Source organism: Xiphophorus couchianus, chromosome 21, assembly GCF_001444195.1.
Source record: "Xiphophorus couchianus chromosome 21, X_couchianus-1.0, whole genome shotgun sequence".
NCBI classification, from domain to species: Eukaryota; Metazoa; Chordata; class Actinopteri; order Cyprinodontiformes; family Poeciliidae; genus Xiphophorus; species Xiphophorus couchianus.
Window position 1 is genome coordinate 12,805,926 of NC_040248.1, and position 276,952 is coordinate 13,082,877.

At 38.2% G+C, this 276,952-nt stretch overlaps 10 protein-coding genes and 3 non-coding genes across 14 annotated transcripts; 4 read left to right on the forward strand and 9 right to left on the reverse strand.

The window, feature by feature from the left end:
- Positions 1-4,390: 4,390 nt before the first annotated feature.
- Positions 4,391-9,136, reverse strand: c21h8orf89 (chromosome 21 C8orf89 homolog). Its single transcript, XM_028005495.1, has 7 exons — positions 8,826-9,136; positions 8,700-8,745; positions 7,795-7,889; positions 7,393-7,531; positions 6,384-6,545; positions 6,229-6,284; positions 4,391-5,099 (listed from the first exon to the last, which is right to left on the reverse strand). Exons 1-7 carry the CDS (start codon positions 9,013-9,015, stop codon positions 4,945-4,947), a joined length of 843 nt encoding a protein of 280 aa, XP_027861296.1. The 5' UTR covers positions 9,016-9,136; the 3' UTR covers positions 4,391-4,944.
- Positions 9,137-9,964: 828 nt separating this feature from the next.
- rpl7 (ribosomal protein L7) lies at positions 9,965-14,225 on the reverse strand. Its single transcript, XM_028005496.1, has 7 exons — positions 14,131-14,225; positions 13,554-13,653; positions 13,296-13,462; positions 11,836-11,973; positions 10,978-11,087; positions 10,210-10,425; positions 9,965-10,010 (listed from the first exon to the last, which is right to left on the reverse strand). Exons 1-6 carry the CDS (start codon positions 14,142-14,144, stop codon positions 10,217-10,219), a joined length of 738 nt encoding a protein of 245 aa, XP_027861297.1. The 5' UTR covers positions 14,145-14,225; the 3' UTR covers positions 9,965-10,010; positions 10,210-10,216.
- LOC114137251 (small nucleolar SNORD12/SNORD106) lies at positions 10,079-10,171 on the reverse strand. The gene has a single exon (XR_003593966.1). It is a non-coding gene; the product is annotated as a small nucleolar SNORD12/SNORD106 (small nucleolar RNA).
- LOC114137250 (small nucleolar SNORD12/SNORD106) lies at positions 10,776-10,869 on the reverse strand. Its single transcript, XR_003593965.1, has one exon. It is a non-coding gene; the product is annotated as a small nucleolar SNORD12/SNORD106 (small nucleolar RNA).
- On the reverse strand, positions 11,692-11,783 carry LOC114137249 (small nucleolar SNORD12/SNORD106). Its single transcript, XR_003593964.1, has one exon. It is a non-coding gene; the product is annotated as a small nucleolar SNORD12/SNORD106 (small nucleolar RNA).
- A 3,307-nt stretch (positions 14,226-17,532) lies between the features above and the next one.
- On the forward strand, positions 17,533-32,071 carry rdh10a (retinol dehydrogenase 10a). Its single transcript, XM_028005610.1, has 7 exons — positions 17,533-17,862; positions 17,938-18,237; positions 19,064-19,299; positions 27,931-28,029; positions 29,059-29,204; positions 30,229-30,360; positions 30,452-32,071. Exons 2-7 carry the CDS (start codon positions 17,952-17,954, stop codon positions 30,573-30,575), a joined length of 1,023 nt encoding a protein of 340 aa, XP_027861411.1. The 5' UTR covers positions 17,533-17,862; positions 17,938-17,951; the 3' UTR covers positions 30,576-32,071.
- A 7,209-nt stretch (positions 32,072-39,280) lies between these two features.
- On the reverse strand, positions 39,281-125,010 carry stau2 (staufen double-stranded RNA binding protein 2). The gene is made up of 15 exons (XM_028005130.1): positions 124,891-125,010; positions 121,659-121,866; positions 120,905-121,035; positions 120,580-120,739; positions 118,672-118,807; positions 104,480-104,639; positions 100,419-100,526; positions 92,931-93,143; positions 92,088-92,225; positions 88,296-88,424; positions 86,410-86,467; positions 76,924-77,285; positions 66,014-66,127; positions 42,578-42,643; positions 39,281-40,667 (listed from the first exon to the last, which is right to left on the reverse strand). Exons 2-15 carry the CDS (start codon positions 121,855-121,857, stop codon positions 40,632-40,634), a joined length of 2,010 nt encoding a protein of 669 aa, XP_027860931.1. The 5' UTR covers positions 121,858-121,866; positions 124,891-125,010; the 3' UTR covers positions 39,281-40,631.
- A 1,095-nt stretch (positions 125,011-126,105) lies between these two features.
- Positions 126,106-138,369, reverse strand: ube2wb (ubiquitin conjugating enzyme E2 Wb). Its single transcript, XM_028005127.1, has 6 exons — positions 138,208-138,369; positions 135,665-135,756; positions 131,639-131,741; positions 128,568-128,723; positions 128,402-128,477; positions 126,106-128,312 (listed from the first exon to the last, which is right to left on the reverse strand). Exons 1-6 carry the CDS (start codon positions 138,247-138,249, stop codon positions 128,299-128,301), a joined length of 483 nt encoding a protein of 160 aa, XP_027860928.1. The 5' UTR covers positions 138,250-138,369; the 3' UTR covers positions 126,106-128,298.
- Positions 138,370-140,121: 1,752 nt separating this feature from the next.
- eloca (elongin C paralog a) lies at positions 140,122-144,055 on the reverse strand. The gene is made up of 4 exons (XM_028005129.1): positions 143,958-144,055; positions 143,443-143,470; positions 143,108-143,251; positions 140,122-140,604 (listed from the first exon to the last, which is right to left on the reverse strand). The coding sequence occupies exons 2-4, from the start codon at positions 143,444-143,446 to the stop codon at positions 140,414-140,416; spliced, it is 339 nt and encodes a 112-aa protein (XP_027860930.1). The 5' UTR covers positions 143,447-143,470; positions 143,958-144,055; the 3' UTR covers positions 140,122-140,413.
- An 8,690-nt stretch (positions 144,056-152,745) lies between these two features.
- On the reverse strand, positions 152,746-194,102 carry jph1a (junctophilin 1a). 2 transcript variants are annotated; one of them, XM_028005062.1, is made up of 7 exons: positions 193,979-194,102; positions 193,320-193,869; positions 189,434-190,202; positions 167,309-167,427; positions 157,581-158,314; positions 155,365-155,461; positions 152,746-155,194 (listed from the first exon to the last, which is right to left on the reverse strand). In XM_028005062.1, exons 2-6 carry the CDS (start codon positions 193,696-193,698, stop codon positions 155,381-155,383), a joined length of 2,082 nt encoding a protein of 693 aa, XP_027860863.1. In that variant the 5' UTR covers positions 193,699-193,869; positions 193,979-194,102; the 3' UTR covers positions 152,746-155,194; positions 155,365-155,380. The 2 variants fall into 2 exon arrangements, with proteins under 2 accessions (XP_027860863.1, XP_027860864.1); XM_028005063.1 differs by lacking the exons at positions 152,746-155,194; positions 155,365-155,461; positions 157,581-158,314; positions 167,309-167,427 and adding an exon at positions 188,397-189,039.
- A 1,001-nt stretch (positions 194,103-195,103) lies between these two features.
- gdap1 (ganglioside induced differentiation associated protein 1) lies at positions 195,104-200,562 on the forward strand. The gene is made up of 6 exons (XM_028005064.1): positions 195,104-195,641; positions 195,903-196,095; positions 196,819-196,992; positions 198,272-198,366; positions 199,163-199,277; positions 199,373-200,562. The coding sequence occupies exons 1-6, from the start codon at positions 195,483-195,485 to the stop codon at positions 199,723-199,725; spliced, it is 1,089 nt and encodes a 362-aa protein (XP_027860865.1). The 5' UTR covers positions 195,104-195,482; the 3' UTR covers positions 199,726-200,562.
- A 32,262-nt stretch (positions 200,563-232,824) lies between these two features.
- pi15a (peptidase inhibitor 15a) lies at positions 232,825-239,077 on the forward strand. The gene is made up of 6 exons (XM_028005855.1): positions 232,825-233,013; positions 233,106-233,412; positions 233,796-233,914; positions 235,907-236,039; positions 236,132-236,247; positions 237,664-239,077. Exons 2-6 carry the CDS (start codon positions 233,140-233,142, stop codon positions 237,797-237,799), a joined length of 777 nt encoding a protein of 258 aa, XP_027861656.1. The 5' UTR covers positions 232,825-233,013; positions 233,106-233,139; the 3' UTR covers positions 237,800-239,077.
- Positions 239,078-251,389: 12,312 nt separating this feature from the next.
- Positions 251,390-267,291, forward strand: crispld1a (cysteine-rich secretory protein LCCL domain containing 1a). The gene is made up of 15 exons (XM_028004619.1): positions 251,390-251,642; positions 252,117-252,456; positions 259,471-259,589; positions 260,720-260,852; positions 260,925-261,040; positions 261,139-261,239; positions 261,327-261,527; positions 262,225-262,285; positions 262,367-262,433; positions 263,045-263,175; positions 263,310-263,353; positions 263,470-263,542; positions 263,651-263,726; positions 263,816-263,949; positions 266,369-267,291. Exons 2-15 carry the CDS (start codon positions 252,211-252,213, stop codon positions 266,418-266,420), a joined length of 1,554 nt encoding a protein of 517 aa, XP_027860420.1. The 5' UTR covers positions 251,390-251,642; positions 252,117-252,210; the 3' UTR covers positions 266,421-267,291.
- The last annotated feature ends 9,661 nt before the right edge of the window (positions 267,292-276,952 follow it).

A 276,952-nucleotide genomic window follows, 5' to 3' on the forward strand; every position in this document is an offset into this window, starting at 1 on the left:
ATAAGTCATTATAGGACCTGTTCCACCTTTATAGGTACATATCTTGTTTAAAAAGAAATTAGGGGGTTTGTTGTGGCAAATAGAAATATGAACAGTTCACTTTTGCCCTAAAACCTTCAAATGTCTGCTAGAAAGCTGGAGATGAAGAAAGATTTTATTTTTCAGTAAGTCCAAATTAATAGTAACGATAATAATAATACTAATGACTTCATGAGAGAAAAAGTGCCATTTTTACAATGGCTTAACTAAAGAACTACATTTCACATAAAATATGTGTGGATACCTGGAGACGTTTGTGGAGAAGAAATATTCTTACCATTTTGCAGATTCTGAGACCACTTGTTAGACAGTGTGGGCACATATTACCAAATCAAGATACGGAATAACATTTGATAGCCATAGACACGATGATAATAATACAGGATAATTGTTCACCATATGTGGACATATTTTTTTTATTCTTTTCTTCATTAAACCCTGGCTTTTTAACAGTGCTGTTTGTTTTCGAGAACTATACTTCAGCTCTTCTTTACTTGTGTATCTGGCCGATTTTATGTGCACTTCAGTGATTTGCAAAGCTTGTTATTGTCAGTGGGTTTGTCTTTCTGGCATGCTTTTGTTTGGATGAGACAGAAGCAGGTCTTGTGTTTTATGCAAGCTGTTTCCATGAGGTCTGCAGACGTGTCACAGGTGCATGAGTCACTCTTCACGGAGTTGTAAAGTTGGTTGTTTGACTTGGCTTGAAACATCAAAGACTTAGTGATGCAGAGAGAACACTGTTTAAAATGCATTACACTGAACAAACAAACTCACGACGTGACTTTCAGGGAGTCTTGGCCGTTGCGTTTAACTTCCAGCTGTGTCTATTATGTTTTATAGCCACATAATGAACTTCCATTTCTTACAGGACATTATCAGTTATGGATGATAACATGCTTCTCCAGCATCCAAGCAGCAGAGGGGACTGATTACCCTCCAGTTGCTTCTCTCCTGACCTTCGATCAGTGCCACCATGGCGACAACCAAGACAGAGATTTTGATTAAAGGTTTCCCCTCGCCCGAACCTGACATCGTCACTGATAATCATCCAATCATCAGTCACCTCCCTTGGCATACAATTCCATATGTATGTAAATCAATACGGGCAGGTAGATGAGGCGCAGTGTGTGGGCGTGGAGCCCAACTGACCCCCTCCTCTCCGAGAGATAAAAATGCAGGTAATGGTGATGACTGCAGGAAATGGGGTGCATCTATCACAGCTGGTTTCATAAATCTCCTCATGACATGACAAAGAGCAGTCACAAAGGTTAGATCCCTAAAAAGTTGTGTGAACACATGCCTATTGCTGTGCCAAGAGTGGGGTGAATAAATATCACAAATTGCCAAAGCCGAAACCTGCTCTGAAGGGACACGTTTCATGCATATAGTCGCCAAACTACAAAACATACTTCCAAACTTTTATGGAAAATGGAGAGGGAGAATTGCGAGTATCTCTTCCTAGAAGGGTAAAACAATTTGTGCTTTTCTTTTTGATGAAGAAAGCACACAGTCTTCCACCTTGTTCAGTCATGTTCGTCCTAGTAATTCAAACACTTCTCTGATCATTTTTTCTGATCCCCGAACTTACAGTTTCCAACTGAGATCCATTATTTTCTTCTGCAGCAATTCCTTCATCACACTGTAAAATGTGGGTATGGGATCCTTAAAAGCCCTGCTATTTTATTAATAGCAGAGCTATTAATAGCTGTTTGGTAACCAGTTTTTTTAAAAAAATTCTATTTACTTATTTGTTAATTTAAATTATTTTAAGACTGCGAAGAAGTCTTAATGGGGCCCATGGCAGTAGCTTGTTGCAACAAGAGATGACTAGTTTGCAGTTTCAGTGGCCTTTAGCATTGCAAACTAAAAAGGTCCCTTTCCTGACTGGCGTATGAGTCTGAGATCTGAATTAATCTCTTGTGTTTGACAAAGCTTTACCCTGAAAAGATGCAAAACACTTTCATAAATAAATTCATCTTCATAATACTCACGGGGCTGAATGCAAATGCATTTCTATCATCATATTTATAAATTCAAAACTTTTAATTATATTTATGCTACCTGAAATTATGGTGTTGATATCTAGAATTTCTTCTTGTTTCCTGGCAACTTCTCAGAGACTTTACTAGCTGTACCTACCAGGGTTTGTTAGGCTTAGCAACAACAAAAGAAATCCATCAAGATAATTAGGTGGCACCTACTAAGGTTCTAGGAGGGGGATTTGGCAGATTCACAGAGAGAGGCCCCCAGGTTTAGGAGTCTGGGGGCCTCACAGATCTATAACAACAATCCATTCATCCATCCATTTTCTGTACACCCTTTGTCCCTTATAGGGGTCAGAAGGTGCTGGTGCCTATCTCCAGCTAACATTCCGGGCGAGAGGCGGGGTACACCCTGGACAGGTCGCCAATAACAACAATCCATCCCAAGTTATTCAATCAACACATCTTTCATGTCATTTTTAAAAAATAGCAGATTCACTGATCTCTGTCTCAAGACCCATACTGGCACTTTTCCTCTCTTACTGACCCAAGCATATGACCCATAAAGGATGGCTTAATATTACAGTAATTTCTGAATATTGATTGGCTTTTCTTGTATTACTGCCTTAAAGATGATTTATATGAAAAGGTTGCTTTGGGTTAGGGCAGTCAAAGACTTCTATGGAACTACAGCGAAACCATAAACCACTTGTGGGTTTATCCCAGAACAGTTCTTCTTAAAGCCCTCATTGTCGGCTGTTTGTTCCAGGTCATTTTGTTTCACTACCCTTAAAAGGGACGGTAAAAATCCCTGCGAGAGCAGGGAAGCCCGGCCTCTGTTTGAGCCTGAATGCAACCCGTTCACTTAGCATGAATCAGGGGGGGCGGCTCTGTGTTTCTAGGTCACTATGTGTCCCTGAAATGCACACCTCACTACCCAGAGGGAGGGAAGGAGGAAAGGATGCAAGCAGAGCCTGACATCTGACAACGTCGCATTTGTAGTTGAGGAGCTTTGGGACACACTCCCTGAAATTAAGCTCAGCTGATGGTTAAATTTCTGAAAGGCACAATGATCAGAGAGACATACATCTAAGTATCTTCTCTTTGGGAACAGTCCTCTTTTCTGGTTTCCTAAGTAGACACCCATGTCGTTTTTTACATAAAGAGAGACAGGGACCATTTTTAGCTCTCTTTTTTTTCTGACTACTGAGAATTTAAAAAAAATCTATATTATCTTTGAATCCTGACAACACTAAATAATCTCTGTAACAGGTAGAAACCTTTGCCTTTCAAATTACAACAATGTGGCCTTTCTAGCTGCGTTTCGGCCTTTCAGAGCTGTACCAGTAAGACAGCACTAAAGTGAGCTCTAAAAACAACAGCACATTAACAATATCTTCTCAGATGTTCATTTATTTACATTATTATCCAAAAGTTAAGTTATGAATATTGCACCACTTAAATAAAAGCACATAAAAATCATTTGAAGGCAGCTTTAAATTAGATGCTTGTGGCATGGTAGACATTAATATGGAATTAGAATTCGGTCATAATTAAATGTGAGATATTATTGTACTTTACATGCAATACTCCAATCCTCGCGTGTAAATTCAAAAATCCGTGCATGCACAAGCTGGCAGCAGCTCATGCAGTGAAGTCAGTTTCTCTGCGTGTGTTTTCATTTTAAACATTATTTGTATTACGCTTGTAAAGTTGTTTTTTGTTTGATTTTTGTAGATTACTTTAAAAAATACATTTAAAACATCGTCATGAGCTTTAAAAACATATTACCAAAAATGTTTCTGTAATCTTTTTTTAAAACAATCACTTCTCTAATTCCATCTGGCATGTTTCTGAATGAGAGGAAGATTAGTTTCCTAATCTTGTTAGAAACATTATCACTTTTACCTTCTGACATGGCTCTCCATCATGTTAGAAAATATACAGCAGAAATTTTCACCCAGGTGTATCAATATCACCAGCCCCTGAAATTAGCTCCATCATCACCACTAACCAATTATCTTCGTATCAAAATTATGACCTGAGCAAACATTTCTTTAAATAAAAGGAAAGCTTTTATTTTCCTCCAAACAAAAGGATGGCTGCTGTTGGCTTCCATTTTTGACAAATACAATGAACAACGTTATTCAGAGACACAAGCTGCAGTTCATGCAGCAGTAAAACAATGCATTATGTGGGAAAACACCACATTCTGGTATCTGTGGGTATGTCATTTCTGCGGTTGTGAAGTTATGGACCACAGATTATGCTTTAGTGCAGAATTTAGCACGCTCTGACTATTGGAATGGCCAGCTTTTCCTTTTGCTAGCCTATAATAGAGATTAGAAAGACAAATATAACCTCTTTGAAATAACAAAAATAAATTTATTTCATTTCAGGAAGACATTTAACAAGGCACAAGAGTTCAGCTAAACTATGCCATTTATCCACATAAATTTGACTTAGTAAACAAAGCAGAAATGTGTTTGAAACTTTCTGTAACACTGGTGCATTTTTAGACTCAAGCTAAACAACATCCACAGCACACACAGAGAAACATGGTATCACTGCTTCATGGCCACTAAAGCCATTACAGAAATAAATATAACATGTTTCCATGCAGGTGTGGAAGGAAAAACTACTGACAAATGAGAATCTACGCATTTTTTGTGTAAAACACGTCATCATTGCCGTTGGGAATACTGAGTTGAAACTACATTTTATCCCTTAAGGAGAGTCAGGAATCCCAAAAAGTAAGAAGCAGCCACGTTAAGCAGCCAAACAGTATCACTGAGGACAAACACGCCGTCAGAACAAGCCAGTGAAATGAATATGGTACACTAAGTGTTTTATTTTGTTCAGTTGTTGGCACAGACTCAAACGTCTTAATCCTGGGCCGTCGCGACTCAGAAGGGGGTGATTGTCAGGACAGAGAATTTTTAGACTTCCTGATTTTCTTAATCTTCTCATATCTCACCGTCTCACCCTCCAAAGACGAGAGCTCAGAAATCCGGTGGATAAAAGAGCGAGGGGCTCCGATGATTGGGTCTGAATAACTCTGGCCTGCATGAAGACAACCTAGAGAAGGTTTTAGGTTGGAGAGAAACACAAATGAAAAGAATAAAGAGATAAAATTACAAGCAATTTATGCTACAGTGGTTAGCATGCTAACATAAAAAGCAAGCATCACATTTCAGAGACAGAAAACCTTGTTTAGGTAAAATAAATAAAAATTTCAAAATGTTCCACCTTTATATTACCCATGAACAAGAGCAGTGATAAATTATTTAGCGTCTGAGCCAAATAAAAGGTAGATAGTTTAACCTTCCTTCTAACTACATATAATAGCTTGTTTGAAGTAACTTGTTATTGTCAAAAGTTTTTAGAAACCTCACAGTGGATGGATTTACAGAGTTTGAATGCCATGACAACCAGCATCCACAAAATGTAATTTCAATTGGCTGATTTCGACATACTTAAAATATTAAAGAGTGAAACATGGAATGATTACATGAACAGAAATTGGAATTTCAACTGCTTCCATCCACAGCTCACTGAAGTAAAATATTCTCGTTGTTGGAAGAAACAGGACTGCTGGCACACGCTTATGCCCATCAGTGTAGCAATAAAGGTCAGAAACGGAGTGGGCATCCTTCACTATTCTTAGTTCTTTTTTCATTCTACTTTTTGTCTCAAGTGGATATTTCCACAGACAGATGGGGTTCTCCACAGGACTTTTAAATCCCGGAGTGGGGTGCCGATAAGTAAGGTCTCCGCTCAGACTTCCTGTTGCTTTTCTTATGCCTAGATGTTTATAGTTTTGTATGTATGTAAAGTGCTATACAAATAAAACTGAAATTGACATTGACTTTTAGCTGCTTTCTCACCTTGTGTTTGTTTTCTTTCTGTTACTGTTTTTTACAGATATACACAAAGAGATATTTCTCAACCTTGGACATGAAAATGAAGACAACTTATGATCTTAAACTGCCATATCATACAGCTCTAAAAAAAAGGTTGTAAATGTGATAAGTGCCCTTTAAATCAGACAAGCCATGTGCTGGATTTATTCGAGCAGTGACGGTTTCTGATACGGGCGGCATCCTGTGAGGGGCGGCATGAGCCACCCCAAACAACTTTGTAGGGGTTCGCTGGAAACGTGGCTCGCATAGGACCACCTCTGTATTGGTGTCTCATCCAAACTTACTTTTCTGATCGTCTTTAACAGTCACCGGGGTGTGGATTGGATAATGTACCTTGGGCCTGCAGAACAGAAGGACAGTGGAGGTGACTGGGCTGGGAAATAGCTAACACAAATTTAGATCGCTGCGATCAGACTTAGTTTAGAAAGCAGAACAATACCTGCTAAACTTGCAGCTTTCCACTGAAAAATTGTTCTTGCCATTTAACATTAAAGTGGGGGGTGAACTGATGTTCACCCTAGAGTTTCTAGGGTCTGCAACCTGTGTCTCCGGAGCCGCAAGTGGCTCATTGGACCTTCCATAATGGCTCTTAATATTTTGGCTAAAACAGTGAAGAAAAAACACATTTTTAAAAAAACCACAAAAAAAAAAACATACATATAATGAATGCAGATTTTAGAATTTATTTTGTTTTTTATGTTGTTGGGTTTTTTTGCATGGTATAAATACTGCATTAAATTTCTACAACAGAATGACACAAATAGTAACATTTACTATCTCATCACTACATTAGAAACTAAGATTTTCTTCTTTTGTTGCTTAAATAATTTTCCACAAACATCAACATTCTACTGAAGAAACTGTTTACTGTTTGTATATGTTTGATGTTTTTCTCTATTTTAAAATTTAAAAAACAGAAACAAAATGTTTTTCTTTAATGTCCACAAATTTCCTATTGTAGATATTTATTTAAAAAAATTAAGTTGTCTTTTCACAAAGTCTGAAAATGTTCAGCTCTAAGCAAGTTTTATTTGATTTAACAAAATAAATGCAAACATGTATTAAATTGTAATGGCAATTCATTATTAATACATAAAAACTAATTAAAAGGATATATATGTATGAGTTAAAGCAGACTTTTATTTATTCTTCAAATACTGTCTTCTGTAGCAATATCTATCCTCTATAAATGAGTGTTGGATGTTGTGCAAAATACTAAACAAGACGACCAACTGTATAATAAAACCTAAAAAACTAACTTCAATAAATTCTACAGATATGTTACAAGTTTTTAAATAATAAAAATGAACTAGGTAGGCTTTTACAGTTGTCTTATCACTTGTTGCATCCCATAAGAGACGAGAACTACAATTATTGCAATCCGTGCTGCTAAGATTTTAAATCTTTTTGGTGAAGTCAGTAGGCAACAAGCCTCCTGGACTGGTTACCCCAGGGTGAAAAGTCTCCCTGAAGGGATGCTGGGAAGCTCAGCGGAGAGGCTCAAAGGGTGAAGTTTAACATGTCGATGCTCATTGTTGTCTTTTCGCAGTGGAGGAACCATAGATCTAGTCCTTTCCAACTCTGTACCTAATCGGGGTATTAAAAGACGACAGTTCAGTTTATTATAGTTGACAAAAATACAACAAACCAAGAAACAATCAATGATCAATGATCTAAACCATACATCAAAAGTGTACAGAATATTATAAGTGTGATAATAGCTCCACCTATTGGCAATGAGTTTATATTGCAGCTACAAGCTTCAAGTTTTACAATAGCAATGTACAGTATCTGCTCATCCCCTGCAAAGCAGAATAGTGGAAAAATGATTCCTTTCATTCAGTACTTACATGTTTTCTGAGACAGGAAGTGTCTCCCAAAGATATCCTGCTCTTGGTCAACATCCTCTGAAATCACTTTGTCCTCTTTATTTAAGTTTGATTTCCTATATAGATGGAAGACATGCAAATATCCGTTTACAAAAGCATTGACATTATTAAGAATTATGACATACAAATGTATGTCAAATGTACAAATGTGTCAGGAGGTCTTAACCTCTTGACACCCAAGCTTTTGTTTAGTGTGCTTTTTTTATTCTCCAAGTAACATGGGATTCGTGGGACCTAAGACCAATAACAAAATCCTGTTTTTAAACAATAAGTAGTTTTTCTAATGGAGCAATTTAATGTTTCATTAAAAGTAAAGAAATAAAGGTTCTTGTCCCTAAATGCATTCGCAAATTGTAGTTTGGCTTTATATGTTCTTTCTATTTATGACTTCATTTCTGAGTGGCCTTTCAGATCATGTCGTCATAGAGCTTTCAGATTATTTCAAATATCACATTTATACACCATCTCAAGAAACGTTTTACAAGTCTAATGGGTTTCCACCTCGCTTTAGGGAGTAAATATGTCCAAATAGATGTTACTTTTATGAAATGTGTTTTCTGTTCATTCTTAGGAGCCTCAATAAAATTAAGCTACCATGAATATGTGGGATTTTTCAGTTCTTTGTCATAAGACAAAATCAGTCTATACTTCCTTCTCCCACTGGTATGCAGAAGCAGCTAGCAATACGTAATGCTGTACAGGGGGACCAACCGTGACATCACGGTGTAAACAAACAGGCTAGTCAAAAAAAATTTTTTTTTTGACAAATCATACGCCGTAAAGATTTATCTAATCAGTTTCCGAGACACACAATTGCTGATTTTGCTTGTATTTAATTGCACTTTGACGTAAATATGACATCTTACCCTTTAACTATGAAGCTGCTCACTAACGTGTTCTCGTTATGGTTGCCTAAAAAAAAAAAAGAAAAGATGCTCAGGAAAGCTCATTTAGCCTATATTTGGTGCACTTTGTTGAACACGATGACTCACTGTTAAGAGGCAGCATTAAAGGGAACTTCCTTATCTGACTTGGCCTTAACGCGATACGTCCTCCAATCCCGAAGGTACTGTGCGTTGGGTGTCCAGGAGCAAGGCGGCCATAGCTCAAACCTCCTTCTGATATGAATACTTTGGCGGTAGGCATTTGGTAGGTCATTATGTTGGACCCTACCGCGGACATTACCCTACCTACTCCAGCTATCCCTGAGCAGATGCTAAGCTGTAGCCCGCTATAGTAAAAGCTCGCTGCGTCACTATAGAAACACACATCAATCGCTGCGCGGCGGCTTTATTTCTCACACACACGAGGTGGATGGGATATTTATAGCATGGACTTAATTTTACAAAAAATGATTAAATCTGGGCTTTTTAAAAAATAATAATAATAATAATAAAGTCATTAATGCCTGTATTCCTAAGTGAGCTTGGATAAAAAGCTGGGATGTTTTGGAATACATAATTTAAAAACGTAACCGTTTATTTACAAGCAGAATTACTTCAATTCAAAGTCAATTTATTAAATTTGGGATGTTTGACTTTTCGTGACAATTATTTACAATAGTTTAATTAAAAGATACGTAAAACTGTATTTGAAGTCACCTATATTTTTAATATTAAATTTAAGTATCAATTCTAAAACAGGCTTGTTAAATTCTGCATTTTTTTAACCACTTAATACTGGATATTATTTTTTTTAAATAGCAGTACAGCAATTTTTAGTCAGTTTATTGAAATTTCCAAAATGCATCTCAGACCCTTTTTATAGGTTGCTATGCCCAACTGCAAATTTTAGTTGAAAACTACAATTGTTGTGGACCAATCAATTTTATTTTTGAAGAAATTGCATTCATTACTCTGCAATCCTGTGAAATAGATGTTTCAACTGTTGTTTATTTAAATTAGATTAAATCCATCAGCAGTTATAAATCAAATTTGTTCAAATTTTGATTTTTGGGAACTTAAATATGAAACCTCAAAGGATATTTGGTTAATGGAAAACAACATTCCTTAAAAACTAAAACCCATGACAAGCTTAGGAAGACTGGCAATGTGCTTGAACAACAGAACTCCCAAAAATGGTACATCACCATACAGCAAAGCAAGGCAATGACACAGATGTGAACGAGACATTTTTTTAAACATGTTTTTATTGTATATTTTGAGTCCTTTGAAAACCTGAAAAGAGAAAAAAAACTGTTTTAGAAAGCAAACTCCAGGTAATGAACATAAGCAGTAATTGCAAAGACATGGTTTCAGACATGGTTGGCTTACTAACAACTGATTTTCACCATAGTCGATAAGACGGGGAAAAAAGATTATGCATCATTGACCACAGCTGTTTTTTAAATATTTGTACGGCAATCCTAAAACTTACCATAAACTTAGTTCATCCTTCGGATCAGCCTGTTGATCTGGTCCTCCCTGTTTCCAGCATCACCTCCCTCCACAAAGTGTGTGGTCTTCTTGTTCATACCACCACGTGGCGATGACAGCTTGAAAGGCCAAAGGAAGTTGTTGGCCATCTTGAAGTTCTTGCCAACTGTGTAGATCTCGTGAATAAGGTCCTCAATGCAGATGATGCCGTATTTGCCTGTAGGATAAAAGAAATGTTTCACAGCTACTCATTTCACTGACAATACAGTAATTTTAAATACAAACTGTGGGCCCTTTTCAGTTTTATATATTGAAAAGCAACAGATTCTTCAACTACCATTTTTTTGTTGTTGTATGAAACAAAACCAAGATTTCCCAGAAAAGTTTGTACCAGTATTTCAAGATCTCAGATTTGGGACTTTGGCATCAAAATAAGACCAAAGACACAAATATGTACATAAGGTCTAATCTAGTGAGACTGACTCAAGAATTCAGAATAAATTATAGATGGATCATAAAGATTTGTGAAATAAAACCAAAACAAGCTTTCTAAATAAATAAGACTGGCAAGTGGCTTCAGATACAACTGGCTAAATTAGTTTTGTTTTTTTTCACCAAAGTCGATAAGACGGGGAAAAAAGTGTACATCATTAGCCACATTATGCACCAGGACGTGAAAATCGGAAATGAGATTGTGCAGAAATATAGGATAGATAGAAAAGAATAAACTGCAAAAAATGTCAAGTTGTGTGAGGGAAGACATTCTTACCAAGGGGCCTCTCTATCAGAGCGTTGTCTGTGAGGGCAATACGCATCTTCTTCACTTTGCCATGGCCACGTTTGTAGATGAGCTCCCGCACAGACTTCAGGTTGGGGTATCTGAATATTATCAGAAAATAGTTATAAAAGTCATGGACATAATTTCAAACAGCACTGGAAATTTTACACACTTTTAACTATTTAAATATGTTGCTGGTGTTTAACTTAAGCTTAAACCTTTTAACAAGAGCCCAGTTGCCTTCTAAGAACACAAGTTCTTAAAAGTATTTAAAGAAGATGCTTTAATAACCCAATAAACAGTTCCCAACCTGGGTCCTCCAGCTCCTCTGCCCTACATGTTTCAGATGATTTTCAGTTTCAACAGGTGTACAGCAGTCTGCTATGACCTGTTCATTTGAGACGAGGCTGATGCAGAACATTACTAAAAAATTCAAGACAGTGGGCCATGAGACTTAGGGCTGTAGATCACCTAACTAAACAACTCCAAATCTAGTTAAAAGTAGTAGGGCATATATATATATATACATACTTAAGTCTTAACTGCAAACCCCCAAAGATCTTGCATAAGAATTGAAGAATTGATGTTCCCCCCCCCCTTGGACTTTTAAAGTCCAAACCTTGGCTTATTAAACTCAAAATGCTTCACAATGCTAACAAAAAAACAAACCAGTAACTGGGAGTTGAGGCAATCAGAATGGCTTGGAATGTGGTTTCAGACAAAACTGGCTTAGTTTCAACAAGTATTCACCATGGTCGATATGATGGGGAAAAAAGTTCAGCATCATTAACCACATTCCAAAATATATTTTTTTTAAAAATCTATATTTGAACACTTTAATATTCTTACCCCCAAGCAATATAAGGCTCTGCAATCCTAAGCATGTTGATAGAAGCCTTGTTCAGCTTGACAAACACACCGTTGAAGATCTGGCGCAGACGGAGCAGCTGCAGAACCTTGCGGACCTTTGGTGGGACACCGTTGATACTAAAAACACAACAATAATAATTAAGTCTTTGAGCCATGGCAACATTTAACTGTCAAATAGCAGTAGTGATAATGGTTTCAGAAGGATATTGGCTAATGACACTAATCTTTCACCATTGTCGATAAGTCGGGGAAAGAATGTTCATCATTAACCACTTAGTTTTACATGGATTGCTTCTTTAAACAAGCAATTTGTTGCTGCTCAATACATTTTTACCATCTTAGCTTGCTAGTCAAGTTTGCTTAAGATTTGTGAAATAAATTCCTTCCCTAAACATTTAGTAATTCTACCAATAAAATTAATCTAATCATGGTATGATTGGGAGACTATGTACTAAAGTTTTAAAATTTTTACAAAACAACTGTGGAGATGATTTTTTGTTTGACTTTCAAGGAGGCCAACAGCTCCGAAATTGCCATTGGAACACGACTCTAAACCTAAAGCCATAACATTTGACATGAACTAATCATAATAATCACTATATTGCTCTGACTGGCGGTTCTAAACATAATACAAGGGAATGTATCATATTCCCCGTTTTTGACTTCCAGATGACCAGATAAGGATTTTTTAGCCCACATCTAAAGTACAAAAGTTCACTATCAGTTTATACCTGCTTTAGCCAAAGATTTGAATATCAAACTCACAAAACTAGGTGCAGAAAGAGGGAAATGAAAAAGTGGACTGGTAGAAAGCTAGCTAATCTAATGATAGGACAGACTGACAAATATATCACTTTGCACACTTAGCTGATATTAAGAAAAAGTAATAGTGCAGAAAGAAACAAAAGTTCATAGGACTTGTATAAAGCTTCTACCGATGGTTGAACTAATGATTAAATTACTGGAAGGCTCAACTGATCAATGGATGGAGGGAGCAGATGAAGAAATTTTTTTACATTAAAACAAGAAAAGCACCCAATTAGGTTACCTTTAAAGTTACTTTTAGAAATATTTGTGAAAACGTAAGTATGACAGTTCCTGGGATGGAGAATATGATTTTAAAATGCCTATGATTTCCTATATTTTCTACTTCCATACTTATCCAGACAAGAAAAATACATTTAAGACAACAAGAGTCCTATATATCAGTCCTAATCGCATCCCTAAACTTGCACAACTAAGTTGAAACTGATAAAGTACATAGAGTATAAAAATTAAATCAGGAAGGCCACACAGTGGCAAATCATCAATACACAGATACTGGACTGACTTTGAGCAAGAACTGACCATGAACCAAAAACTAACACAGGGAGAACAATTATTGCAACTCCAGCATTCCATGTTAAAGTCATAACACCATAACCATAGGAGCAACTTACCCTCTGATCCTGATAACAAAGGCCAGTTTGGGCTCAGGTGGCACATAGTAGTTCCCCACTTTGCGAGCCATACGAGACATGCGGATCTCACGCCTGTACATCTGCCTGTACTCCTTGTGGTACTTTTCAGCCCTCTTGTAGATCAGTTTCCTGGTCACCTTCCGGGCCTGTAATGAATAGTGATGTGCTTAAAACGGTCCATAAAGCTACTTTCAGTTTAATAAGCAGAGACTACGTAAAGCAGTAGATCAAATTTACCTTCTTCTGCGCCAGTAGCTTCTTGATACGCATGGCCTTCAAGGCGGCGAAGGCCTTTCGCCTTTTTAAAAGGCTCTCAGGGACCGACGGCACCTTTTTTCTGTCAGGGCATATTATTAAAAATATTGTCAATAAAGGGGCACCATGTTCTGACTGTCCAACATAGCAGCAGCTAGTACGTTAAACGAAAGCATATCATTTACAGTGCTGTAGTGCTAGCTAGTTAGCCTAGTTCTTTACCGGCTTCCATCAAAATTTATATACCGACAACAAATGAGTAGAAAAGACGTGTTGCTACATATATGTAGTAAATTTCCAAATTTCCTTCAATATTAAAAAAGAAAAGAACATTTCTTGAGTGTTCAGAGACCAAATAGCAGCCATGTTGAACACTGCTCTGCCAACACTATCTGCATAAAATAGCCATAAAAACAAAGGTTAAAAGTCACATTCTCCAGCAATACTTCAATCGTTTAATTGTATAACACCTAAATTGCACAAATAAGCTATTAAATATGGAGTTATAACCATATGATGACTAGATGTGCTTAGATTTTAAAACAGAGGATTCACTCACTCTGCGTCCGCCATTGCGATCACCGAGAAAGAGAAATCTCCATCTGCGCATGTGCCGGATAAAGGATCGTCAGGGTGCCCACTTGGGTGCCTGACTAAAATAAGTTTAAATTATGTTTTTATTATTATTGTTCTATGTCTAGGGTAGTTTTATTTAAGTCTGATTTTACAGTTGTTTATAGCTATGGTTATAACTCTGATCTTCTGAAAAATTATTTTTGAAAAGATATTTACTGTTTGTTATGACCAGTATTATACACAAACATTTTAATATAATGTAATTTAATAAGGTGAGTAAGGAGATGGATAACTTATTACCCTTTACATCTTCGCAAATTCAGCATCGGTAACATGTCATATCATGAATTACCATATAGTTTTTAAAAAATAGAAAGCTAATTATGACATTTATTTATTTATTTATTCATTTATTTTACAAAAAACAGAATGTAGTTTTGCGCACATATCGTTTTGTAGTTATTTTAGTCATTAAATTAAAATAAAACATTTTCATATTTGGACTATATTTAAGGTACTTTTTGGTTTCTTCCATTTTGAAACAAAATCAACCCATACATCCATAGAGAATGCAATTGCCCCTTACAGAATCACTGTTTTGTCTTTTTTACTTTATTTTTGTTGGGGTTTTCTGTCACACTGATTTATAAAACAAATGAGACCTGTCTGTCAATATGTCTGCTAAAATATATTGTGAAGTAACACATGATTCCTCAAACTAAAGATATTAAACAGCAAATCAGAAGCACAGAGACTAACATTTATCACTTCAAAAAGGGTTATTTAACGAATTCCAAGGTTTTGGGACGCAAAGCAAGCCACAGTAACAGTCACTGTAATCAAATGGATAAAAAATGGAACAGTATTGAACTTTCTTAAGAGAGGCAAGTGGAAATAACTGTGAGATGAATGTATGCCCCATTGCAACTGGCATTTAATTAACAGTATTTTATTAAAATAACCTCATATTGACAGTATAAGTCAAGAAGTATAAGTTCTGGTTTACAAGGAAAAAACAGAAGAAGAAAGCTTGATGATCAGTTTGTGACCTTACATGACTTTTTTTTCAGAACAATGATGCAAACTCTCAAAGAAGTCCACTTGTGAATAGATTTTTTAAAAACCTGAGCTTTGAAATTATATCAAAATATGAACTCAAATACAGTTGAGATATTGTTGCATCATGACCTTCAACATATTCATACATTCAATGTGGCTGAACCAAAAATGTTCTTCAAACAACAATAGGATTGGAATTCATGTGTAAAATGTGATGCTGGTAATACTTGTTTTCAAGTGTAATGTCCCCAATTGCTAGTTTGAGGGTAAAATTATGTTTTGGGGGGCAGTTTTTACCTGAAAATTTTAATATTATATGATGACATTTACTGATATGTATAATCAGTTTATTATTTTTTTTATTTAATCATATAATACCATATTATGTATTACTCTGATGTTTTGGCTCAGGTCTAATTATTTTATTAATGTTCTGGTTTGGTCTGGTAAAGTTAGTACAGCACTGCAAAACCCAAGTTTACTAGTATACAACTCTTTTAAAAGTTTATCAGTGAAAAGAAACACTTTTGACGCAACTCTGTAGTAAGCCCCTAGTTGGACCAGCAGAGGGCGCAAACACCTAATTTCCAAAAGATTAATACACGTCTCCAGATTTTCAACAAGACGAGTTGTCCTGACAGTCACAGCAAAAGGACATTGTGTAATGTATGTAACATAATAATAATAATAATAATAATAATAATAATAATAATAATAATAATAATGTCTATTATTATAGACTTTGCAAGGGATTTGAAATATTCTACTATTGGGTTGAGTGTGCATAAAATGAGGCACATTTCAAATCATTTGTCAAAACAATTGCTCTTTTAAAGTTTAACCATAATTTAATCAGGCATTTCATGTACATTAAGTAAGGTTAGATTTCATTTCCTCTTGCTTCTGTAAAGTCACATAGAAATTGTTTCATTCAAATTCAAATTCAGTCTATTACAGGGATATGAAGTCAGTATAACTTCTCCCATAATATTGTAATATCAGTGGTTGATTAATCAGTAAGCATTCATGTTTCTGTTTTGTTTTGCCTTGTACTCTTCTATAGACGATTGATGAAGGAATTTAATATCCAATTGTTGGCTGTCAGTTACCCTCCCTACAGGGAGACTGGACATCTGATAGGTTGATAGAGGTTGCACAACACCGAAATGATGTAAGCAAGAAAAAAAGGTGTCCTTGTTACACATGAGGAAATGTACCTTAATTACTCCCTCATCCCACCCCACCCCCATCTGAGATATAAGATATTTAGTTCCATTATCTGTATCTATTGAAAGGATTTTAGTGCGTTTGAAGCTGTTATTAAGTTAGGCACATTTCTCACCATTTACACCATAACTAGCCAGTCTGTATATATGATTGGTAAAGATTGATATGAAATGTTTTACATCCTGAGAGCAATCTACAGACCAAGCAGGAGCTAGAGTTGTTTGCCTATGCTGCATTGTGTCACAAACACAGGGGAAAAAAAACTTTTTTCTTTTCTTTTCTTTTTTTGTTTTTACTATTTCAAGTCTTTATGGAGCTTTAAATATTAGGGTCCTCAGAAAGACAGTCTGACCAACCCCAAACACCAAATTCAATACGGCTATCAGCTCACTAGCAATTTGTAGTTTAGCATTAGCGCTCTTGCTAGCTGTATTTAAATTCTTGTTCCACCACAGAAATGATGACAACCACAAGTTTTATGACTATTTTAAACATTTTTCATGTGGACATATTCAGGCCAAGTACAACCAGTATAAACATGTCATTACTGTTTTTGGGGGTTTTTTTGGACACCACATACAGTGAAAAAGCAAAACTAACCTGTGACAGAACCAATTATTTTCACTTTAATATTGGTCAAATAGTTTAGTTGCTAATGTTGTCAAATATAACCATGAATTAACATTAGGTTTACAAGCAAATGTGCTCATTTCAAGTTTATTCAAAAAATAATAATTAATATTTAAGACCAACCCTCCAAAATTCTGTTTGTTAGTGTAGCCCTGGTTGTCAGGGAAAAGGTTTACTCACAACCTTGTAGGGGTAGATTTATAGGTATTATTAACTTTCATTCCTTTTGGAAACGGGGAACAAACCAGGAGAAACATATACATTAATAATTATTTAATATTTTAACTAGCAAATTAACTTGCAATATAGTCTCCAAAATTCTGTAATTTGTCCAACTAAACAGAACAGAAATACTGATTGGGTACCTCGAGATCGTTTATTTATTTATTTATTTTAACTGGTGGGGGATTCACACATATTTTTGTCCAATTATTTCCCTTGCATCATGCTGAGTGTAGTGTAGATAGCTGGCACTTCAGTTTGTCAGGCGCCCACTCCTATTGGGTCTGGCGTTGGATGGGTGGACTGAATAAATAGCGAGTGAGATGCGGATCAGAATGACATGAGATGTGGAGCAGCAGCAGCAGAGAGGGTAGGAGACAATCCATAGTAGCTGCTCGTTAGTCACCCCAGATCAGCGCTCAATAGGCAACCGGATTCTTAACTGAACTCTCTCTTCTTTTTTTTTTTTTTTACCTCTTATAATCTGAGCTCTTGCGTGCGCTCCTACACCACTTTCCTCTGTCAGCGCTCTGATCCACGTTTTCTCGGTGAAACCCTATCCCTCTGCTGCTAACAGGTTGGAACAATACATTTTTTATTTTTTTTTATTTTTTTTTTGCGCGTCTTAATATCGCTTATCTAAAATTCATAGAAAGCACGGCCAAGATGATGATGATCATCGCGGAGTTCTTCGTGGTTATCTTGAAGGTGCTCTGGGCGTTTGTGACAGCCGGGGCCAGATGGGTCGTGCGACCCAAGGAGAAGAGCGTGGCGGGACAGGTGTGCGTGATCACCGGGGCTGGGAGCGGCCTCGGGAGGCTGTTCGCAAAGGAGTTCGCCCGGCGACGAGCGGTCCTGGTCCTGTGGGACATAAACAGCCAGAGCAATGAGGAAACGGCAGAGATGGTACGACAGATATACCACGAAACGGAGACTCCCGTCGCAAAAGATGGTAAGTCAACCCTTTGAAAGACTTTTGAAGGATGTTAAAAATACACAACCCCGCACCCCCACAAAAAACACTTGATTCTTTTTTGCTACAGAGGTTAACGATTTTTTTTACTCTATCTCAGATTTATAGCCAAGTCTTCACTGAGTGTCAGCGTAGACAGGAAATTGACTAATCAATCAACCAGAGATCAGAATCAACCGATTTTTCCCCCTCGATTGCGCTCGAGCAAACTGCAGAGTCAAATACTAGAAAATGTGAATGGAAACATCGCTTTTGCGCCATATTTTAGAGTTTCAGGTTCTATTTGAGCAGCCTTAGGAAAGGAGAGATACACCTGTCAGTCAGCCAGAGATGGAATCAGAGGATTTTTTTTTTCATGATCAGCTAATCAGTTTTCAACAGGTGAAATGCTGAAAATCTTACATTTTTATTTAACTTGTAGAAAAAAGAAACTCTTTACTTTAGTGCAATGAAAATTTGACAATGTTCAGGGACACTTTAAAACGTGGATGGTGATAATCTTTGGTATTCTCTCATTTTTCTGTTGGATTCAAACTACTAATACAACTAGTACTTCTACTATCAAAACAACTGCAGCACTCTTTTCCTTTTTAATGTGTTATAGACCTTAGAGGAAAAAAATTGTATCTTTCAGGGGGAAAAAATCCAAATCAGTAAATCTCTGACTAAAGCATGACTTATTGTGAGTATTTTAATAATATAGTTTGCATGTGGACAATATATTCATTCTTCTACAGTCTCATCATTTACCTTCTGCGCCGTACTTAAACCTCCATTCATCATTTCTCCGTTCTCCATTCTGCAGGACCTGTTGGAGGAGTGGAGGAAGTCCCTGCTTTTCAGCCTCAGGTCTACACATACGTGTGCGATGTGGGCAAGCGCGAGAGTGTGTATTCCACGGCGGAGAAGGTGCGGCGAGAGGTGGGAGAGGTGGACATACTGATCAACAACGCTGGCGTGGTCTCAGGCCACCACCTGCTGGAGTGCCCGGACGAGCTGATCGAGCGCACCATGGTGGTCAACTGTCACGCACACTTCTGGGTGAGCTTCTCCTGATCATGTCGTCATGGTTTGTTTTGTTTGCTTGGGGCCTTGTGCTGTGATGAGCCATATAAAACAGTGTCACGAGCAACGTGGTGCCAGGTTTTTTCCATGCCAGCTCCCATGCTTCCCTCAGAATCTCTTATCCCACCTTTTGGTGTCCAAGTCAAAAATCAAAGATAGTGCCTAAATCCCTCATTGAGTGAGAAAGTGAAAGTATCTGACCATAAATAGTCATATTTTGTTTCACTTTTTAGCTAAAGTTCTGCCACAGGAAAGTCACAAGGTTTCTCTTTGATGAAAATTCCCCTGTATTTGGTGCTGATTCCTGTGGTATGGAAGGTCCTCCTTTATCCTTGTGTGATGGAAAGAGGGATCTGCATAAGCCTCGTATCAGTTCAGCACATTTTGTTGGCAGGTGGTGATTTGATGGGGATCTGTATCAAATTTTCTTTTGGCTCCCCTCCCAGGGGCCTTCCTCTGCCGTTTTATCTCCAATGAAACATTTTGTTCACTTAAATATGTTTCACTTCAAATAAACAAGAGCTGCAGCATAGAACAGAAAAGGAATGGGGGATAGGGAAGGTCAAATGTGCCACGGTGTGATCTAACTAACTAATTATTTCTTAATGTCAGAATTAAAACATATGAATACTTTTTTTCACATAAATGTATCTACAATGTTTAGATTTACGTCACAATCTAATGATTTATTTTATTTATTGAGTTATGGGCACTTTCAAACAATTTGAGGATCTGTCATTGGGTGGGGCAAACATATAGTGAACCCTCCGGTGGTCTTAGCGCGATGCTCAGGAGGAGGCAAATATTATGGTCAAGCAGCCAGGAAGTGGATAGATTTTCCCGTCAGACCGTCAGTTTCTGAAACCACGCAAAAAAAAACACAACCTAAAAGCGCACACAGTGCAACCCCACCGGACCGCGCACAGAGTGAAAAACTCATGCTGAAGTTGATTGGTTTCACAATGACTTACAGCTCAGTTTAACCAATTAGATGTTAGAGTCTGCTTGATGAGTCAGTGCGAAGCTGTGGAATATTTTGTGGCAAATGAACTGAGATAGTAAATAAGTGCAAAAAATGAAAAAAAAAAATTATATCAGAAATTTGTGATTAATAGATTGTTTTTTATCTTAATGTTTATATTTAATTATTTAATAAAGATTACATTAAACAAACAATACATTTATTTGTTTTACAGATTCATTTCCAATTAAATTCTAAAAATAATTGTATGTTTATTAAGCTGCGGCATATTTGAGCCTCCACAGGATACAGCCTCTCTCTGTGATTAGAAAACTCATGTGAGGGGAAGCCTTTCTGAAAAAAATTAGATGGATGGGGCTCTGTAATGAAAATGAATTTTATCACTTAGCTGCAGCAGCCAGCTCTGCTTGGCAGCTGTCGTGCCTGTGCATAATTAGTTGTCTTTTTATTTAATCTTTTTTTTCCCCCAGTTTCACTCCACAGTAATGTCTCTCTCACCCAGAGGTAGAGTTGTCGTAGCACTTCTCACTTTACATAGGAGAAGCAGGGTTTGCACTTTTTTTGCGGCTGCAGGTTGTTTTTATATCGAGACGATTTCTGAGGGATGCAATGACAACGCAACAGTTTTGAAGTTCGCTAGTTGAGCATGAAAATCTCTTGTGTTGTCAAACAGGTTGTGTATTTCCTCCCTAATGGTTTCTCTTTTCATGCTCCTCTCTGCTGGCTCTCCTCGGGTTCTTTTACATCCAGGATTTGGAGTCAGGATCCAGTGGTTGGGTGGCAGATTTGGGGATTCCTAATAGAGAGCTGTGTTTGTGTATCTCCAGTATTCTATGCAGAGCGTGCGTTCTTTAGAGGTGGGGTGGAGATGAGGGAGGGAGTCGGGAGGAGGAGACGGGGCAGATGAAAGAAGGATTTAATGAATGGCGACAGCCAGAATGGAGGATGTGGTTCATTAACGACACAAGCTGGATGAATAGAGCTTAGACTAACAGAGACCTGACCACTATCCTCTCACAAACACTGTTTCTTACTACGTGCAGGTGGTACTTTTTTGTTCCATGTTTTAGATTTCTTTTTTTCTGGTGATGTGTTGTTAGACGGGTTAACTTCTCCCTTTATGACTCAGCAAGCAAACTGTAGCTTACGGTTAATATTTTTTTCATTTAAATGCAGCAAAGTGGTGCAGATATTCGAAATGCAGTTTACAAGACTGCACTAAACTGACAGTCGCTCAAAACAGCATTACAAACAACAAATACATAAGAAAACATAAAGTTCATTAGAAATGCAAACAATGAAATGAGTATAATCAGATGATACTATAGGCAAAGTCCAATCCTCAATTAAATCATCCATCTAAACACTTACATCCAGGTGTTTGAGCATTAGCAATATTTTTAAAAGTTTAACCTAACTCAGATGCATATGGGTTTTTTCAAAGTTGACTGCAAGAGTCAGTGGTTTACAGATAAAGCAAATCATTCAATGCTAAATACAAAATATTGTGATAAGTCAGAGATCTAAAGTTTGTGTTGAAGTTAAATGTAGACTGCCTTAAGAGCAGACGATAACTGTGGAGAGGTATTCATACAAATTACAACAAGGCAAAAATGTGAATGGAGCAGTTTTGTGTCCCTTAAAAGAAAGATGAGACATAGCTCTGAAGAAGATTCCAAGTTTTAAGTGATAATTAATAAGGGCTCTTAATAATATTATTTGTAAACCAATTCATGAAGAGCAGAGATGGAAAATTAAAAGATTTTGGTTCCGAGTCAGCGAAGAACTGCTAATTTTATTTTCTATTTTCAATATTCAAAACAAAAAATGCCAAAAGACTTACAGATGAGAATTCACCTGAGTAAATCACACTATCATCAGCAAATAAATGGAAACAAGCATTGTTGATTTATTAATAAATAACAGCAGTCCCAGAACAATTCCTGTGGAACACCTCTATATACAAAACAAGATGTCCCATGCTAACTGTTTACAAAGAAATAATTTTATTATAATTAAGGAAGTGATCAGACTTGGTCCAAATCAAACAGAATCTTAAAGAAAATCAGAAATGGCCAGAAAAAAATCAAAATGTTGTAACCCAAGTTATCTAAATGTTTGGGAAAGTCTCTTGCTCCTAAAAAAAACATTGTTGCTCTTCAGAAACAGACGAAATTCGTCAAACAAACAAAGCTTTCCTCACACTTGATTAGCATAACTGTATGAGAAAGAAGTCTAGAGAACTCCTGTAGCAACAGTTTCGGATCTGTTCAAGTTCTCATTTGTTGGACACTGTATCAGGAATGAGGCAATGACTGTGATTGGAGCAGGAAACGGATGGTAATCGTAGCGTGGTTGTCTGCCAAAGCAGCCGAACCCAGACCCCATACTCCGTACTCCATCTCTCCTCCTTCCAGGGGCCTCTCTGACTCCTCCCAAGCTGATTTCAAGGCATTGGGTGCAGCTGGAAGGGAGTCACAGAGGCCAGCGCCGTTCTTCCGGCTTTGCCACACGCACAAACTATGATTCAGTCCCTTTCTTCTCTTAAGATTTTTCTGTTTTTATGAGACAAGCATTTCTCTGATGCTTTTATTAGTCCAGCTGACCATTTGTGATGTTGACCACTTACTTCTGAGTCATGATGGCACATGGGATGCACAGTCATTTTGCAAGAGAGACACCAGAGTTGTTCATGTTTGAAGCTTTGCATTTATCTAGTGGAATGACACGAAAGGAAATTAGCATCAGCATCTTGAGCTAGTTATCCAACAGGTGGTCTTGTGGATGATAAACACTCGCTTCCCCTTCCCGCTTGTGGAGATCCCACTTATCTTGTGCAACGGCATGACATGGCGGGAAAAGAACCTGGTGCCATCCCATGCATCGGCTAGGCGAGAGGGTAATGGTAAGCTGCTGCTGACCCACTTTATCTGACAATTGGTTTCTTGTCTGTGGATCAGCTTGACAAGATGCCAGCTGACAAGAGCCAAGTTCTGCAGGCAGCATTCCTTCTGTAGGCAGAGAAAGGAGGCAGCCAGGCAGAAGGGTCCTACTTGACTAGTTTTATAAGGGCCCCTCCTCCGGCCTAGTGCACCTGGATGTCTTCATGCGGCTACTTATCACTCCTCCCTTTTCCATGTACCTGTTCTTGCCTCTACAACTAATGACTCCTTCACCCATCAATCTTTCCTTTTAATTAAATGTCTGATATGATACTAGGAGATTCTCACAGGCCAAAAAGTTATCCTAGAAAGAGCCAAGAGTTTTGCCTAACTTCTTTGCTTTTTTACTATTTCTCAATGATTGAGAAATAGTTCAGGCAAGTTAAAACAAATTAATGATATTATAAAAATACAAACTGGGTTGTATTTTTAAATGTATAAGCTAATGAGGTGTGTCTCATTAAACACTTATTTTGAAAGCACAGTGATGCCCTTTCCGTAAAATACACAATCTTGAAAATCAAATGGAATTCAACATTGAGTTCCATTTGAAAATAAAGCCCTAAAAATAAAGTCCTAGAAATGTCAATCAACATTATTGTTTCCTTTATATTACTCAGTTTGTCCCATTAAAACTGAAGGTTCTCCTTTGCTTGTGGCACCAGTCAAAGATAGCAGCAGTACAGTAAATATAGATTAGTAAATCAAACAAAAACAGACAGTGAAACACTTGCATACATTGAGACCTAACTTAATTTTTAAACAGACCTTTAAATTTATTCATAGAAGTATTGCAGAATAAGTTCAGTTTAAAGATTTTTCCAGGCATGAAATGTTGAAAAACCAAAAGCTTTCTTTCCGAGTTTGGTTATCTCTCTACACTTAAAGCACCATTTTAAGTGTAAGTTGATTTAGACTACTGGTTTTCTTGTTTTCTTCTTTAAACACATAATTTAAAATACATTTTAGGCCACAAACATGCAACGTTGCATAGAGCTGACACTGATAAATGTGAAAATCCTAGTTAGTATTAAATCTCAGTGCCTCATGACATACTGAGAGATAGCCATCGCATTTACATCCAGTTCATCTCTATATTCAGTGACACTCTAAAGGTTCAATCTGCCAGCAAGAAATATTATACTTACCATCAAATAATCCTAACAAGAGCTTCATATTTTTCCCAAGATAATGAGCGTACTCCCTAAATGACAAGTCATCAAGTCAAAAGGTTAAATCAAAAGGTCAAAAAAAAAAGTTAACACCAACTATTTGATAACTATTGTTTCACAAAAACTTTCTCTGTCGGCGCCAAAGTTTCGTTTTCTCTGCATTTAATACAAGTCATAGATTACAGAGCTGTTCTTGTGTACTATCATAGACATGTTGAATATACTTAAACAAGTTTGAAGAAGGTGCAGAGCAGTAAATTACAGTACGATTGAATAATATACAGTATATGAAAAAGTTAGCAAAAAAATCAAAGATGGGCCAAGATTTGAACTTTTTGGGACCCGTTTATTGACTTGCAAAAATTCTGCAGTAGAACCATCAATCTTAATCATTTAGGTTCTACCTGTAATGTAATTTGGAAACCATCCACTGTTTTGCTTACACAAACCATTGTGTGCAAAATATTTGATTAAAGCTAAATGAACAAAGTTTTCTCCTTTGTTATTGATGCTTTTCACAGCAATGTGTCTTTATGACTGAAACCTTTGTAAAAACAAAACAAACAAAAAAAAACAAAGTAAAAAATAAACAAAATCTCCCTGAAAGGTGAGTAAATTTGGTGAGCAAATTGGAAAAAAGAAAATTCAATTTAGCAAGTCTTCTGCTTCAACCTACATTATTATGTAGGTATGTTCTGGAGACACAGAGTACTTAATAACACCAATTCCAACTCGTTAATGTTCCTTCTATGTGAATAAATTGGTTCCTGTTGTGCAACCACTTGGATTAAGATTTAAGTAACAGTCAGCAGATGCTGACTATTTAGCCTGGTCCCTCCAATAAGAACAACCTTCATCAATCATCCCTTATGGTCACTAAATTCAACCCAACCCATTCCATTTTCTCATTCTACGGTGGTATCAGTCAAGCTCTGGTGCTCAGAAAAATTTGTACTCCCTCCCATTCATTCTCTCATCCAGGGAGAAGTCAACCCAATTAAATGGCCATCTGGTCCAATGCAAAGGCCAATATTTTGTTCATATTCCTGTTGGTCAGGCGCTAGCACTAATGCAGCCTGACACCCCAGCTGCAAGAAGCTTTGTGTGGCTTAAATGCTCCAGGGGGCACCCACCAATTAGGAGGGGGTGCAGCGGGCAGGGCACCCCACTTGGGCCAAGGAGGCCCGGCTGTGTCAGCGGGTAATTTAGCGGAACAAGAGAGCGTTGAGACCCAATTACGGCGGCTCTGATGTAAGACACGAGACTCTCGTTGCCTTCACACATTTTGTGTCAGAGAGGTCAGTGGGGGTCATACCCACATGCCAGAGCTGCCATGAGAAGCAGGACACCCCGGCAGGGTGGGAGAGAGATGGGATGGTTGGTCACGCTCAGGCCCGTCCTCAGCTTGGGGGAGCAATCTTTTCTCCACCGGTTCCAGGTAAAAAGACCACTCAGCAAATCTGTCCAGCTGAAATCTGCAAACTGGCTTGAACTGTATAGCATAGTGCCAGGTCAAGTCATTCCCTGCTGTCAAAAAGTTGCTTTGGGAGTGGGAAATTTTGGCTCAACTCAGGTATGGGCATATCTTGAGGTAATTCTTCATTTGCACGCAACTCTCTCCCTCTGCTGCCATTCTGGCTCATAGAGTCCTCTCTCAGCGTTTGCCCGGGTCTTGCATTCTCTGAGTTACCTCTCTTTGGGCCCCATCATTTGATGAGTTGAATATTGCACTGACCTTAAAATTTATGTCCTGGAAAACTGCAGATGTCTGGATCCGTTTCAGATCAGTTATACCTGACTAAAAAAATTAACTCAAACAATGAGGTCATTTTTATTTCTTACAACAGCCTCTCTGTGTTGGTTTCATCTCACTAAACAAGCAGAAAGGCATCTACAACACAGAAGTCTCACTAAGGATTACGTTAAACGTCAGTAGGTCCAATACAGTTAATCTCTAGGTGCAGTTTTAATGAGGCGTTTTCCTCCCTGCTCTGGTGGATCCAGGGCTGTACTACCTGGTACCATGCTCTCACTGGCTCTGCGCTCCCCTTCTGTAAATGTTTATTAAGAAGCATGGATCATTTCTCTGGCAAGGGGTTCAGATCATAAAACTGTTGCCTTTCATTTATTTCATCACAAATTATTTGAATACAAGCAATTTAGGTGTAGTATAATTTTCCAAACATCATATTTTTCTGGAAAATTAGTAAGAGCCTTTCCATAATTTATCCATAATCTATCCTGTCCTTCCTACCTTCTTTTTTTCCTTCCTTCCTTTCTTCTTTCCCTCCTTCCTTCCATTCACATTCTTTCTTAGCTTCCTTTCCTCAATCCCTTTTGCCATTTAGTCCTTTGACCTTTCTTTACTTATTTCCTTTATTTCTTCCTTGTCTTTATATTCTTGACTCACATTCATCCCATAATCATTCTTACCTTTAGGCCTTACTTCAACTTCCTCACATCAGCTTCTCTATTTAAAGCCTGACCTCTGTGAAAAACATTGAACAACAGTGAAACCAAAGTAAACCTTGTATTCTTCTACTAAAAAGGATCCAAAAAATAAACTCAGAATACTGAAGCTGTCTGGAAAATGTTGAATTTTGACATATAAATTGTGCAAGAACTTGTTTCTGTAATGTTACAGTGCAGGCAGTAAATGTCTGTTTCACAGGTGTAGGGAGACGAAAGTGTCTGTTTACATCTCACCTCCATCACACTCTTTAAGCACTGCAGGCTACATGTATTCTTCACTGTGCTAGAACATATTTCACCTATATCATTTGCTCAGTCACCAACAAAAGGGCTCCCAGTTTCTTGCAGATCTCCCAGTTGGAGAGTGATTGGTCAGTTCCTGTCATAGTCATTATGTGTCACACCTGCTGATTGGCTCATGCTGTGTGCAGAGGCGCTCCAAAGCCGGCAGCAGACGGGTAGAGCCCGGTTGAGCTGTAGGCCTCTAACCGTCATTGGACCAGCCGGTGGAACTAGTCCGCCTTCCACATGGCGTAGCGGTTTTTAAACTCTTTCATCCCTGAGCTGGACTCGCTCATCTGAGGAGCTGTTCCACTGAGTGTCGCTCGGGTGGCGGAGGGTGTAGGCAGGAGAGAGGCTGAACTGAGCTGCTACAGGTGGTGAGTGAGCGGAGGCCTGCGACTGGTGTTGTCACCAAGTCTTTAGAGAAAGGCTCAACGAAAGGCACCAGATCTGTGTGGGAAAAGAAGAGACTTTGCTGCAGCACTCACATCCATCTCTTTGACATCCTTCTTCTCTTTTCCATGAGCTTTATAAGGATAAAAGTTTTTAAAATCTTTAAATGTTGTACCTTCCCCCCTCTCTCAGTTATGAATTCTCATTCTGATGCTTCTTTCTGCATCACCATGGAGAAGCAAGAGAAACTGAGTGGGGGGAAGGCAGAGAGGATCAAAGAGTGTTGGCACAGACAAACTGCACAAGTGAACTAACCTCTCTGCTTTTTCTCCTTGCCCTTCTGTCTCCTCTGTCCTTCCTCCAGACCACCAAGGCGTTTCTCCCCAAGATGCTGGAGCTGAATCACGGTCACATTGTGACTGTTGCCAGCTCCCTCGGTTTATTCAGCACAGCTGGAGTTGAGGTTAGTATCATACACAGAAACACATACACATCCCCGTCGTTCCCACCATCTGCGAGCGGGCTTTTCTCTTCGGCCGTCGGCGTGCCAGCTAGCACGCTGAGAGCGGGGAGGTTAGGCCCCATTTCTCTAGTTGTTCCCCCACCCGTTAAATTAAGCAACACAGATGAGCATTCGGGAGTGTCGTATAGATTCCTCTATCTGCAGCAGCGGGGGCGTCGGGGGCCCCCAGTGGGCACTGGCCTCGGGGCCAGAATGAGCTGACAGCTCCCCGTGGGACAGAGACATCTTCATCATCGCTTTGTGGACTACTTGCTCCTCATTAAATATTCAGCTCACAACCTTTTCCCATTGATATGGTTTTTCTTCCTATAGTTTTTTTTAAATTCTAATTCATTCTAAAATATTTCGAGGGGGGTTATTTATCGCCATAACCCGAGAGAGCAAAACAGTATCTTCTTCAAATTTTAAGTTTTTTTTAAATGATAGTTTTCTTATTTATTCCTGCAGCAAAAAACTCTGTAAGGACAGCTACTTTGAATTCTCTCCTCATTTAAGGATGCATTTTTTAAAATATAATAATGCCTTAGATTAACGTTAAAGTGTATTGCACTTTCAGTTTGCTGTTAGAAATGTTCATTTCTTAAATGTGACCTCAGATATGCACATTATTATTTTTTGGGAGTCTATGACTGTACTGTGAGCTTCCTGTGAGCTTCCTGTGTCTATTGTCATGCATATATTTACCTTCCTTTATTTTTTTAGTCTGTTTTTTTTAAAATATTATTTCCACAGTGTACCACATCAAAACCTTCCTGCTCAGCAGAACAGCATACTAATGTGCTCGAGAAGAATGCTAATGAAACCATAGAAAAGCGGTTAGGCTCCCTCAGGTTTTCTTTGTGGCTGTATCATTACCATCTAGGAGAATCCCATGAGCCCACTGAGGCATGTTTGATAATGTTTTATAGTCCCTAGGTGCATTTTTTTTTTGTTAACGGGTCAAATCTGTTTTCTTTTTGTTCTGCTCAGGATTACTGTGCCAGCAAGTTCGGTGCCATTGGGTTTCACGAGTCCCTGAGCCACGAGATTAAAGCCTCAGAGAAGGACGGCATCAACATGACCCTGGTGTGCCCTTACCTGGTCAACACGGGAATGTTCAAAGGTTGCAGGATAAGGTGAGCCACAACACGAACCGGCAAGCGTATCCACTTCGGTGCACTTCTTTTCTTTCTCTTTTTTCTCTTTCCGTCTCGCACCTGGGTTGAGTTTTTATTTTCTGAAAAAGTGTGTTCGGAACAACATTTGAACATCAAAGCAGACGTTGAGGGTTTGTTGGGAGAATTACGGCACAGTGATTTCTGTTTCATAAGTCAACACTGTGTAAACAAGGAGGGGTGCTTTTTGTCTCCCGGGGTAAAAACCTCAAGACCAGGTGCACCTGGTCTCTGTCCCCCACACGCTCCATCCCCCCACAATAACTGCTGCTGTTATGGTCTTCACTTTGTCTGATGGTTATTGTCTGCAGGTGGCTCTACTGTCAACTAACCCACCACCCCCACAACTATTTAGTCCTAATCAGTGTCATTGCATTAATAATAACAATCATGCTCAGAGTTAGTGAAGACCCATCTGACTCCGATTGGGATTTGAAGTTATAAACCAACCTAAAGTAGCACATTATTTTGAATTGGAAGGGAAATTATACTTAATGGATTTTTGATTCCACCCCCATTACTTTTATGCCCCAATAGGAAAGCCATTATTGAAAAAAGTAATAAAATGCCACAAGCCATGTAGTGGGCCAAGTTAAGTTATAAAATAAGGTGCCCTCGTCAGATGAGACCAAAATTGATCGTTATTGGTTTAAATGGACGTTGTTACGAATGGTGTAAAACTCATAACAATTCTCTCTTCATTTAAGGATGCATTTTTAAAAATGCATCCTTAAATGATGGTGATTGTGTGTGTATTTCCTCAGTACACAAATCACCATCTCCAGGAAGAACACGGTGGTGGCAGTATTGTGCTGTGGGGAGCACAATACTGGAGGGACAGAAAAGTTGGTCAGCATAGTTGTGTTTTGTAGTGACCTTTCCAATGTTAAGACCGACGCCACAAAATGGCTGTTCACACACATGATTTAAATCAAAACTTGATTGAACAACGTGGTTAACAATAACTACTCCTTACTCGATCCAGGAAGGAGATAGAGCCTTTTCTGCCGCCCCTGTCGCCGGAGTTCTGTGTGAAGCAAGCCATGAGAGCCATCCTCACAGATCAGCCAATGGTCTGCACACCTCGCATCATCTACATGGTTAACTTTATGAAAAGGTAAGAAACCCTCTCAATGCTCCATTACCCCTAAGTGAAATGTAGTGAGGATCCTTGAGTTTTAATCCTAACTCCATCCCGTTTTCCACAGCATCCTGCCCTTTGAGGCCATCGTGTGTATGTACCGGTTCCTCGGTGCCGACAAATGCATGTACCCTTTCCTAGCTCAGAGGAAGGAGGCGATGAACAACAATGAAGCGAAGAACGGGATCTAAGGAGAAGTGTTTACAACTGGGGCATTCATGCAGTGGAGCGACAAATGGTTTGCCACCTTCCTGATTTTCAGTTTTTTTGTGTATTTTCACACACTTCAGTGTTTCAGAACATCACGGCAATTTAAATATTAGTCCGAGTAAAGTGATATCCCGCTAAACCTAATAACTGGTTGGGCCAACCTTAGCAGCAACAACTGCAATCAAATGTTTGTGATAACTTATGAGTCTTATGATGAATTTTTGGCCTTCTCGTCTTCGCAGAATTGTTGTAATTCAACCAGATTGGAGGGTTTTTGAGCACCATGTTTCACTGTTGATAAGCAGTTACTTTTATGCCAGATGTAATGGGACACACACTGCCCAAAGAGTTAAACTTTTTGTCCTGTCAGTCCACGAAATATTTTTCCAAAAGTCTTAGTCAAGTCAAGATGTGTTCTGGAAAAATCGAGGCAAACTTTCCTCTGCCAAGCAAGCCATTTTTGCCAAGTCTCTTAGGCATAACCTTTGACCTTAACTGAGGCAAGTGAGGCCTGCAATCACTTTTTCTCAAGGCCACAAGCCACGTAGTGGGCCAAATTAAGGCATTCCTTATTTTCTTTTGATAATGAATGCCTTCATTTAAAAACTGCATTTTGTGTTTACTTGTGTAATTTTTAACATTTAAACTGGACTGATGTTCTGAAGCATTTAAGTGTCGAACAAATAGGAAATCAGGAAGGGGGCGAAGACTTTTTCACACCGATGTACCTGCAAGCATATGGAAACAACCACTGAAGACGAAAGATGGGGGAGGGTGAAAAAAAAAAAGAAAAAAGACTGAATCTAGACTGGTGCACTTGCATTGAGCAAATGCAAAGATTTACCATATTGTTCCTCTGGAACAAAAAAGCTGCGTACTACACAAAGGAATCATTTGAGTTTTTGTTTTCATAGAAATCAACATCTATATACCATCACTAGTTTTGAAATCATACAAAAAAAAAGATATCCAGTAATTAACTCTTTACATAATGTAGTCACCAGCCTTATCTAGTGTCATTGTGGAAATATACAGTATGTTACTGTACAAACAGTAATCTTTTTTTTCACTTATTTTATTTTTTGTAGACATGCACTGTAAGTTCTAATTTTTATGTTGTAAATTCCGATTTGCTTTTCCCCACACTGCCAGTGATCTTTGTATAGATTTAACACAATGCTTCAAGCTAGCCAACATTTTCTTATTCAGAGGCTTTTATTCAGTCCAGTTTACACAGCATTGATTCATGCTAGTGTGCTTTTTTTTTTTTTTTTTTGCCACGTACCATCTTTCTTGTTTTGCCTGAATATGTAATTTTTAGAGACATGTAGCATAGTTTGATTTTTTAAATGCATTCCAAATGGGACTCAGTGGCCAAGTTATTGATAACCTTTTTTGGACTTTCCTGTATCATGAGTCTCAGTCATTGCTGTTCTCATAAATCTCTTAAATGGAACGTGAGTAAAAATAAATAAATCATTGTCCTGGGTTGAATTAGCATGTGACTGATAGCAGAATGTATTGTTTAAAGAGAACCCGAGAGAACAGGTCTTTACATATATATATATATATATATATATATATATATATATATATATATTTTTTTTTTTTTTTTTCCATTTGTGTCCATTTTAAGGCATTGTTCATATTGTACGTTTATATTTTTGAACAATATTGCTAAAAAACTAACTCCAGCTGAAGTTACTGTCCTGACACTGAGTGGTTGAGGGAACTGTAATAATGTTTTTTTTTTTTTTTTTTATTCCCCCACATCCACCAAAAAAGAAAATATGTAAAATTGTCTCTGACATTCTTCTGACCAGTTAAAGTGAAATGTATGTTTAAATGTTGTTAACCTTCGCCCAAATGAGTGTTCCCACCACATTTGATGTATGACTATTTTATATACTTTATATATATATATATATATATATATATACAGTACAGACCAAAAGTTTGGACACACCTTTAAATTCAATGAGTTTCCTTTATTTTCATGACTATTGACATTGTAGAATCACACTGAAGGCATCAAAACTATGAATAACACATGTGGAAATATGCACTAAACAAAAAAGTGTAAAACAACTGAAAATACCCCTTATATTCTAGTTTCTTCAAAGTAGCAACCTTTTGCTGTGATTACTGCTTTGCACAAACTCTGCATTTTCTTGATGAGCTTCAAGAGGTCGTCACCTGAAATGGTTTTCACTTCATAGGTCAACCTGCCCTGTCAGGTTAATAAGTGGGATTTCTTGCCTTATAAATAGTCATGAAAATAAAGAAAATCCATTGAATTAGAAGGTGTGTCCAAACATTTGGTCTGTACTGTGTATATATTGTTTTGAATGTTAAATACAATACATTCCAACAGGCATCATTCCCTCAGTCACAGTGATGAGCCTAAATTCTCTACCTCTTAATTTTTGCCTTTTTATTTTGTTTGACAGCATAACATAAGTCTCTTTTTGTAATATTCTAAAAAAAAAAAAAAAATGCTCCATTGTCAAGCAAATGTGGTTCCAATGTTTAGTGTCTCTACCTAACTTAAATTAATAAAGTGATTTAGATTATTATCAGTGTTTTTGTTTTGCTTGTGAAGACATCTCATGGAAATGGCAGTTTGTAGTCAGATTTTTTGTTCTTGCCTTTTGGTGCGATTAGTCATCACAGTGCTGAAACGAAACAGTTACTCAGCAGATAAGATGTCTGTGATGCCACAATTAGCTATCCCGCGATTTGCAGAGAGTGACAAGAAAGGGGATCTTCCAAAGGACTGAAACTGCTTTGGAGCAGTTCTCATTGTCAGGATGACACCCTCCCAGCCCTTTTCTTCTCCCTGCAACAACTCTTTTGATTGGTATCAGTGTCACTGTTCTCCCACATTGTACCACATACTGAGTCAGACAGCATTGATATATGGGTGTTGGCTTGAGTAAGTTATATATGCAGTCATTGTCAAAATTAAATACACCCACTTTTTATTCTAAGCCTTTATGTTTAGCAGCTTTTCTACTTGAAACAGCCATCGTGGTTACTGTATGATCATGAAGGGACATGGGCAGACATAATATTCAGGCTGTTATTTACACAAGGCTCAACACTTGTGTATAAGGGGTGCAAAAATAATTTTGCACCCCTTATATATAATTACACCACTAGGAGCTTGAACTGTGAATGCAAGGCCGGATGGATTGATGCTATCGATTTAACTCAGATGCTACCAGCTGAAATCATGAAATTTTCCAATCTGTTGGATTTTGGTTGGCAAGCCTGTTAGGTATAACTTGGAGATAATACTACTACTGAAAAAAAAATGTAACTGTCGTAAACAATGATCTCCAAATAGTTTGGAAAACCTACTACACATGATCTTAGGTAAAAACAGCTTGTTGTTACTGCTGTCTTTTAGAGTTGGCATTGTTTCGTTAACCACCCAAACGCTCAACTTCTAAAACAGGTGTTAATATGGAGATGCTCACATATGCTGATGAATATTTGATACATTTATGTATCTGATCAAATCACCCAACTTCTTACAATAATAAATAACAACTTAATATTGTCCCTTATAAGAAAGTAAACTGTAGTACAACTCTTTTCAACTCAAACAACTCAAAGAGAGCACTTCTTGTTTTGTTACACTTCAGAAAACTAAAATTTAGTCCTAAAAGCTATTATATTATCTTTTATTATATCTAGATTTTGAACATCCTACAATGGAAGTAAGTAAAAAATTATAAACGCACTTATTTTTGCATGGATAAGAGTTGCGAAATGTGTAAAATCTATCTATCTACAGTATATATACATAAAAAAAAACTAATGTAAAGATATGTGGTGGAAACTGTTAAAAACGTAAGATACAAAACACTGTGACCTTCAGAAAGGTTGGCAAAGGGTCACAGTTATTAATGTAGAATAGAGAACATGAATGAATGTCCTCGTTGCCTAACGGCAAACAAAAACACCAATCCATGCCAATACCTCTGTAAAAACCTGTTTCTGTCTGCTTGATGAGCCATCTGGGAGCAGAACAATGAAATTCCAACTATTTCTATTGCAGCTGTTATGTAGCTGACCTTTTACTTCCCCAGAGAAAAACAAGAAGAAAGAATAATTCCCTAATTGGTGTCAGCAAAGATGTCATGAGCTAGTTTTTAACTCACATGCTCAAACTGCTGAGTTGTTTGTACAGCCCTAGTGTTTTCAGGTCACATATTAGCTAGGAGAAGTAAGGGATTTTTTTTTTAAACAACTCAAAGGAATGCTAATTTGTTCAGCTTGTAAAAATTGCATTGTAAAATTAAAATGCTATCTTTCTGGTTCAAAAAAAGGATTGCAGCTCTTAACAAGCAAAAGAAAAAAGAAAAAGAAATACTGGTGGTTTGAGTGTTGAACATTTAGGCAAACAATTTGTATCTTTATTTTTTTAGTAAGGTTTCATTAAAGAGTGAATTAAGTAGTGAATAACCTGTCAGGATTTAATCTTCCTACCTGCTTCATTTAGTATAAATCCAAAGCAGCAGAAGCTGCCTTGTACAAAAAAGTCATGACCAAAGTTGACTTCTGCCATCGTAAAACAGCTGCAAACTTAAAATTATTTGGAAAAGTATAAACGGGCAATATTTTATGAACCTTTGAATGTTAGTTAAGTTTGGAGAGTCCGACAGAACCCTGTAAAAATGGAAGTAAGATCCTAAATAGATACCTAAATATTGAATTATCCCTTAATTTCTTCTAGGCTGTTTTTGATTTTTTTTATTTTGAACTTGTTTGCCTAAGAAAAAGAGGGAATGAATGTTAAAGCTGCTTTAGCATGTCAGATCGAATTTTCATTGTTTTTTTTGTTTTTTTAAGAAATATGTTTTGTATTTGTATCAGAGCTTGTTATAAGCCCCCCTCCCCGCCCCCCTACAATTTTGGAAAAGGTTTAGAAAACAGCTATGAATTTACAAATATTTTTAGGAACAACAGAATTGTGTGTCCTAGTCCAAAGGTTTGAACTTTTTTCTAAATCACAGTGACACATGGAAGTTTTCAAAATTTTGTGATTCCAATCTGCTGCATGTGACTATTGTTCCTGCACATAAAATTTCCTCAATGTTGATTTGAAAGGAACCACGACAGTATGCAGAAATGGGTGTATTTAGATTCATGTACTGTCCTTCTCTGTTATGGTTACACAGAGTGGTTTTCTGAAACGTGGTGTTCCCTCGTTTTTTGGAGACCTGGCAATGCTACAGACAGAGTTCTAAATGAATTAATACATGTGACTTCTGGGAACACTTACTCTGTTAAAAATTGTCCAGGAATAGCAATTACTTTCATAAATTAATTTCAATAACTTATCTCATATATCTGTGCAGAACAAAAATGACTTCTTGCCAGCTTTGACCCTCGTCTGAGGCATCCTAAAAACCACCGAGATGACAAAAAAGCTTTTTGTGGGACTAAACAGAGCTGGGTAAAGTTACTCAGAGACAAACTAATTTTAAAACGAGGGAGAATTTTAACTCTTTTGTGCACTGAAGCTCTCGGATCTCAGTAAACTCCAGCTAGGAAGCTGCTTTATGAAATTTCTCACAAATAACTGTAGAAAGAAAATTCAAGAGTTTTTGTTTGAGCATTATCATGGACATTTATCTGAATCTGCAGAATTCCTCTTTGGCTTTTTATCCCCCATTTAATTTGGTTGTAATTAAGAGAACCTGAAGGTTGGTCAATGGAACATCATTCACTCGGAAAAATCAATGACACTGGCATTTTGCTTTTTTGGAACTCCAGCGTTCCATTGATTTTCGTGTACTTTGGGCACCGCGGGTCACATTTCACACCGGCTGGCCCAAGACGGGCAATTCATCTTGTGTCAAACACAGGCTCAAGCTGGTCGTCTACAACCTGAACAAGGTTCTGGAATAGAGATCTGCTGCTAATGTACGAGAACGGCTTTGGCACTTCTCAATGGCAAGCAGATGTAGCTGCCAACAGAGTCCATTAGTCAGTGCGGTTGAATTGGACCGCCGCTGTCCCATTCACTCATCCATCTCACTAATGGTGGGGAGGAAGCAGAGCGGCTTTGGTGGGTACACAGGTGGTTAGCGCACCGGTGGACAGCACATGTGGAGGAGTTATGTGGGAACCATGTAAAGGAGGAAGGAGTGGCAGGATGAAAGAATGATAAGGGGAGACTATAGTTAGACATTAAATATACTGTAGCTCGTTTTCACCAGACAAAAAGATCTTCGTTTTTCACAAAAGCTCATTCTCAAAATCACAAGCTGAAGAAAATAAGATGCCAAGAGAAAATGCTTTTTTAAACAAAAACTGATTTTCTCCTTAGTACCATCAGACCAGCTCAGAGGGTTTTGTGGCTCATTAAGTACCTTATTCCCCTTTGCAGGTTTTTGTTCACAAGACTCTTGAATACATTTTACAATCTTAATTTAGAAATGTGATCTTTCTAAGTTTAGATGGCATCTATTCAAAGCATGAGGCCCAAAGATAATCTGAGTGTTTGAGGGACGTTTTAGGAAAAGTTGCAGCGTGGGTTTTCTTAAAATGTATTCTGTTTGAGCCCTTGTGTTTATATGTAAATTGTTAAATTTGCTCAAATATAAAGATATAAAATGCTACCTACATTCTTAGAGATGTAGGTAATTTTTGGGGGGGGGGTGATAAAGAACTCTGCAATAGGGTCGTGTGAGTAGAGCAGTCATCCTATTTACAAAAGTAGTTTTTGACAAAGCTATGTGGAGTTCTGTAGCCATCTCCTCTTTAACTGAGAATAAAGGCCACTAATACTACAAAAAAACTAAAACAGTACTCTGAAGGGACTTCTTTTGTTGGGAGTCCCCAAAAATACTAAAATTTCAAAACGCTAAATCTCCTGGTGCACAGTTTATTGTACCACAGACGTTAGCATACTGAAAAACATGTTAAACATCTCTAAACATGAGAAAATGATGCAGATGTTGTTGAATATCAAGTCCTTTCATGCCTTTTCAGTATGCATTTTGCTTTTGATGGCGTTCCAGTATGAATAGTGTTTTGTATTAAGATGAAAGGAGTAGAATTCAGTGTTCAAGTGTGTCAGAATGGGTTATGTTATGTCACAGTCCTCTTTTATTCATTTTCCATTACTCTTAAGGATCAAGAGACTGGGAATGAATGTTTATTGCTCCCCCAAAGTTTCTCTCTAAGCTGATTTAATCCCCCAAAAAAGCACAACCCAACAGTTTTACTTTTCAAACAGGTGCATGAATCAGTATCAGCACAGAGCACTTGAAGCTTTGCATGAAATTGTGTACTAGTGAGTTACTGACAAAACATTTGGTTTTCAGTTGTGTACATGATGTAGCAGTAATCCATATGAGCTGCAGCCCTCATGTGGAGGAAAAATGTCAACATGTCCAAAACATGTGACAGCAGATGAAAGTTTGCTATCATGTAAATTGAGAAGGAAGGCGATGCTGTAGCATCATTTAAAGGCAGCACATCTCCAGGCACACAAATACAAGACAGATACACAACGCAAGTATGGCCTATTTTGCATATTGCAGAGCAACATCATTGAATCTTAAATGACATGAAGGCAATCAACGCAAAACTGAAGAATCAATGAACCAAACATTTGAGCAATTGTAAAGCCAAAGTCTTGACAGAGTTCTTAACTTTATTTTGTCAGCCTCTTCCTCTTCTTCTGCATTCATCATATGCTTGTTGCAAAAATGAAGCCAATCTCAAGTCCAGTGCTGATTGGATGAGAGCGACTTGCAACTGACCAATCAATACGCATCTTTCGGGAGTTCTATTTTTGTTGCAGCGCACCTGTAGGGAATCTAGAAGGATTTGAGTTGGGGAATTGTGGAGTACATATGTTTGGTGCACTCTATATGTGACCAATTTCTTATCTGCTCTGTTCTTCAGATTACAGGCCAGTTTGGTAGTGTTGTGCTTTATTTTCACTTAATTAGGAAAAATGTTATTCTTTTCTTAGACTTAGACTGACTTTATTGTCATTTTGCATGCACAGGGTGTATACAGAACGAAATTTCGTTGCATACGGCTCAGGACAGTGTTTTGAGGTTCCAATGTTGTGAGGTTACTCCAGAATAAAATAAAATACAGTATAAAATATGAATATAAATGTGAATATAAAATATAAAGTGCAGGACTGACAGTAAAATGGAAGTTACTTAGCTATGTATATGTGCAAGGTATGAAGAGGAGGCCAGTTTTTGAGTGCAGTCCAGTTAAGAGTTCAGCAATCTGATGGCAAGTGGGAAAGGGCTGTTTCGGAACCTGGTGGACCTGCACCATATTACCACACCATACCATTACCATACCTCCTCCATATTTAATGGAAAGTCTGGCTTGTCAACACGAAATTGAATATAGCATTAATTTCAACTCTTTGCCTCTCAGATTTTGTGGTAATATTATTATTCTCTCAGTCATTCATTATCCAAAGAGACTTACCATGTGTAGAAGATAAGCTGTCTGTTTTAGAAGTGTCTGCAGCTCCTCTTGTTGCTGTGTCTGGAAATGTTACAGCATATTCCATTCACCATTTTTTTTAATGTCTTATTAAGCCAAGCAAAAAAAGGTGAAGATGTTGAATAAAAATAAAAAAATAAATCAGTGTTGGAGGTATATTTAGCAAAAACGAGTCAAACAAACAGACCATTTTTCACATAAACTGAGGTGTTTTTACTGCATTTCAAAAACAGCCTTATGACACATTGCACACACAGCGAAGAAGAACACACATGTTCAACGTCAGTGGACAAAGTGACCCAAAGTGTCAATGGAATTGGAGGGGAGCGGCAGTCTGCTGTTCAGACACAGGCTCTCTCTCCCCTCAAATGGTGCACTTCAGAGTAGCAGGCATTAAAATCACCCAGTTGATGCCTTGTTAAGTCAATACAACACACACAATGGGTGTAGATGTGATCGACAAAACTCTTGAGGGAGGGAGAGGAGAGGAAAGGAGGATTCACTGACAAAGAACCACTGGGGATAACTTCTCTCTCGCTGGAGAACCTGCAGTCCCAACAAAGCTCTCTGGAGCGTGACATCTGCATTAAATGCAAGAATGTTAATCATAAGCGGCTTTTCTTCAAGTTAAAAAGTAAAACAGTGCCCCCCCCCCATTGCCTCTGCATTTGTTCCTTCTTTGCTCCAGTGGCGCCGTGCCAGTGTGGGGTCGTGTTAAAACACCTCTAATAATAATAAACTTCTAACACCAGTTTTGTCCTTTTTGTCCACATGAACATTTTTTTGTGGCATTCTTTTTTTTTTTTTGGAATATGATACTCTTGCAAAGTCATACACATCCATATAGATAGATGAACAGTTTCTTTTTTTTTTTGTCAGCATACAAGGTAAGCTGGGTGACTATATATGAAGACAACAACTACAACTTTCACAGCACTGGCATTGGTTAATTTTAAATACAGTACTCAAGCATTGTTAGAATATTAAAATAACAAAAAGAAAAAAAAAAGAGTAACATAATACCTCAGAAAAAATAAGCTACTGTATGCAAGTTGGTTTCTGTTCTAAAATGTTTCTTTTGTAATTCAATGGCATGATGTACATATTTGTTTTTAACCATACCAACATCTATTCCAAAGGGAACAAATTGTCTATGCAGTGTATCGCTTTGGACTTCCCTTGATTTCACACAGTACCATGCAATTATCTCATTACTCTGTATTATATGCTCCAACGTTGTCATCTAAACTCTGACTGAAATCATCGATAAACGGGTTAGGATAGTGTTGTCTTCACATAGACTCGGGTAATGGTGCTTTAGTCGGTCATTTCTTGGTGCACATCCACCCTATTGCATGTTGACAGGTTTTGCAGGATACAGTGGCAATCGTGTTGGTGGTGGGGGAATTGAGCGGGAGAATATTCTGGGTGTAAGGTGGGTGTTGTTGGATGAGGAGGAGGAAGTTGGGGTTGTCAGCTCCTTGACGACGGCCTTTGAATCCTTGCAGACCTGAGTGGTAGTGCCTGAGTTAGTCTGTTTAATGTCCATCCTCCCTCCCGCATGGTTCGGTGGTCTGAAAAGACAAACGAAGCCCGCATTAGGGAGTGGGAAGGGCATTTGTCTGATTACTCTGGAAATGTTGGTAATAATCCCTCCCTCTGTGGCTAATTCTATCAGCGCTTCCTGGGAAAGCAGAGGGATTCACTCAGTCTTCTGTGAATTATTCATTTAAAACTGAGCAATTCTCGTAAAGGAAAAACTGCAAGAGACACGAAAAGTGCTGCAACTGTGACTCAGGCCACTTAACAGGTCCTTGAACTCAATCTGTTCTACACTAACTGATAAAGTCTGCCAGGTGTTCTCTTTACTTGTAGGAAAATGGCCCAGAATAGGGTCTGGTTGAAAAAAAGAAAAGATTGTTTCCTTCTACCTAATTGTCCTTTTATACACATCAGTTATTGTACTTTCAAGAACAGTCGAGTGGAAATAACACAATGTCTTGCAAAGGTATTCACACCTCATTAACTTTGTCATGTTTTAACTAGAACCTTCTGTGTGTTTAATTGGGATTTTATGTGACAGATCAACACTGCATAACTGTGAAGTGGAAGGAAAAACATTTCATGGTTTTCACGTTTTTTCCCCAAAAAATTTTTAAAATTTGGTATGCAATTGCAAAATAACATTGTGCTATAATTGGCTGCAAGTCTTTAGGGTTATGTTTCTACCAACAGTCCACATCTGGAGATGGACAATTATGCCCAATCTTTTTTTTTTTTTTTTTTTTTTTTGCAAAATGGAGATTGGAGAGCTTCTGATAACATCCCATTTCAAGTCTTTCCAAAGATTCTCCCTTGGATTTAGGTGAGCCATTGAGACACATGTGCATGCTTTGGTCTAAACCAGGTGTATCCAACTCTAGTTGTTGAGATCTACTCCACCTGTTGAGCTCCAACACACCTGAACCAAATGATTGAACTACCTCTTCACCATGCCATCAAGCTTGGCTAAAGTCTGGAAAATTTTGGCTACAATCAAAACTTGCACTGCAGGAGATCACAAGGACTATGGTTGGAGACCCCTGATCTCGCCATTCATACATTGTGCTGCTGAAAGGTGAACTTCTACACAAGATAAATGCATTGTGATAACTGTTATTTTCTCTGGATTTGCCTTGTTTTGTAACTTATTCCTTGTTGCCTTATATCTACGAAATGTATCTGTTCTTGCCGGAGAAAATTCTGACCTGTCTGTTGTATTCTTTGGTCTTTATATTACTGTTTGAACCTAACTGTTATCTAGAAACCTTTGAGGCCTTCAAAGACAGCTAGATATTTACTGACATCGGGTGTCCCTGGATTTATTTAGGGATATTAGAGTAAATAAGGTTGAATACAAATGCAAGTCACTTTTGGAAAAAAAATGTAGTGCTTAGGGGTAATTGTTGTCATATTTGCCCACTCATCTCTGCTTGGCTGCCACAACAGTGCTGCAGTTTCTTCTCGCTTTTTGCCTCAGCTCTCCTGGGCCACACCTACAATGGAAATACTCCAGAAACACTTGACAGTGTCTTCCTTCCTAATTTTCAAAAAACCTAACTGCAGCATTCGCACTTTCCTGCAGTTATCCTTCCTACTTCCTTTCCTCATCTCCTTGTCGTGAAGCAGATACAGGAGAGGCTCATGGAGAAAAGCCCCTTGTGTCTAAAATGATTGAGACATAGTGGAGATAGCCATCATGCAAAATATGAACCTCTGACAGAAGCGTGTATGTAAAATACATACGCCTACTGTTGCTTTCCAATTGAAGAAAAATGTTGAACGGAACTGATAGATGTGTGTTTGTGGGGGTGGAAAGGGAGCTCCTGATTGGCCAACCTGAAGTGCCTGAGGATTTGCACGTCACTAAGCTGACGCGCATTCTGATCTCTGGACAAGCACCTTTCCTCCCTTACCCAACCCTGTGGTTCTGGTCCTAACGTACCTTGATGGGGCCGTCCACTGGGTCCAGTCCCTGCTCCGACAGCTGTTTCAAGGCACTTAGAGCAGCCTGAGAAGAGAAGGAGGGGGGGACAACAGATGGTCATGTGAGTTGGGAGGTAGGGAAGGTAGGAAGGGTAGGGGAGTCGAAGACTGGGTGGGAAGAGAGTGAGTGTCAGCTGCTTTTCAAATAACACTTAACTCTGGGAAACCTGATGCCAGCAGGACACTTTCCCTTCATTCTCTGTTGTCTTTGGCTTCACTTCCCTGACTGTTTATCCAGCATTATTGGGCTAACATTTCCACTTTGTGTTTTGGCTGCTCCCCATTTTCCTAAGTCAATCTGAGTGACATCTGTATTTGCGGTGGCCGCAGCGGAACCAGAAGCGGCAGGTCTTAAACACCTATAAATCAAAACCGCAAATTCTCACAACTGTGCCAAACAGACGGGGAGGATAAACACGTCGTGTGCACATAATGTTAGTGCTGTTAATTGTATAATGATGTAATTATGGTCAATTTGTGGTGGAGAAAGGGAACTTTTAGTGTGAAAACTGCATGGCTCAGCCTCACATGTTGGAGATGATGTTTAGATTAAAATGTGACGTGTAAGCATTTGAAAAATAATCACTACCAGTAATCCACTGCCGCAGAATAACAAAAAACCCCACAAACGACAAGGTGTCTATGTTTCTAAGCTTGGATCTTAAACAAAGTGATGTAATTTCCTTCCTTTGACAGCCTGTTTAAGATAGCTGGACTGTTAGTGATGTGAGACGGATTCATTCTGCTTTAGTTGTATGAAGTACTGCACAAAAAGTCAGATTTTAAGGTAGTTACAGAGGATGATGACTAATACAGGAAAGTGGTAAGTTGTTCTGAAGTGTTTTTAACATTTTAATAGTGACAACAAAACTCTCCAGGATCGTACCTACTCTTCTCACTTTCATCAGTCAAAAACTTCAGTTATCAATCAGTTTTGTTCAATCTTAACCAGATTTCTCCTTCAACCTGAAGATTTGTTCCAGATGTGTTCTGCATTGCTGTCAGAAATGTGTGAGCAGATTGTGTAACAGGGGAATACTGTATATGTTCTGCTTTATTTTGCCTTGTAAGTTCGAATTTGGGTCTGGGAATGACATCACATCCAACGTATCAGTGCTTCGGTTGTGACTCAAGAAAACCAGCAGGAGTTGTTCGTTCATTTCAGCCACCATGCATCATCTTAGGAAAAGAAGTCGTATTGAAGAAGTTGTGCCTCTACTGTCGTGCAATACAAACTGAAATACAAAAGTCTATTTTGATGTTTTATGTCAGCATCTAATGCAATTTTATATTAACGGGGGGGGGGGGGGGGGCATATTGGATTTTCAGATCCAAACTGGTTGGAAACCTCAGGTGGTAACTGGAATTTTCAGCTTGTTTGAACCAGACCTGCAACTAATGGGTCGGAAAACAACACAAATCAGCGTGAATACACTGGTGCTGCTGTAGAAAGTCACCCCAAAGTGCGTTATTTTCAGTATCAGTTGAGAGGTTTGATGATCAAGCCAGAGGAAGCAAAGATGTCTCAGAAACTATTCAACAGGAAAATATTTAATGTCTCAGTGGTTCATTCAGTCTAAAAGACCGAGAGCATCGATTTCAGCATATCAATCTATCTATAGCTATATATATATTTAGCTATATATATATATTTATATGATGTGTGTAGCATCAATATGCTCAAATCTGATGGCTGCATGTGTTTTCTTATACCAGAGTCCAGTACCAGCTTACATCCATTACATTACATTCATTTACTGTTAATTAGAGCTTAAATGGACCACAAGTGGTGGTTCTCGGTAGATAAGTGAGAGGTAATGATTGAATAAGTGTATCTCATTATAAAACCAGCCCACATTCATTTGTGAACCAAATCTTATCGTTGCATTTCACTGCGCACTCATTCACCCAGCAGGAATATCTGAAACGTCTCCATGAACACCAATTTGTATTTAAGACATCTGTACTAAAGGAGTAAGTAATCTTTTAGGCTTCAGTCAAATGGAAACATATAATTGTATGCCAAATCAACGTCTCTACGGAATGCAATATGAACGGGAGGATTCAACCAACCATTATCTCTTGGCTTGCGTCAGAAATGATTTTCAAAGTCTTTTTTCTTTGCACAAGAAGGAACATAAAGCAGGAATGGTAAAATATGACTGGCAGGTGCAAGGGTCAAAATCTGCATTGTATCAATCAATAAAAAAACCTAAAAACTTGATACTTTAAGGTACTAAATAATGTAGAACAATAATAGCTGGACTGATTTGAAAAATTTATACTGTCAGGGTTACTTAAGGCTTTTACCCCCTGAGACCCAGAGATCGACTGAAGCCCCACCAAGACTCTTAACAGACAATTTATGGCACAACGTGTGTTTTTTTTCTGTGAAGCTTTGACACCCAGCGAGATTTAGAAGCTGAATATACTTGGAAGAGATTTAAAGCGACAACCACATGGAACATGACAGATGAACGAATGCTTTTACAGTTACATTGTTAATAATCATAAATCAAGGCAAAAAAATGTATGTTGGGGAATTAAAAAGTATGCCAAACCAGGTTAGGACAAATGGCTGCACATGTATATTTAATGGAAAAACCCCTAAAGAAAGAAGTTTAAATTGGGACTTGTGATCGGTATTCCATCTTACAAACAGAGAAAGTTTTCTCCCGTAACCAGTACACTGTGATCACCAACACGTTCCCCATAAACCTCTTGTTTGTTGTATTTATTCAATCAGTTTGAAAGCATTTTGGCCCTGAGTAAACAGCCAGGGACCATCTGTTGAAGTAGGGGGAGAGAGGTAGTGGGTTAGGGGCCGGAGATAAACAGCCATAAATCAGGGTTCTGACAGTGGCAGTGCTGCTGATATACGACAGGCAGGCATAAGGGCCCGGCAGCTCAGCGAAGGACGCACAGCCCAAGACAAATACTGGGCCTATCTGTAAGCAAAGACAGCCAATGAAAAAAAATCATTATTTTTCTAATGTGATGGGTTGGCCTTCGTTAGAGGACGCCACTTCATTGATGCATCAACACTATAGATTGTGTTTAGTCTGAGACCATGATGAGCAAGGTGGAGGTATTCCGTCTCTGTCAGGAAAAGGAAGGTAAGATTAGAGGATGCTCTGTGCTGAGATGTGCACAAATTGGAAAAGAAGTGGAATGGCTTTGAATATGTTGCACAAAATAGAAAAAATGGGTCTGTTGGCTATTAAGGCTACATTCACAGAATGTCTTCATCCTTAATTCCGATTTTTTTTTTGCTTGGTCATTCATTCTACTTTGTATTGTTCATTCCGAAGAATGAGTGACACAAAGTAGACTTCTGTATATCTTTATCCAGCTATTTAAATAAACATTTTGCTGTCAAAGGGAGCAAAAATAATTAGCATTGTGTAATTCAAGCGCAAGGCGTACATAAGCGCGTTGTACATTTTTTGTGTGTGCAGAATAAGTGTTATAATGTTGGTTAGTGAGCCGATGGTAATAAGTTATGAATATCCAAAAGTGAACTTGAATACTTATTAGTGAGTAGTATTTTATTCTAGAAATGCACATCCCAGGTAAGCACGTTATTCCTAGCTATAGAATTAGAGTACAAAGCAGCAAGCAAGAAAATAAATGCTGGAGTAAAAGCTCATTCATAGCTATCAGAAAAACTGTAATGATATCAGCGTAAATATCAATAACATCAATGTCTTGCCCTGGCTCTTTTAGGAACAAGTTTTACGTGGACAAAACTGTCCTTGCTTGAGAGGCACCACTTTAAAATGACTTTGTGCATTACTGCCACCTGGTGGTAGTGGTAGCAGCGCATTGCTATCAAGTATGAGGAGTAAGTGGTTTTCGGTTCTGTGGAACTCTGATCTGTTTCACCTACAGTGGGAATGTAAATGGACTTCTTGGAAAACCAAAAACGTCAAGCGAACCAAACAGAAGACATATATTATACAAACTTTTAAGTGGCTTAAAAACATCTAATTCCTTGCTCTCCATTTATGCATCCACATTAGCAGATTATGATGCCACTTTCCACTGTCATTTTTGGTAATGTCGAGTTTATCTAACGTGTACAAGACAAATCACTAACTTGTGTGCTGCTAATACTTGGCAAATTCTTGTCATACCACCCAAAATTGAGCACCAAGGCTACTCTGTTGGGAGAATGGTCTCAGTTTAGAAGGTATACCAAAAGAAATTAAGATGTGACATTTTTGGGGGGATTTTTCCAAAAAGTCCCCAGACTAACCTGATTTGAAAGATCACTTTAAGACAGTTACCTAGTACATTTGATATTTTAGATACTACTAATATACATATGTTATAGCTAATATAAAGAATGTACAGGGCGTGTTTTCTGTTACTGACTTGAAGGGCTGGTTTACAGTACCTAATCATGTCCTCTTGCCAAGAACTTAGATGTCATTATTACCTTTTCATTTTGGTGGCGCAGACAACAATCTCACACTAGCACAGTGCTAATTGCTGCCTTATTGACTACCTCATTCCTTTGTGCCCACTTTGGATAACAATTCAACACCCATCATTAACCTGAGACTGATAGCCAACTCAAAGACCCTCACATTTACTCACATCTGTGAGCTTTTCCATCTATTTTAAAGTTCCTAGTTCAAAGGATTGGACAAACAGTGGTCAAATGTGTCAGGTTTAAGAATGATCTGCAACCATGGCCAGTCTCCTGATGTGGAGTGACAAGGTCGGCTCATTTTTCTGGGCCTGCTGCGTTCCTAATGGTTTCCTTGACAAAGGCTTGACTTCCATCAGCGGCTAAGCTAAACAAAGGCCTGGTCCCTCAGGAGTCTGCGGCATCAGCTTGACAGACATGATGGATCATTGGATCACATTGACCCTGACAAATCAGACCCCAGTATCAGTTCTCTCTGTTAGAGGACTGTGTTCCATGGAACTAATGAAGGGACTTGGACAATAAAGTAAGACTGGAAGTAGTTTAGTAAAAGCCTTTGTGGGATAAGAGTCTGACCAAAATGTAGTCCTTTGATAAACAGTAAATAATTCTCTGGCCTTTTGTAGCTATGACCATCAGAGAGCAGCCAATAAGATCACCAGCACATCATAACTTAGTAAATAGTTGAAACGGTTCCAATTATGTCAAAAGTTACACCATTTATTTCAGCCTGACACAAAAAAACCTGGTAAGGTTGAATACCAGATGAAAGTTCTTCAAAGTTCATTATGTTGTGTATTCAGAGATGGTTGCAAAGAGTGGTAATTTGTACTAGCTTGCTTATTCACTTCTTCCATTAATTTGTTTTTCTTTGACACTACTATTGCTCAACATAAAAATATAAATAGATTTCAGCAGTTTCTAAAATACTCAGTCTGGGTTGCACAAACTATGCCACATTTAAAATCACTTTAATCTGTTTCTCCTTCATTCACATGCTTAATTTGAACTTCAGCAACTCATCTTCATTATGTCCAGATCCCTAAACAAGTTGCTGCCATGCTATTTTGTGCTATTTGTGTTAATACACAGCTGAACAGCTGATAAAGTGTACCTTGTAAATAGTTCAAAGGCTTTAATTTGGGACCATTTCGCTCTACTATGGCTATAAAGTAGGAACCACATGTTTTATAGACAAAACACCTCTACTAAAGCAGGAAATGGACTATTACTCAAACAAAGCAATCAGTTCAACTAAAACATGTGATGTAAGATCTTAATAATATGAAAAGGAGTTTGACTGACACTGGGTGGCTGCTTTTGAACTGCTGTGAAGCAGGAACATGAAGGGGATGCTGGACAGCTGCTTATGAGGATGATCTAAGGACATTCACTAGACTAAACAATGACCAGAGTGGATTTCAAACAGGGCGTTTTACAGGCTGGACCTGGGAGGATGGAAAAATGAGCACTCTGTTGTTGCAAAAGTTCTGAGGCTGGATATATTATTCTGGAAAGGGCTTGTCTTGTTTTCAAAAGGCCACATAAACCCTTGACAGTACCCTCTCTTTAGCGCTTATGCCTCAAAGCTCCAAAGTAATATGAGCATACAAGGGAGGAGAAAAACCCAGCTATCTTTTTTGTCCAGTCCTAACCCTGATTTTTTCATGGCATCCACATCACATCTTTCTCTGTGGTTTGTTTCCTAGAGGTTGATAGAAGAGTCCCCCTTCTCAGTTTTAACTATCTCCAGTTCAGGGACTTTAGCTTTTTCAGCCACCTTAACTTTTTCCACCACTTGGCTTTCATGTGCTCGAAATTCTTTTCTTCTCCCTCTGCCCACATCAAAACCCTGGACAAGGATCACTGGAACATTCCCGGACAGCTCACGGAGAACACCTGCGTGTGGATGAGTGCTGGCAGTGTACATGTCCATTTGTTAATACGGTGTGATGTGTACATGGGTTCTTGAGTAACTACAGAGAAAATGTATTCAGATCCTCTCTTCAAATCTCTTCCTCACTCTCTCTCCAGATTTCACATCCTCTTCCACATCAGAGGCACGGATAAAGAGGCAGTGTGTGCTTGGCGGTAGCCGAGCTGCAGCTTGACATGACGTTAATTCCTCTGAAGTAGCACTTGATCTTTGGCGGGACATTTCTTGTGCAACAGAGCAACAAGTCCAAAAGCTTCAGTTGCTAAATAAACTAAAAGGAATTCAGCTTGATTCCTGCGCACCTCTTAGTTAAGCTGGCCCAACTACACATTGTAGTGATCATAACTCCTAAGAGTGTAATGTTTTCTTTTGTGTATCTCCCAGGCATAATGTGAGCACCAAAGGCGGCTTGAGTTAGGTTAGGGGGGTAAGGGTTGCGGGGCCCCCCAGGGGAGCAAGTCTTTGCTGACATGGGAAGCCATAAATAAGGGCCCGGGGCGTAATGCCATGTCATGCGTCATTTGGGCCAGTGAGGAGTGCTTTATCCCCCTCCCACCACTGAGCTGCTGAGCATGGCACCTCCTAGGGTGTAATACAAAACACATGGGCAGAGGGCGAGGGGCAGGAGCACCTCAGCGTACTGCGCTGTTGCCTTGTCAGCACCGAAGCCAAGAGAATAAGCAGACACAGGCGGTCTCTATGATAACACCGGTACAGTACTTTGTCACAATATACGTTTGTCAGGAAAGCTGAGAACTCAACTTTCAAGTGATAACATCACATTCCTATCAAATGATATCAAAAAATAAAACATGAAGCAAGCTTAACTGCTAAAACCTGTGAGCAATTATACTGGGTAACTACTAATAAGTATAAATAATGAAGTGTTACTTTAGACTGCCATTGGACAGTATTACTGTGCAGTAGTACATGAAGCTTGTTATTTTCAGGATCAGTGTGGTGTTTTAAGATTGATGTCAAGATATCGGAGCAAAAAGTGTTTAAGTACTGTAGCTAGTCATGGGAAGGCTGTTCATGCAGCGAGCTAGATTTCGGCAGGTGTTGGCCATTTTTCTATTTTGTACTTCTGTAGATTCAGTCGTTTCAACAGCCACAGCCTACACCTTGTGAATTTCCTTTAAATACTTCAATTTGCTTACCCTCACCTTTTTCTTTTAGTTGTAGTTAACCGTCTTTCTTGTAAAATTTATTTTATGGCTCCGTTTCCTTCTGCTTAGCTTTATTTTAATAAACTTTTATACAGCATTAAACAACCAACTTCTTTTGCAATGGCCTTTGGGGCTCACTCTCCTAGTAGAGGGTGTATCTATCTGCTAACCAATTGTTAAATCAAAACTCTGCCCAGGAAAGCTTTGTCATAAACCTTTTGTATGGATCTGAAAACGTTTTTAAAATTTTTTACAGTTTATGAGAAACTGACTTTTGGGTTTTCATCAGCTGTAAGCCATAAACATCAAATATATAATAAATAAAAGATTATGTGTGTGTAATTAATTATTCCACATATCAGTTTCACATTTTAATTTAAATGACTGAAATAAATGTATATTTAGATAAGATGAAGGAGGAAAAAAAAACATTTTTTTAAAAACCCTCCATGAATGAGTTGCATGTTAATAATTACATTATAGTTTTCACAAGTCCAACCTATATTAATTTCAGGGGAAGAAATACAAACTTGAAAAAATAAAAACACTCTACTGGTATTTTTAGAGTAGAGTGTCTTGTAAAAACTAATGAAAGTTTTTACAAGACTTTCAGTAGTCTTGTAAAAACGTATGCACTTCAAGAAAAGCTAGATTGTCTGAGTTTTATCATTTGGCACTTAAATCTGAACTTCGCCCTTAAAACATTAAGCAACTTAGGTCTGCAATGATGAAAAGCACTTTGGATGATCAAGCAGAGAAAGTTGGTCACTTACACTTTCCATCAAAGAGAAAATGACACATTGTACTTGAGAAGAGAGCTTAACAGAGGAAGTTATGGGGAGCAACTGTCTGCCTGTTCATCTATTTTTAGTTTTGCTGATGAATAAGCATCCAAACATCTCTTGGGGTAATGATAAGGGAAATGAGAAAGGCATTATCAATGGACAAAATGCCTAAGAAGATATGGAGAATGAGGAGAAAAACAAACAGGTCAGTGAATCACCAGTATGCATTCACTGAGTAAGCTGAAATATTTCCCAAAAATGACTTCTTGGATCTTCACGTGAAACCACGGATTATACGCGATGCGAATGACTGGGTGAACTATCCTAATATGACTCAAATGACCTGAAGCAATTTCATTACTAACCTGCAAATCTTGTATGGATGATGAGCAGAAAATCACATGCCGTCAAGAAGATTACCCTGCTTGTGAGTCATCAAAAGAGTTCAATATCAAGAAATATTGAGAGGTCGAGGAAGTTATGAAAAGGTTTTCAAGGTTGGGACTTCTGCCAGCCAGAGTCTCCCAGTGCTTCTGAGGCAATGTTACAGCACACCATACCCACCTGAAGAGATCCACTTTTCAATGCCAGAGGGAAAAGCTTCAATAATCCTGAACAATTGGACTCAGATTGCCCTGCGGGAGGTACAGAAAGCTTCAGGAAGAAAGGCCAGCCTTCAGACACTCGTTCTCTTATCAACCCAGAGATATTGATCGGCCCCAGGGGGTGCTCCATTTCTCTTCTCTTCTTGCCAATTTCTGGGCCCCTTTTCTGCTTTTCTTGTTGCGGTACAGATAAAATGGCGCGTGTCATATAATCATTCATTTACTGATCCATTTTTTTCATATTGAATTAAAAAAGGCAAGCTCCACCGTCTGACTGTGGGTCAGTGTGCTGTGGCATTGGACGTGTAGAAGTTTGTGGGGATCTAAATAAGAGAGATGGGAATATTATTTCACAGCCAAGGTAAATATGATTTTTTCTGCAGTATATGCTTTAAGGAAAGTCAACGTCTGAAAGCCCAATTTGTACAGATATGAAATACTGCAGCAGCTCTCAAATGGTATCATCCTGGTGGTCAAATATCAGTGGCACCCAATGCTTTAACAATAAGTTTAAATCATTTTTAGTTCAGTTGCTTAACAGCAAACCGCTCCAGACATACAACTTTTACAACAGTTCAAAGGTTGTGTTAATATGCTGTTTTTAATAAGTGAAATGAAAGAAAAAGGATGAATTATCCACTCTTCTCACACCACATTTGTCAAGGATAAATATATCACCTTTATCAAATTGTGCTGCCATTTTGTATCCATGTGTTATTTTGTACCATGTAACTTTAACTTCACTCTTGTGAAAAATGACTATTATATTTGTCCAAACCAAAAATGGTCTAAAAGACCTCTTTGTGGTAGATATTTCCTATTGGATTCACATAACCACAGTTCCATAAAACAGACTATGAGCAGATATTGGAAAGTTAATAAAAAATTTCTGTTCTGAAAGTGGGTACAAAGCGTCCCTCTTGCATGTATAAAATTATGCAGAAAGCTGCACTTCATATCCCCAGATGTCGGCTATGGAATAATGACTGAAACAAAAGTACAAATGTGGGGAAAAAGGAAAGCACCCTGGTGCTACTATAGGGTTCTATGTCTGTTGTGTATTTTATATCTGCACCAAATATCAATGGAGAGCCCTGGCAGTGGACAGGCAAGAGAAACAGTTTGTAACAGTGGATTTACTGAGGAGCAGATTGGGGAAAATGCAGTAGCCTTTACAGCAATGCTTAATGTGATTCAACCATACAACATTTGACTAACACTTTGGACAAAATTTGTACCAAGTTAGCATTTTCTCCGAGTTTGCATGTCAAGAATAGCACTGTAGCTGCTGACATTTTAAGAAACTTTTGGATTTGCAGGAGAATTTAAGTTTAAACTTTAGGCTAACAAAATACATTTTTGTTAAGCTTTAAAGATAGACTCAAAAGAGTCAGAAAAAACTAAAGAGGCACTCAAGAAGGTCGTATTTGATAGGTTAGTGCCATCAAAGTCGGGCTATGCTTACAGTGACAGCTACCAGCTGCATGCAATAACCTGCAGCTCTCCATCATGACCTTTACATACATTTTTTGAGTTAGACACATCACTGTGCCTTAGACTGGGTGTCTAGTGGACAAAGGTATCTGGTAAGAAGAGAGGACACACAGTCAGACAGCGTTTTACATCCTGTGCTTCTTGTTTCTCTCCCTTTGCTCCTTTTTTTGTGTGTTTTGATCACTTAGCATGCACAAGGGACACGCCTGTAAAACGTGCTGTGTTGTAATTTGCAATGAATCCCCCCAGAACCTATGAGTGGTTTTTATTACCCCGCATGCTCTCCAGGCTCATAATACGTGCAGGGACATTTCATCTTATATAGGAATTTGATGGGAGAGACTGAGACCCACCGTGTCAAGGCCCCTGAAGTGTTATGAAAACTCCAGTGTTTTTCTTTGGTAACTGATAGCGTGAAGTGCAGATACAAATTATGCTTAAAGCATGTTTACTAAAAACAATAAATTCCAGCATGCTTATATCAAGAGGAAAGCTTTGGTGGCTAGAACGTCTTGAGTCGAGTTATTTTCTCATGATCTGGTCAGCTTGGCCTAAAGATGGATAGTAATGAAGAAATGTTTTAAGCCTGCCATTGCTTAGTTATATTAAAGTAGGCAAGGTTGTCACAAAGTGTTCATAAACAATAGGGATAGATCTGCAGGGGGTAAAAAGAACACTGCTAAGTATTCTGCCTGCAAACAACAGCGTGATCCAAGGCCAGACGGAGTCGCTGACATGATAAGGAATCACAGATTGACAGTGACTGGGTGTGCCTTGCGTAGAGAATAACAGCAGCATGACATGATCTCCTTCTGGCTGGCACGGGAAGTGAACTAAATCTCAGAAAATTGCACATAATTTGATTAAAAGGTTAGAAGCTTTGAATGTGCTAGTTAAATTGTTTATGAGAGGCAGGAGTTTCTTCCATGTTAGACACGTCGGGGTGCACTCGAGCTGTCATGCGAATGCGGAGCGCGTCAGCTGAAATTCATTATTTTTCCAATCACACTGTGATTTTATCCACCAAACCAAAGCGAGCGCTTAACAATGAGCAGACAAGTCTTTACGAGCCACCTCACACATTTTTACAGCATAGCAAACAAGATAGTAAACACCGAGACAGCGCTGCGTTTTAACATGCGATTAAGACAGAGGTAATTAGATAACGGTCAGTAAAACAGTGAGGAGGAATTGTAAAAGCAGGAGCAGAGACAGGACTGAGTGTGGGATCCGTTAAGTCCTGGACACAGCATGCAGCTGACAAATGATCGTCTTTGGGTTTCTCATTTCTGCAGCGAAAATGCAAAAAACAGACATTCAAAGGTAAAAAAAAAAAAGCAGACTAACCCTTCATCTCATTTCGCCGCACCTATGTCGTGGTTATTTCCATTAAACAGAGGTCAAGGTACTAATGGAGGACCTTGTGGCCTTGTATGCCTGTAGATCCCACCCTCCAACAAACACTGCAACCACCACCAGTCCCCTGTTCTCTTATAAATCAAATGGACTTCATTCACACAGGCTGAGTCGTTCGATATTCGAGCCATGTCGTGTTTCACGGCCCTCGTGGAGGCTCATGTAGTCCCATGTTTACTCATTAGACAGGAGGAAAAAGCAAATGTGGGAATGGCGGCAAGAATCAAAGAGCTCAGAAAATAAAGAGAAAATAACTAACGACCCCGGAGTTCATTGAAAAGCAAAGGCATAATGAGATGTCATCTATCGGGGAAAGGTCTCCAAAATAAATGTTTATTCAGTAACTATGTTGGATTTGTTACAAATAAAACCATGCTGATAAAGTCATTACCTCATTGTTGAAAATTCACTGGACATTAATTACTTCCCTTTGAACTATATATCTGGTTCTTTTCTTTGGTAAAACAGGCCAATGTCTATGACCAAGTTCACAAATTCACTCTGTTAACATTTCCCTAAGTATTAAATTTGAATTGGCATTATAAACCCTTAAATCTCCGGTTTAAAGTGTTTAACATTACAGTGAACTCCTAGCTATTTTGATTCAATATTCACAAATAGGCAAAAACCTTTATTATCACTTTCTGTTGAAAGTGATAATAAATTATTTGTGGACATGTTTTATAGAGCCTATCTAGAATATTCAAAAGAAAATGCAGCTAGGGAAGCAAAAGTACCAAAACACAATGCTACCTGATGCTATTTTATGACGATATTCGCTTTTGTAAACGTGGGGTAGAACAATTAAACACCAAGGGGTAGAAATATGAGTAAAGCTTTGGCCCTTCAGGCAATGAAAAATTTTACTTTCCAATAAAGTCAGAAAAGTTACGCACAGAATTTAAAACAAATTGTTTAATGGAAGGAAGCTGAAGGCATTTTTTTCTGAATCAATGTCACACAAAAAACCCCTGAAGAAATCGAAAACAGTTTAATAAAAAAAGAAGTGCTCTAAGGATAAAAATCTGACAAAAACAATAAATAATAACCACGACAGTTGGAAATTTAACAGTCCTGAATATACCTTTTTTATTTGCTGCTTGACAATTACATAAATAATAAAATATGTATAAAATTTTTGGTAATTTGGTTTGTGAATAGTTAATAGGGAAAGTGATATAATCAGTAAGTCAGCAGCGTACTGTTTGTTACTCTTATGTTCATGATTATTGGCTGTTCGTGGGACATATGACCTAAACCTAAAATTTCCAGAAAAATATCATGCATTAAACTTGCTGCATCACCAGATCATAATCAGAAAAAGATACTTGCTTCATGTCAAGCCTCACAGTGACTCAGCTGCACTAACCTTTTCACTTCTTCCGGTGCTTCCTTCCTCTAACATTTGTTTAGTTTACTTAATCTTCCCTTATTACCCCTAAATGCTAAGCGGCTGGGATGAATTTGCATGCAAATCAGAGTGCAAGTTGACACTTGTGGCTTTGCAGCAGAGCTTTTATGGGATAATGAAGATACAGTTCGAGGCACGCAGACACAATAGGGTGTTAACACATGACACTTGAGTCGTAAATTGTGTCTACCCCCGATGGGACTGATGTTTTCAGGCCTTCAGAATGTCTGATGTTGAAGGCCCGAGAATGAGTTGAAGTCCAGATGAGACGGAGGTGGTTGTGGGGCAGAGACGGATAGGAAAACATTCCCCAGTCGCTAAGCTCATCTCCATAAATCCAGACACAGGCAGAGGGTACAGACATGGGACAATAAATGACCAGTTAACTACTCCTAAACACGTTGGTATTCTGCCAGATAGCTGCTGATATGGGTTCAGGAGGAACTTAAGAGAGCACAAAACCCGTCCTTGTAATGTTATTTTATGAAGTCAGCAAATCAACCAAGAAGCATATTAAAAACCAACAATAGTGGTCATTGTTTAGCAACTTAGCACATTTGCACATAATACAGCCGCTGTTTTTATGCCTTTGAGCCTAAACATGTTACCTAGCAATTACTGTCATAGAGTAATCTGTTTTTTTGAGTGCCGCTGTGATGAATAACTATTAAGTTTTTAACCACAAGACGGGTATCGCATATCAAGCGTTTTTCTTTCTTTTAATAAAGTAGATCGTCTTGCACAGTTTCAAGTAGGACTGACAGCACTAGATGTTGCTTTATTGAAATCCAATTCATGCATTTTATTGGAATTTAGGGGTGGAACAAGATATTTGACAGATTTATACAAATTGGTGTCATGATTTGGCCCAGCAGTTTGGCATAAGACTGACAGAGTTGTATTAAAATGGATTAGATTTAAAGAACTCAAAGGAATACTCAAGGTTGCAAAGGTCGGTGATTGCAAAGGCTTTGAAGATATACCTGTGACTTTTTTTTTTTTTTTGCGACGTGAGGTCAGTTACAATGAAACGAGAGTCGCATAATGCCGATTAAGAAAAAAAGCCGGATTATAAACCTTTGAGGAGTGAAAACTGAGGCGAGTTTGCAGTAGAAAAGGCGATCTCCCTACAGGTGACAGATCTCACACATTTTCGCTTGGGCGGGTGGGAAAGATAAAGCAGAAGGTTTGAAAAAAAAAAAAAAAAAAACCTTAATATGTAGTCCTTATCTGGGGGACCTTTTCAGCAAAGCGGACTATCACTCAGGATCAAATGACATTAAGGTAATGAGCCAGAGACACTACAAAGAGCGGTTGGTAGCAGCCCGGCTGGCTGATGCCTCCCACGGAGGTGATGAGTTAAGAAAGGTGCAATTGCTTTACGGACCTTTAGCCACACCAAATTTGCGTGTGTGGGAAATCACACGTGCAGCCTAATGGCACTGAGGACAGCAAGGCCACTGCCAAGCATCTTGTTCCTCTTAACAGGAATGTGATAATGAATCTAGCACCTTAGGTTGCCATGAGGAATCACACAGGACTGGCAGGTTTATAAACAACATGGGAAAGAGTGGCACACATTAAATGCACATTTAAAATTCACAATAACATTATAGTTAAAATACAGTTTTACAATTGTTAATCAATGTGGCTTTTTTTTTTTTTTTTACCAACTATGACGAGCCAAGACATGTTTTTTTGTGATATAATTTCTAGAATCCAGTTTTTAGATATGCAACATTACATTGAATTTAATCTGAAGCAGCTGATGGATTTGCTCTACACAGTCAAGAACAGAGGAGTCTGATAATTCTGCACATATTTTAAATAATTCAAGAGATGCCATGTTAAAAACAAAATAAAAAAAATACGTCCAAACAGAAAACCTCAAGCCCAAACTTATTTTTTTTAAATAAAAGGAATAATTCCAAACTTTTGCCATTCATACTCTGAACTTTTCACATACAGTGACAAACTTCAACATATTCCAGGAATTTTGTGCAATAAATCAAATCTACCAAATTTGTTTTGTGCAGAACTAATAATTGGCCTGTCGACAGATTCTTCTACATAAGCTGTAAATCTTTACAGTTATTGTGAAGTTTGTAATACTGTTTTATGTCATGTCCCATCTTTAGTCCATTCTAATTATTATTCTTTTTAAATCTCTGATCCATCTGCAGTGTCTCTTGGTTTTCATGATACTGTTTGTTCTCCAGTGTACACCAACAAACCTCAGCTGGTTTTATACTGAGATTAAATTCAGACAAAGGCTGAGTCTTCTTCCTAATCAGGCGACTTCTGCATCTGATAAGTACAAGGATAAAAAATGGGACCGAAACGTAATGCAAGCCACACATTTCAGATTTTTTTATTTAGAAGCATTTTCATACTGAAGGAAATGGACAAACTGGCGCAACATACTAAACACTAAGCAGTATATGAAAGTTAATATTAGTTAATAAATATAAGCAACTTTATTGTGTCATTTATCATATTGTACAGAAGTAAAAAGAAAAGAAAAGAAATTCGATACTGTGCATGTTTTGTTCCACAGCGTGTCCACACTTTATAGACAAACTGACGTTCCAAGGGACCACTTAAAGCTATCATCACATCCTTTAATGGCCAAGTTCATGTTTATTCTCTCTTCATAGGTCATCTCTTCCTGTAGCGTGCAAAAAAAGGAAGAAGAAGAAAAAAGAAAAACCCACCATGCCTATCCTCTATTTTCTCATTTTTTCTGCTCATCAATCTTCACGGTGCCCACTTAATCAGTTTCTGTCCAGTCTCTCCCTTTCCCGTCATCCCTCTCCAGTCGTTTACCCATTCTTCTTCCTCCTCCATCATTCTTTCACTACTCCTCTCCTCTCCAGTCACCCTCTAATCTCTCGGTCTGAAAGGTGTTTCCTGAGGAGGGCACGCGGGAAGACAGGCGGGAGTGATGGATCACTCGGTGGACGCTTCACTTTGTCCTCACTCCGAGGCGGGAACAGGGTGGTGATGGGACGATAAAGTCCAGGCCTTGTTAAGCATTTATGGAAAGTCGGGTCTTCCAGCTGCAGCTTTAAGTGGCGCTCCGCAGTGACTATTCTCAGTAATGTTTTGAATCTGGGCCTAAAGGAGTTTGCAGACTGGCTCGGCGCATAGAAGCAACAGATGAATGCTCCCGCGAGCCAAATTCTTGGATCACTTCACTCAGCTGCGGTTTGATGTCTAGCAAATGTTTAGTTTTATCTCCAAACTTTTTTGGCTTGTTTTTAATCGTGCTTTTGAACAGGAAGGATGTTCAACAGAATCCAGAGATGAAAACACCTCTTTCTCCTGATTTTTCCACTACAGTCACGCAGCTGTCAGTATCTCCATAAATAATGCACACTGACAGTTGCATAACCTCGTTAATATCCAGACTTTATGTATGGGTTTAAAACTACAACAACAAAAATTAAAGGATTAATTCTAACAAGAATGGTCGCCTACTGAAAAAAAAACAAAAAAAAACGTTCACATTTAAACCGTTCAATGTGGATATTTTCGGCATTTTAATGATTTAGGACACCTCCAGGTGCTGCGCTTGGTTACACAACACTGGTACATAAAGACGAGACAGGCAAGACAGATAAGCAGGGAGGAGAAGCTGTCCGACAGCTGCCGGACTGGTTGGGTAACACTCAAGTGGGACCCCCCGAGAAGAGCCCGGCCTGGGGTAACGTCTGCAGGGCCGTCGGGGAGGAAGACTTCAAACATAAGGCTTGTTCAACCTCTGGCCCTCTGCAGCTTACTCTCCCACTGCTCTGCTCGGCTCCATGGGGGACCTCTGAAGACCTGGCCAGCAGTTGCCTTTTCTACTGGTCTCTGCTAGACTTTGCGAAGTCTTGGTATCACTGCTGGCTTTCTAAAAGAAGTTCAAGCTATGGTGTGGTTTCACTTACAAATGGGTAAATAATAAGCTCATGCTCCTCAGCGAATTTGCCCGAATTGACCTGCGTCACCGAAAAGACAGGAGTAAAAGATGCGCTTCTCTGTTTTTATGATTTTCAACGGATCAAAAATGAAACGTTTAAAAGAGCCCTGCGGTTAAAACAAGCAACAAGACTGAGTTGGAAGACATTAAGCAAAAGCTAAAAGTGTAACACTGCTTACTTAAATGGTGGTCAATATGTTGGGTTTACTTCGGGCCTATAATAAAAGTTTATTAGTTGGGTCGGATCAGGCTAGTTCAGGGTCGGATTGGATATCTTTAGGCCCAATCTAAACTCTATTGTCCCTGCAATATCACAAGTCGCTTAAGGTGTGTCAGTAAGAACCTTTTCACATTGGGAGCGGAACAGTTTCGCCCTGTATTTAGCTCCATCATTCTTCCTGTCAAACCTGAGCAGCTTCCCTGTTTATGTTTTTGGCATAGACTCTGAAACTTGTGCTGTGGATTTCTGGACTCCCTCCAGAGGTTTGCAATTGTGCCATACTCTCTGAATTTGCTGGTGATGGATTGAACCGAACTCAAATGAGTTGTTCCTAGTTTAGGATACTGTTTTAGAACTGCATCCTGCCATAAAGGTCTCCACAATTTATCATTTAAGTGTCAGCTGTGTTCCTTTGTCTCCATAATCCTGTCTGTCATCTAATGTTCTCTAGCAACCCTCTCAAGTCTTCACAGAGCAGTTACAGTATGTGTATGGCGAGAATGGCAAACAGATGTACTGGATTTTAATTAGGTATAATGGTGTAAATGAGGCAGAATATAAATACAGTTCACAGTTTTCTGATTTTTATTAGTCAAGACTTATAAATAACAACAATAATAATAAAAAACAACAACAACAAAAAAAAAACCCAATTTATTTGTCTCCCAAAATGACAATTATGGTTAGCGAGGAGTTTCATGTAGTTCTATCACATAAAACCCCAATAAAATAAATTACGGTTCAAGGAAGTAAGTAGGTACATTAGGGCAAAGAGTATTTTTGCATGTGGTTGTAAAAATCAGGGGTGGGAATTGCAATAAAAGCAACAATGTGGCCGCCTAATTTCCCCTTACTGCAAACATCATACCCACCTTCTGCATGATTACAGCCAAAAAGACCATTATGGAATGTCAGCATCTTGTAATCAAACACAGTTTTTACCAACAACTTCCTTAAGCTCTCTACCAAGGCAACGTTTCTCCTACTTTAGGGAGGTTTTGTATTGGCAACGGACTTGAGGGATTATCTGTGTGTTTACAGTGGTGTAAAGAAAGAGTCAAAGGTGCAGGTATGTGACCAGAACTGTGTTTTGGTAAAGCATGGTTTGGCTCTGTAAGAGCATTTTCACTATAATAAAACTACTTCTGTAAATGAAATCTTTCTAATAGTTATGAAGATCTGGAAATTTACTGCAAAAAACAAAACAAAAAAACAAAACAGCCAACCTAAAAACATGTCAGCGACACATTTTAATCCTGACGCAGGATGGCTAAAATATCATATCAAATCAGTCAAAAAGTCCTCCTGCCGCAGGAGATCCAAGCGGCCACAGCTGATGACCTGGGCGATGGGGGCTTCTAAGACCCGGGGGGTGACTCAGCTGAGGACGAATCTGCACGCAAAGCAGCCATAAACACCCCCAAATACACACAGATACACACAGGATCTGGTGGCAGAAAACAGTCACCCTGTCATCTTCGATTGCGAGTCGCACATGTTGGGCCAGCAACACCTCGCACAAAGCAGAGTGGGGCTCTGCCCCCCTTGCGTCCCCTTGCCGCCATGTGGAGACTGCCAGAGAGTTATTTCAGCTCAAAAGAGCAAACACAGAAATCAGTCTGTCAAAAAGGCTTGCAGTGGTGCCAAATGTCATTGTCTGCAGTTTATAATAAACAAATGTGATTGGGGTTTTACCTAATCAGAGTGGGTGTAATAAAAAGGAGAAGAGCCAAAATGATGTGGAGCAACTTGCAGGTTTAAGTTAAACTGCACTTCTAACAAGAGGCCTTCTAAGAATAAACCTGCATCTTAATATAGGAACTGAGAACAGGAACAGGAAGGTTGTTTATCTTCTCAGTCATGCAGATTATCTATTAAGTCTATTAAACGTCTCTTTATTTCTGTTCCTATCAGATGGAGGGAAGTTTGAGGGAACTTTTGAGCTTCAGGCTACTTTCCGAAGCCCGCAGGCTCACATGTGTTCGGCAGATGGCACAGAGTAAATGGCACGGATGTTATTCAGCTGTATATATATCTCTCACAGACCCTCCAAGAATCTCCGCACAAGGCCAAGCATTATGGCATCTGAGGGCTGCGCTGTCTACTGCCAGCAAGGGATTCTGTCTGTGGAGGTTTCATTTGGATAAAATGCAGACGACGTTTGTCATTAAGGTTAAGTCTACAAGAGAGACTTAACCTTAAGTCTCTGTTGATTTAATCTTTGACTGTATCAAAGATTGGTAAATCTATGATTCAGTCTGCTAGTTATTTGAAGATTTACTTTAAGTGTCTTCCAAACCTTAGGTCTGACTTACCTTCCTTCCTTCAGCCCTGTCCTTTTTTTTCTTTCAAACTAACTTCGTCTTTCTGTTCTTCCTTATTTCAACCCTAAAACCAATTAAATTGCAGTTTTGGAGGACTTCATGCGTGGGTGGAGAGCTTCACAGACAGAAAAAAAAAATCTGCCTTAAATTGTCGCAGTTAATACAGCTGAACAAATCCAGGATTTTTCTTGTGTGACAATATATATATAATATATATAAACAATTACATTGTTATTTTGAGACCATATATATAAAATGAAGCAACACACAAGGAAAAATGGGTGTGAGTACATATTTCTTACAATACATCCTACAGTATATCATCCTATATTGCATCACATCTTGTGTCATTTCTCTGATACAGCAAAAAAAAAAAAAAAAGCACAAAAGGTTTTAGGTCAGTTTCAGTGGAATTCCTCCTAATTGCCTGTTTCATTATTTCTAGGGAACTTAAGTTTGACCTATGAATCAATCGGGCAGCACAGAAACAGACTTCATCCCCCTCAATTCTATTACATCTTTGAAAAAAGGACGGAGATTATACAGATGACATACAAGAGCTATTAGTTGAAAACTTCACACACACTACATGATCCACTGAAGGCTGGAGCATTTCTCAGGTCTTCTCAGGAGATATATATGTATTTTTTTTAAAAATATATCTCAACCATGATTTGTCTGTTGATTGATTTCTACTTTTTTGTCTACCACTTGTTTCCTTTGTTGGGTAAAATTGCTGAAGGAGAAATTAGTAAAAAAAAAAAAAAAGATATCCGAGCAAGTAAATTACCCTTTAAAAAGAGTGGAGAACTATTTAGTAATAACATGTTAAAATATTAAAATCCAGGCTTCCTTGCTCTGAAGGGATAGCACATCTAATGTGTCTTTAATAAAAAGATAATCGTTGCATATTGTCTAATTAAAAGCAAAAAACATGAACACTCAGAGAAACTGTATATAATTAATATGATTCATGAAGAAATAATAATTCAGGTTCCACTTTCTGAAACCGACAAATGACTAATGTGTTTTTTCTTACGTGTTTGCAAACTCCTTCATACGTGCATATTTTACAGAGGGAGATGAACAGAGGATTTCCTTTGGCAAGAGATCTCTATCAGTTACTCCCATCAACGTGACGTAAATCTCCACGGAAGCGCAGATAAGCTGCAGGAACCCCCCCGGACAGGTCCAGGTTGACTCCGACTGAGCTGTCACAGGTTAGCGTGTGTGCAGCTCCTGCAGGCTCCAGGAAAGGTATAATCAGATGTTTGATCAGTTGTTAGTGAAGCGATCCTCTAGTCTATCTCATCAAATCTACAGTATCTACCTGCAGAGATCCATTTGCAAAGCGAGCGTGGCTGAGCGAGTGGGCGACAAGGTTCGCACGTGGAAATCTGATAAATTGTGGATTTTAAGTGTCGCATAAACAAAACATTTCATGATGTGTAAGCCATAAATATATAAATAGGAAATGAAAGGCTTGCAATTTGTCACTATGTGCAGTAATCTATACATCTATACATCTAAATGTAAGTTTTGTTTGAAATAAAGTATATATATATATATATATATATATATATATATATATATATATATATATATATATATATATATATATGATTTTTAAAGTCCTCCAAAATATTATTATATTGCAATACACAACACTTCTTCACAATATAATTTTTTTTTAGAAAAACAATCCTTGGCCATGTCTACAAGCCTGAGAAATCTAATTGAAATATTTAAATTTATTTCTTGATTATTCTTTGCAAAATAACTCAAGTTCAGTCAGACTTAACAGAGATGGTCAGTAAATAAATATTAATGTACATTTACCTCTGGACTTTGGACTATTTTAACCCATAGATAAATATTCAATAGGAATTGATCTAAAACATTTAATTGGAGCTCTAAATGCAAGTCTGTTTAAGTCTCAAGTGTTTTGCGGCACTTAACAGCTACTTCTTCCCAGAGTGCTCTGTATCTGGTTTCATCCATTTTCACATCAACTCCAACCAGCTTCCCTTTCCCCACAGAAGCAGTACACACAGCATGATGCTGCCATCACCACACGCAATATTGGGAATCACCCCACACAGACCACAGTACATGTTTTTTTCTTAGATTTCTTTGGCACTAGTAGACTTTATCACTCAGTAACTTGAAAGAAGGGGGAATTCAGGCTGCAACTGATCCAAGTCTGGGAACTGAACCAGGAAAGCTCTACCGACGACTACAGTGTCTGTAATTGAGATCCCAGAGTGTAGCATGGACAGAAATTCTCAACACTTTTCAAATGTTTATTTTATTATTTAAAATGTCAAATACCCCCAGTCCGTTTTCTTTCTGCACCACTTTGTGTTCATCTGTACCCATTAAAACAAATTTGTAATGTGTGAGAAAACGTAGAAAAGCTCAAAGCTCAATCATTATTTTTGCAACATACTGTACTTCCAGTATCTCTGAAGCGTTCAACGGTGGACCCGACAAAATGAGCGACGCCTTGAGGTCTGTTCGTATGGCAGGATTTCAAGGGCTGCTGACGTTGACCCCTTATTGTTAGATGCTCCCTTTGTGGTCGAACTCGCCACTGTACTGAGCGAAGGAAAAGAAAGGCCTTCTCTAACAGTCGGTCATGCCCCAGTGCTCCTGGCAACAACAGGTCCCAAGGACGCAGACCTGCCTGCCCTATATTGGCTCGGCTCTCCATTAGCGTTGGCGACACCAGCCCCCTGTCAGCTGTCCCATTCGGGGCCGGGCCGGCCCTTTATTAAAGCTTTGATGGCCGCTGAACAAAGGGGCGTCCTATGTTTAGATGATAGAATGTAAGCAACTGGTTTTCTGCTTGGGCAACGCAAGACAAAGAGCCTCCTTCTGAATACAGCGGAGTACGCAAGCGAGAATGAGTGAGAAAACTGGAGAGGGAGGAAGGAGAGAGAGAAAAAAAAGGAGAAATTTGCCCTAAACTTGGGAAGAAATAACAGATTTCTGCGTGAGGATTACTTAGGTGGGATAGAAAAACTTCACAGGTGACCATGATGCTGTGAGAGTAACGGTTAAAGTCCCAGAAACCAAAAAGTAAACATTATTATGGTTTAATTATAACTATTTAATAAACCAAACAAAAAGTTATCTTTTTGTACTATTTTACATTGACTAATGGCTTATATTTGTAAACTACAAGGGCTTTTTAAAATGAATTACAAAACGTCTTTAGCTAAATGTGTAGCAATTCCAAATTAATATTGTATATTAAAATTCCTTTCGCTGTGACATTTCTTTTTTTACATTAAAGATACTAAAAGTGATAAAAAAATGAATGTAACATTTCTGGTATACAATTAAGAAAACAGTCCAATAGCTGCTGTATTTGTCCTTTTTCTCTCTTTTCATCCCCAAACTATTTTACAGCCACGAAGAAGAAAAACAATAAGAGCCTGAAATTATATATATTTAGTTATTTCCAAAAACTGTTATTAAAAAAAACAAACTGTAGTTACTAGGTAGAATCTCTTTCTCTGTCCATACGAACTGAATGGAGCAAAGCATTTCTTTTCTTTTTTTCTATCCACTCCCAATAATTTGTGTGGTTGTATTAAACATGCAGCTTGTATGTTTGTCTTGCACACATACCTGGTCATGGCTGGCTTGTAGGGTGCTCCCGGTGCCGTGGAAAGTCATTTGCACTGGGGACAGGGTCAGATAGGTCACAAAATCCTTCCCACTCTGCGCGTCGCTGTACTGCACCTGAAAAAGTAACAAACAATTTCAGCAGCGAGTAGAGAAGTAAAAACACGACATTCCCTCAAAAAAAGAAGGTGTTTTGAGATTGCGTTTCATATCATAGACCAACACAATATAGAATGCGAATGGAAAAATGGAAACACTTTTAAAAATGGTTTACAAATATTGCAAAATCTTAACCAAATTGTACATATTTCTATTACAAAGCCTGTGATTTATTACTAAGCCAATTAACTGCATGACAAATTCTAAAGAGCTCAATAATTTTCATTTTGATTATCAATATTGTTTGAAGGGCAATTTTGTTTCCACATTTGAGACATCATAATCCATCTTATTCATGGTTTCCATTGTGTTTTTTTATTTCCATTTCATTTATTATTTTTGGTTGGGATTTATTTTGGATTTTTAAAAGATCTTTCAATTGTAGTGTTAAAATTTAATTTTATTGGTCTTTGAGAGGGTGAACTTGCATTATTATGCCATTAGCAGTACTGTACATTACTTGGAAATGGTCTCAAAATAACAATATAATTGTTTATTGCAATAATCATTGGGACAATTCATGGTCCAACAGAATTTGCTACCATGACAGGCCTATGTATTACTCCAATGCTATTACATCAAATACAACTGCAGCACAAACACTTTTCTAATTTTAACTGTCAGCTTTCTTTCACTTCACAGCTTCATGAGGGGATGGCTAAAAAATATATTTGAATATTTGTCGTCGCAAAGGCACTGAAATTCTCAACACTTTTATTCTCAATTACCCAACAACACGCAGGAATGGTAACGGAGAAGAACAAGTGAAAGTGCATCTGTGTGTGATTGAGAGGGGGCATCTGAGGTAGAGATCGCATCGTGAGTGACCCCTCTGAATTGAGAGGTTAATTCCGCAAGCATTCCTAAATGCTGTGCAATCAGGACTGTTATGACATGCTGCTCCTCTGGGACGGGCTGCTCCTGAGATGGAAGAGCTTTTAGTTAACACTGGCTGCTTAGCCTGCCCTACTTCTCACTGGCTCTGTCCCAGGGTTCGCCTGTGGACTTGCATGAGTTTATATGTGTTTGCCTGGCCTACTTCTGCCCAGGACAGCTGCAGGCATCTTAATAAATAGAACACATAACTATGAGAACTGAAAGAAGAACTAATACCAAGAGACGGAGGCGCTGAAGGACGGAGGGGTTTTCTGTTAAAGTTTGTGTTATATTTGTGTTAATGTACAGACTCGGACTTATTTTAAGTCAAGTGACAGAAACACAAAGTAGTCAATGAATTAGTGGAAATAAAAGGTTTTCAGAAGAATATAAATCTAAAAAGGATGGTGTGCAACATGATCAACAACTCTGGGGTTCTTCTCTACCAGATTTGACATCCAGTGACTCTAAATGTTTCACACATTCTTCTTTGCCAAACAGCGAAGATCGGACGCAGAGCATATGTAATTATCAAACAAAACCTCTTAATTAAATTTAGACCTGAACTTTGACTGGGTCATTTTAACACATGCATATGCACTGATCTATGCCATTCCTGTATTGTTTTACATGTATTTTAACATCATGCTGTCCTGCTGAAAGTAAACCTTTTTAGCTTTCAGTCCCTGGTCTTCCAGCGGATTTTCTTCCAGGATTGTTCTGTATAAGATTACAAGAATAAAGTCATAATATTAAGAGGATAAATAATACATTTTATGAGGACTCCAGCACAAAAAATAAAACAATTTAAAAGGGGGACTTTTGAGAAGGTTATATTTCATATCAGCATCACATTATTACCAGTAGGAGGACTTTAAAAAGATTCTGAAAACAGCTGTCTATTTCAAATAAAGATCTACATGAAATGAGCTGGTTATGTTGGTTCCTGATAACCAAGTTTGTTTCTAATTAAAATCACTGTTTTTTGTAATTTTAACATGTTTATTCAGGTAAAATTGTGACCATACTCTCAAAGTTAAAAAAGAAAAAATTTCATAGCCTCACCAATATATACATTGTTATTTCTACTTATTATGTGGTCATTCGTGTTGGTCTGTTACTTGAAAATCCCAATAAAACACAATGAAGGTTTGTGGTTATAATGTGATGAAATGTGAAAAAGAGGTATTGCTTTCGCAAGGCACTGTACTCTGGACTTTCTACAGTGCACAGGAAACTTCAACCTCACTGGGAAAATATGATTTTGCACAAAATGATGACGCAAAATCATATTTCACATATTTTAAAGGATCCAATGAAACAACAAGCTTGTGGAAAACCAGATATCAGCTTTTGAATTCAAGCATAATGAACGTCCTGGCTCCCAATCTGCATATTTATGTTGGCAGAAACGGTTTTTAAGTCTTTTAATCACAGAAAGTCATAAAACAAGCCTCTGCATGCAGACGTGTGCTTATTTTTCTTTGAGTGCCCTAAATCTCCTCACCACATCAAAGTTTTATCTTATCAAGGCCATTATTTGATGGCTATACATGCTGAGCTTGTGTGCATGCACAAATACGCACACAGGGCGGCTGTATACGATCTGTGACTGAAAGCTTCCAGAGAGGGGTGGGTGTGTGTGTGTGTGTGTGTGTGTGTGTGTGCGTGTGTGTGTGTGTGTGTGTGTGTGTGTGCGCGCACGTCTTTTCTCTCCGGATGAGTTACGATCAGGCAGCCAGACACATGGAAGTCTGGCTGCCTGATCGTAATTCACACTCAAGCACGGAGAGATATGAACATGTTTCCACGAAAACACGAACAACAGTGCGATGCTACATAAAGCGCATACATAGAGCACATGCTGGCATGGGTGCGTATGCGTGTGTGCACACCTGCTGGTGAGCCGGGCTCCCAGTGATAAACTGTGGAACGCTATCTGTTATGAGTATGACTGATGAATGTAGTAAAGTGAGCCATGGAAAAAATAAAATATAAAAATGCCTTCCAAGGCGGGTAATCTCCAATAAATTCTCCAGACTTTAACATAAACAAGAAAGGGGCAAAGGTAGGAGAGAGAAATTTAAAAAATGACAAGAAAGAGATGACAATACAACAATTTGGTAACAAAAGACTTATGCTGGACAGTTTGGAAATGCTGTGCATGAATGAGTTAGGTGAAAAAGCATTGAGTGTTTGTTTATATGTGACAGCCTCAAGTTCTTCTTTGGATTGGAGACTGTGATACATGATGTAATCATGATGAACAGTTGGCACTTTGCTCCAATCATCTCTTGCAAACTGTCAAAAGTTCAGCTGAAATAAGTTGGCCTTCTCTAAAAGACTTTTAATTTTAAATTAAATCCTGTTCATTAAAATTTGGACAAACAAACAAAAAAAAAACTTTTATAGAACAATATAAAACAAAATGATATTTCTTGTTCCTTAAGCAATAAAACGTAAAATAATGTTATACTAATTCTTATAGTTTAAATTTTCATTTGTCTCCTTTCTAGGAGATTCCTCTTTGTTTTACTCTGCATGTATGTATTTTAAGAAGAAGTTCTATCACAATGTTCCGGTAAAGTTTCAAAACAATCAGTATTGTAAGATAATTCGTCAATTAATCCTATTTTGTTCATCAGTGCTAAAAATGGTGGCGGGAGCATAATGTCGGGGAGATGTTTAAATGCAAGTAGTTCTGGTCAACTTAAGAAAAATTGTAGAATTTATATTTTTCTCTTTATATTTTCTCTTTCCCCTCAATAAAGATTTAAACTCATCTCTAGCACACTGGTCAATCTAAACAGGTTTGGAAATACAAATAAAACAGGCTAACTTTATGCTTGTAGAACAAATAAAATGTTGTTTATCTTTCATTCCCAGCCATACATCACATTTTAGAGTGAATTAGTCAATTAGTAAATATTGACTAATTTACTTATAGTTTTTGCCTTGTAATTATTTTCTACATCTTCTGAATTCGACCTCAAAGAGCATTGCATTGTAAATTTTATTGATTTTTTTCCCCCTAACGAGCTACGATTTCTCCCACGTCTTTCTCATTCCTCTTGATTTCTGATAAGAACAGAATGGTAAACATGATGAGGTCAAGAAATGAGTGAAAACTGGCAGGTCACCAACAATCACCAGTGGGTTCTACTATCCCGGTGGCTTTTTTAAAATTATTTTTGACAGAACAGTTAATATGTCTGACCTCTTTGAGGATTTACCACCAACTCTTAACTGAAGGCAGGAAACAAAGTTGACTGACCCGTCAGCGTCTACAGGATCATTTCATTTGTAATGATTTGGCGGAAACTGAAATAACGAGCGTCTTAAAAACAAGCAGCCCATTCTCAAATGCCAGCCGGCCTGTTTTGAGAGCATCTGTGAGCGGATGCATTCTAAACAGGCCCGACTAATCATCCCTGGTCCCATCACAAAACACAGCCTCTAATCCACTTCCTTTGGAGACAAAGAAGCAGGAGAGTTATGCAAGGCCTGCAATTGATCGGCGGCACTAATGTGGAGCGACCTCTGACATCTGGCTTCTAAAGCTGGATGGCTCATCTTCCAATGGCCCTCTTCATTCAAGCAAATGTAAACATGCACAAGCCAAAGAAAAACCACAGTCACTATTTATGAAGCTTGGCAAAATCTATGTTACATAAACAATTATGTAGGTCAAAACCCAAAATTTAAAATCAGAAATGAAATGTTGGGGAGCAGCGAGAGAAGCCCACACAGATCCCGAGGATGAAGTTTCACAATGCGGTAAGAGTATCTTCTAAAACAAACACTGAACTGGAGGGCTGTTGCATTATTTGCTTGCTTAAATACGAGGATTTCACAACAATGTGCAACTAGTAGGAAATAACATTGACTTCATAGTTGTCAAGCCTGTACTGAGAGAATCTGGTAAAGATCAATTAGGCTCCAAAATAAGCTACTTCATTGGAGTCAAGAGGTTTTGAGTGGACTGTGGATGTTCTCTGGACTTCCAGGAATAGCAGGATGTGGAGGCCAAACAAAGGTGCTCCTCCTGAAATGCCCTCACCATTTAAAGTCTTTATAAAAATGACATTGTCAGTTCAAAATAAACTCGGCTACATTCTCAGGACATCTTGTTGTGAATGTTCGCATTTCAAAGAGATTTCTTTCAGTTTTAATTGCAAGTGCGAGCTGCACAGGTTTAACAAATTATTTTTGGGAAACAGTTTTCACATGAACATTGATGGGTATGCACTGTCCCGTAAAATATCCCCCTGTAAATAAAGTATCATATTTGGTAGTTGCAATCTTAGCACAGAAACATTTAATGATTTTTAAGCTAGTATTTGTTGTATGATTTCAAGACTGTTACATGCCTGGCAGGCTGTTTGTTTCTTTTCCCCCTCCCCCTTTGTTTCTTCACAGGTACTAGGGAAAGCTGGTGTCAATCTCCCCTGATTGATCCTCATCAACTATGGGCCAATCAGCATGCAGGGAGGCCTTATTTAAGCAGCCCAGCTGGGGAGAGTGCCGCGGCTGGCTTTGTTACCTGACGCATGTCTTGTTGCTCTTTGTGGGAAGGTGAGTTAGAGGGCGAGGTAAGTTTGGGGTACCCTGTACATTTCATCACGTAGGTGTATTTTCTGTTAGATGGGGCTGTGACAAAGACAAATAGTACATTTTCTGTACAATCTTACTGACATAGTGTAGCAATAGTGTTTTGAGTAGATCCTGCTGGCAAAAATCAAACATCCATGAAGATTTAGTCAAAGACAACAGCACAAATTTGTGTTTTTATGTTTCCCCCTCTCACAAAATAGTCATGGGAACGCTCAGTAACGTGTCTTGTGACATGAGCTCATTGAGTACAGAATGACTTAAAACTAGAGGAAAAATGCAGGCCTAGAGTTTTTCTGAGAAACTTGCATGAGGATAATAAAAAGTATTGTTTCAGATTCCAAACAAAGTGCCAGGGTGAACACACCCTCCATCTCTACGTGCCGAGCCTGCGGTGGCACACAACTGCCATTGCTGCCAAATGTTGGGAATTCAATGAAATATGATCAATACTATCAAAATACACAAGAACAAGGGCGAGGAAAAGTGATTATGCTGCATATTCAAATTAGCAAAAATGCAGCGCTGGCACTTGAGGGTATTTGATTTAAAGGTTCGCAAATGGGCTTGATTGCGGCGCAAAAACATCACTGCCGAGTTTTGCTAAACGCACGCAGACGCAGGCATGCGCGTCAACACGCACATGGAGGGCCACCATGTGAGCAGAGACTGTGCGCCGAGCCAGCAGAGCATTAGCAGTCTGATTTATACCACAGACAAAACTTGTTTTCGAAGATTGCTCTTCACACAAATATGCCGCAGACTGCAGCTGGAAGCCATCACCGGGACCGCAGAAATAAAGCGTGGTGGGATTAGCCACCCCAAAATGTATTTTCTAAAGCAAATCCCAGAGTAAACAGAGAGCGGAGGAATGAAATGATGACAAGGAGATTGGAAACAAACTGTTGGTCTTTGAACGCTTGCAGCAGATCATGCATTTGATCTCGATAAGAGAGACGAGGGAGTGAGCAGTGGAGATCAGGGAGCGAGAAAAGAAGGTGGAAAAAAGAAAAGGGTGTGTTTTGTGTAAGCTCAGAAACTGCCAGGCAGTGTACTAGGTGTAGTCGGCGCCGCTTGATGTGGTTTTTCTACACGGCCAAAGGAGGAAGCGTGGAGAGGGAAGAACAAACAGTGTGAAAGTGTGAGAAATCCTGGGAACTGGAGTGAATGGATATCAACACCCGCCACCCGGCAAGGATAGTGTTTTCATTAACATGGGATTTCCAACATCAAGTTCTGATTTCAGTACAGCGAAGAGTACGTCCTTGCTTTGTCTCTAAATCCGTCTCCAACGTTAAGCTCACCACTACCTCACTAAAAGAATCCCGGCTGATAAGCATCTTGGATTTGTTGTTTTGGATAGAGAGAGATTATAAAACAGAGAAGAGGATTTATCTCTTTAAACATGATGTGAAATGTTGAATATAGCAGGTTGATCTATTCCCTCTAACTCTAGAGAACATTGAGGGGTTTCTTTTCCACCCTCAGTCTTCAAAGATTCTGTGCCACTGAATTTTTAATATTACCTCAGTTTTTAGAGTAAAGATCTAATGCCCAATGTCGATAATAAAACCCGACAGGCTGGTCAAAATGAAACAATAAACAAAGCAATTCTGTCATATTTTCCACGGCAGTGCAGGAACAGCATCAGGATTGGCGTAACCTCTGAGTGGGGCTACAAAGGTGTCACATCTGCTATTGCTGCCAGTTACCAGGGAATATGGCTTATGGAAAAGGGTGCATGCTGTTCACTCATTTAGTTATAAATGTAACAGAGCCAGTTTATTTTACAACGTACAGAAGAAGCATGCAACTAGATGTAATTCACATCATCTGCTGAAACCAAATTTTTACTCTATAAAAAGAGGAACTTTTCTTTCTTATTTTCTGACCTTAAATCATATTCAACTTTTTTTTTTCTTTTTCAATACAGTTAGAATGACTAAAATAATTTTTCTTGCTAGATGCCAGAATGAGGAGCTATAATTTTTATTTTATATTCTTACGTTAAGTTTAGTACACTTTAAATTATTTGGGAAAGCACAGGTGATGACATCATGGCTATGCAAGCCTCTGACTCACAACATCTGGGTGGGTATTTTAACGCAACACCTCAAACACACTGCTTCCTTCTGTGGCAATTAAGGGTAAAATCCAAAGAAACCAGGTAAGAAAGCAGGAAGGGAATTGTGGACCTTAACTTCTTGACAAGTGTGGCTCACTCCTAACAATTTCCACAAACATGACGATACCATCAAAAACTCAATGGGTATATCTAACCAAGACACAAAAGAAATGGTTTTTGCAGTGAAATGTGCATTATTAACCCCAGAAATGTGAAGCTGTTGGCTGAAGTGTGTGTCCATCTCCAGAGAATTGAGTGCTGAAGTAACATGGCTTGGGAGGCCGCTCAGAGAGGAAGAGGGTTTTACTCTAAAAGCAACATAAAGAGCCATGATTGTTGGGGAAGAAACTAAAACTCAACAATGTCAATATTTATCTTTAGAGGAAAACTTAACTTAAATCATTAGTGGCTTAAGGAACATAGTCAATATTGTGGAGAGGCCATCACCAACCCAAATTTGAAAATCCGGTTTAGTTACACCAGTTGTGTCAGGACAAATGGGCCACTCAGCAAGAAAGAAGCCATTACTTCACAAGCAACATAAAAAAGATAAATTACAGTGTTTGTTTGGGATGATCATGTTATATTTAAAATAAAAAAGTAGGAAACCTGAAGGGCTGTAAACACCATCCAAGTTTGAGTACACCATGTTGATTGGGAAGAAAATGGGTGGCAGAATAGTTCTTTTCACAAAAATAGATGTCACTGTGACGAGGAAAAAAAATTAATCAACATTTCAAGAATGTAGTGTCAATGGGAAAACAAATGGAATACAGATAATTTATGATTTATGACAGGTAAATCTACAGCAACAAAATTGTAGTAAAGCAAAACCTTAAAAAAAGACAAGGAACTACAGGAAACAAGGACATTTTTTGTCCTAAGTGTCTTTGACTTTCAGCTTTTTTTTTCTTTTTTGTCTCTGTCCTACTTTCACGCTCTCACATATCCACTGTGCCAACAACACAGCGACCAAATTATTAGGACAAACAAAAACTCTGGAATAGATGCCAACATCTACGCTCCAAGCTACCACCAGAAAATGCTGCTGCTTAGCCGGACCAAATTCCCCCCTGTGGCTGTTTTCCAATTAGATCAAAAAAGGCTTAGCAGGTAGACTTGAGCTTTTGTCTCCTGAGAGCGCCCTCGGTGCTGGCCAACTTTCCTTAATTCCTTGTACCATAGTCACTGTAATCTGCACACTTGGATAACATAATTACAAGATTTCTAATCCAACAATGACAGCATTATCGAATAAAAAATAAAAAAAATAAAAAATCAATTAGACCGTGTAAATAGAAAGGCACTTTAACACAAAGAATCAAGTTATGGGATTTTGGCTAAATATTAAAAATCAGTGATGACCAGCAACATATAAAGTTTAGAAGGTTTGCTCAACACAGCTCTGTAAGCAAGCAGAGGTTTTCATTACAAACCCAGAAGATATGAAACATCCTCTCAAAGAAACACACATTGTCAGCATGTCTCAATTACAGCCTGAATTCTTTGCTTAAGAAACACAAGGGGATCAGCGCATAAACCGATGCTTGTTTGTGTTTTTACTCCCAGAAATGTCTGCAAGCATTTACAAGCAAAAGCATACAACTATGTAATATGTTAGAGTAAATATGTTTAGGAAACTACAAGAATGCCAACTTTACAGGCAAGCTTTGCCCGGCTCATCCGTTTCCACTAAACAGGACCTGCTGTGTGAATGTGAGTGTGTGTGTGTGTGTGTGTGTGTGATTGGCCAGGCGGCAGAGCTCTCTCAGGTTACATCCACACAGGAAGGCTAAGAGCAATAACAAAGGCCTTTCAAAGGAACCCTCAGCAGGTTAAGATAAAATGTTTTAGCTCAAACTGATAAAAAGCATCTGCGGCTTAAATGAGCAGGCGCTGGTATCAGCGCGCAGGTATGTACAGATTGAAACAGACAACGGATTCCCCCCCACCCCCCGAGTGGAAAATACAGACACACACACAGACCTGGGAGAGACTCACAGAACCTTTCTCTCCCAGGTCTGTGAGTCTGGTTTGGTACTGACAAACCCACCTGTGAAGCTGGTGCATTCTATCTACTGTAGGTCTGCTAATGAGAACTGATTTTGCTTTCAGTCTAAACACACTGACACTTCAACAACAAACAACCATAAAATACTGCAAATAATAACATAAAATGTTATATTATACTTTATAGAAATATAAAATATAATCTAATAATTATGACCAAACTTATTATTTACTGCACATCTGCTAAATCACAGAATTACATTCATCTGGTTAAAAAAATTTTTTTTCGTTGAGTTTTTTTTAAGGTAAACACAATCCAAAACTCACTGTTAGATATGGCAAAGAACGCAATGCTGCAATTATTTGAGATACACCAATAAATTCGCCAGAGAGGAATCAGCCAGTGTCACCTTGAATGGTTTTGGTCAGGGATTGACAGATTATAATCAGATTTTTTTCATCTCACTTTCACTTTCCCAAGTAGAATTGCCGATCTATAAACACATCAACTAACAGCTCTGATGCGCTTGCTAACTTAAAAACAAAGCAGATATGGATCTAGAAGACCTTTTGATGCTTAAAGGTGATAATACTGTCATACTTTCATTTTCTAGCACCACTATCAATAAATCTGCAGCGTTTCACTTCTCTTTCAAGATTACATGTCTTAAAAAAACAAAATTATAATCAGTCAAGATCTGAATTGGTAGTTCTGACTTCAAAGAAACACAAATCTGCATTACGGATGAAAAGTCCATTGGTGCATTTCTAAATGACATATTATTTTACTTTAAAAACAGCTGAGCCAACAAAAGCATGGGGTGCTTTTATTCTTGTTTAACTTTGTAAACTCTGACTCTCATATTTATGATGTGCAGTTTTCATTTCTCATGCAAAGTTAGACATTTTGTTTTATTTTAGCGGTCTCCTTTGTGGTCTGCACTTGGATAAAATGGCTGCTTAGCTCAAACAAGGACTGGAGTTTACCACAGTTTAACTAGTATCGTGAAGTGCTTGTGTCTTTTGTATACTTATCCTCCCTGAGCACCGCAGCAGCGACACGTAAACTTCAGGGACAGAAATTCAGAGGAGAAATTTAAAGACACCTTGGTGCCACATCTCTGAATCCTACCTGGAAGCCCTGGATGTGAGCCAGGTAATCCAGCTGCTGCGCCGGCTGCACAGAAACACTGCAGGCCAGGTTCTTCCCCTTTACGGGCAGCGACCCATCTGCTGGAGGTGACGGGTCGTTAAGCAGCAGCTCTCTGGCCATGGTAGCAGTGGGGCTGGGTGAGGAGGACGAGCCGCTGTAATATGGAGAATGTCCTGGGGGCACAGGGGCAGAGCAGGACCCCGCGTCTTTGGATGCAATGTAATTGATGGACCCTCCGGTGGTGCTGCTGCCGCCGGTGACTGGTATGCTGCCACTCTGCTTCCTGCTGGCCTCCATCTCCTGGTAGACGTCGGGGCTGAGATGGAGCAGACCCTTCTGGGCTGGAGGAATGAAATTGAATAAGAACAATTGTAAATAACATGGATTGACAAAAGAGGTCAAAAGATGTCTACCAACAAGTAATTGGTAAAAGAAAGGAACAATACTGTGAAAACATCTACTGTTCACACAGATAAAATACTTCAGACTTTTTTCTTGAAAAATTCAATTTTTCCTTCAAAATTCCTTAGCAACAGCTTTAAAAACCAGGCTATCAGATGAGATATTGCTCATTGACATTATTACATTGTTTGTCTATATTTTACATGACTGTAGAAAAGAGGTTAAAAAACACATGCTGGCTTCAAGATAGCATAGGACATCTGAGACAAGACAATACAAAAAGAGAAAGACAGAGAAAATGTGTCAACAATGAAAATAAAAACGTTATATTTTAAGAAACTCCACTTATTACCCTGTAAATAAAACCCCATTTTTGTGTCTACCATCCTTATTGAGTTGACTCATTTCACCAACCAAGTGTTTTACAGTGATTTTCCAATCCTTCCCAGAGCAAATACATACTTGTATACCACTTAGATTTTGATCGCTGGCTGATTTTTTAGAGCATCATTAATTTATTCCTTCTGCAATCCTAAGTGAGGAAGGAAACGGGACTTCTACTTAGGATCGTCCTGTTGTAGATGACTGGGAATCAACACCAACATTCAGTATGCAGTGAAACACAAGTCAAAGTGAACGCAACACCTCACTGCTTTGCTTCTGTTTAACTTTATGACGACAATCTAAATATTTCTTGATTTGCTGTTGTACAGAATTACTCAATAAAATGGCAAACTTGGTTCTTGTAACTTTTATTGTTACAAATGTGTTGAAGTCGTGTCTAAACAGATTCCTCAGTCACTCAGTCGTAAACAAACCCACAGCTACTCAGCAAGCGCTGGGAAAAATGTTTGCATCCAGAAAAAACATCTTAGATCTGCTAACAACATGGTTGGAAGCTAAATATAGATATTTCAAGTCACAGTTTGTGACCAAAAATGCTCAAAATATATAATGTTCTTATATTATGTCCATATTTTGTACATAATAAAACACAAAATATAAGAACAATAGGCTTAGAATCCAAAAGTAAAAGATCTAGTGGCCAGAAAACGGACCTATTTTGATTTTAGATAATTTAAAAAGAAAAGATTGGACAAAAGGTTCTACAAAAATTGCATTTTACTGTGTCAACCAAAAAGAGAATGTTATAACATAAATGAATAATAACTTTTAAATAACTGGAATTAGAAATAAAGTCCATGGACCCCTCCATGTTGTGGGAAAAAGTCGGCTGCGTTTTGAGATAAAATTATTTGGACTTATCACTAAAAAGTCATTTTGTTGAACTTAATTCTTTTAGGGTAATCAGAGTAAAAGGGGCACAAATTTTTGATTCTCATTTCTAACACACTTGACATTGGTATTACATCAGCAGGTCTAAGCTCCATTAAAGTATCTTTAGACTTTTACATCAGGTTGACTGTTAAAGTCTCTCACTCTCAAACACAAACAGAGACAGAATCGGAGCGTCCACCGATATCAACAGAACGTCAGTGACTTCATCCCTGATGAGAAACAGCAGTATCAGCTGTCCCACTTTCAATACTCCATCAATACCAGAATCCCAACAAAACCTTGATGAATTCTTCTTAAGAAACGTTTAGTGCCATTCAGATCCAGGAAATTCAAGCCCTTTACTGTCAGCAAAGCTTTCCATTAAATAGGATACAGCTCTGCCACAACTTGCTGAACTAAAGGAGTTTTCTTTATCCAATTTGGAAACTATTTTATGTTGGTTAGTGATAACACTGTCAAGGGATAGTCATGAAAGACTGAAGGAGGACACAACCTAGAGTTTAAGGTTTCCACCAAAGCTGCGAGCTTGAAAACAAACATGTGAGGCATGTCAAAGACAGAAGACGGCAGACAAGGATGAGCTTGTGAGGTGGTTATGATGAAAGAGGATGTGAGGATGAGTGGATGCTAAAACCCCGCGAGGAGCCCATCCAAGGTCAGCAGAGACAGGAAGACCAGCTGTCTTTGTGTCTGCGTGTCTGTCTGAGTGCCTGTTTCTGCGTGTGCGCGCACGTGTGGGGGTGAGTGTGTGTGGAGTAACAGCTGGGAGAAAGTGCTGGAGCGAGCGCCATGACTGACAGGCCACTTCCTGTTTCAGTTAACATTTACCATCCACTGCACAACGGCGAAGATTTGCACACTTGTAGTAAACTCATGTCTAAGGTTTCTGGGAACGCGCTGACAGCGATTCCCATTCCGAGCACAAAGAGAGGCTGGCTCTCGTTCCGAAAAAGAGAAGAAAACAAAATCCAAGGCTTATTACTCATGCTACAACAAACTGCCCCATTGCCAACCGTGACGCAACTTTAAGGATGTTTCTCCCTCCTTTCCCAGGTCATGTTCATGGCTAGAATTTAAATTCAAGCAAAGGTTGCCGATGAACGTAGCAGAATAAAATAACAGAAGTTATCCAGCATGACATCAGAATACCGACGGAGGAGTGTGCAATGTGAGGACGTCTTGCATGTGACCGAGTACTCGAAGCTGATGTCAGATGGTGAGCGTGAGAAGCAAGACAAAGAAACACAGCCAGAGCGAGCGAATAAGCAAGAGTGACGGAGTTTATTTTTGCATGATGTTGAGACAGAGGTTGTGAAATTGTGTACACGAAGCAAGGGCGAGTTAGGGAAAGTGGGGTTGGAGGAGGGAGGGGGGGGGGGGGGGGGGGGGTGAACAAGCTAAGGCTGAGAAGAGGAGAGGGGGATAAAAGAGCAAGAGAGAGAGAGAGCTGTGTTGTTCCTGAGGGGGTCCCACCCAGACTCAGTGTCCGGTGGGCCAGGGGAGTGCTGGAGGGAAGCCAGAGCCGAGCATGAGACTGATCGAAAACAGATAGGGCCGGAGCCCGCCGCTATAAATCACCAGTGTGGAGCAAGACCTTTACATAGTTCACGCATGCACACAACGCACACAAACACACATACGGGCGGCAGGAAATGAATTGTGGCAACTCAAGTGAAAAGCCCTGCTGCAGCACCCATGGGAATAAAAGGGAGAAAAATCACTCTTCTTACTTCGTTTTCTTCTGCTTTCTTTTTACGCTCCCTTCCTGTCTCTAAGCCACCCTGTTTGCTGGAGCTGCATCTTCCACGGATCACGCGGGGGCAAAGGACAGACGCACACACAAAGTCTGGAATAAAGGTTGTGAGTGGCCGCGATGTGTGTGAGAGAAAGTACTAAAGATACAACATTAAATGAGCCGCTCATGACACATTCACCCACTAGATTAGAGGAGAGGAGTTGTGGATGTACACCATAAATCTTGCGGTTGTAGAAGAAAGTTGGTGTCTCTCATGGTGAGACACTGCGGGGAGGCTGTTGTTTTTGGTAGGAGCTTCTTTCTTATCCTCCATCACAACTAACTGATACTGAGATGGAATTGGGTATATTTTGCAGCCCTAGTAGAACAACAAGAGGAGTTCCTACAAATTACTGAATCAAGACTAATGTACGCCACATGTTTCAGCTTTTTAATAGTAAAGAAAATAGAAAAGCAGTAAATTAAAATTATAAGTTAATGACAAAATCTGAAAAGAATAGGGTGTTGCAAGGCAATATATATTTGCAGAAGTCCTTTGTTTATTATATATATATATATATATATATATATATATATATATATATATTGTTATTGTATTTGCAAATATTGAAAAAAAAATAGGATTAAAGAAAATCAGATTATAACATTGCTAATCCAGGGTATTAAAATTCCCATTACATGAGGTTTGATTGTGAGTTCTCTACAATGACTATGGTACTACAATGGTTTATTGCCTTTCTGCTGCTAAGTTTGTGTTTTGCCAGTTTCATTGTGATCACTTTTTCAAAGTTAATCAGCCCTAAAATTGCATTATTAGCCCAGTTTGTTCTGCAAGATTTTCTAATGGGTACTATTGTTTATGCCTGGGAAAACCAAATTAATGACGACAGCAAAAGATATTTCACCATGTTTCCACTGCAATAATGAACCAGAAATAGGCCGGAGGGGGAAAAAACAACTGAACTGTTGCTGTCAGGGATGATTAAGTCAGAAAATAAGAGTGAAAATGAAAATGATTCACACAGACGTGACTCCCAGATTCACATTTCCAAGCGTAACTACTTGTAGAGGGCCCAGCAGTTTTGACTAATTGCTGATCTGGAGCACAAAACACTGTGCTAACACAGTGCCAAGAAGATAAGAAATCAGCAATGACTTTAGAGAAGCAGTTATGGCTGAAGTTTGTAAACAATTTGAAGCTCAACATTTTAGTGTGAGCAAGATTATCCACAATTAAAACACTTTTTTAAGACAGTGTGCAGTCAACGTAGGAAGATCTGCTCAATGACCTGAAGAGAGCTGAGACCATAGTCCTAAAGGTTACCATAGTAACACGCTACACAGTCATTGATTAAAATCCTGCAGAGTGTAGGATGATTGCATTGTACTGAGGGGAGCAACATGAGATTTTGTGCAGCAACTTCCTTTCTTCAGTAAGAGCACTGAAGACGAGTTGTGGTGCGGCCGTTCAGCATGACAATGATGCGAAACGCACAGCAAGGGTCCCCAAATAGTGGTTCCATAAGATGCATTTCAAGGTCCAGAAGTGGCCTAGTCAGTCTTCAGATCTGACTCCAGTTAAAAGTCTTTGGAGGAAAGCTTATCTTTAGGGGAATGAAAACATGGAACGCACTTCCTTCAGCTGTTATAAATGTAACAAATGCTACAGCATTTAAAAGAGCCCCGCTAAAGTATTTTATTACATAGTGTTATAAAAGTGAAAATGTGTTATATTTCTAATATAATTTCATTATTTTATGACATAAAGTGCTATAATAGTGCATTTATGAATTCATATGTTATGTTTCTAATAATATGTTAGGTGTGTTTAAATGTTTTTGTAGTAAATATATATATATTTTATGATGTGGACCCTAGGAAGTGTAGCCGTTGTTATGGGGATTCAGATAAACAAACAAACTTGAAACTCTGTGGGGTATTATAAAGTACTTATTTCATACAATAAAATGAATTATTTAAAAATATACAATGTGGTTTTCTGGATGTTATAGTAGATTCTGTCTCTCATATTTGAGATGTACCTATGATGAAAATTACAAACCTCTCCATTCTTTGTAAGTGTGAATACTTGAGAAATTGATGGTGTATAAAATTTTTAAGGAAGCTGAGATCCTTCAATGTGTGCAGCAAGATGTTGGAGACCTTTTATCACAGTGTTGTTGCCGGTGCCATATTCTTTGCTGCTGTGTGTTGGGGAAGCAACATCAGAGCCAGCGACTCTAATAGACTGGACAAAATCATCAGGAAAGCTGGCTCTGTACTGGGACTAAGGCTGAAGTCCCTGGAAACTGTGGTGGAGAGGAGGACACTGAAGAAGGTTCTGTCTATTATGGACAATAAACAGCATCCTCTCCACCACATAGTGGACAGACAGCGGAGCACCTTCTCACATAGGCTGCTCCAGCTCCGCTGTCGTAGGGACAGATACAGGAAATCCTTCCTGCCACACGCCATCTCACTGTACAATAAAAGCTAAATCATTGTTCTGCACTAATCAGTCCAATTTTGCACAACTGCACTGTAGCACACTTGCTGTACATATACATACTGTATCTGCATTTTTTTGAATCTTTGCAAGGACTGCTCTAAGTTGCCTTTTATATTAACAGCATTTTATATTTTATTTTTATTTTATCTACAATTACTACTCAGTGGTAGTTGTTATTGTGTCTTGTCTCTATGCTGTAACTGCAAAGTAATTTCCCTGCTGGGATGAATAAAGTACTTCTATTCTATTCTATTCTAAAATGCTTATTTCCCACTGCTGCACAATGTGCACTTTGCTTCTACCATGGCTATGTGCACATGGTATTACTGGTATTACTGTCATCAATAAAGAGTATCTACATTTGTTAAGAAATGCACTTATTAATCCAATTTTTGGCATTTGGGTGTAAAAGCTGTAAAGTCCTCTTCCCAGCCAAGTCTGTTACAACACTTTTTAACCAAAAATGTTCAGCCAATCAGCACAGAAGTAGAAATCAGAAACATCTTCCATTCACCAACTGCAGGCACACACAGAAAACCGAGACCAGCTGTATTTGTTTGAATGAGTTGTAAATGGTGTTTATGCAAAAACATTATCCAGACATTAGTGTCATGTGAGTGTTGTGCGGATCGGGCGTTTTTAAGAGCTGATTAGCAGATAGTTAAGCCTCATGCACGGCGCGTGAGATAAACCAAGAATGGCAGCGGACCAGCGGCGCACTCAATGCCAACAGCAGAAACGATCTCCAAATAAGGAAGACATTTCCCCAGGGGCTCTACTCTGGAGGTATTGGGAAACTCCTGCATCCTGAGTTACCATAGAAACCACAAACATTGAAACACTTCATCCGAGAGCATAATCATCAATCTCTAAAGATGAAGATGATGCATATTTCACAAGATTGGACTAAATTAAGGCATGGGGGTGGTATGGGAGAGGTTCATGTTCTCATCCAAATTCTGTATTTCAAGTCTAAAAAAATAGAATCAATGTGCAGAATTGTTTTTAAGAGTCTGCAAGATACAATCAATTCTATTCTCAAAGGTAATATTGGATGTACTATGACAAAGGACAGCAGAAAGCTTACATTTGTTTTCAATCTCTCGGCCTTGTTCACTCGTCCCCAGAACAGCTTCTTTCTAAGCTCCTGGCATTAACTTTTCTGATATCAGAGTAAAAATGTCATGACCTTTTAGGGGACGTCACAACCCATCAGGCTCAGTCCATAGCAGGCTAATTTAGGACTCTGGGTAATGTAGGACACCGACTATTTTTGTATAAAGTGTTTCACCTTCAATAAATCTGACATTCTGAACTACACAATGGCCAGTTTAAACCAAGAAATAAAATTATAGGTTTTTAAATTATATTTTCTTAACAACATACGGATGAGGGGGGAAAACAGCCGTTTCTACAAAACAGCATCTTTTTTATTTCCTTTTAAGAGTATTTGAGTCTAACTCCCCTCAAATTAAACAATATTCCTCTGGGACTTTACATACCTAAGTAAATTATAACATTATTTAATTATTTTGTGCAAAAAACAACCTTTATTTCAATAATGTATTGCATCTGTGTTCATTTATCAAATCAAAAACATACTGACCCATGAGTTTAAAACCAAGGTACAAACCAAACAATGATATCTGCATACCATTACACCCTTAATGTTTACTGTTTACTGCTGATGGCCCCCCGTTCTATTAATCAGAGGAAGTTAATCTGGTGCTAAGGTTACAAGCTTGTTTTGCTGACATTAAATCAGGATGTCTATGGGAATGGTTTGTTTTTATTATTTTAAAAACAGGGGCATAGACTTTTAATTTAAGAACAAGATCATTATCACCGCTGGCTGTTGTGTTGCTCTCCCACAGATCTCAACTCATCCAAAATAAAGTCCTGTTTGTTTACAAAGATGGTCTGTTTCTGTGATCAGATAAAATGCCCCTTTTTGGAAGAAGAAAAAAAAAAACAATTAATGTTAAGATATTTTTTAACATGTAAACACAAAACTGAGGTGATTACTGTAAATTTTGTCCTAGAAGACCTTCCAGGCTTACATTAGATGATATTTCTCTGACCACTGATGCATGTTCAAGGTGATCAAACCTTCTTTGGCAATGGTAATAAGGTAGATATTTTAATATCCTCTGTAATCCCAAATCAATTATTTGCTTTGAATATGCAGGCTTACTGGAACTTGTGGTCCAGAACTGGAGGCAGAGTCTTCAGTATCATTGATCAAATGTTACTGTTTTATTTTTTACTCAGTAACCATATGTGCTTATAACTTCAATATGCCTTAATTTTCTTTAGTATATTTTTAACTTCGATCCTTCCGTCTTATTAAGGTTTTTATCACCATTTGTAAACAGATTATAAAAGTTTTAACGTTCTTGCATCTGGTTTTACTGCCTGTGTCATGTAGAGCTTCAGGTATGTTGTTGCTTGAGAGGTGCTTTATGAGAAACAGTTGAGCTGATTCTCAGAGAGTAAGCCTCAATGCCCTGAGGGATAAAAATGTGCATTTGGGTCCTGATGACGACTAATAGAATTCAGTCAGGAATTTTTATAAAATGTGTAAAACAAAGTAAACACAGCCTTAACATCCAAAGTGTGTTTAGAAGGTTGCTGCGTTACTGCAAAAGCTCAATCTAAATACTGGCTAGTACTGATAAATAAGTATTCTATATACCGTACACTATATTTTTATATGAGTGAGAAACGCACACAGTCAAAATACATTTGGCAATCTGGTGTATCTAAAATAGAAATGCAAATGAAACCGATTCCTTCCTTTTTGTTAGGATGCACTTGATTTCTTTTATATGTAGCCAAAATACAGTTTAGCATTCTAGACAAAACAGAATATCTTTGAACAGAACATCCAATGTAATATTCGGATCAACAGGTGTCAAATATTTTTGGCATAAAAGATTCACAAACAGACATAAAGAGGAATAAAAGACGCCAAAGGTGAGTTAAACCCTAAGCCTAAACATTGTAAACCAATGTTCATGCAGTCTGCCTCAGGTGTACAATACATTAATAATCCTGTGATTTAGCTTTGTCCATAAGAACTCTTATTTTATATCAACGTGTTTGTTTTGTGTCTGTTTAGTGGGATGAACAATGTGTGTGTGTGTGTGTGTGTGTGTGTGTGTGTGTGTGTGTGTGTGCACCTCTGTGTGCTCGCGTGTTAATCCTGACTGAAAGGCTGCGTTTTTTTGCTCAGGAAGGTAGTGGAGGGACTCCCTGGAGGGCCCCTGTGTGTTGGCCCTGTAAGCCTGTGTGAATGAGCCTGAATTCGCAGGCTCCCCACGAGGACGCACGGCCAATTAAGCTGACAGTCAGAGGCCCATTGACCAGTCACAGAGATTAAACGCCGGGCCATCTCGGTGGCTAAAACCACCTGCGAGATCGGAGGGGGTTTTGGAAAGCCTAAGAGGAGGAGGAGAAGGAACTGGTAATAGACACAGGGAGACGTGCTGGTACTCACTGTTACTCGTTGGTTCGGTAAAAGGCGCCTTTTGTCCATTCCAGCCTTTGTTGTCCATCTGTGGAGATGGAGAGAGAACCAGAGAAGGGGGAGGAGGAGAGGTAAGAGAGATGTCGATTCTTGAACAGACAGCTTCTTCACGCATGTCAGACAAGTTCCTTCCTACTGTTTGGTCCACAAAGAGACAAACGTTCACAAGATGGGATGCCTATGGAGACTACTGTCTCTCTAAGCCAGCTACTTATTTAGAGGGTGTGTGTGTGTCACTGTTTAGCAACTTGAAAAAGGGTTCCTTCTACTGCAGCGGTAAGCCCATCTGCCTGCACAAACACAAACAGCCACAAGTAGGTGTTTGAAACAGAAACAAATTCTTTCTGATGCGTGCAACAGCTGAAGAGATGTCATGGCTGTAAACAAATCCAACCCACTGCCTCTGAACAGCCCTCCACAGATCCTTCAGAGGGAATGGAGAACAAAAAAAGCTCTCTAAAATGGGAAAGACAAGAGAGCATGTCATTTAAGTCATGAAGACATTTGTTAATATTTAAAAACTCAGGAAAGAGCAAAAAGAAAAAGTCGCTCCTGAACCCAAATTGGCTATGTCAGTTATCAGAGCAATAAATAAAAAGTGTTTTCTCTGGGCCTGTGCTTCTTCCCGAGGTCCTAAAACATTGGAGTGCATATATTTTTTTAACATGTTCTCAATGATTTTCACCGGGGTTGCGAATAAATTAAATCAATCGGGTCAAAGTGACCTTATTGACTGAGTTACTGCAAACGGCTGCAGTAACTCCGTTTTCAATAAGCTGGGATGCCCTGTATGCTCAGAAAGCTCCTTTTTACCACCAAAATTAGTGTTTCATGCAATCTAAAACTGACCTTGCTGCTTTATCTTGAATCACAGGAGAATGCAAACAGCAGTTGTAGATATGATATAACTGCGTTGCATAAAAGTCCTTGCTAGCCATAATTTTCTTTGTCCAACAGATCAACATCAGACAGAATGTTAAAAGCAGCATACACAAAACCGTGCTTTTATACCAGGAGAATACTTTTTCCCCACACCTGCTGGTGGTCACAATGTTGCTGTTCTTCTTCCGTGATGTCTGGAGGACAATTAAAATTCAACAAAAAGCTCGGTTACGTAACATAATCTCTATCAGATTCTGTTCTCTCAAGCTTAAAAACCGATGAGCCGCATAAAGATGAGGGTGATCAATGGTCGCTTGCAAAACGCCTGGTTCAGAGGAGCTGAAGGTGTTATGTAATAGGTTAGAAAAACTGAGACCAGCGATAAATCAGGGGAGTAGACTCAGTGTTGGTATGCCTACACTCCGCTGAAGAAATAAGACCTAATAAAAATGTTTACAGCTCAAATGTGGTTTGAAATAAATCTGATATCTCTTTGTATATACTTGAGTCTTTGATGGAATTTAAACAAGATTTACTACATGTTGTTAATGTGAAGATGTTATACTGTTGCAGATTGAAATGTCAAGAGTTTCCAGACCTTTATTATTATTTTTTTACGTTTTCTTAAGAACTTTATGGCAGATATTTCTAAAGAGATAAATATGTTATCTGCAAAAGAGGATGGACAAAATGCTAGTAGAAGTGGGAAAATCCTCAAAACAAATTCTGTAGCTTTCCTGACTTTTCCAAACAATGTAGGAGCATTTCTCGTCATCCATCAAAAGTCATCACGAGTCCCCAAACTTTAGTCATGTTCTCAGTGAGCTGATGACAGCTTAAAAGTTTGAAGGACGCCTGCTTACAGTAATCCCACACTGGAATAAATAAATGGTTCCACATAACAACAGAGGGGGGGAGGTTTGTATATATATCAAAAATGAAATACAGAAGTTGCAGTTGGGTTGGGTTCGTACCTCGGAGGGATTCGGAGAGACCGTGGAGGCTTTGTATCCCAGCTGCAGCAGCATTGCCTCAGCGGCGTTCCGCTTGGCCACCTTCTTGTTGGGTCCCGTTCCCGTGGTAACCTCGTTATTCACCTTCACCTGCACGAGCACACACACGAACAGGCAAACAATGTCACAACTGAGTATTAGGGCAACATATTAACATGCTGTTTTACTGGTGATTTTCTTAGCTTTCCTCCTTAGCTTCCATTCAGTTTCAGCTCAGGACTCGGGCTTCCTGAGCCAAGTCAGCCACGCAACGTCAAGTGTTTGTTTTTCAGTAATCCCAAAGCATTAAATCTGTCCACGCAGAATGTAAGCAGAAATTTCCAAGAGCAGATCGGACGTCGTTGTGTTATACAAACAGACAATTACACTGTACAAATAACGTTGTGGGGAGCCAGAGCCTGTGAAAAGCCAGGCCTCGGCGCACTCATTCACAGCGGCCTGACAAGCTCAAGTGCTGCTCTGGACGCATGAAGCTGGCAAACGACATTACAGTCGGAGCAAATAGCCAACTCCCAACCAGATTCACACCTTTATTAAGTATTAACTACATAAGCACCTCAAAGCCATCTGATATAAGGTGGAGGCTTTTTTTTCTGTTTAAACAAAAGACGGGAAAACAGAGGCTCATTTGAGCCCTGCTGCCTACAGGGGGAAACAATGTGGAAATTTTAGAAGAGTGAGTGGACTACACAAAAGAACGACACGCACACATACATACACTCACAAGCGAGCACGCACACACATGCACACGCACAGGGGCTAATGTGTGCATCAAAGAGGCAGAGAGAATGGGTTTGGGGCTGAATTACTGCCTGATGGTGAGAGAAGCTCTGTTCTTCATATAAAAGAGGAGGATTACGGATAGAAAGACAAGGAGAGCAAGTTTGACTGAGAGATGGACAGAAGGATGAATAGATGCAAAAAAAAAAAATCCAGATGATAAAAATGGACTACATTAAGATATGTGTGCTGGTTATATTTCTTATTCAAGCAACACAATAAAGAGCTAAGGTGCTCATGAGGGATGTCCTATGTGGCGACAGAAACAGAGTAGCAGCAGCTTTAAGATGAAGGCACTCTGAACATCTTTCAACTAACAGCAAGCTGAAGGTTGTCAAGCGTACAGATGCCAAAAGGGCTGGAGCTCACCAACTGCTTTTCAGCTTTATTGTGCAAACTTGAAGCGTCTGTGTTTTCATCAGTCACATCCTTACTCAGTAAAATGACGCTCATCAGGGATGTGATGCTAAGTTCAATATCTTACTCTGAACACATCTTCAGATGGTGCTCAACATCCTCAGTAGGACCATCTATTCCAGATTAAACCTGGATTTACTGTGAATGTTTTAATACTTCACTGTCAGTGACTCTCAAATATGCCCTCACAATAATTCTCCTATCTAAACAACACCAGAAAAGAAGTAGAAAAGACACTAAGAACACTCAGTTTGGCTTTTTTTTTAAAATATATAGTTAACTACATGTGTAACAAGATAAATGGCAATGATTTAAAATGATCAAAGTGAACATTTTACCCAGAACAGGAAACAGAAAACTGAGAGTGAAGATTACAATTTCTTTCGAAAAAGAATGCTTTGTTGTGGAATAATTAAAAAGTTACATTCTGAAATAGATTTAATGCCTCTAAGCAGACCAACTCTGTGATGAAAGAAAATTTTCAATTTGCAAAGGATCTCTGCTTTGATTACCTCAACCAACGTTGAACAAAAATGATAACTGGTAGGTTAAATTCTGGTTGTAAGAATTGACTACTCCAAAACCGCCACCTTTGGGATTGACGAAAATGTGCAGCTGGGTAACATCCTCTGTAAACTTGGCATCCCACAGTATGGTAGAGTCATGCTGTGGGTCTGTTTTGATATCAGTGGTACTGGTGCATTGCTAAGAGTAGCAGAAAAGGACTATCTCAAACTTTTTTCTTTTTTTTTTAACTTTACCATAAAATAACAGTTGGATAGTAGAGACTAGCAGAAACTTTGTTGACTTTTCTGAAAGAATGATTCCAAACTCACATAAAATCAGAATCTGAAATAGTTACAGCAGACTAAATTAAAATCTTTACGCCACGGAAAAATGGTCAAATTTAAAAGGAGAAATGGGTTTGGAAGCAGGCCAGTTTAAATAAACTCCACCTATTCAATGAAGAATGGGTGGAGACAAAATTTCTCCAAAAGTGAGACACAATGGTAGTGGTTGAGGTGCAAATTGCATAGAGACATTTAACCAAAGCTTACAAGTTGTGTATGCATATAGTTGAGTCTACATGTGTAATTCTGAGCCTCTGTGGGTAGACAGTTTACTCCAAATTATTCACCTAGTTCTAATATTAAACCACACTCCATGTGCATGTTTTATATTCAACAAAAAAGAAGAAAAAAAAACACTTGTAAAAATGTATCATAAGCTCAAAATTGACTAAATTCATGGACATGTGAATGGATGAAACACTGCTGACCACGACTGTAAGCCGACACTCCGAACAAGAGGGTTGTGAACTGCTACAACCCAACTCAGAAAATCAGATTCAGGCTCACTGAACTAGACGGCCAAGTTACCAATCTAACACAGCTGTTGTTACTGGACAGTACTTGCACAAACTCAGTCATTTAACAAAATTAATAAACTGTAAAACGAGCTAGCATAAAATCGCTCAGCTCTGCCAGTGCCTCGTTTTTCCTAATGCACCGCATTTCAATTATTTTAAGTATATTAAGCTTTATATGATTTCATTTTCATAGAGTTATTCATGAGAGTGCACTTGGAGACAGATTTTATTGTTGAAAACGTTGTGCACTGCCAACCGTGATTAGACTGACAGATTCATGTGCAGACCGGAGGGAATGGTCATCTTGTTTCTTTTTCCTTTTTTCACCTTTTGCACAACACATCCCAACATAACCCCCGCTCTCTGATTAATCAATCAGATGTGAATTCAGCAGATTAATTTTATGCTCCATTTGTCCAGAGAGTACACCATTTCATCTTTTCACCATCCTCCATCTTATTCTGTTGAAACTAAAGTAAACACACTAGGACTCTAACATTAAAAAAACAACATTTTATTATTTTTAGGATAATTCCCCTGCAGCTCAGTTCTTGCAAAAGCAACTAAAGTCTAACTTTTTTCATTTATTTCATCTGGGCAAAGGTTTTCTGTCAATGCAAAGTCAAGCTGACCCACAGACATCAACACTGGAACAAGGAGTAACTATGGATAAGATGTACCGTCAAAAATGGTAAACACAGAAGGCTGTCTAGACACAGACCTTGTTTAAGATGAACAAGGCCAGGATAACCTTCGGTAGGTTCTACATATGTATGTACACAATATTATAAATGTTTCAGATTTTTAAACCATGTTTTTTATTTAGATGCATTTACAAGGTGTTTTAGAAATGTTCTTCACAGATTCCTAATTTGATTTAGGTCAAGACTTTGACTGGGCCATTCTATCACATGAATATGCTTTGTTCCAAAGCTTTCCATTGAATCTGGGTGTTTCATAGTTTCAATTTTCTGTCATGGTCATTTGACAAATGATTTTTCCCCCCCCAGAAATCTAGAAAATTGTATTGAGAAAAGAGTCAGAAAAGCAACAAAAAAGTTCAATACTTGTCCAGATATGGACCATTTCTATACAAGGAAAATAATCCTGACATGATCTTTAAACCTCACTTTGTCTTGTTCCAACAGAGCGGATTCAGAAATAAAGAAGTTAAAATATCTGCTCACCTGCATGACAAACTCCCTACGTCGCGGCATCCCTCTCTCCGAAAGCAGCTGGTACTCCGGTTCCTTCTCCTTCTTGGCCTGCTGGATTTGAGCTAATCGGCTGATTGGGTTCATGCCCTGACCATAGTCAGGTCCCGTCTGGAAAGAAAAAGAGAATTACATAATTAGCTTTATGGAAAATGCCTTTTTGTCACTGCAAGTTCCTTTGCTGTGTTAATATATTCATATAAAGGAAATTTGTTGGCACCCATGGTAAAGATGTGTAAAGGTCCTGTCCCTATGGATGACAGATGAAAATTCAGTTTATTGTGATAGCACAATCTAATACTAAAAAAAATATTAAAACTACAAACTTTAATTTGAGTAGATATTCTGAAGGGAAACATAATTTTAAGAAATAAAATGTTTCAATAAAAATACCTGTCATGTATTTACATATAAATGTGTGAAACATTTTCTAAAACAAAATGTTTTACACATTTATACAAACATGGGAGTATGAGCTTTATTTTTGGTTTTAGTCTCTGCTCCAGCACCACTGATTTAAATGATTCCCCAGCATGACATCAAGTGGTAGAGAAACCTGTTAACCACCTACTCATTTAGGTCAGGTGCATAGGAGCTAGGAAACACCTAAATCATACAGGACAGTGGGTTCTATAATAGTCGTATTATACTTCTAATAAAGAGCATATTATATTATTTTTAGTTTTAAGTTTTGAATAAAGTTAAAAGGATAACTTGATAAAACTGTGGTGTCGCTCAAATGAGAACCTTATACCAGCAAAGCCTTCAGCACTCCCATCACCACCCCTGACCCCATTCACCCCCTGCCTGCAGCACCTTGAGGATAGTCTTGGTGCGTTTCTTGTAGTGCGTCTTGGGTTTCTCCACAGTCGGTATGAAGGGGAGCTTCTTCAAGTCCTGCAGGATGGACAGAGCGGCACGCTTCTTGGACAGCTTCTTGCTGTTCCCCTCGCCCTCAGCAGAGAACTCCCCGACGGTGACGCGGGTCAGGAAGCTTTTCATGTGAGGCGGACCGCTCTCCTTTAACACCTGGAAAAGTTTGCAGCAAAAACAAATAGAGAGAGAGAGAGTGAGAAAAAAAAATTGAATAGATGTGTGTCAGTGTTTTGTCATGTACATTTTGTGCTAGCTAGCAGGCTGAACCAGGTGGTCCAAAACATCTGCTCTATCCACCCATATGCGCATGGTAATCATATACAACACACACAGGACTGAAAAACATTGACACACACACACACATGAAGAGTAACATGTTCCTAAATGACAGTCTCTGGTGATGGAGGCTCAGTTTCCTTCCTCCAGCCTCTGGTCACCTGGGAGACCTAAAACAAACACCGGCTGGCGTTAGGTCATGCTTCTGCAATCACATCTACTTCCTATGAAGTCTGAGAACAATGTGTGTGCAGCAGGTGGGGTTCTCTCCAACCTTACGTAGGAAAAGAATTAGGTTTCACACACGTATGATTCCAGAGTTATAACACACAGTCGCCTGACATGTGTCCATGTTTAAGCTACGCCTCAGGCCTTAATGGTTTATGGCGGATGCTGTTTTTTTTTCCTTTGGAATCTCTCTTTCACCCCCTTTCCTCCTCCCACGCTCTGCTGAGTTTCTTTGCTAAAGTTGGAGCAGCGGCGCAGACAGCACAAATTGTAGCAATCAGCCGCAATCTAGAAACACTTAATTTAAACCCAGTGACCGATAAAACCGATTCTGCTGATAAGCGGAGGCTCGGGCATTCCTGAGATGCCTCGCAGATCAACAAGGACATTAGAGAAAAACAGTAGAATATGAGCACTTCCTCTCTAACTACACAAGCTCTAGCAATTTAATTAAGAAACTGAAAGACTGGAAGTCAGACTTTCAACATTAGACAATGGTATGAGGCCTTGAAGAGCTCACTGTCCAACTAAACAGCTGAACTCCCTCCAACCCGCGAGGATCGACTCTGGTGTTACTCGTCTCCAGAAAAAGGAAATGCAACATGACAGATTCTTGTACATACTAACATTTACCACGATCGGAAACACTGGATAGCTGAATGTTTTTACAGTGCCAGTAGCATGCGGTGATGACACTTCACACAGCTTGGCCATTTCTCAGCTAAGATTATGTCACTTGGAGAAAGCAGATATGAACCAGTAACGGACTGTGCACACGAGCAGTAAGGAGCATTCTTCATCTGCGTAGTCCTGCGACTGCCTCTCAGTCTTCCTCTGTCTCCTTTTCATCACAAAGACCATGTGTAAGTACTCAGCGAGAGGATCCCTGGGATAGGAACCAAAACACAAACTCGGCCATGTTTGTGAATGGATTTGTAACAAAAAAAAATAAAAAGAACTCAAGCTCATCTGAAGAGAAAGGGTTTTTCAAAGCTTTGCTGAACTGATTTAGGCATCCTTGTCTCAGAGATGTATAAAACAGGATTGTGCTATTCCCAGTTTGATTTTGTTACATATCATTGTTTAGTTGTCAGGCAACGAGCAGAGACTCCAGGAAGTTACTGCTTCAAGCCAAGAAATAGTTTGGCACATAAACTCCCGTAGGCAGCAAGTTGTAGATTGCACACTTCAGGATTTGAATAGTTTAAACAAATGAGTTCCTCTAACTTCTTTATGCTTTGCTTTATAGGAGACAGACGTCCTTGTAGCCTTTTAAAGTAATCTTGCCCCATAGACCTGCGCCATTTCGGAAGGTCTTTTCTTTGAAAATATGCTTATATTTTCCCTGTCTAGTTCTTGGTACCTGACATGACAAAATGGCTGTGAATGCTTAGAAGTATTCTCCATATGGGTCTTTGCACTACAAAAACAAAACAACAGTACAGTCACATTTGCTTATTTTAATATTATTATTAAAATAATACATAGCACTGTTTGGACCTCTATCTATTTACGGTTCAGTATTTGCAGATTCACTTATTTTCAAATAAAACATGCTGAATAGTTGACTCTGTACTATTTTGAAGTATTTAAAGAAAATGGGGCATTGCGTATGCAGCGGCTACAGACCTCGATGTGGTCGTCAGGAAGAGAAACCAAATGTTGCCTATGTAGGTACATGTTTAAGTCGACAAGATATATGACAAAAGGTGCATAGGTACAACATTCCCTTGGTCTAGGATAGCAGTTGACAAGCTGCAGTCAGTCTCATGGCATACGACACAGGATCCGCACCACTACCGATGGGATTTCAGTGCTTCTATTCACCTACAAGCCAAGCCCGCACACAGACACGCAAACAAACACGCAAACACACCCGTCTACCACCCGACGACAAGGAGATCAAGTTGTACACAGGAAACCTTCTGTAATTCAATGTTGATTTTTTTTCCCCCTCTTTGCCCGTCTCTTCAAAGTGGGAGGCCTTCACTTTGGCTTTTCAGGGAGACATTAATACCCTACGCAGTATGAGGATCTGTGCAAGCTAGAACTCAGGTACTGTAGAAGAGGAGGCTATGGGATCAGGGTACGACAATGGTGAGGACTGGTAAAGAGAAGAAAGATCCTTTTGTGAAGAGCGGTGGATGGACATGCCTTGAGGGAAACTGCTCCTTGTAAGATGGGTGGTTCTCCTCTTATGTCCTACCCCCCCCAACACAACACACAAGCTGTGATTTATAGATTGGTTCCTCTTTGATGCTGACATCTGTTTGATATTGCCTGACAGGGGGATTAAATGAGCCAACTGGCTCTTGTGGTGGTGGCGACCCTCATCGTAGCAGAGTGATGGGAAAGTAGACAGTCGAACATTGACTTAAGGGTAATTTCATGCCCCAGTAAAGGAAAGGATGGAATGAGGTGAAAACATTGCTCAGATTGAAGGCGCTCACATAAGAGGGATCTGTTATGTTGTTGGAGAGAATGCGCGGAAGATTAATATGTGCATGTTCTTAAGCTTATGATTTTTGAGGAAAGAGCAAAGTTTCTTCTGAGCATATCAAAACACAAGGTCAGCACAACGCAGGAAAAGATGAAGCTATGGCTAAAGAATAGGTTGGTAAAAAAAAATAAAAAATCAAAGGAAAATGCATTGACCAATTTACAAATGGTCAATGCACTCCACAGTAGTGAATAGTAGGATTCTCAGCACACAGACCGAGAATAAAAAGGAAAAAAAATTCAATGGAAAATAATCTTGAAACGTCTTGTCTGTAGCGCTTATTTAGTACTGGGTAAAACTATTTTCTGCTGACATTTGTCATCTAATAGGGTAGGGTACTAGGAGCTCTAAATGCATACTTCCTAGGAGATTGGTGTTTTATTATTTATTTATTTTATCATAGCAATATCTCTGAATCCAACTTCTTGTACAAGGCATGCTGGAGGCTAGATGTGCTGCAAACCTATATCCTGATACTGCGTTTAATACTTGAGTAAAAATCTGTGCCAGTAATTAAAGCTGTGGAGACTGTAGTCACCCATCAATCGACACAATAGTAGTTAACAAGGAGACAGGTCACAGCGATAGAAAGAAATTCATCTAATCCCCGCCACACTATTGTACAGCAGCCTTTTATTTCAATGAAATTGGAAAAAATTGTGTTTCCACATTACATAAATTAGCATATGCATTTGGGTCATCAGAAAAACTATCCTACCACAAATGTTTTGGACATTTCAAAGAAAAGACACCCACAGCTCTCCTATGCCAAATAAATCTCCTTTAAATGTCGCAGCAATGACTCATCGATAACATCACTTAATCTCACAGCATGCTGAACAGATGTTTCACTTACCTTACAACATGCAACTGCTGAAACCAAAAGTGAAATTTAAGCCATCAGTTGCTACCAGAATAATTTAGCAAATAATTATTTGACCGCTTGGGGGCCTTTGTGGATCAGTGAAACTCCTTCCCAGATGCCCTGTTGATCCTTCAAGTAACAAGTGTGCTCATAACACAGTCAGACTATGAATTTAACCCCAGTAATATCTAGTATACATAGATTTTTTTCACAACAGGAGAGCATCAAAATCTTCAAAGACATCGCAGGACTTGATGTTCTGCGAAATATAATTTATTTTTACACATTAAGGCCCAGGCAACCTGTGTTTTTCAAAACGCCGGAATACATGGTGAGATAGAAAACAGTGTGACACCAATTTTACCAAGGTTACAAACCAGTTCATCTGCTTGTCAAGACATATGACAGGTGCTGCTCCCTTCCTAAGGGATCTTTGATCTCCTGACATCTAAAAGGGAACACATGGAGTGTCGCGGTAATTGACTCAGTTGATTTCTCCCCTGAGGTCTCTACATTTCATCATTTGAACTGGTTATTTTTATTGTTTATGTTTGTTTGCCGCAAATCTGTTGAATTTTGCTTTACAATTGCCCTTACAAGAAAAGGGACACTTGTTCAAAAAAGATTTTTTTTTATATAATTAAATGAAAATCGTATTTGGTTTACTGAAATACCTAAATTAAATGGAGTAAGGATTGAAACAAAATAAGTATGCAATAGATATGAAAACATTGGGGAATTGGGGAATAGGAGCATTAGCACAAAGATAGCTTTTCCATTATTTAGATTTTAAAAACAATGTTGAATTGAAAATAAATAGGTTTCTTTTTATGTGTGTGCATGCGTGTGTGTTTTGGTGCTGCTGGATTTTGAATTTGTATGCCTTATTGTTTGCTATCATGTGCTACATCTTACTAAATTTTGTTTTCTGCTCAGTGCAGTGTGCCTCAGACAATTTATTGTTACTGAAATAGAAACTGTGAGTAATAGAGTCATCATACCGCCTTTGATCATTTGTTACTTTATTCCTCCAATTTAACTGTTCTTTTATTACTTACGACTGTCTTATAGTTAATGCACAGTTGTCAGCTTCTTTCATATGCTTTCTTGGTCTTTACACATCAAACCAAGAAGGCCCCATACTTAAAACAGGAGTACGAGTCAAGCCTCAAGACTTGAGTTTTTGGAAAAGTGTTTACTTCATGTAATGAAGAGTAAAAGGCAGCCAGTATGTGAGCGTCAGACTGCAGCTGCTGCACATGTTTAACTGAGAAAGGATGTTCTTATTTGCCAGTAATGTTGTTGGATTATGGGTCATTAATGGCTCATGGCAATCTGTAGCTTCACGGTTAAGCTATCTGCAAAATTACAAAGACTCTTCCGCCTATCAAATTATAAATATCAAATTCTAAGCACTTTTTGTTCAGGTAATGCGGTTATACAGGCCTCCAGATGAGTTCAGTTCTTCCCATCTAAATCAAATTAATCACTCTGATTGATGTGTAAAAATGTTGAATAGTTAAGTCAAGTTTATTTGTAACACATAGAAACAAGGTTTTTCAAAGTGCTTTGAAGTAAATAATTATTTAATATTCCAGCACGTTTAATGGAAAAAACAAGATGTACACAAATCACAAGTGGGAAAAATAACTGGAAAGATTTATTTTGGATAGAGATATTTAAGGTGATTAAAAATGGTAAAAGTTGAAGAGGAAAAAAACAAACATTTATTAAAGAGAACAGGAAATGATTCAGAAGAACAAAAATACTGCCTCTCTTTCCAAATTTCCCAGGACTAAAAATGACAGTGTAATCAAGGACAGTGATAAAGACATGACAGATAATGAATTACCTCAACCCCTGATTTAGCTGGCTAAAATAATTAATAGCCCTTCCTAGAAAGGAAACTACATCCTGTTTTAAAGGGCAAATGAGTAGAGGAAGGTGAGGGGAACAAATGGAAGGACTTCAGTTTTCCAGATAACTTTTCCAAAGTAGGGGTAAACTCATATTAACAAGCCAAGTCAGCAGAGAGAAAATATGTTACTTCTCTTCCTGCGTCTGCATCTCCCCCTTGTCTCCACATGCAACTGCCTCATTTGTGATTTTTGGGCGTGATGGGGATGGAAGGGAGAGGTCTAAGGAGGAAGGGAGGGAGCACACAGTGTAAACTGAGCTTCCCTTGTTTTTGGCACCTTACCGAGCGCAAACAAAGATGAGGGGGTGGAGGCTTGGGAAGAGAATATTAGATGAGTCAGTTAAGATATGGTAAAAGCCAAGAAGAACAGAGCAGGTCATATGAGGACAGAGTCAGAGCTACTCTGACTTTGAGAATGTAACTTTAAGTTTAGGATCATGTGTAGCAAAGAAACCAAACAAAACTGGTAGGGAGTTTATTTTGGGGGGCTGATATGGAGCCACTGAGGTTGATTCTAGACAGAGGAATGTCGTTAAAGCTGACATCTTTTGGGTGTGAAGAAGGTGGATCATGTCTAGAAATGCACCAATAAGAGTGCTGTTGACAATTTCTGACCTCCACTTTTTGGAAACACTGACCTGATAATATAGAAGAAACTATTTTCTGGATTTCCTGCTGATATTAAAACAGCATCCTCTGTGCATTCTAAACCATTATGTCAACTCTCAAAATGGTGCAAGCATTTTCAAATCCAACATGTTCCTCAACAAAGCCTGCAAGCTCAAAAAGTTGAAACTAACCAATTCCATTATCCTCCTTTCAGCTTTCCTGTTATCTGTTCGAAATCTTGCTTTGTCTTACAGCCTGAATGAATTGAAAACGTGTCAGAATTTTGAGTATCAACATGTCGCTGTATCTTCTGCGACATGTTGATACTCAAAATTCTGACACGTTTTCAAGTCGTAAAATGTCTTCTCATATCAAGCCTCCTCCTTCACTGTACATTATGTAGAAACTTTATGTCTGATTCCCGCTCCGACAACTTTTACATCAAAACATTTTACTCATCAGCAAGGTTGTGTTCGTTGACTTAAAAAAATGATTGGATTTTCATGTTTCAGCCAGGGCTAAAACAAACAACCAATGCAACTTAATTTCTCCATGTTTTTATAGTTACATGGTAAAAACATAACTCAGTCAAAAAGAGAAGGGCAGTTGTTACGATGCTGTGACGAAGCCTTCATATAATTATATATTAGGGCTCATTTGTCTGGTTCTTTAATTACCTAATCTCCCTTTACTATTTGTCTTACAGAGATTGTGGCTCATCCAGTAGGAAAACAACACTCAACTTACAATCTTACAAGCTGAGTGTTGTTTTCCCGGTTCTACCCCATTACACTTTCCCTACAAAATAACTAGCGCAAAAACAAAAGAGTCTGGGTTTAGCAAAACTGAAACTTTTAAAAACTCCCTCAAAGTAATGAATCACCTAATCTTCATCCTGCAGTCATTCTTTTTTATTCATTCCTTTTCTCATCCTGTTCCAGTTCACAGTCACAACACTGATATTTTCATAATTTGTAAACATGATGGTATGAACTTAAAATGATTGCCTGATGGCGGTGTTTTTGTTCTTACCTCAAAGTTAACAGATAAGTTTCTTTTGAGGGCGATTTCATAGACGAGGCTAATCTCTGATTTGCTGGCATCAGTTCCTTCCTGTGTCTCCACTTTTTCTTCTGGACTCTGGATATGAAAGAGAAAAAAAAAATACTGTAAATGTGTTTTACTGAGCAACTCGTTTAGCATCTGACCAGACATGTGACAGAGATTAAAAAAGTATGGATATTTTGGAAGCAAATTCAGGGCAGAAAAATATCAACCCAAATTATTATTGATATTTGAGTTATTCAGATGATAAACATCCACAAAAAAGACAATCGTTTATATTCCTGTTGGGTTTTGTCAGCTAAGTTTAATTTAATTATATGCATATCAATGCAGATTTGAATCTGCTGTGGAAATCATTAGATGAACAGAGTTGACAAGATCTATAAGGTGCATTCAAGAATACAGCTTGAAAATTTCAAAACAATATGTCTAGATGAAATGTTTTCAACCTTTTTTTCTGTTTATCTCCAAAAACAGAACATGAAATTATGAAGCAACAGTTACAACTTTCCAAATAACTTTTTAGCTGCTAAACCCTGGCAATCAAATTTATTGTCATTTATACATGTTTGTATATATATATATATATATATATATATATATATATATATATATATAAACAAATCGGCTTCTAATTGACATATCAGAAAGTAATAAAAAATAAAAAAGAAGAATGTTGTCAATTTAAAAACCTATTAAAGGGCAAAGTAGACATTTGAAGATAAATCTGAACTGTTCAAAGTGTTTAAAAAAAGTAGAAGTGGGCTGTATTTGTATACCAGCTAATATGAGTAAGTAATATTAGGATTATGTGAAACTAGTCAGTTTTACAGTAAAACATCAGAATGTCAAAACAAAATAAACAACCAAAACAAACCCAATTTTAAGTAACCCAGCTGTACCAGAGTAAGTTCAGACATTTGAGGATTTAGGTTAAAGAATACAGTAGTTAATATAAAAAAACTGTACGGTCCAGTTAGGATGCTGACTTTTTGTGATGTAACAGACGTACAGCATGAAAAGTAATTTTATCATTGTCCAGCATTTTATTTCTTTATTTTTATATTTAAATTGCTTACATACTGTACTTTATTGATATGGGATTAAAGACTTCAGTTCAGGTCCACATTTTGTACAACAACTAGGTCATTCACACAATGATTTACATTCAAGGGTTTCCTTGTTTTCTTCATTAGGTATTAAATTGTGACTTTAAATTAGATATTAAGAAATATTTCTTTAATGGAATTTGCTCATTTGACCCCAGTTTAAGCTTTGACTTCAAGACTTTCGCTTATACATAACTAGATCAATAAGAGAAACTGCTGGGAAATCAGCAGCTTAAAGTCACTTCAGTTGATAATGAAACCAAGCTCAATCCAGTGAGATCATATCCCACAACAGGGGGCTTTCTGCTGCCTGTAGCCTGCTGGAATGCAGCGTTATGTCTCGATCTTTATCTTTTCATGTCCAGCTCTTTGTCTCATTACGTCTGACTGGCTGCAGTCCTTCCCCTCAGGGTTCCGTCACTTCTTCTGGTTCATTGTGTGACCTGACGTGGATCGTGACGAGTACTTTGAGAAGAGATTTCTTGGATTTCAGAGGAAGCAGACATTGCACCGAGCTGGAACTCAATTCAGGAGAGATTTACCTGCATTTCTTATGACACACAAAGTAAGGTGGAAACATTTGGGGCAGTTTGGAGGCTTAGATCATCATTTGTGATACACAGTCACCCTGGTAGTGCCCTTTTCTGTAGAAATGTAACAGAGAACAAAATCAGACACTACAGCCAGGCTGGCCTAGAGTATTTATTTTCTGATGATCTTCCAACAGTTCAGTTATCACCATGTTTTAGTCTATTTTAACAAAAACTTTATTTTTCCTGTCTATCTTTGGTGTTTTACATAATAAAAGCAACATAGTCCAATTTTCTGATTCTCAGTTAAATTTCAGCTCGCTTGCAAGGCTGCATTTTCCTCTGTCGCTATCAATCCTGAAATGTGTGATGAATAGAGAATCTACTCTCAAGGTTGCCTTAACAAGCAGGCAGGAGAAAAGTTCCTGAAAGGGAGAGGAAAAACAAGCGTCGGCTGGAATGGACCGGACTTCAGCACTGCTTCTGCTTATTAATGGTCGCGTCAGAGTGTCCTTGTCGTAGTGCAGAAACCTATACAGTGCAGCATCACACTCACCCTGAAGGAACTATTTAAATGAAAAGTGATGGCAGGCAGAGAATAGAAAAGAAAAACTTATTAACCTTGAGCTACAAGCTTATGAGCAACTTCTTTCATTGGGTGAATGGATTCTAGATCAAAAGGGAAGACTAAGAGACTCAAGATTGCGAAGACCAACAAACAAGTGACCTGGACAAGACCAGGTTTCTCCAGGTTGTCCAGGTTTCTCCATATTCCTGATGAAATTCCTTCATCAGGAATATGGTGTTTCTGCCATAAGGAAAGCAAGAGACCAAAAGTAATAAAAAGACTCATAGTAGCTTCATCTAGCTACTATTTTGTAGCGCATGGTTATGAAGTAGTGAGTCTTTTAAATCTTTGTGAAGTAATTTTTTAGAAATATTAGAGTTTTTGAGTATGAACAGGTTGTTGAGGTAAGTCTTGACTTTGACGTGACCACTACATAGCCATATTTATGGGTTTTAAGGTACAAAAAAACACTGCACTCTACACTTAATACATCTTTATTGAAAAAAATCAAAAAGTGACGAGCAAGTATTATTTTCCTCAAACTAATTTACTCTAAAATGTGTGGATTTTATGTGACAAAATACAAAAGAGTTTCAAGAATATGAATATTTCTTAATTCTAAAAAATAATACAAACATTTTTTTTCTTTAAAGAAAAACAAGTTCTAAAACTTCTTGAAAAATCTTGACGCTCATTCATCAAAAGCTAAACAACCAAGAATCAAGTAAGACAAACTTTTAGCCTTTCGGATGTCCTCGTCACACCGAAACATGCTGGAGCACACACACACACTCGCGCATAGACAGAATGACATGCTTATATGGTCTACACAATGCGGCTCAATTTGTAAATCAAGACTCAGCAGGAGCAAACAAAGAGCTCGTTTATGATAGCCGACGCCACAAGACAGCGATGCAGGTAAGTGAGAAGAGCCAAAGCGTTTTAAATATCCATCAACGATGCCAGGCAACTGGGACAGGGGGTAATTTGATTTCCGGTGGGAGATGCTAACAACAGTTAACAAGTATGACTTTAAGAAACTTCGGAGAGGTACAATGACATTGGGAGAAGGCAGGCAGAAAGAGTAGGAAAACAGAAAATGTAGCCCTGCCAGGTGCAAAGTAGACTGTGGGGCTTATGTGACACATTAGAGTAATTAGAGCTGAGGCGGATTTGGCTTGAACCTGATTAAGGGTGGATACACACTCATCTTGGTAACTGAACAAAAACAAAAAAACATCTTTGGATTCTTTTCAGATAGAGGAGAAAGGAACCAAGAGCACAAAACCTTTTCACTTTTAATTAAACTAAAGTTTCAGGTTGGAATAGACCTCTGAGGTGAAAGCAGCGAAAACACCAAATGGATGCAATTGCAACATAAAACCAACATGAGAAGGCAAGTTTGATAAGGCTGACACAGCTGACACATATCGTGCTTTTTAAGATTTCTAATTACCCAACACGTAGTAGAAGAGGTGAAAATAGAATAAAAACAACTTAAATTTTTATATCTAACTCAGTCCTTTGGAATACGGGTGGGTGTGCAGAGAGTAGCTATGCTGCAAAGAGTAAATGCCACATGGATCCAGACTGATTAACAGATGCTGATAAGAAACTAACAGCTTTCCTTTCAGCTTCACAAATGTGTAAAAATAGGTTTTTGTGCTTGGTTTGGCATTTCTGACCAAACCAAGTTTCTCAAATCTTTTCAAATGTGGATGACGTAGAGAAATTAAAAGGGTGCAATAACGCCAACATGTCTCTAATAAACCTCAGGTGTTATTCTGTGTCATTTCGAGACTTTAATGAGTTTGCTTTTACCTGTGGTGGCCGTTCAGGGATCGGTTCGTTGCGAAGTGCTTGGAGGGCTTTCATGGCAGCGTTGTGCCTCGCTGCTTGGCGGGTGCGTCCTTCCCCGATGAACTCCCGACTCCCCACAGAGAGCTGCACGTAGAAGATCTTAGGGACAGGATAATGGTACCTAAAGCACACAAAGAGCCATCATGTTTATGCCTAAAATTATGTTTTTAGTCCTAACTTTTAAAAGGATGTCTATGTAAGATGTAAAACAGGGGAAAAAGAAGGCCCAACACAGCTATCAATTCAATGACTTTACACCATTCTCAATTTAAAAGGCCCACCACTTCATCAGGGTCAATTACTACACAATGGTCTGTTGGCCAGCTATCTGACTAATGTCTTGCTATTGAATCTCAGCTCATGGATGCAAAACAAAGCACAGGGACATATATCCTCCACTCTTTCTTCTCGCCCCAAACATAGATTATCCTCTCTTTCACTGGGCCTTGACAAAGTGGGGCTGAACTGTCAGCGGGCAGATTTAAAGGTCTGTGTGCATGATACCCCTCCCCACCGGGTCAGTAGGAGAAGAGCTGAGAATGTCTGCCAAATTGGGGAAAAGGAAAGAAAAATAGTGGGAAAACTAATAAGTGAGGAAACCAAAGATTTTAATATCCCTCTCCCTGTCTGCTTTAATCACTGCAAAGATACACTTATATTCACAAGCACATACAGACACTCCATATGTGGTCGACACAAGCTGGGATTTATGGAAATATGTCTCGATTAGTGCCTAGTTCCCAGACTGTTTTGCACATTTTCATGTTTGGTAGTGGGCTTCTATTCACAGAATGAAAATCTTAAGGTAGACCACATTTCACAACAAGGCTGATATGTATAAAGCTGTCCTTTTTTTTTTTTTTATTTGTACAAATATCTCCACTACGACATCCTGCTCGGGTCTGCCGTGAAGCTGCACTTTTACGAGGGTTCATGGATTCACGAGGAAAAAAAAGAATGCATTAAATGATGTGAGACCTAGAAATCTATGCGGTTGGTTTCATAACAAATTACACATATGCTCCTCATTAGATACAGAGAAATTAAATTAGGATAATCATAACCCAACAATCCCTTTTTGATACATACAAAAACACTTTTAAAGAGGACATAAATCTTTTTTACAACTGAGATTTAATGCTAAAATCTATCTAAACTTAACAGGGAACCGTTCTGATCCATCATCAACACTGTAATGAAAGTCCTTCCCTCATGGAACATTTTATTAACCAACCCGATTGCTTACCAAGAGTACACCAATCAATCTAATAAAAAGCATTGGTACCAGATGGATCTGATGGCTCATGGTTCAGATTTCCACATGCCCTTGGCTCTTTAAGGTCAATGGTAACCCTCGTTGCAATTTAATTAAATGTTGCTGTTGATGGGTTGTCGTAAAGCCACTTATCATAAACCCACATTTCTTTACCTTCCGAGGCAGAAAGATGTTTGCAAGATTCATGGGAGCCATGCACAAACATTGTTTCTGAGGTTTAAAGCTATTATTTGTGATTTTTTTCCCAAGTGTCTTCAGAACATTAGGAACGTGTTTAGTGAGACCAATGTATAAATATTTACGGTATTGTGGAACTGAATTGATGTGAAATGATGCCTGGAATTATGGATGTTGGAGAAAACAACACGTACACCCATTCAGATGCCATGGCATGTAACCGAGTATTACAGAAATTCAATAACATTTTCAGGTCTACACCGGAGCACCATCTGGGTTAGAGACAAGTTATTCTGCACACGACTTGACTAAGAAGTTGGGAGCTCGGAATGATAAAACACCAGAGTTGATCACATTCTAGTGGAAAGCTGGAGAGTTAGACGTTGTTTGACTGAAGTTTTGAACCCTTTATGTATGTGTTCATGTTTTGATGGAAGGCTTGTTTGCACATACATATACATTTTTAGAACCGTGAACCCGTCACACACAATTCAGCCTGCTCAGCATGAACATCAATGCTACATCCAAGTCATTTTAATCCCTTTCCACCATGCTTGGCTTGAATGTCTAGATGCCTAAATTCATTGGTGAGATTGATTGATTCGCTATTTGAGTTAACAACTAATTAAACTGATATACATGATTGATTTTTTTTGATAAAAGACATTTTTTGAAAAATATTCAGCAAATATTGTGAAATTATTCTGAGGCTAATATCACCCAGACAATATTTTATCTCTTTTAGAATAATAAAAACAAGTAAGGAATATTTTCTCTGTAAGTGACAGAAAAAATAATATTTTCCTGCCAATCTAAGACCATTTCTCATTTTGTATATGGAGATTTCAGGCAGCAAGTATGCCTAAAATCTGTTTACCATCTGTATAAGGAACCTCTCTGACAGATATCAGGATAGGTTACTTATCGATGTCATAATTAATATTTTTGCTTGGTTTGCAAACACTACCAAAAGTAGGAGAGATGTCTATCATGTGATTCAAGTGGCTGATTTCATTCTGGAATCAGCTTAAAATTTCTAGAAATCTGTGTAACTTTTCTACACATCCTCTGTTTCTCCTTATGTTCTTAAAATTTGATTCCACCGAGATGAGAAAAAAATGAATCAGCATAATACTCCCAGAATTCCAGCCGGTCTTTCTCCTGGCCACAGCCCTCCTCTCATGCGTCTACTCTTAACTCATGGCCACAGGAGTCTTCCCTGGGTGGGGGCCTGCCTGGGCCTCGCACGTCAAGCGTGGCCCCAGGTTCTCAGAGGACATGCCAAGTGCAACACTGGCTCAGGCCAACATCTCTGAGCCGAGATGGGAGCAGCTGGGGCTGCAGCACTGACTACAGGTGCAGAGGGGAAGAGAAGAGAGAGGTACAAGAAAGACAGAGAAGGACATGAAGGAGAAAAGGGAAGAAAAGAATGAGAGACGAGAGAAAGAGAGGGAGGTGGAGGGAGGCCTGTGGGAGACCCGACTCCACAACGTGGGAAAGTAGTGGCTTACACACAAGCAAGTAAGCCAAGAGTGCAGGCCAGCACACATGCACGCATGAAAATCACGCAGACCGAAAACAGGAAAAATTCTCATTAGCGTTCTGTGACCACGTCTGCCTGTTTTCTGCGTGATCATTATTATTTTTGTTAGCGGCCCTGCAACGTGGATGAAATTAGATCAGGACACCTGCTGCTAGAATATGGAGAGGGAAAAATTATTATACGAACAGAGAAATGTGTCGGTTCAAAGTGGCTGCGTGCTAGGAATGAGTCAAAGAGCAGAACTGATACCAGGACTCAATCAAATGATAAATCATCAGCATTTAAAAGTGAGTAATGAATTTTTCTTTGAAGCCCCAACCTTCCCTACAGCTTGCTTTTCATGTGGACCCAGTTAGCGAAGGTTAACATTTCATTTTAATCATTCCAAAAGCCATGTGTGAACACACAGACAGAGGCACATTCAAACATCATGCTGCCTTTAAAGCCCACACACAGTCCTACTGGGAAATACAAGTTTTGTTATTGTAATCAGTGCTATGAGTGACATTTCAGCTGGAAACCATTTACATCAGTGCCATGAAAAAAAAAAATCTCCCTCCTCTAAATGCCTGTGCAGGAAAAACAACAATGTATTGTCTATTACCACGTGTTAAGCTCCTCTTGAACTAAACAACTTAGTTGCAATTCATTTGTCTTGACAGTTTGATTATTTTACAATATTTGGAAGTATTTATTTACAATTCTGTCACAAGACAAAGCAATTAGCCCAACATTTGACTGACTGCATGTTGCTGCTGACTTGACCGCAGTCAGTAGCTGCTTTCATAAAACAATTCAAGGCGGGATTAAAGCGCCAGCTTGGCCAGCTCTATGTGTTTAGTGAAAGAACAGGTAGTCACAGGCCTGCATCGGCTGATTTGTATATCGGCGAATAGGCTTCATTGGTTGAGGGAGTAGTGGTCATGGTTTGAACCAGCAAGCAGCAGGATTTACAAACGTAAACAAGACTGAAGTAATTTCTCCTAAGTACATTAAGAATGATGCATGAAGTTGCAAAATATAAATGTGTAACAGTTCTTCCACTACATGGACTTACATTTATTGTCTTGAAAAGAATGACATAAGTTACATTTCCATTGACCATAAACTTATTTGTAGGCAATAAGTTTATGACAATGCGCAGCTGGCTCCACCAGAGGTCTCACAGCATCGCACAGTAAAACTGCTGACGAGTAAACACATTTTGCACATTTTAACTGTATTTTATATATTAAAGTATTCATGATGCTGACTGCCTTGGTTTTTTTCACAACAGTATGCAAATATTACCTTTCCAACATCACTTTTGTACGGTGATTAAAATAAGTTATTGTACTGAATGTGCCGTGTCGCTGCAGATTTTCGCAACATATTTTCTGAACAGATAAAGATAGAGCCTGAATCAAGATGTCTGCTCCAGCTGCACATGTTAGTAGTATTTGGCATCCACACCTTGAAACAACAGACCCCACCTGCATTGCTTCAACACTTCAGGTTGGTGGTCGTGGGTGTCAGACTGTGAGAAATGTTTTCCTGGCAAAACCTGGGCCCCTTGAATCCAATCAATCAGAATGCCAGAGAGTAAAAGCAGATTTTCCAGGACATGCACATTCCTTTATAGACATTACCTTCTTCCACACTGTCTATTTCCACAATCATAATACACCATGTAATTAAGTGCTAACAACCTTTTTAGGCACGCAAGCATGTGCTTTACTAAGCTTCTACATATTCCAAATTGAAAAAGAAAAGTAACTGAACACTTTTGATAAGAAACGTCAAAACTTTATTTCACACTAAAGACTTTATTGATCAGGCTTTTCATCTTATATGTGACCTCAAGAGAAAAACAGGAGTAAAATATGTTAAAAGAGATTACATAGTTAGAGAATCTAACTCTGACCTAAATTCTTCAACTTAAAAAGAGCAAAAATAATACTGACATATGGGACTTAAAGTGAAAAGCAACATGTAAGAAGACAAAAAATGAGTAAATTGCACATGGACAAATAGCAGCAGATGAATACACAGATGTAGTGGCCTTTTTGTTTCCCAGCATCCCTGAGCTTAGCCACCAAAACATCTACTGGTCACACGCTGCAAAAATAAATACAACACACTGGGACAGAAAGACTTGTAAAGGTGATGGGACTGCGTTGGGGGAACTAAAGGGTGACCAAGATCTGCAGGAAAAAAATAATATACACAAAAACTTGGATAGCCTCACTCCTCCACCAGCTGCACTTTCCTCCAATCTCCTGCCAGAACTTTACTTGTTTTCTCTTCCTCCCAACTTCCATACTCTATTCCATTCCCTTTATCCATCAAGAATGGCTCACTTTCCTTTCAGCCTCACGCGATCGCTCATGTAGAAAATACATGCCGGGGTGAGAAAACAGCCCACGTAGTCAAGTAAACACAGGGCTCAAAACATCAAATGTATTGATGGGAGGTGGGGGGTTGTTCTTGGATCCTGTGTTTATGCTTGAAACTACCAGACCACAGAGGAGAAGCAAGATTAAATGTTATGATTATTTAGTAGACTACTATGAATGCTTAAACCCATACAAGCCAATGTCTTTACATATAAAAAAAAAATAAGAAAGATGCGCCAATCAGGCAATTCTTTGGCTCTAACAAGTGATAGGCAGTTTAAAAAAGGGGAATATTTTATCTTTCAGAAAAAAGACTTTAGTTGAAATATTAGTTGCATTCACTACAAAAGGATACTGTGGCGTTTGGAACGTCAATGGCGAGTGGGTTAAGTAGGGCACAATCACAGTACTGTAATGTAAATGGGCTAATAGTGATAACATATAGTTTTATTGTTATACAACAAATGGCAAATTAAAGGTTAAGCATCTAAGGATATACAACAATCTTTTATAAATCCTTCAATGGGAAAACCCAGTGCTTCAGCAGCAAAGTGACCAGCAAATGGAGTGAACACAGGTACACATAAAAATAAGTAGTTATATTGAAATAAAGGCTGTGGTGTAATGTCAAATATACAAAATAAGAAAAACTGCTCAATTACTCTAAATGGCAGGTTTCTCCAAAATTCAGAAGCGCAACACGACAATATCAAAACTATAAAAAGTGTCGTTTTGTATATTTGTGCAAAAACAGACTAGATGGAAATGGAAATTAATATGTAATTGAAATTAATTTTAACCCTCACTTAGTGGCAAATCAGTAGTCTGTGTTGGTAGTTGTTCAGTTTTCCACAGTTAAAACCCAAAATGAAAAGAGGTCTAAAACAAGAATATTGAAAACAAAAACTCTGTTTATCACATGTGTTAATGTAGAGTCATAACTGAGGTATAAAATCCAGACACTGAAAATAAATCACAAGCTGAGAAGCTCCTTAAATGTCCTAAGTTGCTATTAAGCAGCTGTTATTCCTTTATTAGATCTGACCAAATTTCAACTTAATTTCAGAGCACACTTTGTCAGTCCATAATAGGATGTTGCCTCTTCCCTGACGATCACTGCTGTCTTTTATTATCAAAGTCAAATTACAGGTTCTACTGACACAGATGTGAAACCTGAAAGCTAACAGGTTACATAAAATATTTTCTTTGTGCCTCAGTTTGATTAAATAGTCCAAACTGACAGTGTTCACTGTTGTTACTGTTTAATGTGGTTTGTACTTCTAAAATGAGATGAGTGTTTTTTTTTTTTTTGGTTTTGGTTTTCCCCAAACGTTCATGCTGAACTCATGGCAGACCACAAACCTGTGCAGGTCACTTATACTGAACACAACATGTTTACCGTAGTAAAATAAGGAATATTCAGCTTTTTGTTATATTTTACTATAGAGATCATTGTAAAAATATCGGTTTGTGAGCCCTGTGGTTTGTCTTTTTCTATTCAAACTGAGGAATGAAGCAGCACTCATTACTAAGGATGTATAAGAGTTTCCTCTGGAGTTCCTTAAGGATTTGGGAACCACGAGGAAAAAACCAAACCGTGGCTTATAAAGATTCATTATTATTCCACATGAAGGACACTAAAAGAGACAGGTGTGTATTCCAACAGAAAGTGTACTGTGAGTTTGATTCAAACCAAAGTAAACAAAGTATAAATTTGAAAGAGATTTGCGATATTTCTCTATTTCTCGTCACATCTTCCAGTGATGCACCTGACCAAAGCAGAGTGACTGGTGATTGTGATGTGGACTGAATTCAAAACAGTAGGACAGTGTGTTAAATAAAGAATAGAGAAACTGTTCCGCTGTTACAGGAGCCTTGGTAAAGTCATAAACACATAGGTGTATCTCTGGACTATAAATAAGCGCACATGAAAAAGAGCTGTTATAGAATTGGGACAGTTTAGCCCTTTCTTCCAAAATATACAAGAGATAGAACAGCCTTTAATACGTTTGGCCTGATTTATACCTGAAGGGCCAATGGAACAGGATATGATTTTGATCAACCTGTTGCTATTCTGTGAAGTTGACGCACAATACCAGTGGAAAGTAGGACAGTATGTCTCTCAGTGTGGGATGCCCATTAACCCAAAATGATCGGTACCAACAATGGTTGCCAATGTTACGAAGCAGCAGTGTTTACAATCAAAAAAACAATGCATCCAAAAAGACCATTATCAAAACAGAAACATAAACTCTGCTCTCCATATGTTTTGGATCCCCATGAAAAGACATTTTAAGAGTTTTAACTTACAGTAGAAGCAGTTGCATAATTTCAGACTCAATTTTCAACCTTCGAGTCCATTTATTAAGTCAAAACAAAAAAAACAACGCATAAATAATGTGTCAATAGCGTAATACTTAACTAATAAAAGCGACAAACATAAAAATAGATTAAAAAATTGACTGAAAATTAACCAAGGCAAATTAAAGATACTGCAGAATCTTAAAAAACAAAAAAACTATGACAACTTTTACTGGATAATAAATTGTCCCAGAATTTATTGCAATAAACAATGATATTATTGTTTTGAGACAATTTTAAGGTAATGTACTGATGATGGCATAATAATGCAAGACCGATACACTTCAATTTTGAACAGAATACTCCACATTAGAACTAGAAGACATTTTTAATATCAAACATAAAGCAACCAAAACCAGTAAACAAAAATAATATAAAAACCACACACAAAGAATAGAATAAAATAAAATAAAAATAGATGAATAAAAAAAATAGATTATATCTTCTATGTAAACAAAATTGCCCTACAACAACAACAAAAAAATCATTAAGCAAAATTGAAATGATCAAGCTCATTTTAATTGATCATGAGACCAATTGATTAACTGCTTATTGCGACTAGTTGCAGGTAATGTAATATTTTGTTACGCAAATTTTTGAGGCAATCCCTGCCATCAAACTGTCACTGAGTCTTCCGCACATGTCCACTACTATTTTTGCCCCACTGGGCGTGGAAAAACCACTCCAGCTATCTCGGGTTTGCACGGTGCCTTCTCCAGATGTCCCAGCTGCTTCCACAGATGTTCTTAGATATTCCTGGATGTTTTCAACAGGACAAATCTATTCACATTACAGGCTGAGTTTCTCAAACTCTTTTCTAAATTCTACATTTTTCAATGTGAGATTGTGCTTGTGCATTATGAATTAATTGTATCGCTTCTTCCACGTATTCAAACAAGATGACGATGTGTGTGAAGGTTTCAGAGCCACCTACTTGTTCACATTAAGTGTTTAAAGTAAGGCAGCAAAATTAACGCTTAACTATCGAACAGCGTTCAATCAACCGAATATGTGTGTATAAAAACAAGTTTAAGACATATATGAGGTCTCGAGTACCTAACTTGCCTTGCCATTGACACAGTCTGTCTCTGAAGTGCTTTCGTTGATATAATCTTGTTTCAGACCTAACTTCATACACGCATCATCAAGGAGGCTGATTTAAGGAGGACAGGGATGAAAAATCCTAAAACTTGACTCAGAAGAGACTAGATGGAATGGGAAAAAAGTTTTCTGTATCATAGAGTCTGGTGAACACAAATCATGTGAGCATTTGGTTATGTTGGAGCCATATCCCTCCCACCCACACACACACACCCCCTCATTCAATAAAACACGGCTTTACGACAATTAGGACGTAATATCCTTTCCACTGGTATGTCACCCATGGGGATTTATATTCTATAACAGGGAAGTGATTTGATTTTGTGAGCTATGCACATGTGTGTTGACATAAAATGAAATAGAGAAACTAATGCAATAAAGAAGCTATTTCTTTTGAAGTTACTGCCTGTTTGGATTTGGCTGCTTCTTTTTATCTGGGGGCAGCTGTGATGATAAGATGGAAAAGAAGAACCATATCTGAGGAATTCCTGAGTGAACCAAAGAGAGAACGCTGCGTCCTGACTATATCCTGAAGAAATGTAAAGGCTAAAGAAACAAGGAGCAATATAAAATGTAACCCAGGCAAGGACAGAGAGAGACAGAGTTTAGATTTTTAAAAAAGGAAGAAAAAAAAAGATGACCGCTTGTGTTAAAAAGACTTCAGAGGAAATGTAATATGTTAATGCAGGAAGAGATGACAGGAAATGTTGGATATAACAAAGTGCTGATGGGCAGATTTGCCTTTTCAATGAGTGGAGTTGGCCCAATTAGAGAGGCGGGTTGCCACGCCTGAGTTCCTGGGTGTACTTTGTGTCTGAAGTGCCATCTGATATTCTACAGGCACGGAATAGATCTTTTCATTCACACAGTCCACACATGTACACACTGTACCTTACGCAAGTTCTAGCTAGGTATGTTCATTTCCAAGGATTCTACCATGCAGCTATGAGGCAAACTTACTAGACAATTAAATAATAAAACAAGGGCCAAGCCAAAATTTTCAACAATGCATGCCATAAACTGGTCAGACATAGTCTATATAAACAGCTGCCACATGGTGGTGGAAACAAGGTGAGACTATGGCAATACACTTCAGTCAAGGCTCTATTTGTGCTCATTTAACTAAAGCAAGACTTTTATTTATGCTAATTTGAGTTCAAACATGCCTAATCATACACTGAACCTCTGCCTCAGTAAACAATAAGGGCAAAGGCACCCAAATAATTCAGAACGGCTCCTATCTAACTATCTAGTTAGCACCTGGCCGCAATGTCTTGCTCGTACCACAAGGTGGAAACGCTGCACTAGATGACGAAGGAGAAGTTTGTTCCTGTACAACAAAAACTGAGCATTTTTCTGCATTTCAGAGGTTTGAAAATGTTTTATGTTTAGATTTTTTTAATAGTTTCTTTATTTTCTACATTTTAACCAAATTTTAAGACGTTTCTCTTTACGTCAAAGTTTTTAGACTTTGTTTTGCCTGCTGCAGTCTTAACAATGAACTTAATCACTGCAAAATGTCCAGTGAACACATTATAGTGGAAAATGCCTTTTTGTACTTTTTCGGCTAAAGGAGGCTTTAACCAAAACTCTTTTTTTTTTTTTTTACTAATAAAACAGCACACACCAGTACTATTAGAGGCATAGTAATTAATGTCAGACAAGAAAAGAGAATAAATTTAAAATAAAGATTTGCTCTGTAATGTTTTTGTTTTTAGCAAGTCGTTAACATTGCTGGAAAAAATGGCAACAGAACCAGTCAAAACAAAACAAAGTAAAACACTACATGGGATTCTTCTTTTTATGGTTAAAAATAATGAAATTACCAACTTTTAACCAGGGGTAGAACAGAAACGGTAGCTTTTTCGACTACAACTGTGTCACAATTTCAGTCAGGCCGCAGGTGACTTTTCTTCTTTTACGCTTCAGACAGAGAAAGCAGCAACTCACCGCCTTGTATCTGAAAATCATCAGAGGAGGAAATGTCACAGAGCAAAGCACCCGCAGTCATTTAACCCACTCTTCTTCCAGCTGACATAATGTTACTGTCATAACCAAATGAGGGCTGGGAGGACACTACACACCTTTGCTTCATTGGGGAAAGTCCAATCCAAATTCTAACTCCCGCAGAATGCCTGCACCCACCAAGCCCACTGAGACTGGACCAGAGGGACGAAAGCTGGGAACGCCGAGGATTAACTGGAGGAGCTCCTGCATGACTCAATGGAACCAGGTGTTCCAGTGATAACACAGGAATTGGGGATTGCAGATGAAAACGGCTGATGTCATAAGATTTCTTGAGAACACAAGTATGCAGGGTCTCTGCTACTTCGTCTGATACAGTCCAATTTTTCTCAATACCCCAGATGTAGAGGTGGAGATTTCAACACAACTCTGAATCCAGCATTAGAGAGCCCAAGCTATTTAAATAAGACATGTAACTCTAAACAGACAGAGTGAAAAACGCATGATGGACTTTGGTTTCGCTGGTGTCTAAAACACCCAAATCCATGTGGAATACATCATTATTTAGTGACTCTGCCTTAAAGATTTATTAAACAGCAGACATCCTTCATCAGAATAGACCAGAAATCACACACGATTGCAGTCATCCGTTTAGTTGATGGATGACTGCAAAATTGGCAAAGAAGTACTCCTAGGAAAATTAAAGCATACTCCACAAATGATAGGTTTAGGAATAGGTAGAAAAATACTTCAAAGATGCACCAAATATTTTCCAAATCCAACCATCAGTTTTGTTAGCCACACGTTTCACAGCAGTCCCGAACAATGGGGCGCCCATTTCTGAACGATAGTGGAGACGGATCGCTCGCTTAAACATGGACTTGGGCAGTAAAGAATTATGCTTAGGTCCTTCACCATAAATAAGATTCATTAAGACACTGATAAATGCACATTTCATATTATCGCAGCATTTCCTCCGCAGGGCACTTTCTGAACGAATCAATACTGGTCTCGGCGGTCATTAGAGCACTGATGGATCAGAGCCGGGCTGCCCTTTTAATGGGAAGATTTTCCATCAACACGACTCTGGATCGCTCTTATTCATCATAATAGGTAAGGACATGGTTATGTGGAAACCTCCGCTTCCCCGCCGCATCGTTTAGTTGACGGATGCCAAATATGGCCCGTCACTCTGTTACATAGTCACTCATCTGTTTAAGAGAACTCCCATCCACAAGGTCTCCCCTTCATTAATCCCACCCTCATTCACACTTAAAGAAAGAGGCCTCATGAAATCATAAGTGACCTTGGAATGAAATATTTCTCTGCTATCGGAGAGGCACACATCTTTAAACTCTTCCCTTTGCCATGCCGGTTGAGTGAAATCAGAAAAGAAAACAGACCATGAGAGATAAATACTACCGGTGTCTTCTTGGAAACAGGCGACACTGACGGATAGATGTTGGCAAGCAGATTTTCTCCTCTACCCCAAAGACATTCATCTTTCTCCCCCCATCAGTTCCTACATGGATCAAATAGTAAAAAGATGTGAGCCAGATGCTAGGCTCTCTGCTGACTACACTTAGTTACTCAACACTGCCACTGAGTCACTCATTTTATCTGGCAACATAATCTGTTCATATAATAAATCTCATCTCACAGAAGAAACGTCAAACGCCAAGGTTGAAATGAACTAAAAGCAAACACTTCTGTATTTAACACTTCTGTATTAAATACCTACCTGTTTAAGTGACAAGAAAGTAAGACTATTGCTTAAGTTAAAAATAAAAGAGATGAATATATACAAAGTGTTAAATAAATATCTTTCTCTAAAGCAGCTAAAAGAGTACTGATCAAAATTGGAAAGGAGTCAGGAAATGTGTAAAGTGATGAAACACTGCCACCTGGAGGGACTCAAAGTGATTCAAAGCATTTCAAATGAGCCTTTATCAAGTTTGTCTTTTCAAGTCCCCATGCTTTAAGGGCCATCTGTTCTTTCAAGGGTCATAAAATGCTAAAATATAAGGTTACAAAAGATTATTCACCATTAATCCTTATTTCAGATCAGAACCAGCTTTATTGGCCAAGGCTGTGAGCACGGACAAGGAGTCTGATTTTGGTTTCAAGAGCTCACAGAATACAGACATCAATTATAAATGAGTAAGCTTAAGAAAAATAAAAGAGGATAAACAAAACAATATGCACCTGTGTGTGTATCTACAATCATTTTTATAGAAATAGAAAAAAAAATAGAGCAAGGTTGAGGTAGTGCGTATGCGCTTATTTTCTTTTGTCACAGAAGAGTTTCTGAGGTTTTCAGTGGTTGAAATATGATTTTCACAAACTATAATTTACAACTTATGTAAAGTGCTTAACAATTGATTCATGCATGAGTTTTCATACAGATAGGAATACAACCCTGATATATTTTATTGAGATTTAAAGTGAGAGACTAACAAAAAGCAGAGCATAATAATAAAATGTACAACACATTTCCCTGATTTGTCTTTTTTTTATGGTGAACCATTTTCCTTCCACTTGATGTCTATGACTTATTTGTGGTCTATCACATAGAATCCTAATAAAATATGTCTGAATAAAACAGATTAATGTTTAGGGGATATGAATACCTAAGATGGATGCTGTAATGTTAATTTTTGATTTGGTTTTGACAGAACCTTTTTTAAAGTTCAGGCTAATCTTACTGCTTTATAAATAATAAAAGGTTCATTTACAGGAAACAAGAAAGGAAAAAAGAAAAAAAGAAAGAAGGAAGAAGGAAGGAAACAGAGAAATAAAGAAATCTGAGTTCATTCATTATTTCTGCACGTTCTGTACTTATTCCCATTTAAAACTTTTTTCAAGCATAAAAATTAGATTTTTTTTCAAAGGCAGAGAGAGTTTGAAAAACAGTAATGAAAGTAATGACTTTCATTATAGTCACAGAACAGGCTTTGATTATGAAACGATGACTGACACAGGGCTGCAGCCATTGAAGATTTTACTAATCTTGTGCTCTGCGGATTAATCCATTAATCCATCAATTCATTCATCAGACAACAATCAGATTTTGAAGCCCACCATAGACTGTGCCTACCCATTCGTCCCATCAGAACTGCAGATCCTCACAGCTACATATCCTAGTTCAATCTACAGTCAAGACAGAAATGTTTTCTTTTCATTTCTGGAAACGTTTGTGCATCCAAAACATTTACAGAATATTTCCTTTCCAATAAAAAATAAAAAAAATAAAACACTCAATAAACAGCCACCTTATTCTTAGGTGTCATGGTCAACAGAAGAGTAAAAAGTACACAGTCACACCTTTTACACAAATTATGTTGAAGGTGCTCACCTTTGGTTAATCATCCCTCTGAAGTTGTAATTAGCTCTGTAGTTGGGGATGGGTTTGGGATCCAGGGGCCTGTAGATAGCTGGCTCCCCTCTCTTCATGGCAAGACCATTCAGCTCCACGGTGGGCGTTATACTGCCTGTGATGGTCATTGAAGATTAAAACGAGAAAAGTCAACCATGGTGTTTAAAAGTAAACCACTAAATCTACTTCAGAGAAGGAGACAGGTGAGGTAAGATGGACAGAAAGCACAACTGTCAATAAAGCTAAGAAAGCTAATAATTAAGAACCAATAACTTTTATTTCAGTGCAAAACTGAAGTTATTATTTTTGGACCTAAAGAGGAACGATCTAGAGTCAATGCACAGCTTCAGTTATTACAACTGAAAACCAGCGATCAGGCCCGAAACCTGGGTGTAGTGATGGACTCTGACCTGAACCTCCAGAGCCACATAAAGACAGTTACAAAGTCGGCCTTCTATCAACTGAAGAACATTTCCAGGATTAAAGGACTAATGTCCCAGCAAGATCTAGAGAAACTCATCCATGCGTTCATCTTCAGTCGTATTGATTATTGCAACAGCGTCTTCACAGGTCTGTCCAACAAATCAATCAAACAGCTGCAGCTGATCCAGAATGCTGCTGCTCGCGTTCTCACTAAAACCAGGAAGATAGAGCACATAACACCAGTTTTAAAGTCCCTCCACTGGCTCCCTGTAGCTCAAAGAATAGACTTTAAAATACTGTTGTTAGTTTATAAATCACTGAACGGATTAGCACCACAATACATTAAAGATCTGCTGTTGTTGTATCAACCTTCCAGACCTCTCAGGTCTTCCGGTTCTGGTCTGCTCTGCATTCCCAGAACCAGAACCAAACGAGGAGAAGCAGCTTTCAGCATCTATGCACCACAAATTTGGAACAAACTTCCAGAAAACTGTAAAACAGCTGAAACACTGACTTCTTTTAAATCTCAACTAAAAACCCACCTGTTTAGAATTGTATTTGAAATGTAATCAATTACAAATTTATTGATGGAACTTGACTTAATGATTGATTCTATATTGCATTGTGATTCTGTGTTTGTAATGATGTAAAGCACTTTGAAATGCCTTGCTGCTGAAATGTGCTATACAAATAAAATTTGATTTTTTGATTGATTGAGTGCCTTGCAAAAGCATTCATACCCATTTAACTTGATATATTTTCGAGTTACAAACACAAATTTAAGTGCATTTTACTGGGATTTTGTGTGATAGACTAATAGAGAGTTGAACATAATTGCTAAGTGGAGAGAGAATCGTAGTGGGGATTTATTTTTTTACAAATGAATCATATTTCCTGCACCTACATTTGCAAGTCTTTTTAGCAATGTCAGCATCAATGATGGACTTTGCCCTCGTTCTTCACTGCAAATTAGTTTAAGCTCAGTGGGACTGGATGTCTCTTATCTTAAAAGCAATTTTCCAGTCTTGCCACGGATTCTCAAATATGTGTTTAGTATCGTGAAACCATCCCAATCTTACATCCACCACCACCGTCTGCTGCGATGCTGCAGGATGATGTGTTCGGGGTGATGTACTGAGTTACTTTTCAGCCACACGTGGTGTTTTTTATCAAGACTGAGATTTAAATTGTGGTCTGTTTCCATGTCCCCAACATGGTTTGTGCCAAACTGTGAATAATATTGCAGACATATGGACTTTGCAAAGAAACATCCATCGCTTAAACCTGCTTATGCTGGCAGAGACGTGTAAAATCCCATGTTTGTCCATCAGGTAAATTCCCAATGAGCATGAATAACTGAATATTTTTTCAAAGCACTGTGCAAGTGTGCACATACATGTTCACTGACGAATTATTATGAGTTGATAAAATCCGAGGACAGACTGGAATTTTCTTTTGTGCTACCTGGGTTGCTGTTGATGTCGACTTTAGGCGAGCGGGGCGCGGGCCTGGGAAGGACGCTCTCGGCCAGCGCTTTGGCAGCAGTGGAGTGCTGGGCTTTCTTAATGCTGGTGCCCTCTGCCTCCCACACCTGCTCCCCAAGAGTCAGCTGCACCGTGAAGATCTGAAGCAGCAACACCCGTAGGAGAAACCAACACATTACAGAACTAAGCAACTGGAATTGCATTTCAAGAAACACATGCTCCTTCGTGATGCCTATTAATATTAGAACACATGGAAAAAATATGCTTTTTTTTTTCCCCAAAAGAAAAATTGATGAATAGTTTACCTTAGCATGTGCAGGGCCTCTCTCATTGAGGAGCTTGTACTGTGGCTGGATCCTGTTGAAACGGGCTAACTCATTCACCAAGCACATTGGAGTTTTCTCTTTAGGGTTTGCCATGTCCTCCTGGGGCGAGCCTTGAACACACAGCAGCCAAACACAATTTACTGAGGACAAAACTACAGTTTTTGCACCGTTCAGACGAATCATGCCTCATTTGTGTAGAAAACTCTGGTGGGAAACTGTAACATTGGAGAGTTATCGATTCATCTCATTACCTAAGAAAATCATCAGGAAGTCAATTTAGTGAATTGCTTAATTTCTTTGTGGAAGTTGTCTGTGATGGTCTGTAGGACAACAGTCAAGTCAACAGTCTTCCCCAAGACTGTGTAGATCATTACAGAACGTTTCTGTATCAAAGACCATAATCATCATGACTAACAAAAATAAATGTTTCAATGATTCTGTCTCTAATGAATTTATATAATTTATGAGGTTCACTGTTTGAAGTGAATTGTTGAGCCAAACGTCTCGGTTACATTCGGATTGATTTAGATGTGCCTATTGTTGCAAACTACAGGCTCAGCTTTTCATTGAAGCATAATAAACGCAAAATATGAACAAATACAACAGTACAATGTTTGTCCAGAGTTAAAAAAGATACATCATTTGTTTGGGAATCTTCCACATAGTCGTTATAATGCGACATGCTCTTCGCGGCTGATCATAAACAGAAGATGGCGGTGTTGTTCTGTCATACCTGGTGGTGTGGCAGACACAGGAGCGTCCCCATATCCGACTGCAGGAGCAGGGCAGGCGGGTGTGGGGGCCGGGCCTGTGCCGTTGACAGAGGGCTGCAGACCCAGGGGTCCTGGGCTGGCCATGGCCGTCGGAGAAACTCCAGGGGAGAGGCCAGGACCAGCCAGGGGCGCTGCGGTCTGTACTTTCACTTGAGCCATGCTCTATTCCTGGAGGAGAACAACAGCAGGCCATGTGTAGTCACACCTCAAATTAAATAGAGAATTGAAACATCTCATTCATTTTACAGCCTGAAAAGTGAGCTGGACATTGTTCCACACACACACATTTTCAGAAGTCTGAAATCCGTGTAAGATATTTTAGAACATTTCTGTGCTGAGAGCCTGGAGAACCGACTCCAAACGGAGCCGTTCTCTCTCACATTCTGATCCACCGGCAGCTAACAGACACAAACAATGAAGCTTTATTCCAAGGAGCTTTACTCATGTTACTGCTGCCAACGGCAAAAAGGAGGCCGCCTGTGAAAGCTGCCCAAGCGAGACAATGGACATTGAATTACAATTTGTTTTTCGGGAGGAACAAAGCACGAAAAATTATATACAGGTTTCAGCAGTCGATCTTAACCGTGGGCCAGATGCAAATATACTGGTCCAGTAACGTTCTAGTCGGAAGTTTAAACTCTTTGTGGCCGTGATTGTCATGCAATCAATTACTTAATTGGATATTTTTAAGGTGAACTGGTAACAAAAACAAGATTTTGGTGTATAAGTTTGAATTCGTTGTGGATTTGAAGAGTTTTAAGGTAGTCCTTCAATTTCCCATCTACTTTGTGCAATGCAGTGTGGCAGCATCACCCGTGCTATAGCCACGACGGATAGCTATAGTATAAAAGTCAGTCAAGCTTCAAGGTGTCAATTTTAGAGAAGGGGTTTATATTTTGTTTGAAACACTCAATAGTAAATGTAAAACTTTCTAAACTGTGACAAGTGGCAACAGTATTCCATTATTTATTTATTTTTAAAATAACACAGAGCCTCTGTAATAAGAGGGTTTTTCTGAGCATGCTAACCACGTTTCATTTTTATAAAGGTTGGTATTTTTAATAGGATTGTTGAAACTTTAATAGAATCGGATCGTTCCAAACAGGACGATGATCCCAAACACATCCAAACTAGCTAAACCAGCCTTCTGGTATTATCAAATCAAAGACCTCAACAGACAGCGTCCGTGTAAACACTTGAGACAATCAGGATCACATCTGCAGTGCTTGTCGTTATTGAACTGTAGAAAAACAGCAGAGGCGAGACTGAGACCTAACAAGTTAATTTACTACACATTTTAATGATTTTTATCTCGTTGTTTTCCTCCTTTATAAGACCGAGTTGCACAACTAGGAGTAAGTTCGTACCACAGCACTGCCTTACAGGGCACCAAGGCAGTGAAAGCCATAAAGTTGGAAATCCCAATGTAGATTTTTAGGAATGCAAATATTTTGCCTGCAGCCTGTAATATATATATGAAATTAATTTGTAGCATGTGCTGTTTAACCAACAGTGAAAATTGAGTAAACAACGCCGTAGTACCTGCTTTCAGCTAAATGAATCAGTTTCTTACTATGTTTAAAAAAAATGAACAGCATTAGATGAAGCATGAGTCTAACAGGACAGGGTTACAAATGAACTAGCTGTAAGCATACTAAGGGAGAACTTATAAATGATAACGTTCAAAATGTAACACAAATTGTACTTTTGACTGAGCCCCGCCCCCGCCTTGTTAAATCATAAATTAACAGGAATTAACCCCTTTTTTGGGGGGGGGGGAGCTGAGTTTAACCTGCACTTAAATTAAAGAATTAATTAAATAGAACCATGTCATACCAAAAAGTTCTGATCTGTAGGGTAGGGCCTGAAGTGGCCTAGTCCAAGTCTAGACTTTTTGATTCTCCAAACAATTATCCAAATAAGTTTTTATGAAAGCTACTTTTTTTTCTGACGACATTTTAATACGCTTCCCTTCCTATTTTGTTGCTTTGTTTGGCTAAGTTGTGAAAGACTGTCTGTTTGTAGAAGTGTCAAACTTATTTTGATTTGAATGTCAAACTTATTTTGATTTGAATGTCAAAATAAGGTTGACATTCAAATCTTTGTGATCAAAATTTGTTTGATGATCTGCAACATGTGTGCGACAAAAAAAGAAGAACTCTTTAAGGAGGCAAACACTGACTGCAGTGTAACGATGCATGTCATACTGTTTAAGATCAAGTACTTAATACTTAATTTGAGAAACAAGGAAGCAAACAGTTTATAAACTGATTTATTGAGAGTTCAATCAGTTATATGAATAAAAAAAACAGGTAAAGTACATATTCCCAGAGTTAAGAGTAGAGGGAAAACAAAGTCTAAACCTGTTAATCTCTTGGTTGAGGAATTAAACACTACAGCTTGAATGTTTTCATTCTGTTTTCTTTCATTTATGTATAACAAGTGTCACCTGTCCATACAGATGATGGTTGGACTAATGTAAACAACACTGCACTTCGAGGCAGAACACATGCATCTTTGACTCAGCAGCAGCTCCAGCTCATTGAAGTTCATGTATTTACATTTTTCCTGCAAATAGCGCTTGTGTGTCCAGCCTGCCCCTAGTGCTCTGGAAGGGGAGGGGGCTAAGTTACAATTTCGTATGCTGCAACTCTCACTAACTCACGCATTATTGAAACAGCAAGCTATCGGGGTTTATCACTGTGTGTCACTGCAAACTGAAGGCATAACAACAACAACAAAAAAGAAGAGGTGGTGTAGCGTTAGAGCCCGACTGGCTGTCTGCAACCTATGCATCCCAGCTACTGCCCAGCTTAGCAAGGAAGCTAACGATACCAAGAGGAAAACAGCGTTTCCTCCAAATGTCAGTCCCTGAAAACGGAGCTGCATAATGACCAAATGTGCATACTGTCATGAGTGTGTCGCTGTGGGTTTCCTTAATCGGCAAAATTTTTAATCAGACGACCTCCGGTTAGGCTCGCTTAGCCGGTGGAGGTTCATCATGGCTGATCGGCCGAGAACACCCCTCTCTCTTTGCTAGCATCTCCACACCGCCCCATCTTCCACGAAAAGTCGTGGAAAATTCAGCCTGATCTAACAACACGCACGGACCGAGAACGACGTGGCAAACCCTCCGGTGACCACCTCACGACGACGTGACATTTAGAGGTAACATTTTTTTTTTTTTTTTACCTTTGTCCAGGGCCAGACCCCAGTTACACCTCCAACATTGGCAAACACTAAAGAGAACTGGATGGAAGAAGGGAACGCACCATCTTATTGGTCTGAGGTAAACATGACAAAATACGTCTTGTTGGAAGGAAACAACCCACTAAAGAAATATTTTATGCAAAAGCTGCAGGTTTGGTAATTTCAGCGTAACCACAATGTACAAAGCGAGATACGACAACTACTAGGGGTTAAGGTGAGTGTTGAATGAATCGGCGACCCCCCGCATTGAGAAAAATGGTTCAGTCCAGGTTTTGCTACCTCAAGGCTACAAGTTAACTTTTGATTCAAATCCATGCCCAGCGGTTCTGAAAGGGCTGTCTTGCAAACAAGTTGTTTCAAAATAGCTCCCTATTTTTATTACAAAATTGCACTTATATGCTACGAATTTGCAGTATTTTTAAATACTGATTGCTTGAACAAAAACGCTGTTAAAAATAATTAAAAATGGGTATGACACGGTAAGGACAGGATTATGAACGAAGCTTACTGGAGAAAGAGATTTGAAAAAACCTGATCAGATCAAACGTATCACAAACCACAGAAAGTCACAATACCTGCGTCTAAAACCTGACCACGTGTTATACTGTTAAGTGGTGAGTTTCTAAGTCTGTGAACACTTTCAAGTTATTATTTCAATTTCTTCTTTGTAAAGGCAACAAGATTAAGTCAAAAATAGATATATTTGTAACATGCTATCGCAGCCAATAGAGGGCGACGCAGGACCACTTCTTCCCATTTTACCTGTTTTGAAATGCATGCAAAAGTATGTCTTCCGGTAGATGCATGAAAATAGTCTGCATTTAGTATACTTCTAAAATAAATCCGCTAAAGATGTAATATTCCCATATGTCATTTTTAATGACAAAAAAAAAAAAAATAGTATTTAGCCAGGTAATTTGTCATATCTACCAATTTTTAAAAAATTATTTCTGGCTTAAGTTTAACTTGTGTTCTTACGCATTTTAAGTCAAGTTCATAACATTAGGTTTTAAAAAATATACAGAAATTGGGCTGATGTTAATCCATTATTTTTGAACCATGTGTTTTTGGTTCTATTTTATGAACAGCTCACATTTTACTTCATAAAATCCAAATCCTGTGAAGAAAAAGTTTTGGAAAACATGTATACCTTGACCATGTATAGGGAGACAAACATGTTGAGAGCTCAGACCAACATTAAAAGTGAATTTTTGCTTTATTGTTGATTACGAAAATGAACAGGCACCTTTTACATGGAGCTTGTACATCCCAGAAAAAAAATAAATATAAATAACACACCCTCATTAGTGTTTATCACTCACAACAACCTGCAAACTAAAAGTTCAAAACACGTCGGGAAAAAAAAACAAAAACAAAAAAGATAACCGAAATAACCATGAGAAAACAAACAAACCAAAAAATTATTGTAACATCCTCACTCAAGTTCTAAAAACTCCTGATCCCACCTGCTGGATGAAGGCCTTTTCTGTCTCTGCATACTTGCTGTTCTGACTGCATTTAAATTTTCTTCACAACCTTTTGTCCTCAAAGCACAATGACAGTCTACACCCATTATGATAGGAAAAAATATCCTCCAATAGTTGTCTTGGTTATATAGTTGTTGTTTTTTTAGATAGCTGTGGCATTATCACATTCACTCAATCTCATTCAAGAAACTCCTCCAGACCCCCCCCCCCCTCCCAAAAAAGGTTCATATAAATTCAAGTTGGAAAATTCAAGTATCTTACCGGATAAAAGTTTGATTAGGAATGGAGTGATTACAGCCTGAACTGAGCACCGCCTCTAACGGTGAGCTCTAGTGATATTAATCTGGAAAAATAAAAAATAAAAAACACTCTCTACAGGCTGGAAAAACTAAAAGTCCTTACAGTGTTTGATGTCTATATGAATGGGTATGGTCTAAAATTGCATGCACTGTAAAACTACTAACTTTTAAATGTTTTTGTACCAACTTAAGCCTGCAGCTCACTATACATACCAAAATTTGCAAAAGATGCAGACTAACATCCAGTGAAATAAAGCACTACCTTTATGATTCACCCAGACACTAAATGCATCTTATGCAGTGTTCTGTTGCATCGTCAAAACATTTTAAAGACCTATATACAACATTTTCAGACAATGCATTAAGTTTACAACATAACAGTCTCTTTTGGTGAAAATATAGTTAAATTCAAAATATTTAATAGGTATCTTTTTAGATGTGATCTCTTTATTGAAAAAGTACCTGAGCCAAAACTCTGACAGGGGGAACGTCACAAAAGCTTTCTTAGCGACTCCTTTTTCCTCATTCGGTGCTGCTCTGGAGATCAAACGAGAATTTAAATTAAATGACAAGTAGCAAAGGAACATCAAGAGGAACCATACTGACCCTTCAAAAAAAACACAAAACCCCCCATTCCAATGCATCAGCTAGTCAGAAAAAAGTACAAAAGCAGATTTAAAATCAAATGTTTCAAAGACAGAAAATTAAAGCATGTTAATTTAAAAATACATAAATATATATGCATATATATTTATATATATATAATCGTACATATAAAAATGAATCAATATTCCCTTACAGACATTCTTTAAGTGGAAGAGAGGCTGCTGCACATCTTAAAGGCTGGACTAGTGACAACTACCCCAACCTCTTGAGGAGATGTGCGCCGAGGGCCTCGGATGACTGCAGATGCGTCACCTTTTCTGTTATATCCTCATTTGTACCACAGAAGGAAGAACAGCAACCAGGTGGAAGCTGAAGAAAAAAACTGTGTAATCTCGATGCAGCTGTTTCAAACAATGGCGGCTTACAGTATATCTGCAAGTGACGAATAACGTATGAATAGTTCCTTTTCAAACCAGATAACTTTCACAGTGCATAACAATAAAAATAATAATCATGGAAAAACAAACCAAACAAAAAAAAAAAAAACAGATGAAGCATTTTCTTGGGGCTTAATGGTCAGATCCCTTCTAGAAGAAAATTACATTAGGATTTCTCTTTGCAGGCCCCAACATGCATCCATCAGTCGGTATTGCACAACACAAGTACCTTTAAAATGCACCCAACGCACAAATAAAGTAATAACTCGGCAAAACTGGAATTTCTAAATCGTCTCTGCGAAACCTGCTTCGTTTATGTCCTGTCTGCCAAAAACGATACATCCTGGAAACTTCTAAATCTCGGTTCATTTTAATTTTCTATGTTACAACCGACCAAAACATGCAGCCAACTGCCCGCTTGGAAAATGCAGTCAGGAGCCTCCAGCGCATGGTGTCCGTTATTCCAGTCAAAGGTCAGAGTTCAAAGACTGAATGATTAAAAAGTGCTTTATGTAGGTCAGTAGGACTTCTTTCTTCTACGATTGTTACAAAGTTTGTACATTAGCATGTATCGTCTGTGAAGGGGGGGGAAAAAAATGAGGTTACATCATCTATCTCCAAACTTAAACAGGACAAACTGTGTGTGTTTGAAGAAAGTACTCACCATGATACCACCATTTTGTTTTCTTTGGATTTTTGTTACATGTTCTTACATAAAAAGAGTTATCAGGTGGTCGTCTCTGTGGAAAAAAGATAACAAATTTCAAGTTTAACGAATGCAGACAATACATGAAGTAGTAGTCGGTATCTGTCCAGTCCTGCAGAGGTACCTTTTCTTTGCAGCTGGACAACATGCTGATAATACTAAGACAAACTGATTGCACAGAAAGGGCTGGTGACCAGTCTTCCGTCAGAATAGATAAACAGATGTGACCGTTGCTATACACATGTGGGTGGACAGGTATATTCTCTCCTGTGAACATTACCTGCACAGTTAAAAACAAACAAATACATGTGAGGTTATTCAGATAAGAGACAGAATGTACAACCGTAGCAGAAAGTCAAAGCTGACATTTAACTGATCTGTTGGTCTATTCAATAAAATCTCAATAAAATACAATGTGTTTTTTTTCTTTTCTTTTTGCTGCAATGTGATGAAATGTGAATAGCTAAAAAATTGAATACTTTAATAACCAACTCCTTCAGAAAAAATAGGTATAAATGTATTTCTGTCCCAGAAATCAGTCTTGATGACAATCTCTGACTTGGCTTTTTGCAACAACAGGAGGTTCTGTGTATAGATTACAGAGGCCAGGTTTGGCCAGCTTGAGAAGAAAAAAAACAACAAAAAAAGGTTAATCAAGACAAAGAAACAATTAAAAATAGTAAGTATGTTGGGTAAAAAGAAGTGAAACATAAATTCAATCAAATATTTTTAGACTGACACATGAGTAGCCAGAGATAAGAAAGAAAGACAGAGGGGGAAATGAGGGTAATGAAGGGTAACAGTGAGTTCAGGCCGTCTGGCACCAGGGTGGGCCTCACTGGACAGTACCAGAACCACACGAGTTACAAATATGCAGGAAAACTCCAGATAAAAGTACATATTTAATATCAATGCTTGTTTGATGTGGAAAAAAATCGAAAGAGGAATAGATCTACTTTGGAGAACAAAATAGATCAAATGAAGCTCTCAATAACAACTTTATTAGTCTAATGGTGCAGACACACTTCTGCTCCTACTTCACTATAGCCAGTTTTGTAAACAAACATGCTTAAATGAGTGACTATGTTAAGTTTTTTACTTTGAAATGAGTACAGCTTTGTTGCATGTCACATGGTGTCAACTGACAGACTTTTATTGGAAACCTTTATTAGTAGAATGAGTGTTACCTCGGTTTACACAAAGTATAAATTCAAGGTTCATCCCCAAACCTTTATGCTGAGTTCTTATTGCATCCCATTAGTCTAGTTATTGTGTGGGAGCCTACAGCAGGCAGGGAGCGAGATTAGCCATCTAATTGCCGTTCCAGGAGAAACGAGCAAAGCAGCTCAGCTGCAGCTTAATGCATTTCACTTTTAATCTCTTTTTCTGCCCATCGTAGTAATAAATATAATAATGACAACATTTCCCAGCTGAAGTGCTTAAACAGAATGAGAATATTTGATTAGAATTGCGTGTTATTTGATTATTTTTACAACTTAATTGAAAATAAGCTGTTAAATAACACTGTTACTGCATATTTAGGACAATATTCCCCCCAAACTACAGGAATCACTTTAAGCAGCAAGAGTTTATGAAACCATTTGGGCCACCGATGTTTATTAGTGGGCAAATTGATGGATCTCAAAAACCATACATACTTAGTTTCTTTTCACCAAGATACAAATAAAAAGATAAGTAAATAAAATCAGTATTAAGCACCGTAATAGTGAAAGTATGAACAGTAGAGGACGCCTCCTGTTTTAATGTCACTCCAAAGAGGAACACTAACCTTCCTGTTAGTGGTACTAATTAAAAAGTGTAGATGGGCAAATTTAATCATAATTTTTCATCTCAACAACTAAAACAGAAACATATATAAATTCAAATGGCTTATTTTTCATTTTGCCAAAAGGGGAATAGTTTTTTTTTTTTGTTTTACTAAAAAAAGATGAGATTTATACAAGAGACAGACGAAAATTGTGAATGCTATGAAATCATTAATAAACTAATTAGTGTATTTATGACTAATACATTTAAAGGCTGTTTTCCATTAGAAAAATAAACAGATTATCTGAACTAGCTTATATTCTGAGTATGAAGTTATTTAGTTTAGGTTTTCAACTATGAATACTATTTTTCAAACTTTACAAGCTGATTTGACAGCTGGTTATTGTTAAGGGTCGACTTGTACTTTGATGAAGGCCAGTGAGTGTTTATCTGTCCTGCTTTATGCTATCCAAGTTATCTTTCTCTCAGCATTTTATCATGGTTTATGTCACTGTATGGGTTAGGATTGCATGGCAGATATCTGAAGATGTTGCTTTACCTTGTATGACCTATTAGAGACAACATAACAATGATAAATATGTAGTCTATAAATACCCACGTGAGGGAAATCAGGATTGCAAGTGGGAGCTGCGCTTGGGCTTGCCAGCTTTGTTTATTGTGGCTAAAACCACTCAGTCTTGCTTACCGTGAATCCAAAATATTCAAATTGCATTTAGTGGAGTAAAAACAAAGAAAAGCTTCACAATGTTAAAAGAAAAGTCAGCGTGACGACCTGAAAAACTATATTATATTCTAAACAAGAAACTTAATGCCTAGATAATTCCAGAAGACAAAAATATGGTGATTTATTAAAGAAGATTGAGTGGAAGTGGATGTTTAAGCCTGGACTCTTAAGGAACTAAAGCACTGGAGTGGACAATTTATTAACTAAAGTCTTTAAGGTTAACAAGTATTGTTTTAGAAAATAAATGGCTTTAAGTATAGAAGGATTGGCCGAAAAAGCAGCACATGCATTGTCTTAATTATCTTTTCTACCTCTCGATCGAACACAGAACCAACAGTGAATTTCATCATGTAGTTCAATGGCTATAGTAATTTGCTATTCGTACTTCAGGAGTCTGTGAGCATGTGTAAGTATCTCATAGTACTTTAAACAGTTTTTCTTTATTTTGTTCACCCCACCATGTGTTTAAAAGGCACATTTTTAATAATGTTTCCATTTTCTATTGCTTCCCACCCAAGATTTAAAGTTCCATCTAATATGTATAGTATTAACAATCATATTAATTATTTTTTATACAAGCAGAAAAGTCTAAAAGGTGGCAATATAGTTAATAAAAGACAGGGGGAATATGCTCGGGTGGTTTGAGAGTCAATGAATAAAAAACCAGGTTGTTTCTGACTTACCTGAGGTGAATCAAAGGGATATCGACCACTAAATTTGAAAAGCAGCTGAAATTTCTCTCCTTCATACAACGTGCCAGGTGCACCTTCCATATCTACAATCCATCTAGAAAGGAAAAAAAGGCACAGTGTTAAAATATGATTGGAATCTCATTCAAACAGACTGATAACAACATTCCTCAAGTCAACTAAAAATAAACACAGGTAAGGCAGAAAAACAGGTTTGAATAGAGAACTGGTGGCAGCAAATCTGAATTGAAAGTTTTGAGTTTTGTTCGTTACTGTTCTGGGCCAATGGACAATAGATATTCTTCAGGTAAATTGAATTATTAGGGTAATAAGTAATTTATGAAAGCTCAATGGTTATTTATGGGTAACTTATGTAAATCTTGCTCATGATACGTGGCATTAATAATGAAATAGCTGCAAAAGGCTCTAAGATTACTGACCAAATACAAATAACCAATCTGCGCAAATCTGTCATCCTGAGTCTGAAATAAAGTGAAATCAAGAACTGAGTGGATTTCTGTAACTTGACAGAGATCACAGCATCACACCATGCCAGTGTGCTTTAAGAACACAAAATTTCAGAATTTGTCCTGGTATTTTTGTTAATTGTTAACAGAAAAGCAGACTTTCTCCCTGATGCATGAAAACCATGGCACCCTCTTTAAGACATCCAAACAATGGAAATTTCCAGGTCAATAACTCAAAAAAAAGGACAAAGTGTTTGTCTTAAACACAACATTTAAAGTTAAGGCAATACTGATCAATATGTGGTTTAAACAAGTCCAACTAATTTTAGCAAGGCTTGTTGTGACAGGCGATGGATAAGGCTTAAAAAGTTTTTCCTCTTTCTGTTTCTAAACCAGACGAGCCAATACATCACAACAACCCAGCAAACCACATTTACAAGCTAGCTTTCCCTCTGTATTGCAGAAGTTTGTTACATAATTTTGCTAAGTTAACATACCAAAATAACAAAATATTTTATGTTTTGTCATTTTAAGCAGTAATAAGAAAAATACAGCTCTTGAATTTGAAATGTAAATGAGGAGATTATGGCCATTCTTAACATTTTTATTTAAATCCTAATACTGGGGTGTTTTTACTCAAGGTTATCATAGTGCAAGACTTCCATACTCACTAATGCCGACACCAAACTAAAGAAAAACAAGAAGAAAATCCTAATATTGGCATCTCTATTCTATTTTTTATAAATCTAATTATACACAGGTATATGTCTGTGGACATAAAATGTGAATACATTCGCAGCAGCCAAAGTTGTCTCCTCTGTCACTTTAATAAACGTACTTTTAGAAAAGTTCAGAAAACATTTTATTCAACACCTGGTTTTCAAGACCCCATCCTGAAGGATCATACGTAGAAGACAGTGTGTTCTATCATCGAAGTTTAAAAATAAATATCTTACTTCAATTGTAGCATCAAACGCTTTCAATGCGACTCCACTGACGATGAATATTTATCTTTATTTTGACAGTGGTCTGGTAATAATTTGATATCCCATTCATTCGGAAGACAAAATCTATTTTCACCTCAGGAGTCCAGCTGAGGAACTGTGCTGACCGAGCCAGGCGTAATTTAATCCGTATCTGATCGAAGCAAAATTTTCTTTGTGCTTTTAAGTCAAACATGAAATGTAGCTCTTAGCTTCTAAGCAGTTTATATTAAGTGACATGTAATCTATCAAAGTCTAAAACTGACTTTGCTGATGATACATTTAATCAAGTAAAAGTTTGAAACAGCTTCTGATAGTGGCTGGACAGAAATGCATCAACACTAAATTATTATAAAGTCCACTACAGATACACTTTTATCCAAATTGATGTTTTGGTCTAAGACAATCAGCCCACTCACTGAAATGATGTGACTGCCCTTAAGCTGCACAGTTATTACCTGAACCACTTAGGGGAAAAAATCTTTATAGAACACCATTAAAATAAACACTGATGTGCATCGAACATCAATCTCAGTCATGCTGGTGTTTTTATACACATTTAATTCCAGTGATTTCAGGTTTCAGAGACGTTACAGAAACATCATCAGACTGGTTTGCTCAGCTTACTGTAGCTTTATAGTAACATGGAAAGCATTTTAAATTACATATCTTTTAAGTTTTTATTTTAAAAAAACTGTTATGTATGCTACACTAATTGTAAAATGTTTAGATTTATTAAATGTTTTTCTTCTGTCTATATTTTTAAGTCTATATTTATGCTACTTGCTTTACAAACTTTTTTTTTGCAATTATTCTGTAAATGGTAATATTACAAAAAAAAAAAAAAAAATCTAGTATCACAAAAAAAAGCAAAAAGTAAAGAACAAATGTGGAAATTCTATTCTGAAACTAAAATCAGAAGGTGACAGGAACATGACAATCTCTGACTGAAGGTGTACATTAATGGAAATACACATAGGAAACCCAAAAGATTTCTAAAGGATGTCGGTTTCTTAAAAATTTAAAAAGAAAAAAAGCATATAAACTCCTCCGTACGTTTTACTTCTGCTACTGCATGGACATACTACTAGTGATGTTTACAACGCGAAATCTCGGTGAATGATGCCTGACATGAGCCGCTATGAGCAGATCCAAGGGCAAAATGCTCAATATCATCAAATTCGCCATAGTCAGCTGGTAATATGACACAGTCAATATATGTAACATTAAACCATTTGGACAAACGACGGCTGGGGGGAGAAGCTAAGTTACATAAATATACTGCAGAGGAGACACAACAGGTTTCTTTAGGTGACATTTTCCTTACTGCCTGCCTCTAATTATGACATCAAGCGTCATTATCTAATGAGAAACAGAGACAGGGTGTACCATAAACAAAAGCTATCAAACTGACAATGCATCATCCCAGTAGAGACATCGCATCAAAGTGTCTCTTGGGAAGTTAGGGGGGGGGAAATGTTTCCTGAACTAAAGCAGAGTAATTCCCTACTGCTGCCCATCACTCCAGCTGAGATGCAACCCTAACAGAGAGTTTTCAACTAGAGCTGCAAACAGAATACACACCCATACATACCACTGAAACCTGTGAAGCAAAAAGATCACAGGAGCCAGCTGAACTGGTTGGGAGACTTGTCAGTCATGAAAAAAAAAACAATTCATATGCTTCTTCGCCCAGGTGACTTATGTAATGAGGAAATTGCAAAAACATACCATCTTCCCTGTGCCAACAACTTGCTAAAACTTCCACTTGTCCCCTGGAAGAAAGCATGGATGACAAATATTCCTCCTGTACTTGCTCTTTGGAAAAATATTTTCACAGCTCAGAACGAATGTGGATGAAATACAGAGGTCAATCAGTCTCCTTTGTTTGTTTCATCTTAATTTCAGCAGATTATGTGTTTACTATTAAGTACTTTGTACAGCTTTGCTTCACATGAATATTGTCTTGAGTTGTTTGCACCACGGAGGAGTGACGTCAGCATATTACGGTCCGGTAGACGGTAGTGATGCCTCATAAAGAATCATGGAACGAGGCGGCAACTTTTAAAGGTATTAAAGGGAGCGTTGCAGTTTTTAACAACAAAAAAAAAATAGTATCAAACTTCATTAACAATCAAAACGAAAACCTAACCGCAACAATATCCACTGAGTTTCAGGAAAGGAATGCAGGGAAAAAGCAGCCTGTGTTCCCTGTTATTTAACCCTAGCGAGTGAATGCCAACCGTTGAATATTTTATTAGAGTGGAGAGCGACACTGAACATTAGAGACAATCTTCTGAGGGGCCAGAACTACCAGTCACTAAAATGACCCTAATTCTTTCTATGCAGGAGCTCCATCTTACCTCCAAGCCTAATTTACTGAACAAGCAACCTCCTCTCCACACCAGTCGAAACACTAGCCTTTCATGGAAGTCAACCAGTTCATGAAAACACGAGAAATAATAAAACTTCTGATGTTTTTTTTTTGTTGTTGTTGTTTTTTTTTTTTTACAGATCACTACATTTGAGGAATTTTCCAATGCTAAAATAAGCAGGAAATCGATACTTACTGTGTGATGGTGTTCTGTACACTTTTCTCATTGAGCGTCATTCCTGGGGGTGGATCATTTTGCAGAGCTAATAATTCCTTTTGTAGCCGTTTCTGTTGAAAAGCATATGTTTATGTCGACACCTCAGTCACAAAATGGCACTCGAACATGAATTAATGGAAAGCAGTGCAAAACAACTTATTGAGGCCAAACAGAGGAGCATTAAAATACATTTGACTTGTAAATAGTTATATTAATTACTATTATTAATCTTAACGATGACGTCAATGGAAATTATTGTAATGTAATCTAGTGCTATACACGGCCCAAACGTTTTTAATAATTACATAACTTACATCTTAAAACTAACTTCAGTACTATAACGTGTTCACTAAAAATAATGAATATACTCAAAAATATAACGAATACTTTAAGTGTGAAACAACAAATAAGAAAAATTACCATATATGCAGACTGACAATAAATGCATTTATAAAGATAAGATTCTTTAAAAGATGGCATTAGGAAAATAAAAAGAAAGTGTCAAATTTAGATCTGCAAAATACATGGCATCAACATCATCTCAGTGTCAACATGTGCAATATTGCAATTGCTAAGAACAGCTTTAATGCAATACTTGATGGGCTATTATATTTCAAGTGGCATGCATCCATTAAATGCATTTGGTCAGTCAGATGGGCTCTCAATGTCCTAAATACACACACTTGCTATAATCTTATATTTTAGGAGCCGAGATTCTAATGCTTGAAGAGTAATGAGGACATGATAGAAAAGAAGAGTGATAAAAATGTGGATTAAACACAACTGATCTCATTGTGATATTCAACAATAATAATGTGACAAAGAGCATATTTTCCTAATAAGGCCCAGTTTTATTAAAATATTTTTTTTCAAGGTATATTTCAACAGGTCAAGCTAGGCTACATCTTTATGTAGGTCCTTAAATATTTTGCTATTCAATCAGCTATCCAAGCAGTCATATTTATGTTTTTTGTTGAAGTTGCACAGCCTGCAGGAACAAATTTACAAGGGTGTTGACCAAAACAGTGAGTAATTAGTTACGTAGTTTGATCCCAAACCATTAAAGGTGTGTGGACCGAGAAGATTTTCTTTTAGATTCAAAGATATGAAAAGTTGTACCGAACATGAAAAGACAAGAAATCCCCTCTTGTTTCTTTTGGTGATAAATTTGGCTTTCTAAAAGCCTTCGAGATTGCATTATTTCACAATAGAACTATATACTTTGTCAATGCTTTGTAGATATTTTTTAAAAACTTTTTTAGGCTCTTGTTGAATCAGGAACAGGCATGAGTTGGTGTGCATTCTCACAGTATGAAAAAACTGGGGAAAAAATAACATTGTGATCTTAATAGGAGGAATAGCTTGCACTCCTGTAGTTTCCACGCTATTTTTTTCAGCCACAAATATTTTCAAGCTAAATCTGTGTTTTTATAAACAAATGAAAGAAGGGTAGCGGTTTTCTTTCAGCCATCTAACCAGAAGTGATAACTGGTTAGATAGCTAACCAGAGCTGAGTGGGATTACTCTATGCATAAAATAAACTGAGGAAACACTCCATTAAGCTCTTTCTCTTGCATCAAAGTAAATCGTAGGAAGGAACATTTATTGGTTTTGAAACGGGCACCTTTAGAAACCTTGGTACACCTTGGTTTCCAAGGTGTAGCAACCAGTCCTGCATCTAATCAGGACTGGTTGTGAGGTGGTAATAAAGCAAATAGTAGCTAGATCAATCAGTTTACTTACATGCTACATAACTATTAAATAAATACTTTTCTTTGTTTATTTAAAACAATATATAGCTTTTAAGTAGTCAGGTTTTTTCAGATTTGTAACGTGCACTTTTCTATGACCTTATGCCACATGTATTTAGTGAATCTCAACAATGTGTTGATGCGGACATTTAAAAACATGTTTAAACGATACGACTCGGGAGTTAACGGTTAGTAACAAACCCAGTAGAGAGTTAATAATAAATGGATGTATTTTCATCAGTAACCTGCAATAGACGTGCCATAATCAATACAATCTTTACGTATCGTCTGTCAGATCTCTTTTGACTTTTTGCGTCCGCTGTATGGAAGCGATACACCTGTTCAGGTCCGCCTGAAACTGTATTTAACTGCGCACCGTGTCGTTAGCGGACTTTAGAACTAGTCGGCCAAACAGCGACCAACTATTAAAATGACTTCCAAAATTCTCAGAACCACATTTCCTGGAAATATCACCCCGGGTCCTTCTGAGGAAAAGCCGCAGGCAAGCATCAACACGTAGTTCAAGGAAGCTAGTTTCCCTGTTCTCTTCAGCTTTGCCGATGATGATGAAGAGCTAATACTGCTGCTAGCAAAGACCTAGCGCCGAACCTGAGTAGTTTAGGGATACATTTCACGGCTTCCACCCAAATGTCAGTGCCGCTCTTTGGTAAATACAAATGCGCAAATAAACTGGCAGTCAAAAGCCGAGAAAGATCGAAACGGAGAGCCTGTAAATTACATATATTTGCTCGCTGTTAATTGTATCCTTACCTGCATCGACGCCATGATGGAAACCCCCCCCTCCCCCTGCATCAGCGCACAGTGGAGGACGGTGCGTCAGGGGGTCACGTGACGACAGAAGTTGTTTTGACAGTGAGAAACGTTTGACGTTGCTTGACTGACGCAGCGCCTACACCCAGGTCACTGTTCAGTCACTTCAGGTCGCTCACAAAATGTGAGGCGGGTGTAGAGATACAACAGGATTTTTAATAAGATAAATAAAGAAGGAGTATGCGGAGTTAAAAGCCGGAGCTCACATGAGATAAGCGTCAGCCAATGACCTTTGCGCAAGGAGGGCTAAACCTGTGTGACATCATGAGTAAAGTAAAATGCTAATTTATTTGATAATTTATTACCTTTATATGCACACAATTATCTACCCCACTTAATATTTTTATGTTAGAATTAGTAATGTGTATTTTTATCAACAGCTTACGAATTTTGTTGGCTTTGTTCTGTTAAAACAGAATAAATGTTTAATAAATTTGAATATCTTTGAATAGCTCATTTAAATAATTGAATTTTTAAAGTCAAACTTATATATTGCATAAATTCAACATGGATACTTTAAATATTTTTATTAATGTTGATGCTTGTGCAGAAAAAAAAAACTACAACTGATTACAACAGTTTTTAAAAAATACCGAGATGATGTCATGGTTATGTAATAGAGTACACAATCAAGGTGAAAATTGATCAAATAAGAGAGGTCCAGATGGCATTTGTTAACGTCATCCAAAAATTTAACAAATATAACAGTTGTAGTTATTGGATGTGTCCATATGTAATGACTTAAAGATCCAATTCTACCTACAGTTCAATCTCCCCCAAACTTCTTCAATCTTCACAAAGCTATTGTTATCATTGTTGCTTGTCTACCTTTTTCTGCCACACTTTTTCCTTCCACTCAACCTTCCATTTCCATCTGTATTTTGTGAATGGTCAGCTTTGTTTTTATGGCCTGCTGTCTTTGTAGAATGTGTATTTGTGAGACAACCATCACCCTCATGGATGTGTAGACAATAACAAAACATTTCTGTATCAAATGTCTTTTAGCTGTATGCCACAATCATAACATAAATTAATGCTTGAATTACATCCTGTGTGTAATGAATCTATGCAATTTGATTTTCATTTTTTGCAATGATTCATTAAAATAATCTTAGTGTGCATGGATACAACAGAATATTTTGCTGTAATATTCAAATTCTATGAAAACTCAGTTTTGGGTAAGATGCAAACTATATTCATCGACAATTGTAGAAATATATACATATTATAGTATATTAGTACATTCAGTATGTCTGTGCGATTTTCAGATGTAAGCTGCCATACACAATAGAATGTGTTTCAATATAATTCAGAAACATGTATACCCATTGTTTCTTGAAATTCCTTCAACAGTTGATCATGTTTGGAGTAAGCTGCACAAGTTAAAGATGTCAGAATAAATATTGCATTAAAGTTTTAATATGTTTAAAGACCTTTATGCAATTAAGAAAAGGGAAAATCTGTAGGCACCCTGTTTTAATTAGGATACATTTGAAGCAACTCTCTATCTAAACATTTGAACCCCCAGAAAGACCTATGTTCAAAAATATGGAAAGCCTAACGCACAGGTGTCAAACTCCAGTCCTGGAGGGCCACTGCCCTGCAACTTTTAGATGTGCCTCTAATGCACCACACCTGAATAGAATAATTACCAGTAGTTCATTAGCAAGGCTCTGGAGAACTTATCTACACAAGGAGGAGGTAATTAAGCCATTTCATTCCAGTATTTTGTACCTGTGGCACATCTAAAAACTGCAGGACAGCGGTCCTTGAGGACTGGAGTTTGACACCCCTGGCCTAATGCATTTTATTTCACACTTGTGGAACTAAAGCATTCAAAACACTTGAATCCTGTTTACTGTAAAAATGACATTTATGTTTGTGTTTCATGCAGAGAAGCAGACACCAGAGGAAAAACTGCTCACCGAACAGGCATTTATTTACTGTGTAGAGGTGAGGACATTTCTGTAGAAAGTCCGCTTGGCTTCCATTTTACAATGACATTTTTTAGTAATACAAGGGAAACCATGACAACAGACAAGGAGCAAAAAAGAAGTATAATGTGAAACAAATTGCAAAACAATTAAATACTGGGGAAAAAAACTCAAAAGAAAATGTTTCAGGTTTTCACATCTATGTTGTAACTTTAACAATCCAAAAAATTCGCAGCCATGAGCAGTTCCAGAGCAATCTCGGGAGCGATGGGGAACTCTGGTATTTCTGTGGAACTGTTGGTATAACGGACCTTGTAGGTGAAATACATGCAGACCTTGGACAGGACGTGGGACGGGATCTCCCTGAAATTCACCTCGTTGGTTTCATTCTCTGCAAACTGTCCTGCAGGTTGCAAAAGTGGGAAGCAGGCCAATGAGAAAACTTGTGACAAACAGGTTTGACGACTTGTATGCAAGCCACTTATGGTTTTGTAGGACACAACTTAAAAGATAAAAAACAAACAAACTGGAGAAGAAAGTGGAAAAAAATGCATTTCTTCTACTAATAGCTGCACAAGGCTAATGGTGCATATTTGTCTGCAATTTAATTACCTTAAAATTGAGGACAAAATACATAAATGTTTTCAGATTTTACACTCAACTCCTCAATTGGGCAAATTCTGCACCAATCAGTAAGCGTTCAAGAGTGTTAATATGTGTGAGGAGAACAGACCTGAGTAAACCTCTGCTTAAGTCAATCAAGAGTGTTTAAATGTAAGCCAAACCTGTTCGCAGTGAGCTAGCTTGAGCTGATTACCTACACAGTAGTGTGTTTGATTAACTCTAAAACCACCAGGGGTTAGTTTGACTCCCTTAGGATTTTCATCCTTGCAGCTGCAAGGGCATGGAACCTCTTATGACGCAGAGAAACGCTGACTGCATCCTTGGCGCAACACAGAACGGTGCTAAAGTTCTATCTGTGAGAAGCAAATTAAAAAGAGTAGAAACTGTGGAGTCAAATGGCAACAGCAAGATTTGTGAGACTATAGATGCGGCATGTTCATAGCTTCATGCTGACAAGTAAAAACGTGCGAGTGAATTTCTTTTCAAAATCTACAAAGACTGAAGATGGTGTGGTTTGAGCTATTGCAAACTACACCAATAGTTTGCACTTGCACCTAGCTGATTGAAAGGAAACTCTGGGCCAACAAGAGAGCTCTAAATATGTCTTAAAACTTTACAAGAAGGTAAATCAGAAAATTATGATATTCTCAGTCAGTTGTGTTTAACAATTTAGAGCAAGTGCAAGCAAAATTAAAAGGTTGTAAAAAGAGAAAAAAAGGGGGACTTCAACATTCATTGCACCATATTTAAGGATTCTTAAGAAAGGGGTCATTAAAAAAAAGAAAAGAAAAAAGTCTCCTCTAAAATCGAGTCTTAATTATATTCCCGACACCCTCAGGTTGTTCTGGTCTCAATACATTTTTCTTGCATGGTTCTATCATGGACTTCACTGAAAAACCCTGAAAAATTTCTCAAAGGAAAAATTCTGAAATGCCCGACATGGAAAAACATAGCTTCATGTGACAAAGTAACTGAGGGATTAAAACCAAAACATTTTTCATCAATAAAGAGTCAAACCTGAAATTCAAATATTGTGGATATTAGTGCAGAATAGACAGAATTTTCACCATCACAAATTGTAAAAAAAAAAGCTAAATGTTAAAAAGATAGAAAACAATGAAATTACTCAAAGACAAGTATCGATGCCTTGTCAGTCCTGGAACTCGAAGACTTCTATTGTCTATCATTATTAAACAGCATGGCTTTATACATCCACAACAATCAGTGATGGTTTATTTTCTATCAATCATTACTCCTAATCAACATCTAGTTAGATAAATATATCACTGACCTGCTTTATTTGAATTAAATGATTTACTTTTGAAATGACAAAAATTGTCCACTTGAAATACCCATTAAAACAAAACTATTACAGTGTTGGTGTTCAGAAAAGGATGTGCCCGTGAGAAAAATGGCAACTAACTACTAATAATTGTTTTGGCATCAAGTCATGTTTTTTTTTCCTCACAGAAGGTGGCCATGAAGATCAAAACATAATTTGAGAAAGGATCCACAATGTCTGCATTTAAGTTATGTTTTTCTTTTGTGAGAGGATGATGACAGTTTCTGACCCCTGGAGGTTCTGAAGGGTTAAAGTTTTCCCGCTGTTAGATAATAAACTGTTTGATTATTATAATTATAGACTCATAATTTTAATTCTTTAAATCATGTTAACAATAAAAAACAGGAGTGTGTAGAGATCTAAAGAAGGCAAAAAAGAAGGAGCTTTTTATTCTGTTTGTTGTGGTCACTTTATATTTCGTAATGTAGGTGGAAAATTCAAGAGGACTGTGCAGTAGCTAGAAAGGCATTTATCCTCTATCCAGAGCCCTAAACATTATGCCCTCTGCATGACCTTTTTGAACTGTTGTCATCAGCTATCAGGATAACTGTAGCAACCGAATCCAAAATGGAACCACAAGCTGGCAAAAACTGACCTACCAGCCACCTTGCGTCATTGCCGTTGGTTTTTTTTTTTTTTTTTTAATCTTACCTAGAGATAATTCCCATCATTGATCTCTTTACTGCTTTTTCACAATGTTTTCAAGCTACAGGAAATGTCTAATTTTGTTTTATGTTATTTAATGTACAATTAATACAACCATTTGATTTGGAATTCACTCCTTTTACAAAAAATATCCTTACAACACAAAAGTCTTGCCAGGCAAGAGAACCATAAACAAAATGGTAATCAAAGCATTTTACAGCTCAACAACAATTTTTTTAAATCATAAAAGAGGAGCTAAAATGGCTTGGCATACAATATTTGACTTAGTCCTCACCTGGCCCACTTAACATGGCTTTGATGGTTCCTGATGTTAAGGCATGTTCTCTTTTCACAATGAATTCATGGCCGTCTGAGGAGATGAGCTTCACATACATGGCATCTGGCCCTTCACAGCCACCAAAAGCTCTCTCCTCTCCATCTGTTAAGTCATAATATAAATATGACAATTTGATACTAAATAAGACAGTGGCAAACAATCTCTAGCAGTTTTTTTCTTCAGTTAACTACCAAAAAAAACCCAAACAAACTGTGAAATAGCAAATTGATTTTATGGACTGACAACAGGATTTTTTAGAAAGGTAGAGATAAATGTGTGACATGACTCCTCACCCATCTTGTTCCGGGATTTCTGTTAATTCTAAAAGCCAAAGTAGAAAAACACAGAACATAATTTCACTCGCTTAAAATTTAATTGAAAGATGTTGAAAAGGGCAAACATCTGACATGTGAAACTCGTCAATTCTAAATATTGATTGACGGTAAAATTGTGTAAGTCCCATTCGGTTTACTGGAAGTGATTTCTGACAGTCACTGCGGAACTTTAAATTTAGCCAAGATAAACATTGTCCAGAAAATCTTCAGACAGTGACTAATGTACACATAAATATTTGTAGCTATGACATAAGCATGGCTATGTTTTTCGCACGTTTCAACCATATCGGCAGCGGCCTGTTTATTTTCAGATAATGTTTTTAAACGCGTTCGCGTTAGCAGTGGTAGCTAACGGAGCTAACTCATTTCAAAATAGACAAAACATCTTCCCAATAACTGATCTCTGCGTAAACAGCATGGGGGACATATATTTTGGGAAATGACACAACAATGGGCATTAAAGTTGTTCTTACCGCCGTCTGGACAACTGTGCTACGGAGAGTAAATTTCAGCTAACGTTAGCCACCCGGAACTAATTTGTTGGTAGTACCCGATCGGTCCGCAATAAATGTGTTCCGTGTAATCTTTTTCATAAAATGTGATATAAATATTTACATTTTAAATAAATACACACATTATGTATAAAAATATATTTTTATTAATGAAAAAAATAGAAAATTACAAATCTAAATAAATACGCTCAATTATTCACATTTGTAAAAAATAACATAAATACAACAACATATGGTCCAATTTCAAAGAAATACACTTTCTAAAGAAATAACTTAAATCAAGCATATTCATATACAAGTATATTCCCCGTATGCTTCTTTTTTATTCATTTATATCAAATATATTTATTTTACATACAGAATAGTAATAGGAAGGTAATACCAACACAGTACAATAGCAAAGTATTCTCTTCTTTGAAACACTGCGGCAACATGGTCACTGTTTCATAAAATTCGTGGGTACAATTTTATGAAATGAGAATCATTGCACATGTAAATTATCAGTTTTTAAAATGAATATATTTTTGAAAGTCTTTTTTTCGTAATCAGCGATGTTGGAATTTGAGGCCCAACTTGATGATAATCTTCTGATTTTACCATATGGAATTCAGACTAATAAAGCAGTTTCAGTGGACAGGAACATGTTTTGTAACTTTGTTTGTTTTATTTTTATTTTTTATTTTTCTAATGATGCAAAACAAACAGCTGCCAGAGTTCAAGTTTGGATGTGATTATGTTTTAAAATAAAAGTCAAGGTGGCGGTACTTGGAGTATAAAAACCTGAGAACCACGAGGCAAAATGACTTTGAAAATGCTCTTGATTTACAGGTCATTGTGCTCTTTCTCCAAAAGGGGGCGCCTGTGCCAAGGATGACTGCCTCTCCACCTTCACTTCCGTAGATGAGTAAAAGCAGGTGGTTGTGGGACATGACAGAGACATTTTGCTAGCCCATAAATCTGGGTTCAACAGAGAAGACGTGTACCGTGTACCCTTTATGCATTTTCATAGGTCCACCCAATATAATTGAAACATATTAATAATAATAAAAAAATATCATACCAGTTTTATCTATTTATCTATTCATTTGATTTTAGAAAATGTAAAAAGTACACCATTTACAGTGGAGCTTTGCTACAAGGTTGAATAAAAGAGCCTCCCTTTGAAACCAAATAATTCAGTTTATTGTTTAAATCAAAAATCTGTTAAGTTCTTTCCAGCTCATTAAACCCTTAAAACTCCAAACTCCAAAGCTATGTTCATAATGTGACTTTGCCCTTATCCTAGTGTGGAGTACTTTCAGGAGGAAAAGTGATGACTGCTGAAATCTGAGGCTTCCAAATGGACAGAGTTATCTGAGCTGTGGCACTGACAGCTCGAACACTGAGTGTGACTGTAAATTGCGCCGTTTGACCCAGAAGCGCTCACAGAGGGAGCACAGTGCTCCTCATATGCCGGGGTGATGAATTTTTGTATTGATTAGCACTATGTAAATGTAGGATGTTTTCAAAAGGCCAGCAGATTTTTGTTTTCCCCAGACATCTCTGGCCAGTATTTAATAACTGGCGGTGCCTATTGGTGGAACAGATGTCAGCAGTGACTTATGTAGAGGTGACATCTGACCTGGAGTTTCTGTCTGTGCTTTAGTTATCCTGTCATTTTATATTCCCAAGTGGTCTTGCAACTTGTGCCACTGTCTGTGTTTCTTGTAAACTCTCGCACACAACTCACCCACATCCAAAAACAATCACCGACCTTCCATTACACCATTAGTACTTGATCATAAGTGGGCGGGAGAGAGCAGCCGCTTTGATGTCTTTCTGATACGACCCGCCCGGCTGCAGCTGCTCTCAGCTCTATTTTGGGGAAGGCTGCTGCAGGCCTTCAGAACAGGGCTTCCTAAACGCAACACATAAACATAGACAATATGTGCAAATTCTCTAGTCTGGGCCAGCCCCAACGACAGTCCCTTCGACTACTCTGAAGACAGTTTCATGCGCCTATCAAAGCTGGTAAGAAACATTAGGGTGCAGATAATAAGCAAGAAAAAGCAGTTGGCATTTTATAAGTGAAGCATAAGGTATATTACGTATTTTTCATGGACCAAAAAACACACATTCTCTTATATACAGTGCAATTATTGTCTGCCTGTTTGTATGGTTTAAAGAAACTCAGTGTTTTGAACTTTTCTGGGAGATTATTCCAGATTAGCATAGTTAGATCAGAAAACATTGTCCATACTGAACATTTCACAAATTGTGGCACAAATATTAAGCTGCCCATTGAAACTAGCAAGGAGAGTATGGCGCATAGAAGTAGCCAAAAGTTGCATGGAAACTCTGGAGAAGCAGCAGAGATCAACAGCTCAGGGGGAACAATCTGCTGACTGGAGCATTAGTGTAGTAGCTGTGCACTGCATAAATGTGCCCTTTACTGGAAAGTGACAAATGGTAACCCATTGTTTTGCTTAACAAAAGTTTTAAAAATAACCTTTTTTCTAGTTAATTACAAACCATTTAGCAAATATACAGACAAAACGTACTCTGATGAGACCTGATGAGACCAAAATCAAACTTTTTGGCCTAATTATAAAATTATATGTGCAGCAGAAAATTAATAATATACTGCACACCACCCTGAACACAGCTTTTCAAGGTGAAATATGGTGGGCACAACATAATGCCATGGAGATGTGCTTCTTCTGCAGGTACAGAGATGCTGGTAAGAGCTAGCAGGAAGATGGAGCTAAATATGGGGCAATACTTGATGAAACCCTGGACCAGGCTGCACAAGACTTGAGATCGGGAAGGAGGTCCACATTTCAGCATGGAGTCAGAGCTCCTGTGAAGTCATTTAGATGAAAGAATATCCATGTGTTTGAATGGCCCAGTCAAAGTTCATGGCTAAGTCTAACAGATTATCAGTAGTAGGGGTTTTATGATCCCTGGACTTTCAGTTTAGTTTTGTCTAAGATGTGTGTTCAGGTTCTTTTGGTGCGACTCATTCCAGTGTTATGTTCTGTTCTGTCAGCTCATCAATTCATGTCTTATCACAGCTGCAACTGGACCAACTTGCTCCTGTTCTCAGTAATCACCTCCACATCATTCAAATACTGATGTGGTCAGTCCATTCCTTTCCAGATCCCTCCTTTGCTTACCCAGTGTTATCCTTTTGCACCCGTCTGATTCCGTGCCTGTCCTCCCCTTGTATTTCTCACCATTTTAGATCTCTCCTCACTTTTCCAGTGTGCTACTATCTCACGATAGATAACTCCAATATATATATATATATATATATATATATATATATATATATATATATATATATATATCGAGAGAGAGAGAGACTGCAACTCTACCACAACAAATCATGACAGATACTGTCCATGTAATCTGTCTGAGCTTGAGGTACTTTGCAAGGAATAAACAAAAACGTGATTTTTTTTTTATATGCATAGCTTTGATTACAGCAAATGTGGTTCTACAAAATATTGACTTTTATTCAATATTTTCTATTGGATAAATATGTACACCAAATTTTGTTGGTTAAAAAAATGATGGAATTCATGTGTCCTCTTCCTTCCACTTTATAATTTTACACCATTTTGTCTTTGCCAATCACAATATTTACCAATTAAGCTTGAATTATTCCCTCACTGAACAATGAACTCTTTTACACCATAGATTAATCCTAGTTTGTTTATAACACCAGTTTAATAACTCAATACCAGTCAAATGACAGTTCACTGCATCTTTCTGACCGCCTTTTTAATGAAGAAGTCCGAAATAAAACCAGGTCAAATTTTCTAGTCATGATGTGGAACAATGAGGGGGGCGTTTCTGCCATTTCTTCCCTTGGAGGGGGAATGGCTTGTCACAATGAATTTGGGGGTACTATTCCTTTAGCCTGCAGCCACTCACAGTGCCCTAAAATTATAATATCAGTCCTGATTTAAAGAAGCTCAGTTGAAGCATGTAAGCTAAAAACAAAACCAAAACTAAAAACTCAAGTGTGAGTCATGAAACTACAAATTAGTTTAATAGTTTTATTTATAACACTAATCATGTTTAAAACATTTTTCTATTCATTTTTACTCATGTGGTGTCAAAGATATAATAATAGTACATTAGACTGTTATTTTATTTGAACTTGTGGTTATTACATGCGCCACGTTGTCCAATGTACACTCACTCCAATAGTGCAGACGCTGTTCTGCACTATTGGGAAACCCAGTTGTTTGGGTTTTCTTCAGAGACCCAAACAACAGGGTATAGCAGTGCTGTTTATCAAACAGGCACAACATACTGGAGGGAATTAAGGGCTGACTTCAATGTTTAATGTTGAAATGTTTTTGAAAATTACAACCCTGTGAGAAACGAGCCAGCAGAGTGTACCTATTATTATGGTATGATGCTGTTCTTGCCTGTAAACCCAGCAATACAGGAGGAATTTCACTTGTGCAAAGACCAAGTAATTTGCTTGCTACTTGCTCAGAATCCTGGCACAAAACACACACACACACACACAAAAAATAAACTTATGTTTTACTTGAGTACAACCAATCCTCTGCTTTTGATGGAAGCTTTAAAAAGCAGGCAAGTGGACGTGACAACCAATAGCTTGGGCCCAACGCACTACTTGTTTGAACTAGAATGGCTCACCATAAAGAACCCCATAAAAACAGCCTCACAACGTAACTCATTTGCCATTAAATTAACAGGGAGACAAACCTTTAGGCACATATTGGATTATGTTGATCTGTTTAAGAACTCACTAAAACAGTGTGTGAGAACAGGTTTATTACTGTGTCGCTCTGACAAGGCCCTGCTTCTTGTTTATGTAATGAGACACAGCATATGGCTTGCTGTAAATGATATAGTGACAGTTTTATAGGTTTATAACACAGTCTTTTTTACTCTTTGTATAACAGATGATGTAATGCTAAGCTGGACTGGCAATGCTAGGGATAGAAATGAGATCTGTTCAATACTGATGTCTAAGCAGCAGTTTTGAAAAACGCTGGGCTCTGATATTTCTTCACTGCTCACAAATCTTAAACCAGTTCTAGAAGTCCTTTATTGTTTCCTCTGAAGGTGGAGGTTTCATGCTAGAGAAGTTAAAAAAAGAAAGTTAGACATAAATGTTTCACTTCACCCATTTGATAAAGTGACAACAGTAACATTTAAACGTAAAAAATACTTTTCCAAATATGAATTATGTTTATTAAATGAAGAAAGCTATTCAAAACATGGTCCTATGTGAAAGTAATTGTCATTAAGCCTAATAATCCTTATGCATTTTGTGAAATGAGTCTTTCAGTGAAGGAATGGTGGACCACTCTTCTTTGGACAATTATTTTAATTCAGCCACATTGGAAAGATTTCAAGTATAAACAGCCTGTTTAAGGTCATACTACAGCAGCAATCAGATTTGTGTACTGGCTTTGACCAAGCCACGAAAATATATATTTTTTGTTCTTAAACTACATAGATGTGGACCACAAGTTTTACTTTTAATCATTGTCCTGCTGCATGACCTACATATCTTTGAGTTCAATGACACAATCCTATGGCCGTTTCCTTCAGGATCTTCTTCCTGCGAGAAGAATTCATGGTTCCATCTCATCTGGGTCCATGTTTGACTGTTGGTGTGATGTTCTTTTTCTGAAATGCCTTCTGAGTTTTATGCCAGAGGTTACTGGATGGAAATGTTCAAATAAGTTAAATTTTGCCTCATCACTTCATAGAATATATTCCCAAAAGTCTTGGGAATCATTAAGCTGTTTTTCAATAGTTTCTATTGCGACAGAAATGCTTAAATTGAAGGTAGAGTGTTCACACTTTTTTTTTGTGAATTTGATGATTTTTAAGATTTCGAATTTAAAGAGATATTTTGATTTTCCGTTTTGTGTTATTCTTGTATTTCTGGTCATTCTTGAGTTTTGATGTCTTCGTTGTTTTTGTGTTTTTCCATGTTTTGTAATTTTGTAATTATGTTTTCTTTTGTGCTCATTCTGTGCACAATAGTCATGTTACCCACACAGTTGCGATGTATTCAGCTGATCAGACTCACCAGTTTTTCGCCACATTAATCACTGCTCCTTTGTCTTCGCTTATTCTTTGCTGGTTTCTTCTTTTGTTCTGTTTTAGGTGCTGTAATCGTCTTTCTGAAGCTCTAAAATGCCGCTTTGGATCTCATCATGATGTTGAGGCTTACTTAAAAACTCAGAGGCACAAACAACTAAATGTGTGATATTAGCCAATTCAAATGCAAACATTTCTGGTGTGTCCTAATTTAATCCTGGACAGAAATTGTATTTTGCATTGCATCGTATAGTTATTTTTAAAGCATATTTGCTTAGATTTTAATGTTCATTTATTACTTTAATTACATAGTAACTTTCATGTTGATATTTAACATAAACATGTCTGCATATGTTTGAAAAACAAAAACTGTGTTGTTGGGTTTTTTTTTGCTTATTAGACATTAGAAAAGTTTATTTCTACTTTTCACAATTGTTTTTGTATCTGTTGAAGGTTTTCTGGATGTGACAGGCACATTTCTCAGAAATCAAAAAGGAAACCTTCTTATAAAGGTCCAGCATTTGAGCCTATTGTTTTTATTTTAACTCACAACTTTTCTCTTCCCCATATAATTCATCTGCTTTAATATAAACTGCAGAATAGCCTGTGGGTCTAAATTGTAGCTGTCCCTGCAATTTGTTAAATACCCCGCAGGAAGCTAGGACTTAAAAGGGTCTGGTTTATATTCGTCCAGGACGGCTGGTGCAACCAAATCTTGTCCAGCTTGCTGTGCCATATTAGAATAGCAACAGAGATATTCTATACTATTAGTGACAAGTTCTGCCTAACATAGGTCTCTTATATGTTCTCTGTACTACTCCAATGAAAGCCAAACTAGCTAAATGATCATAAGTCAAAAGAAAAACTTCCTGTTTTTTTTTTCTGTTTCTTTTTTTGCTGTGTTCCAGACAACACACACGACGTAGCACATACCAGGCAGGTGCTGCTGATGGTGTAACACTACACTAATCTAAGGCCAATCCACAGTGGAAACAGTGTGAACCGACTTGGGACAAACTATAGCACCTGCTTTTGCTTGCACGGCTAATGTGAGACCCCTACTGAGATTCTTTGATTCAATGCCTGGTCTTTTCCCCATGGATCTCATTATGAGAAGGTCAAAATTAGGCCAATGTTTTGCTTGGAGATACACAGAAGTGATTACAAGACTGGGTACAAGCATATAAGTGGAAATCTTGAAATGCTCTGATACATATGCATTTCTTGTTTTATATTTCATTGGAAACCAGTGACTTTTTGAATAACTTCTAGGCTCAATTTCTGTAAATATATTGCTTAGGTGCGCTTTAATCACAGTTGTAATCAAGACAGACATGAAAAGCAAATTGAGTTTTTCATGCCTTCTCATCTTGCAGATCAGCAATCTTTGAACAAAGGTTAAATTTAATTGACACGGTATGCACGTATTGTTTTAGTGGAAGTGGGTGAAAAAGTACGTATACTTTAATTTAAAAAAAAAAAACATCTGAAAAGTGTGGTGTTCATTTCTTTCAGCCTACTTTACTCTGATACTTCCAAATAAACCGCTGTGCTACCAATTCATTATAACATCGTCCATCTGTATAAAAAAAAATCTCAGTATAAATTGAGGTATTCTGTGAAGGTCACAGAGGTTTGTTAAAAATTACTGATGAACAAAGAACCTTCAAGAAATGACAGACTGCACAGAAATTATATGTTTTAGAAGCAGCCAAAGGCTCATGTTAACAATGGAGGATCTGTAGAAGTTCATTACTCTGGTTGGAGAGATGGCGGCTGGACAAAAGGCATGAAAGATAAAAGGAAACAGGAAACGCGTTGAAGAAGTGATGTGTAGAGGAAAAATAATACTGCGCACCACTCTGAAGACTTCATCCTCACATGAACATGGCAGCGGGAGCATCATGCCGTGGGGATGGTTTTATTCATTAGGGACCGAGAGGCTGATCAGAATTATTGATCAAGCTAAATACAGGCCAATTCTGGAAGAAAACTTGTAGCAGGCTGGACAAGCCTCAATACTGAGGAGGAGGTTCACCTTTCAGCAGGATGACATTAATGTGTTAGAACAGCCCAGTCAAAGTCAAGAACTAAGACAAATTGAAAATTTATAGAGGAAGCTTCAAACCGTGTGGCCACAGACATTCTCCATCCAATCTGACCGAGCATGAGCTGTTTTGCCACAGAAATGGGCAACAGTCCAGTCGCTTTTAAATACATGAAATGGAAGCCCTGTAAAGTCTTGACACATATCAGATTTTAATTTGTAAACATTTTGAAAACCATGTCTAATTTTATTTCTTCTTTTCAGTTATGTGCTTCCTTGTGTTCCTATGTTAAAATCACATAACATAAAATTCTAATAAATACACAAAAGCAATGGAAAATAACAAAATTAAAGTAAGATGGTAGAATATTCTAACTTTATTAGGCTCTTATAAGAAGAAAGGTAGAAAATGTTTGTCCACTGAGAAGCACTTGGACAAAATGGCTTGCAAGATGAAATACTCACCAAATAAGTTGATATAGGTCTTTACTGTGCAGGATATAAATATAGGACAATATTATGATTTACAAAAACAGAACAAAAGCTTAAAAGCCTCCTCTGTGAGGAGGGCAGTTATGATTCTACAAGTGATGGTAATAAAAATAGCCAATAAATGCATCATTCTGTTTAACAAGGCATAATAACTTTATTTTATACACATAAGTTCATCTCCAAAGACTTTGCACAAATCAGTGGGGTATCGTGAATCTTAACATATCAAAACTCTCCCACAGGTTTTTTTTTTCTTCATAAAATCCTCAAAACAAGTACATCTGCCCTTCACATCCCCAAATGGTACATACAGTATGACCAATTAGAAATAAAATATCTATGTTTTTTCCACTTTCGAACATTATCATATGTGCATTACATTACCAATTACAAACAAAAGTTATCTTCATTGTCAAAATACAGATGTGCAAATTGTTAGAAAAATACCGACTCATACCAGATTCTGGATTGTGCTCTGTAAAAATCCTTACAAACAGTATATAATAATCTATATAGAAATTTCTCCAACATGCAATGTTGTATTTCAAAAAAATATCCAACAGGCTGTTCTGTTAAACCTTCTAAAAGACTAGTCTTCACTTATTTTTATTGTCTATAGAATATTACGACTAAATTTCAGTAGTATGTTTTCCAGTATTTTGTCCAAATGCCAAACTGGTTCAAGAATTGTTCAAACTGTTTTTTGTTGCTCATTTTAATTTTTGACAACAATCAAATCTAACCTTTGGAACAGATTTGCAGTTGTTAAAACCTAAATATATATATTTTAAGCCCTTTTTTTTTGGTGATGACCAATGTTTAAACAAACACATCAGTTGTACAATGAATAAATATTCCATCTTGGTAGAGGTGATAGTAAAATGTCCACCAAATAAATAACCACTTTGGAAATCAAAGAAACTCATGCCATACCCGCAACAAAGACTACAAGCAGCTAGGATGAAGCAAGTCAAAAGCATGGTTCAGGTGACGACAACAGTCAAAACATCTCCCCCCCCCAACCCATCTACAATAGAGTTAAGACAAGGATGGCATCTATTTCCCTTCCCTCCCTTCCTCATCTCTTTTGAGGTAAACAGTAGCACTGTTAAAGACTTCTAAAGGCATATCTTCTTCTCCCTGGATCCACATTCCCCATGGTCTAAACCTGAATAAAGTTCCACTGTCCACAAAATCCAGTCTCATACACATGCAGGGCTGGGTCTCTTTTTACTCCAGCAGCTTCGGGAAGCTGTGGTTTTGCATCTCAGTTGTGGCGTGAAACAGTGAAAGCGAATAACAAACTTCATTAAAGCGGAAGGGTGTAGGCATGTACAATAAAATATATTCTTTTCTCTTCTCATTTCATAAATAATATAAGACATTTGTTACTTCACTCTCACAGAGCTATCTGCCTTTTCAAGAATAAACCAAGTTCATCATCACAATTCCTGCCATTAGTGAATGCCATATTTAAAAAAAGAAAAAAAAAAACAGGCTATTCAAATCACCTGTGTTTGACAAATAAAACAGATTTTTATTAGAATAGCATAACACTATCTCTGGCAAAATAGATTATAAGCCTTTGACAAAAAAAATAAACATATTGCACTTTCAGAAACATGGATGTGTAATGTCAAATTACAGCTCAATTGGTAGAAATGAGTAAAATTGAAATAAAACGGGGGAAAAAAAACAATTATTTTACTCATTCTCTGACAAAGTTTCTACAAGAATGCAGGTAACCAACAGTTGGAGGACAACAGTGAACAAAAAGCTACATAAGAACAACAAACAAAAAATTTAAAACTGTACCATGCATGGGGAGTGTTTCAAAAGCAGTGTATCCTGGATTACAATGGACGGAGCTTGAGAAAGCTGCAGGGATGTTTGGATTAACAGAGTAAGACTGGCTAGTGACCGTGCAAGCACTGACTACTGGCAACGGTCATGCGCGGTTTGCTTTTGCAAGAGTGGCTTGAACCCCAGTAAAACCCTCCAAACACCCAAGTCCCTAGCCCCATCCACCAACACCATCGCCCCCCCTCCCCCTGTCTCTCTGTCTCACTATCGCTCTCTTGGCCGCCCTGGGGCTGGGCTCACATCTCCCCATCAAAACGTCAGATGGCAAAATAGAAAGGCAGCTGTTTGCTCCCGTCAACTAAAAGTGCATCTCCGCACTCCTCCAGCAAGGTCCGTCAGCCCACTACTATCTCTGCCAAGGCAGTGAGAGTGGGCTACAGAGACCTGAGCTTGGGTCAGCACACATGTAGGTTTCAAGAACTTCTTTTTTCATACTTTGTACGTTTGGTTGTGTTTTCACTTTTTTTTTCTTCATTTTTTTTTTAACTCACTAGACATAACATTTCACTTCTGCTTATACAGAAGCCAAAGGAGTGCTAATTGACAGGGTTGGCCCTAAAGAGGGCCAAAGACAGGTTGATAGTAGTGATGCCTCTCTCCTCATTCTCTTCGGTGTCATGCTGATTCCTAAACACCTCCGGCCGCCCCCGTTTCTCTGGCGCCATTTTCACTTTTCAAGGCCGGCAATGCAACTGTACCAGTTGCCATGGTTTCACTGCAATGTAGAACAGTCTGGATTTAATTGGCCCCTTGTCACATTTCAGATATGTACACAAATAAAAAAAAGGACATCTTTGTATGGCACGCACAGATTATCATGTCTGGGTTATTTTCCACCATAGAGCGGAACTATTAAAGATAATACTTCTACATAAGTTAACTTACCATAGAAACAATATCATCATGTCAGAAAGTGGACAAATATAATTGCAAGGCCAATATTCAACAGCATTACCATAGCAACAAGGATTGAGTTAGGACCCTGCAAAAACAAAAAATAACATTAGTCTATAACAGCAACACCCCCATCCCCAAAAATGGGAAAAAAACAATTTTCATTCATTTCATTTAATTAGAATGTAATTGATAAGATTGAAAGCCGTCTTGCCTGTTTGTTAAAATTAAGCTTTAGCTAGCAACTAGTACCTTAGCATGGCACAGAAAAAGAACACAAAAGTTAAATGTCACTTGGCTTCTACAAGAAATAGTTTCACATATCAGTTAAAATGTATGTATTTTTCCCCCCATATTAAATATAGCATCAGTTATATGTATCATATTTCCTAAATACAATACTAAAATTCCTTACCTGTGGTTAGCTTATTGAGCTAGTGATTAGCTTGAAAAGGGGTCCAAACACGCTAACTTTCAAAGTTAGCATATTTGAAAGTTTCCCTTGTTCAGTACCTTTATTCCCACTATTCCTTTTACACCTTTTATATTGTGTTCATGTAAAAAAAATCACCCACTTAGGTGTTTTAGCATTTCAAGTCCCACTTGTGGTACCGCTGTTTAATAAATTGGTATAGGGTATTCAAATTAAATTGTTACACATATCAACAGCAGTAGTAAAATCTAAATCTTGGGTAATGTAACTAATCCCTTCAATTCATGATGCAGACATAACATTTGTCCTTTAAATGTAAACTTAGTTTGCCCTGTGGAACAATTACAAATGTCATCCATAATAAGTTTTAAAATATTTTTGTCTCACACAAATGTTTCAGATCATTTCACATGACAAAGAATATGACAAACTGTACAAAATTGGGTTTTCAAATAAAGGTAAAGGCTGTCCAAAACCATCCTGACCCTATGTAAAAAAGTAATCGTCCTATAGCTAACAACTGATTGACTATTTTTGTTATAGCTGGGATTGAGTCCCAGCTATAACACTGACCTAGTCCTTCACTGTGGACAAATAGTCTGTTTGAAGTCATACTACAGTCATACTGGACTTAAATCCAGACTTCAGTCTGATTGGGCCACTCCAAAGCATTGACTTTACAGACTTGCTGGTGTGTGCTCTTAATTTTAAGGTCACAAACTGATGGCCAGATATTCTTGTTCATGATAATCTGCTAAAGAGCAGAATTCTTTGTTCAAGTTATGAAGGAGAAAATAAGGCCCATACAGAATCTGTGCTAGTTTTATGGTACAACAAAAACAAAAAGTTCCACTTTTGACTCATTAGTCTACAAAATATTTTTACCAAATGTCTTGGGGATCACCAGGAAGTCTTGTTGGCAAATTTCAGATGGACTTTTGTGTTCTTTTTGCCAGCAGTGGTTTTGGCTTGGATTTCACCCCCTTTTGTCTAGTCTTTTACGTGTTGATGAATCATAAAAGCTGACCTTTACTGAGGTAGCTGAGGTCTGCAGTGCTTTAGATGTGTATCTGTGTTCTCTTCTCTCCACTTGTGGATAATGAGTCTTACTGTGGGTCTCTTACTTCCTGGAGCCTAAAAAGGGCTTTATAGCCATTCGTAGGTGGATAGATGTCAGGCATGTTGGATTTAGGTCATTTCCTGATTCTACCCACACCCATGGCAATGAGGCATGGGTGTGGGTAGAGAAATTAAACCAAATGGTCACTAATTACAGTATATTCCATATTTACCAAAGGGGTCAATAATATTTTCATATGTGCATAGGTTGGTTTGGATAGCTTTAATACCTTAGCAAATGAAATTATTTTAAAACTCCATTTTGCACTTAATCTGTTTATCTTTGATGATGTTCAGAAACATTTTAGTCTGACAAAATCAAACAGAAAAGAAATCTGTGAAGTGTGAGACACTGTAATTATGTGTCCCTACAGTAAGTTACAAGTAAAACATATAATTAATTTTAATCATTGTTTGTAAATGGCAGTATGGAACGCCCCCTAAAATGGCTGGTATGAAACATTTAATGGTAGGCAGCACCATTTTTATCTTAAAAAGCCAATTGGGAAAATTATTTAAAAATACATATATCATCTTAGCCTCAGGCATTTGAATGTTATTATATAAAATTTAGCTTCAGGTACAGTCATGTCATTTTTTTTCATCTGGTCAACAATAGCCAACATGAACTTTGGTTAAGCTACAGTATACGTACTGTTTCTTCTGTGCTTTCCGCAATTTCCATGCTTGCTTTCTTTGTGTCTGCAAGGCTCTTTGGTTTTAGGGAATCTTGCTTCCTGAGTTTTGGGTCGCTCTTGCTGTCCCGAATGGAAGGTGGCTTAGGAGTAGGGATAGGGGTGCTGAAAGACTTAGGTTGTGGGGGCAGACGTGCCAGAGCTTGGGCACTAGGCTCTTCTTCCACTTCTTCAGGCTCAGGAGGTGGAGGGCCCCGTGGAGTGGCTTTAACGTAGTAACTGTGATATTCAGAGTGTAGCTGGCCATTGACTGGAACAGTAGGAGGCTGCACAGGGGGGCCGGTTGCTGGGGCCGGTTGCTGAACTTTAGTTGGTTTAGGAGGAGCCTCAATGTGTGTATGAGAAGTCTTGGGGCCATCAGTGAAGGATAGTCTCTCTTCTTTACTTAGCTTCCTGCTAGATCGCTCATCCTTGCTGGCCTTATAACTGGACTTCTCCTCTTTGCTTATCTTGCGGGATGGTTTTTCCTCTTTGCTCGGTTTGTGGCTGATGCTGTTGCCAATCTGGCCAGTCTTCTTCTTAGTCTCAGGTGAGGGGGGAGGAGTGGTTGCAGGACTAGCTACAGGAGAATGGGGTGGAGTTGTGCCTTTGCGGTAAAAGTGAGGAGAATCATGTGGGGATTCTTCCTTCTTTTCAACAGGGACCTCTTTAATTTCCACTGGTTCTTTTGACTGTTGTTTTATGTAGTCTGGTCCTGAGAAGGGAAAAAGAAATAACACACATTGTTATGGGACCCTCAGTTCACTTTGAATGATTACTGGGAATATGGCACAAGAAAATACAATTGTAACTTTTACAACCGTAGGGATACCATTTCATTTAGAATTTATTTTGTATAATTGACAAATAAAACTAATATTAAAAAAGCCATGAAATCAAATGAAGAGGAGAGAAAGGTTTCAAAGACTGATTACCCTTTTTTGATTTGCTCAACTGGAATTGATTCAATTAATTATTAGGTTTAAAAAAGCTTCAGAGGAACATAGATGTGTACTTATTTCTTACTACAATACACTTTGTACAGCTGGTATGTAAATATCAAAATCAAAGTGGTCAGTATATCCAGTCCTATATCTGTGTAAAGATATTGTGGAGTACTGGGGGCCTCCTGTACTCATAATCTCCATTTACCTTTCAGCTATGAGCATTCCTAATTTGTTTTTGAACTGCCACGACCAAGACCCAGTACAAAAAGAAAGGAGGGACATGTAAACATTTGTGGGACTTAACATATCTCCCGAGCTTAATTTCACACCATAGCTCAATAAGAGTTACGGCTCCACAGGCGGGAGTGAGTGATTTCGCTCTGTTTGGGGACAGATTCCTGTGGGGGGGTTCCAAGCATATTCTAGATGGTTTTCACCATTTAAATGACCCCTGTAGCCTCAAATGCTTTCAGGTCGAATGCGTTCATGGCAACTATTCTAATATGATTCATACAAACTTGAACAGAGGAAAAAAGACAGAAAAACTTTTGCTTTAAATTTTTTTTTAGCTGATTTTACATCCTCTGGATAGGAAATGAATGTGTTCATCTAGTTATCTTGCAAATTAGAATTTGATTGAAAAGTTAATCTATTTCAGTAACTCAACCGGAAATATAAAACTCATATACCATAGAAAAGTTATTACTAAAAGAATATTATACTTCAAGCATTTATTTCTGTTAATTTTGATTATTATGGGTTACAGCTAATAAAAATCAAACACTAATGTATCTATCCACCATCTATGTCCAATGTCCTTGCAAACAACTTTGCCACCTCGCAGCTTAAGCTGTATTACAACCAAATTTCAGTTTTTCAGAACTTAGAACATTACTTTATTAAAATTATTTTATAATAAAGAAATGCTATGTTCTGACTATTGTCCAGTCACTGCCACAGAACACATGTGAAACCCCAAAGGGTAGTTGCTGAAGAGCACAGTAATAGGAAGTTTGGTGGAAGGAAAATGTGTGGTATGGAGAAGGCACCCTGCCAACAGTGATGGCCACAGTCTTGAGAGGATTGTAAAATAAAGCCCATTCTAAAGTTTGAAGGAGATTCACAAGACATGTACTGAATCTGGAGTCCAGAGCTTCAAGATCATTATAGAGCATTTCACTTCCCTCTGGTGACAACCTTACTAGAGATGCTGATTTATTTTTAAGCAAGAACTACCGAAAGCACCTATAATCAATATAATAATATAAATGTCACTGTGCTTGATAAGTCAGCAAAGCTGCCCCATACAAACTCCTTAGACAAACTATAGCATATTGTCAAGAGGAAGAGTAATGAAACCACATCGACATCATGCTTCAAATGTAATACTCTGTATGTAATGAATTCATATTAGAGATTTTACTTTTTAAATGAAATTGCAAGGTTACACATTTCAACAATATTATAAGATATTCATCTCAAAAAGTGAATTTTCTATATTTCTTCTTCAGATCACTGTTGCCTCTTTAAGCTTACTAGAATTCAAGCTTTTGTCTAAGCTGCAGCAGTTTGCCAGTTCTGCTTATGTTAATCCACGGCACATTTTCTGCCCCAGTGCACTCTTACCAACATACGAGCACTCTCTGCTCCTTATGCACAAATGTGGGCAATCATACAACTGTACAAAACATAACAGATCAGCCCTTTATGACCCAGTGTAACTCCTCCTGACCTTAATACGATATGAATGGCAGTTAAAAAGAGAGAAGCTTTAAAAAAATTACAAAAATAAAAACATGAAAATTTATATATAAATATGTGTGTGGGCGCACGCAAACACAGCAGGAAGAAGTACACTGCCTGCATTTCACGTCTGTTGCCAGTGGGCATTAGACTGAGTTCAGCTAGCCATTCCTAGGCAGCCTGTTTTTCATAATTTCATATTATAGGGCACTGTGTAAATTACTGTTACTGGTATTTACAGCTTAAGTTCTGTTTTTCTTGAAGAGCTGACAATCAAACACCTACACAGGCCTGTTTTTGCTTTATCAAAGATGACAGGGCTTCCCTGGAGCCTTGTCAGGCTAGGAGACAACAGTAACCAGAAAAGATATTTCTCCTCCACTGCCTCATGGTAAATTTTTGATATTAAGAGGTTTGTTGGTACAGTACGGCAAATATGACCTGTTCTTGGAAATGAAGTCCACATGCTCTCCCCATATATAGAATTATGCTCTCTTTTATTCACAGCGCCTCGTTAGTTAAAGTTATTATACACAGATCTGTGCCATTTTGTTTTGTAATAATTTGATATATCATCCACTGGGCTGCACAGTGGCGCAGTTGGTAGCACTGTTGCCTTGCAGCAAGAAGGTCCTGGGTTCGATTCCCGGCCGGGGTCTTTCTGCATGGAGTTTGCATGTTCTCCCTGTGCATGCGTGGGTTCTCTCCGGGTACTCCGGCTTCCTCCCACAGTCCAAAAACATGACTGTTAGGTTAATTGGTCTATCTAAATTCTCCCTAGGTGTGTGTTTGTGTGTGAATGGTTGTTTGTCCTGTATGTCTTTGTGTTGCCCTGCGACAGACTGGCGACCTGTCCAGGGTGTACCCCGCCTCCCGCCTGGAACGTAGCTGGAGATAGGCACCAGCAACCCTCCCGACCCCATTAGGGACAAGGGTGCACAGAAAATGGATGGATGGATGGATATCATCCACTTATGTAACTTAAAAACACCATGGTGCAATTTTGACCACTTTTCCAGAAATAAAATAAAGTCTCAGTTCTTGATTTTGATTACCCTATGACATAGCAGACTGGCACACTCTGATGGTCCATATAAGTAGGTAACATAACCCTACCCAAAAATAAACTACATTGTGTGTCATTTTTGTGAGAAATAGTAAAAGTTTAAACTAGAATTTGTCATTTGCAGCAGCTATTCACATCTGAGTAGAAAAGTATTCACTGTCACCATAATTCATTCAGATCAAGAACCTAACAAATTCATTTCTATATGTTTGTATGAAATATTGTTGCATAATAATATTCAAATACATTATAAAATAAAAAAATGGTCAACTTTATCTAGTTAGATGTTTCCTAAAACCTCCTACTCCAACTGGAAGATGGGAGGACAGGACTGCATATCCTTCCTGTCACACGAACACACAGAGTGGATCTCATAGTGTGCGTTTGCCAAATGTATTTTTAAGTGAAACAGCAAGAAGACTATAATAAATGATTTTAAAATGTAGTTAATTTGTTTATTTGTTTGTTCGCTAACTAAAGTCCTAATTTGAGAGAGGTTACACTGGCTCCAAAGTACAGTATGTCATCCAAATGCATCAGTCAGGAGAAGGCTGCAAAACAAAAGATCCCCATTCTTTTAAACACATACAGTTTTTTAGCACTGACAGTGCTCAATAATTGGATCAAATATGGGAAGTGTCTCTGAAATGGATTGCAATACAGAAACTAGACAGGAAGACTGCAAAGAGGCCAACAGCAACAGTGAAGGAGCAGCAGGAGTTTCCAAGCAGTCCTCCTGTTTTCTTTATATGTTTGGACAAAGGAGCAGGACTGTATAACAGAAGCCTTTGCTTTCAAAGAAAACATTCAGGCTTGGTTTAAATTACCTAAAATCTTGTGGGAGAATGTGGGAATCTGTTGAAACACAGATTGAATTTCTGCCTACAAGGTAGGTCGGTCAAAAATACACATGGAACAATATTTTAAAAATGGCACAGAGAACCTTGGTGGGTGCAGCATCATTATATGGGTTTTTCCTTCAAATGGAACTAGGTTTTTTGTTGAAGCAGATAAAAAATATTTGGAAACTACAAATGCCTGTTAGTTATGACCTGTTAGTTGGGTTGCCGCTAGAAAGCTAAAGATGAAGATACTTTTTTTTCTTCTCTGGATCATAGTGGTAGGCCTGCACCCAAATAAACAAAAGAGAGTGAGTTCGTCATTTCTTTATTTTTCACTTTTTTTCTTTTTGTGTTTTTTTTTTTTAAAGTTTGGTTGTACCAGTGAAATTTCCTATTTCATGTGGGAGTAGCTTGAAAGAGATCAATCCTACTTTTCGTCACAAAAACCTGACATTTAGATACAGGAGTACAGAATATTGAGAGCCACTCTCTTGTGTATGGGTATGTGAAGAGTTACTCTTCACATTAAATTTCTTTCAATTGCCCTTCTGTTCAAGGCAATTGAAATAAATTATTGTTAAGTAATTGGAGAATTTAAAAAAGGTTAACATTGGGGAACAAGCATTTCCTGAATGTTTCTGGAAATGACAACATCCCAACAATGAAGCCTAAGGTTTTATTTCAACAGGTTTAATTAGTAGATTCAAAAACAAAATTGCAATATGATATATGTAAAAGAATTAAGTAGGCTATTCATTAATTCACTTTACATTCTGTTTTCCTGAAAGTCATCAGAAGTTTCTGTGTTAAGTTAACTTAAGGAAAAACTACTGAGTGAAAACTTATATACCATCTGCTGCTATGAATACACAGCAACACCCTCTCGTGTCTGCCTTTTAGTCCTGACAGCTAGTGGCTTTTATGACCCCACCTGGTTCAAGTACACCTTGACAGGGTCATAAAGGGTGGAGCAGGATCTCTCTTGTCCTCCCCTCCCAAACCACTCCCTACCCCCACCCGTCTCTCTGGTGAGCGGCTGAAGGAAGGAACAGCTGCTGTGCGAGCGCTGGAGCAAAGTCCTCTCAGTGCATAAGGATTTCAACTATGTCTCCATTAGACCTCTGTGAGCACACATCAGCACCAAATATAACCCAATTAACGTCACGCCACAGGCCACGCCCAGAAAACCCCCACTGCTCCCCCTCCAGGGTGCTGTGTGTGTGTGAATCAATCGGAAAGGTCAGGGTCCTATTTGCTTTGACCCTCTCTTTCCTTTTGAAGTGCATAGTCCCAATCTTAGTGATAATCTGCCATGAGTCCAAAATGCTAATTACAAACAACAAGAGATATGAATAATATAGTTACAACTATGGCTACATAGTTGAAACTGAAGGATGAAGATGTGTGAATTTAGGAAGGAAGCCATATTACACTGGAAAAGTCATATTATTCTGATTGAATTCACTCTGAATATTTTTTCACACTATATATAATTTAATGTTCTCTGTAAGTAAACTTGTGTGGCAGTAGCATTACATTTTGCCCCCAGGAAGCTGCAAATACGGGATGTTTACATTCACACATGAAAAGCCAGCACAGAGATAAACCAGAAATATTGATAAGCTGTAGTAATGCAACTTCCTTTATACTGCAAAAACAAAACAAATTAACATACGTTGAATAAGTTCGGTTATTTGTAGGTGCGTGTTCGGCTTTCAGCTGGACTTAACAGACAAGCTTACGTAACTGAACGTTTAAATGTTCCGGCTCATATGTCATCCTGCACTGCACATTATTATGACATCGGCCACTCTCTCATTCATGATCCGACTTATAAGGCAAGGACACTCTCCCTGCACACACTTACACACACACGCCCACACGTGGATATGGAGAACACTCAGCCTGCCAGGCATGACCACTGTTTTCCACAACACAAACAAGCCACAGGATGTCTCTGGCCTTGGCTGGCCATTTCTATGGCTTAGACAGCGACATGCTTGAATGGGTCCCATTGTCAATCTGTATGTCACCTACTATTTTGTAGTGGCTTTTGGAAAAGGCCCCAAAGTTGCTTGCTCATAGGGCTAAATATATTCGACCAAATGGAAGGGGGGAAGATAGCATTGATCTTACACAGTAAATAAAAATAAACAAAAAGGCGTGGCATTGCTTCTCTGAATATTTTAGCTCTATTTCAGGCAGAATATGGAAAAGATTAACACCAAACATATAATCCTAGTGGTTTAGATAAATTCACAGAATGAGTAGCTTTAAAAAAATGCTACAAAAGAGAATTTTGGCGCTTTTGCACAATTGCATTTCTTGTTCAATTGTGTTCAAAGCTCATAACTAACACAAGCTGTATTCACTTTCATTTTTGGTTGCCAAAAAGGGATTTGTCATACATGAAATCCCAATCTCATGCAACAATGTATAACACAATGACCAGCCCAAAAGGAAGCAATGATATCTCAGTCTCCAGCTTAACTGTGATGTCATATGTGGATGATCAATATAGATATTTGACCAATGAGAAGGCCAAATTCAAGAGAAATGTTGTCTGAGAGCAATAAAAGAACAGCACCTAACCCAGAGATTTAAAAGCGCTATCTGTAGTGAGAGAAGTCTGTTTGTACTGTAAAACATTATTCCACTAAACAAGTTTTGTCATGGCAGCCTGTCATTGTGTCATGAACTCCAAACTAATGCTATAATGTGATTAATAGGAGAAAAATTAATTACTGATATTTAGATGGTAGTGAAAGCTCATCAGTCTTTCATTCATTAGCTTAAAAACAGAGGACAAAAAATATTGCTAGCACTACAGCTAATTATTGCAGTAAACCATGCTGAAGGTGGGGGAGTTGTTTTGTAGGAAGTATTTATTGAATCATTTGTAAATGCATTCATCAGATCAGATAATGTGTACTGACAGAGAGTACCTTAATGTATAAGTTTGATAAAACAAAAACAAAAAACTACTTTTTTTGCCTTTTAAATAACACACAAATATCATCCAACATCCATCAAGATACTTCCTTGAAAATGCTCTTTTGTATGACTTCTGCCCCTTTATGTCCCACCTCTGACCTCAGTTGCTTCACAACTTTAAAAAAATACACAACCTGGTAATTTACATAGAATTATATATCTATTGCTACTTTGCAAAGCTCAGTCTACCCTGTAAAAAGACTAAATAGGGCTGAAATGACACCCTATGCTTTGAAGGCAGTATGCCTGTTAAACTGTCAGGCAGAGGAAAAGTGAGAACCGCATGGGATAAGTAGAAGGAAACCTTTGAAGGGTTCCATTTCCACCACTCCTTATGCTTCTTCAGTCAGAAAGAAAATCAAGAAACAAAAATGCTTCCATCCTTTTATTTTGCATTGATTTTTAGCAATTCTTTCAATCACAACAAGCCTTTGAGAGCAGGGTAGAAAAGCTGCCATTCAGAAAAAATAGTGGCCTGTTTTAGTATAAACAAACAGGCCTTTATTGTAGTGTTCGAATTTGTCTTCAGTGTCTCGACTGTTTAATCACACAGCCGGGACACCAATCTCTTTTCCAAGCAGAAGCTCAAGAACAAGCTCAAATAGTCAGTGTGAAAAGCGCTAATGTGCACAGAAACCCATTTCCCTCTTGTTAACAAGTCTCATAAATTCTGAATTTCATGGACAAATGTGTTGCTTAGAGAAACAGAGATCGTAAGAGTTACATTAGATTGCTTACAGATTGCAGTTACCATTAGCAACTTTGCAAAACCAGATCCCACAACCACATCGGTGCCTCAACACTACAATGACTGAAAACCTTGCCTGCAACCATTTCTACGTGCATGGCCACGCAAATGGTGGGACGAATTTAGCCACAAGAAAAGTATTGCATTACACCAAAGCCACTGACCTCCTTAACCCCACGGTGCACCTGCAGCTTGACTCTGGATAGATGGTTTTCATGTCCAAGAGTGCTAACCAACTGGGACCTTGTCAGCATAGCTTTATCCCTGCTTTAGTCTTCTACGGTTTCAATAAAGAATTTTAAAGGAGTGGAAGAGAAATCAATCTTGCCAGCTTTGTTTGGTGTGTGTTTTTTTTTTTATGAATGCTCGCTTGATCCGGGCATGGTTACTCCATGTGTTTAAAAATGTTTGGACTTGTGTTGGAAAGCCACAAAGGAACACAATGTGTCTCAAAGCCCTATCAGCTGCTGTTTTTCTGTAAGCTACAGTGCTGTGTTTATCCCCCTAAGATTTATTATGTGTTTGCTTTTGTTACACTGAAAGTACTACAGATGATTCAAGAGAATTTAGTATCAAACAAAGGTAACACAATTAAATAGAAAAACCTGTGTAATTGTTATTTTCTTGAGAGAAAAAGTCTTCCAAACCAACTTTGTCGTATGTGAAAAAGCAGCCCACCTTTTCCCCTACAGATCGTTTCTTGAAATGCAGAATCATGAAATCCCATAAATAGGCCCTGTGTGACAACACATAGTAGACTAAAAGTTCTCAAAAAGCAACACATCATGCTTTGATTTAAAGAAGTACAAGAACAGGTGAGAAACAAGGTCATTGACGTACATCTAGTTAGGCTGACAAATGCACCGCTAAGGTTTGAGACGCTGGAGAACCACAGTGAGAGATATTATTCACGATTGGAGAAAACATGAAAAGTAGTGAATCTTCCCAAGAGTGAATGGCCCATTGAACACACTGATGACTGATGGTGGTCATGTGATGGTCTGGATAAGCTTTGCTGCCTTAGGATCTGGATGACTAGCCATAATAAATGAAACTATGAATTCTGCTGTTGTATGATTTTAAACAGACCATCCATGCCTAGACCCCTTCCAATGTGGTTGAATTTCTCCCTGTTAAAAAAAAAATGTTTAAGAGGGAGAAATTCTTCCTGTTAAAGGAAGACAAGATCATTTCTTAAGTTGTTGTCTGGTTGCATTGCGGAGTTGACTGCACTTCGAACATGTTGCCAACACTAAGTTACGGTAACAACACAGAGGATGGCGAACCACTGGCTGCTAATGAAGCAAAAGTTTGCGCTAAAAGGACACCTACTGCATGCTGTGTATGAAATGTTGTTTTAAAATGTTACCTGGCTGGTAAAAGTTGGGGGAGAGCTCCCTGGCAACCGCCCTGGCAATTTCCGACTCATGCACGGCAGAGATGGAGGCTTGTTCTGCTGCCTCGCTTTTTGTCCTGGCGTGGGCCGTCCTGCAGTCAACACAAGGAACAACAACATTAGAAATTACAAGCACGGAATATTGGTTGAAGTTTCCAGTAGAAATAGTTAGTCAAACACATTTATGATTCCTTTCTATTAGAGCAAAAATGCTTTTTGACAGTTACTAAATGTGCTACAATTTTCAGATTAAATTGCTTTCTTCTGTTATCATTTTTTTCTCTTATTTTTTTCCCCTTTCTATTCACTTCACACTAAGCTGTACAACTCAACCCATCCCTCTTGGATAACATAACACTTTCACTTGTGTTGCCATCTGAAATCCAAATCCTGATTTTCCAAATGGAGCAAAGCCAAAGCCTAGCAAGAGCTTAATGCACTCTGGAGCACTGCACTGGGCTATCAGAAATGGTCCCAAAGAGGGTAGAAAAACACACACAGGTAGGTACACAGAGTGCATGTTTAGATTTGTAGTGTATTGTACAACTACAGAATAACGTAAGAAGCAGAAAAGCAACTAAATATGTTGAGAATGTCTTTTATAAAACATAAAATTACACATTCAAAGCAATGTTTGAAAAAAAATAGAGGTGAACATAAAACAAAACAAAAACAAAAATATCTAACAGTAATATGATAAAACCACAGTTTATATTTGTAGATGGTTCTGCTTTTGCACCTCTGCAGTTTGGGCTGTTTTTCCTTAGCTGATGTTTTATGTTGTAAAGAGGACTCTTCCCTTATGATACGTTTTAGCCTGACAGTGTGTCAGTTCTACCTACCTTATGGACATTTCCTAACACCTCCAACAATCTATAAAGCAATTTTCTACCACCTGCCTGATCGACTGTAAGGAACTGTGGTTTTGTGAATGCCAGCAGGTCATTCAAGATGTCCAGAAGTAATTTTTTCCAAGTCCAGGTCTAAATCAAGATTCAAGTCATTGAGGGACTCTGAAATTAACATCTACATGCAATCAAATTTGACAATCCTAAAGCCAAATTTGACCCATTGGCATGTATCTTCTTCAAAAAAAATTATTTTGTATACTGGTGACCCTTCTATGAAAGCGGTGAATAAGTTTGAAAACTGACAAGATGTATTCTTTAAACAACAAGTGTGCAAATTGGTTAACATTTGTTAATGTAGAACTGCAAAACAAATCAACCAGCATCAAAACTATGTTCTAAATCTACATTTGAAATGTTTGTTGTCAAGTCTAATAGTTATTCTGTGCCAAGGTATAATGTGAGGAACCAAATAGAGGCTCAAGCACAATGCAGTCCACGAAACAGTGAGAATGTCCAACTTTTTAATTAATCCAAGACAAAATGCTTTTATTTTTGGAAAGCTGGAAGCTGAGAAAGTTTGCTTCTAATTACACCTGCTTAACTCCAAGGGAATATGTGTTACATTTATTAAGTCCTGAAAAGAATCAACGTAATTAAACACAGAGCTGGTGATATTTATAAAACATCTCAAACATTAACAGATAGTTGAGATTCATTACTAACTTACACTCTGCAAATGTTCCTAGCAAGTAATTAAAAATCACCCTTTCACTGGAGAATTTGCACATATATGTCAGAAGTATGGTTTACCAGCTCACTCCCATTGCTGATTACATGAGAGCAAGACTGCTAAAAAAGATTCATATCCCAAAATTTGAGTCTGACTTTTTAGCTAATTTCTCCTTAGTACGTCTGAGGCTATTATTTTTGCAACTTAAGACTCAAGTTTAAGTGTGCTAAAATTGCAATCTTTGACTTAATAATATTTTGGGTTTGCTTAGAGGTTAAAATGTCTTGTATGAGACATTATTCTCATTTTCTATGAGAGTTGACAGGCCAAACAGGGATCAAAACAACCATGAATGGAAATAAACTCAAGGCCATTTTCCTTGACTATCAATCTACATAATACAACAAAATACCAAACTAAAGAAGTAACCCCAAAAACCATCAGTAAAAAGGCTGTGTAGAAAACTGAGCTTAGACCAAAATCACAGTGTAAGGTTATAAAACATTGGTATGAATTTGCTGAAGGTTAAAGAGACCAGCACCTATCTATATCAGAGCCACGAATTTGTATACACGCACTTAGTTCAACAGAAAACCTTGATTTAAAGCTGAATGTTTTCAGGTTCAATAAGCAGTGCTGAGATGTACTGTACTATAGCGGTACAATGAAACAAATATTCATTGAAATCTTTTTTTCAAGGGATTTTTAGTCAAGACAGTAGCACAGAAGTGACATAGGCACCATTTAAAACAACAAAACATCTAAAAAATAAGCAGATGTTTTTGAAGCAAATAATAACAATAATACTATTTAAATACAAGAGCTAGGACCGTGTTAGATTAACTATGTATTTGGTAAAGATATGTACCTCTGGGTTTATTAAAAAAAAATTAACAATAACATGAACAGCCAGAGTTCTATGTGCACAATGCACTTATTTAAAACTGGAGTGCTATAATATTCCATGAATGTACAACAAGGAAATACAGGATGCAGCTGCAAAGTTCTAGCATCACTGTAAGTATCGACTGCTGTGCCAGCTGGCCTGATTAACCCCGCTCATCCATCTTCCTCTCCCTCCTTCTTTCTTTCAATCAATGCTCCCCGTTTTTTTTTTTTTTTTCAATCCTTCAGCAAGCTATTGACGTCTGCCCTCATCTGTCTGCATGTGGGCCACTCCTCTCCCTCAGCATCTCTCCATTAGACAGACTCTTCTACTTCAAAATACCCCTCTTGTCCTTGGACTTTGGACTATCTTGTTTAGGACAAACTGGACAGTGAGAATATTAAAATGCACGAGGAGCCGCAAAAGAGTCCGAAATAAGTTGGGACGTCACCCGAAGACAAAAGACACACTCAGGCTGTGTGGTTATGTCTGGAAACCATGGAGCTGCTGCAGACAAGAACATGAGCTTAATAAATCTTTAACACAGCTACAGAGTCGGACATGCTTCCAAATTACTGTAGTAGCAAAAATGTTATTAGTTTGGCTATTTACTTACAGACTGGACAGCTTCGTAATCTTATAGGCTAACAGCAAAAACTGAATTTAAAACATTGCAGTTAGATCACGATATTGATACAGGCTGCAGACGTTCAGTTGCCACACACATTTTCAGAGGGACCTACTGTATATAATTCTACTGCTATTTTCATCGCTGCATAAAGGCATGACTGTATGCAGCAATGTCCGTGACACAACCCAAAGAATCTGAGCACAGTGAAGTCATGGACAGACCGAAGAAGTGGTGCACACTGTTCCCAGACAGGATGTCTGCTGGTGGGAGGTGACAGGCAGAAAATGATGGGAGTGGAGGTGTGATAGAGCACTGGGACAAGAGGGGGTGAAACGAAAGGTGAGAAAATACAGGCATGTGCAAGGAAGAAATGAAAGGAATGGTTGGTTTTGTTCTTGGCATGCACTATAAATGAGATGGTTGAGACATAAAAGAAGCAATACATTTTGGATACTGTTAGGATAGTAATTTGTCCAAGTTCCTGTGAACAACAGTGTAACAGACAGAGGTGCACTTCGCCAGACTGATTCCAGTTTCAGATTCTGTTTTCTTAAGACTCTGGTCCACTAGACTGAATGTTTTGACTTTTTCTTTAAAAACCATAGATGTTATAACAATTTTTTTCCGTTATTTCGTATATCAATATTTTTAGGACTTAACCTTTTGAAATGTGTAGGCTTTTATTTTGAAGGCAGTTTTTTTCCCTCATATTCCCTCTTGAAAAACAGCTGTGAAGCAAAATAGTAGTAGCTTTGCATAGCTGATAACGATGGTGTGTCATAGTGCCTATTCCTTCTTGAAAGCTTGACTGTTAGCTCTTACAATGTTTATGGTGAAATACTGTAAAGGTTAATATATTTTGCTTTACCTGAATACACTGATAGCACAGAAATGTTCACCACATCCCTGCAAACCAAAATTGCAAAAATGATGCAGCATTGTGGTTTCTGTTCTTACTTTAAAGTTCTATTCTATGTTTTTTTTCTTTTATGTTCTATTCTAATTGCTATTTTCTCTAGAAGCTGCCCAGTATGAGCAGCAGACAAAGCAGTGAGCCATCTGGCATGTTGCTTTGTTCATAAGATGAATGTGGCAGGTTCACTCCCTGTCTTTGGTTCACTGGATAGTCCAATTGCGTTTCCCACTGCAAGCAAATCACACACTTTAAGGTGAACTAGACTAGCTTGTTTCGTCTGTACCAGAGTTCGATTTAGCTTTCATGCTTCCCAAACAAAGCAGAAAATCCCAGGTAATAAACTCTAGTCAACGGAAAGTGGGTCCAAACAGCTCCTTGTGTGACAGTATCCTATAAAACTTGTTTAAAAGGTAAAATTAAAAAAGCACACGTTTGTTTTTTGACGAGAGTAGATATAGACTACTCTCGTATGTCTATATCTATGATCTAGATATTAATAAGGGATTTGCATGCAAAGACAGGAGCTGACCAACACAAAGCCAAAGCTAGCCCAAGGTAATGCTCCCTTAGCATGAAGCACACCTTGCTTAGTTAAATCATAGTCACAGGCTGCACTTTAGTCACATTTAATATCAGATGCTTGATATTAAAGGGTCAAGGTAAACAAACTAAACATTGTCCTTATCTAGTTACCATTCCAGCAATTAGTGCAAACCAAGTAGCTGGTAACAAAATACAGATATTTCCTTATCAACAAGGGGATGTTGAGAGCACAGATGTCATACATATACCTCTAATGGATTTTGTGCATTTTTTTTTCTTTTCAAAGAACCACAAGTGTGTTTTTGATGTATCGATCTGAGAAATGACATGTTATGCTTTATGAAATTGGATCCATCATTGAAACATATTTCCATCATTTTACCAGTTTAAGACATAATCTATTAGAGATCAAATTATGAAAACATTATGTTGATCAGCAATTCAAAGAATATATCTGACTTACAGCAAAGTGCAAGCTCACTGATGACCTCTGAATAAAAGTTTTAAGCTGTATAACTTGTCAAACAGGCCATTAGCCTCACGATGCCCTCTGGCTTTGAATATAAAGTAACACCTGTTCCCCTTTAGCTTTGGACTCTGCAAGCACTCTGGTCTGGGGCTGAGGCCAAGCAAATCAAGGTATCTGAACCTGCAAAATATCACACATAAATACAATATGAACAGTGTTGAGATAGTGACATGAACGTAGGGTGAGTAGCACAAATTACTTTTTCTATGTGGAATCAAAACATTGGTTTCTATGTCAAGACGAAACATGTTCTGAAAACCAACAAAAAAAATGGAGGTTGTTGGGGTGAACTCAGAAAAAGCAGAAAAGAAATGAAAGAGAATGTCAAAATTTAAAAGGGAAGGAGACCAAGACGGATCACTGCTCTGAACCCTCTTGGACACTCAGAACAGCTGAGGTATGCACCGGAGCCTCTCTAATTTTACTGAAGGGTTAAATTTCAAACCCTAGTCCCCACCAGTCCATACTGTGCTCCCCTCTTTAAGGGTTGTCGTTCTTCCACCTGAGTGCAGTAAGCAGGTATTTTATGTTTGGGTTTAGTTTTTTATCTGTGTGCATACCGTAGATTCCTTGGAGAGAGGATTCAGTCCATCAAGCCCCAGGCTGTGGCCTATTTCAGAAATCTCCTTCACATATGCTGACACAGTTCTAAACCTTGTTCTACCCCTTCCTCACATACATTTTCCATTAAATATGCCATTCTTTTCCCCCAGTTAAATGGTAACTTGAATGCTCACTGGTTCGGTAAACAGTCGCAAGAAAATAAAAGACATGTACCAATCTTTTCAGTAAGTAAGTAAATAAAAGAACATTTCTTTTTAACACCTATTTTATTTCATTTGTCACATTATGCTTGCGGTCCTACCAGACAAATTCAGTCACAGAAGCAAATTAGTCTTTATTAGAAACTGAAAACTGGATCTATATTTTATAAAAATAATTTCCCAGGCCCTCTGTGGTATCAGGACAGACAATCAGCACAAATTAGCACTTAGCTGTCCTGACACAGGCACACTATTTGAATTGCTGGATGTTGCTAATTCAGGATTACTCAAGCATGTCTAACACCATTAGCAGTTAGCTGAAAACCGGCTCTGAAATTATTGAGGAATTAATTCTGGGCTACACTATGGGCTCACATTACCAGGGGCAGTAAAGGTTGGAGGGTGGAGGCTACAGCAAATTAGGTTTTAAACAGAAGACAGAGTGGCTGTTATTAAGAAATAAGCTAAATTTATGCAGGAGAGAAAGCTCCCGGGCTGTACGGCAGAAATGTTGGCCAGTATTCATGCCCAGTAACTTTTTTCTGTCTTATGACATGCTTAATTTGGCGTTAACCTGCCTTTTTCTATCCTTTACTCAAACCCTAATTTCTTTGTAAGCTAGGCAAACCTAGAAAGCAGTATTATGTAACAGAACCAGGTAAAGCAATGTTAGCTAATAAAAGTTACATACATTTAAATGAATAGAAACATCATGGAGTTATGACACCGAAACATGAAGTAAAACAGACAAAAAAACCCCAAACAAATTAAACAGATGTAATGTTCAGTGAAAAGAACCTCTCTGCTGTTTTAACCTTAGGAATTAAGAAAGCTTTTACCTGTTAGCAGTTAGTGTAAGGCCTTAAAGAAAGTGTGAGGGTCATTAGTCATGCATTCTTTTTCAATTAATGTGTAGGTCTATTATATAGTGAAAAAGTATGATGAAGTTAGGAGCAAGCAGCAGAGACATTTAAAGTAAAGGAAAGTAACAGTCTCTGTCAGGATCTTGGGTTCTTTCAGTTGGTTTGGAGTTTTGTTACTTTCTGTGTGCCTTAGTTCCTTTTCTTTGATTGGATCAGCTATGTTTCTGTTTTACTTTGGTTCAGTCCTTTCTTAGCGTGTCTAGTAATTCCTTGTGTAGTTGTTCCTGGGCCATTCCGACACTTGGATATGCTGTGATCTAAACATCAAGCCCATGGCTGGGCGTGATGTCCTGCTGAAAAGTGGACCTCATTCCTCTCATGTCCCTTGCAGTGGTTTGCAGCGTTGTCCTGTATTTCAATTTGATCAAAACACTTTAGTCCACATATTTGCTTTGTATCACATGCTGTTTTTGCCAATCCTCCATGCATCCCATATTTGTAATAACACAACTTATACTTAATGTCAGCACATTTTCCCACATATAAGTGTGGATCTTTGCAGCTCCTCCAGAATTACCCTTGGCCACTCGGCTGCTTCTCTGGTCAATGCCTTCTTTGCCAGTTTTGGTGAATGGCCGTCTCTAAATAGGGTTTGCAGTTACTATTTTCATTTTCAGATAATAGCACTCAGTGAAATGTTTAAAACTTGGGATGTTACTTTTTAACCTAACAATGCTTTAAACTTCACCACTTTAACTCTGACCTGTTTTTTTGTGTTTCTTGGTCTTCGTGAGTCTTTTTGTTAATGAATGTTCTCTTAATGCCTTATTCTAACTGAACAGGACAGCTCGGATCAGTGTACACTATTTTATGTTTCCACTGCCAATTGGACTCTCACTGCACATGGAAACCTCTAAGGCTCTCACAGAACAGCTAGGTTTTACTGAGAGTAAATTAAACGCTGATGGTCTCTGTTTAGCTTGCTAATAGGAGACATCTGAAAGTAAAGGAATGCATCAAAACAATTAAAAAAAAAACTTTTAAGACCATACATTATATTTCTTTTAATTCACAATTTTGCATTACTTTTTGTGTCGGTCTGTTATAAAATATTAAATGTTTTCAAACTTTATGGTTTATCTATACGTTATACATAAAGAAGTCATCACCCTTATCATACTATAATAGTACATCTGGGTAGTGATTTATTTCACATCTTACATTTGTACTAGCCTTAAGATCCTTAGCTTAGCAAAACCTCAGCAAATGCTTTTCTTAATATAAAATTAAAAGCATAAGTAGCATTACTTTAAGTATGACATAACTCTAAAATGTAGGATATCTTTATTTTCCCACTGATTTTGCATCATGCCATTCGTTATACAGGGGCAAGTAGAAGCAGATTGAAAATCTGACTACACAAACCCAATTTCAGGGAAGAAGAATGAGCAGAATCAGTTTTGATTAAATTGGAAAAATCCCTAAACTTTGTTATTTCCATGGATTACAAACAGACCTAATCTCCCTCTGGTGTTCCCTACTCCAAGGCCTCTCTCACTGAGCTCTCTACCAAGACCTCTGTTGGCCTCCATCCCAAACAAACAAAAGAAATTATAGGTACAACTCTGTTTTGCTATGCATTGTTACATTTTTATAATATGAGTTGAACTTTGAGCGTGTGTGTGTTTAAAGAGTGACATAGAATCTGTCATGAAAATGACCCCTGTGGTTTTTGGGAAAGGGCACTGGTTGGGATTCAGACTTCAGCTCTGTGTCCCTTGTGTCAGCACTGCTAGTGAAACATAGCCACAGCTGACACAGCTAAAACACGCAGAGGGAGGGAGCCTCGGTGGCTACACCATTAACAGCAGCAACACACCAACACAGCAGGGGTCTTCAGACTTATGTTTGATCTGGCAGACCTATAGATAAGCTTTTATTGTATTTCATTGATTTGGTATTTGTGTCCACTGCTGGCTTTACAGGGATTTGTTTTACAGTCTTTTCCACCTCAAATGACACCAATTTAGTGGGCAAAAGTCACATAATAATTGCTGATATTTGTAAACTACTTCACCAAATACAAAGTGCACAGGTAAAATGACATGCTGCCGGAAAACATGTCTTTTTTAAAAGTTGACCCCAGGTGAAGCTGAACAGAATTGAAAAGGTGTTAAACTGGATGGATGTACTTTTCTAAGTATTCCGCTACCATTAAATATGTGTCCAAACCCTCTATCTACAGGTAAATGGGCTGGTTCGTAACTTGTCATAATTTCCCCCTAAACATAACCAGACGCTTTCTTTTCAGACTCCAAATAGTTTTTCTTCTTATTTGAATTTTAGAAACCGACTTTAGCTGCACATAACCTACAGGCTGATATAAAACCTACAGATGTAAACAATGTGTAAAAATATGTAAAGTTACCTGTTTTATAGTTTGAGATATCTCTTCATTTGCTAGATTTGGACTTTACTTTAAAATGGGAGTCCTCAAGGGATGGTGTCCCTCATGTATTAAATCTTTCTCTAAAGTAATTTAGTCATTGATTCTGGTGTTTTTGAGCAAGGACCCAAGCAGGGGCTGAAGTTGGAAAACTCTGTTTTGAAAGAGATGGGCCACCATTTCCTGTTAGTAGAAAGATAAATCTCAGTTTAAAATAGAAAAATTATGAAGGATATCTGTTCTGTCCCTACTATGCTACAGAGGTAATTGACAGATTACAGCCCATAAGCTAGGACAAACTCTTCTCTCACATCATATTTACAAAAGATAAACCAAAGGAATAGTATGACACACCAATTTACCATGTTAGACAGTATCTGACCATCTTAGAGTTTGAAACTAAAAAACAAGCCAATCCCCTGTTTTTCTTAGCTCCAGACTAGAAACTTAGTGCAAAGTTATAGTGAAACCAACCCACAAAGGCATCCATGGCTTTACTAAGGCCAACAATCTTCCCTTTTATAATGATTAAAAAAAATCTTACATTTTGATAATTTCAAGGATATTTATTCCATTTTCCATAAAATAATTACTATGTATCCAAACTGTTTCTTTTCTCTTTTCTTGTCAGTCCACAGGCAAATATAAGACCTGAAACTGGGTCTGCATCACATACAACTCAACACACAAATGAGGAAAAAGGGGGCTTTGTTATGCAAACCAGGACATAGGGTTTCATGACTAAACAAAAATGTAAACACACACACCCACACACTCATGCAAAACCATTCGACCTGTACCTTAGAAAACAAACTGTCATGCAAATGACTTTAATGCAATCAAAATGTACATCAAATTTGAGGAACATTTATTGCAATGTGTGCCTACTTGGAAACTGGGAGCAAAGAAATGCACAAAGACCTCTTTTAGAGTTGCATCACAGTGTTTACTATCAGTTTTTTTTCCGGCAATTTTCCAACAAGAATCTGATACAGTGTCAAATTCTTAAAGTGCATTTCAACTCAGTTATAAACTGACAAAGTCTCTTAACTTGGCTACTTTATAAGGAAATCCAACAGATGTTTCAGACATTGTGATGTCCTTAAAACAGTAACCACGGTATCCATCTTACACTTGAGCCAACTTTTCAGGTAGGCCTCTTTTAATTAATTTTTATATCAACATAGACACACCACGTTTTTGATGAGGGAGGATAAAGATGCATTGATGAAGATGACACATTCAACACATTATGAGAGAGTGAAACTGTCTTACTTGAGTGTAAAAAGAGAGACTCAAACAAGCATATGCAGTTATTCTACAGCATATCTTATTCAACTACCAGACTCAGCATCTGAAGCTCAACCTGTGTGACCAAAGGTCATATTGTCCTGGCAACGATTTGAGCTCAAGCAATAGTTTTAATTATGGTCTTCTCCAATCTCCTGCCGCCATTCGCCCTGCTGTCTTGTACAAATGAACTTACACCCCCCCCCCCCCCCCCCCCCCACACACACACACACACACCACCATCAATTTCCTTTTCAGCACAAAGCCAAATGCAGCATTAGCATTAAGTTACATCTGCTCACAGCAAAAATACTGAGACGTGTCTTCACACCGTCTATTTTTTTATGGCTATTTATTTAACAAGATGAGGTCTAGAAAATAATATGGGATAAGCACAAGAAAAGTCAAGTATTATATGAATTTATGAACGACAAACATAGAGAAGTTGGCAATGGTGTCTCCAATTTTGATAGTAGGCATGTTTTAAGACCATTTGATTACAGCAGTTTCTGAATATACTTCATGAAGAAATTATTCTGTGTGGAAAAGCAAAAGTCGGATTCAGCAACAGACGTGATAATTCCATAATCCAATCCGTGAACATCTGGAGTGAAAACAGCCTAGCTAGCCAATCAGAGTAGCTGAAGAGATTTAAAAGAGGAGCACCAGTATCCAGAGACGAAAGACACATGGCTCTGATGACTATTTGGTGTACAATTATAATAATATGTTTAGAATTATATTCAGGTAATAAGTACCTCTGTCTTCATCACAGTTGCTCATGCTTGACATTTCTTCTAAAACTTTGGCTTGACCAGTTTAGCAAAAGCTAGATTAGATGAAAGATAAACATTCCTCCTATTGCCACAAGGCTGATAATATAAGTTGACAGGCCCAGCTGACTTAATCCAAGACTAAATTTGTACTTTTCTTATTCAGGTTTGTGTGAAATTACCCTTCTTCATATATAAGAGGTCCTGTAAGTCAAACTACTTTGAGGCATGCACATTTTATTGATTGACAGAGTTGTAGAGGTGCTCTTAGCAGTAGAACATTTTCACATTTTGTCACTTTACAACCACAAACATTAATGTATGCTATTGGAATCTTATGTGACAGAACAAAACAGAGCAGTGCATTATTATGAAGTGGAAGGAAAAAGCACACATGGTTTTCAATATTTTTACAGATAACAAGCTGTAATGTGTCTTGTGCATATATTTAACTGTGAGGTTGATTAGGGTCCGTCTCTACTAACATTGATCTTCACGTCTTGCCACGCACACTAAACCAACTTTTGGGTAAACATTGACTGGGCTGTTTTAGCATGATTTCCCTTTGATTTAAACAATTTGATTGTAGTTCTGGCTTTATGTTTGCCTTTATAACTTTTAACTACCTCTGTATGTTGTTTTTTTTCCAATGAATAATCTGTATTTTTCCCTTTCTGACTTTTGTTCAACTCTGATAGCTGAGGGACAGAGTGGTTCAGTTGGCAATGTTTACTGCAGCTTTGCAGTCGCAAACTCTTTCCCTTTTCAGATGATAGTTTGAACAGTGTGTTCCCAGATATTCAAAGCTAGGGATACTGTTTCATAAACTAAGCCAGCTTTAAACTTCTCCACAACGTTATCTCTGACTTGTTTGCTGTGTTCTTCGGTTTTTATGATTATTTTTTTGGGGGAAAAAAAACAAACAAAAAAAAAACCTCACAAGCCTCAGAGGACTTCACATAGCAGCTGGATTTATAGTGAAATTAAATTACACGGATAATACCAATCAGGTGACTTCTGAAGGTAGCTAGAGCCACTGGGTTTTATTTAGGGCTATCAGAATGAAGGCAATAAATGCAATTGCACACCATATAGACTTAAAAAAAAAAAGGAAACTCATGGTATGTAGCCTTTACTTGTATTTATTCGAAAGTGCTTCACACTATGTACAATTATTCATTCACACGCTGAGGCTGGTTGTAGCCATAGCTGACCTGGGGCAGAACTGACAGACGAGAGGCTGCCATACTCTGGCGCACTGAGCTCTCTGACCATCACCAGCAGGAAAGGTGCGTGAAGTATCTTGGCCAAGGACACTACAACAGAGCAGGGGTTTGAACCAGCAACCCACCATTTGCAGGTCAAATGCCTGCCGCCATCGCAGATGTCGCTAATATTTCATTTACCTTTTACAGTACTTCACAATTAAGCATAACTTTGTGTTGGTCTGTCACATAAAATCTTCATAAAATAGACCATAATGTTAAAAATGAAAAAAAGGTCTAGAAGTACAAAAGACAGTGGAACCAGCAGTTTCGAAATTACTTGCACAAACGCATTCCCCTAATTGGAGTTGACAGGGATAAGCTAACACACACAGACACACACTTCCTCAAATACTTTGGCAAATTCCAAGCAGTCAACAAAACATGGAAATCATTTAAATAAAAATCAAAACTTAATAAGAAGTGCTTTCAATTGTGCGGTTAAGTGTATGCTCTGTCTCTTTGGCATGTTTCTATTTATAGGCATTGCTACAGTCTACATGCTCTTTCAGACACTGGGCTGCGGTACCTTTAGCTGACGCAATTACTGTTTCATTGAAATTCAGCCACTTGATCTGAATTTCCCTCTCCATCATATCTCATTGAACATTTTCCGAAGTAGTGCATCGATGGCTATATGAAATAACAGCTGAAAATGTTAAAAAAAAAAAAAAAAAACCCGCAACAGGCTACTGTTGTGCAGTATTTTACCTTGAAACTCTCTTGAGGATGCCACAGCCCCTTCCACACATGTGGCGGCAAATGTACATGATGAACAGAAGCATTGATTATTTCTGGAGATGAAAGTGTCTGACACAACATGAAATCCACTCCCCTGAGTTGTAACTGAGCATGAACTGAATGAAGGAAAGCAAAACCGATGAGAAATTTATGAGGTAGGTTAAAAACACAGAAATACACTGCCTGGCCAAAAAAAAAGTCGCCACCTGGATTTAACTAAGCAAATAGGTACAAGTCTCCTATTGGATAAGTACTGCAGAGGCGATTATCTTTCAGCTGGCAACAAGTTATTTAACCCCAGCTGATGCAATGAGTAACTCCTCATTTCTTAAACAACCATGGCAAAAGACACATCCTGTGGTCGTGGAAAAGACGTTAGTCTGTTTAAGAAGGGTCAAATCATTGGCATGCATCAAGCAGAGAAAACATCTAAGGAGATTGCAGAAACTACTAGAATTGGGTTAAGAACTGTCCAATGCATCGCATCATTAAAAACTGGAAGGATGGTGGGGAACCATTGTCTTCCAGGAAGAAATGTGGTCGGAAAAAAATCCTGAATGATCGTGATCGGCGATTACTTAAACGTAATCGAAGAAAAACAACAGCAGAACTCAGGAGTGTGTTTAATTGTGAACGCAAAAGCATTTCCACACGCACAATGCGAAGGGAACTCAAGGGGTTGGGATTGAACAGCTGTGTAGCCGTAAGAAAACCTCTAATCAGTAAAGCTAACCAGAAAAAAAGGCTTCAGTTTGCTAGGGAGCATAAAGATTGGACTCTGGAGGAATAGAAGAAGGTCATGTGGTCTGATGAGTCCAGATTTACCCTGTTCCAGAGTGATGGGCGCATCAGGGTAAGAAGAGAGGCAGGTGAAGTGATGCACCCATCATGCCTAGTGCCTACTGTACAAGCCTGTGGGGGCAGTGCTATGATCTGGGGTTGCTGCAGTTGGTCAGGTCTAGGTTCAGCAACATTGTGTGCCCAAAGAATGAGGTCAGCTGACTACCTGAATATACTGAATGACCAGGTTATTCCATCAATGGATTTTGTCTTCCCAAATGGAACGGACATATTCCAAGATGACAATGCCAGGATTCATCGGGCTCACATTGTGAAAGAGTGGTTCAGGGAGCATGAGACATCTTTTTCACACATGGATTGGCCACCACAGAGTCCAGACCTTAACCCCATTGAGAATCTTTGGGATGTGCTGGAGAAGGCTGTGCGCAGTGGTCAGACTCTCCCATCATCAATACAAGATCTTGGTGAAAGATTAATGCAACACTGGATGGAAATAAATCTTGTGACACTGCAGAAGCTTATTGAAACAATGCCACAGCGAATGCGGGCTGTAATCAAAGCTAAAGGCGGTCCAACAAAATATTAGAGAGTGTGACCATTTCTTGGTGGCGACTTTTTTTTTGGCCAGGCAGTGTATATATATATACATATTTACCTTTTTAACAATGGCAGGTTCACCAATAGATGAAATATACAACAGCTAGAGACACTACATGACTCCTGTCCTCTCCCTTTCTGCTTGCCCTCCCGCCTGGCTGACTCATCCCAGCCTTTCTGGAGAAGCTGAAGAAATATGTGCCATTCTCAGAAAGATTACAAGCCACAGATACACAACACTGGAATGTAGGTGAAACCCAATCCTATCCTGTCGGCGATAGGATTGGGTTGTGATAGAGCGCAACGCTCCTCTCCCATCCTCTCTCAGGTCATTTCCACCATTTCCCAAATAGTCACTTGAGGCCAAAGAGCTCAGACACCGTGGGTATAAATCACCCCAAAATCTTTCTTAGTCTTGGTCTCCACATACTGTACACTTGCTTCTACTTCTGCTTGCTATCATCAGTCTAAGCAGTGTTCTGGAAATGATACAAACTCAAATTGCTGCAGGCTAGGAGCTGATTTCTGCCAAAATATATTTTCTTTTTCGCCTTCTTACCGTCTCCCACCAGGGAGAAGAAATATATCTGAGTAGGAAGTGAAAAAAAAGAAAATAGCTTCACCCTCTCACTCTGAAAATGTCTTTATTTGTCTGTAGTACTTGAATAACTACTGTGTCACTCAAAAAAGTCAAATTGAGCTCAATTTATATAGTGGACCCTCATTATAAGTGGGGTACAGGGAACACAGCAGCTCATGAATAGCTAAAATCTGTGAATACTTTGGTCCCCTAATGCTTATCTACTTAAGAGTTCAAACATCAAATACATCTTAATGTGTACAGCAGGAGCTAACATCTCCTTATTTCCACTGTTGGAGGTGTAGCCAATAAGAGACAAGGAAAATAAATGCTGCTCCTGGATTGGCAAATTTGTAATCGCCAGCCAATAAAGTGTCAAGTAGCATTGCACCTAGTTCAGTCAGGTATGGATTCATATACTGACAGATACACTCCATCATGGGCTATATGTAATACATGTTTTTGGTAAATGTAGTTGTTGCTGTGATTTCTTGATTCTGTGTTTCTTCTTTTTTTTTTTAACTCATTCCACAGGTGTAGAAACAGATTCCGAATGTATTTTCTTGCATTTTCTCTTTTTTTCTTCCTTCTTTCTATTCTTAAATCCTTCTCATTTTTTTCCAACTATTTATCCCAACACACCGGAATGAAATACTTGTGTTACCTCCTCAGCGCACCTTTGGATTTGGCAAAGGCCTGCTAATGAGCCAATTTGATGTGTTAGAGCCAGACTGCTTTTAGGACAGTAGATCTCAAAGACTAGGTTTGGAGACTCCTGCTCTAAACCATTCTCAGAACATCTGAATATATACTGAGATTGCATTACACATAGGAATTCCATATTAATTAATTAAGTGACATCTGAAGACAACTGGATTCTTTGAGTGGTTATTGGAATAAGTGGGACTGAACACTTTTCAGATTTTCCTTGGTAAAAAATCTAAAAGTGCACCACTTTCCTTCCACTTCTCAATTATGCACTACTCTGTGTAGAGTAGATGTTATATTTTTCTTCCCATTAAACTTAGATTATAGAACGACAATGATGAATAAATGCATCATTTGAAACTTATTTAACAGAGGCACCAATAAATATGGAGACGGCTTTAAATGTATACATGTAAAAGCTCCTAATTAATAATGAGATAGCTCTTAAATAATTTATTTAACTGCTTCCACTGCCATATGACTGTTAGTTATGACTTCATATAATACTAATGCAGTTAGGTACAGTAGACTGAATTTCACAGTGTAATTTGATTGCACAGTGGGTCATTTAAAAACCGCTCAACTAACTTATGATGAAATGTGTTGTTGCATCAGCAGGTTTATTTATAGCTCTGTCATATGTAGTAGCTGGCACTGACCCTGGTAATAAATATTAATATACGAACCCTATTTGGATAGTTATTTTATATGTGTATGTCTGTGTGTTTGATTCTGATGTTAAAACACTCCGTCATAATAGGACGGTTCTTCATACCTCTAGGCTCTATATGTGATTTATATTGTTTTGCTACTGTAAATGTCTTTTATTGAAACATGACATTAAGTGGGCTTCAAAAATACATGATTACAAACAGAACATTGGTTATTTCAAAATATTCGACTTTACAGCTGCTCCAGAAGGAGCCCCTGTTGTTGTGGGACAGTTGATATTGTACGTAGGGCTGGAATTATTCTACTCACGTGTTGTTGAATAACTTTCCCCAAAAAAGGAGCGGGTGGTGTGTGGCTGAGGTCACCTCGCACAGCAGGTGATGAACAAACACCCCGGACACAAACACATTCCACACATATTTTCACATCTACACACTCAGAAAGATTTGCCCGTTCCCTTTTAATCATTTTCTCACATTTTTAAACATTCGCACACACGCCGACACACGTGCACACGCCTTCAGGAGAGATGGTAGTGTCGGGGGGCTATATCAGTGTTGGGATGGGTATATATTTCTGGCTGGTGCTGATAAGCCAACTGATGCCTTGCCTTATTTAGGCAGCGCTCAGTGCTGATACACTAGCAGAGGGACACACAGTGCATATACTCTGTATGTGTTTGTGTAGCAGGCTGTTTGCATCTCAGTGTATATGTATGTGAGGGGTTCATGAGTGGAAATAGCTGGGCTCTGAATAAGTGAATGTATCTAGATAGAGGTGCATGTGTACCTAAAACACTCCACTACTTTCTTATGTAAAGGGAAGTATTGGAAAGGAGATTAACTTACAGTTTTACAGAATTTCTTTGGTCACTGAGAATTTTGACCCAACATTTTCCCACTACTTAAATTCTTGAGGTGTTGCAGCGTCATGATATTAACCCCCCCCCCCAAAAAGAAAAACAAACAATCAAGATATTTCTTCTCTTGAGAATGTTTGTCTTGTTAATTGCTATCTATTTGTTGACGTTATTTGGACAAATTACTACTAAAGAAGCACCAAAACCCCTTTTAATTTTTTAAAATTTACATAGAAGGTTTTGGGCAGTTGGTGGAAAAATAAAATGTGATAAATATACGGAGAAGACAAGAATTTTCTTCAAGTGCTATAAGAAAAAAATATCTATGCATTGTAGGCTAACTAGCAATTCTGTTAGTGCAACATTTGAACTTCCCATTCGAGAAATTGTATACTGGTGAGCAATTTTACATGGTTTACCTATTGCTTAAGATCCTTAAGAGTAAGGTGCGTATGTTAAAAATAATAAAAAATATTTTAGAAATAATTTATTTTATTTAAAAAAACTATTCACATACATTTTCAATGCACCATTTTATTATAGTTTGATAACCTTTTATTACAATCCTTTTCCAAACCACAAAACTAATTCAAATCTTTGATTAGTGAATGATGTGATTGTGAAATCTGATAGCGGTGACAGCAAAAAACCCTTCTAGTGTGATTAGTCAGGGGCTGCAAATTCTAAATCATCTCACAAAGGACTTTAAAATCTCTCAGTTAAGAAACAACCCAATTTGGGTTTATTTTGCAAAGTCCAAATATGGATCAATTCAGGATTAGGTTGATTTCACTCAATAGACTTGACCCTGAATGCCCAGTTAGGTTTTCACTCCAATAAAATAGGTTATAGTAACTAATGGCAATCACAGAGTGAACTGAAAAGAATAATTTGATGTGTTCTGCAACTCTAATCTCAAGAAATCAATACAACACCTCTTGATATTAGTCAAATCACTGTTTAATACAAAATATTGATTTTTTTGTTGATTTTAAATATCATGGCTTACAGAAAAAGAAAATGTGGAATTCAGTATTTTAGACAATAAGAACAGAAGACAAAAAAAGAGAATTTACAATACAGAAATTTCAGCCCACTGAAAAGTATTTTATGTACTGAACTAAATACCTTGTTGGGGCTTATTTAGCATGAATCACTACAACGATGTGGCAAGGAGACTTTCATCCCATGGCTTGGTTCAGGCCAGGTTGCTTAAATAGCAGCCATCTTTAGCTCGTCTAATTTGTTTTGTGAATTATTTCTCCTCCCAAGATATTTGCTTCTGCACATTTTCCCTCCCCCATTTTTATCTTCTACTCACCTTGCCATTACTATACTTGAACACAGCACATCGCTTCTTTAGGAACTAACTTCTCTTTCTTAAGGGCTCTATGCTGGAAAACTGTTGAGTCAATTGTGCTCTCTTTGTGCGTTGGTCATAAAATGACCATAAAACATTAAAAGTGTTTTTTTCTAAAAAAAAAAATAATTTGAAGTTTTCACTAATTGTAAGCTATTGACATTAGCTAGATACATTTCTTTTTGTGTAAAAAATCTTATTAAAATGTTGATGTCATTCTGATTGATTGACATGCACCTGGGTAGTCATTTAAACATCTGGTCTTCGTACACATTCAGAGGAGATTTATATAGGAAGCTGAGATAACAAAGGCGATCACACAGTACCATGCACACTCTGTGTGTACATACAGCAAAACTGCTGAGTTACCAAGATACCTAAACTGCTGAGCTGTAACAAAAAACGATTCATGGGAGAAGCTTCATGAGTCTGTGAACCTTTCAGCCGCCTGGTCACTTATCTCGGTTCCCAGGCCTCATTTAACCAAGCCACACAAACACACGCCCACACACGCACTCGCCGCGGACTTAGTGAAAGTGTCCATTTTGCAAAGATAGGTGGGCACAATAACTGTGAATGAGAGACAGAGAACTTCACTCCACTGCATCACACTGGCTCTCTATTGATTAGCTCATCCCAAGCATGAGGTCATCAGCTCCATCCCAGAGGCGGATGGGATAGCTCCTCTCTACTGTAAAACCACAGGGGAGTGTTACTCTCCATGCCCCTTGTCTCCCCCTCATGATCCTCCATCACTTCAGCCCTCCTCTTCAGAAACCATCAGCTCAGCAAACATGCAGCTTCCCCAGTCGTGCTCTATTAGAACCCGTACGATTTAATCCATTTTACTCTGTGACATCTACCTCAGCTTGCATGCTTCCCTCTGCGTCCTCTGGGAATGCTGCACAATCAAAGACAGAGAGTCATGTGACTAGGACCAGATCAATACGAGTGCATCTTTCACAGTGCACTGTACTGTACAACCAGACTTACATAACGTGCTTACAACTCGCCGTTCTGTGGAGTTCAGAACACAAATGTGCTCTTAAAAAATATCTTGAAAGGAGGCAGATAGTTTGGAAACTTCAGTGCATGATGCAGACTGTAATTTGATCACTCAGTTCAGCAGAGGGAACCTTGCTGTCTGATATAAACGCTTTGTACAAACTGAATCCTTTTCCTGTCGATTCCCTGTGTAAACAACCAAAGAGGAGATCAGATGTCTCTTGCTTTAAAAGCATCCGCCATTTTTCTCTATTCCCAGTATGATTATTTCAAGCCCAGTGGCCTTCACTGACATGCATGAAGTCTCACCATAATGCAGGTTCTTTCGTTGACAAAATAGGAATGAAGACATTTTGCATTAAACATGTCCAGTCAGTCTTGTGTTTTTTTTACATGTTTGAACTCAAATAAGCATATTCTTCTTAGAATAACAATTATATACTATCATAAATACCTTGTATTCAAAGTCTCTGCTACTATTGTGCAGTTTTGTCTTTTAAAACTGTTACTTAAAGCCAATCTTAAATGTTTTGCAGAAAACCTGTGAACCATATGCCTGACTGAAACAGCTTTGCTTTCCCAATAACTGTCAGTGAAATCCTAGGTAGAATCTTCAGCAAACTTCTGCCTAACAAGTTGATGTGTGTGCTTCTTTAAATTCCTATGTTGTCAAAACTAAATGCATCAAAGTGCCATGTCTGCTTTCTTTACTGACGTGACTAGCTTTGCTCAAAGATTACAAACTCCTAAAGGCAGAATAAACATATCTAGAGTACTCTAACAAGGCTCTTAGTGATTCATAACAAAACAAGGCTCTTATTGTTTTTGAAAAAACTATTTGAACTATGACAGAAAAACAAAAAATTTGGGTTCAATGAGACGCTTACATTCTCCTTCGCCTTCTTAATTTGAGGGTTTCAATTATTTGAATTTGAACTCTTCTTTTACCCGGGGTTTTAAAAAATGCTTAAAAGAATAAGAATTACAACTGATTTTTTCTTATCCGTACAGAGTTAGAATATAAAGACCAAGTAAACAAGTACTTGGCCCTTGGCATCCAGGAAACCAACCAATGAAAATAAACCAAATCTGGTAAGAAGAGTGGCCAATCATGCAAGGACCTTAGTGATGGCTTCCGTTTGCTAAGGCACATTTATCTACATATTAGTGGGACATAATTGTGCATGTACTCACAATACTGATTTTTGTGTAGACCAAAAAAGGTTTGCTTATTCCACCCTAAAAACGAAATAATAAAACAATAAAAGCTGCACATTTATATTACATACATGAAGATGATGACAGGACATCAGCATATCCAAAATTGTTCAGCTCTTTCATGAAGCAGCCTACTTAAGTCACATGGCACAAACATTTGCAGACATAGACAATAAGCCAAATATATGTAAGAACTTTACCTGTAAGGGAACAGCTCAATTCCTTTTTTTAAGTTTTAAAGGGAGATACAATATGTTCACAGATAAAATGTTGAAATATTTTAAGCAGTCCAAGAAAGATCTAAGTCTTGTTAGCTTCACACATGTTGCTACGGTTGTCGTGAGGATGAACAACAAATGATCAGTTATTGTGCTGTGATTTAACCATGTGTTTAAACTACACTCACACATCTGAGCTTCTGAATTTCATAAATTGTCGTTGATATGTTTATGCATGCAAATTTATGTGCCCCCCTTCGGAGAGCAGGAACAAAATCAGCCATGCCTGATTGCATAAAACCCTTTTCCCAGCTTGTACTCGCTCCCTAAGTCATCACTCATACAATTCCCTGATGCAATGAAAGCAGAGGATGTCAAAGAAATCCTGTGAGCCCCAGCGTGGTGGTGGAGATCGGTGGTAGGGGGGACTCTGGATGAAAAGGTCACATCACATTCACCTGTTAAAGAGCAGATGCCACATCAGAGCAATACTTGGCGTGGGCACAGCTATGGGTCATACAGCTCACACACGTGAACTCTCTGACACACAAATCATGCATACAATGCAAACAAAGACGCCAGACCTCTTCCCCTGGGAATGAAAAACTTGTGCAGAGAATAGAAGCAGAACCTTTTTCCAGGGACTATTGCCCTGGCAACACAAAATCCTTGATTTTTATACCTGTTGTATAAAGGTTGGACAACAGGTCACTAGACAACTCAGAGCCTTCAATTTATAAATACCCGACTCAGGGTGTTCTCCTGTATTTGTTGTCTGTTTAAACAGTGCACACATACATGCATATACAGGAGGATGAATGAAAACACACATACACATAAACATCACAGTACCTGGAAGCGGCTATTTCCACCTTACTCCTCGCAATGGCTGCAGCCCGCTGTGCCCCCTCCACAGCGCGATCTACCTTCTCTTTGGTTTTGGGATTCTTAAGAGGAATCAACTGCTTTCTTATTCCACGCACCAGCACATTATTTTTGTACTTCCCTTCTTCTTTGGTGCTGTCTGGGAAAACAGTGCACCCATAGCCATGACGCTTGTTGTTAAGCCACTCTCCTTCATATTTCATCCCGTTGGATCTCTCCGAAACACCAAATCCATTACGCTTGTCATTCTTCCACTCCCCCATGTAGGTCTCAGTTGTGGTCGCATCCACGTGGTCCTCCAGAGGTAGGTCCTCGTCTGGCAGCTCGCCATCACCGATTGATATGGTGGAGTTGGCATCGCTGGAACTGATTCGGCTCATGGTGGCATCGCTCCTTGCGGAGCTGCGTTTGCTGGAGATAGAGGTCCGAGAGTCAGACTTGCGCAACTGCCTAAGGCTGCCGAAAAGCGAACCTCGGCGGAACAGGCCCTTCTTCTTGCCGGTGACGACCTCGCTGTCTGAGTGGAAGTTGAGGACGAAACCACCGCGAGTGCCCGTCGGCGTGTCCACAGGGGAGGAGAGGTCATGGAGGACTGCACCGTTGCTCTGCTCAGAGCGCAGAGAGGCCATGGACGTACGAAGCGGGGAACGGATGACGGTGGCCATGCCATAGGGAACACTCTGACGGACGCCATAACCATGACGCATCCCACCCATCCATTGGCCTTGATAGGTTCCTGGGAAACATGTAGACATAAATCAGTCAGTTGCTGTGGTTCCCTAAGGTTTTACTATTCATTCTTCAACAAAATCCATTTCCGCTTATAAGCTCTAGATATTTCACTTATGTCACGTCTACTATGTGAAAATGGTTGGAAATAAGAACGATACGTTGGCATTTTACAGAAATCGAATTTTTGGTGGTCAAGATTGGGAACTGTTTGAGAAAACTAATGTAATTTATTTAAACATGTGTTGGCATAGTGAGGAAGGAAATTTAATAGTGGTAATTGGACAAACAAAATCTGCTCCTCTACTTCTAAGAATCTCTTTGCGCTACCCGTCAGTTCAGGATAAGACTTGGAGTACGTTCTGAAGGCGAGAATGTAAGGCATTCTGGCAGAAATTAATGGACTTCACAAAGGTGCTGAAATGAATACACTTACTCATACAGTAATTTAAAGGATCTTGCTTTGGGGTCCAACCTACATACAGTATATAGCTAATGAAATGTTTTCTCTTTTTTAGATCAGTGATGGTAAACACAGCTAACTGAATCAAAGGCTTAATTGAAGACCATCATATTCTGTGAATCACTTGGTATAAACAAGAATCACTTGGGTAGGATTATGTTTTCAGGCAGCGACTAACTCTCCTCACTGACGATACGCAAATTCACTTCTGCTTGCCTGTGACGACAGGGAATTGCTATGAGTCACATAATAAGAGGAATACTTTATTATTCCTATTCAGCGCTGCTGAGCATGTGCAGGTCTTCTGTAGCTTCTTCAAAGCATCACATTACAATCCTGATCCTAATTAATACGCTGCGCCAATCTCATTTCGCAACACAATGAAATAAGCTGCTATGGTCACATATTAACAAAAAAGGGGGGAAGAAAAGCTACACTGGCCTGAGCGGGAATTTAGATGGATAAACAGTGTGATTAACAGGCTGGCTCTGCACTGCAGTCCAATTTGGTAACCCTGCAGATCAAGTTATCAGGATGCAACAGGGTCAGACAGCCAGATGTTGAGTAGATCCTCTAGGATCAGCTGATTTACCGAGCCCAGCAATCTGCAACAATCATATGTAAAGCATTTATTCTGCACCATGAGGCCTTACTTAAGAGTAGATAACAAATCCTCCAGTGTCTTGGATGTCTCACAGCGAGAAAAAAATGATAAGTAACAATACTAAGAAGACGCTGTATTTAGTAAGAAAATGACAGTCGTCTAGTGTATGAGAGGTATTTACTCATGGATTATACACTAAACATTATATATGTTGTCAAACCTGATGGTATATGTACATGAATTATTTTTTGTCTTAACCACAGGTGTGCTGCTTGTAAATGATTCTCATTGTCTCACAGTATAAAAATCTTGAAGAAAATAAAATATAATAATTATATAATTTAATTATGATTTAATTAGTTTCATTTACAGTACAGACCAAAGGTTTGGACACACCTTTTAATTCAATGAGTTTCCTTTATTTTCATGACTATTGACATTGTAGATTCACACTGAAGGCATCAAAACTATGAATAACACATGTGGAAATATGCACTAAACAAAAAAGTGTAAAACAACTGAAAATACCCCTTATATTCTAGTTTCTTCAAAGTAGCAACCTTTTGCTGTGATTACTGCTTTGCACAAACTCTGCATTTTCTTGATGAGCTTCAAGAGGTCGTCACCTGAAATGGTTTTCACTTCATAGGTGTGCCCTGTCAGGTTAATAAGTGGGATTTCTTGCCTTATAAATAGTCATGAAAATAAAGAAAACCCATTGAATTAGAAGGTGTGTCCAAACTTTTGGTCTGTACTGTACATACAAAAACGTAAAGTAACATATTCCTATGGTACTTTGGCATTACATTAAGAAAACTGTAACATATTTTACTTTTCATAACCTTGGTGTATGTCGAAAGCAGCAACTTGTCCATGCCTAGGATGCTAGTTTTAGCTTGCCTTCATGTGTGCAGTGCAACTCGGTTGTTTTTTGTAGAGAGGTGAAGTTTAAACCCCACTCAACAGAGTTCAAAACATGGTGTGTTTAATTTTACAAATTACTCAATATGCATGAGTTTAATTTTGTATGGGCTTTACACCATCCTTCTCCAATGCACTTGTTTCACATAATAAATTAATATATTCTTTTAGATTTGTAATCTGGATTTATGACCTCTAGGGGGCATCTTGTTAGTTTGGGCGATCTTCAACAGCTGGTTAGTTTTCTTATACCTTGGGCTTGCTCAGCTCTCAAATCTGTAATAATTACTGTGGATTTGGCTGGAAGTCAGCCCTCAAACTGAATTAAGCTTAGGCCCAAACAGACCCCATAAGACAAGGGTGTTCCCAAAACCCCAACCAACGTTCCCATATGGGGCCTATACTGGAAGGAAATTGACTTATAAATGGGCCTCAAGCAGAATTAACTGTGGATCATTTATGACCTACAGTTGATTTCTTAAACAGATTTCATATAGGTCAACTGAACAGGTAAAAAGTGGCACCCACAGAGATTATATTACATATATTGGCTAAATCAGCTGATTTTCTAAGTATATTTTAGAGATCTACAAAAGGTTCAAAATGCTTTCTCATAGAAGAAACCCATTCTGAGTCCCTGAAAATTATACCAGTTCAGCCTAAGCAAAGTCAATATGGGGCCCCATAAGTACATGCTGGCTGGGGATATGGTTCCACATAGAATATTCAATAAGAGAATAACAGGGAGACCATTTATATTCAGACTATGCTTTAAGTGGGCTGATTTGCTTTGACGTCCAATCTCCCTCTTCATCAGGCATGGTGCCACTGAAGAGGAGTCTCACTCCTCCCACTGCCTGCGAGGAGCAACCGGTAGTTGCCAAATGAGATGCACTTCTATTTTTTTTTTAAAGGAGGCCGCAAAAGACATGAGTTTAAAAACAGTTTTGGGGGCATAGGAGCGGATTTTGCTCTTGGCCGCAGAGTGAAGCGCGCAATCTCAGCTCACATCCGATGAAGATTTAAACAAACATGTCGCCTATTACAACTTCTCTTGGTTTGAGTCTGAGCAACCTACACACAAGCTGCATAACACATGATGTGTTAAAGCCACAAGGACGCTTGTGGGTTCTTACCGCCATCGCCGTACGTTTCGACCCCATATCCATCCTGCAGCCCGTTACTCCAGGTCCCCTCGTATCTGGCAGGTGTGTTGTGGCTTTGCCGGACCCCGTAGCGACCCTTAAAGCCGTGACTCCACTCTCCTCGATAGATCCACCTGCCTTTATTCTCCACGCCGAGCCCGTGCCGCTTCCCCTGGGACCAGTAGCCCTTGTAGGTATTCCCGCTTGGCCAGGTGTACACCCCTACGATCTCGAAGCCGTGCGACCAGGACCCGGCGTATTCGCCCTGGCCCTTGGGTCCGGTGCAGATGCCGTGCCCGTGGGCTTTGCCATCCTCCCACCCCCCGCAGTAAGTACCACCGTCGTCGAAGTCAAACCTTCCGCCCGTCATTCAGATAAAAGGCTGGGGAGGGAAAAACGCAGATCGCGCTGCTGTTGCTGCTGCTGCTGCTGCTGCTGCTACTGCAGACTCGGGCGTCTCCAGGACCGAAGTGGGCTGTTCCAGAACTGGCGCTGTGATGGAAAAGGACGATGGCAAGCAGGATGATGATAATGATGATGACTAGAGAGGAGCGATAAATCAGAGGATGAGAAAACCCAGACACCGATATGTAATACAAATGGCATGCGTAATGGCAAGAGTAAAGGTATGAATGGTGGGAGTCATTTACCGGAGGCGCACACCCGGATTCTCCGCTGTGTGTTGCTCGTCTCCCCCCTCTCGCCCACTGATCACAGAGGGAGAGAGAGAGGTATGGAGACCCTGCTGAAGAAAAAGGCACCGGGCCAATCGCGACGTCACGCCACAGAGGACCTCCCACTCTCATCTCTGCCTGTCGCGCTACCACCCCTCGCTGAAGAGCCTTGACGCCTCAGCCCTACCAAAATAAGGCACCTCTATATTTGTGTCACATTTGAAAGACGCGCCTTGCAGGCCACAGGTGTAAATGTCGACAGTAGCTGCACGCCCAACAAACGCGTTTAACCGTAATTATCAATGATGAGATTATAGCTTTATTTCTTTTTTTTTTTTTTTGGACTAGTACAAAAATATACAATAGGAGTGTATCATTGTGATGACAGCACTAAGCAGAGCGCATTCTTAAAAAAAAGGCTTGATGGTATTAAATCTATTACAATTTCAACGGGACTCAAAAATAAAATGAAAGGAAATCATACTGGCAACTTTAATTAGGTGGATCCATCAACTTAATTATTTAGTATTTTGTAGGCCTGATAAAGCCCAAGAGATGGCTGCCATAGAGAAGAAAAGGAATATGGCGCCCTCTGCTGTAAAATGATTGTTATTGGATATAAATTATTAAAAACTATTTAAAACAATATCTTTGGGAAGAAACACAAAATACAGATCGCACTGTTCAGATTTTTATTGTTTTAAAAAATAATAAATCACTGCTTAATGCAAATTTTCTTCTGCCCAGTTTGTTAAATAAATCCCCCATAAAATACATGCAATGTTGTGGATTCAATTTGATTTGAGCGTGACGCTTGTTGCAAACAATCTTTGTCATATTGCTCAAGCAGAAACATGACCGAGTGAGCGCCGTGGGGAGCAAACTATCTCTGAGGCATTTTTCTCCGGTAACCTAATCAACAAGAAACATCTCATGAACATTGAATGTGCTTTGTACCTAGGAAAACTTTCGACTTTGTAAGTGTTTATTTTTCTTTCTGTTATATTTCCATTACAGAAACATTTTGAGGGTAGCATTAAGATGTGTGTATTAGTTTGTGATGCATTTTCCCCTTTTGTTGTATGTCAATTACAGAACAACAACAACAAGAAATCAGTTAAGAAAAGCAAGCCTCGTCTGGAGACGTTTTTGGCTGTTCGTTGGCTGTCACTAGTGGACAAGATCGAAGAACAATAATGAATCAGATACTGTTAAAATTTGTAATATGGCTGAAATTTGAGTTTTGCAATGTAAAATTGCATTCTGTTCACTAATAAATACAAAAAAAAAGGTTAAAGAGTACCCTTGATCTCAATGACTTGAGCTGGTGCTTACTTACTTACTGGAGTAAAATTAAAGTAAAACAAAATGTGTTCTTTTTATTCCAAGTTCCACGCCTGGCCAGCAGGGGGTGTAACAACGTGAACCTTGACGTGGCGCATACTTATCCTCTTGTCCCCTCGTAAGACTAACAGATAAAATGGCGTCGGAAAACGGCTCTGAAACCCAAGATGAGAAAGCAGCTCTTATACAGGCCAGCTCAGAAGAGGAGACGCAACAACAGGGTGGCACAGAGTTGCGTAACAATGACTCAAAACTAACGCTGTATCACTGGACCCAGTCCTTCAATTCTCAGAAGGTGAGTAGGTGTCATCAAGCTTCAGCACCAAATGTCAGTGGACAGCTCCCTGGTATAGATTTATTCACAGCTGCAGCAATGAAAACTGGAACAACGCGGGTCGAAATTATTTTTGAAATATTATTAAAAGGACAAAGTTATATTTTTGCGACATTTATTAATTAAAATCGTTGCATATTGGACTAAATTATTTCAGGTGTATGAAAAGAGAAGAGCTCTGCTGACCCCAGATCTCTACTGACCCTTACATTTATCATTTAGGTGCGTCTGGCCATAGCAGAGAAAGGTTTGCGCTGTGAGGAGTATGATGTGAGCCTTCCTCTCAGTGAACACAACGAGCCGTGGTTTATGCGTCTGAACCCCGCGGGCGAGGTGCCGGTTCTGGTCCACAACGATAAAGTCATCTGTGATCCAACACAAATCATAGATTATCTGGAGGATAACTTTAGCTATGGTAAGACTACATTACTTTGCAAAAACATAAAAAATAAAATAATAATAATAATAATAATCATACCGCTTAAACTTTTTAACAATTGGCCTCATTAATAAGATTAAATTATGGCCAGGTTTACTAATTTAGTAGTTTTCTGATAAGTTTGAAAAAGAGAGCAGCAAGGCATCTGGTGTTATAATATTTGGCTTCTTTCAGTTCATTTGTCTACTTTTCACTTTTCTGTTCAGTTTTGTTCAAAACTGCATGTGTGGTTTTTTTTTTTTAAATTTGCTTTTAATGTGTGTCTTGGTTTGCATTCATCCACGTGCTCTTAAGATTCTGCACTGCAAATGAAAAAAATCAGGCAAGTATGAGATTACTTAAGTTGAAACTTGAAAATATTTAATCATTGAATCTTTTCAATATACCGTCGTCAATTGTCAGCATACCATCATTGCATTTGTAAACTGCCTTTTTTGCACACATGTCTTCTAAAGGCCTGTCTAAGAACATGTCAAATGTTTAAGTTCAGATTAGTAAGGCTGAATAAGTATGGATTATTTGGACCAGAATGGGCAGCTTTGAAATCGTAGGATGTACTTAATTTTCTTTCAGTATATTAACAATCACGAGAGTTTTTTGCTTCATGACTGAATATCTGTTGTGTTAACATGTCGGCTTTTCTTAAAGTCTGTTTTGATGTCCATATTTTTACTGTTTCTTTGGTCTGTGTGTCTCCAGAGGGAACGCCCAGGCTGGTTCCTGAGGAGAGCAGCAGGTACTATCTCAGAGTGCAGCACTACAGGGAGCTGCTAGACTCGTTGCCCATGGATGCATACACGCACGGCTGTATCCTTCATCCTGAGATCACTGCTGACTCCCACATCCCTGCATATGCCGCTGCATCGATACGAAGTAAGGCAACCTGAGATGCAGAGCAGTTTAAGGTTTAGACCCTATAGGTGCCATTTGTTATTCCTTACTTGGATATTACATTGGTTGCCCAAAACTCCTGCTGTTTATTTTAGTTATTTCTCTGTCTACATATATTGCATCCTGTATTGTACAATTCCTTTTAATTCTCTGTACAATTTACATTTTTTCAATCCTTATTAATTTAAAGGGTCAAGGGAAAAAGTTATTTGATAACATTTCAGAAAGACAGAGTAAAGCTGATATCTTTAAGTCAAAATTTAACATACAAAATTCATCATAAACATGAATGTTGTCCCTGTTTGTGGCTTTTAATGATTTATTTGTTTGTGTTCTTTCAGGGCTTGAAAGAAACATACAACAGAAAACATATGAACTTTGAAATCAAAGAGTGGATGCATAAGTCTGACTTTTCTGGGATGGATTTTTGTACAATGTACACATGGTCCGCTCTCCTCTAGAACCATGTAATAGGAATATCCATATCCTTGTTTAAATTTGACTGAAGGTTCCTTAGCACGTTACAGACTTATGGTGTTATTCTGACAGGATATGTGATCTATATTCTTGGGATAACTGGTAAAGTTAACTTTAACTGTTTACTTTCCTGGATTAAAGGTGTTTGAGATTATTGTCCTATTAAAACACTCACCCAGATAAAATGTTAAACCTTGTAGATGTTGATTTGAGGATAGGTTAAAACACTGAGATAGTGCTCAATCACCTCTCCCTCCACTTTGTGCAATGCCTCTGTGCCAATGGCAGCAAAACAAACCCAAAACATGACGCTTCCAAGATGATGAACCACCTTATATCTGTCCTAATATTAGAATATATTTTCGATATTCTTTCACTTTTTCCCCACATTTCTGTAAAGATACTAGACAGGGAGATTTTTGGATGTTTAAAGGGAAACGTGTGAAATGTAGCCTTAGATAAGGTCCTCCAATACAAACCGATTCATGTAAATGTATTACATAAATGAATGCTGGCATGTGCTCACTGACAGTCAGCACAATATTCTTTAATCAGAAAGCTTTACCTTGCCTCCTCCAAACATGCTAATTTTTACTGCAGTCAGATTGCTCTATATTTGCTAGTATTTTTTAATTACTTGTAAAAAGGAACATTTCAAAGGCACCATTAAGGGCTCGTTGTGCGTGAATACTAGAGCCTTCCATCAGCATAATCTTTTCATAAAAATAACTGATTGCACACTGAAGTACACCTTATGATGCTCGTGGCTGTTTGTTGTTGGCAGCACAGATTGGAAACACGCAGACGGAGCTGGCAAAACTGGCTGAGCAGAACCCGGAGCTTAAAGATGCTTACGTAGCAAAACAGAGGCGTTTGAAGGTAAGTTGGGATAACAATATTAGCAAAGAGCCAAATGTGCAAAAATGGAATTTAGAACCAGACATCTTGACTAATCACTTTTTCTATTCTACTTCTTTTCGACTATGTCTGAACTCGGTCATAACTTAAACTAAAAAAAATTGAGGTTCTATGATTAGCTGGGGAGATTTTTTCTGATCTACACTTAAGTTTTGATTGAGTGTAGATTCAAAACATTTAGTTATTGATTTTGATGTGCCAGATGTGAATAAGTCTAAAAAAAATCATTCTTAGCTTACATTAATGTTTGGAAACTATTTCATCTTTGGTTGGCCTTAAAATTAATAATATGAACTAAAACATCTCAATGTGAGAGCATTACTGGAGAATTTGTGAGTCAGACTGATTATTTCAAGCCTAATTTCTTTCAGTGTGTGTTGATATGCAATATAGAATAAAGGTACATAGTTTCCATAATCATTTCTAATCAAATGTCTCTGTAAGGTTAGGTAAAGTAAGGTAAGGTAATTTTACCTAAATAGCATATTTTCAGCAACAAGGCAATTCAAAGTTCTTTACATGAACTAAAAAGAAATATAAACAAAATAACAAACCAAAGGAAAGAACAAAAGTAGAGAAATAATCTAATTAAGTTGATCCAAAGTAAATAAACCAAATACTCATGTTCAGGGTTGCTACATAACTATAAGTAAGTATCCTCTGGTCTAATTCCTTGTCTGGGTTGGAAGGACAGGAGTCTAAAAGGTAGTTGCTCAAGTAGTTTTTCTGGATTCTAAGTTTCTTCTAATCCCTGTAGTCTAAGTTGTTTGACCATGACAACATGAAGTATCTTAAGAAGCTCCTGGATGAACTGGAAAGTGTGATGGACCAGGTGGAGACAGAATTGCAGAGGAGAGCAGAGGAAACACCTGGTATGTCAGAAAACAACCGCTGTAAGCAACATTTAGCATCGACATTTTTTTTTTATTTCTCTTTTTAAATGCGTCTTTCATCTTCCATCTTCCAGAGGAAGGCAAACCATCGTGGCTGTGTGGAGACTTTTTCAGCATTGCCGACGTCTCTCTGGCGGTCACCTTGCACCGCTTGAAGTTCCTCGGTCTCTCCCGACGCTACTGGGGCAACGGCAGCCGGGTCAACGTGGAAACATACTACGAGCGTGTTGTGGAGCGGCCGGCCTTCAGGAGGGTGCTGGGCCACGTCAACAACATCTTGATCTCTGCTGTCCTTCCTGCGGCGTTCCGAGTCGCCAGAAAGAACGCTCCTGTTATAGTAGGCACAACTCTGCTGGTCGGGGTTCTTGGGGGAGCTACATATCTCGCCTTTCTCTACATGAAGAAGAGGCTCAGTCTCTTTAGTTGAAAGTTGGATTAAACTGATTTAAACCATTATTGATCATATTACACAGATCTGCTATATGTAACTCAACTATTCAGCACTATTTTCTCTGTTGCCTGTTTTGTCCCACTTTTATCCATCCTTAATTACTGCTGATTTAAGGTATGTACTTGTGATCTGATGTTTGCTAGTTTCAGTTACATGTAACAGAACATTTACCATTTAAGCAAAAAATATTATATTAAATATGCCAGCATTTTGTTATATGGAAGGATCATCACTTCTTGGTTTCATAGGTTCTACAGATCTTCCTCTGAAATGTCTTTGAAGTCGCCACGGCTGCACATGAATGCTACATTTATGCCTGGCAACCCTTAAAGTAGAACAGTGTATATATGTAATATTAAATACAATATGATAAAATACAAGTTGATATTGACTGGACAGCAATGAAAAACGTTTTACGAAAAGTGGAAATTCTATGTTTAAGTGTTAAAATTTTTTCCTCAAATGTAAAAACTCAAAGATGATCAATCTGATGTTTTATTTTAATTCTGTTATTTCAAAGATTTACATATGTCTATTCAAAGATGGGCTTGTTTGATTTATACTGAATTTTGCATGGTTGGAAATTTTAAATAGAAACTGTTCTGAAAGCCCATATTCTAGTTTTTGCACTTTATTTCGCAAAGACTTCTTGTTTTCTTTGCTGTATTTCAATTGTACAAACAGATGGCTTCATGCTTTCTGAAAGCTTTGTTGGTTTTTCAGTCTTGCATATGTGTTTAGGGCCTAACGTACATATGCAGGGTATTAATCTAATATACTGTACATGTCTTGACAAATAAACTTCCAAACAATATATGTATCTTAAATTATTACAATGGTTTCAAATATTCTCTTTTTGTTACATTACAATTATTACATGTTTTTTTTATTATTATGATTGACCCACACATAACTGTCTATAATTATTGTTCACTTAACTGTGTATAGAGGATTGGTTACAGGCGGTCTGGTGCCTGTTTCCAGTGGTCATTGGATGAGGTTCATGGTGATTAAGAGAGACCAATTAACCTCCTGAGGGAATCCATGTACAGGCATGAACATGTAAATTTCATGCAAAGGCTAGGATTTTAACCCAGGATCTTCTGACGTCAGTGCAACCCGCTGTTCCCCCAAGCACTCTTTTCAGTCTGTGAAGACAGGAATTATTTTGATTCAAACTAGAATACTGGAGATTAACTTGTGTGCATGACATGAGGAGAAAATAAAAATAAGGGAAATGTCACACCTTGAAATTTTGCATACATTACACACCTGTGCTGCTGATCTTTGCAGTTCTTCCACAGACACAGTGGGTGTCTTTGCTTTCCTTTCTTAATAGTTTCCTTGACCTTGAAGTTTGTGGTCATAAGGTGAAAAAATGTGAAGCACCATGAGTGAAAAACTCCGGCAAAGCCCTGTAGGTCAACATTTACAGTAATCTGTTTAACCCAGTCAGAGCCTTCCCCACACCTCAGCAAATTGACATTTAACATGTGCATGGCCTCCATTCAGATTCCGCCTCACGTGAGCTCAGCCTCACATAAGGACAGACGCAGGGACTTTTCAACAAAGTCTGCCGTTTTTGTTTTTCGGTGTCCAAGGAGCTGCTCTGTGGGGCTGTCAAAGGAAATTCCAGACACGTGTCGAAGCCACATGAGAGTTGAGATGTCAAGAAAAAAAACTCAAAAACTTAACATTAGCTCACACGAGCACATTAGCATTGGAATATCATGCTACTGTTTTTGAGTATCAACCAAAATGATGCCATTTTTGGTCTAGAGTTACGTAACAGAGGCCCTATTACAGGCCCCCTTATTTCTTTCTAAGCCAACAGTTTGAAAATCCATACTTTTGTCAGTGTGGTCAAAAACTAGCAATTGTATGTTTTATCCACTAGATGGCAGTGTTTCCTCATAGTCATCTGACAAAGGTGAGAAGCTAATGTTTGTTCTTTCAGGCAGGGGCAAAAGATGCTGCTTAACAATAATAAAACAAAAATCACTAAAGGATAACATTTTTTAACTGAAAGTAATATTTTGCCTAAGCGAGTCTGCAAAAGGACCTGTCACAAGAATCTCTAAATTGTTGCATCACAATTTTGTTACCTAGCAATCCCAAGCCAAGCCCAGCACCTCACCTGGCAACCCAAGTGGAGCTCCACCCACTTCATTCAAGACGTTAAGCTAACTCTGCATTGGCTGCTTGAAAATGAAAATATTTTGTTGTGGCCTTCAATGCAGAGCATGGGTCCATGCATTTTCTCACAGTCAGGTAGAACAGAGCTGCGTGGCTTAGTTTCATTTTTGCTTGCAATGTCCCTGTGAAAGTTATAGTTTGCACAAGTCACTTTGAAAACTACCAACAGCGTATGGCAGGATTTGCTAAAAGACTTTGACTGAAGTAAGGTTCTGGTCCTACCGTTCACTACAAATCTGCAGATGATTGTGATGCAAGTACAAAATGATGTCTTGTGTGTTTCATATTGTTGTTCAGTGTCAACATGAATTGTCATTTAGCACAAGCTAACTCTTAACACATTCTCTGAGTCAAAGATGTGTGGTTGTACCACTATGCATCTGCTTATTGCCATTTTCACTGAGGTGCTAATATAAACATTGAGCTGGGGGAGCTTGGCTAGCAGGAGCTTATTTGCATAATAGTGACATAGCCCTAAAACAGCACATTCCTAAATTAGCTGAATGCTATTTATCCATCCATTTTCAAACATGCCCATCCCTAGTGGGTTTGCAAGGGGTGCTGGTGCCTATCTCTATTCAGAAGTGGATTGCTTGTGTGCTTTGGCCCATTGTCCTATTGCATAACCCCAAGCATGCTTGTACTTAAAGTCAGGAACTGATAGCTTGGTATTCACCTTCTGGATTTTCTGCTCAAGAGCAGAATACTTGGTACTTTAAGCAGAGTACCTTAGAAGCAGGTAAAAACCAAATGGCAAGTCACCAATGTTATTCAGAGCCTTCATTTTAAACAAAGTAGCAACTTTTTTGGAACTTATTAATGTCCTTACAGGCAGATCAGTTTGAAATGAGGGACAATCTCCCGTCTTAAATTCTGTGTAAAAAGAGACATCATGGAGAAGGTTGTCCACACCGATGATGTGGCATTTAAGACGTTTTTACTGGTCCTTCTGCTCCACTTGTGGGATGTAACCAGGCCAACTAAAACATCATTTATCCTCCCTAACCTTTTTGGTGTATGTTAGAGATGGTGACTGGCATCCAGTCAGACCACCAAAAACATTAGAAATGTTCATCTTTTCTCCTGTTAAAATAAAGCAGTCTGCATCAACAACTCTTTCATTTTCCTCTGTTGATCTGTCATCCAACAGCTTGCTTTTCTCTGACCACAACCCCTTTCCCTTTGCTCCTTCTGGTAGATAGTCTGTGTCAGAAGAAGTAGAGCAGGTGTCTGCTTTGGAAATAGGTAGTTGCATCGGAAAACCCAGAAGAAAAACACATAGGATGTAGCAATAGAGGCTTGCACTACGGTGAATTTATGCGATTGAGATGGGAAGCTAGAAATTGGAGGAAGAACCTCAAGCAAACTGGGCAGAAAGTTGAAATGTCAGGGAATAAGAGAGTAAAAGTGAGTGGTGCAGGTGGGGCAACATCTTTCTATCCCTGCTCTATCCTTGCAGAATGCAGCTTGCAGAGTATCTCCAGCAGCCAATGTGGTGTACACTGAACAGGTCAACAATTCATTTCAGGGCAGCACATTGACGAGCAGGACAAAGAAACTTGCATACTCGCACTTTGGGACATTTTTCAGGGATCAATTAACCAAACATGCACATTTTTGTACTGCGGGAGAAAACCCGAGAACCCAGAAATGCATGTATGAATAGAGAGAACGTGAAAACTGCTTATTGTTTTACTTTAAATGTCTTAGTTTAGTTTATCTTAAGCAGGGTTTCTAGCTGAATTTGAACGTGCTAACAGGACAGCAGGTGGACTGCCAGGTGACCGTGTTTGAGTTGTGTTGGATGTTCACAGACAGGCAGGCTGGGTAAACAGAAACCCCCGCAACGGTCAGCTGATGGCCAGCTTGATACACCATGTCAGCCCAGTAGATGGGATCTTGGAAACTTCCATCAGACATTTTGCAGCTGGGGTTTAGTGGGTAAAGAAATACTCAATCTTAGAATCAGAAGGAAATGGTGATATAAACCAGAGATAAATTTTCTGACTGCTTAATACAAACCGAGAACGTAGCACGTTGCTCTTTCCATATTGACACAAAGAAAAGGTCCTGGCAGCACAGAAGTTACACGTGCTTCATTTCTAGCCCTCCAGTTTCTTTGGACCCACTATGTAAAATCAAAGAGAGTAAATGTCAAAAATGTGTTGACTCGACTGAAAAGGTGTTCTGAGAAAGCACTGGCCCCTTCCAGAAAGCACCCACCTTTCAGAAAGTCTGCGATGCACTGTTTGCCAAGTGGACGGAGTAGGGATCTCATGATGTTGACACTACTGTTAAAATGACCCCCCGCTGACTCATGCTTCCCGGCTTTATGATGAAATCCTGTGTCACCATTCATCCCAACATGTGCTCCTCAAATATTTAACTGTGGCCTGTACAAATACTGTAGGGCCAGAGAGATGATACCCAGCGCCATTTGGAGCATCACAAATCTTTGGTCAATTGGCTCGATGTGGCCAAGTCAAACACACCGAAAACTTTTTATTGTGTTAACGACCTGATTCTATGTAGGATAACATCCCTGTTAAAGAATAGAATAGGTTTCAATATTACAGTAGATCTGAGATTATCTTTCAAATTTTAAAGCATATTTTTAAATAACACCAGAATTCTTGTCTAAAATTGTCATATTAATATGGAAGTGTAAATACCAAGCCTGCCACTCATTTTGAAAACATTTCTGCCACCTTGAATTGATCTGGCAATGAGGTCTGAATGTCTGAGGAGCAAATCCAAAATATTATCTGCAAACAAAACGGAAACTGCACATAGGACCAGATCTTGTGAGCATTTTTAGAATTGGCCTGTCATCAAGGTGTGAAGTGATTTGACTCTTTTTCCTGAGCTGTGAAGCATCTTTGTTTCTTTTTACAAGGGCAGAGATCCAAAACAAACACAACCAGATAATACACAAAGCAAAAGGTTTCTGCAAGTTTCAGTGAATTGCATTCATGATTTTTTGGGATCACAATTGCGTAAATGAAATGCACGCAATAAGAAAGATAAATTGATAACCTTACAAATTATATTCAACTTTTTCAATAACTAGGTAATAAAATTAGGTAAAATAACTTTATTTTAATTAACCAAGAAAAACCTTTTACACCTTTTGTGAGAATACCTCCTGGTAAAAAAGGAGACACATGAGGACACACGATGTTTCCTGTGGTTTGAAGTGATTTTCTTATTTCCCATTTCAGACCGAGTTAAGATCTTTACAGAGCTTTTCAAGTTCAGAATAATACATGTGTTGAAATACTGACCTGAAAATAAGGACTAGTGATGACATCTAATGACTTTAAAAAAATTAAAATACTAAAACAAAACCAGAACAGGGCAACAATAAACAAAGTAGGATTCTCACAGAAGAAAACATTTGATAAAGCAAATATTCACTGAAACATAATGAAATAATTACTCATACTTTACAACTTCACAAAGCACAGGAAAGGAACATAAAACCATTTGAAAAGGACAATTTATGGGCTACAGAATGAGACAAAAACATGGCGTAAAAACCCTGAATGGCCTGGGTGCATCTTATCTACATAACTCATTGTCCATTATCAGTCCAGGAGAACTCTTTGCTCTCAGTCTGTACTAGTTGTTCCCAGAATTTTCAAGACTTGGAGGCTGAAGCTGTAGTGCTTATGTGGACAGCTCCTCTGGAATCAGTTCACTGCCTGCTAGTTTGATATGATAGGCATCACACTTTAGGTTTGAACTGTGAAAAGGGTCCAGTCTCAGGCCATTGTTTGGAATTTGTGTCATGGTAAGGAAGAGACCTAAAATAAAACCAAAAATTTGGAACCAAGATTTTTGGGCCATTATCAAAACTCTGCTGTATCCATTAATCTTCTGCTAATGTGAAACCCAAGGCCAGTTGGGTTCCAGTTTGGTGACATTTATCACCGTTAACTGAAGAAGATGAGAGTAACGTGTGATAATAACTGTGATACTAAAAGATTGAAATCCAGTGAAGCTAAACTTAGAAAAATACTGCTAAGCTAACAAGATTCCAGCCCTGAGTTAAATAGATTGTTCCATATCTGGGCTGATTTAACTCAGTAGGGTTACGTTATGGGTTTGAACAAGCAGTCTGTGTGTGGTTTAGGTTAGAGGATTTTCAAACTAAACAAAAGGATTTAAATCTGTAATTGTTCAGGCTACACAAGGGTGCCATGTCCTATACTCAATTTATCCATGCAGGATCAGGGCAAGATCAGAGATTCATATTAAAAAAAGTTACATTTGTTGCTTCTGTTCTGTATCAAATGATTACAAAACAGTGACATCAACCTTGTTTTGATCAACAATTTGAATGTATGTCAGTATATGAGCCTGAATAAAATATTGACTAATCTTTTGATCACAATGATTGTTGAACATAGCTGGCTTGTGCTAACTTACCCAGCAGGCTAATGCTATGTTAAGTAAACACATTTGTTTTCTAGTATGAGTTAATGCCACGAACACAACCCACTAATATTCACATTATTATTATGTTTTTATGATCCCAATATGGTAAAATTAAGCTTGTTAAAGAAATTTAGAGACATTTGATCAGATTGTGGCTGTCTATAAACAATCATGAGGCTCCTTTGACCCAATGTTTGGATAAAACTACCCAACAGACTTTGGATTAATGTACAATTCAATATATAAATACTGAGCATGCAAGTGGATTCAAATATAGATTTTAAAACAATATAGTTGATTGATTTGTTGAATTATTAGTCAGTTGACCAGCACTAGTTCTCAATCAGCCAATCCCAGAGGCTAACCATGTTCTGCAGCCCATTGTTCCTAGTTGGGTTCTGCTGGCAATCTCCCTTTCAAAATGATGTTATTTTTTTTTTTTTAGTTTTATTTTGATTGCCTACTTTTGTTCTGCAGTTGTGATGTTATGAATTATTTTTGTTCTAACAACAAAGAACTGCTGAATTGATCAAAATCAGCTGAGTTGTGCAGTTTGTTCTCCACAGTCAGCTTGTCCTCTTTGACCTGGGGGAAAGCAACACAAAAAAACAATCTGACTTTTGTTAGTAGCTACGAGGTTTTTCCTGGTGGGAGTTGTGGGGACAGTTGGAAAGGGATTTGTTCTTTCTGTGTTTCTGTAAGATCTTTTTTTGTTCAATTGTTCTGTGCGTGGCCCGTGTGAGCTGCAAGGATCTCAGGTTAACTTTGATCGTGAATCCTTTGAAAGAGTCTTGTAGTACTTTAAATGTGCACTTCTTCAAAGAGATGCTCTATTTACAGAGATAGGTCAATGCTGCAGAGCTCGCACCGGTGTGTTACAAATTCCACGTCTCTGTTAAAAACCAACAAGACAGACAAAATGAGTTACTTTGAAGACATAACCTTTGGAGAAATTTCCACAACTTCAAGTTCTATGTCTGGAGTTGTTGGAAAATAGCTTGTGGTGATTAAAATTAACCTTACTTTTCCAAATGTGTCAGGTGACATTTTTGTTTGCTTTGCTCCACACTGCAGCATGCCTGTTAAGAAGAGAAAAGTTGCTGTGTGGAATATGGATAAAATCTGAATATTGCTAGCGGGAATCATTGGTACTATTTAAATAACAATAAACTGCAACAATGAAATCCATCCATCTATTTGACGTACCTGCTTATTATTGCAGGACATTTAGGAGAGGGGTGCAACTAACTTGACTGTATTATTAGAGTCTCAAGCTTTAAACTTCCTGGCTGATGTCTTGAGACATTGCCTCAATAGTTTCACATCATTTTTATTTCTCTGGATACCCTCTCTGCTGCAGAGCTCCATTCCAACCTCAGAAAAATACCCACACAACATGGTGGCGCCACCTCTGTACTTCACACTTGAGATGACGTTTAAAAATGGCATGCTGTATGTTCACTAGTTTCTAGAGTGTGATTTTAGAATTTGTTTAATAATCTGAAACATCTAAATGTGATTTTAAAAAGCAAAAGCAGATGGCATCTGTAAGAGAGCCAATACGTTTTTTTATTTTCATAAATAAAATAAATAAATCTGGTTAAAGAGTGCTGCAAATCTCTCTTTAACCAGAAATTCTTGTTGCAGATTAACTAGATCCCTGTTCTATTAGCTCTGAAGCATCAACCATCACAGCATCTGATTTCCAAATTGAAGTGTGGCCTGATTAAGTGCAGTTTCTTTAGTTTTGATAGATGCTCTTACTATTTGCATCTAAAATAGCATTCCCTTTTTGTGGAGTTCAGCTCTGTCTGAACTCAAAGACCAGCAAAATTGCAGAGGTCACTGGAGACAATCCAGTAAGCTCAGAGGATTGTTTTCTACATTTGCGCCAACATGTCAACATCAAAATTTAATTAGTTAAATATTTGCAAAACTGGCGGACAAGTTGACGTCGTGTTTCACATGACGTCACGTCAAAATTTAAAAAACACATGAAAACTTTTGTGGATTGTCTCTAAGCAGTGAGTAGGATAACAGGTGAAACTATATATGGTATTCTAGGCAGGCTCTGGAAAGCAGATTAAGCATTGGCAGGATTTGTGGAGCCTCCTGCCAAGCACAATACTCGACACAATGAGAAACACTTGTTTCAGAATGAACAATCCACCAAACCCCACACAAGCCAAACGCAAACATAGGAGGTTAGCAATTTTACTCTACATCATTAACGCTGATTTTATTTGGTGGAGTTGGCTCACAGCCAGAGAAATATTCTCATACAACACGTCCCATAAAATTAAAGCTCTGTCTGTTTTATAACTGTCTGAAAGGTGGAGAACACTGAGGAGGAAACTAAACATTTCAAAGGAAATAAAGACTGCTATGAAAGCTATACTCATAACTGCTTCCAAGGCTTGCTTTATGGGTGAATTATAATAAACCTTTCCAGTTCTGGACTCCTTTTCCCGATAACACGAGATACTGCTACAGAAAGAGTAAATGAACAAACAGCATGTTTCCTGGAAAAAAACAAAAAACAAAAAAAAAACAAACTTGCAATGTAAAATGAGCCTGAAGACATCCTAAAGTTGTCTTTACCCATTCCTGTTTGATTTGTTTTTTTCAAAAGCCTTTTTATTTTCTGTTCACTTTAAAACAAAGACACAAAAGAGTTGCGTCAAGTGAAAATAAAACCGGTTAAAGTTGCTTGTTTGGCCATGAATCTCCCCAGTATTTTATTGCTACAAAGGGAGGTATTAAATGGTGGACCGGTTTTATTGATTTGACTGTACCCATGGAGGATTAGCGTTCTGTTATCCCTGGGTAGCCTGAACCCATTAACATCAGTGCAGTGGAAAGATTTCTCTCCTCCTACTGTCTGATATCTTTGATCTTGAATTTACATCCAAGAAAGATGACTAGTAAAGTACCAGACAAAATAAGTTGCTAAAACATCCTTCCTGCATTTACTTGAAACATGCAAAACCCTCCTGTTTAGAGTAGCTTTTGAACCATAACAGCTGGAACACTGACCAATATACACTGCTCAAAAAAATAAAGGGAACACTCAAATAACACATCCTAGATCTGAATGAAAAAAATATTCTCATTGAATACTTTGCTCTGTACAAAATTCCATTTGCACAACAGCAGGTGAAATTGATTGTCAATCAGTGTTGCTTCCTAAGTGGACAGTTTGATTTCACAGAAGTTTGATTTACTTGGAGTTATATTGTGTTGTTTAAGTGTTCCCTTTATTTTTTTGAGCAGTATATTTGACGTATGTGGATGATTTTGATAATAGCACTCGTCAAAATGTAAGTCACTAGTTTCTCAATTGTCGACAGTATGTTGTGTTTTTGTGATGTAAAGCACTTTGAACTGACTTGTTGCTAAAATGATCTGTAGAAATAAACTTGATTGATTTAACTTGTTTGATCATATTTTATCATATTTTGCAGCCATGAGGGAAAAAAAAGGATTACACAGAACTTGGACGACATTGCAAGTTCATTGAAGTGTCTTTTAACCTACTGCCTAAAACCGAATATAATACCTAATAACCAGCTTCTGTGTTGTTTAGATGAGGACAGCACATTCAACATACAAAAGTTAATCTATGTATAGCTGCAAACAGACTGTTTGAGATTAGAGCTCCTTGAAGAAAATATGCATTATCAAATACATCATGTTTAAGTTTAGATGAGGTGAAGGGAAACATCACACCCCTTCTGTCATTTGGCTACTAGTGGTAACAAGATGTTCCGAACTTTGGCAAGTGATAGGGTGCACAGTCGCTACAGCCAAAGACTTGCTTCAGGAATTTTTAGACATGACGCCCTAATGCTCAAACAGTGCCCCCATTTGAACTTTTAATGAAGAACAGAATTATTTATTTTCTATAAGATTTTGTTTTTTTTCGTAATATACGTTCCATCATGCAGACTTTTTACCACCGTTTGTTTCAGTCCTGCCTTACTCTGTTTGTACCAGAAGTAGTCTAGACAAGACTCGATCCAACCCAAGCTGTGGCCACTGTCCCTTAAACTAAACACCACAGGTCCCACATATGTCCCTTTGCTCAAGCAGTGGACAGCTCTGAGGGCGACCCACGTACCGCCTATAATATCCAAATATGTTCTGGATATATATTTTTGGAAACATTAAGCTCCTCATATCAAAGAAAAAAAAAACACACACTTTCCAACCAAAAAAAACAACTTTTTGTCAAACAGGGTTAATGGGAATCATACTGAGAAAAATAAAACTGAAAACGGGAAAGAAACAAATTAAGAATCTCCCACAGTTAAATTTGTACTTGACCTTATTTGGCCTGTGCCGCTTTACATGATGTGGGGTTTTCTGGGACCTCACGGAGAAGTTGTTGACGTGTGCTTCAAGTAATTTTGGTAGGCTGGCCTCTCCTTGGAGGGTTCACGACTGCTCAATGCTCAATGGTTTTTCCATTTGTGGACAATGACTCTAATTGTGATTGCAGAGTTCCAAAGTCTTAGAAATATCCTGTGTTACCCTTTCTGGACCAACAGGGGACAATAACTCTTTTTCTCTTCCTTTCTTAGATTTCATTAGGTGGGGGAAAGGTAGACATTTTTGAGAAAATTAGCCTTATTTTTGATGTCAAGGATGTTCTATTCAAGGGACTTCTGTACTTGACAAGTTTGATTGTAGCTGGGAGAGGTTAATAAAATTTGACAAATATCAAACATCTTCAAATAAGGACAAAGTGATTGGAACTACTTTTCTGCTAACAAATAAAATCAATTTATAATAAGGCTTTTTGTATTTCCTCTGCTTTTCTTTGTTTAATATTGACATGTTTGATGAGGCAGACAATATGATGTGTGATGAAAAGACGAAAAAGAAGAAATCTTTAGGTGGCAATAAATTTTTTTACACCTCTATATATATGTTGGCAACTAAAATAAATCATAGTGGTGTCACAGCTGAAAAGAATGGGGCCATTTTTTTCAAATGAAATCAAACCAATTTATTGAACTTTAATGACTACCCAAAAAGTGTACTTCCCAACAAACATTTTTTCTTCTGTGATGCCTAAATAATTTATTTACAATAAAATAACAAACATTAAGTAGATAAGACAGACAAATAAAATAGCAAAAAAAAAAAATATGTCTAAAAATGTGAGCAGTTTTTAAATTGATGAACGTTTGAGGTGTTAGGGTTAATAAAGTGTATTATCCCTAACTATCAAGTATTTTACAGCAGAGAGAGAAAGATGTGTCATATTCTGATGGCTCAGCAGTTTGTAGTTGAAGTATTGCTTGAATGATAGCCGCAGAAAGAAAGAAAAAAGTTTGAGGAGAAAAAGATTCCACATTGCAGAAAAGCCAAGGCAATATAACTCAATCTAATTAGTATACATACATATTTTAAAATCCTTGATGTCTGAAACTTTGCACAAAATGATTGTGAACAGGAAGTATATTCTGTAGTGGTTAATATTGCAGCAAACCTCGAGAAGCTTCTCACTGAAGAGACACTTTTTTGAACAACTGTTTCATGAAGAGGATTGTTTATGAGCGGCTACTTCAACAGATGATTGCAAAAGAGACTAGACTCTCCACAACAGACTCGCGTAAGATATACAGCACCCCCACTCCTCTCCGTCTTTTTAAAACAACTTTATTTCTCAAAACCTAAGCTATGCGCTGGTCAACACTAACCATTTCACTTAAAGATTAGTGCTTTTTCTTTTTCATATTTTTTTAAAGAATTTTAAAAAAAATATGATTTCAAGGCAGGACCACTTTGTAAAGACATTTTGGATCTGCACATCTGCTTGATCAGCTACCTGGCACAAGCCTGCAAGTTTTAAAAATAGTAGTGGGATAATTTTAATGGCTGATCGTAATATTGTCACTTGAAGATTTGTGAACTCTTTAAATGCATTTATATTTCTTTAAAAAAATATACCTTTTAAAATGATTATAGTTTTACAAAAGTCTTAAAAATGTAAGAAACAAATACAGAACTGAGATGTCTGACCTTCCAAGAACATAAAAAAATAAAATACTGACAGTCATGAAAACATGTTAATGTCTCTGTGACCTGAACCACAAGAAAAAGTGAGTCATGCAACAGGGTAGCAGCTAAGCAGGCAGATTGCTTTAACATAAAATGGACACAGAAGACGAAAGTGAATATTAAAAGCCAAGTCCTTAATCCAAAATAAATGTTTGCAGAATGACTTGAAGAGGGCAGTTCATCTGGGGAAACCCATCAATGTCCCACTATTGAGACTGTTCTGTGCAGCACAGTGAAGACAAATTATAAAAAGCTGATGTGTAGGGTGAGGAAATGTTATTTTTTAAAAGTATTTAGAGTAAGTTATCACACTACAACCGAGAACTGAAGTAGTGTGAAAAGGTCTTAACCAACTTCTTTTTTTACATCACGAATGACTCCACAGACAAATACGAATGGGAACATTCAAAATGAATAATAGATATGCCTTTTGTCTAGGACTGAAGACATTTGGTCTTATTGAAGGTACACAAAAATGACACAATATGGATGGAATATACTTTGCTACTTATTGACATAAGTAAGTAGCAAAAAACAACATTTATGTTTTGGTTGACAAAATAGATGTACAATCTCTCTGTCTATCTAATTTCACAATTTTACCTCTGCTTATATGGTAAATATTGAGACTAGGTCTCATTTTCAACCACAAACAGTTTTTTTTGTTTATACAAAACTGCTGCGTTATCAAATGCCAGTTGTCCAATCACTGTCCAGAAATCACAGTCATAAACTCAAAACAGACCGCTCTGTAAAAAGCTGGGAACATATATTTGTGTTCTTTTTGCAGATATTATGTCAGCTTTTTATGCAATATGGGAAGTTCACAGGCATGCTTGAGTTGAACATTGCTCATATGTGACGTTTAAACTGTTGGCTTTGTATAGTTGAACCCAGTGGGACCAAAAGTACCTGACAATGCCAAAAGAAACGAACAAAGCACACTAAGTCAGTACATGGAGTGACCATCTTGTGCATGTGCACGGAGATACACATATCTTTTTGCTGTGCAATTTTACTCTTAGTCGGCTGGAGGTGGTTCTGCCAACAATCCCCACGGGCCTATTTAATAATCTCTCCCCCAAACCACTCTACACTGTGGTTTGTATGAGTGTGTATGTAGTGCTTCCTTGAAATGGATGCATTTAAATGCATGTCTTTGTGCCAGGCTTAGTCACTCCTCTAATGACTCTTTGTAATAACACAGTTACATCAACTAAATAAATCCCAGAGATTTAGGAAAAAGCAACTGTCTTAAAACCACCCTGGTTCAGTAAAAGTCTGGTTTTGCTTATTAGACACCATATCTCTACTGCTGTTAATAAAAATGTATATCCAGCTGTTTCAAAATGTTACTATAATAACATAACAAGAAAGGAAATTATGGCTTGCCTGACTGGCAAGATTTGGATGACTGGTGAAACTATATGATGCTGTTCTTTCAAGGTGTCTGGTAGGTCCGTTCATTCTGCAACAAGGGGGGTGTAAGGAAAAGCAGCAAGTAAGCGAATGTTGTTTTGGCGGGGTCTTAATAGTATGTTCTTTGAGGGTCTTTTACGTCACTACCACCCACGGTTTCTCCTGTGCGTATGGTTGAGTTCCAGGAATGTGCTTCCTTTGCCTGTTCTTGATGACAAGGGTCACAAAACTGACACTGCACATGCTGAGAAGAGACCAGAGGATTCATGTACTGGCAGGAGGTTAGCTGGTTTTAGTGTTGAATTATCAACATTAAAACCATATAGATTATCATCTATAACTTGTGACTGATGGTGATAATTATACAAGGCGACTTTGCTTTGGTTTTGGTGGGCGAAAATGGAATGCATTTATTAAAAATAAAGCAGAAAATTACACAACAGCCTGAGTTTAAACAGTTATATAAAATGTACCGATGCACCAGATCTCTTTGTGATTTCCTAAAATCCTAAAAGCAATTATGAATAAGTAATTTATTAGTACTACATTATTGTTAAAACACAAAGAGTTAATTTATTACATCTACTCTCTGTCAACAATGAAGCGTTTTATAGTATCCACTTTGGTAGAAAAAGGCTCAGGGTTGGTCTTATCCAATGACAACAGAATATAAGTTTGTTTCTGACCAAACCATATGGCAGTATCAATAAATTTAGCTCTAGAACATTCTTTTAGACCTCACTCCACACATGATTCAAAGAAATCTACAAAACTCAGCTGAAATGTGGATTGTGTTTGTAGGGTCTATGAGAGGTCTTATAGTGTGCAGTGGGCATTTCATAACTCCTGGTGAAACATGAGGGTTCCAACTATTCTGTGCATGCATACCATAGTATAAGTATGTTAGTGATGAGCTTGCTCAACTATAATTTTAAAGTTCACTGTCCATTCTGCCCTCATGTCCACACCATTCCTGTGGTACTCCAAGTAAGTTATTGTCATGTTCTTGGAAACCTTGGCTGCTATGGTAATTGTACCCTTCCTCCTCTCTGCTAACAACAATGAAAGGTGGTAGATAGCATGTCCTCGCTTCACCCTCAGAGCACAACAGGAACTGCCAGTAAATGCTTTTCACATGCCAAAAACATTTTCACAGCAAAGACCTTTGCACACAGGAAGCAATATGCCTTGTGCCTGCTGTTGGCATAGGGCCTAGAACCACGGGGAAGTACACTCAGCTAGAAATCATGCCCTTTCTTACTAATATAGATGTTTAGGAGACCAAAGAAAGAAGCAAGAGTTTTTGTTTAGGATGAAATTAATTTAGGTAGTCTCTCAAAAGTGGAAGAGGAGGACGACTCAGCTGTGTCTAGGAGGACAATGAGAGACCAAGGAGAGAGTTTGTTGTGTAGACACAGAAAAACATAAAGTAAAACAATCAGTCATCTTTAAGCTTTAAAGTCTGAATGTGATACTCATGCTAATCAGTGGATAACGTCTGACATTTACATTTGTGCATGATTACTTCTGATCCATGGTATCACCATGCGCAATGAAATGCTTGCTGAATTACATAAAACTCATTGGGCTGGTAATCTAACACAAATACTTTTGGTGTTCATGTTTCATCAGTATTTAGTTTCACCCTTCACTCCAAATCTGAATGAGGGGCCCAGAAACGTTCCATATATGTATAGGGAAATTGTATGGAACGTGACTTGGCCTTAGTACCACATAAAAATAGGAAGGAGACCTTGGCTCAGATCAGAAATCCTACGATAAAAGAAATGAAGTTATAGTCAGAACAACAACAGAAAAAGCATTGTTTGCAACTAATTTACTGTCTACAATAGCAATTCTACTCTTCTATGCATGAAAAAGCACTGATAGGAAAAAAAAAGTAAAATCAAGTAACACTAAATGAGTGATTCATTTCACACACTGTGATTTTAGAAATCCAGGTTTTCTGCTGTATGTTCTTAGCTGTTTAGACTTCTCCAAATAAAACAGTCTGCTAAAACTCACTAAGATGCCACTTTGAGCCAACTAAGTGTTGGATAGAGGTGTATGTTCAGCCCGCCCTGTATTGACATACCTGAGTCTTAAGGTTTTGCATTTGAGGGCCAAGCAATTGTATGTGTTCAAAAAAACCACAATGAGCGATCCCAGATTTGTCGGTATAGATGGGATTTGACTCCATTAAAAAACTATGTAGACTCATCATATTTATGTGTCACTGTAATGCATTACAAAAGACACTGTATTATTCATTATTGGTTAAAAGCCTAGTTGCTGGAGTGTTAGGTGCCTGAACTTAGTAAGGTTTAGAAAAAAAAAAAGGTTCCCTGCTGTAAAATGAACTTTGAGCAAGTGTCTTTATCATGAAGAGTAAATAATTCATTTCAAAATGCAAAGTCCAGGATATTGAAAACTTTTATCTGACAGAAATTTTTAAAAAAATTAAGCCTAATATGGCCAAAAATAATAAAGCACAATCTGTAATTGCAAAAACACAGTATTTTTTTTATGGTACTTACTCCATTGTTTAGGTATATAAGGTTGCCACCAATGTCCTAGTTAGTGTTGTACTGGATCAAATCAAATGAATGAAAAAAAAATGAATGTAGACATCAAGACAAAAACTACCTTGCTCTTTCCAAAGGCCATAAATAGATGTCACACCCTTCATCCCATCATAAATAGCAGACATCAAATACTGGATGTGATACATATTGCTGTTTATTTATTTATTTTTTTAATTTATTTGTGTTTGGCTACTATTATGACTGGCTCAGTGATGTAGCAAAAATGGGAGACCCTGTTAAGGGTAAAGGTGCATAAAGGAACGATTTATCACAGATAAATGTGAGTGTGAATATCAATGGCGTAATGTGTATGATTAGAAGTGTTGCATGTATGTGTATGTGAGTGCTGAGATGCAAAAAAAAAAAAAAAAAGATGGAGATGAAGCCTGGCAGCAGAGCACTGACAAGTCAGGAGGCGGAAAGAGTGGAGGTGGAGAGCGACCCGGAGGGATAAAACAGACAGCTTTATATACTCCACACTCTGGATCCAGATCACCAACGCCTGAACAGTGGAGGAGCTCAAGGCCAGACACACAAACACCTGCAGCCCATATGGAAGTAAATATGTGCCATCAGAATAAGCCCAGCTCATAATACCTGGGGCCATAACAATACATATAAAACATGCTTTTGGAGACACCAACTTCCAAGACAAAAAAGATAGTTTGAAAGCAATCACATTAGCTCACGATGGTCACATTTAGCTTGCCTATGGATGTTGAAGAAAGCACCTAATGAGAGCTCCGCATTGCATTTTACGGTATGTTTTTTTTGTTTTGAAAACTGAATGATGTCCAAGTATAAAATAAACATCAATGGCTTGCCTCAAACAAACTGGCTTTTGTTTCAACCACTGTTAGCTCATTGCTCCTTCCTTTTTCCTCAGCCTGCATTACCTTAGTGAAGTGTAATATAAGACATACTCTGTTCACCTTTAATTGCATGTGTGCATGTTTATTAGAGGATTTCACATGCCAAACTTAGCCAACTCATTTTGTCCACAAGCAAATCCAAAGAGTATCCTGTCCAGACAACTGCTACTGAGTCACACTAGGCACTGTGAAAAGACATAAAAAGAGAAATGAATATTTTTGCCAATGGGTCTTATTGTAGATTTTTGAAAGAAGGTAATGTTACATAATTATTTGAGCATATGCGTCCCTGCAGCAGCTGACACCACTTGGGTGTCTGTCCAGTGATTTCTCCAGCTGAAGTTGGACATAAACTCGCTGTACGAGAACAAAGTGACTGAATAACATTTTTATGGTGATTAAGCTATATTTTGGAAATGCTTCCACCTTTTCTGAGGCTATAGACGTTGGAAGCACGTATTTCTCAAAATTAAATGTAATTAAAGAAGCTAAAGTGAAGTTTGACATGAACGGATCACATATGAAAAGCACCTGTTTTTCTTTTTGACATCCATGTTTATACCATTAGGAAAGTTCACAGACAGTGTTACTGAAGCAGGGGAAAACGTACCTGGTTGAGAAGTCAATGATAGCATGTACTCGTTGTGCTTTACTTAATACACATGTACTAAATGTTGACTGAAATGGCTTTTCCAGGGGCCTTTAGGGAACAAAATCTGAAAATCGCTCTTTAGTATTCTTTACCTGATGCATGGATAATAGGCTCGATTCTCACGCTGACAGAGAAACTTTTCGAGATTTGTTGGAGAACATCGCGAAATGAGAATAACCAACAACCGGTTCGCCTGAGATTGGCCTGTGTTGGATGAAACATGAAATGTGGTGATCCTTTAATGGCAAAACTTTTCCCACCGCAGACTTCCTCCATCTGGAATCATTCTGCTGCTGCGTGTCTGGGGACTCAGTCTCACAGGTCAGAGGGCAGAGAAAGGTTTGTCATTAAAACGCTGTTGAGAAATACCTCACATGTGTTCACTGTGTTGAACTGTGGTTCATCAAGCAGTAAAAGATACGTAATTGAAGAGGTGAAGTGCTTAATTGGGGGAGTCGCAATCACTTTAGATGTTGCAAAAAAAAAAAAAGCTGTGCACATAAGATACAGAATTGTTTTTCTTGCAAGTTGGTGTTAGACCTTGTTGCTTGGCCTTTACTGTGCAGCATGATCTATAGTTTGTTCACAGCCTGACAGTGTGTCTGTATGATCATCTTTAAGCTACATATAAACTTACAGTCTTTCTGCCATGTTAAAGACTTCAACATTGATGGAAAAACTCGAAACATGTTTCCCCCTTAACTTCAGCATTATCAGTAAAGTTTCTTGGACTTGAAGATCCTTTCTGGATCAGATATTTTCAATTTTACGACAATGTGATATTTTAACAGCTCAACAGTCCGAAATCTCTTCCTGTCCAATTTTTCATGTCATATTTCACCAACATGGGACACCAAAACAATCAGTTTAATGCTGTGGAACGTCTTTATAGGAGACCTTATTTTAATCAGGGCAAAGGTGAGTTTTGAATTTTAATATGCTGTATACAGTATTATGGCTATTTTAGTGGTAACTCAAACTAATGTAGAAATTTAAATATGCTACCTTAAATAGCATATTTGACGTGATAGCTAAAAATGTTGCTTTAACGTTTTGCTTAGCAGTTATATTTTACTTGCAGTAGAAATCTGTTTTGGCATCACCGTTTAGCGCAAGTATAGAAAATCAAACCTTCCTCTTGGCTCTGATTGGTTGTTTCTGAAGGATCAGTGTATTCCTGCAGGCAGGTTTTGGCTGTAGGACCACAGGGAGGAGGCAGAGCTTGATTTTGTTCACACTATCTATTTCATGACATGACATATTGACAGTTTTTATACATATTTTTGTTACATACAGATAAGTGACATACTGCAGCTTTAAAAGGTGAGAATATTTATGCAATCACATATTTTATGTCTCATATTTTTAAATTGTCATCATGTTGCAGAAATCAGGTTTCACTTTGACATTGAATTCACTTTGACATTAGTAATTTTTTATTAAAAAAAAGAAAAACATGCCACATTTTCTTGATCATATTGATCTGAAAAGGCAGATGGAATGGAGCAAAAAAACAAGAAAGGTTTTGAAATACGGCTGTTCTAAGCATTGCACATGATTTAGTTTCTATTGCCCCGCCATGTCGGAGAAAAGTGCCTACTGTCAAGATTAAATCTCTGTTTTGCATCTTTAGACGGTACTCAGCTGTTTAAGGTCAATAAAGACACATTATAACAAATGGTCTTGCCATTATCATGACCATGTGCAGCTTTTTGGGAACACAGACAGCTTGTGTAGCAGCAGCCTCTCTTGATGAGACCCCCATAGCACTTTGATATTCAAGAGGAAGCAGGGGCAGGAAATGTGCATTGGCTTTGGGGAGGTCAGGATACATCGCTCACACTCACTGCTGAACAAACCAGAGGTGAAATCCAGCAGCTGGTCAGATTTGTTTTGGCTCAAAGTTGCTCATTCTAAGGTCTACCAAGACCCAGACAAATTTCCTGGTTGACAACAAGTGATTCCTGTCAGAGTGAGCACTGCAGTTTAGGGCTTATAGACCTTAAATTATCCCGTAGATATATTGTACAAATTTTGACTTGGATTTTGGGATGTTTCATCATTTTTAAATTCCTAAAAATGTACAGCTTTATAATAAAACTCAATGCAATCTGATAGGTTTCCTTAGGTACAATGTTTTTAGACTACTTTGAATAATAAATTGAGCTTACGCTCCTGTTTGATAATTAGGATCAATTGGAATACATGTGTGATTGAATTGACATATTTTTCTGTAAAGTGCCTCGAGACAATATTTGTTGTGAATTGATGCTATAGAAATAAAGCTGAAATGAATTGAATAAAAAAATAATAGAACAAGTTGTTCAGGTCAGGCTAAAATATAGGAGCCATCTTTTGTTATGCAATGCTGATGTAACATTCCCCTTTTCTGATATAATTAACTTTGGATGTGCTCCTCTACTGCAGAAAAACAGAGGAATATTTGCCTCAGAAGTTTTCTAGTTTCCAAAAGATCCAGGCTTTCTCTGTTGGCTGGAAAGTCTGCTATCTGATTATCTCTACAGGTGAAAATTCAGGACAAACTGAAATGACTCCAACATTTTAAGTCAATTAAGCTCCAGCGTCATTGAAAATAGGAATAAGGTTGGAACCAACGTCAGTATACCTGAATGAATGGAGAAAAATCAAAACAGTCTTATGCAATGCAGATTGAAACAGCTACAGAAATTCACAGCAGCCAGACAAATGTCTGCAAGTTCATATCGCATGACTTATAGGGTTCTGGAAACAAAGGGAAGGTTTACGATGCAGAGAGGCTGGAAAATAGTAGAATTTCAAAACATTTCATGTATGATGCCTGATTGTGAATGAGAGTTTGGCAGCATTCGTAGATATAGAAAGCCAAAATTGAGTTCAGGGAGATGTTCATTGTGCTTTCCTTCAGTGTGCGTTCATTTGGAGACTTATTTTCTTGGAAAAAGTGGGATGTTACAAAGTTAATGCTGGAGGTGATTTGAAAGAGGGACAAAACAACCTGGAATTGTTTATCTCACTTCTGTTGAATATGAACTGTTTTGTTTGACCTATTTCTGTTTGAATTAAATTGACCACACCAGCTAATGTTGGGCAACTACAAGGAAGTAAAAAAGTGATCAAAACACACTATTCCAGTTAAAAACCTAGAACCATTTAACCAACACCGTGTGTTTAAGTTTGTGAATATATACAGAATAGAACATTCCTATATTCCACAATGGGATTAATCACTTGCTATGACAGCATACTAAAAAAATAAGTAAAAATAATGTAAACAACTGTAAATCAATCAAGTACTTACAGAAAAAGATGATAAAATAATATTAAATAGAAACCAAAAAACTTGGAAATTTTTGAATATAGATCTTATATGCTACTGAAAACAATTTGTGAAAAATGAGACAAAAATCTTTGTTTATAGAATGAGTTACGAAGAAGCAGCTTGCATCTAGATAGCAACTTATGGTTGCCATGGATGGCCGCCCTCCCTATTTCAATTATTACCATGTTCCTAGTCAAGCTTGAGTGATTATCTATTTTCTTGCCACAAATTTCCTGACTTTCAAAGATCAACACACCTGCCTTCCTTTAATGACTTTTTTCCTTGTCTTACCCATTTGAAGTATGACTAAGCAAAAATAGGCCGGTGTCAAGTCACACCTTTGACCTAGAGTGTTATATATTATTACTTAAAGACTTTTGGACACTATGAGCAAATGTAAAATGTAAAAAGGTTTATTTGTAACTATTGATTTTTTTTTTTAAAGGGGCAGTTTTATGTATTTTCCAGGCACATTGTGCCATTTTATGTCATAAACAATATGTTACCTCCAGTTGTTATAAAAATGTATATATAAAACATGACTTAAAAGAAATTAGATTTTGCAACTGGAGGCCTTGACATTGGCCTCTGTCTCTTTAAGAACTTCCTGCTCTTTCTGACACTACACATTCAACACATCATCACAACAATGCTTCTCATTATGCCATTAACCAAGCAATGGACTGGAGAGTACATGATGAGCTCAGCTGACTCGTAGTTCCATCAAGTGTTTGCTATAATTGGAGTACCTGATCAGGGAGGCGTTATTTATGTCCTGATGTTTACATGCCTTTACAATTCTTCTGGAATAATTATAATACAGAGCACATGCAAGTCTCACAACACGGGTCTGAACGGCAAAAAATAGAAGGTGATGAATATTTTGTTTGGATTGAAAAGTAAAAGCTGAATTATGCTTAAGAGGGGAAAATGCATTCTTAAACCACCACAAGTCATCTGAAGAGATATTTTCTGCCATGTCCTCGTTATTTATCAGCAACACTGAGTAGGCGCTGGCAAGTCTGGTGGGAAATACTCAGAAATTAAGACCAGTCATAACTACCTGGAAGGACTTTGGAGAGTCAAGTGCAGAAATGACGAAGACGAGGGGCTAGAAGAGGGAATTCCCAGAACTCCTCAGAGACCCGTCTTTCGGCTTAACTCAGAATCCATCATTGGTGTGGAACACAGACAGCGCAAGAAAGCCTGAGCTGAGCTGTACTGATAAGAAGGAGCCAAGACAAACTCTGATACCATCATAAATATGACCTTGGCAAGAGCCAACTTATGAAGGATTGATGATTGTACATTCAACGCCACTGATCCGAACTCTCCCAGAGATAAAGGAGATGAAGACGCAAGAAACCAGTCTAACAATAAACACCAGTATTTCTTTTACACTGCAGTGTTACTCATCAAATCAAAAGTAAGAGAGTGAAAATGTTTTGATTATTTGTAATATCCCTCTTTTGGGAAGCAATATGCTGAAGTCAAGTTGGACTTAGATTTTAAAGATTTTGAATGACAGATTTCTTTGATCAATTTCAAAGCATGAAATTACCGTGAAAAATAAACTTCTAAAACAATTTGTGAAGTTATTGCTGTAACATAAAGCTCTAGAAGCAATTGCAATGGAATAGAAGTCAATTAGCACAGAACCTCTGAGAGGAAGGAGCGTCTTCTCCTAGCAGCTATCCAATGTTTCCATTTAGTCTGATATTAATCAACTCAAACAATTCATGAAATATAGCAAAGTGTAAGTTTGATCCTCAGCTGTCATCTCTCTGAATCTACCAAAAATAGTTCAGAAATCCAGATTTAAAGCAACGCACAATCAAAACTTATGAAAGAACGGTTTCTACCTAGAACATGTGAGAAGTAACCAGCTGTGTAACAATGGTATCACTCGTGTTATTGTACTTTGTTGCACGGGTTTGCTGGCAGGAAGCTACTTGAATGACCTCTAAGAGGATCAATGAGGTAAGTGTGACATAAAAAATAATCCAACTTTACAATTTGCATAGTCTTTAACAGTGAATGGTACACTTCACCAAATGTCACCACTGTACTCTGAACACGAGAGCTACAGGTGGCAGGCATCGCCTGTGCTTCCCAGCACTCAAGAGCTCTGAGCATGTGCCAAACAACCAAGGGTCAGGGCTTAAATCGCCCTGACAGAGTTATAGGCTCTGGTTGTTTCTTCTTACCTTTGAACATAAACATAGAATTTATATTACAACAATAAGTAATTATAAAGATGGCCTGATTACGGATGAATTAGACATGATCACAAGTTTGGAACATATCTGCAATGCAATTACATTTAATATGAATTCTGAGTCCCGGAGGCCGTGATCATAAGAGTACCAGGCAGGCTACCAGGACCCAGCTTATCACTCATCTCCTGTCTAGACTGCCTGTAGGGTCTACACTGGCATTGCCAATCATAAAGTATCACAACACCCCACCTGGCTTTAAATGGCTTCAAAGAATCTTTTTTTGTTGTTGTTATAAAATAACACTGTGCTTACTTTCAGAGAAAAGACTGAGCTTTTGTCAGTACAGAAAACTGCCAAAATATTAAATATTTATCCAACATAGACATAGTTTCTCAATCCTTTTTTTATTCAGGATGAGCTCTACTGAATCCTTCTTTGGGATATGTAGGCATTATTTATAAAAGCTCACTATAGTACTGGTATGTTGGAAACGTTTTGTCACAGAGGATATTGATTAGCTAAAATTTATTTACTTAACTTTCTAGTCCCACTCAAAGAAATACTACTAATTTTAAATATCTAAAAATATTTCAAATTATTTTGCAAAAAAACGTTGTTTTAATTTTTTTTTATTAAGGTTTGTGTAACCACTACTTAATTTAATTAGCAATAAATTCAGTAGGAAAGTTACTTTTGTTCTAGGGTCACACAGGAGGATGATAAGCATACAAGTTTTAACAACTCAAGTTTATTTTTCTTTCCCCACAAAAAAAATAATAATCCAGGTAACACTAATTACTTTAATAAAATTAAAGTATAAAACTTAAATTGTCCACCCTTATATAAAAATATCAGATTAATATATAGAAAATTGAGGGTAGTTTTTTTTAAACAGTAGCTTCAAAGCTTATTTCAACAAAAGAAATTACATATTCCAGTTAGTCTTTCAATATAACAGTTTAGTCAATGTGGACATAAGTTGTCCGTTATGAAAATGTTCATGAACAAATAGTTTGTGTTATTAAAAAAAAGATTTGGGGGCCCCTTTTTGTTCAATAAGCTTATCTGTTGTCCACGCAAAAACATCCAGCTCCAGCAGCACCAGGCCCTCCGTCTCTCCAGGCTTCAGTCCGGGTCACAAAGATGGCGGCGGAACCCTCCTGGTTCTGGAACCACTGGCTCGTTCAGGTATCGGTCGTCCAAAAAAACCCCACAACCTGCATGCAGAGCGTTAACCGATCATACAGGTATACGGAAATCAGAGAAATCTTTCAATTACTTCTCAGTGAAAATCAAATTACCGTTTAAAATAAACCAAAACCGCTCAGTAATAAAGAAATTACTTAATAAACATCACTTCATCATAAATGAAGCGGATTCCGACTTCCATGGCCACCGTCCTGCTGTCTATATCAACCAACACCTTTTCTGGGGTCTGATGAGCGTCGGCATCGGGCGCCTTAACCCGGCGTTCGGTTCATCCCGCAGCGCCAGTTCTGCTTACCAAAAGTGGCCCACTGGGCAGCTCGCATTCCACGCCCGGCTCCAGACTTGAAACAGTTATGGAAAGAGCACTACAGTGCGCTGTTTAATTGTGTCAAAAGTGACATTTCTGACATAGGAAGCATTCACAGTAATGAGAATGTGACTGTATCCCCACAAGAAATATATCATACAATTATGACACTGAAAGACAATAAGGCCTGTGGGATGGATAACATATCCACTGAGCATTTGAAAAATGCAAGTAAAAAACTCTGTGCATTACTCTCTATGTGTTTCACTGGCTGTCTAGTACATGGTCTGCTACCTAAATCAATGTTATCTGTCATTCTGGTACCCACTATTAAAGACAAAGCGGGTAAGATTAGCTCCTTGGAGAATTACCGACCCATAGCTTTAGCTAGTAGTTTGTCGAAAGTTTTTGAAAGAGTCCTTCTAAATAGGCTGGAAGAGTTTCTTTTGACCTCTGATAATCAATTCGGTTTTAAACCCAAACATGGTACAGACATGTGTATTTTTGTGCTACAGGAGATTTTAGATTTGTATAATTTGCGCAACACCACAGTATTTATGTGTTTTATTGATGCTTCTAAAGCATTTGATCGCGTGAATCATCAAAAATTGTTCTGCAAGTTAGAAAGCAGAGGTGTACCCAAATATCTAATTAGAATAATGGTCTATTGGTATGGTCATCAACTAATGTATGCCAAATGGGGTAACTCATTGTCTGACTCGTTTAATGTTGGTAACGGAGTAAGGCAGGGAAGTATATTGTCCCCTTACCTTTTTAACATCTATATGGATGAACTATCAAAGCGCCTGAATTGTTGTAAAACAGGCTGTGTAGTTGGTGACCGCACAATCAATCACATAATGTATGCGGATGATTTGGTAATCTTATGCCCATATAGTGCTGGCCTTCAACAATTACTAAGGGTCTGCTCCCAATATGGATGTGATTTTGATGTCAAATATAACGCTAAGAAAAGCAATGTCATGATTGTTAGAAGTAGAGCAGATAAGCATCTGATAACCCCTGACTTCTCTTTATCTGGCATTGTCCTCAATATATGCAATGAAATTAAATATCTGGGACATTACATAACTGATGACCTATCTGATGATCGTGACATTTGTAGGCAGTATTGCATGATGTATGCACAGGCTAATATTTTGATCAGAAAGTTTGGTATGTGTTCATCCTCTGTGAAGGTAGCTCTTTTTAAAGTTTTCTGTACTTCATTTTACACAGCCCATCTATGGCGAAGATATAAAAAAAGTAGCCTGCACAAACTTTATGTGGCATACAATGATGGCCTGAGGCTCCTACTCAAAGTGCCTAGATGGAGCAGTGCCAGCCACATGTTTGCACATAACGCTGTTCCCACATGTGCAGCTGCGCTCAGGAATCTCATGTATAAATGTATGTGTAGATTACCCGTGTCATACAATAATATAATAGCAATTTTAGTAAACCCTGTTTTTAGTACAGCGAGATTTTTCTCAAGATTGTGGAAGCATTGGCGTCATCATTTATTTGTGGCTCAGTGACTGTCATGTTTCTTTTTGTTTTTTAATTCTTTTTGTTTTACTATGGACCTCTTTTGTGTCTGAAATAAAGATTGATTGATTGATTGATTGATAAATGGTCTCATTTCACAGAGCTATGCTACTTACAGAGCGACACTTTATACTCCGGTTGGTTTTTTTTTACAGTTCGACAAGAACTGAGCAACATTAGCTCCAGCTAGGTAGCCATTCTGCGTAAGTAAGCAGCTGAAATAAAACAACAGACTCACCGGAGAAATCTCAGAACAGAATGTACATTATCCAGTTCAAAATAAACAGATTTCTTTCATATCACAGCAGCACTTATGCGTAGTAACTTCTCTACTTCTGCTGAAATGTGCTTAGTCTGCCATTTCTTTTTTCTTCTTTACTCTTCTTCTCGTACCGACACAGGAGAAATGTGGGTCTAGTGCCCCCTACAGGACATTCTAAGAACTAACAAACAAACACATTAAACATACAGACAGATCAGCATAGTTTATGGGGGTTACAGTTTGTATTGCTTATTTTGGCTTCCACAGCTCAGTCTGGTTTCCCTGGTGATAGTTTTTGTTTCTCCCTGTTATAAAATAATAATAATAAAAAAACACATCATAAAAAGTCTTTGCTCCAATGTTAGACTTTGTTGGATTTTTCATGTTTGCCTGTCTCTCTCAGGTGACATCTGAACTTCTTGAGAAACATCTGAGTGTGACCACAGCCCCGTCTCTGTCCAGTTTAACAAGGCGCTGGATTCAAAGATGGCCGTAAATGTCTTATAGATGGGTGAGAATATGTGGGAGCAAAGGAATGTAACATGTTAAAAATAGATACATACACACTGTGAGTGACTTATTCCAGAGAAATAACCTTTTTCTCCCTCACTCTGTCCCACCTAGCAATCCTTTAGTGTTTTCCTCCACATTGTAAACAGTGTTATGAAAACAAATTGAGTTTCATTGTGTGTGTTCTGCTGACACTGTGGCTAATGGTTCTCTGAAGTACTTTACAGGTTCTTGTGTGAAATCAATGGCGCAGGGGAATATGTTAGGGGTTAGAATATGTAGCTAGAAGCTATTGGGTTAGAATCTTGTTTGCATATTCTCCTAGTGTATACGAGTTCTCTCTAGGTACTCCAGCTTCCTCAAATAATCAAAAAAACAAAAATTTTTAGTTAACTAGTTACTCTAGTACCAAGTGTGTGCATGAATGGTTATTTGTCTAGAGTGTCTCTACTTTGTGATAGACTGGCAATCTGTACAGGCTGTACCCCAAGTCTTTCCCAATGACAGCTGGAGTTGGCTGTCCTTGAGCTTGCCTTTATTGTCTTCAGGCCTGTTTCCTCCCTGTGACAAAATGCTGGGGAGAAAGTTGCCCAATCCACAGAGCAGTCAAACAGCAACCAGTCTTGCAGCTTGGTTTCTCCTGACAACAGAAGGGAGAAACATCCAGCGTGCAGTACATCTTCGACAATCATGTTTGTGGAAGGTGCTGTTCTTTAAACATCCGATGGTAGTTCAGAGTTCAAAAACACCAGCTGTGGCTAGTCTCTTTCTTGCCAATCCAATTTATTGAACAAAAAGTTGTCATATCTTCAATATAATAACCAGCAACTAGTTGTTATTAGAAGTGTATTGCTTTATGTACAGCTCAAGCACAAATAATATCCAAACTAAGGCTCACAAAGGCTTCAATTTGAGAATGTTTATTGACCAAATTACTATTATTAATTCTTGGACAGCAGCTTACTACTGAACTTATTTCAGAGACAAAGAGCTGAACTATTTTCACACAGTTTTTTTTCACCGTTCAACCTGCTGTGAACGTAGCAGACTGTGTGAAACTTATGGGAGTTGCTGTGTAACTCTATATTCAAAAGATAAAATGTTTAACAGATGTGTGTGGATGAAATCAGCCTGGCCGACCTGATGTTAGAAACTGGGCTTTTTACCAATGTAAACCCCTCTGTTAGCCCCTCTGCCAAAACAAAAAGACATCACTATTTCACTGTACTAACCATGGCTTCATGGTCACCTTTTACGAAATCTCAGAACACTAATCAACCCTTTGTTGGAGGGGACAACTGATGCACAAAAATAGTGTATTTAGTAAGTGTAAAGGCATCACAATAAGTTGGTTGTTACATATATGACCTCCTTTTTGTAAACAAAAGAGAGGAAACCCCTTAAAGCCTTGACCCATCAAAGCATTGTGACACAAAAGTCACTATAGTAAAATCAATATTCTAAGCATAAAATCCAGTGTGTGTGTGTTTGGTAGAGAGATAGAACCAGCACTATTTACCCAACTCTAATAGTAAGTTTTAGGGTGAAAGTTAGTCTCTTTCACTCTAAAACTGGAGATGATGGATATTTTCTTCTTCCACTGTCAACAAGCAGAAGGGCTAAAATTGTGTAAAAGGCAGTCCACAAACTCCACATATTAGCTTGAAACCTCCCTCCAGGCATTTTATAATTCTCATCTGTTCCCATAACCACACAATCATCAGAAAACAATACTAATATCTTAGAAAGTTAATTATTGTAAAGTCAGTCCTGCCTATACTTTAGTGCCGTTCTATCATCCTTCTGAAACCCAAGAAAGTTTGCATAATGATGGTGGCAACTCTTTTGTCTTTTCTGATCATTTTTTCCTGCCGTCTTTAGGAATGAAAAGGATATTCATAGAAAGTTGAGTGGAGGGAAAAAAGTGCTCCAGCAACAAGTGACACAGTCTTAAGACGATTGACTAGTAAAATTAATTTAAGACTCTGAGAGACCTTCACAAGGAATGGACTGAGGCTGGAGTCAGCTCATCAAGAGCCACATGGGTGACAGATGTCACTTTCTAAAATAATGGTCATTTTTTGCTAATTTTTCTTTCTTTTGACAAAAAAGACATGATGATTTTTGTAACAACAACAAAAAAACACTTTTAGAAAAATAAAAGTGATTTTTTTTCCCTAAAAGTGTAGTCTTTTGTCACTTTTAGACAAAAGACTACACTGGTCCTCATTATAGGTTTATATCTTACCTATACTTTATCTTTAGGTACAAAATGCACACAGTGTCCTATTCTTTTAAAATCTTGCCCATTCCATTTGGTTTAAATCCTTCCTGCATCTCATTTTTTAACCATTCTTGCCATCGAGAAAACCAGTGAAACACTTGCTGAGTCTGGATGTTTCATGTCTCTTCCCCTCTGCTCACCACTGCACCTCATTCCCTCTGCTGTATTGGCATTGACTCTTGGTTCAGGGAGGCCTCTGGAGGGGGAGAGCGCAGAGGGAGACTTGAAACAATATATTATAGGTAAATAAATGCTCTGTCTGAAAAAGAATGCCTTCTCAAAACACACTGAAGCCTTCTCAGAGAAGCATGCAACCCAAATAATGCTCTAATTATTCCTCTGATAATATGATAACAGCTCTTCAGCCCCTCTTGGAGTCACTGGGTTCACCAGAGAAACGAGGAGCAGCCATCTGAGACAGACGGAGAAGATCATCTAGGGCCTTGGAGAGACTGCACGTGAGGATTTTGTGTGTGTCCATGCATCTGTTGGAACAAAAGAGGGAGAAATACTCACTTTTGATGTACAGTATTTCTGCTTCCAGCTTTTCCAGCTGTAGGGGAACTTATTTAACCGCTGTTTAATCTTGAATCTGAAGCCACTGTCTTTGACAAGGGCTGGGAAACAGGTGTCCTTTCAAACTTGCAAAGAAATGTATACCTTTTTTCACATCTTAACCTTTTTGGAAGCACTCAATTTAATACAGGTTATTGTGATTTTAAGCTGTCAACCTATAAAAAAAGTGCCATGCACTGGGGAAAGAAACTGACAAGGTCTACAAATGAAATAATAAAAGTGTGATATTTGCCTCCTAATCAGTTCCTTGTAGCTGTGGCTGCATGGACAAAAATGTTGTCCACAGCTCTGACCAGTTTCCTGTCCCTGCCAAAGAATAACATCTCCACAGCATGATACTGCCACTGTCACGTTTCCCAATTTGGGGATGGTTTTTTATGGAGATGATCAGATTTCCAACAAAGTGCTTCGTCAGTCAAGAAGTGCAACTTTGGTCTGATCTGAGACCAAAATTCTCTTCACACGTTTGCTGTGAAGATTAGTTTAATCTTGAAGTAAACTAAAACCATGTCGTCAGTAAGTATGACTAGCTTGGTATTGATTTCCATGCGGTAATCAAACTAGTGGGTAATATTTCTGCATCCGCATATTTGGCTGGTGGTTGATAATAGATCCCAGATGAGAGGATCAGGCAAAGTTCTGAGCAGATGCGGCGTTTGCATAGGTACACTGAGAAACCGGGAAACACAAAGCTCCTTAATCAGTCCAGCAGGACGGCAAGTTGTTGGCAAAAGTTCCTATCAGTCAATAAAACACTGATAGCCAAGTTTGAAACTTTTAATGTGTGCAATCCATTAAAAAACACATTTATCTACTACTATCTACTAGTTATAAATATTTTCATAAACTGTTTTAAACAATCTTTGACTAAAGGACATCCCTGCATCATATCAGTCAAAGTATTTGGTTTTGGTTTCTGAAGTAAGCATATTCAACACATTCGTCATGATTTATGCTCTGTCTGCATGTGAAACTCTTAGTAAAGCAATACTGAGGAAATGCAACAGTTCAGAGCGGGAGCTGAAATGGATAGAGGGAGTGAAACCGAGGAGAAAAGTCTTTGCCCCGCTCCACCCTTGAGTGATATATATTCCCCTCCACTGCAAATCCAGCACCTGAAAAGTTCATCACTTCCAAGAAGGTTTTTTTTATTATTATTATTTGGGAAGGCAACAGTCTTCTCTGTATCAAGAAAGAAAGAGAAAAAGAGAAAAGGGAGAGCAAAAAAAGGAGGGGAGGGAACGTTGCTTCTGCGTCACGTTACTTTAATTTCTTCTCCAGCTGCCAATGAAAACCATGAGAAGGTTTTTTTTTCTTCTTGCTTGGCTTAGCATCCTTGCCTTGGCAAACAGCACAACTAAAACCACACTTTGAACAAGTGTAATCTTTATACTGTACAGCATGTGACAAAGAGGACTTGCATTGATTTTACTTGTAAAATAACTTCCTTCCATTTCCACATCCCGATCAATCTAGGTGAAACATTCACTAATCTACACAAGAAGCTGGTGTGCAAGAACAAAACCTAACCTGCATCTACATGATAAAATGTTGACATGCAACCTTTTGTATTACCTTATTAACACAAAGTATGTCAAGATGGTGAGCAGAGTTGCACCACGATGCAATTAAAGTAATGTGTCAGTTGTCCTGTTTGCTTACTTGCATGTTCAGTCAATGGCAATATGCCAATGTGGTTTGCACATTCTAAGCACTCTGAGAAATTTATGGCTCTTCACTTGTTGGATGACGTTGAAGTGGAGATTCATGGTTCACAGAGTTCATAATTTCTAAATAATTTAATGGGCTATTCCAGTGTTTCTTTTTGGAGTCCAGACTCCATTCGACCATGTCTGGCTGAAAATTATAAATGTTGGGATTCATTTGATTTGTATAATTCTGCATCAGATATATATATATATATATTTATTTTTAGAACCAATAGGTCCTGTTAGGTTCATCCAGTTATCGTTTTATTGTCTATACCCACTTATTCTTGGGTTATGGGGGACTTGACTTGCAACCCTATTTCTTTATTTTAGTCTGTTACTTTTGACAAAAAAGTAGTTGAGTAATCTTGAGTAATCAAGTTGAGTAATCTTTTTTTTATGTACATTATTGGAAATTGACCAAATATGTGACCATATTAGTTATCAAGGTATAAATATACATATTACTTTAGAGTTTTCAGTCAGAATAGAATTGTTAGTTTGTTAAACTCAAACACATGTTCACCTGAGTGAAAATGTGAAAGCACATTTTTTTTTTAAAAAGAGGTAAACTTCATTTCCATGCCTAACGATGACTGAAAACACAAGAGTTGAAGACATGCATTACATATCAGATGAGATTAATGTTTCAGTTATACGCTTGTGCCTGTAAAATTCAATGAACCAAACCAAAGGATCAAGTTGTGCACTATAATGTTTGTCTTTGTGAGCTTAAGCAACACCCCTTTTGCTCATTTTCAAGAAAATATCATTTCATCATCTTAAACAAGTTTTCTAGGAAGTTTAAACGTAAAAAAAAAAAAACACTAAAAAATGATGCTGCGTCTCATGTGACAAGGAGGGGCTGCGTTTTACCCCTGAGGCAAGCGCACTTCCTCCACTGTCCACTGCGGGAATAGACTATATAAACCTGCAAAAACGGACTCTTCCTGATACACTTACAAAGTCTGCAAAGAAGCAATCCATCGCTGCTTTGTCTCTCTGCGATCCGTCACAGAAGCTTTAGGAGTGATACTGCTCTGCCAACGCTGGCAAAGCCAACAGGAGGTCGCGACGCTCTATAAAAGGTAAAATATTTTTAAATCTTCTTTGCTATATGGCATCATAAGCTTGTCTGGATGCCTCGGATTAAAATCTTGCTTTGTGGGTTTATTTTCAGAAACATTCCATCTGCAGTTTCCTTGAAATCCAACATGAAACTCCAGTTATTTGCCACAGATTTACTACTTCTGTGCATATCTTGGGGAGCAAGTGCGCTGGCAACGAGCATACCTGCTGCGTCAACGTTCGCGCCAGGTGCCAACATCACCGGGCTTGGCGCGGCGCGCGGCCACGGAGAAGGCGAAACAGTTTCCAAAACCAGAAGGAAGCGGTATATTAGTCAGAATGACATGATTGCCATCCTCGATTACCACAACAAAGTCAGAGGCAGAGTGTTTCCTCCCGCCTCCAATATGGAATACATGGTGAATCAAAGCTTTCATTCAAACATTTTCTTCTTTTAGTCCAAGCAGGACCAGCCTATGAAACTGGTTGCAAACTGGCAGTAAAACCTGGACAAAACAGCAGTGATAAATTAGACATTACAGTAAAAAAAAATTGTAGTTTCAATGCAGATGTTATTGTACCTGGAAACATTTCTTCCCTGTTCCATTATCTGCAATTGAAATATAACAGTATTGTCTTTTCCACTGTTTGAAATTCTGGTATGTCCTCCAAATCATTTCCAATGAGTGTCATAAGACAGCACTATGGGATTGCTTTAAGAATTAATCTAGAGAAAACCCTTCTTAATTATTTTGGATTTCTATGATTGATTTCTTTGCCTCCAATATATGACTGTGTTTAGGTGTGGGATGAGACTTTGGCCAAAACAGCAGAGGACTGGGCACATGCTTGTCTTTGGGAACATGGACCTCCTCATCTTCTCAGGTTCCTGGGTCAAAACCTCTCAGTCAGGACAGGACGGTGAGTGACCTTAGACTTCTCTTAGCTCACATCTGCTGCTCCTCTCAGGATGGAACGCTTTCTCAGCAGTAATGGTCATTTTATTGTTGCCTCCTTCTTGGTTCTCCTAAAGGTTTGTGAACTGTGACCTGCAGACTGCTGTAGGAATGCTTCTGTGACCCTTTCTATAAACAAAACAAAACAAAAAAATATGTAGTTTTAGCCATGACCCATGAAGACGAAAAGCCCAGGCCTGTAGTCGGTCTTGAGTTTTCATTTGGTTACCTCCATGTGAGCCTAAACTTTCAGATTTTATTGAGATGCAGCACAAGTCCAACATTTTAAGTAAAACTAAAAGTCAACAATATTTTTGTTGTTATCTGTTTCTACATGCCAAAACACCAGATAACGTTTAAAGTGACAGTAGTCACATAGACTTTCTGAATGATATTTTATGTAAATAAGCAGTAAAAATGGTGCACTAAAGTAGAAGTAGTCATAGTAATTCATATTTCAACTATTAATCCACAAAGCACTTGTAATGTGCGTGGGACGCATTGGCTGGGCTAGGAGTGGCTAAAGTGTAAGACACACCTGATCTAATTTGGCATTCAACCCAATTTTTAATCGGACCGGATGACATATGTACCAATTGGAACCTGTTAGAGTTAAAGCCAAGACACATTGTTTGGGTCCAACTCTTCACATTCAGATCTGATTTTTTTTTTTTTAAGATGCAGGCACCAATTTGATCACTGAGGACTATTTTGGTTGGACAGTCAGAGACAGAGTTTTAAGGAATCACTAGTCCTCTGCGAGCCTCTTTTAACTTTAGTGTTTTCTAATTGCTGCATACATCCAACACAATTTTCTTTTGGATGTGATGCCAAATCAGAAACCAGTTCTATCTTGGTCAGAACTATACATCAGTCTGACAGGAATGTCATGAGTGTCACAGAAAGTGAGACACGTGGAAAAGTAAAATGCATATGCTTTAAGGGAATATACAAAGTAAATTTTTTTACTCCCATAAAATCAGCATACTGAGTGTGAGGAGCTCAAAAGTACAGAAAAACATTTAGGAGTGAAACGGCAACTTTGCTTGAGGTTGTTCAAATGGCAACTGTCAGACCAGTTTGTAGTTATGCTGTCTGAATTTTCAGTAGATATTCTTGTGTGAATACTCAATCTTGCAAGTATGATCAAGAACGCTCCATCGAGTCACAGCGTTTTTATCAGGATCAGAGCATGGAGAGTCGGACGCAAGTGGTGTATCTTGACCTTAGGCCACCTGCTCTCTCCTGTTCAACTTCTTTCTGTCAAAGACCACCTAGACATGATTGCAGTTCAATCATCTCTGCTGCATTTACTTCAACTTAACCATGAACACTTGCACAGTTAAACTAGAGTGTGTTATCACCCCATGTCTTATCATGGGGTGATAACACATGGTGTGTTTTATCACCCCATGACACAAGCTAAACATTATGAGATGTCAAGGAGACCGACATTATCTTTTTTAGTTTGCAGCAGCCTACACTAGCAGTTCACTTTGTTGTTTATGTTGGAAGCACGTGGTGCTGTGATTTGTCTAGGTAAACAGGAAAACTCAAAGTGGAGTTTTAGCTGGATAAGTATTTTCAAATGAATCAGTTCCACCTGATTGATAGAAGCAACAAAAAAAGCACAGAGGGAAATTATATTCTACTGTAAATGAGCAGGGCTTCTAAGATATGCTTTTCAAATGTGAGGAGGACACGTCTGCTTCACACATAAATATTGCGACGCCCATGTATTAACCATAAAATCACAAAGTCAGTGTTTGTTAACATAAAAACAATAAGGTAATGTCTCAGATCAGGTCAGATTAGATCAGATGTGACAGGATGGGATTAGATGGGATGAGATTAAGGGGTTTGGGAAGAAAACACAGAAACCAAAATAGCAAATCATTTACAAACACTCCAAACGCTAAATGATCACACATTCAGTTTGTCTGTATTCTGCTCGCAGCTATCGGTCCATCCTCCAGCTGGTGAAGCCCTGGTACGATGAAGTGAAAGATTACTCATTTCCATACCCCCGTGACTGCAACCCAAGGTGCCCTCTTCGATGCTATGGGCCCATGTGTACCCACTACACACAGGTACAAAGATATCTATCAATCTTTTTTTTTTAAACTAGTAAAACTCCTGCAGCTATGATTGTAATCAAATTCTTTCTCGTTGATTTTTGTAGATGGTATGGGCAACATCTAACAAAATCGGTTGTGCTGTCCACACATGCCACAATATGAATGTATGGGGTGCTGTGTGGAAAAGGGCAACATATTTAGTCTGCAACTATTCACCAAAGTAAGTACACTGTACATCGGTGGGGGGGGGGGGTTATATTTCATAACCTGATTTAGGGTTTATTCACAGTGCAGAAAGTCTTTTTAATTTATGAAGTATGCCCATTATATTCTGTGCTGAGTTATAAAATGCCACCCATGGTGATGAAGGGTAACCCGCATTACCAGAGGAAAATGAAGAAAATGCAGGGCCAAACTTGTGACTCACTCATGATCTGGTTTGGAACATACAGTACAGAAGAGATATTTAATTTAGATGTAATCCCACTTTCCTGTCAGCAGAAGTCACTGTTGTCACATTTAAAAGGTTCAACATTTGTGAGTAATTCCTGCTTGACATGCATATAATGAATGAATGAGAGGTATTAGAATACAGTTCCTTTTTATTTTTAGTTGGGTCTTTTTGCCAAATGCATGGGTCTGCAACTGAAGTCCTCAAGTGCCACTGTCCTGCGATGTTTGGTTGCTTCCCTGCTCCAAGACGCCTGAATCAAATGAATGGTTCATAACTAGACCCTTGAAAAACTTGCTGACATGTCAAGGAGGTAATTTGGGTTTGCTGAAGAAGGGATGGATCCAGATATTTACATATTAATTGGGGGAAGGAGATGGTGTTGCAGTGTGGGCTGCTCTCTACAGGGGATGGTGGCTGATGATTGTAACAACACTGTCAGCAACATAAACTGTCCTAAAACGAGACCACAATTATGACTGTTAGAGTTTGCAATAAATAATCTTTCTATATCAAAACTGCCCAAAAGCAGAACATGTGCAGCATTTCTGCTCACAATAACTGCTATTTTCAGATAACTGATCTAAAAGTTTTTCTTGCTTTTTAAACCTTTTTTTTTTTGGACATTTTGTGCTTACACTTTCTGTTCCTTGTAAGTGTTTCATACAGGAAGATCTTCAGCGTGCATCACCTCCTTCCTTCACTTCGAGCGTAAATACACCTCTGCATATCTGTAAGAAAGATACAGCAGGTCGGATATCAACCCCTTAGGGATTTTATCAGAATCTCACTTGAAAAATAAATCCTCAAGTAAACATTTTATGAAGATAGGGAACATCTTTTTGCTACAAAAGGTTCTACTCTTAAATAAAAGGCCTAACTCTTTAGGCAAACTATTAACATTTTTGCTTGTGTGTCTAATAATAAAGTAGCTCTTTTTTCAGAGAATGTTTTCAGTTTTGTTCATTCAACCTTGTCTATTTTAACCATTGACTGTACAGTTGTTTGATTCATTAAAATTATGTATTATTCAAACATACTTGCAACAAAGGTGCTATAGGCAACCAAAAGACGTAAGTAGTGGTAATAGCTTGATGTTTGATGCAATATCAGCTACTTTTACACACTACTTTTATTGCCTTTTTGTAACCACTGTATTCACTGTGAGTGTTTTTGGCTTTTTAGGGGTAACTGGATTGGAGAAGCTCCTTATAAAGTTGGCGTCCCATGTTCCGCCTGCCCTCCCAGCTACGGGGGATCATGCAGCAACAATATGTGCTTCCCAGCTATCAAGACTAACTACCTGCACTGGTTCAAATAAACACAACCAACATGAGCCGACAACCCACAGTACCACAAAGACATTGTTTTTTTTGTTTTTTTAATCAAGTAAGGATTTGCACAACAGTTGAGCAAAAATGCTTTTCTGTATATATGGGCTTATTTAAGGAAAGACGTATACAACTGAAGGCACCTGATGATTTTAGTGACTTGTGAATAATCTGTAAATGAGTCATGTTCTCTTTTGTCAGTTTCCTACATAAATTAGAAATGATGAAATACATAAATATATTTATATGACAAATGGGTCATTTTAACAGTGCTTACTTCATGTGGTATTAAAACCCATTGACAATGTGGTAATTAAGGACCATAGCAGCCATCACAGCTCCTCATTTCAGTTCACTTTGGTGCTACAGGTATCACCTTCATGATGGGTGCTCTGCCTACACAAAAATGTTTTGATCAAACAGGACCAAAGCGTTTGACCTTAGAGGGGAACCTCCACTCGCAGCGTTTTCATGCCAACAGTGACTTGCCAAGTTCACTAATTTATCATAACTTGCCGGCTTTAGGTTGAGTTGTCTCGGATTTTTAAGCTAGGCCTACCTTTCTGTCACAATCCAGTTCTGGCTTCAGTCTCTTGTGACCATGGTGCATGCATTAAATAAAGCTGACTGGAAAGACATAGTTTTGTAGGCTGATGTCAGCTCAGGAAAACACTTGTGTTTTGAAAGACCTCCTGAAATATGAAGCAGTACATTTTCAGTTTTAATCTGCACTAATTCACCTCAATGTCATATCAATGACAATCCTTTGGGGCATTTCACAGATTTTATTCACATATTTTGTATTTATGTTAGACATAAGTCTGACACATATCTGCTCTGTGATAACATAATATATCACCATGTAAGTTTACTGGTTTATTACATTCCTTCATGTGTATTGATGTTGTTTATATTTTGATATGATCACTCATTTAGGATTCAGGCACTCAAGTGCACCTTAATTGTTTGTAAATTTCTAAAATAGCAAAAAAATAAAACAAGTGTTTTTTGAATGTGTACATAATCATACCTTGACTATGTTAAAAAAAAGGTTAAACCGTAAGTTATTCATTTTTGTATGTTTAAGTTATATTAATTTTGTATTGTTTCGTGAAATGGTAGCATATATTCGACATACTGAAGAGTACAAAAATAGGAAGAATCACATTTTCAGCACTGACAGTTTTTAAATCAGCAATGATATTAATGCTGTAATGTCAGTTTTTTATGTGTCGGACTTGTATTAAAATGTTTAATTTTATCGTTCATTTTCTTGTCTGTTTTTAACAGTGCTGTAGGGTTCTGGGTTAATGTTTGCTATGAAGTGTGTTCAGTCTTATTTCTATTTAAAATTGGGATGATACTGTGTTTTTTGTTACAATTTTCTTTCTTCCTCTTTTTTCTATGGAAAGAAAGTTATAGTAAGTTAATAGTTTATATAATGTTTGAGAGGAATTGATATATAAAAAAACAAACAAATGAAAACCATCTAACTTTACAATGTGGATGTAAAACAGTAAGTGGTTTTTTTATACCCTTTGCTATATTTACGTATATCCTAACTAACAGAATGACAGCAGACAGATCAAAACCAATGAGAAATCATCTTAGCAAGTATGGAAACAATTCCTGTTCCTAAGAAACATCAGGATTGTTGGACTGCCATAACATTTTGCACTCTGTCTTGAAGGTAAATATCATCGTCATCATCATACTCATCATAACCATCAAGTTTATTTTTATAGCACATTTCAGAAACAAGGCAATTCAAAATGCTTTTCATGATAAAAACAAGACAAAAGAAAGAAAATAATATTACATTGTAGTAGTAAAATAAAGAAGTGATGAAAAGTTGCAATCTAGATTAAAACTATTCATGTTCCAGTAAAGTCAGCTTTAAGCAAGATTAGATTAGTGATCAGCATTGCTTTAAACAAATTCAGATTTCCAGCACCTTTGCAATTTTTTTGGAAGTTGTAGCATATTAGTGGAGCATAACAACCTGGTCCTGCGTCAGTCCTGGGGATAAAAAGTAGACTGAGCTGTTGAAGGCTGCTACGACAACAATGCATTTTGGTGCTAAGCCATTAAGTGATTTATTAACCACTGAAAGCATTTTAAAGTCTGTCCTCTGAACTTTAGGGAGCCAATGTAAGAATTGCAGAACTGGGATGAAGATGGAACCTCAGGTACCCCACTGATGAAAAGTTGCCTTCATCAGAAGAAGTCAGTGGTCTTCTTTGTCCCCTTCTTCCTGCTCCATTTGCCGTGGCATCCAAAGGGAGATATCGGTGTTGCTGGTTGGATGATGCCAGCTGGAAGGATGGTTACAGCATGGCTGCATCCCTTTTTGAATGTGGGTTCACTATCGCTTTAGTTGGTCGGGTAGTGACAATTAATGGCGTTTACAACTGGGCTGATCTTGCAGTATCAATGGGTGTATAACAGCTGCTTGAGGCTTCTTAACTGGTGAGTTTGTCCTGTTCTAGTGTTGGGACAGGGATTCAGTGTGGTTCTATGGCATGTGTTGTGTTGCATTTGTGTGCAGTGACTGGGTTAATGTCATGCATTACATTGAAAATCTAACCAAAAGGAATAACATTTTTGAAGGAACTCACATTAAGACCAAAAACAGTTAATCACTCAAGGAGAAATGGTGAAATACAGCACATTTCCAGCCACCAGTACCTGGAGCAATAAATTCAAGTGGACCATGTAGTACTATTACCTACTTCCAGCATTTACCGTGGCAACTGTCACACATCTGTATACTCTTGAGGTAAACGTCTTTCCCTGATAGCTCATCTGACTCACTGACCTGTTTTTGTTGAACCAGTTTCCCCTGAAGTAAGAACGTGATGAAATGTTTATTTGAAAAGAAGACCGAGACTTCACATGGGTCATGGCAGACTGACAGACAGCAGTGGGTGATTTTAGGGTGGTTCATTTCCAAGTCTGCAAGGGGTTATTACATTCCAGTTGTGCTGAGAGGACAGAAAAGTAGTTTCTAGAAAGTAGTGATTAATAAAACAAAAAGAAAGAAGGGATAAAAAGTGAGGAGGGAAGTTTTTCTCGGACTATTTTAGTCAACTGTTTCGAAAAGGCAAGATTTCTCCTTTTTTTAGCTGACAGAATGGGCTCCAGTGTTTGATGCGTTTTGTGGTCGCAGGTGGTATCCCTTGATTGTGATGAGTGAATATTTGAGCTGCAACACAAAGTGGTGTTCCTTCTGAACCCCCAAACCTTGCAAAAAAATCTTCCAAAACATAACTATTAGAACACCTAATTATCACAGGGGGTTGCCAGCTTCTTATATGGAAAAAATGCAACATAAACTCTATCAGGGTTTAACAGTGGACAAAGATTTAAAAAAAAAGTATTAATTGGTGCTTGTGCAACCCTCTCCAAATGCCGCCCTGGGCATCTACCCTTGTTGCCGCAGCTGATCTGCCTCTTTGATAATTCAGCTGTGTTGACGCAGAGCAAGAGCTCCCATAGGAAATGTCTGTACCCTCAAGATCAGGAATAAATCATGTTGAACTGAGTTAAATGTTTAGGCCATGACATAATAATTACTGTGTTTACATTTGTTATCATGTCAATCAGCATGAACATATTAAGTTTTTTGGCTTAATCTAATAATAGAATTTATGACTATAAACACTTCACTTTTACAAATCATGTTTCATGCACTGACAAATACAACATGCTGGCACTTTGGACACCTATAGTGGGACACTTCTCTGCTGATTGTTGCACAGCTGCATCAAATCTTCTCTTATTCTACTGTAAGTGTACTCTACAACCTCTCTGCCCTCCGTGACTTCACAGAATGCTTCAAAACTTGGCTTCACTGTTCCTCCAGAGGGTTATTGGAGGAGATTTCGCTCTAATTCATTGTATTTTTTCTCGTTTTTATATTCATTCCCCTCTTGGATGCACAACAGCTATGTTTGTTTAGCTCCCTCTTGCAGCTCTGCCAGCGGAAATGCACCCCGTACCCTGAGCAAGCCTTACTTTATATCCCTCCCATATCCTTCTTTGGCAAAGCAGCTCTACAGCATTAAATAGAGCTATAGTATACAAAACCTTTTTCAATGTTTGAAAAAACTGTCAAAATTCTTCTCCAAAAAAAGTTAACATATGTTTACTGTAGAAATACGTTGAATTTGCATCTTAAAAGGCTTTTAAAATTGCACAAGCTGATTTCATGATACCTTTTCTGACTTCTGTGCAGGTCATGTTGTTGAGAGTCTCCTAAAATTGGATCTCAGCTTCTTGACTAATGTTATGAGATTTTGTTAAATAAATATATAAGCATGTGAAACTTTTACTGCTATTAATATATAATATATAAATATGTCTTTCAGCAAAAAGTAAGCTGGGTTTTTTTTTTTGTATCTGTTCTTGTAAATTGGGTGCCGTTACCTCAAACAAAGAGTAAAATATAAAAATGTTCAGCTACACAGATCATTTTGTGGTCTTTCTGACTCTCCGTTGTCTATTTTAGTTTTTGATGCTGTTTATTTAGGATGAGGTTTTTATAATATGTGGGTAATATGGGTCATTTCGCTCAGCTTATTATGGCTAGATTTATATGGACTCCGTGTGCTTGAAGCACGCAAGCATCTGACGATGTTTCTTGCAATCAGCCACAATGAAATAGGATACAGTTTAAGCTCAATGGCTTATTTTATGGTCCCTTTTCTTGTCTAGTGATTTTCCTTCGAAAATGCTCCAGTAAAATATATATAAAGCATATCTGACATACTTTGGTGTAGATACTGCTTGCTAGAGCAGAGAATGTAGGCTGCTCTTATGTCATAAAAGTGTATAGTCTATAATCAACCTCATATGTGGCAGTAAAGGTAATCGTATGTTGTGAGCCTAACACATTAGAGCCTCAGAGGACAAGAATAAACCTAAAACATCATGTCTTATGCTGAAATAAAACTAGATTTGACCCCTATGGTTTAGTTTATGAACCCAAACTAAAGCACATTTGGCCCAAGTTCAGTTTTTGCCCTCTTGCAGTCTTTCTCGTGGACAAGCCCATGAGGGGCCTCCTTGCAGGGACTTCAGCAAAGCGACATCCTGCAGCTGCAAGATCCCGGCCAAAATCAATGTCCTCTCAGAAGCACAGTGCTGGGAAACTGGTGCTTAATCAGATGGGCTTCGTCCTTTTGCTCTCAACTCAGTTTCATGCCAAGCTTAGAGAGACTTTGAACCTGCTCACTGATTTCAATGCTCCTATGTCTTGTCCTAAGGACTTATATGAAGTCTGTTTCCCCATTCTTCTTTGTCAGATTGGATCTCTGAGCATCAATTTTCTTTGCAAAAATTCTTCATCAGATTTCTTAGTATGAATTGATTTGAACCAGCCTATTGTAGCTTTTTCCAAAACATTTAGACTCATTGACCTGTCAGAGAGTAAGTTTCTGTCATCAATCATTTGCAAACTCAAAAAAAGTCTTCTTCTGGTATGTCTCTGTATTTACCTTCCCCCACCTTCACATGAATGCTAATCAGCTTCACTGTTTATGCTAAGTTAAAGATCCCCATTGCATGATCCTGCCACTATTATCTTTCCTTCTACTTCTACACATATCTGCCATGTTGTAGGTTGTTGGACCCAACTGCAAGCACATGGCAGGCAGAGTCATGAGAAAATCCGAGATTTGATAAATAGTCCAAAACATACATAAATAAGAATGGCAGGAAAGAAACCTAAACCATAAGACAAAGAGCACGGAAACATGACAGAAACAAACATCTTGCAAGGAATCAAAGAAAGTGGGAGCATAAATATACTGGAAGGATTAATTAGAGGAACAAAGAGCTGGTGAGTCCAATAAACTAAATGAGTAACAGCTGTGCGGGAGCATGAACTCATTTACAGAGAGACTCACCAGAGATGAGATATGAAGACTGTAAAGCAAAAGATGAGAAAGAAAGATAAGCACAAGAAGAGTGGGTAAAATAATGACTGAACACATGAGGAAAAAAAAACATAGAACTCATAACAGGCTCAAAGCCATTAATGTGACAAAAGCACTGTGTATGTAGGCCAACAATGTTAAGACTTAGACTGACTTTACTGTCATTTTGCATGCACAGGGTGTATACAGAACGAAATTTCGTTGCATACGGCTCAGGACAGTGTTTTGAGCTTCCAATGTTGTGAGGTTACTCCAGAATAAAATAAAATACAGTATAAAATATGAATATAAATCTAAATATAAAATATAAAGTGCAGGAATGACAGTAAAATATAAGTTATTTAGCTCTGTACATGTGCAAGGTATAAAGTGGAGACCAGTTTTTTTTGTGTGCAGTCCAGTTAAGAGTTCAGCAGTCTGATGGCAAGTGGGAAAAAGCTGTTTTCGGAACCTGAACCTGTTTTGGTGGTCCTGCACCGGATGCTGCGGAACCTCTTTCCAGAGGGCAGCAGGGAGAACAGTCCATGGTGAGGGTGTGAGGGGTCACTGATGATGTTTCGGCCTCGGGACACGCAGCGCTGGGATGAAATGTCCTGAATGGAGGGAAGGGGGGCCCCGATGATCCTCTCTGCTGTCCGCACCACTCTCCTCACGTTCTTCCAGTCGGAGGCGCTGCAGCCTCCACACCACACAGAGAGGCAGCTGGTCAGAATGCTCTCTATGGTGCTTCTATAGAATGTCTTGACGATGGGCGGGGGCAGGTGTGCTCTTCTCATCCTCCGCAGGAAATACAATCGTTTCTGTGCCCTCTTGGCCAGAGACGTGGTGTTCACAGTCCAGGTGAGGTCGTTAGTGATGTGCACCCCCAGGAATTTGGTGCTGCTGACCACCTCCACAGCCGAGCTGTTGATGAGCAGTGGAGCGTGGCTGGGCCGGTTTGGCCTCATTTAAAAAGAGCATTGACATTGTTTATTGTCCCATACATGACTTGTTGTGGCAAACTATAAACTTCTTGTGGTTTTCTATCAACAATAGCTTTGTCATTTCTATTCTTCCATAACGGCCAGATTGTAGAGTGCAGGACAGGACTTTATTCCGTCATTCTCCCACCTGAGCTGTGGATATCAGCAGCAGCTCCAGAATCCTCATTGGAGGATCAATGTGGGTCTGTACTGGCAGTTTAGGTGGAAGACTGTGTCTTGGTTGCAGTTATATCATTATTTACCCATACTTTGATGACGAGTTAAACAATGCTATGTGAGATGTTCAAAGTTTTGGATTATTGCTTACAGCCCAAGGCCACTTTAAGCCCCACAATTTTATCGTTGACATTTCTTGCGTTTTCTTTTGTTTTTGAAGATGCTGTTTGTTAGCTGATGTCTAACTAACCTCAGAGCTTCACACAGCAGCTAAATTTATACTGTGAGTAAGTGGCACACAGGTGAACTCAATTTACCAATTAGAGGATCTCATTTAGGAATGTCAGGGTGAAAGGGGCTAAATACAACACAAAGCCACACATTTCATATTTACTTAGAAAAGAAATCGACACCCCTGAATCATTCCCTTCTGCTTGCACATATGCAACGTTTTGTGTTGGTCATAGTACAATTCAGTCAGTTTTTGTTTATTTTGCTGAGAGATGTTCAGCATCCAGTTTAGCAGGCCAACATTCAAATCAAATACAACGAAACACAAGACGGTTCCATTCCACCCACAATATATCAAGTGACGTCAAAGAAAAAAGCTTTAGGCATTACGACGAGATTTCTTTGCCTTTCTTGGTTTTATCAACAAGTTGCAACACTGTCAACATGCATTTCAGTTTACCAAAAGGCAAGCTGGAACTATGTAAAATGAAATCTTTGGCTGGAGTTTTTTGATTTCTTCACTGTTTACACAGTTACACAATTTCTCCCAGGTCCTAAATCTCCTATCTTAACAAGGATGGGTTCTTCCTTACATGGTAAAAGGCTGGGGAGGGTGGCAGCAGTTTAATTCATCACAATGAACTAATATTGAACTGGAACTCCAGCTTATTCACATCGTCTGACCTGCTGGTTTTGAGAAGTGTTTTATCATGAAAGGACACTGACACCTGCTGGTTATGGGAACCCTTTGTCTTTTTTTGTTCCTATAAATATACAGATGTTTCCAGAAAACTTTCCTTCAGATGTCTTAAGATTTTTTAGTGAAAACTAGTTGGGTATTAGAAGTACTTATAATTTCACTCACCTTAGCAAAAGTGTGGTTCCATCTAAATAAAATTAACCCTGAATCACGACGCTTTCACTGACATATTTTACTGAAAGTATGGTTCTGGTTTGGTGATGTTCTGTGGGGCTTTTTGTGCCAAACATACTTTATTTTGTGGCCCAGAAGTTCAAGTTCAGGTTAATCTAACTGTGTTATATTGATGCAGGCCCTGATCTTTTCCTTGGAAGAAACAACTCCTGAGCTGAGTTATGTGGGGAATAAAGGAGACTATTCTCACATTCATATCTAGAACAAAACCATCATTAACCAGAAATTCCAGAAGCTCCTTCGGTATTGTTGCCAACCAGACTCTTGGCAGACTCCCTGGTCCATTTCCATCTAGTCTTTTCAGCCACCATGGCAAAATTTCCACTTTAGTTATGTCACTGCTGTTCATATTATCAATAAGATCATTTTGATCCTTTGCAATCTGTCTGCAAATGTTTTGTTAAACAATATAGAGTTATCCGATATACAGTTTTATTTAACCAGATTGACTAAAACTGATGGCAGATGCTGAAGATGAATGGATGCTAAAAAATAATCAAAAGGTGCTTCAATAAAGTATTTTATCCCTCTTGTTCCAATTTCTTTGTGTGTTATTTTCCTCTCCAACAGATTTGCTTTTTTCTCGGTTTAATAATAACAAAAAAAAAACTTCTTGCAAACTTTTGGAAATCTGCGGTGTGCAACCTGGATGTCACCAGTATTTTATGAAAATAAAATTCTAATTACAAAGCACAATTTCAAATAATGTAAAATTGCTGTTAAACATCTGCTGTTTTTTATTTCTCTCCCTTGTTTGGAAACATTGAACAGAAACATTGATTGCATCTCTGCCTACTAAGACATTGCAGGTTCCTCACCTTTTCTAGCAGATGCGCTGGCTTTTTTACACCAGGAGGGGGTGCAGGTGAGTAGCCTATGCTCTGAGATGCCCAGCTCTTAGCAGGCTATCTCAGACAGCCTTCTGCTGAGCACAGCTGATAGTGTCACAGCAGCAGCGAGGTTGAACATCTGCCAGATGAACTTGGTGCTCTTTACTCCCGTCTTCCCCCTGACGCTGTTCCAACAATCTGACCCTGATCCAGCTCTACCAGAGCCATTAGGGAGTAATGAGCTGAAAAACATTGGCCAACAAAAAGAAAATGTGATTTTGAGTGTTTGTGTGGTTTGCGGCTCTGTCCAAAAGAAGGGCTGCGGATGCAGGGACCTGGCACCGTTTCTAACATTCTGCTGGGTTTGTGGGGGATGTCGCAAGACATCACATTGAATACAGGAAGTGAAGAATGGAGCATCCTGGGCTCAGTGCTTAGCCGGGACTGTGTTGGTGAGATATAGAAACGGGGGGAGAAAAGCAGAATGAGGGGAATTCTTGGGAATAGAAACGAGAAATGGCTGTGCACAAGTCTATAACACTATGAGTAACACAAACCAGACTTCTAAATAAATAAGTTTGTTGTTTGTTTATTTCCTGGCATTGTGATTAAAATCAGCAGGGAGTTTGTTGTTACAGAGACTTAAATCACCACTCATCAGTGATATAAATCCCTCAGCAGTTGGTCAATTTTTCCTCTAGTTGCTTTTTACATTTTTTTTTTTTTTTACTTGGAATTGAAACATTCCTCTCTCACAGTCAGTGTTTATGTATTTGGAAAACATATTTTTTCTTTACATTCTTTGTATTTCCAAACCTTCTAGAAGTGCTTGAGATAATTGTATGTTTTTTTTTTTTTTTTAAATATCTAGTCAGTGTGTAAGGTTTTGAAGAGCTGTGCGAAAACACACACTCCTGTAGCCTCTTTCTCATTTTGCGGTTTCATATTGTCACAGACACTTTGTCTAAATGCAGTTACAGCATTAATTCCACTGCAGTTGAATGAGTGTTGCTTTCCTCATGGGACGTGTGAGCAAAGGTAGAGTGTTGCTATTTCAGCTGTGTTGAAAGTGGAGGATTCGGGTTGGGGGTCCTGCCAGGCCTTACCGCAGAGAAAGGAACGGTGCTGGGGCCATGGCCCAGGCCCATGCTACTGACCCAAAGAGCAGACGGTAAACACTGGCTTTATGGACATTCTGCATGCGGTGGGTCTCCAGAGGAAGAGTTCTTGTGTTACGTCTAGAAAAGTAGGTTAGACGGATCAATGACTGGAAGGCAGTAAATATCTTTATTTTTGTTGTCTTCCTACACAATAATCTGATTCAGCGACAGATTCAGGATTTAATGAAGTTTAAAGATACATTTCTTTTTGTTTATTATTTTACACTTTTCAAAAAAATGTTAGTTTTAAAACATTCAAAGTATTACACAAAGTAAAGGCTTAAAACTATCAGTGAAGTTGAAACCCATTTTGACTTTAGTCACTTTCTAAGCACTTTGCTGATGTAAAAACTGATCATCTTCATCATACTGTATGCATGTTTTCAGTGATGCTAGCTGAACACATGCATGCAGTATGTTTGCATCTGAGTTTAGTTTTGCTTTGGTTTTGTATTTCTTTATTACTTTATAATGTGTAGTTGTAGCTCCTGCTTTATTTTTGATAAACTGTTTTCTTGTGTGCACTGTTTCTTTCCTATTTTCCATTGAATACTTTTTCCTGTGTTGTTCTGTCAGTTCTGGTCTAGTATTTCTTGACTACAGGTTGTAAAACCTGTTTATGTGTTGCTTCCCGTTATTGAGGTGTTTCCCTGTGTTCAGTAATTTATCTCATCGTTTCTCAGGTTCATCTTGTTATATGGGGTTCTACACTGATTTACCATTCAGTTAATCAGTCCTACCCTATTCTTTTTTTAGGAATCATCTACCCAGCAAACAAATCTCTGTTGCCTCAGTTCTTTCTGTTATATTCCAAGAGTCATTTCCTCTTTCCTAACATTATCATGCCTATGTTCGACTAGTACTATCCATGTGCCTTATCGGTTTGTTTAACTTTGCTCTTTTTGTTTTTCTATAGTGCAACCTCCAGTTTTGTCTTGTGAATTCATCTTTTTTATTTTTATTAAATCACTTTGTCATTTATCCAGTCTCGTCCCTGTGTTTGTTCATGCTCAAATAAGACTTAATATCCAGCAGCATTTATGACTCAATATTTGCCAAAACTTGTCTTTCGTATTTATTTATCAAGGGAATAGAGACAAAGTTAATGTGTCTGCTTCCAAGTCTCAATCTCTCCTCTTCGAGCAGACTAGCAGCAAAATACACCACTGCATTTTTGTACTAATCTGCATCCCTTAGAAAAAAAAAAGACAAAATGTTTATAGCTGCTAGTAAACACACAAACTGCTGTGATTTGTTTTTTGAACAGCTGCGCAAGGAATGTTTCTTATTTTGACTGGACATGCTAGCTGTGCTAAAAGCTAACATACTCCTACCCAGACAAAGTGATGGGTCTATCTATTGACACTGCAATGGATTTCTGAGTTACATCATAAAGCTAATAAAAGTGTAAGAGACTATTGCCAACCACTGGATAGAACAACAATTGGCTACCATGAAAACTTTGATATAACTCAGGACTTTTGTGCCACATATTGTAAAATAGACCCTTGGCTGACCTGTAGGATAAGTCTTGCATATGAGCTGATGAGGACTTATGTAAATAACATAAAAATTGACCAAAACACTCATCGTCACCTTGGTCCATGTTTGACTTATGACGTAGCTTAGGTGAAACAACAGTACGCTGGGTTTTCCCCCTTATGGGAGGTGGGAAATACATTCTGGTGCCCCTCACCTGTTTCTACATGTGCCATAGCAACCAGTGAAAATGACAAAACAACCTGCTTGTTTCCATAACAGAGTTGGGACCACAATACAGCAAAGAGTGAGGAAATAGTGACGACATAATCAGGTGACAGAAAGACTTGGATTGAATTTTAATTCTTCCCAGAACTTCAAAGGTTATCCTATGAACACTTTGGACTAATGGTTCACAGTGTAAACTCTTTATAATGTTTCAACTCTGAAAATACTTGGTTTTCCAAGTTCTACTACGAGTGGTGTGATAATAATATACATATTAAAACTACAATTGTCCCACTGGATAGGAATGTTTGTGGGTTTTAGTGTCACGTTCTCAGTTGAAAAATAAATAACAGAAAGGTCCAGTGGACTTTCAAGAGATCAAGAAAGTTCTCATCAACTCTGACCTCACAATCTGACATTGTTGCCTTGTAATATGAAACATAGCTGATGTATATGTCATATTGCAAAATCCAGAAATAAATCAACAAAAAAGTTATCCAAAACAAAAACACAAATGAAAACATCTATGGAACAAACCAGTCTGATGTATAAAAGCATTATCTGTTTTATGGGTCAAACATTATGGGAACAGAAACAAAAATTTGGACCAAGCTTTGAAAAGTAGTGGAGCAGATTCTCCACTTGCTGCATTGCTCAGGAATCATTTTGGATGTTAGCTTGTATTGCTAATTATAGTTTGCCCGGCCATTTAATTGTCAAAGCTACAATACCCAGTAAAAATTTGAATGAATGCGTTTACGTTTTTTATTTGTTTGTTTTTGCAATTATGCCAAATCCAAGTTTAGAACTCATCGTTTTGACTGCTATTGTCTATTAGGTGTATTGAATTTATTTAGTAAATGACTTATGACTGTTCATGTCATGTTCTGTGTTTTTCTGTGTATTTATTTAGAGTTTTCTGTGTCCCTGAGTCTTCGTGTTGTCCCGTCTTCCCCTTGATTGTTTCCCAGGTGTGTCTCGTTTCTGTGATTACCCTCCCGTGTATTTAATGTCACCTGTGTCTCAGCGTCTCCTTGTCAATGTGTCTTGACAAGCGTGTAGCCTGTTGCTACCAGTGTTGAGCCCCAGCCTTCCGCTCAACTGTGCTGCCAGGTTTTGTGGTCTTTGGAATTTATTTAAGCCTATTTTCACCATTAAATCACCATAATCATCTCATCCTGGGTCTGCTGCGTCTGCCTCACCACCCTTCACCACACCACTTTATGACAGTTTAGTACTCATTTCGTTTGAGTACTGAACAGTTGACAAGTACTACAAGTGGCAGTCGCCCCACAGTTTGAGAACCGTGAGTTAAGCCAATGGAATCTTCAAAAAACGGGATAGTTTCTCTATCACACAAAAAGATGTCAATGCGCAACATTTAAACTCACTTTAACTCACAACTTTAGGATTTTATTGCGGGGATCTGAACTGGTTCTGTCTCCCTGTGCCATAAAAGTTCAGCTTTGAGTTTCTGGGAAGAGAAAATGAAGAGAATCTCCTACAATAAACCACTTCATGCACGAACGATATCAGCGCACATGAGCCTTGACAGGAGGCGGGGTCAGGGGCGGCTCTCATGGAACAGCAAAACTGAGGATAAAATGTGGACAAGTGATGCTTTACCGGCTTTGGAGCACAACACCCGCAAGACGAAAGGCCGGTTATTTGTTTATATATTTTTTTTAAGCTGCAGAAAACGAGAGAGGAGACCCTACTGCATACTTTTAATTCATGCAAAAAAAAAGAGGAAAAAGGGCAAAACGTCGATCCAAGTTGCACCTGAGCTGTGCAACTTTGACTTTTTGTTTTCTTCTTGCAGCTGAAGAATTCATCGCTGTCAAATTCATCCCCAAAATTTCTGAAACTGGGCTCCTTTCCAGTTCATTCAAGGTAAATTACCTCCACTGTCTCCATAAATGTATTCCAATCACTTTCTGTTCCAATACGTGTTCACTTCTATTGGCTCTTTATATCGTCATGTTTTCTGCATACTAAAAGGCTTAAGTTAATAATGGCTTTAGAAGTAAATGAGCTTCAGTTTTCTGGACTTTGTTAAATTACTACATGCCTCTTGCAACCAGCATTCCTTCCGAACCGTTTAAGATCATTTAGGTTGTTTGGGATTTAAAAGTCAGTTGTAAAACTTTTCAAGGACAGTTTAAATTACTTTATTGCAGTTATTCTCAGTCTGCCAGTTTACCCTCACTGAACTCCCATTAGCTTTTTCCACAGCACTTCCCCAGATCGTGTGTCTGCAAGCTAATGCACTGTCCCTACCAAGTTCAATATTGACATAAGTTATTCAGCAACTCTTGTGGTGAGCACTAATTCTTCCAATGAATCTGCACCCTCACCTCTGTGCAGGTAAAGAAAGATTTGTGCTTATTGTCCCCCTCCAATTCCTCCTGGTGGAGTTTGAGAAGCCCACCACCTTTCCTTATCACCATCATCTCCAAGGATGAGGTGTCTGAGAGGCGTGTCGGTGCTCCTGCTGGCCCAAGCCTCCATGTCCATGGTGATGCTTCCAAACTCCACAGGATGGGAGCGGATGCTGGACAAGTATCTGGATGAGGACGGAGACTGGTGGCAAGCCAAGCAGAGGGGGAAGAGGGCCATCACCAGCAGTGACTCTCAGCTCATCTTGGACCTGCACAACAAGCTCCGAGGCCAGGTCTACCCCCCTGCCTCCAACATGGAGTACATGGTAGGTGCATGAAGGTGCATGGGCTGATGTTAGAGTCTAATGGAATAAGAAGCTTTCTAGAAAGATGTAAAATGTATGAATATATGATTGAAATACAAGATCACTATTGTCTCTACATTAGCACCAAAGCCAAACTCAGGAGGAGTGTCTTATAACTATCAGTCAGCCTCATGTTCTTGCTGCTAAATGAGCTAGTAGCAGAAAAGCAACTAACCGTTACAGAAAAACAGTTTATCTGCTGTCATTAGTACAGGCTAGTTCTGTACTATCATGAATGCTCAGGCTAACTAGTAATTGACCCATACCTACTCAGATGTGACATTTCTATGTTTGACATTATAAAGAAGTTTACAGATTGGAGATATGCCAATAACTATGACAGAGGCTGGAATTAGCCAGTCTTATATATAGATTTTATTTAGTAAATGACTATATATAGATCAGCGGGTCAAACTGTGAAAATTTTTTTTATTTTTGTATTCAGTGAAAGCATGTAATTCTAAAAACAAGGTGTGGAATTTATGCTTTGATGCATAATAATCTTGTAAATATTTTTGTTACTTGCAGCATTGTGGTCAGAATCAGCAGAGAGTTTAGGGAAAATTCAGTTTCTGATTGTTGAAAAGTTTTGTAATTTGGTGAGCTGAACAAGTCACCAAACCATTTGGCACCATGCAGTCTAACTTTGCTCAAACGTGCAAAGTGCCAGCCTCCATAGCACCTCTGCACATGAACCCATAACTTTTTACCCCCCATGACTTTGTAGCTGCTTTGCAAAAACAGAAGACTTTTGCCAACTTGCCAATAATCACATTTCTGTTGCGTTTCTGCCCCTCCTTTCAACCCCAACACTCATGCCTAGAGATTTGTTTGACTTTATCCTTTGGCCATCACTTGAGTGTGCAGTGCCAGATCGCTTTTCACAGTGCAATTAGAATCAAGAGTGCAGCACAGAGGGCCTTGTTTTACCAGCTGTCTAACTACCCTGGCTAAACACGCAGGCATACACCACACCTTGGGCGCAGATCTGGAGTTTTTCCAGATCACATACTACATGTAGGCACAGTTGGCCTCCAGAGTGCACGGAGGCCAAACTGTGTTTGGCCTCCGTGCTGTTTTTCTTCCACCATCTCAGGTGGAAGAAAAAACTAAATCAAGACAATGTGGAGACAGTAATGAGGTTTTATCACCTTTTCTTCGTCACTTAAAGAGAAACAAAACAAAAGCTTGCATTATTCTCCAGTAAAATAAAATAAACAGTTCCTGCTGAGGGCATTTGCTGGACTGTGTAATTGTGTAATTGAGAGGTTATGCTCGGGGACCATATGTACGTCTGTACAGAGGCACACGGGTGTGAAAAACTGCTGAGTTAGGCAGAGTGTAGCTCTTTTCACCATTTCCAGTTACAGTAGGCAGTTTTTTGGGGGTCTGAGGGCACAGTCGGGTTAAGCACGTAGAGGTATGCAACAAGAGGATGTGAGGCGTGAGACAGAGTGAACGATAACTAGGAATGAAAGGTAAACATTAAATGGCGGGAATTAAAAAGGAAAAGGAGGCAAGAGAGAAAGGAGACTCTCACAATATGATAACTTGGAGAAAAAAATAGTTTGATTAGTGGGAACCCCAGATCAAAGGAGAAAGTACCTATTTAGATGTTGGCTAGAGCTGGTGAGAGAGTATCGTTATCTGCAGTAAAATAAGCTATGTACAAACATTGGCTGAAAGAGCACTCAGCAAAGAAGAAGCTGTCCCTTGATCTGGTGAAACTAAAAGTGAAGTGTTTGGTCAAAATGATTATCATTATTACATCAGGAGGAAAATGTTTCGAGAATTCAATCCTAAATGTGAAGCTGAGTTGGATGATGTGTGGATGTATTGCTGCAGAGTTGACCGGTGTACTTTACAAAATAGATGGCATCAGTGAGATAAAACATCAATAGAAAATATTGAAGGACATCAGTCAGCATGCTACAGCTTGGGCACAAGAAAGTGACTAAAGGAGAACTAACACATTTATTGGTTTTTGCAGAGTATGTGCAGGCTGTAGGTCTGACATCTTTCTTTCCAAGTCAAATCTCAAGTCAGTTCCCAACCACTTAACTTTGAACTTTGAGTCTTGAGTCACTTCACCAAGTATATAATTTAAGTGAACTTTAAAAGGATAAGACATTGACATTGCTTTTCAATGTAAATACTCAGTCTGACAATTGTTTAGGCGTTCTCCATATCTACCAAACTTAATCTATGTCATTTTGAAATAAATGCAAAAAGATGTTTTCAAGAAATTAAAGTGTCACTAGCAGTTCTTACTTTCTGATTTATGAGGGTTTTTTTGTGGGTTTTAAATCTAAGTGTGAATACAACACCCCATGCCTGTCCATAAACTTAATACAACTTTGCAGCCTCCATTCTTTAATGGAGGGTGGCAAGAAAATTTACTTAGCTGTTAAGTGTTTAATATACATTAGTAACTATATGAGAAGCAACTATATAGTATCTGTATGGGCTCTTTCTTTGGTAAAATGTTATAAACTGTATAAACTGTTTTGAAGCCACTATTTTTAAAAAACCTTGATATACCTTAATATTGATAATCGCCCTATGTGTATTTGAGATAGGCAAACAGAGAAAAGACAATATTTTGTGACTATGGAAAATAATATTTCCAGTTGTAGTTGTCAGTATTTGAGGTACTGGTAGGCTTTACAGGTCATATCTTTTTGCGACTGATTTCCACTTTATTTCAAAATGCCTTTTCTTCCCCAACTGCTGTCACTTTCCAGAAGGCTCAAAGCTTCACTCTGCTGGAAGACTTCGTAGATATGCTTGGCTGTGCTCCAGTTACACACTCATGCATGCAGAGATGCATGAAACCATGTGCACAGAGAGAAACGTTTGCCCATCAGCTCTCCTATTGTCCTCCATTGTATTAGACCACAACCCCAGTGACCCTCTGAGGCAATCATTGAAGATAACATCAGTTTAGATCCACTGCTTTATCTCCCCCTTCATCTGCCTGTTTTTTTAAAATTATTTTTTGTTTTACCTTCCCTCCCTCCCTTTCTCTTTCTTTCTCCCTGCTTCTCCCTTCCTTATCCCTGTGGCTCCGTTCCCATTCTGTCATTATGCACCACAGAGGCCCCAAAAATTCCCTGAATAAGCATTCACGCTTTACAATGGCTTCAACATGGGGACAGCGATTCTGCCTCTCACTCAGATGTTGACCCACAGGTATAAAAAGAAAGGTGTCAGTGTTTGAAGCAGTAGAAGACAAACAGACGGCATCTTGGTGGGGGGGAAAGGGCCCCACGTTTCCTGATGTTTAGCTTGGCCTTGCTGCACCACACTCGGGTCTTCTGTGGTGGTGGTGCTGTTAGTGAATTATGACAAAGCTCTATTGATTTTTTTTTTAGTCAATGTGGAAAGCAGTCAAACAATATCTAAGCCCAGGGCTTTTAAAGTGATCTGGCAACTACTGATTAGCTGTGGCATGGAATATTTCTGGACCCTAAAAGTCAGCTAAGAGATCAAGTATTTCCACTATTTTAGAAATCTGGATTGATTAGATATACTAAGAAGATCTCCACAGGGGGGTGCCAGAGTGCTTTCAGAAGAGGTGTTCCCAGTTTATCCACTGACTCCACACCAGTATTACATCAGATGGAAACTTTGATTTTAAAGAATTGCTCCAGATTACCTACTGTGCACCACCTGGACTCCACATCACATCTTAGGCTCCACTGAAACCTGAAGGTCTGGATCTTTGTCCCCTTTGACTTGCTGCATCCTCTTTATGTAACAGCTTGTATGAATACAAAACCTTTATTTTCCAAATTTTGCTTTCGTTCTAAGTCCCTGGCCACAATTCTTGTCGTCAGTGTGTCCAGGGATCATCACTGTCACAAATCCTTGAAGAGATGCAGGGCACAAAAAATACAGATCAGTATGGACAGCTCATAATCCATGTGACATAGCATTTGTTGGGTATGAAATCCTGTTGTAAAAAACATCTTAGTTGACATAATTGCTGGCAAACATTCATTCTGGTCTTTCTTTATAGAACACTTTAGGATGTGAGTAAAAATAGTAGGATTTCAGGAAGTACGATTTTAAGCATAAATTAGGAACACAATCTACTGTTGTTTTAAGCATTGCAGTTGTTCTTTGTATTTCTAATCAACCTTTTCCATGCTACAAAACTACTCAGAATACATTCTTCTTACAGCCTAACACTTTTTTTTCTGAGATGATTTGTCATTTCCTTAACTCCTGATAAGCAAGTTTTGTATTTACTCAGATCAAATAGAATGTTTGCAGTTGTAGTTGTCAATAGTTGCTTCACATGGAATCTGATTTCCATGTGAAACGTTTTAAAGTTTGATTGGTTGTACAATCTTTTCATTTGCCATTTTCAAACCATTTAGTGGAATTTGCTAGAAAGTTGTGCTTGAAAAACTTGAATGGAAATTCACACATGTAAATTACGTACTTCACAATATTTTTTTTGATTCAATCTGTTTTACTTCTTTCTTTTAGAATTCATGACAGAAAGTCAACCATTTCTATCTTTGCATTTTCTCTAACTTTTCTTTTTACTTTATTTTCCCAGTTCCCATATCTTTCTTTCGCCTCTCAGTAGTCTCAGTATGGTCCATTGATTATATACAGGAAACTCATACTTGCAAAGGAAGTATCTTGTGAGGGCAGCCAGACAAACACAAAGTGAAAAAGAAAATATAAGAAATCCAGACCGCAAATGAAGTGTTAAACGAAACAAACAATGCCATGTGAGCTACGCTGAAAAATGTTCGCGAGGGTGGGGGCGCTTTTCTTCATGGTTCTGTTGTCAGAGCGGGAGGCGGACAGGATCGGGTTTGTGGTTATGGGGTTCCTCCTCCTCCTGGGGTAACTGTGCAAACAACAGCATCTTGACAGCCTGGCTGTACACTGTACAGATGCAACAACTAAAAGGAAATGTGAAAATAATTTGAATGGCAAATCTAAGTGGTTTCTTCTAGCTGTTTTCCCCGCATGATGACCATGCACTACTCTTTGCCAAGTAACAGAAAACATTTGCTTTCGACCAATTTCATTTTTAGAAAGCTGTTGGCTTCTTAACTGCAAGAAATTGGAAAGCATCAACTGGTCTGCTTTTTAAGAGTATTTGGACAAAGCCAACAGCAATTTGAGCAGAACATTGTGACAATCTGTCAACCTAATGCCAGGAATATATTCAGGGACATGCAGAGAAGTATTTTGTTTTGTTTTTTTCATTAGCATTCAACATTATTCCCTGACACCCCATTGCAAACTACCATCAATGGCATCTGAAGATGACCCTCTTTGAGTAAATAATGCTCCAACATCACATTTCTGGATCTATATGTCACATGTTGGTGCCACAGAGGGAGAATTTGTGCAACTCAAAAGTTCAAACCAAATTTGTTACTTTTAACACCAACTTGCTAGTGGGAGTAGAGTTGGACATAAGCCACGTAGCTTTAATTTCATGTATTTAAGCACTAATATTTATTATGTATTCACCCATTTTTAAAAATAAACTGATTTTAAAACATTTCACAGCAATGACTAAATGATAAGATTATGTAATCTCATCCTAAACCATGCAGATACACTGTCTGCGCTATAGAAGATTCATGCATTTTGAATGGTTGACAATTCTGCTCTATAACTAGGGAATACTCACAGGCTATTCATGGAGCACAGAGCACTAACCCCAAGACAATCTGGTGATCAATGAAAATAATGAAGCAACAAAAGTTATTTACTCGGTTATGAGTGGCACACTGTACATCTCTCTTCATTCCAATACACAGGCACTAGAGGGCACATTATAGTTGAATTCATAGGCAGCACTTCATGTTTCACAAAATATTTCTAATTTCTTCATGTTTAGACAAACAAAATGTGTTTTTAGATACCGGAAAAATGTGTCCAGTTGAGAAATGGCTTGACAGCAGCTTTAAAATGCCAAAACAGATGTCAAAGCAGATGATAATGCTGACATTTCAGTTAGCACACCGCAAATAGAGGTCATGTCAGGGCAGTGCGGTTTTGAGTTGAACAAATTCTCCTTATTGCTTTAACCAACACTCTGTAAGTCCTTATAAAGCATGGAACAACTCGACCTTATAGGCAACTTTAAATGGCATCAGCTGTGATCTGCTTCCTGCAGGGGTACAGGCAATCAGTTAGCATTTAGTAGCTCTGCATTTTACAGGCTTGGTATTTACGTCAGCTGTGTCAGCTATTAATTTTAGAGCAGGCTTAAAAACACATTTTTGACACCTTTGACTAGTTTTTTAACATTACATACACATGCACACACTCTTATCGATTTTACAAACACAAGTCACCCTGAATGTGAATAAAAAGGCGTGTAATTAAATTACTTATAAATTTAGACTTGTTTTTTAACCATAGCAATTTCCCCTTAAAGTATATTCTGATTCTGACTCTGATTATAGGAACATACTGTTCTTCAGAGAAATGTGGCTATATTTTTCTTTTTTATTAGAATACATGGGTTTCTCTTTGCATTCCCAGAACTTGACACAGTGTAAATCGCAAAGCAGTAAAGCGAAAGATATGCTCCAGCATTCTTTCATTTATTGATTTTTTTCATTTTTAATTAATTTACAAACAATTCAGAGAAGGCCTGTGGAGAGTGAAATTGCTGGTTAGCAGAAATAAAGTGAATAAGTCTCCACATTGACATCAGTTTTAAGATACAGCTAACGTGAAGATGATGAAGCTACTTAGCACTTCATCATATGGGTTTAGCACATCACTGCCCACAGAAAAAGCACATATGGCTGTAAATGTCTTTGCTCATTACCAGCTCGCTAACTTGACATTGATAAACCTCATGTTCTATCATCAGTTCTCTATCTAATTGGCTTTGGATAACGTTTTGTCAAATTTCCAGCTTTTATTCAAATTATTCTGCAAATTGATGCTATTTGTTATTGTCTATCTTATTCTTCTGATCAGGTGTGGGACACAGAGCTGGAACGTACTGCTGAGGAGTGGGCAGAGACCTGCCTGTGGGAGCATGGTCCTGCAGGCTTACTCCCACAGATCGGGCAGAACCTGGGTGTGCATTGGGGAAGGTAAATTATCTCTCAATAAAAAGCTAGAATATTCTTAACAAGTTAGCAACTTTTTCTTTTTTTCTCCTCTGGAGAAATGACAAGGAAAGGAGAAATACAAATATAATGGGCTTTCCCGATTACTCAGAGTACATTGACATTTCTTCTTTCACAGTATAGACAGTATATGACAGAGAGCTGTCTTACAACAGCATTTGGATTTATTTGTCCCATTTTCTTCTAAAACACAAGATTTAATAATGTGGGACTTTGAAATAAAACTAACCACCTTATTTCAAGTCCAAACACTGGAGAATCTAACATTAATTATGACCAGTGAGAGCAGCTCCTTCTTTGTCCAATGTACAACTCAAATTACTGGGTTCACAAAAATTAAGTGAGTCTTTTTTTATTTTAACTAGTTTTCAGTGTAAAGTCTGTCATACTAGAACTACTCACTTTAGGTTTGACCAGTCTAAATGAATGTGAATTGACTCTTTTCATCTCCTGACACAAAATAATCCATGTGCCAGTCTAAATACTGACTTCTTATTATTTAGAAAACCTTCCCTGTCCCAACCAGTAACACATAGGGGCATATACAAAGCAACTGCTGACAGTGTTTACCTATTGTGGACGTATACCTGAGATCCTATGATCCCACGCTGCAGCCCAATAGATTTACACAGCACAGACTCTCACTGGTTCTGTTTTTCCATTTGCTCACTCACGCCCCTTTCAAAAAATCTCTCGAAACGTCAGTGTCTCGCATAAGAAAATCTTGTTTTTGCATCTAATCAGTTCACCTCACCGTCAAGATGCTTCATTTTAATCAAATTATCCTTCAGCACCTGGTTCCAGGCCTGTGGCCTTGGTAACGTGGCAGTGCTTACCAATTAGAGCCGTCATAACAGGAGTGCCTAAATTGGTGTGTTTATCAGTGGTTGGCAATTATACATGGTGGAGGTGTATTACTTAGAGCAATGCTAAGCTTGTAGGTCATTTAATTAATTATTACAACTTTGAATGAGTATGTGTACTTTATGGAACTCTTTTGCATCATGCTTCAAAGAGTCTTTGGACTCACTATGAGACAGAGATCACTGTATTTTTAGCTTCGTGTGAATTATAATAGTCACTGCTGTTATTAGGTATCGGCCCCCTACGTCCCATGTGCAGGCCTGGTACGATGAAGTGAAAGATTACTCCTTCCCTTATCCTCAAGAGTGCAATCCCTACTGCCCGTTCAAATGCTCCGGACCTGTTTGCACACATTACACACAGGTAACCTACCTGACTTTACTTGTTTGTGTCAGCTGTTTTTGTTGTATAATGAACTACATCATCATTTTGTAGCTGGTATGGGCCACAAGCAGCCGAATTGGCTGTGCCATCAACCTCTGCTACAACATGAATGTGTGGGGACAAATTTGGGAGAAAGCTGTATATCTGGTCTGCAACTATTCACCAAAGTAAGTACAGCAGAATAAAGTCATATTAGGAAATTAAAATAAAAAACATGTTTCATTTACAATGTTTGAACAGTTTTACTGAATATCGATTATAACAGAGGAAATTGGTGGGGACATTCCCCCTACAAACATGGGACTCCATGCTCTTCTTGTCCTCCAAGCTACGGAGGAGGATGCAAGGATAATCTGTGCTACAAAGGTATCCATGAGTCACACTGGAAAAGACAAAGAACCCAGACAAAAGGGAAATGAAACGACTCATCATTCCCTGTTTCTGTATCGCTAGTTGAAGATGACAGATCTAACCCACCACTGGAGGAAACAGAGGAGAGCAACTTTATTGAGCCAGAGGGCCCTCGAGGAACGAAACCCTGGTCTCGGGCCTCCAAACCTGCACCTCCCAGCCTCCCTGCCCCAGTCCCGGCCCCCACCGAGCCCCCCACAGAGGACCTGCAGAAGAATGAAATGGTCAACATTCAGCAGATGTGTAAGTTGCCATTTAACTGTTTGTTCTGGATCTAGTTTCAACTTAAATTTGTGGGCTTTGGGGCTTGGTTTAAGGGGTGGGACCAGCAGATCTGGGAAGTACAGTACGGTATGTACTATAAAGAAAAACGTCTGGAAGCTGGATTAGAACCAGAGAATCAGAAATGTTGTGTGTGGAAGCAGCAGTATTGGATTATAGAAAGAAAACAGATCATAACTGAACAATGTTTTACCGTACTTACAGTTTATGTAAGATTTCTTTGATGCTTTGTAGCCTTTACTTGTAATCCACTTGATCGACTCTGACAGTCTGTAAACCCGGCCCGATACTGCAAGTTACTCTTTGGAGGAGGGGGTCTTTATTTTAGCGCGATCCCCTGAGGACGTGTTTGTTTTTGGCTTGCTGAGCGGGAGTGAAAGGGGCTCGCTGTGGTTTTTGAACGGCTTCCTCCCTGCAGTGCAAGGGCCCTAAGAGTGTAAGATGAGACACTTCCTCTAGTATTGCTGACCACCCTGAAATATGTTGTGAGGTTTTTTGTATGTGTTTTGTTCTGGAAGCAATGCACCAATTCCTTTCCCTGGGGTTTCTTTCAACCTCGGATTTTCAAAAGTAGTTATACTCAATGTAAAACAGCTGACTTATGGAGGCAGTTTTGCGTAGGAGCATTTTCTGAGAAGTCATAATGTTTGTGTTTCAGCTCAGCTCGTCACCTGTGATACCAAACTGCGAGATCAGTGCAAAGGAACAACATGTAATAGGTAAAACGGAGATCAAACAGTGACACATAAAGAGAAATGGACAGAGTTTTAAAGTATGGCTTTTTCTATGTTGACGTACAGGTACGAGTGTCCAGCTGGATGCCTGGATGCAACAGAAAAAGTGGTTGGAACAGTGCACTATGAAATGGTGGGTAAACAGGTTGATATGCAATTTTAAAGTCTGAACCATGCTAAGATCAAAGTTTGCAATATTTTTGATTGGATACCAATCAAGTCTTCATGAAGATATTTTGTTGGCAATATAAACCTTGTGATAATATATAATTTTGTTATGAAATAAGCCTACTGGCCCTTTTCCACTAGAGTCAACACATCATGGCTCAATTATACTCTACTGGCTTATAATGTCTAAGTGTCATCTATTGTATGAAGTGCTAGGTTACCAGTTGACAAAAACAAATATATAAAACAACAACAAAAAACATATAGTTAGTCTTTGAGTCATAGGTACCAATTTTAGCTTGATCAATCAACTTTGAAAAAGGTCAAAAGAAGATCGAAGAGAACTTTATCTACTTGTTAAGAAGATGCCACTGTTTAAGAAAAAACAGCACAATAAACAGACCGTATAATATTTATTTACAAGAATAATTGTTTCCGCAAATAAATAATTAGCCAAACACAAACTTCCTGCGTTTTCGTACTAATGACATTTTTTCTACCACTGTTTGAAAACTTTTGTAAGTTCTAACTGATGTGTCAGCAAAATGTACACTAAAATATCTCTGGTTTGTGCAGCAATCGAGTGTGTGCAGAGCTGGTCTACATGCTGGTGTCATAGATAACGATGGGGGCTGGTTGGACGTGACAAGACAAGGCAGAAAGAACTATTTCATCAAATCCAACAAGAATGGAGTCCAGTCTCTTGGGTGAGGCAGTGATTTTAGAAACCAAATTGGTATTTATATGTAGTACACTTGAGATACTCGGTAGTGACCTCATTACAATCCAATCGAAGCTGAAAGGAAAAGACGAAATCTAATGGTGTCTTTCCTTTGGACAGAAAATATCACAGTGCTAACTCCTTCACAGTTTCCAGAGTGGCAGGTAAGTCTAAGAGTGTGACACATGTTACATATTATACACATATAGAATTGCTCATTATAAGGTGTGCTGCTGCATCAATATTTGTAGACATTTTCTGTGTGCTTTTTTATATATAGTTAAAGCCATTACATGTGAAACCACAGCTGAACAATTGTGTCCATATGAAAAGCCTTCAAGACACTGTCCAAGGTTTGAACTTTAATGTACTTACTGTTTGACCACCAAATATATTTCTAATCTTTGGTATCCAGTATTGTTCTCTGGTTTTGTCAAATCCTGAAATGATTGTATTTTTAGATTATATTGCCCAAGGAACTGTTTAGAGGAGAACCCTCGCCTGTCCAGAGTCATTGGTACCAAAATATACTCTGATGTAAGTTCCTGTTTTTGGAAAATGTGTAAAAGCCAACCTTCCACAAAGTTTTAGTTCATCATCCTTTTTCTTCTTACTGGTCCTTGTAGAAGTCCAGCGTATGTCAGGCAGCTGTCCATGCTGGAGTCATCAGGAACGGTGTGGGTGGATACATAGATGTGATGCCAGTGGACAAGCGGAATCACTATATTTCCTCATACCAAAATGGGATTTTCTCTGAGAGGTACAGCAGGAATGATCTGTAAATATGTATTGTGTAGACAAATGTGTGTAAGTATGTGCATTTTCAGTTGGATATTTTGTCCTTATGAAGTTAAACTGCATATTTTATTATGTCACAACATATAATTTTATTTGCTTCTGACTTTTAGCCCATGTTATGCTCATTCCAAATATTTTGAAAACCAATAGAAGGGTGACATTTATATTTTCAGTATTTGTATACTTTCTGGAGTTTGCTCTTCAAACAGCCACCTAATTTAACAAGTGGAGCCTTACTGTAGCAACATCAAGAGTAGTAGTTAACAGGAAAGAAAAACCCAATGTAAAGAATTACAGTTGATGAGGTCTCTGTGTTGAATTGAATGAATGGTTTCCAGGTTGAGAGAAATTCAAACACTCTTTCCTCTTTGAGGCCTTAATCTTTTCATGATACAGACACTTTATTAAAACTCTGATATAGGGTGCCTCAGAGGGCAATTGGCATGATTTGAATTGAACATAATTAAAAGCTGGGCAATTATTGTTGAGAAGATGAGTGTAGCATTTTCATGTGTCTCTGAGTGTGAGTTATCCTGGTTGTTTTTTGTTAGTCTTGAGAAAACAGTCAGCATTACCTGAGCAAGATAACATCATTTAAGTAATCATCCCACAACTTGAAAATATCAGTTCCTCACTATTTTAAATGTGTAATGACAAAGCTTTTGAAGTTTTGAGCACATTTGCTAAATTGTCTGGGACATCCTTCCTCATGTCACCACTTATCCCATAGAAAACCTTCATTGCAAGATGCTGTTTAACAACAAAGTATTTCCTCCATCTTGGGACTTGATGTCACCCAAAATGTGAGGTATTGTTGAAAAAATAAAATCTAAAGCATTTCGTTCAGTCTTTACCAAGTGTAAAGTGATAATAATTGTCTCCAGATTGTTTTTCAGTCCTGTGGAGATAGCTCTTATATTGCTCGAGTGTCGTATTCTTTCTCACACAGTACTCAGGAACAGACGGTATAATGCGGTTACAGCAGACATAAAGTGTTGGAAAAATTACAGCTGCTTAAAATGTAGATTCTGAGGTGACTCATTAATCAACTCATCAGGTTTTTGGTTTTGCAGCTTCACACTTCGTTCATTCCCAGACCTACCTGGAATGTATGTTGTCAAAAAGCTCCAACTTAGTTTAATCTGACCTCTAAACATGCTGGTCATAACGCCAGTTCAAGTTTCATTAAGCAAACTTCACACATTTTTTGGTTTGTGGTGGTGGGAACGAAAAAGCGTTTTCTGCCCAACCAGTTAGCAGGTGTATTACCTCTAAAATTTGTTATGGAATTCAACATGCCACTCTGTGAGTTTTGGATTCATTTTAAGGATCTTAATTTTTGCTCAGACTATAGAAATGACCAAATATAGGGAGCAACTATTTCTGACTAATAAAGATCAATACTTTGCCTTACTTCAACAGCATGCTCTCTTGTCTTGCATATTTTGATGAGTGACTCAAGTAAGTAAGGCTCTGTCATGTGGCTTTTCTACCCTAGGGTTTTAATGAATTACTCATTAGAAGTTACTCTGATTAACTAAAAAATGTAAATAATAATATAAAAATTCTGCAGTTGCATTTATTATGTAGCTATTGCCAAGGTGACAATTAGAGTGCCGTTGGTGATTTAGTAAGAAAAAAAAAAACTAAGTAAAAGTATTCAAATTAAATATTGGATTTTTCAAAAATATATGTAACAGATTATGCTACAACATAATTAGATTTTTTATTATCTTTACTAAGGGTGTTGAAGGAGCTGTAATGCACTTCAATACAGTCTTCAGTATCTAAATCATTTGATCGTATCAGTGCAGAGATTTTAACACATTATCCAAGGAGAACAATTGAGAGTTAACCTCTCATTTTTGGGATGTACTCACACCCATTTGAAAGAAAATGAACTAATTGGCTTGTAAGATGGTTGTTGGAAAGCTTAGAAGCCCAAGCCAAGCTAGTGCTCACATAATTCAAATGTATGAGTTGCAAAGAATCAGCTCTTCTGCAGACTCAGCAAATGAAATATTTCAACAAGTTCCAATATTCTCTTTTCAGTCCCCATAACATTTCCACCAAAGGTCTTGGGGGTCTTTAATGTTTTTCAGACAAGTGTCAGGCCTGTGTGCTGTTTTTAGTCAGCAGTGGTTTTCTCCATGAAACTCTCCCCTGGATTTTTTTTGTATAAGTAGCGATCCATCCGTTTGCATGTTGAGGTAACTTTTTTTTGTTTTTGTCAACCTTGTAACCATAGTTTTCTGTAAGTTTCTGTAAGTTTTCAACTGTGGTTGGATGGTCCTATCAATTATGTCTAGGTGGATGTTTGAAGAGAAACACAGTACAGCACCAAGACTGATTACTCTTCTTGTCCCTCTCTCCCCCTGCAGCCTTCAAAACCCTCCTGGAGGGAAGGCATTCCGGGTCTTCTCTGTGATCTGAGCAGTGAAGGAGGCGGTTTAACCAAATCATTCGAGGCACTTGAAGCTTTTGACAAGACAAACCTCAAACCTCGTTATTGAACACAATCACTGAAATCATTCAGGCTCTGCTTTGTTTCAAGGGTGAGAGGTTGTTACCATTGACAATGCAAACCCAGGAGAAAAAACTCAAAAAGATCCCACCTCTTTAAAATGTTGTTTTTCTTTTATAGTAAACTGTAAATATAGCTGAAATTTTTGCTGTACATATTTGTACATAGTTTTTTTTTTCTTATTATTGCATCATTGACTTATCTGTTTACCAAGTACAGTATCTTTGTCTAAATATGGATTTCAAAAATGCTAAATCATAATGGCACATACAAGAGAAATCCCATTTTATTATATTATGTACAGCAAATTTTTATTGGTGCTTTGGGGCAGTTCTCTTGGTAGTTTTTTAATAAAGGGAAAATTGATATGCATTTTTTTGTACATATTTGTGCTATGTATCAATATAACTTGTATTGGATGCTGCTGAATGTGTTGTGTATTGTATTCACCCACCTGGCTGCTTTTGTTTTTATTTTCCAGAATAAGGAACTTAAGCTAAAATTTCCTGCCGGTCAGGAAGTCCACCCAACCCACAGAGTGGTCTTATGGTCATCAAAATATTTGTTTCTATATTTTGCATTTCCTTTGACAGGACTCTTAATAAAATCAGAAATAAAGCAATGTAACAGTTTTTGCAGTTTGAGCTGTAATAATTATAACAGTTAACTGTACTGTTATCGATCATGTCATACATGCATCAAAATGTACACATTTATTTCCTCTGGAAGAACAATGAAGTTTTATTTCCAATAAAAATATAGAATGATGTTAAATCTCAATCATATGTTTGCATTAAAAGTATTCACAACCCTTAAACTTTTCTACATTCTCGCGCCCAGACCAACAGCAGGGCAAAATTGAAAAGGGAAAGGAAAATGATTCCTCATTTTCAAAATGTTTAGCAAACATTTGTTGTCAATATGTTGTCAACATACTCTCAGCTGGATTTAGGTTTGAACTTTGACTAAGCCATTCTAATACATGGATATGTTGTCTGCTAAATTATTACTTTGTAGCACTGGTTGCATGTTTTGGCGTGTTACTGTACTCTGCTAGAAATTCAACCAGGTTTAAGGGTTTTTCTTTTTCAGTTAAAGTAAAGCATTCACAGGCGAATAGTGTATTCAGAGTGAAGTTAGCCTCCTCCACAAATTTGCTCTGTATCCTACTTTACATTTGGAAACTTTACTGCTTCATCTGAACAATGCTCTTCTGTCATTTTTCCATATAAAAAGCTTTGTGGAATTTATAGCTACTAGTTGTACCGTTGACAGATTGCTCACTCTGAGCTGTGGATCTCTGCATCTTCTCCAAAGGTACCATGGAGCCTTTGGCTGCATTTCTGGTTAAGACTCTGCTTGGCTGGCCTCTCAGTTTAGGTATATGGCCATGTCTTGTTAGGTTAGCAGTTCTCCCATATTATTCTCAGTCACAGGTGATGGCTTGTACTCATAGACAGGTCATCAAAACTTATTTGTTTCTGAGTAGCAGTGCATAATGGGTTCCAACATTTACATGTCCATGAGTGTTATGATGTCTGTAAGACTGAAATAAGCTTAGACTCTAGTTGTCATTCTTTGTTATTCCACAGAGAAGTGCTGTTAAATTCGACCATGTAGGCTTAGGGTGTACTAACATGGCTGCAGCAGTATGAGAGAAATATGAAAACTGTCCTGCTGAGTTAATAATCTGAATGTTGGAGATTTAGACCTCATAATACTTAATACATGGGGCTAATGCTCTTTACCTTTACAGACATTTCTTATTTACTTTTTGACATGCAAACTTGGTTGGAAACCAGAGGTTTTCTCTAAATTTAAAAACATATGCACAAATTAGTCTGCATGCTTTCTACATTCTTGGAAATGAATGTAGAATGCAAGTATGTGCAAGTATGTACATAAAAAACCTTTTTACAATAATGTTAGCACATAAGCATATCCGGTTTTTATCAAACGGAATCACTTGGCTCATGATTGGCTGCGCTCTGCAGGGTATTGGGAGATGGATGGGCCATTTCTGCACACCCAAAAGTAAAGAGAGGGATACATCAAACAGGTGTCAAAATTCACAGCAGGGTGAAGGGATAGGTGTTATGAGGCTCTGAGAAATGAAAGGCAAGAAGGTTAGCAGAGATAACTTGAAGGTTAGGGGAAAAACTACAAAGTTTTGATGATCTCTTGGCTTTGTGTGCTCAGAAGTTCTCCTCTTTGCTTAATTCTATGGGAGAAACGGTTCAAGATTCTTCAGTTTATAGAAAAAATAATTAAAGAAACAGTGCAACACATCTGTGGTATTAAAAGATTGTTAGACACTTTTTCACAAAGTCAATAAGACCCTCTATTGGTGCTTACCAGACAGAAAAGCATGTATTAGCAGCAAAAGTGATAGAGTGAAAGCCATGGGGCCATTAGGACCAAGGAGAGTGAAGGGAGTGAAGACAGATGGGATGAAAGACAAGCTTGTAGCAAGCAGAGTCTGCATGGTGCCACCAGTGTTTTTAGACTGTCGTTGGAAATAAAGAAGGCCATTAATAACCTCCTCACTGTGCTGTGCTCCGCTGCAGTTTGGCGCTTGTTGCAGAGCTAAATGTGGCGCTGCATGGCAGCAGACTGGCAGGCTGTGTCAAAGAGACCATCTATACCTGAGAAAAACAGAGAGAGAGGGAGCAAGTCGATGTGTCTGGATGTGCTTGTGAATTTGTGAAGTCAATATGGATGTGATACATGTTTACTTTCAAATTATTATTATTATTGTTATTAATATTTTTTACATTTACTTACCTGTTTATGTTCTTGGTGCTGTCTGGGGCCGGAGTACAGTTGGATGGGAATCAGATGGAGGTGATACAGTCAGAAGTGAAGTGAGAAGTTATGGTTGCCAGTGCTAATGACTATGTTCCTCCTTGTCAAACCTTTACTTTGGCAGATGAACAAAACATAACACTTGACAGGGAGTGGGTTTGCGCAGCCCTCGTGATCCAAAAATATTGCATGTGAACAGGCACACTGTGAAGGAGGATTTTTTTTGTTGCAATGATGGTGAGAGTACTTTGGTGAGAAAAGAGTAAGCAAGACTGGCAAGGTGACTCATGAAATTATTGAGCTATTTTAAGCCTCTGTAAAATCTTGGACATTTGATTTATAATAACCAGTCATTATAACACACTCAATTTAGAAACATGTAGTGTGTACTAAAATTGCTACTGCAATCCACTTGAAATTGATGGTGAAAAACAAGTTAATTTGGGTGACTTTTTTAAGTAAATTGTCAGGCGCCATTATTAGAACAACATGGGACATTATGACACCGGTTGTTTAACTACATTTGTCATGAGCTATTTATTTACTTGATCAAAACAAATACTCTATGTAAAGAAGCATTGAAGAAAGCTAGCACAAGTTAGCAAAAAGTTGTCCAAAAGGGATATTTTTGTTTGGAACGTTAATTGTGGACACCTGTAATTAACGGACCCTCACATCCTCTTGTAGACACGAAAACGACGTCACAGCACCGTGCCGTGCAAACTCAAGGTCTAGGCCGGTCTGGGCTAGTTGCACTGTCCGGCATTTTGGATTGCGTTTTAAAATCACCCCCCTTGGAGGAATGTGATTACGCGTGATGAGCATTAAGCAGTGATAGCTTGTGACAAAAATGAATAACATTAACATTTTGGAAGCATTCTCAGATAACCGTAATTTCTCCCCCTGCTCTGACCATCATTGTGTGTACAGTGTGTTCTTCCCACAAGCTCATTGGAATAGTTCACTTCATATTAGTGTGCATACTGCGGTTATGAAAGTCTGACTACACTTTCATGACCGCATGACTAAAATTTTGTTATACAACAGTAACCCAGCTGTCAAAACTCCACTTTAAATCTACAAGTCAGTCCGCAGCCAGTTTTATTCACATTTGGCCTCAAGTCACTTCAACCTTGTGGTGGATGGAAAGGAAATTAAATAGTGATCTACAAATTCACTAAAATGCATTTTGTTATCCAATAAACTTTCTGCTCACAAACAATACCCTCTGTCTTCATGGTGGTCCTGTGTTGAGCTTCTTGTAGTACAAACCTTTTCTTGGGTTTTGGTTGTGGTGTCTCCACTGCAGAGGCAGTATTTTGTGATTGAGGAACTTATACACACTTCCTGCATACATGATAAAATTACTTGGTTGTTATGAAAAGCGACAGAGGGGCTGATTCTGGTTTCATTTATGTATTAGCCTTTAGAGGTTTTTAGGTTTTCTGTTTCTAAAATATATGTGCACTTTAAGTGCAATTGGTGTACAATTGGAAAGAGCTGAAGTCTCAATGGCTGTAAAATAAGCAAATCAGAGTCGGTACATGTGTTAGCTAATTGCCGGGGGCTCTTTGATCAAATATTTGTGCTGTTCCAACACAAATAAAACACACCATTCAGAAGAAAAGCTTCCTCTCTTTAATGAAAATTATACAATGTTGACTAATGTTGCTGCAGTTAGCAACAATTTGTCAGAAAATATACAAAACATCATATGATTTATCAAGGTATATTTACAAAATTGGTCTCATGTGAGTTTCACCTCTCTCGCAGTGCTCTAACAGTGATTAACCTACATCCATCTCACTTAACTACTGGCAAGGCTACAACTTTATTTTTGAATATTTCAATAGCAAAACTAGGAGAGGGGGAGAAATCACACATGAGATAATTTATTGTCAACAGATTGCGCACGTGTACCACCACTGCTGACATTTGTCCCTGTATAAAAAGGTGTCAGTCAGACTGCTTTTACGCTGTGAATACAGATGTTTGCCACATGTCGAAGTCTTCCTAAAACAAGCAAAAGGGGAAAGTTTTGCTTACTGGACCTCTCCAGGAGGGGATGGCTGCCTCCCAGACTGCACTGCTGTTAGTTCTGCTACTGCAAATAAATAAAGTGAGGTCTGCATCAGATCTAGGCATTTAAAGAAATTATAACATGTTCCTCTCTGTGAGAGGATTTGGAACCATATAGTGCATGGAGATAGAAACAAAAAGTATCTCTCTCACTGCAATGGTGTTTGTTTCTGGGTGTGTGTCACTGACCCAACATCACCCGTCTATGACAACTTTTCTTTTATGTCTTTATGTTGTATTTAACAATGGTCAGAATTGTGCTCTAAAGCCAACAAATAGCATTTTGCATAGGAAATCATTGTGGTGTGATCTGGGATTTATTACATACTTGAGGACTGAGCAATAAATCTTCAGCAACATAGAAATTTGACTTTGTGTCAATAAATGCAGCTTGTCTAAGGTTTGGCATACTTATCTAGAAATATTTATCTGTACAAACTAAAAAAGAATCTGAAAAACTAAATACAGCCAAGTTTAAGAATATAGCTAAAAATCAGAGCAAATGTGGCAAATGGGAACATTCTGCTCTTTGCCTTCACATATGATGAAGCAAAAAAATTGTGACAGGCTGATGTCAAATTCTGTTTGATCAGTGATAGTAATGTGACAAAAGCACAACATAAAGGAAACCACAATTGTATAATTGGTGAATTAAAACAGCCACAATTTATAGCAATACTAGTTAAAAAAAATTGGGTCATTGTCCTGTTTCTTGGAACATAAAGAGCTACAACAAACTTGAGATGATCTGCAGAATCCTGGGCCAGGGCTGGGATAAAATTGCTGACCTTTCATATATTTATGGAAGAGGTTTGATTTCCACTAGTTTTTTCATGCTCTTACACACGGGACGTTGTGACACCACCCCAGTGGTAAAAGGAGTAGCTTTATCCCGACCTGGCTGGTGAGCTCTGGACTCATGTTCCTGTGCCAGTTCTAAAGTAGGACTCAAAAGCCACAGGGACTGAGAGAAGCACACAAACCACCTGTTCTATATAAAATCTGTCAGAACAAACACAGAACTCAATAACCTGCAAGGTCTTAAGATGCCAACACTGCAACACTCAATATAGTTTTATCTATTTGAAAAGAATTGAGCGAAAACCATTTTTATCCAGTGCAGAACCATTTGAATCTAGCTTTCCAATATCTAGATTAAGAGAGATTACAAAGAAAATATATTAATAAAATCTTTGCATGTTTCTATTTTTAAGAAGGTTAGAAATGAATGTGACTTAACTTGTTCTGTTTTTATTTAAAAAGAAAAGATGAGAGGACCTCATTTCAGCTTCACTTGGTTCTCCTCGCACTGCAGACAATGTTGCCCTCTGCAGGGCATAGATATTAGTCACGCTTCCCTTGCTGGACTAAAGTAATGCTGTGGCAACATATGTTCAAATAAAGAAAGAATGTTCCCATATTATGATTTTCTCTACTTGGAAAAACACACTTTTAGCTCACCTTAATGACAGCACCATACATTATCCCACCGGTCACAATTGTGACTGATCATAAAACACACTTTTTCATATATTTTTCTACAATTTTTTAAATTACTTACCCTTGATTAGTTCAAAGGCCTATCAATGACATATGATTTTAATATTTCCATGTCTGAGAAAAAAATTGGGATTAAATGTGTTCATTCAGCCATTTGTTCAGCTTATTGTTTTGAGTCGATCAGATGTTTATTTACATTTTCCTGTTATTTCAAATTATTGATGACGCAATGCAATCCAACAAGGTTCTCAGAAACAAGAAACAAACCGACAGCCTCTCAGACCCTCTTCTATACCTTTATATCTGGCATTTACACCTATTTACCATTTGTTTCATGTTGAAAACCCCTGTGTTTATATGTTTTTTGGGGGTTTTTTACCAGAAAGTTCAATCTTAACCTCATCTGACAAAAATCACACAGTTAAAATCTTAGTAGAGTTCAGCAAGCGCCACAAAAGACTCCACAGATCTCGCCTTGGGTTTAGCCTTGTTGTGACGCAGAATGGACCCCAATTTAGGAGACAAAGACTGGGTCAAGCAAACGGGAGGTGTAGCCTTTCCTTTCCTGAGAGTGATCAACTTCTCTTGTGTTTCTATACGTGATCTTGCCTCGCTGGTTCCTATTTTTTCTATTTTCCGCTACACTTCATTCTGTTTTGTGTTTATCCTTTTTTTTGTCTTCATTGTCTTGCTATGTGTCTGGCTGTGCTCACTGAGTTTAGCTTTTTGTCAGACTAATGTGCTCATTTAAAGAGAGGGACTTCACCATTTTGCATCAAATCAACCATATAATTCTACATTTACGGCTGTGTTTATGTGACAGTGAAAGTTTAAATACTGGAGCAATGTGGTCATTACTTAACAAGTGAAAGTCATTTTTTAGCTGTTACAAAAGGTTGCAGTAACATGGTGGAGGGTTGGAGAAGATGTCAATTTGATACCTTTTATCTTACTTTTTGTCTGACACTGTAGCTTCAGTTAGATGATAATCACACAATGTTGTGATTACAAAATCATCCAATAAAAACTTAAAACATATTAATCTTCCACAATATATGCTTAAATTGATTTAGAAATGTTCATTTTAGGACAAAAGTTAATTCCTATAATCCTGCAATCCTTAACAGGATCATTTAGACACACAGAGTGAACTGAGTTTCTTTAAAATCTAAGCAGTATATTTGGGTCCTCAGCAACTTTCAAGAATGACTGTCATGTAACTTTAAAGAAAAATTGGCCATGCAGCATGTACCTCTAGAACTTGCTTGCTAACGCTGGGTGCAGCTGCATGAAGTCAGTCAGTACTTAAACACCCATATCCACCATAAAAAAAAATGTGTGACCAATGTTTGTTTTAGTGCAGACAATGAAAACAAAACAATTAAAAGGTGGCACAAATTAAAAGAGGTATATTGAAAAAAGTATTTTCAACGTCATGCACTTGTCAAACCTTTTGTATCTGCCTTTGCTGTACCATTTGAAACTCTAACAAACAGAATTCCATCACTACAGACATCTTTGACATGTAAAAAAATTAAAAAATCCTAAATATAACACAACCATCTACACTGACTAGAAATCATGTGTATGTATATTTTACATGTATTAATGTTAGAGAATTCAAAACCAAGCTCGGTCTCTTTAACTAGATGAGTGATTACCTCTGGCTTTATTTGCAACGTATTAAAAATGTGCCCTCCGCAAGAAAAGAAAAATGTGAAAAGCGTTCAGGTCCAGAAGCTCAATAATTGATTAAATTGACAGAAAAATGGTAAAAATCACTTTTGAATGTAAATACGTTCTTTATTTCAACCCTGATGGGACAAAATTGAAAATTGAAGCTCTATCTACTAAAACATCTTGCAAATTAATTCACAGAGGCAGACATGACAAGCTGCTGCAAATTTAATCAGACCCTTAGTTCTGTTTCTGAGTGTTAATCGAGTGCTTGTGAAGGCTTATACACTCTGTTCATTCATTGACTGAAGTAAAGGACCCTCTTGGTTCACCCACTCTCATGGTTCACCTTCTGCAGAAGGACATTGAAGCCCTCCAACCACTTCAGCATGTAATGGGGTGAATGGCAAACATATCATAGCCTGATCCCCTGAGACTACATACTACGCATGTAACCTGCATCATTCTTGCATGACTAAGGACCTGCACTGCACAAATCTAACTATTTCTGCTATTTGAAGAAATTTTTCCCTTTCTGCACTCAAGTTTTCCTCCTCCAGGCATTGACATTTAATCAACCCCAAATCCCATTGTGACTATTAACATATCAGGCTGATACGAGTTGCTGTAAAAAGCTTGAGTACAGGCACCCAAAGCAGAACATTAACATAATGTGTGATCTCTATTTTCTTTTCGTCGCCTACATGTAAAAATGCCTACCTGGCACACAGCTCACCACAGAGTTGCATTTCTCTCTCACTTCTGCTCTCTCTTTTTTTTCTTCCTTGCTTATCTTTTTAGAAAGTGTTAATTATTTAGCTGTTTGTGTTCATGAGCCAAGGAGCGCTCAGGCAAACTAAGCATTTAATGCAAAAGTGGTTTTAATATTTTACCAGGCAATTAAAATCATCTTCGCCCCTGTAGCGACTGAATAAACAGATCAAGTTGGGTTTTTTTTTTTAAAGGAATGCTTGCTTCTTTAATGGATGGTACAGCTTCTCACTATCAATCATCATAGACAAGAAGGGACTGATACATGATGTGAGACGAGAGTGAAAAATGGCAATGATTATGAGATTCCGGGCTGATAAGTTGCCATATTGGACGTGGATTGGTTTCCACAGCTCAGCAGAAATTGGCTGCTTTGCATGTGTCCTTGGTGAAGGTCTACTTGCTCTTCAGTGAGTCTCAACACATCTGACCCCACTGGCGCTTGCATATGGCCCTGACTCATGAATGTCAGGGCCATATGTTGGTTTATGTGTCAAGTCAAGTCAAGTCTAGTCGATTTGTATAGCACATTTCAGGAGAAGGCGTTTCAAAGTGCTTTACATGGTAAACACATAAGGCTAGTTATGAAATTTGCAACAGACAAATGCCTTCATCAAAATCACAAAGAATAATCATAATCAAATATACACTTCCAATTATCAATCAAAGGCAACTCTAAACGTGGATTTTTAGATTTAAAATAAAGTTAGTGTTTTCAGTGTTTTGCAGTTTTCCGGAAGCTTGTTCCAGATTTCTGGTGCATAAAAATTGATTGCTGCTTCTCCATGTTTGGTTCTAACTCTGGAGAAGCAGAGTAGTCAGTCTACTTGGAGAGTTCTGCCAATTTATCTGAGTCCAACAGGAGCCCAAACTGGTTGCTAGTGTTGTTTTGTGGAAGGCAATTACTTTTCTTAAAAACTGGGATGACAAATGGCAGTAGCCAGAACTGGGTATTTGGCAAAAATGGATGAACAAAAAAGGTTGATTTTCAGGTTCCTGTCAGCTTTGGTTTCTTCCTGAGAGGATGTCAAGGCAGTAGGAATACAACAGGGTCATGTTGAACAAAGAGGATTATGGAGACAAAACAACGCTGACAAGTCTGATATTTGAGGACACGTCCAGGGAGATGAGAAAAAGATCAAAGTCAAGCCATTCGTTTCAAAGAGGTTTATTCTCGACACTATGGTGACATTATGAACGGCAACACAAAAACATAAAGAGAGAGAGAGAAAGTGAAATTCACCTGCAGTCTCAAAAGCTGGCACTTGGCAGGATAACGCTTCTCAAAGTGGCACCTGTCAGGCGCAGACTGGATAAAGCCTCCTCTCAGCAGGAGTGATTGTGTTTTGGTAAAACGAAAAAAAAGTACATGACTTAGTGTGAGGGAAACAGTAATTGTGGATAGATTGCTCTACTTGCTGAAACAGACGGCAATTAAACTTCCTCTCTTGGTCCTCAAAAGTCAGACTGCCTTCTGTTCGAGAAATTACAATTACTAAGAAGCTGCACTCACTTAATTGATTAAAAAAAGACAGGGTGAGATGAAAGTGAGTTTTCATTTTCTGTTCAGAGAAAAGTGTCAGTCAGTTTGATGTCCTGGACTTGAAAA

What these genes read in the sequence shown, in the direction of transcription:
- stau2 (XM_028005130.1), bottom strand. Translation starts at nt 121,857, where the DNA reads ATGGCTCAAGTGAAAGTACAGACCGCAGCGCCCCTGGCTGGTCCTGGC. An exon ending in GCACCAAGACTATCCTCAAG is followed by an intron (nt 92,226 to 92,930) that starts GTGCTGCAGGCA and finishes TTTTCTTTCCAG; the next exon opens with ACGGGACCTGACTATGGTCA. An exon ending in CAGTGGACGGCCCCATCAAG is followed by an intron (nt 40,668 to 42,577) that starts GTACGTTAGGAC and finishes TTGTCTTTTCAG; the next exon opens with ACCACCGAACCATGCGGGAG.
- jph1a (XM_028005062.1), bottom strand. Translation starts at nt 193,698, where the DNA reads ATGACGGGCGGAAGGTTTGACTTCGACGACGGTGGTACTTACTGCGGG. An exon ending in GTGGAAATAGCCGCTTCCAG is followed by an intron (nt 167,428 to 189,433) that starts GTACTGTGATGT and finishes TGTTGACTGCAG; the next exon opens with GACGGCCCACGCCAGGACAA. An exon ending in CCCCAACTTTTACCAGCCAG is followed by an intron (nt 158,315 to 167,308) that starts GTAACATTTTAA and finishes TTCCCTTCTCAG; the next exon opens with GACCAGACTACATAAAACAA.
- rpl7 (XM_028005496.1), bottom strand. An exon ending in TTTGTTATCAGGATCAGAGG is followed by an intron (nt 11,974 to 13,295) that starts GTAAGTTGCTCC and finishes TTGTGTTTTTAG; the next exon opens with TATCAACGGTGTCCCACCAA. An exon ending in GAGCCTTATATTGCTTGGGG is followed by an intron (nt 11,088 to 11,835) that starts GTAAGAATATTA and finishes GATAATATTCAG; the next exon opens with ATACCCCAACCTGAAGTCTG.
- ube2wb (XM_028005127.1), bottom strand. Translation starts at nt 138,249, where the DNA reads ATGCAGGGGGAGGGGGGGGTTTCCATCATGGCGTCGATGCAG. An exon ending in ATCCCTTTGATTCACCTCAG is followed by an intron (nt 128,724 to 131,638) that starts GTAAGTCAGAAA and finishes TTAACTGTGCAG; the next exon opens with GTAATGTTCACAGGAGAGAA. An exon ending in TGTCCAGCTGCAAAGAAAAG is followed by an intron (nt 128,478 to 128,567) that starts GTACCTCTGCAG and finishes TTTTTTCCACAG; the next exon opens with AGACGACCACCTGATAACTC.
- c21h8orf89 (XM_028005495.1), bottom strand. Translation starts at nt 9,015, where the DNA reads ATGTCCGCGGTAGGGTCCAACATAATGACCTACCAAATGCCTACCGCC. An exon ending in GGGAGACTTTTCACCCTGGG is followed by an intron (nt 6,546 to 7,392) that starts GTAACCAGTCCA and finishes TCACTGTTTTAG; the next exon opens with CCAAAATATTAAGAGCCATT. An exon ending in TGTTAAAGACGATCAGAAAA is followed by an intron (nt 5,100 to 6,228) that starts GTAAGTTTGGAT and finishes AACCTTCTCTAG; the next exon opens with GTTGTCTTCATGCAGGCCAG.
- eloca (XM_028005129.1), bottom strand. An exon ending in AGCCATGTTAAGTGGGCCAG is followed by an intron (nt 140,605 to 143,107) that starts GTGAGGACTAAG and finishes TGCAACCTGCAG; the next exon opens with GACAGTTTGCAGAGAATGAA.
- pi15a (XM_028005855.1), top strand. Translation starts at nt 233,140, where the DNA reads ATGAAACTCCAGTTATTTGCCACAGATTTACTACTTCTGTGCATATCT. An exon ending in CCTCCAATATGGAATACATG is followed by an intron (nt 233,413 to 233,795) that starts GTGAATCAAAGC and finishes GACTGTGTTTAG; the next exon opens with GTGTGGGATGAGACTTTGGC. An exon ending in CTCTCAGTCAGGACAGGACG is followed by an intron (nt 233,915 to 235,906) that starts GTGAGTGACCTT and finishes TTCTGCTCGCAG; the next exon opens with CTATCGGTCCATCCTCCAGC.
- rdh10a (XM_028005610.1), top strand. Translation starts at nt 17,952, where the DNA reads ATGATGATGATCATCGCGGAGTTCTTCGTGGTTATCTTGAAGGTGCTC. An exon ending in ACTGTCACGCACACTTCTGG is followed by an intron (nt 19,300 to 27,930) that starts GTGAGCTTCTCC and finishes TCCTTCCTCCAG; the next exon opens with ACCACCAAGGCGTTTCTCCC. An exon ending in TCAGCACAGCTGGAGTTGAG is followed by an intron (nt 28,030 to 29,058) that starts GTTAGTATCATA and finishes TGTTCTGCTCAG; the next exon opens with GATTACTGTGCCAGCAAGTT.
- gdap1 (XM_028005064.1), top strand. Translation starts at nt 195,483, where the DNA reads ATGGCGTCGGAAAACGGCTCTGAAACCCAAGATGAGAAAGCAGCTCTT. An exon ending in AGTCCTTCAATTCTCAGAAG is followed by an intron (nt 195,642 to 195,902) that starts GTGAGTAGGTGT and finishes TTTATCATTTAG; the next exon opens with GTGCGTCTGGCCATAGCAGA. An exon ending in GGAGGATAACTTTAGCTATG is followed by an intron (nt 196,096 to 196,818) that starts GTAAGACTACAT and finishes GTGTGTCTCCAG; the next exon opens with AGGGAACGCCCAGGCTGGTT.
- crispld1a (XM_028004619.1), top strand. Translation starts at nt 252,211, where the DNA reads ATGAGGTGTCTGAGAGGCGTGTCGGTGCTCCTGCTGGCCCAAGCCTCC. An exon ending in CACAGTTTCCAGAGTGGCAG is followed by an intron (nt 263,354 to 263,469) that starts GTAAGTCTAAGA and finishes TTTTATATATAG; the next exon opens with TTAAAGCCATTACATGTGAA. An exon ending in GTACCAAAATATACTCTGAT is followed by an intron (nt 263,727 to 263,815) that starts GTAAGTTCCTGT and finishes TGGTCCTTGTAG; the next exon opens with AAGTCCAGCGTATGTCAGGC.